Source organism: Mauremys mutica, chromosome 5 (assembly GCF_020497125.1).
Source record: "Mauremys mutica isolate MM-2020 ecotype Southern chromosome 5, ASM2049712v1, whole genome shotgun sequence".
Classification (NCBI taxonomy): domain Eukaryota; kingdom Metazoa; phylum Chordata; order Testudines; family Geoemydidae; genus Mauremys; species Mauremys mutica.
This window is the reverse complement of record NC_059076.1, coordinates 33,514,625-33,789,549: the sequence shown is the minus strand read 5'-3', so window position 1 is coordinate 33,789,549 and position 274,925 is coordinate 33,514,625. Positions and strand designations below refer to the sequence as shown.

Genomic DNA, 274,925 nt, shown 5'->3' with positions numbered 1-274,925 from the left:
GGTATTACCATATCGGATTAGGGTTAGTGTGGCCACAGATCGACGGTATTGGCCTCCGGGTGGTATCCCACAGTGCACCACTGACCGCTCTGGACAGCAATCTGAACTCGGATGCAGTGGCCAGGTAGACAGGAAAAGCCCCGCGAACTTTTGAATATTTCCTGTTTGCCCAGTGTGGAGCACCGATCAGCATGTGTGGCGAGGCAGTTAAAAATCAAAATAAAGAAAGAGCTCCAGCATGGACCATGCGGATGTGATTGCTGTAAGGGCAGGCAAATCTGTTCTATCAGCGCTCCGTTACAGAAGACGAAATTCAAAATCATTTTTTAAAAATCTCCAGACAGACGCCATAGCAGGGACTCAGCGCACTGCTGCGTGACAAGCGTAACGGAAAGCCAAAGAATCAAATGGACGCTCATGGACTGCAGGCCTCAAGCTATCCCACAGTTCTTACAGTCTCCGAAAAGCATTTGCATTCTTGGCTGAGCTCCAAATGCTTCTAGGGTCAAACACAATGTCCGCGGTGGGTCAGGGCATAGCTCGGCAATTTACGCACCACCCCCTCCACCCCCAGAAGTGAAAGGGAAAACAATCCTCTCTTGACTCTTTTACATGTCACCCTATCTTTACTGAATGCTGCAGATAGACACGATGCTGCAGCACTCAACACCAACATCCTTGCTCCCCCCCGCCCCCCGCCATGGGTGACTGATGGTGCAATAAGACTGATATCCATTGTCATCATCAGCCTATTAGCACATGGGGCAGTGCAAAAGACTGGTATCCATGCCGACTAGCATCTGTGAGGTCGATCAAGGGCGCCTGGCCCTAATTTTTCCTGGTAGATGGTGCAGTATGGCTGGTAACCGTCCTCATCATAGCAACAGGGGGCTGAGCTCCATCAGCCCCCACCCTTCATGTGTAAAGAAAAGATTCAATTGCCCCTGGACTAGCAGCGGGATGCTGGGCTCCTCTCCTCCACACTGCTTAATGTCCTGTCTGGACTATCATAGCAGCTGGAGGCTGCCTTCCACTCATTTCTCACTAACAAGTCACTGTGTCTTATTCCTGCATTCTTTATTACTTCATCACACAAGTGGGGGGACAATGCTATGGTAGCCCAGGAAGACTGAGGGAAGAACGGAATCAACAGGTGGGGTTGTTGCAGGAGCACCCCCTGTGAATAGCATACAGCTCATAATTTCTGCGGGATCTGACACAGAGCAGCTGTGCTCTCTGGTTCTATGATACAGTGGTTTTTTAGTACACTTGCCCATATTCTAGGCAGGACTGATTCTATTTTTAGATACCAAAAAGGAGGGATTGACTCAGGGAGTCATTCCCAATTTTGGCTTTTGCACCCCTGGCTGATCTCAGCCAGGGGCACTTATGACAGCAGTAAATGGTGCAGTGCAAAAGGACTGGTAACCATGATCATCTTATTACCAATTTATGGTATGGTAGATGGTACAGTATGGCTGGTAACCATCTCTGCTGTCATGCAAAAGCAAAAGCATGCTGCTGTGTAGCGCTGCTGAATCGCCTCTATGAGCGGCATCTAGTACACATACGGTGACAGTCACAAAAGGCAAAACAGGCTCCATGATTGCCATGCTATGGCATCTGCCAGGGCAATCCAGGGAAAAAAGGTGCGAAATGCTTGTCTGCCGTTGCTTTCCCAGAGGAAGGAGTGACTGACGACATTTACCCAGAACCACCCGCGACAATGATTTTTGCCCCATCAGGCACTGGGATCTCAACCCGGAAATTCCAAGGGGCGGGGGAGGCTGCGGGAACTATGGGATAGCTACGGAATAGCTACCCACAGTGCAACGCTCCAGAAATCAACGCTAGCCTCGGACCGTGGACGCACACCACCGATTTAATGTGTTTAGTGTGGCCGCGCGCACTCGATTTTATACAATCTGTTTTGCTAAACCGGTTTATGTAAATTCGGAATAATCCCGTAGTGTAGACGTACCCTGACAGTTAGGAAGTTACGTACCAGGGTCCTGGGAATGGAGCAAAGGACGGGGGGGCATGGGTTCTATTCACCTCACTGGCTTGCTGAGAGTCACAGCTCCTCTGGGCCTCCCGTTGCCCCACCTTGACAACGCAGCTGGTTTTTTGCCTTCACCGTGGTGAAGCCTTTTGAGATCTCAGGATGAGCAAGGCTAAGAATTGATGAGGATGAGAGACCAGGAGAAAGTCACAGTAGCAGCAGGGGAAACAGGCAGGGTAATGAGTGATTCCCTTTGCTACTGCAGCTACTACTCCTAGTCTCTGAGGGCACATCCACACTGCAGCCAGACACCCGCAGCTGGCCTGTGCCAGCCAGCTCACAGGTCCCTGACTAGGAAGCCAACTGCAGTGGAGATGTTTGGGCTCAGGCTGGAGCAAAGGGGGAAGGTCTCAGAGCTCAGGCCAGAACGTCTACACCTCAATGAAACAACCCCTTAGCCTAATCCCTTAGCCCGAGTCAGCTGGCAGGGGCCCACTGCAGTGTAGATGCACCCACATGAGGCATCGTTACTAGGAAGGCTCTGAGCTGCTTTCGCATGCTGAACCTCACCAACATGATCCCGGCTGACAAAGTGGGTTTCCGAAAGGGTGTGAACTACAGCTCCTGGGTCGTCCTCATCCTCCTCTTTGTGCTTGTAATCCTGATGGCACTGGTGATAGCGTGTCTGCTCTGGTTGTGTCCGGCAAGCAGCACCGCACCATGTAGGATGGGGGCAGAAGAGGCTGAGAGACATGGCTCCCAGGAGCTGATGTGAGCTCCACTGATCCTGGCAGGCGGCCCAGCATCCTACATACTTCAGATGTGAGTGTTTCCTGGAGGCCCTGTCCCTCCCCCGTGCCTGTCTGTAGCCCTGAGGGAAACCAGTCCTATTGCCTTTCTTTCCTCCCTGATTGGAAGCTGGGGAAGCAGACAGAGGAGGAGAACTGACACCCAGGGAGCTGCATGAGGAGCAAATGTAAATGGTTTCCTAGTGCATCCCTGCTGAGGGGAAAGTTTTAAGTGTCCTAGCCAGTTTTGGTACAGAATGTGGACTAAATCCTTGGTTCTTAGTATATCTTGTGGGTACGTTTAAATAAATGTTGCTGTAGACTACACTGCTTAGGAGTGCCCATTAACAAGTTAAATTCTGTTAGGGGACAAAAGGGATTTTACAACTATGTTGAATGATTAGATGTTGATCTAACCGATGCAGGCACAAATAGATAACCTTTGTTTGGGGATGGGGGCATTGTATAATGCATTTGTACATATTTTCCTTTTGTGGTGGTGATGGATACTTGTCAGAGCAAGAATTCTGACATCCAGAAGCTTTCTGCCATATGGAAATCTCACGAGAAATGCAAACACTCTATAATGTGGAAGAAATTAAACACTTCCTTTGTACTGCAAGTGAGACCATTTATGCCATTGCAACACTCACCTTCAACACTGCTGAATAATATAACACGTATCTCTTCTTTTAATAGGTATTTGGCTGTTTCCTCGTACACACTGCAGGAAGTTTTTTTTACACTGCAAGTTCTCGACAAGCTTGAGGAGAAGACGACATCTTGTTGCAGCAGTAGAAAATTCCCTCATTCAAGTGTGTAGTGTAAAAACTCTTACCTACCCCCCTGAGAGTTACAACTCAAGGGAGTGTTTGTTTTTAAATGTGTTCAGTCAAAATTTTAGATGTGGCAGCTTACATCTGATCACTGCTTTGGCAATAATTTTAGAATAGCAGACAGGAAATCAGGACTAGCCCCTAGTATGACAGTCACAAAACACAATTAACTTTTCCCAAAACACTTCTGTCGATTTTGCAGTTTGAAAGGAATAAATACTTTGTGCACATATACATGGCTACACTTGAAAAATTAAGGCAGGGAATCCTACCAACCTAAAGATTTCCACAAGCCAGTTTTATAAAGCATATACAAAACAGAGGATTAATGTCATGATCTTTTAGCTTTTGCTGCGACACTCCAGAACTTGTGCTATATACACACACAGGGACTTAGGCTATGGCTACACTTGCACTTCAAAGCGCTGCCGTGGCAGCGCTTTGAAGCGCTAAGTGTAGTCAAAGCGCCAGCGCTGGGAGAAAGCTCTCCCAGCGCTGTCCGTACTCCACCTCCCTGTGGGGAATAACGTACAGCGCTGGGAGCGCGGCTCCCATCGCTGTATGTTATTCCCCACTGGGGCTTTGACCACACTGGCACTTTGCAGCGCCGCAATTTGCAGCGCTGGAGAGGGTGTGTTTTCATACCCTGCTGCAGTGCTGCAAATTTGCAAGTGTAGCCATAGCCTTAGGTTAGCTTAACTACACTGCTCATGGGTGTGGACTTTTCACATCCCTGACCAATGTATTTAAATTGACCTAAGTTTGTGATGTAGACCAGGCCCTAATGTAGGAACACAACTTTCCTGAATGACCATTAGCTATGTTGACAGAAGCACTCTATCTGCATAGCTGCATCTACAGTGAGGTTTTTTGGGGTTTTTTTTTGTTTTGCTGGCATAGCTACCTTAGCTCGGGTGTGTGTGGTGGTGGTTCCCACCCCCTCCTGATTGCCATAGCTATCAGACCTAGCTTTGTAGTGTAGATCTGGCCTTAGAGATAAACAATCAAAATCCACAGTCTCTTGCTGAAATTTGCACTTTTTTTGAGGAGGCGGCGGAAGTTAGTACAGAAAATGAAGGTAAAATAACACTGGACATAAAACTGAATAACTTTAGCTGACCCAAGTTAAGTCATACAGGGAAAAATGCAGAGATGAGGGAAAATTAGGAATTGTATATTTGTTAGCTGCACATAACAATATATTCATACAAAAGATGTCTTGGATACTCTGACTCCTGCACAAGTAGTAGAAATACCAAGACACTTTAAAAAATCATTTTTCTTATTTATAATTTTTACAAAACCCCAAAGAACAGAGTAAAAGGAAGATAAGCCAAAAGGTAAGTGAATACAGTAACAGTCTACATTACAAGAGTTAAATATAAATCAATCATTCTCTTTGGACAATTAAGATCCATCCTTGCTATACATATAAAGACACCTTTGTTAAATAGAATGCCTCTCTTGGGTGGTACATTTAATAAAAATAAATTTGATTTGAAAAATATAAACATCTATTAAAAATATTTCTTTAAGAAATAATTTGTAAGAACAACAGAAATGCTTCCCTAAGTTGTCACATCAGAAGTATCACCTTCATATTTTGCTAGGTTCTAAACTGTTCAATTTTGCAATTCAAGCCTTAAAAGTACCAGTGTTTCTGATCTGACTAGTGCTTCAAAAGGGAGTTTGATATATAAAACAGATCGGAAGATGCAGTTTTTAGTTCTAGGTTTGGTCTAGCCTTCAACATACTGTATATGAGAACATAGCAACATAGAAGCAGAGAAACAGAAGTCATTTTACCAAAAGCACAGAAGTGCAAGACATTTAAGATTACATACTGAATGCACAAAATATTTCAAATGCAGAAAGTCTTCCTTTCCTGTTGAGATATACTAGAAACACTAAAGGTTGGTAAACTCCAAACTTGACCTACTTAAAAAAAAAAAAGTTTGAAAAGTCTATCTGGTTCCCATGTGCCTTTCATTCCCCACCACCAATTTTTAATTTTTTTAAAGCAAAAAAGACACCAATAGTTTTTGCAGTAGCATTCTATGAGCAACTCTACCTCTGGGCACATGTTGAAGGAAACTACTTTCAGGTTCCAAGCTCCAAGTGTATGTCGAGGGTAGGAGGGTTAAGCTGTTTTTTAAAATAGGAAACTATTTTAGTGTATGTTTGAGCCATTTTTTGTATTATGCTTTGTGAAAATGAAATAAACCAGCTTTGTAACAGAACACTGGCTCTCCGTACATATTGTCTTTTTCTTAGTTCTAGCTCATGAGCTTTCATCAGTGTCTTCTTTTATAGGTCTGTCTTGTCCTCATATTGGCACATACATGCAGCTCTCTGGCTATCCAGGTATGGTTTACATCCTAAATGTATAACTGCATCAAATAACAACTGAACAGTTGATTCACAGGCTGCAAGACACAAGAGGAGATCAAATCAGTATAGGATCACTTTAGAAGTACTTTTTAAATAGAATATTGTAATAATTAAACATTAGTTACTCGGACACTTTTTTCTAAAAAAATTGTTTTCAACTTGCCAGAGCACAAGGATGAACGTAGCCCGATGAATGATCATTTTCAACTCTAATTTCAACAATGTGTCTAATCTGTTTCATATTTCAACTTCCAACACTACTTTTACTTGAGTAGATGCATTTTTGTGGAAAATTTAATACAAATGTAATTGTAATACAGCTTAGTGCTGCCCTTATTTATCATAGACTCTCAGGGTTGGAAGGGACCTCAGGAGGTGATCTAGTCCAACCCCCTGCTCAGAGCAGGACCAATCCCCAGACAGATTTTTGCCCCAGATCCCTAAATGCCCCCCCTCAAGGATTGCACTCACAACCCTGGGTTTAGCAGGCCAATGCTCAAACCACTGAGCTATCCCTGTGATATGTGAAAAAGAAATGAGTTTTATGCCTCCGACTTCAGTGGCAGATCTCTAACTAGTTCTGACAAATACTTCACTGCAGTCAAACTACTTTAAGGGCCTCATCCTGCAAACATATTGCTCCTAATCAGACTAGTCATGGTAACAAGTAATATGGCCCTGATTTAGCACAGCACTTAATCTGGACCTGTCAGATATTGCACATTTGCAGTACTGGATCTACGATCCCAAAGTAGTATAGCATGCACTCCCACAGATGTCAGATCAAAATGTGGTATTGTTCTTTAAAGATAATTCCACTCTCTACTGCTGTTGCACAAAGCATTACTTTCCTCCCCTACTTACATTAAGGCCCGATCCTTCTCCTACTGAAGTCCCTGCCAGAACTTCTGCTGACTTCAGTGGGAGTAAGATTGGTCACTAAGAGAATACTAAAAATAGCACCACCAATTCTAACATATAACATAATGCAAAATTTAAGAGGTCTAGACTCCACCGACAAGAGTAACAGCTATGCCACTGGATTTTGGAATGTGCATTACTGGCAAATAAATTCATCCGAAGTCTATAACTGACACCTCAATCATTTGGAAAGAGAACATGAGTCTCTTTGGATTTTTCAGTAACTGGAGCTCACCCTGTTAAGAGTAAAATTCAAACGTGAAAGGAACATTTATGCAGCAAGATTAATGTTCACTACTTAAGAGGTAACTGTATTTTATTTGTAAAAGGAAACAATTCAGCATTTGCCGGCAATTTATTCTGTCACATGCAATAGCAAGTTAAATCCCATCCAATGCCACAAAAAATATTTATATTGCTGCAGCACTGCAAATAACCCAATTATAGTAATTTTTATGAAGTTGTATTGCTGGATTTCATGCACATTAAAGGGAATCATGAATTAAAAAGACACAAAGTTCAATAGTTAGTCTAGTTCTTTTCATAGTCTCTCACTTTTGACTTCAGTCTAAAAAAAGATACAAGTCAGGGTAGTATTTTAGGGGATCTCGGTGTAGGAGGTGAAGAGTTTTAGTTTTTTGAAGATAATTTTTTCCTTCCTTCTACCTTTTTTATTAGCTCTACATATGTAAAAGCCAGAAGATACATCTCAGATCTCTTCTCGTAAAAAAAATATGGAGGGAAAGTGAAATAAAATTAGTTTATTACTACTCCCAGTTTCAATTTCAATTAGTTTCAATTAGTTTCAATCCATGCAAATGTGTTGGCTGCAGTGAAAACAGAGGACTTTGAGTGGAGATCTGTTAGGAGGAGGAGAAGGGAGGCAAACCAAACCCCTGTTCCTGTGAGTGAGTTCTTGAAAGTGTTTGTTTGTTTTCTGGCTGGTTTGTTTTCAGTTTGCAGAGTGTTGTGAGAGAAGCAGAGCTTTTGATCACACCTGAACCTTGATTAGGGGGCAGAGCTTCCCTGATAAGCATGCCTATAAAGGCAACCGCCAGCCCAACAGCAAATGGATGAAAACAGGGGAGGGTGTTGCCCCCATGACAGGTGCTTAGGAGAGAAAGCTACAACAGCTACAGAGGCAGCAGCAGTAGTGATCTGAAGAAAAGAAAATGAGTAGATGTGGAAGCTGTGGTATGCATGTTATTCTGGAGAAGATACCTGAAAGGTGCTTCATTTGTATGAAATGCCACCTGACAGCTCTGATGGAAGAGCTGGTCTGAGGTTTGGAGATGCAACTAGAATCTATGGTTGAGTTTTGAAAGGGATTTGAGCAGTTGATGAAGGGAAGGAGAGAAGAGGCTGATGGGAAACATCAAGATTTTCAGATGCATACTGGATCAGAGAACTGAGGACAGACTGCTGGATGAGGAAAGTGCCCAGCAGAAGCCTGTTATTATAAAGGCAGAGGAAAAGACTGGCTAGTGCAGGAGAAACAGAACTTGGAACAGATTTGTGGAGTTAGAAAATGAAGGGGAGAAGCAGGCAGTAACAGGTACCTTAGATCTACTGCACTTTAAGTCAAAGTTGCAGAAACTATCTGGAACCTGCAACCCAAGGAAGTGGGAAAAATTCATAGGGAACGGTTGCAGGCCAAACTGGATGTACAAGTATCGCAAACAAGTTGTTAAAAGAAAGCAGAAAGCTCCCCTTGCTGATCCATCCCTTCTTCCGTTTCTTGTAGGCTCTCTTGAAGGTCAAAAAGCACAGGGGAAAGTGAGAACTGCCAAAATCCAAGCAGAATTGGACCTTGCAAAGGAAGTTAAAACCAATCGTAAAAGGTTCTTTAGCCATAAAAACAAAACAAAAACAAAAAAATGACATGGGACTGCTAAGCACTGAGAATGGAGTAGAGGGCAAAGACATTCCAGGCATGGCCCAACACTTAAATGAATGTTTTGCCTTAGTTTTTAATAAGAGTAATGAGAAGTCTGGTAGGGTGGCTAATGGGAAGGAGGATGTGGAACTAAAAATCCCCACATCTGAGGTGGAAGCTGAACTCAAACATCTTAATGGGACCAAATTGGGGAAAAATTCATGAATATTAAAGGAACAGACACGAAATTGCAAACCCAATAGCAAGGAATTTTAATGAATATAAAAAATTAAGAGGGTCATACCCTATGACTGGAGAACTACAAATATAATTCCTATATTTAAGGAAACGTGTGGTTGGGGGGAGAAATAATCCAGGAAACTACAGACCTGTTAGTTTGATCTCAATTGTATGCAAGGTCATAAAACAAATTCTGAAAGAAAGTAGTTAAGCACATAGAGGTAAAATTTGATTTTTTTTTTGAGAATAAACGTGAATTTTCTAGACAAAGGAAATGCAGTAGATCTAATCTACCTAGATTTCAGTAAAGCATCTGATATAGTTTCAAGTGGGAAATTATTAGTTTAATTGAAAAAGATGGGAATTAATATAAGAATAATTAAGAAGAATCGATGGGGGGGGAAGGAACTGGTTAAAGGGGAGGCTACAATTGGTCATACTGAAAGGTGAACGGTGGGGCTGCAAGAGGGTTACTACTGGAGTGCCTCATGGATTGGTCTTGAGACCAATCCTATTTAACATTTTTATTAATGACCTTGGCCCAAAGTGTGGGTGGGCTGATACAATTTGCAGATACTGCCAATATGGAGGAGAACCAGAACATCATACAAGACTATTTGGATATCTTTAAAAACTAGAGTAATAGAAATGGGATGAAATTTAATAGTGCAAAGTGCAAGCCCATGAACGCAGGGACAAAAAAGAATTTTTGCGATAAACTGAGAACTTATCAGTTGGAAGTAACAGAGGCAGAGAAAGCCCTAGGTGTACTAGTTGATCACAGGATGATAATGTGATGTGGCCAGAGGCTAATAGAGTCCTAGGATGCATCAGATGAGGTATTTCCAGTAGACACAGGGAAGTGTTATTACCCTTGTCTACAAGACTGAGATGTGAGATTGATAAATTTGTGGGGGGGGGGGGGGGGGAAGGGGGAAATGTCCAGATTGTCTAGAATAACTTATGGCCCTCCCACAACTGCTATTAGCAAATATCTCCAAACGCCAGAGACTGGATAGTAGATGGGGAGGGCCCTGAGTTACTAGAGAGATTTCCCCCCCCACCCCCAAGGGGTGTGTGTGTGTGTCTGTTTCTCGCCACGCCGTCATGGTCTAACTCAGTTATACTGAGACCTCAGTGGTTCAGGAGCCAAATTAGCGATCAACATTATCCAAAAGAGCCACAGTAGTGTGCATATATCGTTTCATTTACTAATACATATATAAATTTTCTTTTCTTTTTAATTTAAGGCCAGAAGCGACTACTTGGTCAGTCATTTTACTGTGAGAATTTTATGAGACCGGGAAGATATTTTCCCACCAGTTCAGATTGGCAGAGATCTAGGGGTTTTTTGCTTTCCTCTGCAGCATGGGGCAGCAAGGTGTCTTGCTGGTTGGAATTAGAGAAAATGGTAGATTCTTTGAAACTTGAAGTTTTTTTAAATCAAGACTCGAGTAATTCAGCCCGAGGTTATGGGCCTACTGCAGGAGTGGGTGGGTGAGGGTCTGTGACCTGCAGCTGTAGGAGGTGAGACTAGATGATCATGATAGACTTTAAGGCCAGAAGGGACTGAGTCTTTATACAACTTCAGTAAAAGATCAACTCAGTATAACCTGCAAGCTATTTTTCTGCCTTACCCTGTACACTCTCTGATATTCCTAGTGTTTTCTGTACTTCTCTGCAGATCTTGGAGAGACAATACTGAAACTGTTCGTCACAATCATTTTTTCTATTGCCACAGGTATCATAGCATCTGTCATGTTGATTACAGCACTTTGTCATCGAAGGGATACCAATGTCAAACTGTAAAGGAAAAAAGGTTAGTACTCAAGCCAACAAGATAATTTTATTGCATGGGGATTAGTAAAAATTGCCCGCCTTCTATGCACACTGTTGAATCAATATGGTTGAATTTTTTTTTTTTAAAATGCATTACTCGCTACTCCAAATAGCAAGCAAAATGTTACTGGCATGGACAGTGAGAGAGGAACTGAACCCAAGATCACAGCGGAGAGTGGTACCATTAGACCAACCCAATGTTCTTGGTTTTAAACCAGAAAATATTCTATTTCATCCACTGCAGGTCTTAGATCTTCAGGGGAGGGGGATTGCTTGTTGAATGCTCAGACATTTAATATCATTCCTCTAATATTCTAGGGTACCGAAGGAAAAAAAAATTTACATTCATAAACAGTTACTAGTCTATTACTAGGACCCTATCAAATTCACAGCCACGACAAATGGGTCACGGAGCATGAAACCTGGTCTCCTCCTGTGAGATCTGGTCTTGTGTACTTTTACCCTCTACTGTACAGATTTCGCTGGAGTGTCTCAAACTGGGGTTCCCAACCCAAAAGGGGATTACAGGAGGTTGTAAAGTTACTGTAGGGGTTCACGGTTTTGCCACCCTTACTTCTGTGCTGCGTTCAAAGCTGGGTGGTTAGAGAGCAGCAGCTGCTGGCCAGACGCCCAGCGCTGAAGACACCACCCTGCCAGCAGCAGCACAGAAGTAAGGGAGGCAATATCATACCATGCCATCCTTACCCCTGTGCAGCTGCTGGCGGTGGTGCTGCCTTCAGAGCTGGGCACCCAGCCAGCAGATGCCACTCTCCAGCTGCCCATCTCTGAAGGCAGCACCACCGTCAGCAGCAGTGCAGAAGTAAGGATGGCAACAACATGAACCCCCACTACAATAACCTTGCGATTTCCCTCTTCTCCCCCCCCCCCCATCCTCTTTTGGGTCAGGACCCCCACAGTTACAACACTGAAATTTCAGATTTAAATATCTGAAATCATGAAACTTGTGTGGTGGGTTTTTTAATTCTAGGACTATGAAATTCCACAAAATGGACTGTGAATTTGGTAGGGCCCTATCTATTACTGGTGACTAATTTTTTCTCCCATGTAATATTGCTGAAGTTTAGCCCCAACCAACAAAAACATGAATATTTGGTTTAGGAAATCTAACCACACAATATACAACCATAGGTAAAAGCAGCAAAGAATCCTGTGGCATCTTATAGACTAACAGACGTTTTGCAGCATGAGCTTTCGTGGGTGAATACCCACTTCGTCGGATGCAAGAGGTATTCACCCACGAAAGCTCATGCTGCAAAACGTCTGTTAGTCTATAAGGTGCCACAGGATTCTTTGCTGCTTTTACAGATCCAGACTAACACGGCTATCCCTCTGATACTTGAAACTATAGGTATCTTCCCCATGTAGGTACTTGGAGATCATGATCAAGTCACCTCTTAGCTTTCTCTTGGATAAACTAAATAGACTGAGCTTCTTAACTATAGGTTTCAGAGTAGCAGCCGTGTTAAGTCTGTATCCGCAAAAAGAACAGGAGTATTTGTGGCACCTTAAAGAGCTCACGAAAGCTCATGCTAAAATAAATTTGTTAGTCTTTAAGGTGCCACAAATACTCCTGTTCTTCTTAACTATCTCACTACAGGGCAAACTGTCCACACTTTGTATCATTCTTGTAGCTCTCTTCTGAACCTTTTGCAGTTTTTCAGCATCCTTTTTTGAAGTGTGGACACCAGGGAAGGAAGCTGAAGATAGACAAGTTCAGACTAGAAATTAAGTGCACATTTTTAAGTAAAAAGCAGAGAGTCCTGTGGCACCTTTTAAGACTAACAGATGTATTGGAGCATAAGCTTTCGTGGGTGAATACCCACTTCGTCAGACGCATGAATCATGAGTCTGATGAAGTGGGTATTCACCCACGAAAGCTTATGCTCCAATACATCTGTTAGTCTTAAAAGGTGCCACAGGACTCTCTGCTTTTTACAGATCCAGACCAACACAGCTACCCCTCTGATTTTTAAGTGAGTGTAACTTAGCAAATAGCAAAACTTATATACAGATGTGATAGCTTCTCCATCACTCAACGTCTTCAAATCGAGACTGGATATTTTTCTAAAAGATCTACTGCAACTCAAAGTTATGGGCTTCATGCAGAATGGGTGGGGTTCTTTGGCCTCTTTTAGTCTGACCTCTTGCATAATGGTCTTATAAATATGATGTACATTTCTATGTTTAGAATGGAAGTGTAAAACTAGCATGCTTTTTTGAAGTAGAGTGCTCACAACCCATTTTTAAATATGAAAGTCCAAGTAAATATGAAAAAATAAAATGCATGAAGGAAAGATTTACATGAACTCCAAATAGCGGCGATCCGCATCCATTCGGTGGTGAAAGCTTATACCCATAACGTGGAAGAGGCTTCGACCCTGTAAAAAAGGAATTTTATGTTAAATGCAGTACAAAAGTACAGATCTTTTGCTTCAAGCTACTGCACAGACCCCTATTTTACTGCTTAAAACTATATAGGCCAAAGTTCTCAAAACTATATGCTTAACGTTGGGCATTTAAATCCATATTTAGGCACCTGAATATTCAGAGCTCCCACCAAGCTGCAAGTCAGGGGGAGCTACAGGTACTAAGTACCTCTTAAATAAAAAAATTATTTGGTTTGATTTTAGGCATCCAAATTCAAAACATCTGGCCTACAAAGAATATACTAGCTAAGATAAAAATGTACTATATACAGGGAAGAACTAAAGCAGAAAAACAAGTTCTAGTAAATTTACCTAGACTTCTGCATTCTTTTCTTATCTATAATCCAAGACACTGCTCTGAATTGTCATTTTAGACATCAGAACTACTAACTGGCGTGAACATGATACTGAAGTATTATTGCTTATTCCTGTACAATCACAGCATTGATTAAATTGATTCTGTTTGAGCAGGGCTTCCTTGATATTTTAGAAAGCATGCAAAGGGGAAACGCCATGAAATTACTGTGATATGTACACTAGAATAAGGAGAAATATGGATTTTTTTTTTTTTAAAGACTACAGCTAAACTGCTTTTGGAATCTGACACCAAACTGAAGGAAGCATTCTCCCATGTACTCCCTTCGGTAGAGGGTTGTGTTGAGGTGGGAGGCTAGAAAGCAATGCATGGTGTCACTGCTACTCCTAAAGCAGAAAGAGGCATCACAAAAAACTGCATGTACATACAAATAGCTAGAATGCATTTAGTGTAAGGAAGAAATTTCAGATGGGACTTTATAGTATCTCAGTTGAAAAGGGCTTATTCCAGTGAATTCTCCATTTTAACATTTTCATGCGTCTTGAGGTTATAAATAGTCTTGATTATTTTACCCAAAAAAGTCCCTGACTGAAGTACCTTACATATGCTAGATTCTAGCAACAAAAAATACCAGGGGCAGAGGAAAGTAAGTCCCCACACACTATACCTAATGAAATGTGCAATGTCATAGCTGGAGAAAAAGATTCTGTCTTGACCCTTCCAGGCAAAAAATGTATGCCCAATGATACACAATTCAGTTAGTTTGTTTTAGTACTGCAAATAGCACATGTTAACTTAAGTAACAGGTATTAAGCCAAAGCTCAAGTTTCACTAAAATCCTGTTCTAAGTTTTTCATTAAACTTCTGGCAATTGTGTTTGTTAAATCAAGTAACTTCTCCACAGTAACCTAAATAGGTCCTCATTTTTGTATTGAATTTGGAATAGCAAATATGGTGGAAGTTTCAGGGAACATTATTACAGAAGTATTGGCACCTAAGGGAATAAATTCTTTACCATTCTACGCTTATTGGCTGTACTAGGATCTGATGTTTTTCAGACTTTTTGTATATGAAAAATAAAGACCCTGGGAATTATGAAAGTACTAAATGACACCTGTGGCAACTAACTACAGTGAGAAGAGTGGTCACTTTGAAGAGTGCTGCAAAACAGTTCTATTACTGCTAAACTAGGGCAAGTTAGGGTTGCTAAAGACAAAAACATTAGACACTGTCATGAAAGTTAACAAAAATCACTGACAACCAATCCTGTGTCAGACTTATAAGTACAATGTAGACACTATACATTATCTTCAAGCTAGGGAAACTAAACCCTGTAATACCGAAGATTGGTGTGAAGACAGGGCTGTACATAACCCTATTTTTAACGTACATTTTTTTTAAAGTTCCAGACAAGATATTAATGATGTCAGCCTGCCACAAATATCAGTTATCCAAATAACTGTAGAAACGGACAGTTTTTGTTCTTTTCTGGGTTCGATGGTGGCAGAGAGAGAGATATCTTTATATGATGGTACATTAGGGCAAGAGATTCCTAAACCAAAAGCCTCAGATGATGTCATGGTCCAGACTGCATTAATCCTACCCAGATGCTCAACATTTTACCTGGACACTGATCTGTTGCCCCTAGAAAGGGACCCAGCCCATGCTGCCATCTGGAACTGAACTCTCCCAGAGTTCAGAGTTTTTAGAGCCAGATTTACTTTTCGTTGCCATCATGTAGTATATGTTTGGAAAGGAATCCGCTCCAACCCTCTCCAGAAATCCAGGCCCACCTCTGCTGGGAGCTCAGCGCCTCCCTCCCCCCGCGCTGGGCGTTTGGTAGGAGGTTTATTACTTGTTATTACCGTCGCTGCATTTATACAGACACAGGCCGTCCTCTCCTCCCAGGAGATCCAGAGCCGCGTTCAGGTACATGTCTATCTTGTGCACCCCGTTCCGGATGGTCTTGAGGGTCATCCTCCAGTCCGGGGTCTGGGGCTCCTGCTGGCACGGACCCAGCAAGCCGCAGGCCAGCAGCAGCAGCAGCAGGGCGCAGGCCATCACCTGCGCAGAAGGTCCCGCGGCTCGGGCTGCGGGGAGCGCGCGCGGGCCGGGCCGGGGCGCTCGCTACGCCCCCGGGGCCGGCTGCATGCCGCACGCGCCTCACCTGCGCCGAGGGCAGCCGCCCGCAGCCCTGGCCTGCCCCGGCCGCGGAACTTCCACCATCCCGTGCGACTGCAGCACCGCTCCGCCGGGCCGGGCCGGGCCCGCCTCCCTGCCGGGGCGGGGCTCGCCGGTCTCCTGCCGGGGCGGGGGCCGGGCGCTCGGCGGAGGAGCCTGAGTTCGGAGCGCGGCTTTTCTTACCAGGCGCCTTCCCTCAGCAGCGCGCCCGCCCCTGCCGGGGATGTGCTCTTCTTCCCTGGGCTGCGGCCGCGCGTCCCCCGCCTGCGCCTGGCTGGCTCGGCTCCCCGACTGCTACTACGTGTCGCCACCGCTTTCCCTGGGCGCTGGCGCAACGAGCCCTGTACTACGGAAGGACTTTGCACTGCTGTCGTATCTTCCATTTAAAGCTTTCCAACGTGCCATGTAGCTATATAAAGCCCAGTTTCACAGATGCTAATGAATTAAGCACAAAGTATTTTAAATCAGAAATGAAACACTTAGCCCCTTATCTCTGCATCTCAGAGCACTTCACATATTGTGAGTTAGGTCAGATGAGTTGTGATGGGTTAGGCCTGGATCCTGCAAATACAGCTGCTTAACTACAATTAATCGTTCCATTAACATCAATGGGACTACTAGGAGTGAAGTGTTAAGCACGTGAGAGCCGCATTGAGTGCAGGAGTTGGGATCTATTACAAAGAAGGTACATCACGCTTTTCAGCTCCTAGCTACTTTATTTTATTTATTTGTACCTTGATCTGCAGTTTTGAGATCTTTGAGGGTTTCTCCCCATTACATAAATAAAACTTTGGGTAAAACTAAAGGATATTTCTGAAATATTTGCCTCCTTCAAATACATTATGCTATGGAAAACAACTTGTGGTTCAAAATAAGTTAACAAGCAGCTTAGGTCAAATGTTTTTGAAGCATTTATATAGTATTCCTAATTTGATTTGCTGCACAAGAATTGTGGAACCATGAATAGTACAAGATGGGCCCTTGAGGTATATTCCCGCTCCAGTGAAATGTAGAGTCATTTTTAAACAAAAAATCCTCATCTTGCATTAATATGATATGGGAAAGATGAACTTCATATCTTCCTTATAGTAAATTCCATTTTGTATGGAAAAGGGTTTAAATCTTACTTGTTGGAGAGATCTAGTTTTTATCTATTCCATATTCTGTTTTTAAGAAGTCATGGGTGGGGACGGGGGGAGCCTTTCCACCTGAATTCATAATGCCTGTTTCAAGAACAGGTTCTTTGGAAATGATATGGATTCAAAATAAGGTAATTAAGGAACTGGGATTGTTCCTTTTGTGGGCTGACCACATGAGTGACAGTGGCTTTGGGTGACATTTAGTAGAAAATGGCCATATCAAGTATATGGCGTTTTAGTGGGTTAGCATATACCATTTGTTAGAGCTGGCTGAATTTACAATCTTTTTTTAAATGTTTTGATTGGATGGGGGAGGAAATTACAGTCACGTGTTTTGCAGGAAATTGGTCTGGTTTTCCAACCAGCTATATCACTTATGCATTGAGTGCCGTGGGAGAAAGAACAAGCCCTGATTTCTGACAAATCAGCAAACCTTAGTATTTCATCATTCGTGTTCCTCTGAGCAAACACTACTTCCCAAAGCAGAGGTACTATGTTTTGGGCAAATCATGTTTGCCTTATTCACTTGAAGTCAGTGAGATTGCTTGTGCGCATATGCTTAGCAGGATTTAAACAGGGATCCCCCACCTCTCAGGTTAGTGCCCTAAACATTGGACTATGGTATATTCTGAGGCACTCTTTCTTGTTTAAACCATTCTTTAATTGAATAATTGGAGCAGAGACAGAATGAGTCTGTAGCTCAGGGGTGAGGGCAGTCACTGGAGAGGTGGGACTCCCCTGTTCAAATCCTTTCTCTTCATGAGGTAGAGGTGGGGAATTGAACAGGGGTACTCCCACATCCCAGGTGAGTGCTCTAACCACTAAGACTAAAGGTTATATGGGGTCCTGTTAGCCATTTTGCATGGAGCTAGGCAGGTGTCTAAGCCATTCTTTCAAGAAACTGAGGTACTTAAGCTACCTGACTCCAAGAGAGGTGTTCCTGGTTGTGGATCATAAGCAGAGATTGGTGGGCTGCCCCCCCTCAATCCCAGATTTAGGCACCAAATTACTTGCAAAGAGCAGGAATTAGGATGCAAACCTCTGATTGGCAGCTTCCTGCATGGTGTGTTGACTTTTTTGTGGAGCCCATTCTCAGGTGTTTACTTTTCCCCATGTATTGTATAGGGAGTCTAAGTGCTTAACTTAGGCTTTGTGATTTTTCAAGGCTCCTAAAAGTTAGATGTTACAACCCTCATCACTGAAATGCCTGTGTCTCTTTTTGGATCTGGGTCTAAGCCCCTTTATGGATCTGGGCCTTCCCATATAGGATTTAACCACATCCACCTGCTTAAATACTTTGCTGAATAGGTATGCTTTCCTGAATTGGGAGCGAAATTAGGAAGAAGATAGGGAGCTGTACATCCCTTACTTTGACAATGTCCTTATGCGATGGAATGCACCCCTGTATTCACACCCTAAACACTGTTGTAGTAATCTTTGTATGAAGTATGCCTTTTGAGGCATCATTTGAAAACTCGTAACTTGCTGATCAGTAATATAATACAATGCATGTAGCAACATTATGTGTAAAGTTATGAACATAAGCTGAAATCATGACTGATGAGTGGGGGAGAGACTAAACCAGTTTCTTAAAGACAAAGGGAAAACTAATGGCCCCATCGAGGTGTCAACAAAGCTGATAGGCCATTATCTATCAAGTGGCCATCCTTTGGCAAGAAAGGGGGCAGGGACAAAGATCTGCATCTGAGCAAAGGTCTCCTTCATTCATAGCATGAGGTCTCCTTCATCCACCAGACCCCCTGTCTCTTGGTTCTCAGTGGAAATTGTTTTTCAAAGAGGGATTGAAACTATAAAAAGGAGAGGCAAACATCTCAAGAGGTGCCCTTTCCTCCCTGTCCATCTCACTGTCCACACCTGAGAAGACAAAGTAAACAGCCATTGGACTCTAGGGGAGGGATCCTGACCTGAAAGTCTGGACAGTAATACTGTTGGAAGCATGAGGTCAGAAACTTTCCTTTGGAGCTAAGCACTAAACATGTTACCTTTATTTTCTTGTAAGCATTTCGGACTTGGATTCCTCATTGCTTGTACACACTTAAAATCTCTCTCTTTGGAGTTAATAAACCTGTTTCATTGTTTTATCTAATCCAGTGTGTTTAAGTTGTTGTCTGGATAACTCCATTTAAGGTAGTAAACTGGTATATGTTGTTCCCTTAAAGGAATAATGGACTTAATATTTTTGGATTATCCAGGAGAAGGCTGGGCAGTACGAGACATACATTTATGGGAAGAAATCTGTTGGTGTCACCGTGCAGTATAACCAGGGCTGGTGAGAGCCACAGTGTAACCCAAGTGTGGTTGTCAGGCTACAATTACACACAGACACGTAGAGTGTGACTTACACAGGCACCGAGTTTCTAATCTACCTGGGGGTGCTCCAACCCAGCTCTGCCCAGGTCCTGCCCACACTCACCCCTGCTCTGCTTCTTTTCACCCCCATCCCACCACTTCCCTGCCCAGTTCCGCCCTTCCCCCAAGCACGCTGTACCCTCATTCCTCCCCCCAGCACCTCCTGATGCCTAAAACAGCTGATTTGCAGTAGGTGCTGGGAGACAGGGGAAGGTGCTGATTGGCAGGGCCCGCCAGTGGGAAGGAGGCGCTGGGGGGAGGGGGAGGTTCTGGTAGGGCTGCCGGTGGGTGCTCAGCACCCACCATTCTTTTCCCATGGATGCTCCAGCCCCGGCGCACCCATTGAGTCGGCGCCTATGGTGACTTGCATGCTGGAAAGCTGTTTGTGAGAGCAGCCCCGGTGGGAGCTACTACCAGGAAGGTATTGTAAAGGTAGGGGTTGCAGGGCAGGGTAAGACAGCTCCTCACTGGTCTGGATTGCACCCTGGTATGTCAGACCTTGCAAAACAAATTCACTCATTTGTGATTCTATAAGATAGTGGAAGAGGGATGAAAATAAAAAGTACAGTTTAAATGAGATGGTTATGAATTCGCTCCAAAATGTCTATACCATTTTACCCTATCATGAGAATTAAGTGAAAGGAGTAATGTCTTATTAGAAGTAGGTAATGCAAACATTTTCACTAATCTCCAATTAAATTCTAAAATGTTTTAGGGACTCTGTAGTTCTCTTTGAAATAGTTCCAATAGTGATTAGTAATTTTAATGTTTAGAGCATACCCTCAGCCCTAGAGCCAAATTCTGGCTCTCTTGGTTTGGCCAGAACACAAATGCCCACTGTTGTTGGCCTGATTTCAGGTTTGCCCTGGATCTAGGCTTCTCTCTTTGTACAAATTATTCTTTGCCAGAGATAAGAATATTCAGCATGGAATGGAGTTGCCTCAGGCCAGGCCACAGTCACGGGTGCTGCCCCAATTTTTATAGTGGGGGTGCTGAGAGCCCTTGAACCAAACTGTAAACCCTGTGTATAATGGAAACCACTTCAAGCCACGGGGTGTGGCAGCATGCCCAGCACCTCTAGTTCCAGCACCTATGACCACAGTGCATATGTATTAAAAACATGCAGAGCATGGTCTATCCTCTAGGTCAGGGGTGGGCAAACTACGGCCTTTGGGACCGTCCTGCCCGGCCCCTGAGCTCCTGGCTGGGGAGGCTAGTCCCTGGCCTCTCCCCTGCGGCCACGCGGGCAGCGCTCTGGGCGGTGGGGCTTTGCGCTCCTGCAGGGCAGCACGGCAGCATTTCTGGCTCCAGCCAGGTGGCGCAGCTGCCAGAGCGGCATGGTAAGGGGGCTGGAGAGTTGGATACGGGGCAGGGGGTCCTGGGGAGCAGTCAGGGGACAGGGAGCAGGGGGCGGTTGGATGGGGTGGAGGTTGGGGGGGGCAGTCAGGGGATGGGGAACAGGGGGGTTGGATTGGCATGGGAGTCCCAGGGGGCCTGTCAGGGGGCAGGGGTGTAGATAGGGGTTGAGGCAATCAGGGGACAGGGAGCAGGGGGGTTGGATAGGGGGTGGGGTCCTGGGGGGTGGTTAGGGTTGGGGGGGTCAGGGGACAAAGGGGGGGGTTGGATTGGTCGGGAGTTCTGAGGGGGGCAGTCAGGGGGTGAGAAGTGGGAGCGGGTTGGATAGGGGGGTGGGGGCAAGGCTGTTTGGGCACAGCCTTCCCTACCCGGCCCTCCATACAGTTTTGCAACCCTGATGTGGCCCTTGGCCCAAAAAGTTTGCCCACCCCTGCTCTAGGTTCTGCTTGAGAATGCCCATCTGTATCATCACATGCATGTAGAGCACAAGAAGTCCTGTAGAGTGGACTTCCTGTAGGAGGAACCAGAATTGAGTTAGAACACTCCTGCTCTATGCTCCCTTTTTGTTAATGGCCCCTAGTGTAGTGTCTGATCCTGTACCCATTGAGATCCATGACAAAGTTCTCACGGACTTTATTTGTATGGGATCAGACCCTTACTCTCCCTCTTGGCTGATGGCATCCTTTGTTTACATTAGTGTTTCATTCCTCAGTACCTGGCGCTGGTGGAACATATTATTTTGAGTGTCTGTTTTAAGGCTTTGGGCATTTCCTTGAGGTTTGTGATGATACTCATGCTGGTGTGACTGACTGGATTTCTTGCTATACTCTCTGCTATGTATTAATTTTATTATTCCTTGCTTTCAGCATAATTTTCCATTTTAACAGCCCATCCCAATGCACAAACCTGAAATGTAATATCCTCCTCCCCCCAAAAAATCAGATGTTTTAATTTCCTTATAGTATGCATGCATTTATTAGGGAATCTTACAATGAACTAATTTCAATACAAAACACTTTCCACAAGAATCATTACATCTATAGAACATTAATAGCATTTTCAAATATTTGTTTAAACATTTTTGCCAAAAATTGCAAGTATGTAATAAAACTGCTGATTCTAAGGTAGAACTAATCTTCCTTTTTGTGTGTAGGTGCTGCGAATGTAGTATTTAGGTCCCAAAGCTTCACACATTGTATAGAGAAATAACGGACCTTCCCACATGACGGCTAATCCAATCAAAGTAGCTGGCTACTTTTGTGTAAACTCCAGGGTATCCTTGAACTCCACAGTTTTCACCCCAACTCACAATACCCCACACGTATGCCCTATTATTTGAATCCATACAGACCAAGGGTCCTCCTGAGTCACCTTTACAGGAATCTATGGAACCATCAAAGGTACCTGAGGCAAAAGAGGGAAAACACCAAGGCAAATTTGTTATATGCATGTTTTTCCTATTGTGAAAACTGCAGAACTTATTTTCAAAAATCATAGATGGCCAAATTCTCCTCATTATACTAGCATAACCTTCACTCAGTTACTAGTTTTATACCAGAGTATCAGAGCAGAATTCAGTCCATTGTATTTTATATTGTTTCAAAAGTAATCTATAGAAAATGAACCAAAATAAGCACCAAACATCCTTTTTAAGTGAGTATAGTGGTTCTGAAAAATAGATCAAGTGTGAAGATACAATAATGCAGCACCATTACCACAGTACTAGAGCATTACCAATAACTTTCGCTGCTCTCTTAATAAGAGGACGTCTCCATGCCTATCAAAATGTGGCCTCTCATCTGAATTTTCTCAAGAAGTGCCAGCTGTTGCCAGGGCCAGCTCTGGCTTTTTTGCCGCCCCAAGCAAAAAAAAAAAAGGGGGGGGGGTTGGCCGGAGCGGCAAAGCAGGGGGAAAAAAAAACACGGCATAGCCAGAGCGGCGAGGCGGGGGAAGAGGAACAAAACAAAAAACGGTGCAGCTGGAGTGGCAAAGCGCGGGTGTGGGGTGGAACACGGCACGGCTGGAGTGGCAAATTCGGGGTGGGGGGACAAAACAAAAACAGCGCAGCTGGAGTGGCGGGGGGGAGGGGGAAGGAACACGGCACGGCCGGCAAAGCAGGGGAAACAAACAAAACAAAAGGCGGGAGCCATGGTGCAAGGGGATTCCCTATGCTGCAGGGTGCGCGCCCAGTCTAGTGGAGGGGAGGGAGAGGGAGGGAGAAAGAGAAGGGAGGCGGCCAGCGCTTCAGCCAGGGTGCTCACCACTCGGCCCCTCCCGCCGCGCCGCCTGCCGGGAGGGCTCCCCGGAGGGAAGGACGCGGGCTGCCCTGCCGAGTTTGCTGGAGGGTGCTCCCCTCCTCGTGCTGCTGCCCCCTACAGGGCAGCCAGAGCAGCAAACAAACAAACAAAAAAAGCGGCCGTGCAGCCCTAGGTTTGGGAAGAAAGCCGCCCCGTAGAATCTGCCACCCCAAGCATGAGCTTGCTCGGCTGGTGCCTGGAGCCGGCCCTGGCTGTTGCTGATTGCGGTGGTGTGTTTTGTGATATGGACAGTGAAGTGTGATGGCCAGCCACACACTGATTGATTATGCTACCCTTACTCATGCTGGTGGGTACATACTCTCACACATAGCAGTGCTTTGTTCCAAAACCATATTGAAAGTGTGTGTTTGCTTTGGGGAGAGAAAGCTTCCCCTTTTCTTCTTGATGTCTAGGAAGTCGATTAAGTTCTCTAAAAATTCATCTTTGATTAATATCTTAGGCTTTTATACTGCTGCCCATTGCTGCAATAGGTGACTGCCTTCCACATAAAAGTACTATCAGTTGAAAAGTATGGCAGACCTAGGAGATAACATGCATTCCACCGGACCCAATACCTTGCAGGCATCAGACTGAATTCTCTCACAGCTTAAATGGACCACTTTTCACCATTTTTTTTTTAAGCATTGCCTTTGCTTACTTGAATTAAAGGAGGGACAGAACCATCTATCATATTAATTGGCTACATATTAAGTTTAAGAAAGCTTGTGGCAATTCTTCTAGTAGCTTGAAGTTAAGATTTTGAATTCAAGGCTCTAACTTCAGCTTTTGGAACGGTAGCCTAGAGTGCTAATGCTTTCTGACCAGGTTTGACGATTTCTTCTTTTAAAAAGTTGGTAACGTCTTCCAGGGGCAGCTCCAGACCCCAGCACGCCAAGCGCGTGCTTGGGGCGGCATGCCGCGGGGGGCGCTCTGCCGGTTGCCGGGAGGGCGGCAGGCGGCTCCGGTGGACCTCCCGCAGGGGTGCCTGCGGCTTCTGTGGAGCATCCGCAGGCACGCCTACGGGGGGGGGTCCACCGGAGCCGCTGGACCAGCGGACCCTCCGCAGGCACGTCCGCGGGACCGGCGACCAACAGAGAGCCCCCCGTGGCGTGTCGCCGTGCTTGGGGTGGCGAAATGGCTAGAGCCGCCCCTGCAGGGGACAAAGAATGATGGGTGGAAATGATCTGATCCAACAAAGTGCTTAAGCATGCAAATAGTTAAATTAAATTCAATGGGAATACTCATGTGCTTTAAATTATACAAGCACTTAAGGACCTTGCTGAATCCGGGCCAAAGACAGTGAAGTCCAGATTTTCAATGGACAGTAGCCCACTTGTGCACATAAAATCTCTCACAATTGGATGCTGAAATTTGCATGCATAATCACAGTAATTGCATGTAGTCATGATAACTGCATTTGCAAACATAGCTGTGTAGTTGTACATGCAGGTTGGTACTAAAAGTCTGCATCACTTTACAGCAAATCTAGCAAGAGCATTTTGGCTCCTTACCACTTTGCTAAGAGCTTCACTATGGTGTCTAGTTTACTGTATTTCAGGGTTATAAGAGAGCACTGGGTGGTAGGACTTCAGATATTCAGGGAGGTGGGTTTGATGATGATACCAGAAAGAAATAATAGTGATGAAATTACTTGCCTGCACATTCCATTTGATTAAAAAAGCGCTCTTTATAGATATCTGAACAGTTTGGAAATAAATTAATGTTGCCCCATCGAAGAACAAATTGTTTGGTATAACCTAAAAAAGAAAAGAATAGAACCTTTTGAATTTGAAATGCATTTTAGATACATTGTCATAAATTAAAAGTTTCATACTTGTTTTCCTGACTTAATATAACCTATTCTGTTATACAATACATAATTTAAACGCATGCATACTTTCTCCAGGTATGTAGTGCAAGCACATCAGCCAGATAAAAGCAGTACTATTTAACTACAGAATCACACACAGCAGTTACATTTTTCTAACACATTTTTAGCTAATCCCAGTTCTCGCCCCATAGTTTGTTTCCTCGTTATCTGACAGTGCTTGCAATTTATAGACTACACAATATGACAAACAGTGGTGGAATACCTTTTGTATTTTCTGTGAGAAGGGGAATCTTAATCTAGGCAATCTCATTTAAGGGAGATATATCTTGGAATATCAGAATCCTTAAAGAACTAAATACAGGCCACACTCAAGACTTAATTTTGTTCAATTTCAGACTGACACTCAAGGGGCCTCTAGATAAAAATGTCATGCTTCCCATTCTAACTCTTCATCTTGGCTTCCTAAATGGACCAGCATCATAAATCCTCATGATCTTGTTCAGCGTAAACAACTCTTGTGATAGCTTGCAGTATTTGCAATGTTTAATTATTTTTTCAAGGCAGCAGAAATTTCTTTCCTCCTCCCATCTTTCCTATCTTTACTTCCCCTCCCTCTTGATCACTCTTACATTGTCCTTTTTCTTTTCTTTCTTTTCACAAGAGAAGGGCTGCTAGATGACCGAGTCACATCCTATCTTGTGGACAAACTATGCTTTTTTGTCTCTCAACAACATTTTATAGAGCATCGTCTCTTTTGTACCGTTTTAATCACAGGCCACTTGCGATCAAAATGGAAATTGGTTTTCTAAATGGAGTGTTACTAGAGGGTAATATAATTGTAGCAGTTTTAAATGTAGCTTCCATGCCATTCACCATATGCTATTAATCAACTGCTGTAATTCATGAGGGAAATGATCACATCTTTGGCAAAAAGAGAGCTCATTTAAAATGTCCAGTGTTTTTACACTCCTTGGACGACTGGAGCACAGGGCAGCATCTCTGTATGGCTGAGGTCCGAGAAGACTGATAAAGAAAAATAGGCGGATTCAAACTTTTCAGGATCCCTGAGACACACATCCAGGTCTTTACCCCATGCAGATTGGCAAATAAGTGATCAAAATACACCATTCATCTGTGCAAATCAGTCAGGATACAGATTTTTCTTAAACCTGCCCCTCTCCCATCACTGCAGTACCTTCGCTGCCCAGCCTGGCTCTCCTTACCACCATGATTTTTGCCCTCTTTCTCTTTCCTCTCTGTTCCATTCAGCTTTGCTTTCCCTTTATGCATTTGCTCCCCCTTCACTCCAACAATATTATCCTCCTCTTCACTTCAGCCTTGAGTGCCTTCCTCACTCCAGACCAAGTGTAGAGTTATGGTTTTGTGTTTATAAATAAAACATGCTACAAATAGACATTTAACTAACATGACTTAGTTGATCACTTTACATGTATGTTGTATTCCTTCCCCACCTCTCTCCATATGTTTTTGTTTTGTTTCTTTTTAAAATTTATTTAGATTGTAAACTCTCTGGGACAAGGACCGTGTCTTCCTACCAGTCTGTACAGTACTTAGCACAGTGAGGTTCCGATCCAGATGTGAACCTTTGGGCACTACCATAATACAAAGAATTCATTATAAACTAAAAATCAAATACCTTCTGCTAGTCCCCAGCCGGAAACTTTGCATTGATGTCCAGATCTGAACAGATATTCTGACCAAGGAACACAGGCAGGTATGCTGTATGCTAGTGAGCATGGTTTTCCTTTGTCATTACTTTTCATCTCCAACAAAGCAATGTCATTTTGGTAATTTGAGGCATTATAGTTTTCATGGATTATCACTTGGTTTAATCTAAAAGTATCTATCTCTTGATTATAGACGATTGTATCTAATATTCCGGTCCATATCCGATACTGATTAACTCGACTTTTTCTGTAAAAGAAATGTCAATTTTATTTTGTTAATAAATAGAAGCACAAATGTAACTCCAGGCTTGCTGTAAGTGTTATGCCATTTAGCAATTCATCAGCATTTCTGTAGAACAATAATAATAATACTACACATATTAAGTATTACTACTCCTCTGCCCAGGACTTTCTGAACTGTATCAAATGTGGGGACAGATGCCACTTATTGTATAGTGATGTATCTATACAATGGAAAAATAATTTAATAGGCCAAAATATATTGTTACCACTGCCTCAAGGGGAACATTATGGGGATCGTGCATCTCTGGTTGTGCCACAGTACATAGAGGTACTGTGGTACAGACTCCTCTCTCCTCACCCCACTCTGGTGGAGGTATACCCAGACCACTCCCTGGGCCAGAGTGGAGAGGATGTTGGGACCATCACCTCCTTCTCTCCATTCATCTGTGGAACAGATAGGAAATTCAGCTCCCAAAACAGCAGGTGCCCTGAAGAGGAGATGTCCCACAGTAGATCATAATCCCCTTCATACTGCCCCTACTGATTTCCCTCCCCTCCACTGGCTGTGTACTAATGCTGCTTCAAGCAGTTTCACTCCAGGAATCCAATCTAATGATTACTGCAGCTGGAGTCTGTGCTGCACTTCAGAGGTGCAGCATTGAACTTGCAGCCAAGGGAGCATGGGGCATTATGGGGCTTTAAGACTAGAGGAAGCTGCAGGCCCTAGACTATGCAATTCCCTTCCTCAGGAATAGCAGACCTAACCTGACCACCTTTGGGACAAATTGCAAGATCCATCCTTTTGCCATAGCTTTTCCATAATCTATACCGAAGAGAAAAAGCACTCAAACCCTCTCAACTGTCTGCCTTTGGAAGAAGGGAAAGAAGAGTAATTTAGGAGAATCTGGAAGCTGCTCTACTTGCATGAGAACCCTGCAGGAGAAGGCAGAATAGCCTTAAGATTTTCTTTAACTCACACTTGGCTTATCTTGCTCCTGAAAAGAAGAGAATTCAGCTTTATAAGAAGACCATTTATTATAGAATTATGTAATTTTGATACCATAGTGATCTTTGTTGTATAAATGCCTAGACAAACAGTATTAAAATTCAGGAAAGGCTTTTCAGACATTAAGAAGGACCCCATCTGGAAATCCTTTATGGTAGAATCAGTCAGGGCCGGCTCCAGACCCCAGCGCGCAAAGCGCGCTTGGGGCGACATGCCGCCGGGAGGGCAGCAGACAGCTCTGGTGGACCTCCCGCAGGCATGACTGCGGAGGGTCCGCTGGTCCCGCAGCTCTGGTGGACCTCCCGCAGGCATGACTGCGGAGGGGCCGCTGGTCCCGCGGCTCCGGTGGACCTCCCGCAGGCATGCCTGCGGATGCTCCACCGGAGCCGTGGGACCAGCGGACCCTCCGCAGGCATGTCTGCAAGAGGTCCCCCGGAGTCGCAGGACCGGCGACCGCCAGTGCGCCCCCCGCGGCGTGCCGCCGTGCTTGGGGCGGCGGAATTCCTAGAGCCGCCCCTGGAATCAGTGAACATGCTGAGGGGCTGAGAGAGCTAGAGGGAGTCTGATGTGATAATACTGACTGGGCTGAATCTACCCAACAATGACACTAAGAATTTAGGCGCTGAGCATGAATATTGGTGTGCAGACTCTCTCTCCTGGGTTTTTGGTTTGTTTCATTATAGTAATTTTTGGTTTGCTGACTTGTGCAACTCTGTATTTTCTCCTCTATGCAATTGAGAGTCAGCAAAAAAGCAGATGAGAAGTACAAGAACCTATAAAATGTTTTCAGTACTTTGCAAGAAGAAAATTGTTTCTAGAATGGTTTTTACCTGACACAATGTGCAGCAGTCAGAATCCAACAGCCACCGATATAAATTCCTCCACAGTTCACTGTACCACTACCCTCTCTAATTGCCACTTGCCAAGGGAATTCACCCTATTAAAAAAAAATCTGCATGGTTCATGTGATAGGATCTGACCCTATATGATCAAATATAATATGTGACTGTATCATTAGGCACATTATGCAGGTTTTAATTCTGCTTTGACAGGATACTCTTTCTAGCTACAGTATTTTGCTAAATTATTTGCTCCAGTTTTTGTTGGTGTATCTTCACTACGCCACCCACTCCGCAGTGCTCCATTACGTAACTCCAAAGTACAGTTTGCATCTCTTTAAAATGGTGCAGTATGAAACTTGTGCAGTTGTTCAAAATACTACTAGTAGTTTTACAGCTAGCATCTTTATTCTCTTATCTTAAAGGGGGGATTTAAATGCAAAATCTCAGTTAAGAGTGCATATTGGAGCCAATCCTGTGACACACACTCAACTTCCTTTGAAGAAATAAACTTTCTGTTCAAGCCTTAACTATTGCTTTTCCTGACATCTTTGGGTAAGTCTATACTTCAAGCTGGGGTGTGATTCCCAGCTCAGGTAGACATACTCACACTAGCTCTGATCGTGCTAGTGTGCTAAAAATAGTATGCAGTTGCGGTGCCACGATGGGCTAGCCACCCTGAGTACATGCTTGTGTGAGACCACAGGCATGTACTTGGGTGGCTTGCGCTGGCACAGCTACATTCTATTTTTAGTAGGGCTGTCAGGCGATTAAAAAAATTAATCACGATTAATTGCGCTGGTAAACAACAATAGAATACCATTTATTTTAAATATTTTTGGATGTTTACTACATTTTCAAATATATTAATTTCAATTACAACACAGAATACAAAGTGTACACTGCTCACTTTATTTTTTTATTACAAATATTTGCACTGTGAAAAACAAAAATTTCATTTAACCTAATACAAGTACAGGAGTGCAATCTCTTGATCATGAAAGTTGAACTTACAAATGTAGAATTATGTACCAAAAAAACTGCATTCAAAAATAAAACAATGTAAAATTTTAGAGCTTACAAGTCCACTCAGTCCTACTTCCTGGTCAGCCAATCACTCAGACAAACGAGGTTGGTTACAATTTGTAGGAGATAATGCTGCCTGCTTCTTGTTTACAATGCCACCTGAAAGTCAGAACAGGCATTCGCATGGCACTTCTGTAGCCGGCATTGCAAGGTATTTACAAGTGCCATGTGAATGTCTGTTCTCACTTTCAGGTAACATTGTAAATAAACAGCCGTCAACGTAACTTGTTTGTCTTAGCAATTGGCAGAATAAGATGTAGAACTGAGTGGACTTGGCTCTAAAGTTTTATGCAGTTTTGTTTTTGAGTGCAGTTATGTAACAAAAAAATCTGCATTTGTAAGTTACACTTCAGTACTTGTATGAGGGGAATTGAAAAATACTATTTCTTTTGTTTATCACTTTTGCAGTGCATATATTTGTAATAAAAAATAATATAAAGTGAGCACTGTGCACTTTGAATTCTATGTTGTAATTGAAATCAATATTGAAACTGTAGAAAAACATCCAAAAATATTTAATACACTTCAATTGGTATTCAATTGTTATAAGTGCGATTAATAGCAATAATTTTTTTGAGTTAATCACATGAGTTAACTGTAATTAATTAGCTGCCCTAATTTTTAGCATACTAACTCAATTCGAGTAGCAGGGCTATGTCTCCTTGAGCTGGGAATCACACCCCGAGCTTGAAGTGTAGACTTACCCTTTCTGTTCAAAACTGCAATCTTACAAACTGATTAGGTTTCTGCATTGATTATACTTTAAGCCAATACTTCCACTGATGCATCAAGGTGCTGAAAAGCTAAAGACAACAATGCCCATATACAACTTATCAGACTAGGTCACTTTTGTTGTCACCTTTGCAGCAGTGTTTCCTCCTATGATTCGCTTCCGTCGAGTTACTGGGTGCTTTGTAACACCACACGTCAACTGAGGCAACAAGGTCTTTAATGTTTTCCTTTCTTTAACAAAAAGGAAAGAGCATGTCATTTAAGGAACACATTAATTTTCATCAAAATGAGGGGGTTTTTTTGTTTTGTTTTTTTTTAATAATTTGATTTCTATGTCCATTCAGGGCAAGATTCATATAGGGACTTAGGCACCTGCCACCAAGTGGAATTCACAGCCTGCTGTTAGGTGCCTAGTATACAATGCATGAGTAGAATTAAGCACCCAAGAATGGAATCGACAAAAGCCGTCAAGCTGAGTCTGGGAGGTGGGGTTCAGGCTCCCTAAACCAGCCATTAGGACAGTGGTGCTCAAACTTTTCCTGTCATGTCTCCGATTACCAGTAATGGAATCTGTCTGCGCCCCCCCCCTCCCCATTACTGCACAGTTGGCTCAGCAGAGGAGCTTGGGCTAAAGGTGGAGCTGGGGGCTGAAATGGGGCTAGAGAGGGAATGAAGACAGAGCTGGCCTGGGGGTGGAGTGGAGCTGTGGCCTGGCCCAGAGATAGGAGGGAGTGCCACCCAGCCTCACCCTCTCTGGGGACTGACCCAGGCCCTGCTGAGTCGGGGAGGTGGGGTTCCCCACAGTTTGGGGACCACTGCATTAGGAAGTTCAAGGAGAGGTGTTGCCTGAGCTCCACCCCTCAAAAGGAGCTAGGGATCCCAATCCAGATCACAAGAGGCACCAATCTGTGCTTGGGAATCACAGCTGTGAACACTCTCCTGAAGTTAGACACCAACGCCATTTCTTGCAGGAGGAGGTATTGGTGGCTGTGATCTGGTGCACAAGTTGCAATGCTGCTCACATTTGGACCAGTTTCCCTTCCGTCATGATGGAGGGCAGGCCAGGCCAAATTTGAGTGGTGGTGTGATGCAACCCCGTGCGCCAGGTCACAACACCACTCACTCGAGACTGATTTTTTTTTTTCAATTTGTGGGCAAATCTGCACTGGCAAAAAAACCAATCAAACAAAAAAATAAAACACAAAACAACAACTCCCCCCACACCTCTATTAATTTGGGCTCTAGGAATGTTAGGTGGCAACTGAGTGAGGGTTTTGTGAATCCCAATGAACGTTGGACTTAGGTGCCTAACTGCTAGTGAATCTGGTCCACAATTACCTCAGTAATTGTAGGAATTCAACACTGTAGAAACTGGAGACTGATTTAAATTTTTGTTGAAAATATGATATCTGTGAGAAACTGCATGCTGGGTTCAGGACAAGAGTAACAAAGAATCTAGGGCCACAATTTCCTATGGCTCTTTTTGTTTTTAAAATCTTGTATAGCTTAGATCAGTGGTTTTCAAACTTTTTTCTTCTGGCAACACAGTTGAAGAAAATTGTTGATCCTGTGACCCAATGGAGCTGGGGCAGAGTGTTGGGGTGCAGGGGTGAGGGCTGTGGGGTGGGGCTGGGAATGAGAGGTTTGGGGTGTAGGAGGGGGCTCCAGGTTGGGGGAGCTCTGGGCAGGGGATTGGGGTGTGGGCTTACCTTGGGTGGCTCCTGGTCAGCGGCACTGCAGGGGTGCTAAGGCAGGCTTCCTGCCTGTCCTGACACTGCGGACCACGCTGCACCCCAGAAAAAGCCAGCAGCAAGTCCGGCTGCTAGGCAGAGGTGCACAAGTGGCTCTGCGTGGCTCTTGCCTGCAGGCACTGTCTTCGCCCGCCCCCCCAGCTCCCATTGGCCGGGAATCAGGGCACAGCGCGGTGTCAGAACAGGTACAGGCTAGCAGCACCACCATCGGGACTTTTAATGGCCTGGTCGGCAGTGCTGACCAGAGCCGCTGTGACCCAGTGTCTTACATTGCGCGATCTAGTACTGGGTCGCGACCCACAGTTTGAAAACCACTGGGCTTAGATAAACAATGTAAATGCTCAGTTGAAAAATGCTTTGGAAAGTTCACCCTATGACATGGTATCCACCTAGGCTGGAGTTTTAGTGAAACTTACCTTCATCCATATTAGAAATTGGGACGAAGACATGTTGTTCTGTAGTAAAATAATGAAATATTAGTACCCAAATATTTACAAACATTTCCAGTTACCCTAGCACTTAAACATATGTTTTGTGTCAAAATAATGGTAGCATTGTATTTTCCTTAAAAAAACAACACACATTTCATCCCATGTGGATGTTGCTGTATATCACAATATCACCACGTAATATGACGCTCTTTGGCCTTCTCTCCGTAACTGTTCTGCAAATAACAAGCGGTCTAATTAATAAATGTACACCCCATTATTCAAGGTTAGAGGAGTATTTTGCATCTAACTACATGCTGTCACTTTCCTCCCTTTCTTTCTTGTTTCACTTGAGTAATATCATCTGGTCCTCCTCCACTATGAGGCCCCCAAAAGACATCATTCTCTGACACCCATCTCAGGAAGTTTTGCGGAGCTCAAAGGAAGGCATGCTGCAGGGTTATTTTGTATTTAGGTGGTGCAGTCGTGTGTGAAATGCTTCCTTTAGCTTGCTTAATAGGGGGATTTGGCACATATGAAGTTCCTTTACTGGACTTGATCCTCCAAGTTTTATTCAAACAAAACATCTACTGAAATCATTATTTGATTTTGGCTAAATAAGGGCTGAAATGAAAGTGCTTTCATTGTTGGTCCTATACCATAATAGCAGAAATGCTGCAGGTCAAGATTAAATGGCTAGTTGATATGGAGATCTTTGCACAGTCTATAATTAAGTATATAAAAATAAAAAGACTTCAAAATATTTTGAGCTTGCATTTTAACCTTTGCATATGAACACTCTGGGAATAAAATACAAATACATCAATATACACCAAATTCTCTCTCTCACAGACCCACATATGCAAATACTCCCCACACTTGTACAGCATTGAGTAGGGAAATATTTTTTATACTGCAGTGACTGAAATGACACGTAAAATAATAGAACATAAAAATATTTGCCTGGGATGTCTAGCTTTGTCTTTTGCTCATGTAAGGCTAAAACACAAAAACATCAGTAGTTTGAACGCGCTGGTTTGCTGTACGTTGTTCCAGCGAGAGTTTCCAACTCCACCCTTTGCTGATTTTGCAGAAAGCAGTTATTTAACTAGATGTTTGGATAGCATTGGAAAAGTCTACTTGCCTTGGCTAAATCATTTATTTATTGATGGATGAATAAAATACTGTTAATTTCTTTATCATCCTCATAGATGGGTGAGTATGTTTTATGCCTCTGCTACTAAATTTTGTTGGTGATTTTTCAAGGTTGTATTAGATATGGCTGCTGGGAAAAATGCCCTGATTATATGAATCAAGAATATTTTTGTTTTTATTCAGAAGAAATATAGCCTTTTCATGCATACACTATGCATAACCTGAATGTGAAGCTTCGGCCTGATTAGACTATTTCACTACAACAAAACCCACAGCCAAACAAAAGATGAGTCAGTGGACAAGACACTGTAGAACAGTTTATCAATCCAAAATGCAATTAAAGATAGGAATGTTTGGACAAATTATACACAAATAAAATACATAAATGTAGGATTAATAGCTAGAAGGATGTGCTCCCAATTTTCCACTCCTTCAAGTTCAAGCTTCTTAACATCCAAGCACTTATGTTCTGTCCTCTCCACTTATTCTCTCTTATCTCTTATTTGTTGTTTCCCAGTTGCACCATCTGCTCTAACTGCTAATCTGTCCTGTTCTCCTAAATTCATATTTGTGCTTTTCTCCGTGCTGCCCCTTACATTTGCAACACCCTCCCTCCACAAATTGGTAAAGACACAATGGTCTCCTTTAAATCATTCCTAAAGGCCTACTTCTATTGCAGTTTACTAGAAATCAGCTAGCTAACAATGGCCAGATCACAGGCAAAACACCCTTCACAAAACCCCAATGCTTTAAACAATTTGGCACTATCAAATTGTGCACATAGCTACTCTGTGTAACCACATAAACTTCTCCCCCTTACCAGGGGCGGCTCTAGGAATTTGGCCGCCCCAAGCACGGCGGCATGCCGCAGGGGGGCGCTGCTGGTCGCCAGTCCCGCGGCTCTGGGGGACCTCTTGCAGACGTGCCTGCGGAGGGTGCGCTGGTCCCGCGGCTCCGGTGGAGCATCCGCAGGCATGACTGCGGAAGGTCTGCCAGAGCTGCCTGCCGGCAAAATGCCGCCCCAAGCGCGCGCTTGGCGCACTGGGGTCTGGAGCCGGCCCTGCCATTACCCTCATCCTATATCCCTCTTCCTTGTTGTGTGTCACACTCACTTGTCTTAACAATGTGTCTGTAAACCAGTGGTGTCCCACCTTTTTACGCCCAAGATCACTTTTTTAATTTAAGGGCAACCCAGAATGTGCCCTGCCCCGCTCACTCCATCCCTGTCCCCCTCTGTCACTCGCTTTTCCCCCACGCTCGCTCACTCACTTTCTCCGGGCTGGGGTAGGGGGTTGGGTTTCGGGAGCAGGTGCGGGCTCTGGGCTGGGGCCGAGGGGTTTGCAGTGTGGAAGGGGGGCTCTGGGCTGAGGTTGGGGTGCTGGGGGGTCAGGGCTGGGGCAGGGGGTTGGGATGCAGGAGGGGGTACAGGGTGCTGGCTCTGGGACGGGGTTTGGGGTGCAGGAGGGAGTTCAGGATGCAGGAGGGGGTATAGGGTGCTGGCTCCGGGAGGGGGCTCAGGGCTGGGGGTTGGGGTGCAGCCTCCTGCCAGGCTGCACTTACCTCTGGCGGCTCCTGGTCGGCAGTGAACTGTGGCTGCTGCTAAGGCAGGCTCCCTGCCTACCCCGGTTCCACGCCGCTCTCGGAAGGGGCCAACGTGCCTCTGCGGCCCCTGGAGGAAGCAGGGGACACGTGGCTCTGCTCACTGCCCCTCTCTGCAAGCACCATCCCCGCAGCTCCCACTGGCCACAGTTCTCCATTCCCGGCCAATGGGAGCTGCGCGGGCCAGGTGCTTGCAGGCAGGAGCAGCGAGAGGAGGGGTCTCTCCCCCACCTCCGCGGCCGCGCTGGCCGCTTCTGGGAGCGGTGTGGAGCCGGAGCAGGCAGGGAGCCTGTCTTAGCAGCAGCCCCGCTGCACTGCCGGAGATTGCGATTGACTGGGAGATCCTCTAGGATCGACCGGGAGATCGTGACTGACCAGTTGGTGACCTCTGCTGTAAACTCTTCAGATGTGTTTTCTTATGTGTTTGTACAATACCTAGAACAATGGGATACCTATTCCTCTGTGGAAACCACAACAGTACCAGTAATAACTATGGCTCAGATTCTCAGAGGCATTCAGGCACCAAATTCCCATTGATTTCCATGAAGACAGGTGCCCAAATACCTTTGTGGATCTAGCTTTCTGAGATAAACTGAATTTGACTCCCTTTCACCACCTGTTAAACAAATCTAGCATAACTGGTCTAAAATTTCTCATGGATGATCCTCCATCAGAAGAGAATTTGGGGAAAGTTCGTCCCATGACATGGCAACCAGGTAGGAAGTGGAGCTTTAATCAAACTGACCTCCATCCATACTGGAAGTTGAGATGTCTTCTTTTTGTTCTGTAATAAAATAATGGAATATTAGTAGTTTAATGTTTATAAGCATTTTAAACTGCACTATCACTTAAACATATGTTTGTGTTAAAAAGATAGGTTTTTAAAAAAATGAAAATATATTGTTCCACACATTATTAGAAATACTTTTTCATCCCAGTTCTTAATAGATATTTTTCTAAATTATAAAAGCTCCACATAATATGACACTCTTTGGCTTTCTCTGCTTAAAAGTAGCATGCAAATAACAAGTGGTCTAATTCATATGTATGTGCTAAATACACCACTAATCAAGATTAGAGGGGCATGCTGCATCTAAACAATTACATACTGATATTTTCCTCCCTTTCTTTTTGGTTTCCTTCAAGTAATCTCCTCCTCCACTATGAATCCCCCAAAAATCATCATTCTGTGATACCCATTTCAGGAAGCTTTGTGGCACTCAAAGGAGTAGTACGTGGCAAGGTTATTTTAAATTGTGATGGTGTATTTGTGTACATTGACAAGTTCATCTACCTAGGCTGCAAGCCGAGTTCAAATAGTCAGAGCAAACTGGATATTCTTTGATGAATAAGTCTCACTGCTTCCTGTGTGACGTCCATGTCTTGCTAATGGGTACAAAAATGTCTTTGTGCTAAGACAAAGTTCGGGATCTATCAGACTTGTGTACGATCTATATTGCTATACAGGTCAGAAGCCCAGACTCTCATGCAGGCAGACTTGGAGTGGCTAGAGGCAATCTATATGTGCTGTCAGTGCTAAATCCTGAGCATAAAGTGGTTTGTCTTTGTGTGAAATGCCATAATCTCACAGAGACCTGACCATCCTTCAATCACTCATTATATTTGAAAAGCCACATTGCATACGCTTTGGCAATGTCTCCAGGATGGACAAAAAAACCCCAGCACACTATGCTCTCAAACTCTCCATTGACACACAAAGGGGTGCATTCTCTGACCTTACCTCATGCTGTCTGTGGGACCATCCCACAGATTATTGGATTTGCGGGATTGAGCCAGATCTGGGAACTTCATTACATGATGCCTGGTGTGATGCCATCAATTGTGGTCACTCTGGCTGGCATAACAGTCCTCAGTAGACTATGTGTGTTTAATTATTTGAGTTCTGTGCTACATGCCTCCTTTAGCCTGGTTTTGAGGGTATTTGAAATAAATAAAATGTTCCTGATTGGACCTTAACCTTCAGGCTTTATCCAAACAAAACACACATTGAAATAAATGGGAATTTTGACAATTGGGACTTCCATTTGCAGGTCTTGTACCATAGTAGCAGTAGTGTTGCAGGTCACGATTAAATGCTAATTGATGTGGAGAACTTTGCACAGTGGCAGTCTGTAATTAGCATATAAAAATAAAGACTTCAAAATATTTACCTTGAATGTTAGTCTTTGAATGTGAACGCCCTGGGACTAAAACACAAAATCATCAATATATATTAAATTCTTGCTCTCCTTCTGACACACACATGCAAATGCTCTCATACTTGTACTGCACTGAGAAATTTTTATTATACTAGAGTGACTGAAATGCCTGTAAATACCACACATACACAAATCTATAAATAACAGAACACCAAAATATTTACCTGTAACTTTTGGCTTTGGCTTTTGCTCACCTAAGAATAAAGCACAAAAACAACAGCATAGTTTGAACACACTTCTTTGCTGTACATTGTTCCTGCAACAAAATATGTCTTAAATTTACTTTGTAAACTTTTCAGGCATGTCTTCCTATGTGTTTGTACAGTGCATAGAACAATGGGATGCCCAATATTCTGTGGAAACCACTACAGTACAAATAATAACTATGGCCCAGATCCTGAAAGTATTCAGGCACGTAACTCCTATTGATTTCTACAGAGATAGGTGCCCAAATACTTTTGAAGACTGATCATCTGTCCTCTTCTCCACAACATCTTTGTTCTTTCTTCCATGCTGCTCCTCTAGCATCCTCCCTCAACTAATCTGTAAGGATACAACATCTGCCTTAAATCCTTCCTAAAGCCCCACTTCTACTTCATAGTTTACTAGAAATCAGCCAGTTTATGATTGCTGGATGACAGGCAAAACACTCTTCTCAGTACCCCAATGTTTTAAAATAATTCAGAACCATCAAGTTGTGCATATAGCTACCCCGTGAAAAACACACAAACTTCTCCCTGTTACCTTCATCTTATCTCCCTCTTCCTTGTTGTCCATCAAACTCACTTGTCTTAAATTTACATTGTACACGCTTCAGGACAGCTCTTCCTTTATGTTTGCACAGTGCATAGAGCAACACACTGTCCCATTCCCTTTGGACACCACCATAACACAAATAATAACACAGTGATTAGCTTTCTGATATAAACTATATTTTGACTCTCTTCCTTCACCTCTTAGATAAATAAAACAAAATTTGTCTGAAGTTTCTCATGGATAGCTCTCCACCAGAAGAAAATATTTGGAGGTAATCAGAGAAGGGAGACGACAGTGTAAGAGCTAGAGCAAGAGAGAGTAGAACAAGCTTAAAACAAAATAAAACATTTTTTGAAGAGTGGACTGGTAGTACAGACAGGTAACATTAATATTTAGTTGGATTTCTCATGGGGCTATTGGGGGGGAAATACTTCCACCAGTCCTACCCACTCCCCAGCGATGGATCTTTGGCACAACCAGTGGCCCTTGGCAGAATCTGGAGAAAATGGGGGGAATGGTACAATATTCCAGACGCAAATGACATTCCCTTCCAGTGAAGGTCCCCAGGGCATGATCTGTTTCCCCAGCCCCTTACTTGTCTTGCTTTTCCTCTTCCTCTAGAAGGAAGAGGAGCAACAGGGTATAATGCAACAGAAACCATTAACATAACATTATTACAAATGTTTGCATAACTTTTGGGAGAGTAGTGCATTTTCTTGGCTTTGCAAATCAGCTGCATATTTTAAAATGTAGGAATTCTTTATTCTCTAGTTTAAACTGACTGGAACAAAGAAGATAAATCTATGAAAGCTTAACCTCCACAGCGAGCTCGAGATTCATCCTCTCCTGCAAGGCAGTCCACTTCCCTGTTACAGAGGTACTTATTTGGAATACACACATCGGAGTTACAATGGAAACTGTTGTTGCATTCTGTAACGAAAAGAGAACTCAATTTGTATGGGATGGGGTCAAATGATTCACCAACCTCACCACTGTAGGAGACCTAATTTAACTTAACTACAATGCAGCCACAATTATGACAAAAGTAAAATGTTCATTAATATGTAATGGAACCAGACACTGGATACATAAAGCAAAATGGATGCTATCAATGCTGTAGACTCCCCATTTTCCAACTTTAAAACAGAGTTTCAACTTTTCAGGCTTTCATCAGTTTAGTGCTGTAGTTCTCAAATTTTTTGAGCATGACCCATTACCAGTTTTTTCCAGAACTTTTGCCAACACACAAACCGAGCCAAACACCAACCCACCTTTCAGTCTTGTTAGTGTTCTTGATGATTTCAATGGGAATTTAGAGTGTTCTGCATCTCACAAGACTAGGCCCAACATTTTCAAAAGTAGGAGCCTAAAAGCTAGTCATCTAAGCCCATATTTAGGCACCTACATGATTTAGGCGCACAAGTTCTATTGACTGAAATGCTTTTGAACATCCTACTGGGAAGTGCCTAAATATAGGATTAAGAACTGAACTTTAGGCTTGTATTGTGAAAACATTGACCATGGCCCTTAATTACAGTCAGGCACTCGTCTATTGGGTGAAACATTCCTATAAATTCAGGTATCTGGCTTTTTTCTCTATTCTCACAAAAATGTGATATATTTTGAACAGCAAAGCCAATGCTTTGCCAGGTTTTCTTGACTTACTTTATATTCTCCCATGCAAATCTATATTTAGGGATTTTCTTTATTTAATGGAAAAGCTGATGGTTCCTTAATACCAGTATAAGGCCTGGGGAAGACTGCATTTGACATCAGTAGGCTTTGGATCAGGGCCAGACTGATGAAAAACAGCACTAGACACATGAACAAGCACTCCTTGGAGTAAATCCTTTCATGCACAAACTCTGGAGTCAAGAGATCTGTTCCTCAGGTGTTCCGTAGCTTAGCATCATCTTTGAACTTTAGAAACTTGATTTCAGTATTGTAAATATAATTTAAATACCATGTGAAAGGGTGAGATTTTGTTAATGACACTTAGACAAATCTGATTTTTATCTACACTTTCCTTGCAAATGTTATGTACATTGTAAGAATGTCAGAACAGGGACCTTGCCCTTCACACACGCTTTGGGTGCTATGATAAAAAATAAAAAGTAATAACTGAGACTGGCAAATACTTTAAAAAATCCATGTATATATGTTAATTTGTATTAAAAAATTACCTTTGACTGTGTTTGAACCTCTTTTTTTTGTTTACTTTCCGGAAATATTCATGCAAATTAATTTACCGGCAGGAACAATCACCAAAACAGCAAAATCAATGTTATTTGGGGAAAGAGAATTTTGAATTTGTAATCATGAGTTCTGGCATCTGAAATCCAATTTCTAAATGTATGCTCATCCAGTCAGATCACTGTTTCCAGTCAAAACTAGATGGAATTTTAAATATTGAACACAGTGACTGCTCAGGAACAAGCTACAGGCAAAGATATTATTTTGTGAATAATTTATTATAAGTAATAACTTTGAGAAAATCTTAATTGGATTTATGGACAATTTGCTAACAAAAAAATGTAATCTTGTTGAATTATTTATTATTTGCCAATCTCTAATAATCCATTTTCAGTCCAACTAGCCATACTTTTTCCTTGGTCTATGATTCTTTATATTAAATAGTAAACTGTTATATTAAAAGTTTCCTAAAAATCTTTATTCTCTTAATACTAATAGATCATCCACGTGATTCAAGAAGTTAACTGGTGCCTAACTTTTCTTGTGTAACTATAATGAAGCTGTAGTATTGTCACCTTAGAAAGTTGAAAGACCTTTTCCTCAACTGGATTGAAATGGACTGATATTACCTTATAACTTTAAGGATTGTTTGAAAGTTTTCTATTGTATTACTGTACATAACTATGAGACACTTTTGAAGAGAGAATTACTATTACCTTTACAACACAATTCATCACTTAGGTCTCCACAGTCATTGATTCCATTACAGGTTTCATGTAAAGGAATGCATTTCTCATTGACACATTGGAATTCGTTTTTTGAACATTCTGCAAAGCAGGAAGAAAAAGAAAGTTCTTATTTAACTTTCTATATCAGAAACATTCAAGGAAAAAATTGTTTATTTTACTTTTCCAACAGTTAGGCCACTGCCTTCTTAGGGCCAGATCCAAAGCCCAGGAATCTTTTCCTTTATTTCAATAGGTTTTGCATCAGACCCTCACCATAGCCTTTTCTCTTTCCCCATCCAACTTCCAGCAACTTGGCAAAGGGAATCTTCATTTCTCTTTGTTAAGGACTAAGGTGGAGATGCCATTTCAGACCCACTGCTCGGTGGTGCACGTGAGTAATGTGGTGTACACTCTTCTTCTGGAAGGATATTCATCATATTTTAGGTGTCTCTACACTCTTGCTTTTGCCATTGGATCAAAGACAGAGCAGCTCTATCTGTACCCCTCCTTTGACCAGCTGCATCTCCCACTGATGCTACCAGAGCAGCCAAAGAAAGCCCAGTTATTGTCAATTTCATCACATAGAATATAAAACTATGAAATGTTTTAAACAAAAACATGGTTTAGTTTACACCAATACAGGAATTAAATTGGGACCAATGCTACAAGGTGCTAAGCACTTTGCAGAAGCACTTTGCAGAAGCACTAGCAATTCACATAATCAGGCTCTTGGCTGGTACCAAGCAACTGGGTTCTTAAATGTTCTGAAATGCATTAGACCGTCATCCTGGACAGAGTGATGGCTAGAAGGATCCCACTGGCCACCCCTCCAGCTGATCAGGGAAAGACAGGACTTACTAGAGATGGCGCAAGTTGCCCAAGAGAAGGATTTTAAGACACGTTTCTTCAGCTTCAAAGCCTTTGTTAGGCTTGGAGGAGGAAGAAAGTTGCAGGCACAACATTTTGCTGTTTTTGTGAAATTTTACTCCAAATATTTTATGAAAGAAGATGAATTATTTTCCCTGTTGAACTAACTAAAGGCTGAACATTATTTTAAAGACTATAAAATGTGACCACAGTTAGAAGCCCCGGTGCCTGTGGGTACCATACTTGATAGGCTAGAATGCAACTTCCTAATTGGATGCCGTGTTTAAACTGAAAAACCCTAAGTAGAATGACACATATTTTACCAACCTCTATCTCCATTATGGCACACGACACTAGCAAAATCCTTGTTAATAATATTTTCTCTCTCGATTAAAGTACATTCCGCCAGGCTAGTCTCTAGCCCTCTGCAAGTAGTATGAAGACATTTAGATGAAGTTAAGGCAGATTCTGGGACTTCGAATGTCTTTTTGTGATCAGCTCCTCTATGAAGATGCAAATAAAAGAAAATCAAAATATATTATCCTTACACAGAGTATTATCCATATTCAATTACTGTGTAGCAGTGACTTGATTTCCCTCCTGTAGCATGGAGGTAAAGGTGTTTAGAACATAGCTGAGAAAAATGAACACACATCAACTCCTGAGAACATAAAAAGGTGCTAGGTAGGCACACTGCATGAGTTTTTTGGAAACAAAATGAGGCCCTCATCCTGCAAATCGTTCCTCAGAGTGTGCCTGTGTGCAGCTCCATCAAAGTCAGTGGGGGTCAGATCCTGAAAAGTATTTAGGTGTCTAATTCCCATTGATTTCAGTAGAAGTTAGGCACCTAAATATCTGGGTCTCTGTGTAGCCACAGGGGTCTACTCATGTGGAACAACGTGTAGGTCAGACCTTTATTTGTGGGTGGATTCTAATGATGCAGAAGTTTGGGACCGTCCTGCATGATGCTAAGCACCCTCAATTCCCATTAAAGTCATTACAGGTTCATGGTGCTAGGGCATTGCTGGGACATGCCCTTAGTAAGAATGAGTTGTAAACCTTAGTAACTGCCAGAGTTCCCCCAAATTGTCCAATCTTCCTGATTAACAGAACGGCAACAACAAAGATGTCTTTAAAAACATCCTTCAACTTTGCTCTTGTTCCAAATTAGATTACCCTGTTCATCTCATTTGTATCTGTATTTTTACTTTATTAGTGCTCTATCATTCATGCAAGAAATCTACATCAAGTAAATAGGGAACCAGAGAGTCTATGGCTATGTCAGGCATGTAAGCCCCATCTAGAACTGAGTGCTCTGTCTCTGCAGAAGGCTCAGCCCCTGCTGTCTGAGGAGTTAAAGACCAGGACAGGGAATTAGGGATGGTGTGGGGCACTCCAGCAAGATGTCCAGCCCTCACACATGTTTAGATTGTCACTTGGCCCTAAGTGGGTATGTAAGAGAGTGCAGAAGAGTAAGGCTGGCTCCTTACATGTCTCTGCCTGGATAACCAAGATCATGAGTCTGGGCACAGAGTGGAAAACCAAGCTCTGTAGAGCTGCTCCTTTGCCCTGTGACAAAGTGGACTGGGTGGTGGTGGTGGAGAGGGCAGGGAGTGGGTGGAGGCTTGGCTCCAGCCCCCAATATTTTGACCAGTGGAGCATAGCTGGGAGAAGTAAGCTGTGCCCTGTAAAGGGATGCAGTAAATTATTTCCTCTCTGAGTTACAATTATTTCCCAGAGCTCTTTCTGGGGTGGCACATCTGCACATTGTCCCTAACATAGGATGAGAGAACATTCCCAATCTAGCCCACAGTTAACGATATTTTAAATAAAAATGCTTATGATTTGAATATAAAGTGTGTAACAATTATTCATAATATATTAGATTATCAGGATAGAAATCTCTTGGCTTTTACTGTCAAATGACCAATTACATAGTCTTTATGAGAAGATTACAGTAGATACACTCTCCATGACTGTCCAATCACATAACTGTCCACAGGGTGGGCCACAAGAAAGCCGGAGTGCATTTTCATAAACATTGTGATTATCTATATGAACCCCCTACACACAAAAAAACTTACTTTTCATAACCTAGATGTCTGCAGACAACATTTGCTTCATTCATACTCCACTGACTGTTACATATAAATAACTTCTCAGTATGATTCACAAGCTTTACTTGAATAAGACCCTCTGATTGTCCTGCAGAGTCCAAAGAAACTTCAAATTTTTCTAAAAAAAATTGCAGATTTGTAGTGTATCAGATGAAAGACAATCACAGCAATAAATATGTCATTATTTTAAACCTGTAGATAACTAACATTCATATGGACTGGAAATGCAACAGTTGATAGGGCACTAGATTGGGAACCAAGTCCCTGGGTACTATTTCTGACTCTTCGGCTGACTGACTTTGTGATCTTGGGCCAGTCACTTCATCTCAATATATCACAGTTTCTCCAGGACTGGCTGCCAGGAACAGAAGTGCATGTACGGTAGGTGGGTCTGTCAATTACTTGATTTTTTATGAGTATCAACAAATACTGCCTACTTTTAATTACTTTTCTTTTGCCCACTTTCCATTACTTTTATTTTGCTGCTTCACATTTTTACAATTAAACATTTACAAATAAATGATCAGGCTCTCTGAGAGTAAAGAGTTAAGCATTCACCATCCACCTAACAGTGACTGATATAGTTTTGGAAAAGGATATTTTCAATACCTGAAAGTGTGCACTTTTCCTTACTCAGAAACTTCTCATGGGGGTGCTGGCATTCATAGGCTTTTAGCTGACAATAATTATAGAATGTCCTTCCATTGGTAGAACAAACCGAGGTGACATTCTTTGGGCATTGGTAGGGAAGCTTGCAAATACAACTTCCTCCAACACATCTCTGCCAGGGGTGACAGAAAACTTTCTTACAAGCGTTATGCGTGTACTTATTATTTAAGCATTCTTCTATCAGGAACGTCTCTTGCTGATCTGACTGAAATAGCTCTTCATCTTCAGAGGCTCTGTGCTGCAAGACATGAAATAAAAAATCAAATAAGATTAAGTAGCAAATAAGCTGATATATAGGGCCCAGGCCAATGCCAACTGAAAACATTGGGAAGTCCCTCCATTGATTCCAGTTGGGTGTTAGATCAGGCCCATCACTAGCTTATTCCTTGTATATTTACTGTCTTTTGTGTGCAACAGTGAGGTGTTTCACTTCAGGTGTTTGCAGTAGTATCCTTGGTCACTCCACCTTTCTTATTTCTTATTTTTCTAGGGTTCGATTATCCCTCTTCTCTTTCTTTCTGGACATTTCATGCAGGATGAGCTCTGCTCTCTCTGATTTCCTTCAAACAGTCCTTAACTTTTCAGCACAGCAGATTATAGAATTCTTAAACTCAAATACTGGTGTTGTAGACAGTGGGATTTACAGTAAATTGTAATTAAAAAGTCTGCAGCTGGATGCTTAGAAACAGATGTTCTTACTGCCTAATCTTGATCAATTTTAAAAATTGCAAATATTTTTAAAGAGCCACAGGTCTTTAAAGAAAGAAACATGAATTTACACTTAACTTTTTTATTTGGTTTAGGTCGAATGAAGTGACAATTATTTATAACCCCTTGGAAACTTGAAAATGCAAAGCCCCTGATTTCATCGCAAAGAAAGTGCTTTTATTGGCTTGTTATTATTTAAGAAAAAAAGAATGTTGAAGCATAAAAATTGCATGTAGGGAATTTGCATACAGAAAAAAAGATAAACCAATGGGACTATCAACCTTGAATGTGTCCCTTAAATCAATACAACTCAAGTCTAAAGTACTAAGAGTGAAATCCTGACCCAATTGAAGCTGAATGTTTTGTTGTTGACTTCAGAGGGATCAGGATTTCATCCAAAAACTTTATCCTGTTTTGTAACCGTATTACATACTTCCTGCTATTCTCAGCCCGGTAATTAATTCAGTTAAATTAATTATTCCTCTAAATGTACAGACAAAACTAAGAGCCAGATCCTGCAGTCCTCATTCTGGCATAACTCCCATTACTCCACTGTAAGTTTTGCCTGAGTATAAACTGAATGAGGACTGCAGGATTTGATTCACTAGGATCCCAATCCTGCAACTGAATCAGGGTAGGCAGACCCCTGAGCCCCTTCAGAACCCCTTGCAGGACTAGGCCTGGGCCTATAATTGCAGTAATTTTTCTCTAAAGCCTCCTTTTCAGAAGCCTACTGACATACATTCCCAATTACAGTAATTACATGAAATAAAAATGCATGTCACATTTCAAGTATTCAAGTTTGGATTAAAATAACAGCACCAGTACCATTACAGGAAAACATTTAAAAATAAAATATTTTCACCAGTTATTATTTAAGAAAAACTTACAGAGGAATCATCTTATTTAAAATAAATTCTTACCTGTAATCCACAAAAGAAGCAGCATGAAAAAACTAAGAGAACTAGTAATACTTTCATGATGAAGTTTTTCTCTATCTAGCTAGAGGAAGTTCTCTGCGTCTGATTCTTTTTAGCCTTAGTTATTTGTCTGTGATTAATTTTTAACCATTAGTAAAATATTTAAAAAGGTTGTTTAGAAATAAAGTGCAAGAACCTCCAGATTTATAGATAATTTTGAACTCTTCATAAGTATCCTGCCTCAATCTAACGTTTTTTACCGTAACTGCAATACAAGATAACAAAAGTAAAGTCTTCGAAGTAAATCATTAAAAGGAGGATCCCATTAGGAGTTTATTTTTCTATGCCCTAACTCACAATCATTGGTCCCACTGCTGACTTTTGCCAAAGAATACCACTGAAATGCTCAGGCTGCTTCCATTGCTTCCACACTAGTTAGTTGTTTATATATGTGCCTCCTTTGAGTTATCCTGGAGCATAACAGACAAAAAGCAGGAACACCAGGATGGTAGTGAGTACTGTATTTTCATATTTCAAGATTATGCTCAGTACACATTGCTTAACTACTTGGCAAGTAGTGAAAGGTATGTATTTATTGTGTGGTTTATTAAGGGAGTGTCAGTTCCTAGCAACACTAGAATGAAAACAAAACTAAAGAAAGGCTATCTAGCACAAGGTACCTCATATTCCAAAAAGCTGCAAATAACAGAATCACACACACATATACATATACTCTCTTTATTTAAATAACTCCTAGGTAGTCAGACAAAAAGACAGGCTTGATCATCTAATAACAGGTTAAAGAATATTTAAATAAGTCAGATGTATTCAAGTCAGCAGGGCCTGACAAATTCACCCTAGGGTACTTTAGGAGCTAGCTGAAACAATCTCAGAACCATTAGCGATCTTTGAGAACTCATGGAGGAGGGGGAGGTCCCAGAGGTCTGGTGTAGGGCAAACATAGTACCTATTTTTAAAAAAAGGAACAAAGAGAACCTGAGAAATTATAGGCCAGAGTATGCCTACTTGAGCTCGTCATACCTTCTGATTGCAGCATAAAAATAGCCTGAATGATCACTGAATCCCAGAAAGCTATTTCATAGATTCATAGACTTAAGGTCAGAAGGGACCATTATGGTCATCTAGTCTGACCTCCTGCACAACGCAGGCCACAGAATCTCACCCATCCACTCCTGTAACAAACCCCTAACCTATGTCTGAGTTACTGAAGTCCTCAAATAATGGTTTAAAGACCTCAAGGTGCAGAGAATCCTCCAGCAAGTGACCCGTGCCCCACGCTGCAGAGGAAGGTGAAAAACCTCCAGGGCCTCTGCCAATCTTCCCTGGAGGAAAATTCCTTCCCGACCCCAAATATGGCGATCAGTTAAACCCTGAGCATGTGGGCAAGACTCACCAGCCAGCACCCAGGAAAGAATTCTCTGTAGTAACTCAGATCCTGCTCCATCTAACATCCCATCACAGACCATTGGGCCTATTTACCTGCTAATAATCAAAGATCAATTAATTGCCAAAATTAGGCTATCCCATCCTACCATCCCCTCCATAAACTTATCAAGCTTAGTCTTGAAGCCAGATATGTCTTTTGCCCCCACTACTCCCCTTGGAAGGCTGTTCCAGAACTTCACTCCTCTGATGGTTAGAAACCTTCATCTAATTTCAAGTCTAAACTTCCTAGTGTCCAGTTTATATCCATTTGCTCTTCTGTCCACATTGGTACTAAGCTTAAATAATTCCTCTCCCTCCGATATTTATCCTTCTGATATATTTATAAAGAGCAATCGTATCTCCTCTCAGCCTTCTTTTGGTTAGGCTAAACAAGCCAAGCTCTTTCAGTCTCCTTTCATAAGACAGGTTTTCCATTCCTCGGATCTTCCTAGTAGCCCTTTTCTGTACCTGTTCCAGTTTGAATTCATCCTTCTTAAACATGGGAGACCAGAACTGCACACAGTATTCCAGATGAGGTCTCAGCAGTGCCTTGTATAACAGTACTAACACCTCCTTATCTTTGCTGGAAATACCTCGCCTATTTGCTCTAGCAGCACTCTGGAGAGCTGTGTGTTGACTAATTCCTCCCTGCATTTCAAGGAAGTGCTGCATTTTTGGACTACTTTTGGAACCCTCTGGTCACTTGGTGCTGTCAACTGCCTCCTGTACACAAGGGTTACTTTGTATTACTAAAAGTCTAAAAGTTTTGTTTTTCTGAGCAATTTGTGATGTAAATTCCAGCACTTGCATGTTTTATTGTGCATTAGGGAATGCTCAAGCCCCTGGAATTCTAATATATAAATCTAATGATGACAGATGAAATGTGTTAGACTAGATAACTAGCAAGGGGATATGGATCATTTCACCTCTAGAGCACCTACTTGAACCCAGCCTAGGTCATTACCACTAATAACTGGTTGGTAGTGTATGTGAAATGAATTGTTTTAAGAACAGTTCTTGAACAAGTGTCCATGTCCCAAAACTTTCCATCCTAGCTGGCACTCTTGTTGGCAGTCTCAGCAGGAAGGGGATGGAGTCTTACCTTCACCTAGGAGAGATCCAAGTCAAGGTCTAAGGCTTGCAACGCTGCTGCCCATTCTGAACACAGAGAACTTCACTTTCCTGGGGTGTAATTAGGTACCCCTCATGGACGTTAAATGCATTTAAAATTATTTTCCCCTCCACTCCTCAAAAAAGCTAAAAGGCTATGAGAGGTCTTATGGAGTTTTCGTCTCATGTTTCTTTTAAAGGTGAGGGTTAGGGAGCTCCAGAGAAGGCAGGAGCCTTCAGAGCCTGAGGAACCCTGAGAAACATTACTTCCACCCTCATGCATCCCAGAGGCACTATTGCACTATTCCTCAGATGCTTCTTCAGGAGTCAAGTTGCCAAGAGTTACCTTCACTATCCAGTTTGCAGTAGAAACCTTGAACGTGGACTCAGCATTTACTCCATCACAGATTTCTGCAAGAGTTTGGAGGGAAACATACTGAGGAAAGTGTCTGCTCCCCAGCTCCACTTCCTTTCTTCCCATCCCCAAACCCCACACAGAAGGAATTTTGTGGGTTCGTAGGGAATTAGGGAGCATACTGTAGAGTTGGCATTCCTCCTCTTTCATGTCCTCATTCTCTCAGGTTTTAATTCTCTCTGCTAGTGGAAATGGAGAAAGCACAAAGACATGGGTCCTTATTTCTGTTATAGCCTGCATTGCAGATTAAGGACAGAATATTAGGGTTAACTTTGATTTTGTGGGGTTTTTTTTTTTACAGTTTGCCTCCAAAAATATCGTAATTTAAATGAAGTAATATTAGATTAATATTAAATGACTTGTGTGTTGTAAAAATCTCTGGTGTAAAGATTAATCTAAAGGCATTTCAAAATGCAGATTATTTACTTGACTGACCAGAATTTAGTGAAGGAATTGTTGTAATCCATTGCATAGATGCTATAGAAAATAATATGAAGAAATTAAACTCCCAAATCCTCCCATTATTTTATCCAGTAGTATCATGAAATCAGTTTGCAATAAAAGTACATTTACTTATAAAATGAGTTAGACAGAGGGTGCTTGTTTACTAACCAGTGAGTTAATACATAGAATTACTGCTACCACATCAGTCTTCTTGTTAGTGTCAGCCATTACCCAATTTATAAACATTTAAAATATGAGGAACTAAAATAACATAAATAACGAGGAGTCCTTGTAGCACCTTAGAAGCTAACAAATTTATTTATTATTATTATTTATTTAATATTATTATTAAATATAAATATTAAATATTATTATTTAATAATAAATTTGTTAGCCTCTAAGGTGCCACAAAGACTCCTCGTTATATTTCCTGATACAGACTAACACAGCTACCACTCTAAAATAACATAGTTAACTGTGCTAATTTATCACTCACTTCTGTATTTCTCAATCATTCCAAATACCAGGGAAAGATTGCAAAATCAGCTGAAGCATTTAAAAAGAGCAGAGGGAGGGAAAGGGCCAAAAATATGCGTACATACACCAAAAATACTTATAAATAGCTCTTTAATGTTTATAATGATCTGTGCATATTGGAAACAAACCTCTCCACACATGCTTTGGATCTGTTTTTCCAAAAAATTACATTACCACAAATTACACCTGACCAGTGTGGAAAACTTAATGGTCCCCTAATGGAGGTCAAGTTAATTGAGGAAATTAAGAAAATGAAAGTATGGAAAGCCCCAGCTGGATGGCTTCTCTGCCAAGTTCAATAGACACTTCCTTGAACTCCCACCATCAAGATGCTTGAACTGTTTAATGAGTCCCTTCTGGAAACCACCTTTCCCTACACACAAGGGAAGCTCTGTTATTGGTTATTACTAAAGCAAGAAGATATGCCACGCTGTGTTCCAATGACAGGCCAATATCACTTATTAACAGTGATATCAAAATATTGGCAAAAGTTCTGGCAGAGATTGGAGAAGGTTGTGGGCTCTATCATACACGTTTGTCAGAGGCTGTTATGGCTCTGATATGACTTTTTTCTTTAATCATACAAATGCAGCCCAAACTTTATTCAAATTTAAACCAGGAAGAGACAAAATATTGTACAACAGCTGTTGTCATTAGCTGTAGCTGACAAAACCCAAAAATCTTAGCTGTTTCTAGAATTTCACAGTTCAAAGGGACTTCAGTGTGATACTGCTGGCATATATTGCAGGATCAGGGCCTTTATACAGATTCCCTTGCTACTCGTAAGGGTCTTTCAAACAGCAACAGGGGAACATGTTTTTAAAATCAGGAAAATGTGATTATACAACAACAAATATCGGGAGGCAGGGTCAGGGCAGAAATGTGGGACCTCAAACTATTGGGTTGATATGATTATTTGAGATTAATTAGATTTCTTTTTGAGGGTGCTAGAATTATAGAAATGCAGGGCTGGATGGGACCTCAAGAGGTCATTTAGTCCATCCCCCAGGCTGAGGCAGGATTAAGTCTAGCTACACCAACTCTGTCAGGTGTCTGTCTGACCTGTTCTTAAAACCTCCCCAGGTAACTTGTTCCACTGCTTATACTTATTGTTAGAAAGTTTTTCCTAGTATCTACCTGAACCTCCCTTGCTGCAAACTAAGCCAATTACTTTTTGTCCAACCTTTGGCAAACATGGAGAACAATTGATCACTGTTTTCTTTAAAACAGCCTTTTATAGATGCATGTTATGACATTCCCCCTTCAGTCTTCTCTTATCTAGACTAAGAATACTCAGTTCTTTCAACCTTTTCTCATAGGTCATGTTTTCTAAACCTCTTATCATTTCTGTTGCTCTGGACTCTTTCCAGTGTCACCTTTCTAAAAGTAGCAAAGAATCCTGTGGCACCTTATAGACTAACAGAAGTTTTGCAGCATGAGCTTTCGTGGGTGAATACCCACTTCTTCGGATGCAAGCAGTGGAAATTTCCAGGGACAGGTGTGTATATATAAGCAAGCAAGAAGCAAGCTAGACGTCCACCAATGTAATATATGCCATCATATGCCAGCAATGCCCCTCTGCTATGTACATCGGCCAAACTGGACAGTCTCTAAGGAAAAGGATAAATGGACACAAATCAGACATTAGGAATGGCAATATACAAAAACCTGTAGGAGAACACTTCAACCTCCCTGGCCACACAATAGCAGATTTTAAGGTGGCCATCCTACAACAAAAAAACTTTAGGACCAGACTTCAAAGAGAAACTGCTGAGCTCCAGTTCATCTGCAAATTTAACACCATCAGCTTAGGACTAAACAAAGACTGTGAATGGCTTGCCAATTACAGAACCAGTTTCTCCTCCCTTGGTTTTCACACCTCAGCTGCTGGAACAGGGCCCCATCCTCCCTGATTGATCTAACCTCGTTATCTCTAGCTTGCTTCTTGCTTGCTTATATATACACACCTGTCCCTGGAAATTTCCACTGCTTGCATCCGAAGAAGTGGGTATTCACCCACGAAAGCTCATGCTGCAAAACTTCTGTTAGTCTATAAGGTGCCACAGGATTCTTTGCTGCTTCTACAGAACCAGACTAACACGGCTACCCCTCTGATACTTTCTAAAAGTGTGGTGCTCAAAACTGGTCACAGGAGTCCATTTGAGGCCTCGCCACTGCCTAGTAATGACGGGACAATTATCTCCTGTGTCTTACAAACGATACTCCTATTAATACACCCCAGAATGAAAATTAGCCTCATTTGCAACAGCATCACACTGTTGTCTCATATTCAGGACTTGTCTACCCTTACAGCACTGCAGCTGCACAGCTGTAGCGCTTAGTGAAGATGCTATCTATACTGACAGGAGACCTTCTCCCATCGGTGTAGGCCGGGGCGGGAAAACTTTTCACCCTGACAGCCCCACTGGGACTCCTGCCCCATCCAATCCCCCCGTTACCTGTCCCCTGACAGCCCCGCTGGAACTTCTGCCCCATCCATCCCCCCCTGTCCCCTGACTGCCCCCGGAACCCTGCCCCTGACTGCCCCCTGCCACCCCATCCAACCCCTCCTCTCATTCCTGAGTGCCCCCCTGGAACCGCTGCCCCCATTCAACCCCCCTGTTCCCTGCCCCCTGACCGCCCCAACCCTTAGCCACCTCCCCACCCCCTGACCACCACACCGAACTCCCCTGCCTTCTATGCAAGACCCCCTGCTCCCTGACCCCTTACCGCGCTGCCTGGAGCACTGGTGGCTGGCGGCTTCGCACGGAGCACATGAGTCAGCCACGCTACCGCGCAGCACAGAGCACCGGGGCAAAAGCTCGCAGCCCCACCACCCAGAGCATTGTGCCGGCGGTGCAATGAGCTGAGGCTGCAGGGAGGGGGAACAGCAGGGGAGGGGCTTGGGGGCAGTCAGGGGCCAGGGCCAGGAGCTCAGGGGCCAGGCAGGAGGGTCCCGAGGGCTGTACGTGGCCCGCGCAAGGCTGATGTAACCACTAGGTAAACTAGGCACCGCCTAGGGCACCAAAATTGGGGGGAATCAAAAAGCGGTATCCAGCATCACAGGAGTCTGCTGAGTGGGGCAGGGCGGGGAGTGAGGCCTCCATAACAAACCCACCTCCGCAGCGAGGGGCACTGCGCAGGACTGTCAGTGGGAGCCTGTAGCGGAGCAAGGAGGAGACAGCTGGCTGGGCGCAGCAACCAGCTCCACAGAGGGACAGAGCAGTTGGGGGAGGCAGGACACAGTCCTGAACTCAGGTGAGCGTCACCCTCCAACGCACTGCACCTGGTGCCGGGCGCAGCTGCCTCCTGGGGCAAGGGAAAGTGAAACTAAACCCTGCAACACGAGGGAGGGGAAAGGGCTGGCAGAGGGATAACTCAGTGGTTTAAGCATTAGCCTGCTAAATCCAGGGTTGTGAGCTCAATCCTGGAGGGGTCCATGTAGGGAACTGGGGTAAAAATCTGTCTGGGGATTGGTCCTGCTTTGAGCAGGGGTTGGACTAGATGATCTCCTGAGGTCCCTGATAAGTCTGTGATTGTAAGTGCTGCTTTCAAACACTGACTCTGCCGGTGGCATTGTGCCAATGCAGAAGGCCAGCCCTGATCCCCAGGGACAGCCTCACCTGCTCCCTGGGAGAGCCTGGCTCTGCCCTCCTTGCCCCTGGGTCCCCCCCTGGAGAGCAAAGTACTCCGAGTCTGGGAATGTTTAAAGACTGTGAGCTGGGGACATTCTCAGCCTCTTCCTTACTCATTGGTTCCCCTGGACCAGAAGGGACCATTGTGATCCTCTCCTCTGACCCCCTTGTATTAATTCTAATGAACAATGCCACATTATGCAATATTCATTTTTGAAAGTTTATAATAAGTGAGGGGGCACAGTGGTGGAAGTTTTGCCTAGGGCACAAAATATCCTTGCACCGGCCCTGGGCCCACGGGCCGTAGTTTGCCCACCTCTGGTGTAGGCTCTCCACCTGCCCGAGAGTCAGTAAGTATGTTGATCGGAGAAGCCCTTCCGTCGACACAGCGCTATCTACACAAGGAGTTAGGTGGGTGTTATGTGTAGGGTTGCCAACTGTCTAATTGCGCAAACCCAAACACCCTTGCCCCACTCCCCGCCCCGCCTCATCTCTGAGGCCCCACCTCCCATTCACTACAGCCCCCCTCCCTCCATCACTCACTCTCCCCCACCCTCACTCACTTTCACTGGGGTGGGGTGGGGTGGGGGCACAGGAGGGGGTACAGGCTCTGGGCTGGGGCCAAGGGGTTCAGTGTGTGTGTGTGGGGGCTCCAGGCTGAGCCTGGGGCAGGGAGTTGGGTGCAGAAAGGGGTGCAGGAGGGGGCTCAGGGCTGGGGCAGGTGGTTTGGGTGCAGGAGAGGGTTTGGGGTGCAGGCTCTGGGAGGGAGTTTTGGTGTGGGAGGGAGCTGGGGCAGGGGCTTGGGGTACGGGAGAGGGTTTGGGGTTTAGGCTCCGGCCAAGCGGCGCTTACTTTGGGTGGCTCCTGGAAGCTGTGGCATGTCTGGCAGTGGCTCCTAGGCCCAGGGGCAGCCAGCCACTGGTTGCAGGCACCGCCTCTGCAGCTCCCATTGGCTGTTCCCGTTCCCGGCCAATGGGAGCTGTGGAGTCAACACTCGAAACAGAGACCCCCCCTGGGCGCGCCATTGCTGGATATGTTGGCCACTTCTGAGAGAGACATGGAGCTAGGGCAGGTAGGGAGCCTGCCTTAGTCCCACAGTTTTCCAGACTTTTAGCAGCCTAAAATCTTCTGGATTGGCTTCAGTAGCCTCCAGGAGATGGAGCCCGATTCCAGGAGGGTTGGCAACCCTAGTTATGTCTTGCTCAGGGGTATAGATTTTCCACATGCCTAAGCCATGTAGTTTTACTGACATAAGTTTGTAGCGTAGACTAGTGCTTAGTTTGTGATTCATTATAATCCTAGATCCTTTTCTACAGTACTGGTGGCTGGCAGTTATTCCCCATTTTGTAGCTGTGAATTTGTTTTTTTTAGCACTTTTAACTTGACTTTACTGAATTTCATCATTTTGATTTCAGACCAATTCTCCAATTTATCAAGATCATTCCGAATTCTAACAGCGTCGTCCCTACTCCCCCTCCCAGCTTGGTGTCACCCACAACTTCTCAACGCCTGCTCTTCATTCTATCATCCAAGTCACCATGGAAACCACCCAATAGATCAGCCCCAGCCAGGACAGCCCCCCCGCAGTAGATGCAGCCCCCCAGTCTGCCAGTGAGCCCCTCAGTACAGTTGTGCCCCCACCTAACAGTGACTCCCCCTAGTCTGCTCATGACAGTGTCAAGTGGGGCTGTGTCAGAAGCCTTGACGCGTGGCGTGAAACCCCCATTTGATTCGTGGCAAATCTGGCAGGCCCCCGGCCGGCTCCCCTGCACGTGCTGGAGCAGGGCACAGCAGTTGCACGTGAACCTCTCGCCCCAGGGCCGCCCAGACGGGGGAGGGGGGGCAAGTGGGGCAATTTGCCCCAGGCCCCGCAGGGCCCCCCCCACGAGAGTTTTTGGGGCCCCTGGAGCGAGGTCCTTCGCTCGCTCCGGGGTCCCCTGAAAACTCTCGCGGGGCCCAGGCCCCCGCCGCCGAATTACCGCGGAAGACCGGGCTGCACTTCCGCGGCGGCTCCCGCTTGGGCGGTAATTCGGCGGCGGGGGTGGGGGGGGGGCCCCGCCGCGGGTCTTCGGGGCACTCGGCAGGCGGGTCCCGGGGCGGGCGGGCGGACGGACCCCCCCCCGCCGCGCGCAGCCGCAGCCCCAGCCCGCTCGGGGAGCCTGGCGCTCTGCCGGCAGCGCGCGCTGAGCACGCGGGGGGGGTGTGTGTGCGGGGGGGTGTTGGGATTAGCTAGAGAAGAAGAAAACATCAACGCCACACTGCTGCGCATGCGCCTCCTGACTCTTCCTCTGGGCGCCACTCACAGCCGAGGGGGTGGGGACGGCTTTCTTTCATGGGTCGCCGCAGTAAGCTCTCCGCCGGCCCCCGTTTCAGGAGTACTGCGCTGGCGCTGCGAGCGGCGGCTGGCGCGGCTCCCAAACTGTCGTAAACGCGTTAACTGACGCAAAAGCAAAGCCGCGTGGGTGAGAAACGGCCTTTGCTTTACGGCAGATTCCTCTGTGCGCATCTGCGATTGGCTGGTGAGTCAAGGCGCGCGCTCCTGCCCGGTCGCGCTTTGTTGACGACAGCGGTAGCGGCCGGCTGGCCGGGCCTGGGTAAGGAGCCACGTGGGGTGCTCGTGGTGGGTGAGTGACGGTGCTCGCGCTGGGGGCTGCCGCTACTTTCTCCCAGTTGGCTGCGTTGCTCGGGGGATCGAAGTTCTGGCCATTTGAATAACGCTGTTAACGGTCTTTTTAGAACTAAATACTGATTCCCCCGCCTCTGGGCTGGGTCCCATCGCACCTCGGAGCCTCCCCCCCTCCCCGGGCTGGGTCCCATCGCACCTCGGCCCCCCCTTCCCCCCGTCTCTGGGCTGGGTCCCATCGCACCTCAGCCCCCCCCCCTTTCCCCGTCTCTGGGCTGGGTCCCGTCGCACCTCGGAGCCTCCCCCCCTCCCCGGGCTGGGTCCCATCGCACCTCGCCCCCCCCTTCCCCCCCGTCTCTGGGCTGGGTCCCATTCTATGTCAGAGCACACCCCCTCCCCCCGCTTGGCCCATGCCCCGCGCCTGAGGGTGCTGCCTGCCATTAACTCCCTGAGATCATTCACCTTCCCCTGGTGCTGCTGTGGTGGTAATCGCCAGACTTATGCCTGAGCATCGAGATGGGCAGCCACGTACAGACTGCTTGCCTTCTCTCTCTACCTGCTGCGGGGTGTGGCTGCAGATCCCTGCCCCTCCCCCCCCCCCCCATCGCTGGCCCGGTGTTGGGGAGAGCCAGGGAGAGAACCCAGCAGTCCTGGGGCCAGGCCCCGTGTGTGGCCAGGCGCTGCTGTGCCTGGAGTCTAAGCTGGCGGTTTAGGCTGTGTCCCATATGCGTCTGACAAAGAGATGTGTTGATCAGTAAACCTAGAACCCGTGCTAGGCATAAGCAGAGTAAGCAATTGCTTAGGCCCCGAGCACCTCAAGGGGTGCCCCCTATTCAATTTTTATTATAATAACTTGCCTGTTTTAATATTGGAGGGGGCAAAAATATTCCTGCTGAGGGCCTATAATCGGTTCTGAGTAAAACCCATTGTCTATGTTATTAATAATGCCTCAACCCAGTGGGTCTCAGGTTGACGTGAGTAGCCTGCAGTGCGGAATATTCTGAAGTCACGTCGGGCTCTGTCTGTGCCAGGGAAAGATGCCTCAGCTCCACTCAGCTAACTTGTGCTATAATCCTAGTACAGACAAGGCAGTTCATAGTTTTCCCCTGAGTTAGCATGTCAAGGTAAACCCTAGGCTCCCGCTATCTCTGAGCCTTCGAAGGGTATGTCTATACTGCAGTTAAAAATCTGTCAGTGGCCCTTGTGGGGCTGTTTAAGTATGGTGTGGACACTCAGGCTTGTGCTGGAGCCTGGGCTCTAGGACCCTGAGAGGTGGGAGGTCTCAGAGCTCCAGACACCTCCACTGCAATTAAATAGTCCCTTAGCTCAAGCCCCATGAGCCGAAGTCAGCTGGCAGTGGCCAGCTGTGGGTGTCTAATAGCAGTGTAGAATTACCCTGAGGCAGGGGTAGGCAACCTATGGCACGGGTGCCGAAGGTGGCACACGAGCAGGTTTTCAGTGGCACTCACACTGCCTAGATCCTGGCCACCAGTCGGGGGGCTCTGCATTTTAATTTAATTTTAAATGAAGCTTCTTAAACATTTTAAAAACCTTATTTACTTTACATACAACAATAGTTTAGTTATATACTATAGACTTATAGAAAGAGACCTTCTAAAAACGTTAAAATGTATTACCAGCATGCAAAACCTTAAATCAGGGTGAATAAATGAATACTCGGCACAGCACTTCTGAAAGGTTGCCGACCCCTGCCCTAAGGGTACAGCTACACTGAAGTAAAACCCCTGCAGCAACGGGCTTCAGAGCCTGGGTTCCAGCCTGAGCTCAAATGTCTACACTACAGTTTTATAGTCCCACAAGCCCAAATCAGCTGACATGGGCCAGCCGCAGGTGTTTTATTGTAGATGTACCCTAAAGGTAAGTCTTCACTGCAATAAAAGACCTGTGGCAGCAAGTTTCAGAGCCTGGGTCAACTGATGCATAGATGCTTAGGCTGAAGCCCAGTTCTGAGACTTCACTGCCCAAGCCCAAATGTCCACACTGTTAGTTTTAGTCCTGCAGCCCAAGCCTGAGTCAGTGGACCCGGGCTCTGAAGCTTGCTGCTGCATGTCTTTTATTGCAGTGTAGACATATCTTAATTCGTCCTGCCTACTCAAATGAAAACTACAAACTGCCTCATCTCTACTAGGATTTTACCTAGTTTTGGTAGATTGACACGGTGGATGAAATATTTGTTCTCTGTGTACCCTTACTTAGCTTGCAACAATACTAGGAGTAAATAAGATTCATTTTGGGGATGTTCAGGATAAAAAATGCAAATGTATGCTAAATTGTGCTTGTTTTGTGGCAATCATTAATTTGTGTTATAGCTGAAATCTGTTGCAGTGTCCAGTCATAGAAAAAGAAGGGGGAGAAGTTTTTCGTACAGCACTGTGTGTTTAAATAGTACCAGTCAAAAATCCTTCCCTTCCCTTCTGCTTCTATGAATGGACTTAGTGGTAGCTTTAATTTTAGATGGAATCTTGAGTTGATCAATGAACGTATATTTGAGTTAAGAGCCAAATCAATACGTGTTAAATTGGCAAACAGAGTTGTATGGTACTCTGAGGTCTCAACTAACTTAGAAATTTAGTAAGTCATGAAGTGCCCTTGACCGTTTCTTTTTAATTGACTGACTTTTTTCCCATTTAACAGGCAGAAAATGTCTTTTAGAGGTAGAGGAGGTGGCGGAGGAGGCAGAGGTGGCTTCAATCGTGGTGGAGGAGGTGGCTTCAATCGTGGTGGAGGAGGTGGCTTCAATCGTGGTGGAGGAGGTGGCTTCAATCGAGGTGGACGAGGTGGCTTTGGGCGTGGAGGGGGTGGACGAGGAGGCTTCAACAGAGGATATGACCAAGGACCTCCTGAAAGTGTAGTTAGTAAGTTATCTCGAGAGATTGTACTCATTTTGTTTGGAATGAATGTTCCCGTTTTTAGTACATCTTTTTTTCCTTACTACAGTATTGGGAGAATTCATGCATCCTTGTGAAGATGACATTGTTTGCAAATGCACAACGGAAGAAAACAGAGTGCCTTATTTCAATGCACCAGTTTACTTGGATAATAAAGAGCAGATTGGCAAAGTGGATGAAATATTTGGACAGCTAAGAGACTTTGTATCCTTCAAAAGTAGATTATTCTGGATATTTGTGGTACAGCCAGTAACTGAAGAGAGTTGCTCTGCCATTTCAAAATAGCATAGGGCATGTGTACACGATAATGTTTACTAGTCAAGTTGATATGTCAATATCGTATGGACACTTATTTTGGTACAGCGGTGGCTTTTTTTTTTTTTTTTTTTGGTTTACCTGAAACTCCTTCCAAAGTAACGTAAGCTAAACTTAAAAAAAAAAGAAAAAAAAAAGAACTCTTATATTGGGGTAAGTGTTTCTACAAGAGGAGTTTTACCACCATAATTATTTTGTTTTAAATTCACGCCTTAACTTGTGCTGATATAACTTTCCTGTTAAAGAAGCCCTTAGCCTCTTTGTTTTAGACACTGGAATACTGAATTCTTTTTTCTTGACTTGTACCTAATATAAACACTATCAATAGATATTTAGTCCTGGGGGAATTGTGTGCCGCTGCATGTGTGCAGAAATCATGTCCCCCGCAGATTGCTTTGCTTCCCTACAGAAAAATGACTTTCTGAGCAGTCATGCACCACTCCCTAGCAGCGCAGGTACAATGTTTCGGGCACCCAGGGCAGCTGGCAGAGAGGTAAATCACTGCGGGGTGGGGGACAGTGGCTCCTACCCTGAGCTGGGATCAGCTGCTAGTCCCGGCTGGGCTGGAGGCAGGAGAAGACAGGACTTCCTCTTCCCCTGCAAGGAGTGGCTGGCGTGTGTCAGACCCACCCCCAGAAACCTGCACCAGCAGCAAGAAGCTCAGCATCCTCCCCCGCTTCCTGCCCACATCACTCCTTAGCTATGGGGAAGGGGTCACTATATGGGGAGTTGCTCCCCCATCCACCCAGCCCCTGTGCAGCTGGACTTCCCATACCCAGACACCCTGCAAAGCCTTACCCGGTACAGCTGGAATCCCCCTAGCTCTCCATACCTGAACCCCACCCCACTGAACCTCAACCCCTGCCTCTGGAGCCCCTCTCCACCCAGACCTCCGGACCCCACTCCTGCACCCAGATCACCCCCCATTGGCCTCCCTGTACTCAAACCCCCATCCTGATGTCCCACCCCCTGCACCAACCTGAGCTCCCACATCTAGACCCCCACACCACTGACTGCCAACTAGCTGCATCCAGACCCCCACTCCACCAAGCCCCACTCCCCAAAATCTAGACCCTGCTAAGACCCCCACGCCTGGAGCCCTCCGCTGAGTCCCAGCAACCTTTACCTGGAAGCCCCTGCAGAGTCCCATTGCCCCTGTACCTGGAATGTTCTCAGTGAGCCTCTGTGCATCCAAATCCCCCCCACACCTAGACCCTTCACTGAGCTGCCTGCACCCAGATTGTCTCACACAGAATCCTTTCACCCCACACCTGGATTCCCCCCCCCCCCAACACATACACACTGAGCCCCTCCACACTTGGATCCTGCCTGGTTGAGCCTACCTGTCCCGCACCTGGCGCAGAGGGGCAGGGCCTAGGCCTTGTGTTGTGTCAGGGTCGGGTGCAGCCTCTCCGCTGAGTTTGTGTGTGTGTTTGGCGGGGGGGCCTGCAGGGTGATCTTCCACCTTCGTGCAGCCAGTGGCCTGTGCTCTCCACTGCCTTGTTGGAGCTTCTGCATTTATTTATTGACAGTTCAAACATGCAGAATTTTAAAATATGGTGTGCAGAATTTTTAAATTTTGTTGACGCAGAATGCCCTCAGGAGTAGATACTGTTTTTGGAGGGTCCTTACATTACTATTAGTGTTTTTCCTTTTGCTGTGAACCATGAGGATGGCATTTTCCATTTATAAAACTTTGCTACTGTTTATAAGTCTGGGTCATCTCAACTTTCTGTGAAAATTTGTGGATGGATCTACTGAAGGGCATGCTGCAGGAGGAGCAGAGATGGTGGATCCACATGGGCAGCAGAGAATCTTAAAACAGACTAACTTTATGACTGTAGTGATAGAACAAGACTGGCAGGCAGTGGGGTTTTTGCAGATATAGTTTGTTTGGATAGTTCACATCTGTAAGTGGAGTCCCCTGTGCTGGGTATTGGTAATAGGATTGAATCATCCTAATTATCAGCGCTTAAAAAAACTCAACCAATTCCATTTCCATCTTGCCCCACAAAAAACTGCCACCAGCACTCAGTACTGGAATATCTGAACTTGAAACACTGGTGGTATTGAAGATTAAGTTTGGATTTTGGAAGTCAGGATTTTTTTCAACCATGTGTGACCTTGGACAAGTTAGTTGACTTTCATTTCTCATTTTCCCCATATCCTTTTTTTTTATTTTTTTTTTAACAAAAGTGGTATTTACTTACTTTATAGGCTGGGTGTAAAGGCTAACTGGATGTTTAATCTGCTTTAAAGATTATTAACAATACATTAATTTGTTCATTAATGCAAAGTGTATTAAATACTAACCTACGTATACGTGAAAATACTGTGTTCAGTAAGCTACGACAGCATACATTTTAGACATTAATGTGGTATTCCAAATGGTGGTGACTCTGGATTGTGTGTGGGTTATGACTTTGCTTTGCTGCTTTTTTCACTTTACTGTTGATATTTGTAATGACTTTAAAGGGGGGGTTGGAAGACAGAAGCAGAAACCTACAAAGCAAGTTTAATAGATTTGTGTCCTTTTTAGTTTTACTGCTAAATCTTCTCCCTGCTCTTTTCTCACTTAACATAGATGGTTAAAGTTAGGCTACTGAGTCCATATTTAGGTACCTAACTGAGTGTCCTGGTTTTTCAAACATGCAGACCTCCTAGCAGTTCTCAGTGACATTATTGGGAACTGGCGTGTTCAGTATTCACCTCTACCTCGATATAACACTGTCCTTGGGAGCCAAAAAATCTTACTGTGTTATAGGTGAAACCACGTTATATTGAACTTGATTTGATCTGCCGGAGCGTGCAGCCCCTCCCCCCCGGAGCGCTGCTTTACCGCGTTATATCCGAATTCGTGTTATATCGGATGGCGTTATATGGGGGTAGAGGTGTATTTGAAAATCAGGATACTTAAATTTTTAAGTCCCTTTTTAGTGCCTAATTTTTGGCACTCTGTTTTGAGAATATTGGCCTTAATTCTATTCTTTTAACTCACTGACTTACTATTCGCATCAGGATTGTACTTGAATTTCAGGAACAGTTTTCTCCTAGTAGAATATACATTCCCAAGTAAAAAATGAACCACCTAGAATCTGCAGCTCATTACTTTTTCATTGTCTCAGTCTTTGATTGTTAAGATGCCAGAGATATTGAAGTCTAGTCTCTTCCCCTGCCAAATGTGTGGTTATGCAACATTTTACTATTACCATTTACCATTTTGCCTTCCCCCTATTGGTGTGTTTCTGAGTTTCTTCCTTCCGTATTAAGATTTAACCATGTCCACAAAATGCTGTCAGATGCACAAAGCAAACTGAAAATAATAGAAATATGTCTCTAATCTTTCACTTATAGTAATCATGAGTGTAACAGTAAAGAAAAAAAAATCACCGGCGGTGATTTAAATTGATAACCTCATTTTTAGAATACCAACATCTGTCCATTTATACAGAGAATTATAAATGCAGTTAAGTTACCTTTTATGTTCCTTAAACAAACTAACAGTATTTTTCAGTTAAACTGTCAGAAAACATGAAGGCCTCTTCCTTTAAAAAATTACAAAAGGTGAGTATCTTAATTGCATAAAATTCTGATATATTCAATGAGAGAAGAAAATATAACCTTATGAAGAATTTCCAAATAAACCTTTATATAATCTAAATTTCCTGTCACCACATCATCTAAAATACATTCATAATTGAAGTGAAAAACACTAGAGTGCCACTAGAGATGTTTAATTGGGACCTTATGCAGTAAACAACTATTTTTGTGTTGTGCATTGGTTTAATATACATTTAGTCTCATAAGGAACTTACTTTCTTTTTTTACATGACACTGTAACCAAAAATCTTTGATTTGTTTATTTCTCTAGTTAGTAGTTCTCTGTTAAGACTGATAGTTAAATGGCTTATGAGAATTTTGTGTTCATTTACATTTCCTGTCTGCTCTCACATACACTTTTTTAGCTACCCCTTTTTTATTAAAAAATTGGCGCCTTTGCAAAATCTATTCTTTTAACCACAAATCTTAACCTTGTTACAGAAATAATTTTGTGATCTTGACACAAACTACCTTTTTAATAGTTTTGGGTGTTTGATGTCACTCTTTGCAAAGAAGACTTTTTAAAAATGCTGATGACATAAAGAAAAAATAAGCCAAAATTCTGCATGTATAGAAGAGGAGGAGGAAGATGGTGAATATTGCACTCATGTTATTCTGTTCCTGAAGCCTAACAGTGCTTTTCTCCTGCAGTTTTATATTGACCCAGCAAAGTTATTGCCATTGCAAAGGTTTTTGCCTAGGCCTCCAGGTGAGAAAGGTGCTCCAAGAGGAGGTGGGAGAGGAGGACGTGGGAGAGGAGGAGGTAGAGGTGGAGGTAAGTGTCTATTTAAAAAAAAAAAAAAGAACAATTTTTTTTTTAATTAAAACATACAGCCAAGCAAGCACTCACATGAATTGTATTTCATAGTATATTTTTAAAGAAATGCATGTCTTTGAGATCACGGTGAAAGCTCGTGAAGTATGACTTAATGGAGAAACAAAGGCATGAGATTACGAAAAAGAAAACTTGGTGAATACCAGCGATTTTTCAGTGGTAAAATCTATTAGATGATGGAATATAAATGGCAAAGTTAATGGCAAAAGCCCAGTTTCACAACACGTTTAAAATCTAGGTTGGACAAAATACTTAAAAATAGTGCATGGTAAACTGGTTTGGGGTGTGCGCTTGGATGACCTAGTAGATCAACCAACCAACCAACCAACCAAAAAAAAACCCTAGCATGTTTTGGCTCTCTATATGTCCAAAATGGCTTGGTATAGAAACTCCAAACACGTGGGGGTTTTATATGCCTTCTGGTATTTTGGGACAGGAGTTGCGGTGGCTCATGGAGAAGGGGTCAACACTAAACCTTGCTTGTCTTAACAGTTATTTTTGTTTCATTTTCTCATACAGAGGATGTTTGTGCAGTAACTTGTTACATTCTTAGTACAGAACAGACTTGCGAATTAACTTCTGAAAACTTATTTCCTTGCCTTTTTGCAGGTGGCTTCAGAGGAGGAAGAGGTGGTGGAGGCTTCAGAGGAGGAAGAGGTGGAGGTGGTGGCCGTGGTTTCAGGGGTAAGAGTACTGTTTAAATTCAGGGTGTTTTTAAAAGAGAATTTCAGGACACGTAAAACAGTTATTGAATACTTGATTCACTTTAATTTTTCTGCCATCAGTCTTGTAAAGAAGCACAAATTTCTACTAGTTTTATGCAAAAAGTTACCTGTATGGTAGTTTCTGCACTTCACGACAGATTCTCTAGTCCAAGTTCAGTTTTCTGTATTTCTGTGTAAGACCAAAAATGGGGCATATAGCTGGCTTCTCAGTGTAATAATTTGTGCAGTATTTGTGCACTTCAGACATGTGCTTCAAGGTATGAATTGTTTAATGTACACTCTTCTCTTTCAAAACAGGTAGAGGACGTTAAAAAGTGGAGATATTGGCATCTAACTGCTGAATTTTCTAGTGGACCTGAAAAGTAATAAATTGTTTTTAAAGCAAGCAAAGTAACAAAATGTATCGCCAGCATTAATTGTTACAACTAATGGATGCTTATCAACACATGAAGAGGATGTGTTCACCCATGAAGAATTGAAGGCAGCTCTTTATTCTTCACTTGAAATATACTTGAACATTTTTTAATGATCAAAGCAGACTTTAAATTTTATGTTTTTAGAGTCTTCATTTCTGACAGTCTATTTTAGTTAATGCTTGACTTCATGTTGAAGTTGAAAGTTAATGATCCACTGAAGAAGTAAAAAAAAAAAAAAAAAAAAAAAAAAGCTACAGATTCTCTAAGGGCACAGATGTGAATCTGTGTTACACATGACTGGTGTCTTGTTCTCCCTGTCTTTTTATTGTTGCATTTGTTGTGCTGTGTATGTTGCCCATATCCTGCTTAATTCTTTCTCTTGTTTACTATTTTGGAATATTTTCAATGACTAACAAAGTCTAAAAACCAAATATTTTAAAAAATAGAAAATTTGTATAAAACGCACCATGCTAGAAAAGGAGGATAGTAAAGAATACTTAATACACTTTCCTGAATAAATCTTTATTAAAACTAAAAATGGGCCTCTAACTTTTGGGAAAGTCCAGGTTGTTAATACCATGTACTTCTACAGGCCACCTCAGTCTTCGTTCCAGATTACGTGGAATAGTGAAATGGTGTGGAGTGTTAGTCCCTTACAGGTGTGCTGTAAGACAAGCGTTGCAGAAAGGATTCCACAAACTGCTGGCATGTGTTCGTCCTATGGATCTGGGTTTTTGGCAGGCTTGTCCACTGAGGTGCATTGTGGGATGGGTGGAATGCTAATAACTACTGTGGCTCTTCAGAATTTGGGTGGGGGGACAATCTCTACTCTGCAGGCAAACATGAAAGAAGATTTTTTCTTATCAGTCAGCAAGGGAAGCTGTTGGTAATATCATTTATACCATATATTTAGAAAGCTCATGCTGCAAAACGTCTGTTAGTCTATAAGGTGCCACAGGATTCTTTGCTGCTTCTACAGAACCAGACTAACACGGCTACCCCTCTGATACTTGACATATATTTAGACGTTGCTCTGTTAAGAGTAAATTGAGTCTCCATGTCTAGTTCAATTCTTTGCTTATCAGTTGTCATTAACAGTCGTGATGTAGATATCTATATGCTGGATACAGGTGGAAATATTCTTACTGATGCCACTAATGACTCTTGAATAGCAACAAAAGCTTTCCATTGGTCTTTACCAAACTGGAGCCAATGAAGTGAAAGGTTCCATCCCTAGTAGTCACAAAGCATGCCCTTATCTTGTATTGAATTATTTATACAGTCCAGCAGACAGGATTTGTATTTTATGGACAAGAAGGATGTGCTGTGGCAAAGGATGTTACAATTTGAAATTATATTTAACATACCAAAGACTGACAAAGTGAGAGGATGGAAACGAACATGGGACGATTACTGTTACATATGCATCATCTTTGGTCTCCTGTCATTTTTTAACAAAGGGGATATTTGCAAAGGTACAAAGGGTGGTCAGGCACTCACCTTCTATTGACGCTCAAGAGAGGTCAGGTGCTTAACTGCCCTTTTTTGCCTTTGAAAAATCTACCCTTATAATTTGGAAGTAGTGTATCCCGAGTGAGGGCTGGAGTGGAGGACAGTGATGGAAGTGTAACTATTTTGAGAAGGATTTCAAGACTGTAGTGCTCAGACTTGGGCGGATGTTCTAGGTATGGAATGCAGGAGAGTGCATAGTTGGTTGTAGAAAAGTCAAATTTGCATAGCATAGAGTGCACACAGAAAGGAAGGGAGGCAACTAGATATGAGATGTGAGGCAGAGCTGTGTATAGCCTTGAAAGGCAGGAAGGAGCGTTGAACAGGATAGTGTGGGAAAATAAAATCCTTTATAAACTTGAGGGTGGGGTGGTGCTGGTGATAGAGCAGTGGTGAGGAAGATGATCTTGGAGTTGAAGGATACAAGTGTTAAGGTGCCAGAGAGGAGAGTTTTTGATGTTTGTGTTACAGTTGTGTTAAATCTTTTTGTCCAGCTCAGATCTTCAGCTATCTAAAAGCTACAAATCGTCTAGGATGGAAACAAGCACTCATTTTAAGCTGAATGAACAGTCTGAGAATAACTCAGAGCAAAACTCACCAGCATCAAATAACTCATTTTCTAGTAGTTCCATATACTAGTGAAACTATACAGAGTAATTCACAGGCAAACTATAAAACTTTTTATAGGTAAAAGTTGTTATAAGCTAATTGTGAGTAGCAAAAAGCAGCCATTAAAAGGGCAGGAAATTTTAGAGTAAGCTTACAAGAAACCCAAACATTTGAAAATATGCAAATTCACAGTTAAGGTACCCACACTACCTTAATATTGATTCTGGACAATTTCAGTATCCCATCTCTTCTGTGACTCTTGTAGCTGCTTTGTAAGATGCTGGTTTTGGGTTGTCGACTTTTTCTAAGAACTTTTGAGAGGGCTCCAGCCTATGGTTTAAACAGCCAGTGAACTTGTAGAGTTCACAAGTGGGATAAAAAATGTGCACCCGAGCACTGGCTTTTCTTGATTCATGTCTCCATTGTTGGTTACATTACATCTAATGACACTGGATCAGCATCAGAAGGCTCAGTCTGCTGCCTACCAGGGTACTGAGCAACCTCAGCAACCTTGCATGACTGGGCCCTCACAGAGTGGGGAGTAATTGCCTTCAGTGAGCTATTTGTGTTTAGGAATTTTTGAAAAAACATTTTCTGTGGAGTGGCTTTGACATTTAGTAAGGCAGGTTGTGGCATAATCACTATAAGACTAAATCATTCTAGTTCTTGTCACAGATAACACTTTCTTATTGATGGATAACAGTAGTCTGAATTTATGATTTTTTTCATGCGAGTGCTCTAAGGGGAAAAGTGCTAAGTATATATTTTAATGTAGTTTGGTAAGTTAATTGTGCATTTCCATATGCACATTCAAATATCTGGGTTTATTGTATGCTTTAATTCTGAATTTCTTGCTTTGATTTATTTTATTTTGTTTTGCTAAATGCAATGTTCTTAAGAATTTTTATCCCCAAGTTAGTGATAGGTATTAGTCTTAATTTAATTTTGACATTTTTTGGCTGAGAATTTCCTTACTTTAAACAAATCCTAAGTTGGGAATATAAGGTATCTAAAACAATATGATACCTCTGTGATATTTAGCTTGCTGCACAAATCAGAAAACTGCAATTTTTCTGATGACTAGGTATAAAAGATTGCATATTTTCATTCGCCATTACCTGAGTTTGATATTCAGTTTAGAATGGAATAGTTGTGGCCTGATTTTCATAGGTGCTAACCTCAGTTCACTTGCATGGAATTTACAGGAGCTAAAGAACTTCTGAAAATTGTGCCAAAAAATGTAAGGAAAGAACAGATTTCAACCAGATATCAGTATTCATGGAGGAGAAACATTTTATGGTTTGGCCTTGTAAAATATAGACAACAAGGTGCTGAGAAAGTGGTTTCATTGCCAAGACATCATCTCTTCTCTCCTTACAGACACTTCCACCCTGCCCCCATTCCAAAGACTGACTCAAGTCCTCTTGTGACAAAAAAGTACCCCATTGATACAAGTACTATCTGCAATGCGAGAACCTATACAAATGAATGCAGATCTCTGGGCATAACAGAAGAGATGGGGCTAGCTCACAGACTTATCCATGATCTTCTATAGTATGTGCTCAGCAGCAGGGGCGGCTCCAGACCCCAGCACGCCAAGCGCGTGCTTGGGGCGGCATGCCACGGGGGGTGCTCTGCCGGTCGCCGGGAGGGCGGCAGGTGGCTCCGGGGAGGTCCACCGGAGCCGCAGGACCAGCGACAGGCAGAGCGCCTTCCGCGGCATGCCGCCCTGCTTGGGGCGGCGAAATGTCTAGAGCTGCCCCTGCTTAGCAGTATAAAAGCAAGGCCAAAATGACTTTTATGTGGGGAAAGTGGCGGCAAACCCCTTACTTTATAACTTGTAATTATTTTTTGTACTGAGAAAAATTGCAGTATGTAAGCTCTCTGGGGAGGGAGTGTCAGTCACTGTACAGCATCTAGCACAATGGGTGCCCAAATTGGTTGGTCTCTCAGTGCTACTGTAATGTAAATATCAAATAATAATGTTAAAACATTTATAATGGTCAAGAGTTTCAAATGTAATTAGTGATTTTGGGTGCTGTCATGTACTCTGTACACATTAGGTTGTAGGACTGCTACTAGCAGGTTAGGCTTCTGTACCAGGTTTGGACTGGCTACAGAGCTTCCATCCTGGAGAGAGATACAAGAGATGTGTTCTCCTTAAGATACTTCAATGCACTGCCAAGTATGGCTGTTACCAACTGAGGTAAGGTATGTTACACACGAAGCCACCTACTTAGCATTCCACCACAGGTGCCTGAAGTTTTGGCTGGTCCAACTTGAGCCACATCAAAAGGGCCTGCCTTTCAGAAAGTGTGGAGCACCCACCCTCAGAAAATCAGGCCCCTTCAAAGGTTCAAATTGACCACTCATAATCGCAACTTTTGAAAATGTCGGCTGTTGTGTTTTTTTCCCCTCATTTTCAGCCATTCACTTGATTGTAGCGTGTTTGAATTTAATAACAAAGGGAGATGTCAAAATAACAGGCTCAAATGGAATTATTTAATTAAAAAGGTCAAAGATTAATACAGTATTAGGCTACATAAAGAAAACCTTCATTTCCTCCTCCTATTAATGGTGAAAGGACGGCACCCTGTTCTCTTTCTTGGTAACTTATGGAATTCTGGCTGTGGTCATTCCCAAACTAACTCCCAAACTCTTTTATAGGGTGTGAGGCAAAAATTACCTTCCCGCTCTTAATTTCGCTATGTGTTCTGTTTTTGATATCTCATTTTATGTAATTACTTACAGAATTTATTTTATGGAAACTTAGTTTACATAATTGATAAGCTAAAGGAATTTCTAATTCAGTTATTAAGAACACCTGTTGTAATAAGCAGTTCCTTTGACTTAAAAACATCTTTCAATGGGTCATAATTTCAAAAATCGCAGAAAACATCTGTGATGACAAATATCCCATATACATGACAGAACATAACTGAGATTATAAGCACCCCCTTATCAATTACCCAGTCTTACTTATTTTAACATACTTCTGTAGGGTTCCTTCCCTAGATGTCTTGGCTATCTTCGTAAGATCAGGGTAAAAGATTACATACATTCCATTACTGGGTTCACTTTCCCTTCATGTACTAGGTTCAATTGAAGGACAAAGAACTTTTCAGTTTTAGTAGGTATAGGGCAATAAACATAAATATACAACATAAAAAGGATTGTGGTTAACATGTAAAAGAATTATGAGAGTTTAGCATATGGAAATTATGAAAGGTTCATATTTACTAGCAGGATTACTTAGGTCAAATCTACAAAAACTTCTGAGAAGTTATAGTAAGGAATAAAGGTGGAGTTTAGGTTAGGTGTATCCTACATTTTAGAGAAACTCTCATTTTTATTTTTAGTGTTCCTGTCGTGTGCTATGTGATTATTAGATTAATTCCAAATGAGGCCGAAGTTCTATTGAATCTAGCCAACTCTTGTCTAGATCTTCTGAAATGTTTCACAATAAGTTGAAGGAAAAAGTGTGGGAGCATGTGACAGCTAATCTCTTTAGCAATAAGACTCTGAAATGTAAGCATTGTTGGAAATGCACCTAGTTCTGTGCTGCTCTTTGTTTTGCTTAGAAGCTTTTCCTTGCACAAATTGGGAGTGTAAACTCCTTTGCATAGTCCAATTAAATCCTGTTGGTAGCTTGTCAGTGGAGGGTGGGGGGGATGGGACTTTTTTTTTAATGGTTCAATGAGTCTGTTTCATAATGAAAGAATTTGCCTGAAAGGATCTTGGAGTGTTTTGTGTATGTCCTCTTGAAGAACTGACATGGAGGAAATACCCCAATTTCTTCAGTCTAAAATGTTTTGGAATGGTTCAACTAACTCCTCAGAGAGCGAAAATGAAGCTCAGTCAGCCTTTTCACAGACTGAGCACAATATAGTCGCAGCTTACTTAATAACAGCAGGTATGGAGGTTGATGGGTCATTTTTTTTTTAAATGAGAATTTAGGCTTCAATATTCATTTTGGGTCAAAATGCCAATGAAATGCCTTTTATATACAAAAAGCAAAAGGTCTAGTGTCTCAGCTTGAAGGTAGATGAGCAGATAAGTAACAGGGTGAATAAATGTGTAGAAACGTCTAAAATTAGGGGTACAGTGTAAGACTTTGTTGCATTATTTAAAAAAAGTATTTTGCTTATATGTGATTTTAGCAAAAAAATGTGGAATTCTGCCAAAGGAATAAGAATAGAAGTTTGCAAGATTTTGCATTTTTCATTGATGTGCTTGAAGTTATCCTGATCTGTCATATGTTCACAGCAATGTATGTGTAGTCTTAGAGTGTTCATGGGTGTCTGCGGGGTGGGATGTAAGCGGAAGTGTTGGAATGTCACTAAGAGGGAGGGGACTGCTCTTTGATGGGAGACAAGCAGACACTTGTTTCAGTTGTATGTTTCACTGACGACGCATTTTAGGAAAAGTAGCGCACACGTTGGGGGCCTGATCCAAAGTCAGTGTACTCCCACTGATTGCAGTGGGCTTTGGGATAAGAGTTGGAGAAACTGAAATCCTTCTCAAATATGAAATAACTTTTCTTGAAAACTTGTTTATTTCAGTACAATAATTGAATGTTTCAAAAGTAAATGCTTTAATTCTACAGTCTAGCACATAAAAAAAATGACTGTTCATTTTATGCCTGTTCAATTGAAAATTTAAGCCATTTTAAGTATAAATATTTTTGTTAGGAAATAATGTATGTTTTGGGCACACTTTTTCCAGCTATTTTCAGTTATAATTAGTTTATGAAGAATTTTCAACTAATTATTCAGATTTTATGGTTTATGTGCATTAATTGGACTCAATGACCTTTCAGGGTCCGTTCCAGTTCTATGAGATAGGTATATCTCCATATATTTATTTAGTGCGGGAGGAATAGCTCAATGGTTTGAGCATTGGCCTGCTAAACCCAGGGTTTTGTGAGTTCAGTACTTGAGGGGGCCATTTAGGGAGCTGGGGCAAAAATAAGTCGGGATTGGTCCTGCTTTGAGCAGGGGGTTGGACTAGATGACCTCCTGAGGTCCCTTCTAACCCTGATATTCTATGAATTATGAAGATCAAATTTTACTCAGTGAATCTTTTTTGTATAGTATTTGACAAATCATTCCTCTGTTTAAGATGAACTCGTTTAGTTTTTTTGATACCAAGGCTGATATTTCAAACAGCTCTAATGTTTTTTTAGTTCTTCTTATAGTTTTGCTAAGAATCTATTGTATTAAATAATAATCTATTGAATAATATATTGAAACTTTACTTGTTGGTGCCACCAGATCATTTGCAGATAAATGGATAATATTGGCACTCTCAGAAATGAAGTTCATTTGTTCAGACTTTGATTTAACTCAAATTGACTGGATTAGGGTTGTATCAATGTCTAGTTTGACCATTTTATGAAGAGCAATATTAACAGGGGAGATACAGAGATTAGCAAGGGAAAAAACCTCTCTTCTTTCTCTCTCACCTGGCAACTGACATGTGGGCTCTACAAGTGGGTCTGTGGTATATATTTGCCAGTTGTATAAAACTACAGTACTGGGTTTTGAGTTAAAGGGACATAGTCTATCCAACATTCACACTTCTGTCTGAAAATGTTTTACTAACTGTTATGAATACAGTCTGAAATAACTATAGCTGAAAAATCTTTTCCTTTTTCTCTTTCTTGTTACTTTGTCTTAGTTGATTAGGGAAGCTGTGCTAGCAATGATTGCAGCTGTAGTATGAACCTAGGTTTAGTGCAGGAACTTGTGACAATTAGTTTGGTCCATTTCTGAACACCTCATTCTAACACATTCACATCCTGAACATGTTGGTCAGTAGTTCAGTTCCATTGCCATAAGAGAGAGAGCTCATCAGTGTAAGACTTTAACCTCATTGTATTAGTTAGCAGATGAAGAAGATGACAAAGAAAAAGAAATACAGATACAGCGGTCATCATTAAGTCAGCATTTATCAACAGCTACTGTGCTACCCGTTTCAGAGTGGTAGCCATGTTAGTCTATATCAGCAAAAACAACAAGGAGTCCTTGTGGCACCTTAGAGTCTAATGAGGCCAATTACCAATTACTTTTGTAATTTTCCCTCTTGATCTTCATCCCTTTTTGTCAACTCTTAAGAAAAGGCCACTTCCACCTTAATTGAATTGGCCTCATTAGATGACCCCCACTTGGTAAGGCAACTCCCATCTTTTCATATGATGTAATATATACTGCTCACTGTATTTTTCACTCCATGCATCTGATGAAGTGAGTTTTAGCCCACAAAAGCTTATGCCCAAATAAATTTGTTAGTCTCTAAGGTGCCACAAGGACTCCTCATTGTTTTTACTGTGCTACAGTATCAGCAGATATTTTGCCATGCTCTGAAAAGGAAATAACTGCTAGAGCTTGGTTTACAGTTTGGTTATTTTTTGTTTTAATGTTGACTACTAATATGTTCAAACCATTGAAAGCATTTACGTCTCTGTGGCTTGCTCACAATGGTGGAATGGAAGCATCTTAAGTTTCATGGTCACAGAATAGCTTTATTACAAGTTAAGGATCACTAAGTGAAGCTGCAAACTCTCTTTGTAGTTAAAACATTGTAACTATTCAGGAGTAACATTCTACTTAATTATTGTGAAGTTCACAGTAACAGGGTCCTGCTCTATTGCCTATTGCATAGAGACTGCCTTAATTTTCTTTCCTTCCTTTAGCAAGAAGAATAAGAGACGGGGGCCCCTTTTGCTGTTCTTGATCAAGGAATGTACAAGGCTCTGTTACCTTGATTATGGCAAATATCACAAGGTTTAATTGAGAAAATCAGAGAATTTGTAATCCATTCATGCCAAGACTTCTCACAGAACAAAGTGGAGGCATCCCTATGGCTATTTCTTAATCTGGATAAGTTTTTCCTTCGTTTTAATAGTCTGTGCTGTGCCATTCCTGCTATTGGTAATCGTCAAAATATGTGGCCTCAGTACTGTTAGGTACACCCAGCAACTTCTATTCATTTAAATGCATGCTGTACAGGAAACTTTTCCTGTCTGAACACATGCCCACTCTGGTCACTGCTAATGTTCTGAACAGCTTACGATAATAAAAAGAATGACATATAGCTGAAAAATCAATGAGACTTTGCTACATTTGTGTTTGAAATGTTTGATTTAAATATGATAGTTTATGTAGTATAGGTGATTAATACTAACTAATAATACATTGCTGTGGAACTCCTACAATGAGGTACATGTATAATAAAATGTCACTGATTTACACAAATGGAATTTAGCCATTTCATGGCTAATGCTAACAGCGTTTAAAAGAGAACTGGATAAATTAATGGAGGTTAAGTCCATTTATGTCTATTAGCCAGGATGGGTAAGGAATGGTGTCCCTAGACTCTGTTTGTCAGAGGGTGGAAATGGATGGCAGGAGAGAGATCACTTGATCATTGCCTGTTAGGTGACCCAGAGGGCATTGGCCACTGTCGGTAGACAGGATACTGGGCTAGATGGACCTTTGGTCTGACCCAGTATAGCCAATCTTATGTTCTTATTTAAGAACTGAAATGTTGGCGTTGTACTTGTGTTTTTAGAGGCTCTTTTCCAGGATTTCACCACTGCTATCTCTATATGTAAGTTGTTACTGTTTTTCTCCTGTTTCCATGTTAATTGTATATGTATCATGGCTATATAGGTGGACATAATGGTTTAGTCATTATACAGGTAACTTGTATATATAAAGCTATATTGTCCATGTTGTGCATTGTGGGTGTGTCTTATTGAGCCCCGGTGGGAGTTGTACATATGAACTGAGGTGCTTGAAGCCATTAACCCTCACAGTTATACTACCACAGTTGGTGAGAGAATTAGTCTGTTCTCTGCCACATACAATACTTCCTGTCAAATGGTAGCAGAGAACTGATTGACCACTGTTGCATTGTCATGAGCAGAGACAGTGGGGCAGTATTCAGTATTTAAAAATCTAGAGTTTTTCTCCTTTCCGTATGCCAGAGTCAGCAGAAGTTGAGTAATGTCTGTCAGGACTGAGGGGAGCCAACAGGGGGTCATAAATCCCACTGGCTTTGGGGTCCAGAAGGGAGCGGCTGGAGGAACTGAGGATTTCAGTGAGTGGATTCGCTCTTGGGGTTCAGGAATGTTGAAGGGTACATAAGAGACTCAAAAGTACAGCATTGGAGGATCAGGACTGTATCTGCTCTAAGATCCAGGAGGGTAGTAAGTGACAGCCAAGAACTGGATCTTATCTCACTCCTCAAGAGAAACTGGGCCTTTCACAGTCTGAACAGCGTAGCATTGAGCTTTCACTCTGCCTGATTTCATGTGCACGCTTGTGTGCGCCAAGCACCTTATTACTAGTAATTAAGATTCGAAATTAACCCTCCATTAAGATTCAGAACTCGATTGGTGCTATTGTTTCAGTTTCTCTGGCTGTCTATTCAATGAGACAACCATACACTGATGCTCATTGTGAAGCTGTCCCTACTGGTTGTGAATGCAGGAAGAATTAGGGTGCTTTGTTTTAAATGAAATCATTAACTGAGAGAGGAGAAAATGGAGACTTCATTCACATTGATCCTGTAGTTAGCATGCTGAGCACACTCAAAGTAGTGTCTCCAGCATAAGGGTAGTGCTCAGCATGAAGCAGCTGTGCAGAATGACCCTCACTTTGGGTCCAACCATGCTACTAGGGATGTCAATTGGAAAACTCCAAGGAAGCAGCACTGGACTTAACCGAGTGGAATGTATACAATGTTCAACAACGTGAGCAAACTCCTATGCCTGCAATGAACTGAGCACTGATGAGCAGGGAGTAAGTGCTTGTGCCTAGAATGGAGAGAGATGATCAACACTCTCTAACTTGCTCATAATTTAGCACATGCAAATTCTGTGCCATTTTCATTATTTTAGAGTTCTGCTGCAGAACTGTGCTTAGCAGAAAGCAAGTTGCTGTGAGGGTCTTCCACATAAAGGCTTGTGATGCATCTTGTGAAGTTGTATCACAGCCAGCTGCTCAATGCCAGAGTGTTTTTGCCAGCCCGACCAGCCTGCTGCACCCACTCCTTTCAGTGTACTTAATTCTGCTGGATCATGACAATGCACTGTGTTCAGCAGTGAGGGCTCAGCACTGCAGGACTGAGCTCTTAAGATTCTAGTCTGAGACACTCTGGATACCTGCCATACCCATTGAGCTCAGATAGTGAGGCCCTGATTCAGCAAGATACTAAAGCATATCCTTTAGTACTTAAAATTAATCATGTCCTTAGAGACCTTGGTGAATCAGAGTTTGAGTCTATAAATTAGGAAAGCTCTCTTAAATATGATCTTTGCAGATTAAAATAAACCCATTCTATATTTAGATTTCATTATGATTATGTATTTTGGTTTGTTACGACCTATACTGTGTTGTTATTTCTGGATTCCTTTTTCTGTGTTTTCACAGGGGTGATAAGCCTTCTCAGTAACATAATTGTGTTAGGCATCTTTGTTAAGTACAAGGAACTTCGGACAGCAACAAATGCAATTATTATTAACCTGGCTTTTACCGACATCGGTGTTAGTGGCATTGGTTACCCTATGTCTGCTGCTTCAGATCTACATGGAAGCTGGAAATTTGGGTACACCGGATGCCAGGTATTTGAGATTTTTTATATTAAATCAGGGACCAAACAAGTACTAAGCAATTAAACACAAACCTGAATATATGAAAAACACCTTCCTTTGATTTTTAATGTTCTTTAGAGAGGAGTCTGAGCTGCAGAGTTTGGGTCCAGGTCTGGATCTGAACTTCCTTAAAATTCAGTGGTATTTGGATCCCGGGGAGTTGCTTAGGACTCATTGCTAATTTTCATTGTTTAAACTTTGGAAGGTTATTGAAGCATAAACTTGTATTGATGTTAAATATACAATATTAAAATAGCTATAACAAAGTAAATCCCATTACTTATTGTAGAATTCATGGATGCTTCTCACCATTTACTAACCAATATTTTCAAAGTAACAGGTGATTTTGGGTGTCTCAATCTTTGGGTGGTCAAACTGAAACTTTAAAGTATCTGATTTGCAGAGGGTGGGAGCTTAGCACTTTCAGAAATCAGGCATCTTTAAGGCATGTCTATTAAGGTACCCATAAAATAGACTTTTTGCATAACCAGTAGTCATCTTGAAAATCTTGGTAAGTATTCAAAGAAACAGCCATCTTATTTTAGAATTTGCACAATTTTTCTCTCTTCATGTAAAATGGTCACTAAAAACATTGTCATTAGCAGAAATGTAATAATCTTTGCTGACTGTGCATGCAGTTACTTAAATATGATTTTTAACCCAGGAAATGAGTATTTAGCAGTAATATTAATTATACACTCTGAAAATATTTGTTTGGCAAAAATTAAACAGGACAGCAGAATGCTCCCAACAAGATCTGAAATCACACACAACTTGCCTGATTGCAGATTTAATTTCAAATTCAGAATTCAGCCAACATTCACCAGTGATCCAGGGCCCTCATTTGATTGCATCTAGGATGACTTATATTTTTGGGATCAAATCTGAGAATTTCCACTGTGCCTTGATTTGAGTTCTTAGGATCTTTAGGACTCTAAACTCAACTTGATCTAAACAGAAGAAATCCTGTAAACTGATATTGTAGAATTGTGTGAATGTCTGGTTATAACTTCTGCAGTAAGAAAAATGTTGTTGATGTTTCCCCAATATGCAACAAAATCATTAGATAAAAAATAAACAACTTTGCATCCCAGGATCATTAAATTATTTATTTAACATGAGTTAAAATAAATGGTGGCTTTTGGCAAATGTCTTCAGTGGGATTTATGGGGGCTTATGCAAGCACACTTATCTTAAAATGTTCAGTTTTACTTTAACAAACTATTAACAATTTGAGTTTAACAAATTGGTCATTGAAGAATGCATTGAATACAACCCATGATAACACTTAGCTTCAGGACACAGGAGAAGACTCAAACCTTTGAAAGCATTTGCATTAGGAAGTGAAATGGACATGTTATCTTTTTACATTTCAGATCTATGCTGCCTTAAATATCTTCTTTGGAATGGCAAGTATCGGGTTGCTTACAGTTGTTGCAATTGATCGTTACCTGACAATCTGCAGGCCTGATATAGGTACTGTAGTCTTGGATATAACTCTTGCACCAAAATGATCATTTTAATCATTTATTAGTTGACATCTATGAACCTTCATGCAAATTCTTTTATTTCCTCTTGTGGAAACCTACTTCCAAAATTTGGGCACAGTTCTACAGTAATTGGTTATGTGAGCTATCCTATACATAGCTAACAAAGTCAAGTATATAGAAGGAAGCCATAGTCCCTTGTTTGTGGAATGGTTTCTGACAATAATTGAAGCTGAGGGGACAAGATGGGTTAGCTAATATACTTTATTGGACTCACTTCTGTTGGTGAGAGTGACAAGCTTTTGAGCCCCACAGAGCTCTTCTTCAGGTCTGTGAATAATTGAATACTAATTATTCAGCTGATATGTATTCTTAATATTGTTTGTTTTTTTCTATATTGTATTTTTCTCTTGATCTTTATTACGGGTTTAAAAATTATAATGGTTAATTCTTTCACTTTCCCTACATCCCCCCCACTCTTTTTCTTTCTCTCAATTCTTTGATATGGCACCAGCAACATCTATTATTGCTAAGCTTTGTGTGGGGGAAGGTGTGATAATACTGATAATACTCTGCTTCTGGGTGTATTTAAATGTCATTTATCTCTGATATATAGGACAGCTTAAATAAAATGGGTGTGCTGCAGTGTGCCAGGTGCTTGTAAGGATCATTTATAATTACTATGCTAATTGTCTTGCTTGGAAACATTTTTGGTTCAAACAAAACCTTGGAGAGAAGTAAAAGAATAGAGTGGTTTGATGTAAAAATATTTGCTTGGTAACAGGAAGAAGAATGAGTACCCGCAGCTATACTTCCCTGATCCTAGCTGCTTGGATAAATGCTGTCTTTTGGGCCTTGATGCCTATTGTAGGGTGGGCTAGCTATGCCCCAGATCCAACAGGAGCCACCTGCACAATAAACTGGCGGAAAAACGATGCGTAAGATTTTGAAAACTTCGTTTTACTTTTCAAATGTGGACTGTCACTTATTTTCTGTTCATCACCATGGTCAGTGTTTTCTCCTAAGAACATGCCATGCAACTTCTAAAAGACAATGGCAGTTCAGAAGTAGAGACTGAAGTAGTCTATAATAAATCAAAAAAGGATGTAAGAATTCTTGACATTGGAAAGCATTAGAAATCCTAGGTGTAAAGGTCACTGAGCCTAATAAATCTTACCAATTTGAAGAAATTGTACTTACCTTTTGTAAATGTTTTTTCTGACTGTTTTATTAACAATAAAACATAAGGGAACAATGCATTTTTTTAGTCATTTTTCATGGCTGCACAGTTGTAATATCTTGTATTTATTTTTTGGCTTACAGGTCTTTTGTTTCTTATACAATGACCGTAATTGCTGTTAATTTTGTCGTGCCCTTAACAGTCATGTTTTACTGTTACTACAATGTTTCCCGCACAATGAAGCAGTACACTACCAGTAACTGCCTGGAGAGCATCAACATAGACTGGTCTGATCAAGTAGATGTAACAAAGGTGATGGAGGGGGTCTTAATTCTTAAATAAATATGGTGTTTGATTTTGATATTGGTAAGCAGAATATAAATGGTTTGGTCTATCAAACATTTTTTTCTTGTTTTACAGATGTCTGTTGTGATGATTGTGATGTTTTTGGTGGCTTGGTCTCCATATTCCATTGTATGCTTATGGTCTTCCTTTGGAGACCCAAAGAAGATTTCCCCTGCAATGGCCATCATAGCACCTCTATTTGCAAAATCTTCCACATTTTATAACCCCTGTATTTATGTCATTGCAAACAAAAAGTAAGTGTCTCATTTTTAAATTAACAGCCTCCATCTGCTTTATGATTACTGGGCATCCTAGTTGTGCAGAAATACCTTCTATAAGATATGACAAAATATTTAACAAAGATGCAAAGGTTAAACCAGTGCTGTTTAACCATCTGTGATGGGTCTGATGATCTTTTGGACAGGTTTTAATAAAGGTAGGTGGTAGTATCTGCACCATATATGTCTGAAGGTGTCTGACAACATTTCCATGATATCTCCAGTTGTATCCTCATAAAAATATTTTGCAAAACAATTTCAGGTAACGTCCTTTGCCAAGATGGGATCGGAGTGAAATTTGAGTCCTATCTGAATCTGGGACTGTCCGCTTTTAATTAAACTGGCTTAAACGTATGGCTGCTTAGGCCCAAGAGAGTCTCCAAGTATTTAGCCTCATAGCTTCAATTAAAGTTAGGAGGCTAAATACCTTGGAGGATCTGGGTCTTAGTGACTTGTAGCTCCCATGGATATCATTGCTTGGCTTGGGAAGAGTCATAGTGGGGTGGTTTGAGACGATTAAGAGCAAATCTACAAGTCACAGCTGGCACCTCTTCTGTCAAAATAAAAACTATACCATGTTTTGAGCATAGGTATCATATTGAATTGAGATAATAATTTTGGGACATGTCCCTGGTCTCACAAAAACAGGCAAAAACAAAAAGGTTTTGCCTGTGGTTTGGAAGTATACAGAGGTTGGAGACACTGGAATCCTTCCCTTCCCATTTCTCAACCTGCAAGCAGGATCTGGGACATCCATACAGATGAGCTGAACTGTTCTTACTGAGTAGTTGATATGGTCTGACTCTTCTCTCCAACCCTGTTGGTTTAGGTCTGCCCTTTGCCTAGACCTTCATGTACTACACAACCAGCATGCTTCCATTCACCCACTCATCTCCCTACATTTTATCACACAGCTGTGCTGGTGGGGCCCAACTTGTGCTGGCCTGACTCATGGTGTCCACCAAGCACCACAGGCGGTGGTGCTGCTGGGGATGCTCTCCCTAGGGGCTAGGGCTGAGTTAAATGAAGTCCTAGAGCTTGCACCTGTGCCTCCTGCTAGGGAGATGACCAGTGTTCACTCTAATTTTTCCCACCCACGTGTAGAATGAATTTTGTTTTGTGAACCAATATGGAGGTGATGGGCTTTGGGGTGCAGGATGGGTCTCCAGGGCTATGGTGGGAAGAGATGACTCTTCCCCAGGGCTGTCTCCCTGCAGTAGCACCTAGGCTGGGAGGGAGAGGCGCCTCTCCCCACCACAGGAACTCTGGGACTGGGGCTGCAGGATAGGCACCCCTCCCCTGGCCCCAGCAAGTCTGGGCTGGGGGATGGCAGCCATCGCTGCGGCTGGGCCTGCGCCACCCTGGCCACCCCAGCAGGTCTGGGCTGCAGGCTGAGTTGGGGCTGGGGAAGGGGCGCCCCTCTTGCAGCAGGTTGGGGGCAGGTCCCTTGGTGGGTTCCTTGAGCGCATGTGTGGTGCTAAATAGGCTGCTGCACTTGTGCAGCTTACAGGGAACTTAGGAGATAATGATAAAATGAGATATTTTGGTATCCTATTTTAAGGAGCCAAAATTCTGAGACAGACCACTTGAAAAATGGGACTGTCCTGAAAAAAATGGATTGTAAGGTCACTCGAACAAAATTCCACTCATGCTAGTTTCACATTGATGCAATTCCACGGACCTCAGCAGAGTTCCTCTTGATTTACACTGGCAGAGGAAGAGACTAGAGACTAACTGAATTCTAAAAGTTTTATTAAAATAATTAGCCTTATTGCTATAGCACATTTGAGTAATTTGATCTTAATTTATCTCTGTTTTTGCTTCTTTATCTATGCCTCTAATCATCTGAATTTTTACTTCCCTCCTCATATTGCAGGTTCCGGAGAGCAATCCTGGCAATGGTTCGATGTCAAACTCGGCAGGAGATCACTATTAATAACGCCTTACCAATGAGTGTTTCTCAAAGCATGCTAACATAATGAGGCTGCTCGAAAGCACTGCCACTTTATTTACCCTACAGTATATGTTTTGTACACTACATGGAAATAAGTGGTCAAACCTGGGCCACAATTAAATTTGTATCACACTGTAATAATCCAGTCCAACAAGCCAGTTGTTTTTCTCATTGTCTCAATAATATTTAATACAGTTTTTTTTAAAATGCCAAGATTTTAGTACTGAAGACTAGGCCAATTGGCATAATATGCTTTTATCCCTCTCAAAAGGCGATCGTGAATGCTCAGTGTGTTTTGTAACTCTTGGATAGTGGGATAAAATGGTGTGGGAGGGAGAATAAAGCAGGACATGCTTAATTGTGCTACAGTAACAGAAATAAATTTTGGGTATGCATAATTCTTTTGGTATGTGTAATTTCCCCCTTTGAACTCTAAACCAGTTCTCAAAACTTCAGGCACAGTACTACTGTATCCTGCATATTCCCCTCCATGTCTTAAATGCACAGATTGATCTGACTTGAAAAGGTTGCTTCTGTGAGTACTGTAGTATGCAGGTGTATTTAAACTCCAGTGTTGCCAACTCTCTTTATTATCAGTTTTGTGATATTTTGGTGTTTTTCTGGCTCCTGAAGCCAAGTGATTATGTGAGAATCTCAACTTTCATTTTTAAAATAGTAAGATTCTAACCTTTGTGACTGAAGAAAAAAATCTTGAAACTGTGACCCAAGCACATGTTAAAAGTTTAAATAAAAAGGCAAGTAAAAACCCCCCAAATTTATTATTTTAAGGTAATCTCATTTTTGAGGCCTGACTCATGGTTTTTGAATGCCTAGGGCTGGCCATCTTGGGAATCAGTTTATTCAGGGCTGAAGGGATGAATATCTTTTCAAAAATTCAATTGTAGGTGGTAGTTAACTTGATATTGGTATTTCTGATGTTTGGAGAATAAATATCTTGTCTAATGGTAATATAAAATATGAACACTCAGGCAGGTCTCAGCTAAAACGGCTTCATCTAACTACAACTACTTACCATATTGAGTTCACTTCCTGTTACCCAGTTCCTGTGTCTTTTTTAAAGTGATACAGACCCTTTTGGAATGCTGGATATTGAACTCTTTACTTTGCATTAACAATAAAATAAAGAGAGAGAATATAGTTTGTTCTGAAATCCGCTAATCTGTTCTAAAAAGCAAACATTCTAATGCTTCAAGGAAGAATGAAGAACACACATTTTAAAGCACAATCTAAGGGGATTTCACTTCACATGATATTTTTGGTGCTATCAATTGATAATCAGTAGATGACACCAACAATTAGTTTATTTTTTGACTGTTTTATTAGTTTAGCTAACAACTGCACAACACCCCTGTGAAGTAAAGGGATATGTCAAAATATATCTAGTAAATCTGTATTCAGTATAGTTAACTATAAAGATGATGTCCTGATATGTGATAGATATAATTTTAACAGAATATGTTCCTTTGACATAATAAAAAAACAAGCTGGTTCAACTGATCCCTTTCAGGATACATTTGAAGGTTAAGTAGCTACAGATCTCAGCTAATCCAGTGTAATCTGCTATTACTAAATGGATGTCTACATTCACATTCATAGCACACAGCACACGAGTGCCTGAGAATAAACGTTTTTAGATTTTGTTCATATCAATTTTGCTGGGAGTTAGTCATGTATCTGTTTGTTTGTTTATGCATCATGATTAGCTTTTTTGAAGAAGTAAACAGTTTTTGTCCTTCACAATGCACTTGCATTTACCACGGCAGAAGTGATGGCACTGGAACAAGGTATGCCTTTCTTTATTGCCGTTACACAACGTAATTATAGGAAAATAGGTTGATGGAAATTTAGAATACCATTCTCTGACACCACTGATGAGTGCAGATTGTGTAGTTTTAGTTCATGTACTTTTTAGAAGTATAAAGGGGGAAGTTTACTCCATTTTTATGTCACTTTACATGGTAAACAGTGTGCATGGATATTAAGAGGGAGCAATAATATCTTGTCTTAATGGTTTTTACTTAGCAACTGGATGCCTTTTAAATCTTCAGTTTTTACAGAGACTTCTCTCTGCACTCTAACTTACTAAATGTCGATATTTCCTTGAAAATTTCATTTTTCAAACCAGTTATCCATTGTATGGTAATCCTGGTTTTAGATAAATGCAAAAGTTTCCTTTACTCTATCTCATTGTTAGACAATAGAAAAAGTATGATGATAAAGAAATAGCTTAATCACTTTGAAATATTTTACAGCAGATGCACTAGACATTGTATTGTTGCTCATTTGGGAATTACAAGTTCAGCTAATTTTATTCTTGTACTATACCTGATACAAAGTTCTGATGGGAAGAAAGGAAAATAGATGTTCTTCATAAATCAGCATCTATATGGAGAGAAAGAAGAGACATTAACTTCAGTCAGAATTCTCAAACCTGGATGCCTAGACTCCTAAATCCATATGTATGAACTTAAAATAAATTGAAATGGCCTAATTTTCAGAGGTTCTGAGAAAACCCAGCACCTCTGAAGTCAATGGAAGTAGAAAGTCCACAGAACCTCTGAAAATTAGGCCATTTCTCTTTGGGTGGATTTAGAATCTTAAATTTAAGCACCCAGTTTGAAAAAAAATTCTTTTTTTTTTGTAATCTTCAACCTACTTTCAAAAGTAAAGTTCCACAAATATATTTACCCTCATGCCTTCAATATCTGATATCTCCACTCTTGAAGAGAAATTAGAAAAAGTGACAGAGAGTTATAGACTTTTTATTAAAACGGAGGTCATGAATCTTCTGTTTCAGTGATAAAAATACAAATAAAATTCTTCTGTTCTTGAATTACATTGCTGGCCCTAAAATGACTGGGTAAAAGATAGCATTTGAATTTATCTGGAATTAATGCAGCAGTATCATTAATATTTTATATTCATTTTCTCTTTAGAAAGAAAGTCCACCTCCTAATTGTCTCTATCTTTTAAACATAGAAGATTGCACTTGGTCTGATATTTTGGCAGTAGTGGTGGTAGAAAAGGTATTAACACTTATTATTTGAGATGCAAGTCTCTGGTAATGAAATACAGATCTCTCTTTGTTGTTTGGTGCTAGGTCTGTGCTGTGTAATGACCCTGATATGTTTGAGATCCCTGTGAATGTTCCTGTGGACACAGTAAAACTTCGCATAGAAAAAACTGTCATACGAAGAATCCCCACTGAAGCCTTTTACTACTTGGTGGACCTTAAATACCTGTGGGTGACCTACAATTGTGTGGCTAACATTGATGCCAGCAGCTTTTATAATTTGAAGCAGCTGCATGAATTGCGTCTGGATGGGAATTTGCTGTCAAGTTTCCCTTGGGAGTCTCTTGTGGAGATGCCCAACCTAAGAACCTTTGATTTACATAACAACAAATTGACCAGCATTCCGTCTGAGGCTGGTAGATACCTGAGAAACCTCACCTACCTGGACGTATCCAGCAACAAACTAACCACCTTGCCATCAGACCTAATGGATGTTTGGCCCCCCTTCTCAGAAGCTACACCGTCCAGGAACACAGATCCAGCAGCACAGAGAGTCATATTAGGTAAACTGATGAGGCCATTGGATTCCTTATTAAAACATGTCTAAATATTCTCTTTAAAAGGGAAGCAGCTTAGTGTGGTGTTTGCAGGATTGAGGCCATAGTTTGTAAAGGGCTTTGGGATCATTCAGGATAAAAGGTGCTATAAACATGCAAAATATTGTTATATCAATGCTAATATGTTAGTTTAAAATATAGTGTGAAACTGCTTATCCTATGCTGATTGCTGCCTGCTATTTATTTTAAATATTTTTACTGCTAATATTTGGGACAAACACTGTATAGAAAATACTAATGCATTCTTAAAATGTTTGTTTAGCTTTTTGTAACTCGTGTGGCCCACAGGAATCACTCATCAGTTCTGTAAATATTTTGGCTAATACTTTATTTTTATAATATGTTGATCGTTGGGTGCTCAGAAAAAAATTGTATGTAGGACTAGGTATAATTGGAGAGATTCTCCACTGCACTCAGTTTCTGTGGATGCAGCGTGTACCGAGGGGTGGGAGCAGAGGGTGACTCCCTGATCCTGGGACAGCCAGCCTTCACGTAGGTGGGGGCTGCTCTAATCTACACACCTGGTGATGGCTGGAGCACAGTGTGTTCTGTCTCTACCCCTGCACACTCCCTCTACACTGATGGTTACAGGAGGGAGGAGAGTAGGAGCTGGCTATGGGTATGTTTATACAGCAGCTCTGAGGTGCAGTTCCAGGTCGACATACGTGTGCTCGCTCTGCCTGAGCTAGTTTGGCTGTAGTAGCTCAGGCTAGCTGCCCTGGCACACTCTCGCTTGACCCCCTGACTATGCACTTGGGCGGCTAGTCTGAACTGCTGCTCGTACCACTGTGGCAACCTTGCTCTTTTTAAGTGCTAGCTTGAGCAGCGCTAGCATGTGTCTATCTACCCGTGATGGGAATTTAACCTCCCAGCTACTGTATATGTCAGCGCTAAACCTGCTGAGGATTTTCTCCATATCAGAATCCTCATCTCAGGAGGTCTAGCTAACTGCCAGTCTATTTGCGCTGCCCTTGCTTTGCAAAGATAGTGGAATCTGGTTGAGTGCTCGCAAAGTTTCCTCACCAGTCTTTGTCAACAGCCTTTAATCCTGACAAGCCTTGCAGCCCTAGCACCTGTATTCTCTTGAGCACATGTGACTGATTGTGCCATGTTATGTGATGATTTTATAATGTGCAAAAATGTCCCCAGGGGAATTAGCATAAGACCTTTAGCTCATTTTCATTTGTGAACTAAGTCTGGATTTGAACCCGTGTCTCCAGAGATGAAAGGGCAGTAGATTCACTGGATTCAGGTGCCAATTTGCCTCTGGTTTTTGGATCCTATGTTCTGTGGAGATGGTATGCAGTTACCTACCTTCAGACTTACATACTGAAGTCAAATACCCTGAAAATAAAATGATGATTTCTTTGTAGAATTTGGAGCAACTATAAATTAGGTTAGCTGTGAACGATTCACTTCATTTCCAGTCATTACAAAAGCCATTTATTGTAAGTCTACTAGAGTGCAAGCAGACAATGATTGTTATACAATTAATCTGAACGTGAACCTCTGGAGATCTGAAGTGTCACACTGCTTGTGTTTTGGATCGTTCCCTGACAAGCCCACAATCCCCTTCCCAGTAAACCTGCTTCTCCTTCCTCTTTATTGAGTTTATTACTGTAGTGTCCAGGAGCCCAGGTTGTGTTTCTCACTCATGCGCGAGGGTGTGCATGCACACACACACTTGCACATGAGCTCACACACTCATTGCAGGAGTCTCACCCTCAGGTCTGTGCCAGAGGGACATGGCTGTTACGACCTGATAGATTTTAGGATCTGGTGACAAAATCATAGAGAGAGGCCCTCCCTGCTGTACTTTTGTTGCTTAAAAAATGTACCATGTTGAATAGGATTTATATGAGCCTGACTATCTTCTTCACTTCTCCAAGCAGAAGGGATTCTGGGAAGGAACCATGAAAAAGGGAGACTGGTGGCTCTGTGACATTGCCCTCTCTGATACCCCGTGGAAGATCTGCTGGGGCTCACTGAGGTTTTCAGGGCTGGGAGAGGAACCAGAGAGCCGTTGTTCTGTGTAGCACTCACTCACCACCTCTGGGAAGGGGGAATCTGCTTGGATTCCATGCCTTAATTAATTCTGCTTGAATCAGTGCTAACTAAGGCTACATTTCTGCACCTCTGAGAGAGGCTGGCCTGCTAATGGTAGCATTTCTCCTGCAGGAACCACATTGCCAGGTATAAGAAGGGGCCAAAGGAGCTGACTTAAACCATTTAGACCATTGGACTAAAGCTTCACTTCTTCACAGATCTGCAGTTCTCTGCACCTTCTGCCTTCTCTAGATGAAAATTCTGCAAAGTGAACCTGCCGAGAGTCCTGGGTACTTTGTCCCCCTCCTATGGGAGCATCCAGCTAGGTGCTCCATCTCTAGCTGGCTTGTTAGCTGAAAGCATGGTGTCACTGGAAGCTGAAATTCAGAGCTTCCTAGCAGTACTTACAGCAAAGTCAAGTTGTTTGAAATGCTGCCGGTAAAATGGCAGTCAGGGTTCTGCTCAGTGTGAGCAATGGTTGGCAGAATCAGGAAAACAAGATTATTCGCTGGTGTGTTTAAACAAAACAAAAACTCAAACCCAAACCAAGTGATTTTTGACATTTAGAAGGCTCTGCTAGCTGCAATGTCAGAAGTGAACCTGAGGAGGAGAGAGTGCAGGAGAAGGCTCCCTTTCCAAATCTTCAGGCGACGTGACTGACTGTGCCCCTGGAAAACCAGGAGCTGCTTTTGTCTAGCTGACAAGAACCTGGACTTTCCCTAGTCTTGTTGGTAATCCCAAACTTTACCCTGGCTTGACCCATTTTAATTCCTTATGTTTCTTCAGTCAATTTGGGCACCAAAGGCTCAATCCTGTTCCTACCGAAGTCGATGGTGGCAGGACTGGGCTGCAGGAGCATATTGTGGTTTGAAATGTGAGGCATGCACAATGGTAATATCATTCCCCTTGTGGTCTCCCTCCTAGAGAGCCATTGAGAGGATGAGGGAATACAGCATATGATAGAGCTGCAGTTAGCGCTGCCTTCCCATGTGCCAAGGACCCTGAATGCAGCAGATCCACCAGGCTTCTGCAGAGTGTGCTGGCCAGGCAGTTGGGAAGACTCAGCTCTTCCTGGGGCCTGCTCTGTAGTGATTGTTTCCATGGCACTGTGTGTGGCAGTGTTGGGAGAGGGAAGCACAGGGAGCCAGTGGGAAAAGGGGCCAGTCAGTCTTTTACTATGTGAAGCCACTGACTAAACCCCAGCTGAGCAGCAGGGGCTGCAGATGGTATTGCAGTTACCTTGAGTGGCGGAAACATCACAGCTGGGGTGGAGGAAACATCACCTGTTAATAACATCTGGGTTTCATTTTGAACCTTGAATATTTTATTTATTGCCACTTTACAACCCACTAAAAAGGGAATAATGTGCACTTAATTACACCCTGAGGTTGGTTACTGATTTACAGAGAAAATTTCCTACATAGCTCGCCTCTAAGCTAAAGTCCATATTGACACAGCGGCACATACTGGTGTGGGGGAAACTCTGTTTACCAAGAAGGAAGGACTGCATAACTGTATTATTCTGTGATACACATTGGAGTATATAATTCACAACTGTAACTATGGGCTGTTATTAGGCATTGATGGGGATGAGTAACCAATGAGTTACTGAGGAAGCAAATTATTTGAGTTTGTTGTGATCACTGCAGCATTCAGGCTTGTCTCCAAATGAATCAGATAAGAAATGTGGCCATTTTCTGTCCATTTGCACAGGAACTCCATTGTGGTTCATTAGGAAGGAAGCTTTGTCAATTGCTCATTGTACTGTGTTGCCTACTTGTACCATATCATATCTATGTATGGCAAATCAATGCTTATTGTGCAACCATTTTAAGTGTTGGTTTCATATTAGAAGAAAACCCTGGCTCATAACTGGCTGGAAATAGCCATCATGTGAGTGAGGAGATTACCTCCTCGGAGTCAATGTTGGACCTGAGGAACTGAAACAATGTTAATGAATCAACTCTAAATAACTGCACTTTGTCTGGCTGCAGTGAAAATAATTATTTATCTCAGAACCAATTAGATAACATGAAAATCTTTGTCTCCCTCATGGAAGACGTTAAGAAAAGAGCCTCCTGTCTCTACCTGCAGATGCAGGAGTATATTTATATGTTGGGAAAGAGGCAAGGTGAGTAGGTCTGGGGTTCTACAGCTTTTCCCATTCAGAAAATCCAGTGCTTCCAAATGATCTGGAACCCTCAAGGCTAGCCTAAATAACCACGTTAACCGTATTACCTTGTTCTTTGCTTCCCTGTCTCGTCTGTTATTTGTCACTCTTTGCTCAGTCTATTTCTGTTTTTACTCTGTAGGTCAGGGACTGTCTCATGTTTGTATGTACAGTGCCTCAGGCAGTGGAGTTTGGATCTGGATTGAATCCTTTGAGCACTACTGCAATATGAGCAATAAATAGCAAGTCATAACTTCCTATTGGGAAAAAGTCAGCCAAAGAGGTTTTGTCATAAGCTGTCCATGGGGAGAAGGACTCAGCCATCTTGTGAAGGGAGACAAGCTGCTAGTCCTACCAATCTTGAGGGTTCATGCGGAAAGCAAACTTATAACTCTGGGAATCCTGGGGTCTCCTGATGCCTGACCTTCACTTCCCCACTGCACCGTATCCCCTCAGCTGTATGTTTCTACCTTCTTTGAACCGGAAAGAACAGAGGCCTTATAGGGGAATTAACATGGCTTTTAGCATAATTTACTACTGTGGAAAGCTGCCAGCATTTAAGGGGTTGTTTCAGGAGCAGCCACTCTCCCTTCCAATATCTTAGGAGTACTTCCTTCTCCTTATACTCTTTTTCTCCAGTCCAGAGGGAAGAGAACTGGTCATTTTGTAAAATATCAAGCAGGAATGGACATTTCTCTGAATAAGAATAGCATCTGCCTCTGGACCAGTTAAAAATAAAACTAGACAGATTTTAAAGGTAGGCACACGCAATTGTGTATTTGAGTGAGTTCGACTTGTGAGCAAATATCACGAGTTAAGAAGCTCATTTGCATATGAGGTGCTTGACTATTAAGTGCTTAATCCTACAACCTTCACTTTCTTTTATCATAATTGTTTTCAGTGGAATTATTTGTTGATATTTTTGTGCGCCTTTGTATGTTTTAAAAGTTTCACAATAGGCTTATATTTCAATCACTCAATCATATTGGTGAATAATTTACCTGTCTAAGGGACTAATCCTACAAATCCCTATTATCATTATTACTCACACGAGTAAGACTTTGCAGGATCAGACCATTAAAAATGTGATTTAGGTTATTTAATTTTTTTTTAAAGAGACATAATTGTCCCACCTCAGCAACATACAAATTTTCCAAAATGTGAGAAATATATATTCAGGAACTGTGGATAAGTAACATTAAGTTACCCTGGCAGAGATGGTGTCCCTACCCTCTGTTTGCCGGGAGCTGGGAATTGGCGACAGAGGATGGATCACTTGATAGTTACCTGTTCTGTTCATTCCCTCTGGGGCACCTGGCATTGGCCACTGTCAGTAGACAGGATACTGGGCTAGATGGACCTTTGGTCTGACCCACCATGGCTGTTCTTGTGTTCTTGGACCCCTTTACTTTGCACAATGGTCTCAACATCCTTACATGGAATGTACATTTGCACATCCTGGGAATTAGGGGCATTATGTTGGATTTGTTTACAATTAATGGCTTCTGGGACACCTGTACTGCGTCTATGAACTGGAAGGAAGTTTATCTTATGTACTAAGGGAGTAGGCTGGAAATTGAGAACGTCGACCTTCTCCTTCCCCTGCTAGTTTTACCCATGTTCCCAGCTTAAGTATACAGTGCAAAGGGGAGCTATAGATAGGATGGACTGATGTTAGAGGAAACCTGTTGAAATTCACCTCTGGTGAACTGGTCTTTTATGTATATATTTTTATATATATGCCCAGTTCACCAGAGGTTGTCAAGTTGTGTGTGTGTGTGTGTGTGTGTGTATATATATATATATATATAGCTTTGGAGACCGTTTATATATAAACGTCTCCAAAGCTATATATAATCTCCAAAGAGGAGTGTGCGCTCACGCGCGTGCTCTCTCTCTCTCTTGCTCTCTCTCTCTCTTTTTTGGAGATTAGCTTTTTAAAATACAATACTCGAAACAGTTTTCTTGGATTTGCCTATTCCTTTTCTTGTGGGTAATAATTAGTCAGATTTAAAATCACTCTTGTCTGGAAGGAGTACAATTGGATTGTGATGTCATAAACGTATAGTCAAGGAATCTCTTCAGGTCAAGTCTTGTTTTAAAGGGTGGGATTAGTCAGGGTTTACCACTGTCTTAATCAATCACTGACTTTGTGCTTAAAATAACCTAATCTTGGTCAGGTGGTTAAAGAAAGCATGTATTTCTACATCTACAGATTTTTTCTAAAAATGCAAAGACATTAGAAGCAAATGAAATATTAAGAAAGGGAAAAAGAAAGGTGTTGGTAACATGGAATAATTCCAAATTTTTATTTAATTATTCGTAAAGTTAATGCATCTTTTCAGATCATGAGTTGTGTACTATGTCCCTGTATCTGGGTTTCATTCATGACTGGTTTGCTAAACTGTTCAGAGTATCCAGTAATTATAGGTTTTCACTGCAAAGTAGTAGCTTTTATATCTGCCTGCTCACTTTTAATGCACCCATCATCATAGCATTGGAGGCTATCCCATGTTACCTACAAAAATAGCTTGAATTTGGAATTAGTTCTATTTATTGTTAATATTCAAAGGAAATGGAGTGTTCCAGGGAGATGTGTACAGAGATCTAAAGTCAAATCAGAAACTGTTTAAAGGCATGAATGAAATGCTGTGGACCAGATCCTCAGCTGGTATAAATAGATATTTCTCTATTGAAGTCAACAGAGCTATGCTGTCTTACACCAATATAAGAGCTGGACCTATATTACTATAAAATGGCCAATGTAATTCACCTGAAATCAAATTCAACAATAGAAGAAATGTCCCCTCACTCCTGCTCTTCATAATTAAAGGGCAAATAGTCTGAAGTCAAATGGGGAGGGGCACGGTCCTTGTGTGCCATCAAAAATGCTAAGATCCTTTAATTATTTTGACAGTTCCTCTGCCCTCCTCCCTCTCTCTCTCCACATCCCTCCACAACTTTTAAATATTTTGTATTTAAAAGATTGGCCTGAACGAGATCTCTGAATCCAAACACCCCTGAACATTGGGAAAGTTCAGATCCAGGTCTAAACTTCGTTGGCTTAAAGCCATCTCTGTTCAATGGCAGAAGAGTTGGTATAAGTCATAAACACTTTAATCATTGCTGTCTCCTCAGCCAAAATCCAAGCACTGAAAAAGGTGCCCGAAAAAAAAAAAAAGAGAAGCTTAGAAAACTCCATACTTAATGAAGGGGAAAAAGGAGAGCAGTGGAGGTCAAAGGACAACCAGAGCTATTAGAAGATCTACTTGTACTTGAAGGGTCTGCCAAGAAGCCAAATGCAGGTGAAACACCTTACTTGGCAGCTAACCAAGGCTGCTCCTTCTGAGGTTGTTTCAAAGGAATGAAAAAATGGTACACTTTAGTGTAGAATATGTCAACTCATGTACCATTTTCTGTGCAGGTGGTTGTGGGGAAAAGATCTAGTTTATCAATTGTTAACAAAATAGCTTTAACCCTCCTTCTGAACCTCAAAAAAAAGTATAAAAGGAACAAATTAAATATTTCATGAACTTAAGAGACACAGTCTCCCTATTAGCATTTAGACACAATGGTATGTCCCACTCTAATCATGAAATCCAAGTAATGCTTGAAACTAAGTGTATGCTTTTTTTTTTCTGCTTAAGGTTTGCAGGACAATCCATGGTTTTGTGACTGTCGGATTTCAAAGCTAATTGAATTTTCCAAAATAGTGGACACCTCTGTTGTACTTCTGGATCCTCTTGTGGCTTGTAGTGGACCTGAGAGTCTGGCAGGTATCTTGTTCCAGAGAGCAGAGCTGGAACAGTGTCTTAAACCATCAGTGATGACTTCAGCAACAAAAATCACATCGCCTCTGGGAAGCAATGTACTGCTACGCTGTGATGCCACTGGATATCCAACCCCACAACTTACCTGGATCAGGTCAGACAATTTACCGGTGAACTATACAGGTATTTCATAATTTATTACTAAGAAATATGAGAACCTAGATATATTGATAGTTTGCGCTTGGAAATGATCTTTGAGATCATTATTATGAATGGTGAAAAATGAACAAGACCAGATATTTCTCACAATAGTTTTACCGTTTGGGTCCAGAATCTCCTTGTCCCTATTTGTGTTAAATTCATCCATATCTGAACATGAACAGGGCAAACAAGTCACTTCCAATTCAGAACATGACATGGAACCAAGACTGGATAGGAGGCTTAGATTCAGGATCCCAAAATTGGATGGGGTGGTTTGGACTTGAAATTTCAGTTTTGGCTTGTCTCCGGTACAAAATGCAAGTTAAAAAAGCCAGTGTAGCCATAACTGAGCTATTTAAACACAGCAATTTTTATTATAAGTATTGGCTTTGTGATAAATATTACTTTGTGTGAATTTTGGTCATTTACCACCAATGTCCATACTGAACGGTAAAGAGACAGTGAATATTTTATATTGTTTTTTGTATATCAGCCAATTTTAGTAATTGCATCTAGCAATTCAGAAGTTTTCCTATTTTTAAGTAATGGGTTCGTGAGAATGAACTGTATGACAACTTAATGTAAGCACATAATAATAAATTGTTATATTTATTATGAAAAATTCTTTTAACTCAAAGCTGTAAGCTAATATCACTCATTTAAAACGAAATCAGTGGAAATGAATTGTTATAGTGCAATATTGGAGGCTGCCAGTAGATGGCACCATGGTTAGCATCTAAGGATTATCTTTAGTATTTAAGGAAGAACTGTAGAAGAGGAAAGACAGAAAAAGTAAGGGTCAGAGAGTAGGGGAAGCTAGCGAATGTATAAACTCTGCAGCTTCTAGAAAAGTCTGGAAATTAAACTGTTTACCTCAGAACTCAATTATTTTAATAACTCAAAGTATTTTGATGGTTACATATTCTGTAGAGGTGGGTTTGAACTCTGCAGTGTGAATTCAAATCCAAACTTTTCCAAAATTTGGGTGGAGAGCTTTTGTAACTGGAAAGCTATATATATAAAATTGTCTTTGCTTTTGCTGTTCATGTCACAACAGTCATTGTAGAGCACACAAATAGTGGAGACACAGAAGTCTGTAAAATCGAGATGTCATACATTACAATTGTTTAATTATTTATAGTGCCTGTCTTTCACCTTTGGAGCTTACAATAATTAAAATATATGGGGTGAAGAGTAAAATCCACATAATAAAAATAGATATAACTCTATTAATTATTACAGGTCTAACTTAATCTCTTAATCTTTATTTAAAGTGTGTGTGTGTGTGTGTGTGTGTGTGTGTGTGTGGACTCTTAAGGGGTCTAGATAGACAGTTCTGGGAAAGAACTTGTCCTGTGGACTGAAAAGCCTGGGTAGTGCAGGCTGCTGCTTCTTACTCCAGCCACGTGATCCAATCCTGACCTGAGGGCTTACCCTTAGGTGAAACAGGATAATTCCCTTTCCAATGCATGTTTAGACTTCAACCTCCCTTGTGAGGTGGTGTATAAAGTTCCTGGATTATGTGATAGACTTAATAATTGTCCTATGGGATTGTACCAGTGCTCTATGTAGTCCAAAATAGTGCCCCAGAAGGTTGTGTAAAGCCCCATAATGGGTAATTATGCAATGACCTACCCATGGGGGATGTTTTTTGCTAACCCCAGGCAGTTAGCAGTAAGATTTTACCCTTAAGCATAAGAGCTGATGGGTGAAACCTTCAAGACCATTTAAGTGACTTAGGAGCCAAAGTACCATTTCCTGAAGTGACTTAGATACTTAGGGTTCTAAGTCTTGCTGAAGGTCAGTGTAGCTTTTAAAGTCCATGGAATTTAGGCAGCCAAGTCACGTATGCACTTTTGAAACTTTACCCTATATCCCTCCCTATATCCCTTTAACCATTTTTGTTTTTTATAGTGAAATGGCAAATATTTTTATTACTCTAATTTTATTTTTGAACCTTACTCAGGGCAAGTCTACACTTAAAACACTGCATCGGCACAGCTGTACTGATGCAACTATAGCACTTGAATGACGATGTTCTCTGCTGACTGGAGAGAGCTCTCCTGTCGGCGTAGTTAATCCACCTCCCCGAGAGGTGGTAGCTATGCCAATGGGAGAAGCTCTCCTGCTGACAGAGCTCTATCTGCACAGGGTGTTAAGCTGGTATAACTATGTCGCTCAGGAGTGTGGATTTTTCATACCCCTGAGTAGTGTAATTATACTGATGTAAGTCTGTAGTGTACACCAGCCCCCAACTCTTTTTTTCAATACTATTATATGGCAGGGAGTTCTGCAAGTTGTGTTTAAAAAAACAATATGTTCAATTCAAATTGTTTTTTCTAACATAGCAAAAGCATGGAAGGGTAAAGCCATAACCTTGCCTTTTTGTTATGTTACTGTTACACTGTTTTACTATATGCATTTCATTTTCCTTTAGTAATTCAAGAAACTCCAGGAGAGGGTGTCAGATGGTCCATAATAAGTTTGACAGGGATTTCATACAAGGATGCAGGGGACTACAGATGTAAGGCCAAAAATTTGGCGGGAATGTCAGAAGCTGCTGTTACTGTCACTGTGGTTGGTGTTGTCACTACGACTGTGTCACCACAGAAGTATGGGAAGAAGTTTGAAGCAGACCAACAAAATAACACACAGGAGGAAGCCAAGAAAGAATCTGAAAAAAGCACCACACCTCCTCCATCCTTAACATCGCTACCCACAACAATGGCTACCACTGAAAGGGCAACAAGTGCCAAGATCACAGACAAAAAACAGTCCAAGTCTATGGCTGATGGGAAAAAAAGTTCAAAGGGAGTAACAAATGGAAACAACAAAAAGTCTGAAGAAACAAGCAAGAAAGATGAGGCGACTTTATTGAATGCAGCAGCACTGGCTGAACAGAACGTCACCATAAAAAACCTAAAAGTTATTAGTGAAACGGATGAAAGAGTTACCTTAACTTGGAAAACCATCAATGCCACAAGCAACTCTCCAGTGACTGTATTGTACTCAAAGTATGGGGAGAAAGATATGCTGCCTCTGAGTACAGATCCCAGCAAAAACAAAGTCACAATAGATGGTTTGCAGCCTAGTACACAATACATGGCATGTGTCTGTCCCAAAGGAGTCCCACCTACAAAAGAGCAATGCATTATTTTCTCCACTGATGGAATAAATGGTGAGAGTGGTTCTCAAGTTTCCATTTTGATCATGACTAGCAGTGTGGCATGTGTGATTGTTCTACCTTTGATATTTTTCTTACTCTATAAAGTTTTAAAACTTCACAGGAAACCAAAATCTGCTAGGGAAGCTGACCTTGCAAAAGAGACCTATGTCAAATTTGAAACACTTTCTCTTAAGCCCCGTTCAGTGGGCACAGGAGGAGAGCTCTGGACTCGAAGAAACACTGATGAGTCAGAAAGACTTCTGCTTTGCTCTAGGTCAAGCATGGATTCTCAGATGACCTTCAAAAGTGAGGGCTCCAGGTCTGAGTACTTCTGTTGAATGTTGTATATAGTGGACAATGTGAAATACACTAAGGGTAAAACTAATTCCAAACTGAAGTCTTGTATCTCAAAGCAGGTCAGTGCCAGTTAGGAAATACCACTATCAGATATAGTATCTGATACAACTCAGACTATTGCGGTAGGAGGGGGAAAGGGAAATTGATGCCAGCATTTGTTTTTTGTCTTTTTTACATCCTGTCATGCATCCTGTGACTTCTGATATGAGATAGTGATGTTCCTTGGAGAGTAAATAGAGCATAAAGTAACTCTGCCTGATTTATGTTCTGATATTTTCTGTTTTTATTAAACATACTGGTATTTATCTTGTCATTTGATTTCATGTGTACGACATGCAAGTTGTATCTATCAAATATTCCCCACATTTCTTTTAAAAAAATACTATATACTGGAGAAAAGCTATAGGAGCAGAGCTTAAACTCTGGCTTTGCTTGAGTCAAAGATAGTCACTTATACTTAATATTTGAAAATACAGATTTTCCGATGACAGCTTGTGCTTCAAAATGTGATAGAGCACTACACTGTATAATGTCTTGGAGAAGGAGTGATTTTGGGTTAATCAAGGCTCAAGTCAGTTACCCAGAGATCATGTGCTTTGTTTCTTGAGATGCAACATAGACCATCTTCATCAAGTTACAGATGCTTTTGGAAGGAGCTTCTCTTGGCTGGTGAACTTAAGGTAAGGTTTTGCTGTGGGTAGCTTTGTAAGGGACAAATGTTAACAATAGGTTGAAACTACTGGTACTTAATATGGTCCTGTTGCAAAATCCCAGCCTTAGAACACTATACATACTGCATTTTAATTAACTTCTTTGACAATTGTTTACCTTTGACACTATATAACATACATACGTTTATGTATAAGACGCATGGTAAGATGAGGTCTTGTCCTCCAATAGCTACAGACAAGATGCAACAGGAGATGTAACAAATAGCAGGAGGGAATGAGGCGACAGGGTGAGGGTTACATTTGGAATGTGTAATTGCGTAGGCGAATTATGAGCACAACTCAACATTTCCAAAATCATATTATATATTTTAAAAATAAACATCTAGGATTGCCTACCATGAGTCCGATCCTGCATCCATTGAAGTCCCTGACAAGACTCCATTTGACTTCATTGCTGCAGGTTCCAACTCCATGAGTATCACTGTGTGTAAACAGGGGGAACACAATACATGCCAAAATGGATTTAAAAAAAAAAAAAAAAAGAGCTAGCATCTTTGATATCTTGGGCCTTTCCATGTGAGTTCTGTGGGAAGCTGGGAATCTTCCCTTTCCAATGAGATGATGATAATACCTGGATCTTATCTAGTGCTTTTCATCCATAGATCTCAAAGTGCTTTACAAAGCAGGCCAGTGTCTTTCTCCCCATTTTACAGATGGATAACTTGAGGCACGGAGCGGGTAAAGTGACTCGCCTAAGGTCACCCACTAGACCAGTGGCAGAGCTGGGAATAGAACCCACATCTTTTGGATAAACAAGATAAAGCTTCTGTTTCTGCTTCTGCAATAACATGACATAATGGATTTTCAAAGCATAACACCTTTAGGTGTCATTAGGCTGGGTTTAAATCTTTCTCGTCTTGGGCAGGTGTCATTTGTGGGGAAAACTTGGGTAAGGAGGAAGAAATATTTTTGTCATAAATTGACTTAGTGTAAACTCTTCATCCCAAGGAATCTGTTTGAAACTGCTCAGTGGGTTAGGATGATAAAAGGAGTGCTAGAGAAACATGGAGTAGTGGGCAGAGAGCAGCTAAGCTAGTCAAAGGTGCATGTTACATTTATTTGCATAATAGCTCTTCAGTTTATTAAATGGATAAGAACTGCATTAGTGGTCAGATCAATGGTGCATTTAGCCCTGTATCCTGTCTCTGACAGTGGCCAGAGCTGACAGAGCTTCAGAGGGAGTGTATGGAACAGGGCAGTTCTGGAGAGATCCATCCTTGTCTTTCCCTCCTAGCTTCTGTCAGTCAGAAGTTTAGGGTCGCCCCTAGCATGAGGTTGGGTCCCAGACGATCTTGGCTAATAGCCATTGATAGACCTATCCTCCCTGATCTTCTGTGAACCTAGTCATTCTTTTGGCCATCACAACATCCCGTGGAAGAGTTCCACATGTTAATTGTGTGTTGTGTGAAAAAGTATTTCCTCTTGTTCATATTAAACCTGCTGCCCATTAATTTAATCTGGTGACCCTTGGTTTTCATACTGTGGGAAAGGGTAAATAACATTTCTCTCTTCACTTTTTCCGCACCATTCATGATTTCATAGCCCTCTATCACAGTGGTTCTCAACCAGGGGTACACGTATCCCTGGTGGTAGGCAGCGGTCTTCTAGGAAGTACTTCAACTCATCTGGATATTTGCCTAGTTTTACAACAGGCTACATAAAAAGCACTAGTGAAGGTCAGTACAAACTAAAATTTCATATAGACAATCACTTGTTTATGCTTCTCTATACACTGAAATTTAAGTACAATATTTATATTCCAAATGATTTATTTTATAATTATATGGTAAAAATGAGAAAGTCAGCAATTTCTCAGTAATAGTGGGCTGTGACACTTTTGTATTTTTATATCTGATTTTGTAAGCAAATAGTTTTTAAGTGACGTGAAACTTGGGGGTATGCAAGACAAATCAGACTCCTGAAAGGGGTACAGTAGTCTGGAAAGGTTCAGAGCCACTGTTCTATCATATTCTCCTTGTCCCTTTTCTAAGCTGAACAGCCCTAATATTTTAGTCTTCTCTTATGGAAGCCATTCCATACCCTTGATCATCTTTGTTGCCATCCTCTGAACCTTTTCCAGTTTCACTAAATCCTTTTTGAGATGGGGCGACCAGAACTGGACACAGTATCAAGGATTTATATACTGGCATTATATTTTCTGTCTTATTTTCTATCTCTTTCCTAGTAGTCCCTAACAGCCTTTTAGCCTTTTTGTCCACTGCTGTGCATTGAGCTGAAGTTTTCAGAGAACTATCCACAATGACTCCAAGATCTTTCTTGAGTGGTAACAGCTAATTTAGAACCCATCATGTATGTATGTTTAGCTGGGAATATTTTTTCCACTGTGCATTGCTTTGCACTTATCAACAGTGAATTTCATTGGGAACTTTCACAAGTCCACACAACTTTCCCAGCACAATGCGCAATCCACACACTAATCAATACAAGCACCCAGGCAATAACACAACCAGCACACACAATAACCCCAAACACACACGCACACACACATTTCCCAGTGCAACACAACCCACACATAAAACAACACAACTCTGCCAGCACAACACGCACATTTGCGCACCTTCACTCATAATTACCATAAAACCAAATGCTGCAAGTCCATTGCTAGGAGAGATATAATATGGGTAACACAATTCTCTAAATCAGCCCCAGGTAACTTTTTTTCATAGCCTCAGTCTCCTACTGCCAGCAGCTGAGAATAATGAGAGAATCATTATGGGACAGATTCAGTTGCCCTTACTCAAGCTGAATAATATCCTAATCTGGGAGATGTCCCACTGATTTCAGTGGAACTATTTGTAGATAACGGTACTAATCAACATGAATAAGGGTGGCAAAATCTGCCCTGCTATATTACAGTAAATGATCATGATGATTCAGAAGAGGTGCAGTATGACACGACAATTCTGGTGCACCATACATCTGGTTTTGGAGATTTCTTCCATTGCCTGCCGATCTGTCTGTCCTGAGCCTTATACTTGGCTCTTTATGGCTTAGTGAACAGTGAATCCTAGTTAGATTTTTGAATTCGTTATACTAGGAACACCATCAGTGTCATCAAAGGGCGCGGCTGGGAGATTGGCATTCTTGAAATTGGAAAATCATCTGGGTATAATGCTAGAAAGACCATGAGTTCTATAGATACTTCTTCCAACCACCTCAAAATGCCTCTTTCAATCATTTTTAACTCCACAACTAAACAGAAATTCACACAAAAATCACAAAACATGTTGGTCCTTTATTTACAGAGAAAGGGGATTGAAAAATATTGAATAAATCATTAACATAAACAATGGAAATCCATAATGTAAACCAGTTTTGGGGGAAGAAGGGATTTGGCCAATGGATAGATGCAGTGGTAAAAATGATGTCAAGATGCACGTTGACTTGTGTTTCCTAGGGCTACAAGGGCAGCCCTTCACTGGCCATATTGTTTTCTCCTGGCCCTTATATACCTAAATGTTCCTTTTAATGTATTTTCTATTTTTTTTAGCTTTGTTTGTTCTCTTTCTCCCATTGGGGGCTAGACTTGTTTTTTTTATTCCATTAGTTGAAAAGAGATTTTCAAAGACATAGGTGGTTATGGTTACGTTCCCAAGTAAGGGCTGGTCTACAATGGGTGGTGGTGGGGGGGTTCAAACTAAGATACGCAATTTCAGCTACGCTATTTGCATAGCTGAAGTTGAAGTATCTTAGTTCGACTTACCTGGCCGTCCTCACAGCGGCGAGTCGACTGCGGCGCTCCCGTCGACTGCACTTACTCCTCCTGCCGAGGTGGAGTATGGGCATCTATTAGTGGATCGATTTATCGCATCCAGACGAGACATGATAAATTGATCCCCGATGCATTGAACAGTACCCGTCGATCCTAAGAGGCCTGATTTGCAAAAGTAATGAGCACCCAGCAGCTCCCAATGGCTTTCACGGTGCCTCAGCACTTTCGACAGACAGGCCACTTAATTAAGTATCTAAATATAGATCTAGGAGCCTAACTGTAGGGATCCAATTTTAAAAATCTTGGCCATTTTTCTCAGAGAAACTTTGTATTCCTTAAACTATCATAGCTAACTACTATATTATTCTTCCTCTTTTAAATTAAAAATATATCAGAGTCATTTTTTCAGTAAAAAGGAAACTTCTTACATATATATGGTGAAAATGTATATGGCTAGCAAAAGTTGAAGAAACTGGGCTATGTTTAAGAGGATAATGAACACAGATCATAAAAAGGCATTTAAATTCATTACCTTTTCCAAAAAGTCATTCAAATAGTATATTCATTTTAAAAAAATGTTTTGAGGTGAAAATAAAATGCTGTTTGTATACATAAATGCTTGCCTGATCTCTGATATATTCTTTTAGATTTAGCTTATTTCTTGAGATTACATATTGAAGAGAAGTGTGTTGATCCAGAGGTGGAAGGCCTGGATGAGGATAGGAGACCAAAAAGAATGTAAGGAGGTAGAAGACTGAGACTTATAGGGAAGGGGGTATGATGAGATGGCAGGGGACCACATGGGACATGGATTTTTCCTAGGGGTCTAGGGTGCATGTGGAAGGGGGTCTAGTAGGACAACAGACTGGCAAGGTGTGGAAGGAGGGATGAAGTGGGTACTGGGATATTTCCTATATACTGCAGTGATTGGAGCTCTGTACGCAAGCTAGACACGAGGGTGGTCTTGAAATGGGAGCATGGGATAAAGGGCACGGAGAGAGTGCAGAGGATGGGGGAGGCTGGGTGGAGAGAGAGAGAAATGTATGGAAGTTGGAGAATGGAAGGCAGTACAAGGTCTTGGGAGGAATAGAGGGGAGAGTGTGAAAAAGGGATGGAGGACAAGGAGGTGGAAGCAGGAGACAGGAGGGCCTGGAATGGGCTTGCAGGAGACTTAGGGGGCATGGGCAGGGATGTGTAAGGCCTGGAGGGAGTGCAGGGCACGATGGGGAGTAGTAGAGAGGACTGAGAAAGGTTTATCTAAACTTTATATCTTTAAATGTTCTAGATACGGGGTAAAATTTTCTAAAGCACATAACTAACTTAAAAGCAGCAACCTAAGTTCTATTTTTTTCAAAAGTGACTTGGGCACATAGGAGAATCAGTCCCATTGAAAGTCATAAATGCTTTTGAAAATGTTACTCATCTTTAAGAGTAGGGTTAGCCTTGCTTTGGTGGGCTGGATAAGATTTGATGGAGCATTGCTTATCTCCTTTTGGTACTCTGAATTTTCCTGGAATTTACTAGCTCCTTCCCTCAGCCCCAATTTAAGGTACAGGTGTGATTCTATTAGGTCAGCTAACACCATAAATTCCTTTCTTAAAACAATCTACAGTTTCAAAAACAAAAAACCCTGTTAATGCTAAAAAGTCTTGAAATGAGCAGTTAAGAATTCCAGCCATTCCCCACTGCCATATAATCCTCTGTCACTCACGGTCACTCCACTCATCTTGAATGCTGCATCGTAAAATTTACAAAATATATGCAAAAATCAAAACAGAAAATTAATGGACTATAAAATCCCATTTCCTCTTCAAGGTGTCCATTTCAGATATACCATAAAACTAACACATACAACAATTTACTGATGACAAAATATTATACATATTTGTTAACAATTGAAAATACAAACTTTCAAGTTGTACACGCATGTACATAAACCTGCAACAGCATACAAGCAACACAATTCACAACACCAAATCAGGACTATCATTCCATTTCTGTAGACACAAATATTCTCCTCCTCAACTAGTTTCATCACAGTACAGGAAAACTGAACTTAATGTAACCTAGGACTGCATTTTCTGTCAACATCTACACTCTACATAAAATATAAAATCAGTTTTATACATTTTAAAACATTGTTCCACTACAGAACAAAACAAAGGGGAAAGTTCAACTTGGGTGAGTGATATAAGCAAAGTGGGATGATATAAAAAGATGGTGGATGAAGAACTTTCCCAACAATGGCAGAAGTCCATCTTGAATTGCATTCCTAAGCAATGAATGACAATCATGCGAATTCTGTTTATAATGTCTGTAAAGCATAGATCAATGATCAGGACAGGAACCTTTATCATCACACTAAAGAGACTTGAGCAAAAGGATGTCTGTCCCAAGAACCACATAGTATTCAGAAAAGGGATGGAGTTTTTCTGAATGAGTTTGACTATGAAGTGACCTCCCATCTTTGTTTCTAGAAAAGAATCAGGAATTACTCCAACTACTGCAGCCAATGTGATTGCCATTTTCAGGTACATATTTATCTTTGGTATAATTCTAGGTCAGGCAGTATTACAAGCCCTGAAGTTGTTCAGTGTTGGAAGTTTATGAACAGAGACTATTGTACGAATGACTAGAATCTGAACCTTGGATGGTGATTGAAGTCGAGCACCAACTTCCCTACAAAACACAGGGTCACATCATGTTGCAGACCTGGGAGGGGCTCAGAGAAAGGGAGCAGGAATGATAAAGGCCCTAGAAAATCTCTCGCATGAAGAGAGATGGAAAAGATTGGGAATGTAGAAGGGTGACAAATATAAAAGGGTTATGATAAAACTATATAAAATAACACACGGTCTAGAGAAAATCGATTGGGAACTTGTATTCTCCCTGTCTTGTAACAAAAACAGGGGACATGGGTGGCAGATTATCCCACATCTGCCTAATGCAGTGTTCTTGCAGCTTCCTCTGAAGCTGTTGGAGACAGGATACTGGATTAGACGCACTTTGGTTCTGATCCAGTATGGCGATACATTCATTTAGCACAAGTCCATTTTTAATGCCATTAGGCAGGTAAGTGCATTAAACAATAATTTTGTAATTAAGTTGTTAATATTTTCATTCAATAAGTAGTACACTTGTGGGATATCATTATAGTTCTCAAAAAGTTGCTTCTTTCTCCAAAACTCTGAAAAGTGAAAGTAAAAACTAATCCTCAAGTCATGTTCTTGCTCCCCTCTCTTATATATTTCTCATAGTTTAGTTTAATTTTTTTTGAAACAAGAAACAAAACCACCCGTGGGGTTAGCCTTGTAACAAGTTTTTCCAGTCTTGGAAACAATTACATCTTTGTTGATGAGAAAGTTAAATCCAATACCCATAAGTATTTATTTTCATGTGAAGCCGATTAACTAATGATGCTGAAGTCTAAATTTCTTAACACAGCTGATGCCATAGACTGATCAGATTGACCTCTGAGTCATGTGTCTTGAATTTTCAGGCTGCTAGCATTGGGCCAAATTTTCATGCCTCCAAAAATAGCTCTTAGCAATTGTATTTTTTAAGTCTTCCACAGCCCAGTCCTTTGCATTTAAGATTAAGTGGGAGTTTGAGCCACAGGGGAGGAAAATATGAGTGTACTTTAATAATGCACTTGTCCTTTTAAGTTCAGAATACATATAATTTATGCTAGCTTCTTCATTTGCTGCAGAATTCAGTAATTGATCTGACTTTTTGGTAGGAGTCTGTCTTTGTTAAAGTAATCTTGCACTATGCTCCTGGTCTCTGATTATAACTAGAGGCAGCAGCATCTAAGGATATTCTTCCAAAGCTTACTTTTATTGGTCGTGAGAGAACTTTCTCATCTTTCTCTTTGACGATTACTTAACGATGTATTCTTCCTACTCCCTAGTGCAAGATGGCCTGGCTGTGTGATATTTTGTACCTGCCACTGCCAGGAGCCTAAGGGGGCTGTTATGCCCAGTTTGCTGTGGGTTCTGTAAATCTAAGCACTGAGACACCTTTATATTATTGGCTTCATTGGTTGTATCTGCATTGCATAATTATCTGCACAGTACTGAATACACTTAATAAATGGAGATATACCTCTCTCATAGAGCTGGAAGGGACCCTGAAGGGTCATAGAGTCCAGCCCTCTGCCTTCACTAGGCAGGACCAAGTACTGATTTTGCCTCAGATCTCTAAGTGGCCCTTTCAAGGATTGAACTCACAACCCTGGGTTTAGCAGGCCAATACTTAAACCACTGAGCTAAACCACTTCTGAAGTTCTGTACTGGCAAACCTTATCCTGATTGTAAAACCTGGGAATGATTTAATGGGAGCAGGTTGCTCAAAAGTCCTGTTGCACCTACTTTGCATCTATTTTTGCATTATATGCGTTTTTTAAAATAAGTGCACAGAACCACAGCATTTGCTTGTTCTTAACTCTTTTGATAGCTGAAATGACTTGTGATAGAAGAAAGTGACTTGTTCTGTGATTCTTTACCACTGTTACATGACACAGTGTCAGAAGTTGGCTGAATTTGAACCAGGGTTAATAAAAGATGATCCAAAACTTCGACCCTCCACAGGCCTTTCAGTTTGATGGGGTGGAATTTTGAACCCAACAGATCTTAACACAGCAATGAAGTACAGATCAAGTCATTAGTTCATGCAATAAAGAATTAAGCTGGAACCTGGAGATATTTAAAAATAATTTGCTTTCATTGAGAAAGGAGAATAACCATGAAATCTTTCTTAGAAAGTTTGATCAGCATTTTGATCCTTAAAATAATGTAATACTCAAACGGATGTTCTTTTATGAGTGTGCAGAGTCCCAGGGACTTCATGGAAGCCTTAATAAAGGCACAATATGAACAAGCATAAGAACATATCAAGGATTGTCTAATAGTTGGAATTTTAAACAAGGGAATTTCAGGAAAATTAATTGTCTGAGTTCACTCTGAAATAGGCCATCCAGTTGATAGTCCGATCTAGGAAAAGTGCAAGTTAATAACAAGGGAGTTGTGGAAGTGTGGTACAAGAAGCAGCAAAGAAAAAATTCCCATAGGGAAGAGAGAAGTACAATAAAAAATACTGATTAAGAGCACTGAGTCCCTGTAAAGTGGGAGGTATAATGAAGAACACAGCCAAATGAGGTGTACCCAACCAGCAGAAGTAAGAAAGGTAAGAGAGAAGGACATTGGGACCATGTCAGAGGGATGAGGATGATCGCTCAAGCAAAGATGAATGATGCTTGTTTTCTGGCATCAGCATCCAAACACACCATTCTTGAACAGGATTTGAATGCTAAATTTAAAATTGATTCAGGTGTTGAGGTGTAACACTGGTTTGTAAAGAGACTTTTTAGGAGGTGTTCTCCAGTCATAAATTGGAGCAGCTCTGGGTAGTGCTCAATAGGCCCCAAGCACAGATAAGATATTTGGTTTAATTCAAAGTCCATACTACCCACAAAGGCAAGGAAGTATGTGTTTGACACTTTGGTTATTAATGTGGCCACTGCAAGTTACTACAATCGTTGAGGTGGGCCTCATAAAACACAAAGGAAAAGCTGGAACCATGTTTGGTGAAAACTACCTGCTTAAAGGACAACTAGTGTGGACTGGACTAAAAAAAGGGCCTTTCCTTTTGTGTTGAATGCAGTCTGGAGGGTTACAATCTGCCTTCTTTCCCTCAGTACAGGAGGGACTGGATAGGAGAGGAAGAAATAGTGTACTTAAGGCACTGACAGAGTGATGTGCTCCTATGGGGTCTGTCAGTGTCATAGAAAAAAGACTATACCATATCTTGAAGGTGATCGAAGCTGTTTGACACAAATAAATATAGAAAAGTGTATGCTGCAAGAAACCCCATCATAGTTCAAAGAGCATGTAATTTATAAAGAAGGCTGGGGGCAGATCCAGAGGAAGTTACAACTATAGTTGAAATACCGTGATCTAAAAATAGATCTGAAATGATGAAATGCATTCTTCCTCTGGTAAATTTTTGGAGCACATTCTACAAAAGCCCAGTCTCCTTATTAACTATTTCAAGCAGACTATGTGTGGATTTGGGAGAAAGCACACAAAAATTTGGTGGATCTAAATTATCTATTGACCACATCCCTGGAACAGGCATTTGATGATCTTTCCAATTCTACAGCCGTTTCAACAGATGCCAGCAGTTAGAGTTGTTGGCGTTCTACTCCAGTTTCAGTGAGATGTTTAAAATCCTGTAGCATGTTGTTCTAGACAGCTTCCCGACGCCGAGATCAAATACACACAGCTAGAGAGAATGATTGACAAGTCTATGAGCATGAGAGAGATTCACAAAATGTTTGCAAGGTTTTGATAGCTTCAGGATCGTGACAGATCACAACTTACATGTTCTATTAATAAACAATACAGATTTCGATATGATTCTCCTTAGATGTCTAAGACTGCTCATGCATTTTATGAATTTCAAGCCTCTTTCTGAATATGCACCATGGAGGTCCTTAGGGGTGGCTGACACCTTATTGAGAAGTCCTGTTAATCACCCATATTCTCCGGAGGCTTGGGACAATTCAGTAGCATCTACCTGTGCTCCTGTATCTCTGCTAGCCTCAGCATGTGAGTTAGGACTGATTAAAATATCCACTAATGCTGATACACAACTGCAAACTATCCGTGATTTTAAGAGATAGTTAGCCCAGTTACTTAACGGGTCCATATCCAGCCTGTGATTTTTATGCAGAAATTCTAATCACTTATGGAAATCTCATTGTAGTCCTACATTCCTTGCAGAATAACATTATTAGATGCACCAGGACCTTACAAAAAGCTGCGAGTGTGCCTGAATTTCCGTGTAATAACTCAGCATAGAGCAGGACCTAAAATACAAAGTGGAATTCTGTAAGTCTTGCCAAATGACCAGAGACGCAGCTCAAAGAACCTCTCATAACCACCGCTTTTCCAGATAGACCTTGGAAAAGGATAGCACTGGGCCTGTGGGAAGGAGGAGGCATGCTTTTCTGGCATTGACTTTTTCTAGATTTGTGGAAATTCTGCTTCTTAGTAGACTCACAACTCAACTGGGCATGAAAAAGTTCTCATTTTGACATTCTGGAAGAAATAGTCCCTGACTCTGAGCTGCAATTTGCAGGGTCTGAATTCCACACTTTTGGGATGCAATATGATTTCAGGCATATTATTTGCAGTCCTCACCACCTATATGGGAACAGGCTGAGCAGTTCAGTTTGCCAAGAGACTTCTAAAACGAAAGGACTCCACATGATCTTGATTGAACCATAGGGCAACTCCCCCATCAAGAGTAGTCCAGCTCATTTGTTTATGGGTTGAAAGTTCAGAACAATTCTGCCACCTTCAGAGATAAATCTTCATTGTGTGTAGCTCTGCATTAAGAATGTGAGGCTGATGTGCCAAGTCTAGGAACTCTTTAACCATCTGAACGTACCCCAAAGCCTAAACCAGGGGATCCAGTCCTGATCCCAGTCTGATGAAGAAAAATATGGACAACAGCAGCTGTTATTACTGGATGTAACTGCACGCTCAAAGCCTACTAACCACTCAGCATTTCTACGCAAACAGCTCGCCCCACAACACTTCGGATTGCTTTCTGGTTTTGAATTCTTCCTTGTTTAATGGAATTTTCCCTCTCCTTCATTTTATGGTTGAGGTGCTGGTAACCGTGAGACTGTACTTGATCCAAAATAGCACTTGTCAATTTAAAATATTTTCACTAGCTCATGTTTCTGAAGAGTAATCTGCATGTTAAATAACACGTGATTTTATTGGTAGCAGGGACTTGATATTTTGACCTCAATCGCTTGCTGCTGTGGTCACTGAACCCTCCCATACAAATGAAAGAGACATGCAGATATTGTGTCCCAATCTCTGACAGCCTAGAATGGACTCAGGTATAAAATAATATACAATAAAGGCCAAATCCTAAAGTCTTAATCTGGTTTTATTCAATCCTTCCTCAAGCAAAGCATGTTTTGACATCAGTAGGAGATTTGACTCTAAGATGGAATAAGGCTTTTAGATTTAGGGCAAATGCATTTTAAATTATGAAATTAATAATAAATAATAAAAAACAACAATGTGCAGAACATAAGGCTAAAATATCCTGTTCTCAAAAGACCCATTGTCATCCTGACAGATTCACAATACCATTGAAAAAACATTTACTTCAGTGGAGCCACACTGATTTACACTAGCTGAGAACCTGTCCCTTTGCTGTAGATAGACTTAGTTTTCTGTTTATTGAAATCCATGGGAGTTTTGCCGTTGACTTGAGCATGATCAGTTCCTATATGCTGTATAGCTAGAGGGGAAGAGCTGTGACTCCAGATCCTCAATCCTAGAGCATGAAGAAGAGCATGAGAGCCCACGCCCAAGGTCCACATGTTTGTAGCATCAAGAGATTGTGAACACTGAGAATTCACACAGGAATTGGTTTGTGACTTTCATGCCAACATGCTTAAGGTAGGTCCTGAGATGTCTGTCTATGGATATTGAGATATTATTAGAATTTTCCTATTTGATCCAGGTATTTTAGGTATTTAATCTTTTTTTTTTTAACAACATGTTCTGCATTGCCTGGGAGCCAAGCTCCAAATAAGGCAGGCAAACTCCATACACACAAATGGAGAGGTTTCAGTAGCATTTGGAAACACATGCAAACTCTCAGAATAGAATTTCCCCGCCCCTCTCCCCTTACTAGAGTCTTGTTTCATTTTGGAAAAGTGGACACAGAGGGTTAATTTTCAAAGCATTGCCCAAGAGGTACACCTAACCCTTTCCCACTTTCCTGCCGGAGAAGGATTTGAGTCTGTAACTCCATTTTGAAACTGTACCCCATTGAGCATGACTGTAAATACTATAATATACTACAGAACAGCCCCAAACACTCTTGTTTGTAACAGTGATACTACAGTATTTGGAACACTCTTGAAAACGGTAGCTACTGTACTTTGGGGCTATTACCGTAAATAAAACACTAATTTTTAATAGAGGTATCTAATGAAATGACACGAGAGAATGAAGTAGCTTTCTATATAGCGTACAAGCCATAACTGAGAAATGTTACCAGATTATTTTTGGCTACCTTGGTACTTTTGTAGAGATGTGGGCTGCTAGATTTGGTAAAATCACAGAGGGCTCCTTTGCGGGTTGCCTTATCTCGGTGTATATAGGGACTTTACATAGTTAACCCGTTTTGCTCTTAGCTTCCCATATACAGTGTAATGATTTCAGTATGCAGTAAAAATATTTACATATCTCAAATACAACATTAATATATTTTACCATAATGTAGATATTTATATTCAAGATACTTACTGTTAAGGGACATTACATAATATTTAGTAGTTCTCAGTGCCTTACAGAAATGTTATGATAATACCATATCATACTCATTGTACAATTCATCAGTACTTTTCCCAAATGCAAATACGGTATAATCCTAACTGGATGTTTTCCTTTTGTTTCCCCTCATATTTGTTTTCTCTATGTAGTATACCATTCATAGTAATACATTATAACAAGTGCTTTGCACTTTGGAATTGCAGCTTCCATCAGTGCACTTGACAAATGTTAATGAGCTAAGCCTCAAGCAGTCTTTTGAGGGAGGGGAAGTATCATTATCCCCCCTTGTATAGCTAAGGAAACTGAGGTGGGGAGAGACTGTGACCTACCCAGAATCACACAGGAAGTCTGTGCCAGAGAGGAAAACAGAACGCTTGATGCTCAGCGTACATACAGATGCAGCAGGCTGAGAACTACGTGTTGTAGACTTTATTTTTTCCCTTTAATTTCTGTATATAATGGCTGAGCAGTGCCTGATGCCACCTTTGCTCTCCCAGGGCTGCCAGATGCTGAGTTAGACTCTTGTGTAAGTTAGCAGCTGCTCTAACTCTCACTGGCTGGCTACAGCCCAATAATAAGATGCCTGTCTGCAGATTTAAAATAAGCAGCGAGTTTATTTGATAAACCATCAGTGCCCTTTAAGAATCAGGTATAAGTTGTGCCAGCACCAACTACTGCAGCCTTTCTTCCCACCCTGCTCTCTTTTTCTTGTCTTTCCCCAAGAGGAGAATTGACAGCTGTGGCCTCAAACAGGGTGTGTCTTGGATGCCAAGTTCCGGGATATCGTTCTCACAGTGGCATTTGAGGTCCATGATAGGCTCTTTGGCATTGTCTCTTGGCAGCTGTGAGGCTGCTTCTGAAGTTGTGTCAGGTCAAACTGCTTTGTGTATGGCTGATGATATGCCCCTTCCCTGACCAACTGTAATTACTTCCTAATATGGTATAGCAAATCCACACAGAAGACTCTGATGATGAATAGGGAAGGATCCAAATAACCATATATTTTTCACCTTAGATCTATGCAGTGCCCTTAATGTTACTTGAGATGAATAAATTGCATTGCAGCTAGCTTTCCTCACTTTTCAGTGCAAGACTCTGCCTTAGGTGGATTCTTCAGGAGGGTCTGCACCTCAATTATTTATTCATTAGAAATTTTCTGCATCCCAACGTCACCTCACTGTTTACTCAATACACAATTAAAAATAGATAAATATTGCCAGCAATTGGCAACACATTTTATCAATCCTGGTCTCTGCCACCCCCCAAACCAATCCCTTCTGCCCCAGATGAATGCCCAAATAAGGGAAATGCTAAATGAAATGAATAGAACTTTCACTGTGCTCAGAAAGTCATCAACAAAGGCTCTACTTAACTGTAGGAGGAAGAGAGTGGCAGAGTTGGCACCCTTCACTAAGAATGTCTTGCCATCTCCCCCCCAAGGAGTTCTCAGCCAGTCGCAGCCACGACAGTGGAAAGAGGCGCTGTTTATTTTTTACTCTGAAAAACTGGCCTACAATGATGTTTGCGTCTACATCTGTTCATTTGTAATCTGCCATAGTATTATGGACAGTATCTGATTTAACTAGACATAAATTAGGAACCCTACAGGATCCTTTTGTAAATGTGTGTATCTATCTGTGTATCTATGTGTGTCCTCATATGTGTTTTGATTCTCCTCTCAGACCACTTGCACACAAACACATACATTTACCTGTGTCAAGCTGGTGTAAGTTAGCCAAGAATCAAGCTAGCTGGAGATATGAGGGCACACAAACTTGTCAGAGTAAAAGGAGCTAATTCATGAAACTAATCAAGCGATACCATGCCAGATTTCTCAGGAAGAGTTTGTAAAGAAAACCTTAGAATAGGCTCAGACATTTATTTACTAGAGAGGAACAAGCCTACAGGTGAGGAGAGAGAGAAAATGAGTCGTCTGCAGAGGTTTGCAATCCACAGACTGAAATTGGCTTTAAATAATTATGTAGTTATGTTAATTATCCATCGCCCCAGCCAGAACTCATGGGGAAAAAAGATGCAAGAGTAGCAATGCATCTGATATTTGCCTACAGAATACAAATGTGTTCTGATAGTCCAAAATTCTAATCACTGCAGCTCCCATTGACTTCAATGGAAGTGTTGAGTGCTCAGCTGCTCTGAAGATCAGTGCCAGATTTCATCCCGAAGGATCTCGCAGCATGTCTGTGTTCAGATACATAGAGTAGGAATCATTTTACTACTATGGGGGAGGATACATTTTTGACCAAGGACAGTGAGACGAGGAAGAGTGCTGTCAGCCACACAAGCAGTCCTATACTCAGGTTTTAGGTCTCATCCTAAATATCCTCACATGGTAGATGGTACTGAACTTTAATGTATCTATAGCAACTCGGAATAATGAAGGTCTGCTTCAATTTGAGCCATTTGGCTCCAGGGAGTGGTGGTATTCCAAAACCTGATGCTTAGCTGTTATAGTGTAGTCATCTAACAGAGAGATCTAAAGCGTCACCAGACAAAATAACACCGTGGGCTCTACCTATATCATAAATAAGCAGATCACTAAATTGTTTCTCTAGCATGTTAATATGGTGTTCTAGTAAACTGTCTAGCTATTATGTTACATTTTACAAAAATTATAACTTTCAGAAAATGACACCTCTTTGAATTATTTGTGAATTCCTTTGAATATTTTCTATCTGGAGAAGTAACTATGCATGATGGTAGTTGTCAGGCACCATGTGAAAGCTTACAAGTCAAAATTAAAGAAGTGAAAGTGCCTAAAGTTGATGATGCAAGTTACAGCTAATGCTGTAATTGCTGTTAGTGTAAGAACTTTTTCATGGCTTTTTTGCCTTAAAAAAAAATCTTAACAGAAGATCCTATTAGTAATAGGAAATTTTAAAAATGATAACAGAAAAAATATAGAATTCAAGCCGTGAAAACCAAATCAAGTGAGGTATTTGGCACATGAATTATTGCGAAATAAATAGTGAGGACAGGAAGCATAATAATACTTAGTCTTCCTAATGCTTTTCATTATTAAAGTCCTTTACAAATATCAATTAATTAATCTTCATGACATCTCAGTATTATGACAGTATTATCCCCCATTTACCAATGAGGAAATTTAGGCAGGGTTCTGCCTAAGGCCACAGAAAGATCCATGTCATTAGATTTCAAAAAGCTCTGGCTTTCAGTTGTATGCTCAGAGAACATGAAAATATGTGTCTCACTCTGTGCCCCTCCTGCTTTGCCTGTGGTGTATGGAATAGCATGCAGATTTATATTCCTTGCATCTGCCCCATGTTACAGCTGTCTGACATACACTTTCAGCTTGTTGATCATATGACCAATAAGTGTGAGATTGAAGTGAGCACTACTCAGGTAATGTCTTCAGCACAGTCATGGTCACTGGAAGTGTTTTCCACTGTGGTAGTAATTCCAGAGCTCCAGGTAAGCGCTCGGTGGGTAGGAAACGGCACGTTAACAAATACATCACCCATTTTTCCTGGAGGTTAGCAGAGAACCTCATTATAGTGAATTTATTGTAGCATTAGAGTAGCAGCCGTGTTAGTCTGTATCCGCAAAAAAAACAGGAGTACTTGTGGCACCTTAAAGACTAAATTTGTTAGTCTTTAAGGTGCCACAAGTACTCCTGTTTTTTTTGCGGATACAGACTAACACGGCTGCTACTCTGAAACCTGTCATTATAGTGAGGTGCACTTGAATCCCTCTGCTACTGTTGTGGAGTTGATTCCCTGGCACGACCCTGGCTGAGAGAATTCAGCTTCAATAGGCATTCTGTACCTGGCGCTTCTACAACTCAGGGCCACTGGGGAGGAGCCAAAAGCTGGCTTTTGGGCTTTTCTGTGCAGGACTGTTCCTCAGTTCCCCAGTGACAGTCACTCTATAAACAGCCACTACATGTTTCGCATCCTTGACCATCAGGAAGTAATGGTCCTGATTACAACATCTCTGCTCCCTTGTTGCAGCATTTCTCTCCTAAGCACTAAATAATATTACCATCTCTCTCTTACATAGTGCTTTTCATCTGTATATCACAAAGGTGATCAGTAGTCCCACCTCTATTTTACCGATAGGGAAACTGAGGCATGGTGAGGCTAAGGCCCGGGTTTCTAAAGGTATTTAGACATTGCTGCACTCAGCCTTGCAATGCCTAACTGATTTAGGAGCCTAAATATATTTTAAAAAGGGATTTAAGCACCGAAGGAGCCAAAATCCCATTGCTAGCTGATGGGATTTAGGCTCCTATGTGTCTAAATCCCTTTTGAAAATGAGATTTAGGCACCTAAATCTGGCACTGCAATGCTGAGTACAGTGATGTCTAAATAGCTTTCAAAATCAGGGCCAGACTGAATTGCCTAAAGTTACTCTGCTGGCCAGTGGCAGAGACAAAAATATAATCCAGGTCTCCTGAGATCCAGTCCAGTGCACTCCCTGTATTACGACAGACATTTTAAAAATGGGATGCTGTAGCAAACAGCCCATGGTGCATTTGGAAAGTTCATTTGAATCTTGTGAGACAAGACGACATGTTCAATTTCCTCTCTTTCTTGGAAATTCCTACTTTGGACTAAGGAAACAAGGCATGATCTCTTTTATTCAGATTTCAGTAACTAATATTAGGTATTCACTTCTGGTTTTGTCAAGTCTGAGGCAGATCTAGCTTTTGGAGATGGAAAATGCCACCACTGCGAGAGCTTCTCTCCAGTTTTTTGGGATACTCTAGGTTTATAAAACAGTCCTGAAATTAATGGGTGACTGGGGGGCTGCTGTTGTCTGACTGCACTGAAAGGGGCTCTGCCTAAGGTAAAGGTTGTTCTGGGGTTGGCTGTTCAAACTTTCTCCTTTCTCCCACCCACTATCTGGGATCTGAGATGGAAGGGAAAACAAAAATCCACGGGCCTCCCATCTGAGCATGTGTTTGGGTAGAGGGAAGACAGAGTAAATAATCAGGGTAAAAGATGGAGGAGAGGTTGAATAGAGCCATGTGTGGTACAGGGGAGACTGAGAGAATGAGTGTCTCAGGAATAAAATTGGCCCTGGTTCTAAGGAAGAGGGAGAGATTATTCATTTTTCCCCTCCTTCTTTGTGGGATTGTGTGAGCCTGACCTGGAGGAGGTCAGCACTCTTTGGGGGGGCCGCCTCACAGCTTGGCAAACACTCCCTGGTGATTACTCACAGAGAAGTGATGCATTCCTTTAGTGCTGCTCAGGCATATCACCCCCCCCCCCGCGCCCCACCTTGAACTTAGAAGAGAATATGGGGGAAGAGGGGAGGTAAAGCCATGACCCAAAGTCATTTTGTTAGTGGAAAAGTACTAATGGGTGAACATCACAATTTACAGCAGATTCTGCAAACCCCATCCTTTAGTGACTACCTCTCGTTCACACCAGTAGTCCCATTGAATTCAATAGGGCTTTTTGCATGGGTGAGTGCTATTCAGCAGGAGTCAGGGCTGCAGTTTCTGGCCCTTTATAATTGACATTACTTTTGGTTTATAGTGCACACAGTTGTGAATCCAGTTATGAATATCTTACAGGAAAACAAGGTTTGCATTTGTCAGTACAGATTTAATTAGTGGCTTTCCTCTGTTCTTGCAAGGAAGGCAGTGGATTAAGCAAGCAGAACATTACTATGCATGGATATCAACATCAAGAAACAGTTTCACACAGTTGCTCTTGGCAGAGAGTTACACAGCTTCAAATCAATGTTTCATGGTTCTTATTTTCAATCAGTACAAGTCCACAAGTTTCGTCAATTCAAGCAAATATTAAAAAAAAAAAATTCCCAGGGATGGACTAGCGTACAGCTGTGCTGGGTTCTGGTGCTGCCAGTGTTCCCAGCTGCTGCATCATCAGAGTATTTATTCCAAAATAATGCAGTAAGAATAATATAAAAACCTAACACCGCACAATAGTTAGTGTAACAGGCCCCAGTTCAGCAAAGCACTTAAGCAGCTATTTAAATTTTAGCGCATTTAAATCCATCCATATTCAGCAAATCACTTAGGGAATGTGTTTAAGTTTTTTGCTGAATTGGTTCCGTAACACTTATATGTCAGGGATTTTTGGAGCAGCAGGAAGAAAGTGAGCCTGATTCATCATTACCTAGCATCTTGTAGTCATTTACTCCTGTGAAAAGTGGGTGTAAAAGGCCACTGTGTCAATAGTAGCCTCTGTGCACAGATATCAATGACTACAGCAGGTGCAAAACAGGGCAGAATCAGACCACATATTGTCTCAATATCTGACAGTAGCTATCTGCCTGTGACTGTGAAAGAACAATTGGCCAAATTCAGACTGATGTAAGTGGTTGCCAGTTCTGAATTTGACCCTAATATAATCCGCCTTTCCAGGCAAAAACAGACATCAGGGAAACTGGAAGACTATATATTTTTCTGTTTATGCACAAATATGTATTTTAGGATAAAGTTTGTTTGTGGTAATGAAACACATGATGTTATTAATATGAGTTATTCATAATCATGACTGTACATAGCATAGTGAGAGTCTGGATACAGCTGCTGAGAAGCTAAAGTACAGCCACTGTTAAGCAGGTACCTGCTAGGCACCAGACACTGCTTTTTTAAAATACTGAGTATTTATTATGCACGGTGAGATATCTGCACTTTGGCTGGCTTCCCTGTAGTATAGAACTGACAACATTACTATTTGCAAACACAGGCTTCACTCAAGTGGCACTAAAAAGAGAAGAGGTGGGGCAAGCACAGCTTTAAAAAGGAACGGGGAGTCATTCCAAGTTTGTATATAAAGAGAAACTATGTTTTAGGAGGGATAATACCTATAGATAGCTACCCCCAAACTCATTTAAGGTCTGTGGTGGGCAGTTTCACAGCATTTCTGTTTTTAAGATTTATTCCACAGCTTTGCTTGTTGCAAGGAAATTTGCAGTGATCCTCGTGAGCTTTGCTTTTAAGCTGTGTTAAATTTGTGGCAAGGGTGTCAGGCATTTCATACTTGACTTAAAAGAAAAAAAAAGAAAAGAGAGAGAGAGAAAACGTGTGTGTGTGTGGAAGAAATCTTGCTGGAATTTCCTCAAAGGTTGTAGTAGGGACTGAAGTGACAAGAAAAGCAAGACAGGGATAAAAATCTGTGGGGGATTGTGAAAAGATGTCCCATTGCATAAAGCTGGCTGTTGTAGAAACGCTCTGGGAATACACATGTTCATCTTGTCGTGGATATGACTGAGTACAAGCAAGTTGCTCTCTATTGACAGTTCAGAAAGCATAAGATTATGTTTCTCGTACTTACTGCTTTTTTGCCAGTATTTTTCAAAATTGATTTTGTTAGCCTCTCCGCTTTACAGCACTGGAACTGTCCCAGGGGATACCGATTGGGGAATGAAAACTCCACTTGTATAGGTAAGTAAGTGACTTCTACTTTAGACCATTCAAATGTTAAGGGAATCTGCATTTTTTTATCCTCTTACCTTAGTTTCATGTGCTTTTGTTTTTTACGTAATGTATATGCGTTACTATGATTGGCTCGATAAATCAGCTTTTATATATTTTTGTTTCCCACAACTAACAGGACTGCTATTCCTTTATTTTTATACCAAAACTAGCCAATGCCAATTTAGCTATCTGAAAGTAATCTGTAAGAGAGAGATTAATATTATTAGTAAAGAGATTTGAACTGTCCCTGGTTACCCCGTTCTGTTTTTATGTGTGTCTCTGTAGAGTGTGTGTGTGTGTGTGTGTGTGTGTGTGTGTATACATACACTCACATCTCTCTCTCTCTCATGTCTATATATGTATTATTGTGTGTGTGTGTGTATATATATATATATACACTACACACACACATATATAGAGAACTTTTTAAAAAAGATATCTAGCTTACATCTCACGCTACATGAGTCAAGGACCTATTTGGTATCATGTTATGCTAAAAGGCACTGATGAAAATGGATGCCATAGTAATATTAGTTTCACTCATAGTGAAATTAAGATATATGAACTGGGAGCCCTTTCTCCTGACAGCCTGAAGTTGAGAACACAACTTTAAGATTGTGGAAAGGCAGAGCCAGTGCTGTATTGGGCTATATGGCAAGGGAGGGAGGAAAAGGGAGGATGTTTTCAAGGAGGTAACCCAAATATTAGAATCTAACCCCTTTCCTTGGTTTTCTAGTGCATCAGAAGCTCTGACTCAGTTCTTGACAAGATTCCAGTGATTTAATAACAGGTGCCTCTTGGTATGTTCTGCCAAGAAATGGCAACTTGTAAACAGAACACAAAAGCATGCATGCTAAATGTCTTACTGTTAAGAGAAAAGGAGCAAGGCATACAACTACAAGGTATACAAATAATAAACTTACCTGAAGGCTTTTCACAGACTGAGGTGCATTTCATCACTCCTTTGGGAGTTCAGAAGGACGCCTAAACACATTGTTTGGGCCCTATAATGTCCTCACTTACACGAGAATAACCCTATTGAACTGAAGGATGTTTCTTGGGTTTAATTTAGAGCAGATGTTGGCCATTGAAGTTTAAAAGTCTATAAAGATGCATTCTTTCTTCTTTTTCTTGCAGTTGACTCAGTTGCACGTTTACTTTATATTTATTAATCTCCAGAAAAGTGAGAAATGCTTTGCTGTCTCCTCTTTTTTTCCATAGAGAATGAGAGAGACTCCATTCTATTTTTCATACTGTACTTGGAGAGATTTCTTTTTTTAAACACCTCAACCACCAGAGCAACTGGCGAGTAGCTCAGCAAGACACTGAGGAAATAGTCATACAATCTGTAGCTATAAAGTCTTTCTGGGTAACCTGGTAGAAGTATGTATTTTGTGCAGTAGCTAAGCCTATGAGTAGATTATGTGATCATGGATGTTGTATGATGTCAAGTAACATGTTGCTGTTCAGAGTATATAGAAATTGAAATGAAATGGGCTGGAATCTGTCCTCAGTTATAGTCTATTGGGGTTGCGTGGGTGTTATTGAGGGCAGAATTTGGCACAGCGCATAGCAGCGAAGAACATCACTTATGTGGAATGGCTTTTGATCTTTTTAAATCCCTCTCTTTATTTTCTTGTGACACAAGATTTCAGTTGTGTGACTGTAGAACTGTTAATGTTTGAGTCTCTGCAATAATTACACGAATCTGATTAGCAAAGAAAAGGTGCTGTGCAAACATGTGCCGGGAAGCTGAGGGCGGATGCTTGAAGGCAACTGAGGGGACAAATGTGGAGAGTGGGTCTCATGATTCATACTGGCAAACGGTGAACAATGACAATGCTGGATAGGGCTCGACAAACATCTTTGTCATCTGTAGGTCATAACAAATATATCGGTTATTAATCAGTGCTTCTGACAGTGTCTGTTTTCCTGTTAATGTATCAGCATCATGTCAGCCATAAAGGCCTTCACCAAAATGAGAAGGCAACAACTCTATAATCAGTGCTTTTTGCAACAGCTCTCTCTTTATCAGAAAGAACACAGGCTTTTCTAGATTTGTTGTTAAATATTATTACTACAGATTCAGGGCTAGCCTGTGATATCCTTATTCACACTGTAGTACTTTACTCCTTGAATTATTCCGTTGCTTTCAAGGGATGTTCAAAGATCAGGGTGCTACTTAGTGTAAAGTTATCATAATCTGGCCCTAAATATTTTAAAATAGCTTTGTAAGGCAGTTTATTTGAATCCACCAAATCAATGAATGGCCCTGCCCCCTCAAGTGAAGGCGGGGCCACAGAGCCCAGAACTCCATAGCTTATTGGGAACAAGCAATAAAAAAACAGGGAGACCAAAACAAGGGCTTATTCGGTCCCTGGACCAAATCTTCTGAACTGTAGGGGAGGAGGAGTATGTTCTATACTTTATTCTGTACGTTATAAAGTTATATCCCCATTTACAAAAAATTAATGGTTTTAGGCCCTGAACCCTTGTGGGTAGGGAAGCACCTAGTCAGACTGCAGGACTGGGGCCTTAGTTACTAGTTGGTAACTCCTCTCTCTCTCTCTCACAGATCTTAGTGAAAACATGTAAACTTTCACCTGTACAGGAAAAGCAGTTTCAGCCATACAAGCGTGGTGCTCCTTTGTACCACAATCAGAATGCATACCCTGTGTCCGATTTCTAGAGGAGCTTTAATTCCCAGCACAGTAGAGGATCATTTATCTGCATCACTCATATTTTTGAAAGAGCTGCAGTACATGTGCTACTGCAGTTGTTTACTTATGTTTAGTAACTTTCTGCCAGCCATGCTAGTTAAACATTTCACCTTCATAATGCATGATAGGAATCTTGAAAATACTCAACAGAAGATATTTTCCACAGGGTTCTTATCATTGAAGTCAACTGAAAAACTCCCACTGCTTCAGTGGGCATTGGATCAGGCTTTGTATGAATAAATACCATCTTTATGGATTAAAATGTGGAGCATCGTTGAAAATGAGGTATGAACAAGAAGTAACCAGGAAATATTGGAAACTAATATCACATCTCTCATGGGGCCTTCTCCTGGAAGGTGCCAAGTGCTCTCAACTCACATTGACTTCAAGGGTAACATTTCTTGTCTAAAGGGACTTTGGATGGTGTTTTACTAGGGACAGGTCAGTCAGGCTGATAGAATGAAGCTATCTTAGCTTTCCTCATCAGTATTTTGTTTGGTGAGGAGTAGCAGGCATTAGTGTTGTGTCCATCTTATGTCAAGATTTTCAGAAGTGGCCAGAGATTTTGGGTGCCTCAGAATTTAGGTGTCTAGCTTGAGACACTTTTAAAAAGGCCTGATTTTCAGAAAGTGCTGAGCTCTTTCAAAAAAAAAGGGCAAAAATAACAATGAGATTTACCTTGGAAAAAGGCAAGCTAATAATAAGAATAAAATTAACAATGTGTTCAGTAATAGAGAAATAAGGGAAGTAATGATTAGAGCTGGGTGACATTTTTCAGACAATTTTTTTTTTAAAGAAAAATGCAGATTCAGGTTGACTGAAATTAGTGAATTCTTGCTGAATTTGCCAAATTGTTTTGTTGAAAAAACAAAAAAAAATGTTTTTTTTTAAAAATTGACACAATTAGTTTCAGTGTTTTTTAAATGAAGTATTTCGATTCAGAATAACTTTTTGTTTTAGAATGGTAGTTCAATTTTATTTTAAAAAATAAACCCTCAAAAATAAACCTGCATTTTGGGCTCAATGAAATGTTTTTTGTTTGACCCAAAACAATTTTTTTAAAAACTTTTTTGGCTGGTCAAAACATTTGAAAAAAATTCATTTCATGTTGCCCTGAAATGATTTTTTTTAAATTTTCAGTTCATCCAGTGATCCAAAAAATTGATTACTTGCATAGCTCTAATAGAGATGCATCAAAATTGGATGTTTGATTCAGAACACCTGTAAGGGCTGTGTATCTGAATCCCTGGATACTAACTTGCCCATACAGTTTATTTTCCTGATCCATCCCCAAATTGAAAATAGCCTGTTTGCCAGTTGTGGCCCAGACATAGCCATGCTCTTGAGATTTGGGTCCAAGATTGAAAAAGTCTAATGAGTACAGTTTCTGTCTGTGAGATTTATGCCATTTTCAGTTGATAGCCCTTAAAAGCAGCTTGAGAGATTTTGCACTATTGATACTCAGCCCAAAACCTGATTCAGTTTCATACCCAAACCAAAGCTTAAATTCACTCTGCTTTCAGATCCAAAGACCACCTCCTTGGCCCTACTCCACTGAAAAAGTCCAAGGATCGATAATCTCTGTATCATACTTACATGGCTCCTGTTATCATAGTATATCAGAACCTCCTGATCTTTAACATATTTATCCTCACAACACTCCTGTAAGGTAGGGCAGTGCTATTATATCCCAATTTTATAGATGGAGGCCTGAGGCACACAGAGACTTAGGCCTGGTCTACACTAGGACTTTAATTCGAATTTAGCAGCGTTAATTCGAACTAACCGCTCAACCGTCCACACCAGGAAGCCATTTAATTCGAACTAGAGGGCTCTTTAGTTCGAATTTGGTACTCCACCCCGGCAGGTGGAGTAACGCTAAATTCGACATGGCTAGCTCGAATTAGGCTAGGTGTGGATGCAAATCGAACTTAGTAGCTCCGGGAGCTATCCCACAGTGCACCACTCTGTTGACGCTCTGGACAGCAGTCCGAGCTTGGATTCTCTGACCAGCCACACAGGAAATGACCCGGGAAAATTTGAATTCATTTTCCTGTCTGGGCACTTTGAATCTGACGTCCTGGCTGGACATCGGGGCGAGCTCCGCAGCACCTGCAACGATGCAGAGCTCTCCAGCAGAGGAGTCCGGCCAATCCAAGAATAGAAAGAGGTCCCCAGCATGGACAGACCGGGAAGTCCTGGATCTGATCGGTGTGTGGGGCGAGGAGTCTGTGCTGTCGGAGCTGCGCTCCAGCAAGCGGAATGCAAAGACCTTCGAGAAGGTCTCCAAAGCAATGATAGAGAAAGGATACAGCCGGGATGCAATGCAGTGCCGTGTGAAAATCAAGGACCTGAGACAAGGCTACCAAAAAGTCAGAGCGGCAAACGGACGCTCCGGAGCCCAGCCCCAGACATGCCGCTTCTACGAGGCACTGCATGCCATTCTAGGTGGGTCTGCCACCACTGCCCCACCAGTGACCGTGGACTCAGTGGATGGCATAGTGAACCTGGACAGTTCCTCCTCGATGTTCGCCGATGTGGAAGATGAGGAAGGGTCTGTGGAGGACGGCGCAGGCGACAGCGAACACAAAACCACTTTCCCTGACAGCCAGGATCTCTTCATCACCCTCACAGAGATCCCCTACCAACCCTCCCCGGCCGTTAACCCGGACTCTGAATCAGGGGAAGGATCAGGCGGTAAGTGCTAGAAACATGTAAACATTTATTTTTTATAAAACAGGTATAAAAAATAGAAATACTATATATAAAATTTTCAATGAAAAACTATATGAAAAGTAGGTCCACACATATAGGGATTGAACAATAATCCTCCAGGGACAATTCAAGAAAGGTCTCATTTAGGTCCTCGAAAAGCCTCCGCAGGAGGTTCCTGGGGAGAGGTGCCTTGTTGGGTGCTCCGTGGAAGCACACTCTTCCGCACCAGGACATCCTTATGTAGATGGGAATCATCGCCTCTACAAGCATGGCCGCATATGGTCCTGGTCTCTGCAGGGCTTCCCTTAGCATCCGCTCTTTGTGACTCCGAGGGACCCGCATCAGGGTGATCTCGTTCATGAAATGCTGCATCTAATTAGGGCAATTAGTGTATTGTTACTGTTGTGAATGGTTGACTTTTACTTTGCATAACAATGACCCTCGCTTAACAGCCACGTGTTGTAGGCCACATAGGAAAAGCATACATTGATCTTTCCCGTGCACTGGCGGGAGTGGCTGGAAAAGGGTCAGAGTATATGATTTCCAGATTGCCTTTAGCGGGAGGGCACAGCTATCCATTAACTGATAAGCAGAATGTACTGTAAGGCTTACCAGGACTGTGTGCTAGACGGATTCAGCTGTCTCTCCCCACTTGTCCGCTCTCCTGTGCAATGCCGCAGCCAATGAGAGCGTATTCCGAAATCTCGAACTTGTCCCGAGATCTCGTGAGACTTGTTGCCCTGTATGAGAAACTGACTAGAGAAACTGACTAGACTGTGTTCACTGTTCGCAAACATGTATCTGTTCAAGGAAATCAGTTACTTTTCCCATCACACAGCTTCGGCTCTTTCCCGGACTGCCCCGGCATCCCCCTCGCAGAGGCTGGCACAGATTAGGCGGCGAAAGAAAAAGACTAGGGACGAGATGTTCGCGGAACTGATGGCTTCCTCCAGAGCCGAGGCGGCAGAGCAGACACAGTGGAGGGAGACCCTATGTCAACAGCATCGCACACAAATCGAACGGGAGGATAGGTGGCGGCAGGAAGACCAGCAGGCGACTCAAATGCTGCTTGGGCTAATGAGGGAGCAAACGGACACGCTCCGGCGCCTTGTTGATGTTCTGCAGGACCGCAGGCAGGAGGACAGAGCCCCCCTGCAGTGTATCTGCAACCACCCTCCCCCACCAAGAAGTCCTGCCCCCCCCCACCCAAAAGTACAAGACGGAGGGGCGGTAGGGGCCATGAGAACTGTCACTGCACCACTGCATAGCGCTAATGTACCACACACCTCTCACGCTATACATTTGTAGAAGTGCTTCCCTTACAGGCTCACCCAGTCCCAAATCCAAGTTTCATCCCCCCACTGTGTATTAGATTATTAAAAGCTGTTTGCTGTTATTCACTGTTTCGGTCACGTCTTTCGTGTCAGAGGATTTCTTTGTGTAGGGGGGGAGGGGATTTATAATTGCACGATATAGCCTACATTACCAGGGTACAGACTTGGGGGCATGATCAACTGCAGGGCACACACACACTGCAGTCAGTAGGCACCAGGGTCACTCTGTGTGGTGTATTCTGCCCCGGGTCATTCTGTGATGTGTATGCTTGTCCAGGGTCCTAGCACCTGCCACCCCCTTAATGTTAAGGCACGCTGCCCTTACCATGCACTTCCACCGTAGCAACGAGCATCTCCGCTGCCCTGAGCCCCAGCAAGAGCCCTCATCCACGGACAGATACTCACCCTTCCCCCACACCCCTCACCCCTTCCTACGCCCAAACCCGCAGCCCACTGCCGTCATCCAAACCCCTATCCAAAGAAAGCACCACTCGCCCCTTCCTGCAAACCCACCCCTTCCTGCAATCCCTCCCCTTGATGCACAACCACTTGCAACCGTCCCCCACCCCAGAGACCTATGTAGGAGCAGGAGGATGTCATTCCTCTATGGAACAAGCGGTCTGTACATCAGTGCACACCGTGCCCAGCACAGTATGCGTCCATGTTTCAACAACTGAACAGAAATGCAAAGTAAAACAAAGATTTATTAATAATGAGTGTAACAATTAATTGTATTTAAAACGTGCTTTGGAAGTGGGGGAAACTTGGAGAACGGGGTATGTAACCGCAGATCGAAATCGACACATACAGACACAGGCCCAGGGTCAGTTTCTATTGAAAGCAAGTGGAGAGTCAAAGGTTACCCTGCTCTCCGAGGAAACTAGCTTTCAAAGCCTCCCGGATACACAGCGCTTCCCGCTGGGATATTCTCTCGGCACGGGTGTCTGGCTGAGCGTAAACTGCAGCCAGGCGATTTGCCTCAACCTCCCATCCGGACAAAAAGGTCTCGCCATTGCTCTCACAGAGATTGTGAGAGCAAGCAGCAATAACTACGGGGATATTCTTTTCGCTGATGTCCGAGCGAGTCAGTAAGCTCCGCCATCTCCCCTTGAGACGTCCGAAAGCACACTCCACCACCATTCTGCACTTGCTCAGCCGGTAGTTGAAGAGTTCCTTCTCTCTGTCCAAGGCGCCTGTATAGGGCTTCATGAGCCAGGGCATTAGCGGGTAGGCTGGGTCCCCGAGGATCACTGTAGGCATCTGCACATCCCCAACCGTTACTTTGTGGTCCGGGAAGAAAGTTCCAGCCTGGAGGCGTCTAAACAGACCAGAGTTCCTGAACACACGCGCGTCATGAACCTTGCCCGCCCACCCAACGAAGATGTTGGTAAAACGTCCCCTATGGTCCACCAGTGCTTGCAGCACCATAGAAAAGTAGCCCTTTCGGTTAATGTACTCGCTGGCCTGGTGGACCGGTGCCAGGATAGGGATGTGAGTCCCATCTATAGCCCCACCGCAGTTTGGGAATCCCATCGCGGCGAAGCCATCTATGATGTCCTGGACGTTTCCGAGAGTCACTACCTTTGAGAGCAGTTGCTCAACGATTGTGTGGGCTACTTCAATCACAGCAACCCCCACGGTAGATTTGCCCACGCCAAAGTGGTTCGCTACTGACCGGTAGCTGTCTGGCGTTGCAAGTTTCCAGAGGGCTATGGCCACTCGCTTCTGCACACTCAGGGCTGCTCGCATCCGGGTGTCCTGGCGCTTCAGGGCAGGGGACAGCAAGTCACAGAGTTCAAGGAAAGTGCCCTTACGCATCCTGAAGTTTCGCAGCCACTGTGATTCATCCCAGACCTGCAGCACTATGCGGTCCCACCAGTCCGTGCTTGTTTCCCGGGCCCAGAATCGCCGTTCCACACCATGAACTTGACCCATTGCCACCATGATCTCCACGGCGCGGCGTACCCTGCTTTGTGAGAGGTCTGCGCCACTCTGTTAATTCCTGTCCTCACCGCGCTGCCGGAGCCTCCTCGCCCGATTTCTCAGCAGCTGACTGTGGAAGAGGTGGACGATAAGGTGCGAGGAGTTGACAACGGCCATAAGTGCAGCGATGATCGCAGCGGGCTCCATGCTCGCAGTGCTGTGGCGTCCGAGCTGTAACCGACCAGAGAAGGGCGCGAACAGATTTCCCGCCGGAGCTTTCAGGGAGGGAGGGCGTGATTGACGGTTCTATGATGACAGTTACCCAAAACCACCCTCGACACATTTTTCCCCCCAGCAGGCATTGGGGGCTCTACCCAGCATTCCAATGGGCAGCGGGGACTGCGGGAACTGTGGGATAGCTTCCCACAGTGCACCGCTTCCAAAGTCGACGCCAGCCCCGTTACTGTGGACTCAGAAATTCGAATTAGTGTATTTACTGTGGATCCACAAATTCGACTTCATAAGGTCGAATCCACAAATTCGACTTAAGTAGATTCGAAATAGTCTTGTAGTGTAGACAAGGCCTTAGTGACTTGCCCACGGTCACACAAATAGTCTATGGCAGAGCAATATAATATATGCACGTAGTATAAATGCAGTAAACCTGGGTCCGTCCTTCCTTCCTTCTGGGAACAATGGACAGGTGATATACATGTTTGCAATTATTATTATAGCAAAATCAGGATTCCTGTAAGTGTGCTAGGTGCTTTACTGAGTGAATGAAAAAGATATAAGCTCCTTGGGGCAAGAATCACCAGAGTATTGCTCGTGTCTCATAGATTGGCCACAAGTACTTTATTGCTGTGGGTGCTGTAGTAGATGCAGTCCGGATGTAAAGTTAGCAGAACTAGCAAGCTTATCACAGCTCACTGTGTTATTGCATATATTTGGAATAGCCTTGGACATATGGTGTATCTGTCAAGAGAAGCTGGTCAAGGGTCCACATGTCAGAGGAAGGTTAAGAAGCTGACACTTGGGGTCTTTTTACCAATGCCCAGTAGAAATATTAGTCTTGATCCTCCACTGCATCTGAGCTCATCTGTAGCGGGGCGGGGGGGGGGTGAACATTAGGAGCTCATTATGGCTCCCTGATTCTGGGTTGGCAGACTCCAGCATGAGTTAGAGAATCTAGGGCTGCCGTGACTTATACCAATAAGGTTCCCAATGGAGCTGGGGAGGATCAGCAAATTGCCTGTGTCTTTCCCCTAACCAAATGACCTCCTCTGCTTTGCCACTGTCTTCTCCCCCGATGCTGAGTGGAGGGCAACTTGTGCAGCTTTATGCCAGTGGGGAGTCTCCCTTCCACTGGAGATTTCTCTGCAGGTCGGAATAGCACACAGTAACCCAAGTAGAACTGAGAACCTGGCCCATAGTCTTTTACAGATGGACAAGCAGCACGCTTGTTTATTTTGCTTAATTAATGCATCAAAATTGATTTTGACACCTGCTCCTTAGATTCCACCAGCCTAAGACTCAAGAGGTCTGTGTTACAGTCTCAGATTGACATGCCAGTTTCTGCTGCTACTTCATAGTAGTGCAATTTCTTTTTCCATTTCTTGCTCTCCTTATGCCTTTAAACAGTACAATTTTAGTATAAGAGGTCACCCCTTGGATTTTCTTCATCCTTCAAATGAATTTTATATTTTTGCTTGTTGATAAAATTGTAGTGGTGACTAGATATAATGGGCTGAATTGATGTCCGGTGGAACTCCACAGGAGCCAAACTTCAGTGAGGTCGCATTTGTAAGTAAATGAAGGCAGATTGACTCACAGCCTTCACACACACACACTGCTTCTCTGCGTCCCTGCCAAGCATGCTAATGCTTCACCTTCTCTGTGCAGAGCATTTCTCAGGACTCTCAATAAACTGGAATATTTGTGTGTAAGGGCATTGAGCACTGCCAGCATCATGATGACATGATTCATTGTTTTCACCAATTCTCAAGGCATCCTCTGCATAAAGAAGTCTTTGAGTACAGAGCAGCACCTCATTCTTCTATTTAGAGCTGCCTGTCAGAGCACTGCAGACAGCCTTTGTGTTCACTAAGCCGATTTCTTTCACAGGGAAAAGTTCTCATTAGTTGTTGCTGGGATACATAAAGCAGCTCCGGCAGGATGTCAGCTGCACTTCCCTTTGGCACAAATAGTGCAGGTGAAGGAGAATATGTATGTTGCACCTGGTGGGCAGTTTTAGGATCAGTTTCTCCTGGAGTTTAAGAAATAACCTTTTTACTTAAACTTTGCACAGAGAGGAGCAGCCATATTCAGTACTGTGCTATCGTTTATTGGTACTGCAATACCGCTGAGAACATACACGGAGACCCAATACATTCAGTAGTCCCCCTGTGTAATACTGGCACCTCATCTTTGCCATTGTATTAAACGTTCTCTGATAGCAGAATTGGGTTATTAATATGCCTCTGACTTTATATTCAACAATTATTCTTTAACTATAGCATGCCTTCAGTTAAGGTGCTTGTTGACTCATCAAGTGTGTGTGTGGGATTTTCTTTTTCATATGAACGTTGGTGATGATGAAAGGTGCCAGATTGACAGCTGTAAATTCTGAAATTCCCTGTCTGTCCGCAAAACATATACAACAGAGGGAAGTGTAAGTTCCCTCACCCTGACCAGCCAGTGTGCCCTTACCTGGAGGAACTATTTCTTAGTTTCATCGAGTTTAAGGCGAGGAGGTACCAGTAGATCATCTAGTCTGGCCTCCTATATAACACAGGCCATTGCATTCCACCCAGTTACCCCTGTTTTGAGCCTAACAACTTGTGTTTGGCTAAAGTACATCTTCCAGAAAGGCATTCAATCTGGATATGAAGGCATCAGCAGATGAAGAATCCACCACTTCCCATGATAGTTTTTTCCAGTGGCTAATCACGCTCTCTGTTAAAAAAAATTGTGCCTAATTTCTAATTTTAATTTGTCTGGTTTCACCTTCCAGCCGTTGGTTCTTATTATCCTTTCTTTGCTAGAGCTAAATGGGTCCTGTAGCCCATTAGCAGTCCCTCAAATGATCCAGTCCCTGCAGATGGGAGTTACAAGTCGCTCTCATTAATATTACACTCTCATACACTCCCCACCCCTCTCCCGTGCTCCTGTGAGGGAATACACCACCAAAAGTCGATAAGAACAAGAGGATAAGTTCCATTTATAGTGCTGGGATGAGTCATCAATTATATTGTATATATGTCAGCTGGTCATGTCTGACAGAAACACTGGTTTCTGGAAGGGGACATTAGTTACCAATTTTTTTGGTGGTTGTCTTACCTGTTGCTCACAGGTGCTTTTCACTGGTACTTAATTTGCTATGTCTGGTATATGATGTAATTTGGCTCTTGACCCTCTAGACTGAAAGTGTCCAGTTAAGTGGTTACTCTGATAAGACAAATTACTGCATGATTCAGAGGGTTTTGGAATAGATATTTGATTACTCACCAAGAATTTAAAATCAGCTTTTTGCTGTGTATTCTCAGACTCATTCAAAGCTTGTTTTTACATTGTGGTAGTGTGTCATTTTATTTAATGTCAAACAAGATTATGTTTAATGACTAAAGGCTTGTCTTTGCTCTGTATATTGGATGAAAAATATTAAAATTCACTGTAGTTTAGCTTGTAAATATTCCTCTTTGAAACGCTTTCTCTCCTTTTATTCTCTCTGCATCAACTCCTTAGCCAATCTCAGGGCTGCAGGCAATGTGAGATTGCAGGGTGAGCCTCCCCCAACCCTCATTCTCCTTTGGTATACACGGATTACTCCCTCTTGCCAACAAACAGGCAAACATTTTTCATGGCAATTGGTGGCACAGCCTCAGAAAAGCTATGACTGGCTGCTGGCTACTTGTAGGGTGATTTACTTCACCGAGGAAAGGAAAGGTTGCAGCAGAACAAATAGGAGCTGCTGCTTGGATCATCAACCTTGGACAATTGAAAATGCATTGCATGCAGCCTTTATCCACCCCTCTTGCTGCTCTGTGGGGCCCAGCTGGGTAGAGCTTGGTAATGCAGGACAGTTGCCATATTCTTGATCCCTGTGTGGCACAGAGTGGCACAATAAACCCCTCCGAGCTAATGTATCCCTCGTTGCTTCTGTTTTAAATAGAGACGGGTAATTAAATCACAACAAATGAAAAGTACTTCACTTAGGAAGGAAAAATCAAATGCACAACTACAAGACTGGGGATAACTGGCTCTGTGGTAGCACTGCTGAAAGGGATCTGGTGATTATGGTGGAGCTCAAATTGAATATGATGCAACGTGATGCAGTTGTGAAAAAAGAAAATATCATTCTGGGATGTGTTATATGTAAGACAAGGGATGTAATTGTCCCACTTTTCTCAGTATTGATGAGGCTTCAGCTGGAATACTGTGTCTGATTTGGGGTGCACACTTTAGGAAAGATGTGGATAAATTGGAAAGAGTCCAGAGGAGCGCAACAGAAAACACCATCCTGGCCACTATGGATGTAGAAGCCCTCTACACCAACATTCCACACACAGATGGACTACAAGCCATCAGGAGCAGTATCCCCGATACTGTCATGGCAAACCTGGTGGCTGAATTTTGTGACTTTGTCCTCACCCATAACTATTTCACATTTGGGGACAATGTATACCTCCAAGTCAGCGGCACTGCTATGAATACCTGCATGGCCCCACAGCATGCCAACATTTTTATGGCTGACTTAGAACAACACTTCCTCAGCTCTAGTCCCCTAATGCCCCTACTCCACTTGCACTACACTGATGACATCTTCATCGTCTGGACCCATGGAAAAGAAGCCCTCGAGGAATTCCACCATGATTTCAACAATTTCCATCCCACCATCAACCTCAGCCCTGACCAGTCCACACAAGCGGTCCATTTCCTTGACACTACTGTGCTAATAAGTGATGGTCACATAAACACCACCCTATACTGGAAATCTACTGACCGCTATACTTACCTGCATGCCTCCAGCTTTCATCCAGGACACACCATACGATCCATTGTCTACAGCAGGGGTCGGCAACCTTTCAGAAGTGCTGTGCCGAGTCTTCATTTGTTCACTCTAATGTAAGGTTTCGCGTGCCAGTCATACATTTTAACATTTTTAGAAGGTCTCTTTCTATAAGTCTATAATATATAACTAAACAACTGTTGTCTGTAAAGTAACTAAGGTTTTTAAATGTTTAAGAAGCTTCATTTAAAATTAAATTAAAATGCAGAGCCCCCCGGACCGGTGGCCAGGACTCGGGCAGTGTGAGTGCCACTAAAAATCAGCTTGTGTGCCGCCTTCAGCACGCATGCCATAGGTTGCCTACCCCGGTCTACAGCCAAGCTCTAAGATACAACCGCATTTGCTCCAATCCCTCAGACAGAGACAAACACCTACAAGATCTCTATCAAGCATTCTTACAAATACAGTACCCATCTGCTGAAGTGAAGAAACAGATTGACAGAGCCAGAAGAGTACCCAGAAATCACTTACTACAAGACAGACCCAACAAAGAAAATAACAGAACGCCACTAGCCATCATCTTCAGCCCCCAACTAGAACCTCTCCAGCACATCATCAAGGATCTGCAACCTATCCTGAAGGAATGATCCCCCACTCTCACAGACCTTGAGAGACAGGCCAGTCCTCGCTTACAGACAGCCCCTAACCTGAAGCAAATACTCACCAGCAACCACATACCACAGAACAAAAACACTAACCCAGGAACCTATCCTTGCAACAAAGCCCGTTGCAAACTCTGTCCACTTATATATTCAGGGGACACCATCATAGGACCTAATCACATCAGCCACACCATCAGAGGCTCATTCACCGGCACGTGTACCAATGTGATACGTGCCAGCAATGCCCCTCTGCCATGTACATTGGCCAAACCAGACAGTCTCTATTCAAAAGAATAAATGGACACAAATCAGACATCAAGAATTGTAACATTCAAAAAATAAAGTTGGAGAACACTTCAACCTCCGTGATCACTCAGTTACAGACCTCAAAGTCGCAATACTCCAACAAAAAATCTTCAAAAACAGACTCCAATGAGAAACTGCAGAATTGGAATTAATTTGCAAACTGGACTCCATTAAATTAGGCTTGAATAAAGACTGGGATTGGATGAGTCATTACATAAAGTAAAACCTATTTCCCCATGCTAATTTCCCCCCCCTGCTGTTACTCACACCTTCTTGTCAACTGTTGGAAATGGGCCATCCTGATTATCACTACAGAAGTTTTTTTCTCCTTCTGATAATAACCCACCTTAATTGATTACTCTCGCCATAGTTAGTATGGCAACACCAATTTTTTCATGTTCTCTCTGTGTGTGTATATATATATCTTCCTACTGTATTTTCCATTGCATGCATCTGATGAGGTGGGTTTTAGCCCACGAAAGCTTATGCTCAGATAAATTTGTTAGTCTCTAAGGTGCCACAAGTACGTCTTGTTCTTTTTGCTGATACGAACTAACATGGCTACCACTCTGAGAAATGATAATAGATTTAGGAAATCTAGTCTATGAGGAAAAGTTAAAAAGGCCTGTTTAATCCTGAGAATAGACTGAGGTGGACCTGTTAACAGTCTTCAAATATGTAAAAAGGAAGTAACTGTTCCCCATGTCCACTGAAGGTAGGACAAGTAGCAATGGACTTAATCTGCAGCAAGGGAAGTTTAGGTCAGATATTAGGAAAAACTTTCTAACTACAAGGGTAGTTAAGCTCTGGAATAGGTTTCTAAGGGAAGTTATGGAATCCCCATCACTGGAGGTTTTTAAGAACAGGACAAACACTGTCAAGGATGGTCTATTTGGTCCTGACTCAGCATAGCAGGGCTGGACTTGATGACCTCTCGAGATCCCTTCCAGCCCTACCTTTCTATGATTCTATAATTTGATCCTCCCAAATGGCAGTACCACTGGCATGCAAATTAAAGGCCCAAATCCTGCAGCCTTTATTCATTTGAAACTCTCACTGACAGTGATGAGTATTTTGACTGACAAAAGGCTGCAGGGTTTAGTCCCAAGCATCCTAGATGCAGCTTCCTAATAGCTATAACTATCCTAAGAATCTGCTTAGCAACATGTTGGAAGGAAACTTTTGTTGAGGTTGCTCTTTTGTCTAACTTATTTCAATGTATGTACGCAATGAAGGGACAATGAATCTGCTTGACCTGGCCTAACACTGTGAAGTTTAGGGGACGTTCAGTGTAGTATTTTGCAGAGTTCAATGTGATAGGCTAATAACCTTCATGTAGAGGTTTAGGAAGAAGGAAAGGAAGGCTTTCTTTGCAAAGGATGCATATTGAAATAAATGATATACAAAAGGACAGCATGGTAGGAATCTGTCTCAAAAGACTACTGTCAAAATCAATCATACAACCGGATGTTTCAAAAGAAAACTTTTAGAAAAAATTGAGGAGAGGGGCTTGATATATAATAATTATTACTAAGCTTTCTGAGGAAGTAGCTGTCTAGCTAGAGACTTATGAAGTCCCCACTACTGTAGCATGCGAGCACCTCGCAAACAGTAATGAACTTATCTTCACAGCAAACCCAGGGTCTAGGAAAGTTGTTATTCCCATTTTGCGGTTGGGAACTTAAGGAACAAAACAACAGTACTTCCATTGTATAAAGACGGCATAGAGCCAAAATAGCAGTTCTGTGCCCCTTCCACTCAGTCCCTAGTGGAGGGGTCCTGTCTGGGGGATGAGTGGCATAACCAGGGTGAATCTTTGCTCCAGCTATCTCCAGTTGCCAGAACAACATATTTGGGCATCTGGGTGTAAATTAGAGCAGTCTTTAAGCTACCATAACTATGCTAGGGAGTTAACAGGCCTCAGAATCCAGGGGGATCATAAAAGTGGTGTAAAAAACCACCTGTGCCCCATGCCTCCTAGAGCTGTGCTAAGCACATTTCAAACACTGCTCAGAAGCCGAATCAAAATTTGCTGTTTATTTTCCTTCAGTGTGCAACATATTGAGAATGAAATAAAATGGGGCACTTTGGCTCATAGTTCCTAGATCTGAATGCCAGTGTCCCTGGCTCTGGAATTCAGTTCTCCCATTGGTCTGACAAAGTGAGAGTCCATTCACCTATAGGGCAGAGTATGTTGCTCATTTGTTTTTCAGACTTTTGCCTAAGTGCTCATGGTGATGGCTGGATTATCTTTAGGGCTAATGTCATCCAGCATAATATTATGCATAAAATATATGTAAATTTGTCCAGTGACTGATGGGCAGATTTAATGAATTCAAAATAAAAAAAAAATGTCACTGATTCTGTCACTAGACTTTGTATTGGTAGAGAGCAGCAGGAAGTACGATTTTATGGTTCTCTTTTGTTTTATGTTACAGAGTTCCTGTGTGAAGCCATGTTGGCAATCCGTATGTCAGCTCTGAACAATCTGTACATAACAACATACTGGTGTGTGATTCACTGTATATTTGAGTAAAAGGCTTATACATGGGTAGTAGGCATTTCTTGTTTTTCTCTATACTGGGCAACTACAGAACTTTGGGGGTTGGCTTTATGTTCAGTATTATTATTTGTCATGTACATACTGCTGTAAGGCTCATGCTGTCTAACTCAGGAAAATATAATACGCCGAACAACAGTTTAATAAACAATAGGTGCAGATATTGGAGCAGATACTCCTGCTCTATGCCAGGAATTTGTTTTAAGGAGAAAGGGAAGTTGCTTGTCACAAGAGAAGTGGGATGCAGTTCAAAGCATGGGGGCAGGATGGCATGATAGAAGGTGTGAAGCAGAGATCGAGGGAAGAGAGTTTGAAGGGAGCAAGGGGAAATGAGTTTAGATCTGGGCTATGTTTTCAAAAGTCTCAATTCAGCCTTCACTTCTGCGCACAATCACTTGTAATCACCCTTTTTGGTGTTTTATCTTTTATTCGCATAAGTTCTAGAACTTACAAATGCAAAATCCAGTTTCATGAAGTTGGTGCTTAGTTTGCACACACACAGAGGATTTGTATTTGTAAAGTCTGGTGTTTTTGCACAAAAGTGATAGTGTGAGAAACCTATGCACAAAAATGATTTGTGCACACACAGTAGTGCATGTCCCAGGGGAAGCCACATTTCAAAATGTAAACCTGATTTATTTTACCCACGGAGGAGCAGCTTTTCCTTCACAGCCCAGCAGATAAGAAAAGGATTGCAGCACTTCCTAACATAGTTACCTTATACTGACGGTTCTGATTCATACATATCTGAAGCACTGAAAGTTGCTGCCTCTATGGCATCTGCTGTTGGTGCCTTTGTGCTTGAAGACATTGGGGCAGAGGTTACACTCTCTAGTGGCTGAAATGGAATTACTGAGGAAGGGGAATGTAGAAGCCAATAAAAGTGGAAATGAGATTGCCTGTATTGGTTCACTTCCATGTAAGCGAGGTAGTTTATTTGCAATTAAAAAAAAGATAGAAAAAGGAAATGTAACACCTAATATTGATCATTTAATGCTGGGTTTGCTCCACCCGATTAATTGGAGAAATTGTTCAAGAACAGCTGAGTTTTGTGAAAAACTTGAACCTTTGTTATGGTGCAAGGATCAAGGTCAGTTTCTTGAGTTATCTGGAGAGTAAGTGCAATAGCTGTGTCCCTGATTATCGAAAGCATCTTCAATCAAGTCTCTCTACAGGTATACTGAGATGCATGACTAGGAGTTTTCTTGATCATATTTGAACTAGAGGAGTATTCACACAGCCTTCAGTGAATTCCCAAAGCCCTCTTTCAAATTGCACTGGGCTAAAATTAAAATTTGGGATGGGTTCTCCAGGTTTTCTCTTGTTTGGTTGTTGCAAAGTCTAGGCAAGAATATAGAAGGAAAATCCTCAGCAACCTATGCAGTGACTATAATTCTCTGAACTGTATTCCTGACTTTTTAGGAAAAGATGTGTTCAGGAATCAATGTCCTTTTTGTACTTGCAATCAATCACAACCCTTTTTCAAATGTTCTCTTGCTGCGTTTTCTGTTTGTTTGTGTACATTCATGTACTTACCGTGTTGATAAATCCGCAGAAAGAAGCCTTTGATATACTTTTTTCTCCCTTCATAATGTACAGAAAAATGGATTTTATGCAGGGTAAAAGTCATTAATTAAGAGCACCTTATGTCTGTACCAGTTAGCTTCCTGTGATGTACGCTAACAAATACATAAGACTCTGATGGTACTAAGTGCTGAACACCTACTGAGTGTTGCCATCAGCTGCATATGATTTCAATCGGAACTGAGGGCTCTCTGTATTTCTGCGGATGTCTCCTCACAGGAGTGGTCCCTAAGTGTTAATTCCTTTCACCATATATACCCCAAGTAAAACTTGTTCTTCAGGAATGACCTTATTTTCCAAAAGTCCTTCACTCTTGTAGCTGTTGCCTCAAGCCCCGATAATACAGCATAAATACATCAAGCATTTTGTTGATTCCTGAAGGCTCTAGACCAGTGGTTCCCAAACTGGGGTTCACAAAATGTTACAGGGGGTTCTTGGGAAAAAAATCCCTAATGGTGAACAGAGCTGTCCCTAGGGATCCCAGGCAGCACGGGGCCAGCAGCCTGGAGCTCCTGGACTTCCAAGAGCTAAGCAGATCAACGCAAGCATATCTATCAACTGAGGAGATTTAAACTTCAAGACTCCTTATAAGAAATGGAAAGGGAGGTGGATTTTTTTTGCTGTTTTTAAAATTAAATAGGCAGCTAGTATTGTTTTTAAAATTATTATGAAGAACAAGTTTAAGCTTTGCTGTAACGTGCGTTGTTTGCCTGGACAACTCAAGACCTGAATGCTTGTGTAGGAGGAACTCTTTGAGGCGGCTTCTTAAATACCTTCATGCTGTTTCACATCTGATACTCCTTCATGAAACATAGGAGCCTTGTCTTATAACAGGCTTATTCAAAGTGATACCAGCTATGAAAGTGAGATCTTGGAAGAGTGTTGCCATTTTCATAATGTAATAAAAGACTGTAATAATAAATAATAATAATAAATAGTGTGTAATAAGCATGTCATAAAAGCAAATTTTATATTCCAAGATCACTGCTTTTATAATTTATACTCTGGTAAAGGAGAAAATCCCGGAAATATTCATTTTTAGGAGGGGGTTTGCGAGACTTGACATTTTACTGAAAGGGGTTCACAGGTTGTTAAAGTCTGGAACTAGACTAGAGTAATCTAGACTGCTCGAGACTAATCTGTCAGAAGTCAGCGTTTCTAACTGATTCACTAGTTGCACTGGACTGGTGTTTGGTTTGGGCTTGTTGCTTTCAAAAGTCAAAGGGTCTGATTTTCTATGCAAGACTCAGCTGAATCCCAAATGTACTAGATCCAGTTTGAAATGGGAATGCCTTGGCATTCAGGCATGTTTTACGAAGCCTACTGCAGAAGGGAAGGTTGTGGTGGGAGAACCACACAAGTCGGGCAGCTGGTAAAATTCATTTAGCAAATTATAATGTCAGCCCCAGAAACAAACAAGAGCAGGGGACAAATACATTTCTTTCGTCTGTGAAGCTACTGAACATTAGTTTAGAATGGAGAGTTGTTAGTTATAATAGATAGTGATTAGATAGAAGGGGGATTTCCCTGGCTTGTACCCTACAAAGAAATCACTGAACAAACCCCTTGTAGCAACAAAGAAGCTATATAATGTGATTAATGGAATGTCATTCCTTGTGGTCACTCTGAAGCCTAAAATGTCAACTGAGTCAGCGTGCAGCAATGAAAATAGCTGCATGTATGGTTTAGAATTCTTTGTTCAAAATATCACCAGGTTTCATGGCCTGTTACTGTCCAATTTTGAAGTTCTCAGCCATTTTGACTTTATGAATTACACCTGTGCAGCGTACAGCTAGAGAGAGGCATGTATTTATGCCTCTAGACCATTGTGATATGAGACCAATCACCCACCTTTACTCTATGGCTAGTTGCATTTCAACAACTTCAGCACAACACAACCCACTCACAACAACACAACCGGCGCACACAATAACCCCAAATACACACATGCCCTCTCTGCACAAAGCCACAGATGCATTGCTAATGATACCATATCGTCATCCTACTCTTTTAATAATGGGAGATTAAAAATCTGTAGTTAATACGTTATAGTATTGACTAGCTGAGTCATATACATGCTTTCTTAAGGTATTTTGTTCTGTTTTGTTTGCTGAATTCTCCTGTATGTACTTGTATTTCAGATATTGATGAATGCCTTGAAGGTGGTCTAGGTACCTGTGGCCAAACTTGTGTCAATGTTCCAGGGTCCTATTTGTGCTCCTGTTTGCCTGGCTACACTCTGGATAATGACAAGTGGTCCTGTTATGCTGATGGTAAGATAACATTTTTAAATGGCTGAAAGGAGCTTTATAATTTTATCTATCCGTTTAGCATCAGTTCACAATGCGAAAACATTCCAGGCTAGTCTGCTCCCAGCACTGACTTGACATAACTCATGTCATAGGTCTCACCCCCACTTAGAGCTGTTGGGTTCCAAAATGGGGACCTGCATTGGTTTCCCTCTAAACTAAAATCCTAGTTTAGATCTGGTAAAAGCTGCCACCACCCAATAATGTACGTGTATTGGGACACAGTCCTTCCCCAAAATCCTTGGGGATCCCAAGAGCCCCAAATCCATGGAGTTCTTACACCTAGGAGAAATAAATCATTCCCCCCTGCTTCCTTCCCCCTCCCTTTTCCTAGGAGAGATGCTGGGATCCAACTACAGAGGGATGCCTTCCTTTTCCCTCCTCCCCTTTCCCTGAGAATCCACCCAAGGAAAGATCAACCAAGTTCTTAACAGAAAAGATTTATTAAAGACTAAAAAGAAAGTAACTGTCTCTGTAACCAAGATGGAACAATACACAGGGTCTAAACTTATCAATCTCTGGAGAGAATCCCCCCTCCTTTCTTTCTCAGTAAAAGCAAAGTAACAGCAAACAGAAATAAAGAATTTCCTTCAGCAAACACACAATTGCAAATGTAGAAATCAAATTATAAGACTAATCCGCCTTTCTAATTAATACTCACTATTGAATAGTAGGAACTACTCCAGGAGAACTTGGAGACATGTCTGGCCTCTCTTAGATCCAAAAAGAGAATGAACACTTACACAAAGAACACAGACAAAGGCTTCCCTCCACAGAGATTTGAAATTATCTTGTCTCTGATTGGTCCTCTGGTCAGGTGGTCATCAGGTACTGCATGTTAACCCTTTACAGGTAAAAGAGACCTTAATCCTTAACTATCTGTTTATGACAACTCAGCTACTGGACAACGAGTGGGGAAAAAGTCATGTGCTGATTAAACAACTGCCACAGCTAACATAAAATTAAAGTGGAAAGGTGAGCTTACTGGAATGGGCCTGTGCTCTGGTGTTAGCGTGACAGTTCACATGCAAAACATAAAATGTGGTTGTGGTAAGAAAAATGAGCATGTAAAAAGAAGTCCTTCTTACTTAACAGACCTGCTCCCTGTCTCTGTGTAGAGTCATAGCATCCATCCATTCACCCATCCCTCTCCTAACTAACCCTCGTAATACTATCCCTCCCTCCCCAAAATCATGGCACTAACATGACATTTGCTGCCATCACATTGTTCATTCTCAGAGGGGTAGCTGTGTTAGTCTGGATCTGTAAAAGCAGCATAGAGTCCTGTGGCACCTTATAGACTAACAGACGTTTTGGAGCATGAGCTTTCGTGTCGGATGCATGTCGGATGCATCCGACGAAGTGGGATTCGCCCACGAAAGCTCATGCTCCAAAACGTCTCTTAGTCTATAAGGTGCCACAGGATTCTTAGCTGCTTTTATTGTTCACTCTGTCTGTATGTTCTACCCCTTTCCCTTATACTCTGTCTGTCTTGTCTATTTAGAATGTGAGCTCTTTGGGGGCAGGAACTGTCTACTCCTTTGCTTGTACAGCCCTAGTTCAATGCGGTCCCAGTCTTGGTTGAGCCCTAGGCATTGCCTTAGTATTCTCTCATGTCCAATACTGTATTATCTGAGCACTTATGACCAAATCAAGTTTGAATACATTTTACTCCTGGTAACTTCCCAGTGCCGGTATAGCTAAGGACGACTGAACTGGATTGGGTCTGGCTCACAAATCAACAACAGAATTATTAGCTCTTTTCTAGCTTTAGCATCTTCCTCACACTGCTGATGAAGTATGAGCCAGAAAGAAACAAGCTTGACTTTTGGATCCCAGGCTGAGGTCACAAGGCTACAAGCAGTACAGACAGTTTAAAAGAAGCATTTTTATCTTATATTTACTTGTCCAGATCAAATGTACATAGTTTACACCAAAGAGAGGAAAATAATGTAGCCTCACAATGCCATTTGTGCACAGATGCTTTTCGGAGAACAGTCCCACATTAAATTGAAAATGATACCAGAGAACATCATTATTTTTATAAGGGATAGTTTCAGTGTTTAAAACACTATTCCAAGAGGGCTTCTGGGGCTGTTGTCTGGGTAATTCCCTGTGCTGCTTTGTAAAAATAATACGAGTATCAAGCCCTAGTCCTGTATATTTTATATCAGATATAAACAATCTGTATCTGATATGATGTGTAGACAAAGGAGAGGTGGCTTTTCACTTCAGGAGTTGTCAACATGGGGCAGAAGCCTTGCAGCTCATATCTCCATCTCTGGATATAAATTATTCAGTAGGAAACTCATCAAACAAAATTCCTTCATGTTTTATAGACTGTAAACACTTTGGGGCAGAGACTGTCTCTTTCTGTCTGTTTGTACAGCACCTGATACAATGACGCTCCAAACTTGATTGGTGTCTCTGGATGATAGCACAGTATAAATATTAAATAATAATAATAACAGGGGACCCTATTCCTCAATGAGTTCAATTCCCTTTCAGTTAGAGCCCCCAATTAAACTACTGTTGTGAGAAATTCATTGACTGGAGAGGACAAAAATAAAATATAAGTAAACTCTTGGTCAGTGGAGCAATTGGCAGAAAGGCATGCAGTACAGCTGTCAGGTTCCTGAGACAAATCAACCTTGCTGCAGTTCAACATTCATTTACCATTTACGTAAACCAAGTCTACATAGTTGAAATAGTCTCACATGGATTTGCTCAGTGCAAACAGCAGAAAAAGAGAGTCGCTAACATCCTAGACACAGCTGTTATAATTGGGTAATACCTTGAAAACTCCAAGTACAAAAGAGCCTATGATACAAATCAGTGGGCTGGTCAACTTCCTCATGTACAACAATAAACCAAATCTTGGGTTCCAGTCAAAACCTTCTGCATAACCTGCTATTTGAAAGCAGACTCAAACTCAGAATCTGGAGGGGTAAGGAGTCCCGTGATCTTGATGGGAGGTGGATCAGGCACAGAGTTTTATTTGTCTACCTTCACCTTGCAAGTGTTATGCATCTTGAGGACATCCAGTTCAAGTTTATAGGAATGATGACATCTGAGTTTAGAATCAAAGCTTATGCCTAGTATTAATAAGAATTTTGTAAAAAGTTTATGAAACTTATTATTGAAACTGATGAAACTTATTATTCATCCTTGTGAATGTTAAAAGTATGTCAGTGAAAACCGGTGGCAGGGTGTGGGTTTGAGGGATTTAAAATTTCCCCTGCAGTATTGGAAACTAAACTCAAGAGGTGAATGGATGGCTATTATAGCTGTAATATATATAGGGGTGATACCCATGGTACACATTTCAGGATAACTTTATTAATAGATTTCACATGCATCTTTCCCCTCTTCATGTGCTCTGACCAGTTTCGGACACCTTTTAAACATACACACAAACTACCTTTAAAATGTTTATTGCTTTCCCCTCCAAATGTGGTTTTGGTGGCAAATTAATTATTAGGCAGCAGCCTGATATGCAAGACATTTTTAAAAAAATGAAAGGCTGAATTATGACTGGCATAGTGAAGCCCCTTCTCTCACCAGCATACCAGTCAATAAGCAGTTGCTTGTACTACCTGAGTGAAAGGAAATGTGTATTGCTTGCAACGCTGCACATGCCAAACTGACCCTGTCTGGGCACGGTCAGGAGGTTGTCATACCTCTCTCATCCCTTCTGATTCTGGCTGTGCTGTTGGGAATGCATGATGATACTTTTCTATCAGAGTAAACAGCCTCTCTGCTAAAAGCCCTCATCTCTGAAAAAGAAATGCACGAATATGTTGAGGTATGGAAATGCACAGTTAGGGCACCCAAACAACCTTAACTCTGCCCTGTAGGGGGAATCATGAGGGTAAACTAAATCTAACAAGACCCATACATTGGTTTAATGTAATCTGGGGCCACAGACACACTAATGTACAAATCAAAGTCATATGGCTATTGCATGATGTCACTACAGGGCAGAGTTAAGGTTGTTTGGATGCCCTAACTGTGCATTTCCATTCCTTACCTTTAACCTCAGTTCTGGATTCCCCGAGTTTAGGATACTTGCAGCAATAAGTTAGTGATGTGCTCTCAACCCTAACTCCATCCTAATGTGGATTGTGTCTGGGAATTAATGGTAATAACTAGTGGCTGCACGAGTCTGTATGTGCAGCTTTTTCTTGGTGCCCATGAGCTACCTATGCTCAGATCTGGCCAGTCTCTGCTACTCCACACCACCAGGACCTTCATCCCCCAGTATGGAGATCTGAAAAGACTCTCTGGTTGTCTCTCTGTGGTTAGGGCTGGGACTGCTCTAACCAAAGAGAGAGAGAGAGATCTGGGAGGATACTAACCATACAGATGCAGCCACTCAGGGCTAGTCAGTGCGGTAGCCATCTTTCTCTAGGCTCAGGAGATGGGGAGCCCCTATCACCAGCATACCACTGGGCCAGGAACCCAGCTAGAGCATCCCCCAGCTGCTGGTAGGAGGCAGCCAGATCCCACTCCCAGCCCAAGGCAACTGGTGGCAGAGCCTCAAGGGGAAACTAGAAATCCCTGAACAACAGCTCAGGGAGAGCCCACAGCCAGCAGGAACATAGGAATTCCTGTGTTCCTAAAGCTTGTTCTATGCTGCCCTGTCAGGTTTATCAAGAGAGTTGCTGTTGTGTGTGTTATTAAAGAGCTCCATTTTTATCAAATAACCAGATTAGAGCATTGAAACATTTGTATGAAGTCTTCAGATTTCCGGGCCCTGAGAGGTATGCTATAGTAGACACGTAGGCATTTCAATTCTTGAAAATCTTGGCTTTACTCAGTAATTGCTTTATTTTGATTTTCCATTCAGTAACATCATACCTCTCACCTGCTAAGGCTCAAAGATGGCTCCACACACTTTCACTGAGACCCAAAATGAGGGTCACCAAAAATAGTATTCATCCAGAAAACTTAAAATGCTGTGTGACTCCGTCTTTCAGTGTAAATAACTCTTTCTGTGTTCTCTGTTTCATGAGTCTGTAATTTTTTATTCAGTTGATTTTCAACAATTAAAAGCGAGGGGGCATCAAATTTGCATGAAACATAGATAACCCTAAGACTAAAATGGGCGGTGACCCTTAGAATGCAGAACATTGTGAGGTATGAGTATTATAAGTTCCCCCCAGCTCTGTGACTGGCATAGTGCTGAAAAGAATTTAGTGTCATGAATGAAAAATACCTATGTATGACCACATTTCTTTCCCCTCCCCCAGATCCTGCACCATTCCTAATTTTTAGCCATGGAAATGCCATCTTCAGAATTGACAGAGAGGGGACCAATCACGAACGGCTAGTTGCCAATGCTGGCGTATCAGTGCTCATAGATTTTCATTACAAAGAGGAGAAAATGTATTGGTTGGACTCTGAAAAAGGGCTTCTGCAACGAGTGTACCTGAATGGCACAAAACAAGAGGTAAGGTGGTAATTGCCATGGGATTCTCCAAGAAACCATGTATAATGACAAATCTGATGTGAGGGGCTACTCTTCAGATACAGTGGTGCAGTTGTAGCTTTGAAGTGTGCGTCCCTGGCACACTAGCCTTGGCAGCAACAGGGAGGTTTGTGTTCAGAGGGCTACCCCACTGGCATTCACAATACACATGATCTCTTTAATAAGGTGAGGGGATGGTGATAGAATAAAGGCTAAGGGGAGGAAATTCAGACAAATCTAGGTTTGTTGTTCTCTCAGACAGTACTAATTTCCACCAGCTTTACATATATCACTGGAAACCCAAGCTGGCATGGCTAGTATGAAGAGAATGTACATAACTCCCCTGACATTTTTCTTGAAACTACTAATTGAGACCTAAGGTTACATGAACACTCCTTTCAGCATTACTTCTCTTGCTCAGAAACAGCTGTGCTCTATAGCTGACTAAGGTTGTGTGGCAAAGACAAAGGAACTTCAGCACTTCCAGAACCCGAAATGCTGCCAGTTCTGCAGTGGACTGCAATGAACACCTCACAGGTGAACTCCTGTGTCTACATGTAGCCTCATTGACTTATCCTGCATGTATGAACTTGAAGCATTAGGGCTTTTTCCAGTGTGTGAATGGATATTTTATAGCTTAGGAAATACAAGATAAATTTAGGTAAAAAGAAAATCTGGGCAACTTTGGGATACCCCTGCCTGATTTTCATTTGAGAACAGCTCATCCTTGCTTAGCATGACTTAACTCAATGGTTTGTGCTTAAAGATGTAGGTGACAGGAGGAGAGAAATGCAGCACAAATCAAGGTGATTAAAGAGCAAGCAAGGAAATCCAGTCTCTGTGGTGCCATTAAAAAGAGGCCAGCCAGTGGATTTAAATGGAAGCCTCAATGTGTTTGCAGGTCACTATTTGGTTTGGTAACGACTTCCGGATGGTAATTTGGGTTGGGTTTTTTTTATGTTTTTAATTTCTATTTACAGAGACTACGCTATGTTGAAAAAGGTGTTGCAGGGTTTGCCATCAACTGGATAAATCAAGATATTCTTTGGGCCAACCACCAGAAAGCAACTATTGAAGCAACTGACTTGAATGGAAACAATTCCCGAGTCCTTTTAAAGGACGTAGGTCATCCCACAAGTATTGCTGTTGACCCTGGGAAAAGGTAACTCTGCCTGAGTTTATAAGTTCTTCGAATCAGTCTCAAAATAAACCAAATGCTCTGATGGCTTCTTGTAGGCTAACAGAGCAGCTTGCGTACAGTATATTGATAAAATGTCAAGTGATTGTTACAACTTCCCCAAGAACACAATAAAGATAAATAGGGTGGCAGGTGGCAGCAGCATACTGGAGTCCAACATAGAGCCTGACCCCGCCCCCAGTTCATCATTAAAGTGAGGAGGGAGAGCTCTGATTGCAAGGGAGGAGATGGGCTTAGGTCAGGGGAAGAGGAATGAGGAGGTTATTGATTGTCAGGCAAGAAGCCAATGAGGCCTCAGTTGATGGAGGTGGAGGAGTTAAGGGGAATGAGCTTGATCTTCATTTGGTAAAGCAGGAATGATGCGGGAAAATGCTGAGAAGTCCCAATCTATAACACAATTCGTATTAAGCATATAGTACTTACTGTATATGCTTGTTCATTAGCTCATTCATTTATAAGCCAACCCCCCAAGATGGATAGGTAACAATAGCAAAAACTGTATGACCCTTTCATAAGCTGTCCCTATATTTCAGGGGCTGGCAAACTTTGGCTCCTGGCCTGTTAGGGTAAGCTGCTAGCGGGCCTGGACGTTTTGTTTACCTGGAGCATTCACAGGCATGGAGCCCCTCAGCTAGTGCCATAGTGGTTTTCTTTGTTCCCCTCTTTCTATTATTTTTGCCTCCAATTTTGTTCAGCTTGAATACCGATTGTAAAGCTACTGACTGCTGTTACTGTTCTATAGATGTTAGTGTTTTAGACTTGATAAGGGAGCTTCTCTAGGCTCAAAACAATTTACATAGAGAGCCATTCATAGATGCATCCATGCAGGGAGATTTGGCTGGTCTGAAGAGATATTTGTATTTGTATCATCACCCTGAATACTCTGTGTTGACTTCTCTTGACTGTGTGTGAAGCTCTTTCATTGGTAATTTTTAAAATAACAGCAGAAGAGACATTGAGGTACTCCATATTGATATGGCAATAAAATATTTTTGTTGGCACTTTTTGTTTACAATGAAGCCACTCATCACCGCTGTCGAGACATTTTAATGTTAAGGCTCACGTGTCCGCCTCTTTTGCACTTACACACTAACCTTCTTTTCATGCTAGCCAACAATATCTATATTCCTCACAGGGTTGCCATTTAAGTATGATTTAAAAGGTTGAATGCCAGAGTACTTGTTTTCTGTACTGACTCTCACATTTTCTGATTTGGAATTTCTCACAAGTTCTTGTACCCTTTCAGCCTAAAACCACACAGAAACATTTTATGAATGGAATAATGAAAATATATTTGCTAAACTGTTATGAACTCTACGGACAGACTAAGGTGTATATATACACCTATATGTGATCAGCTGGGGATTTATTTTAAAGCATTACTCACATGCTGCCGTGTCAGGCTAGTTAGCTATTAATAAACTGTTTAGGTCCTCTTAGAAGTCTGCTTTCTTATGTATCATTTTTATATTTTAGCACAGTCTGTTTGTCTGGAAGTCCTGATGGTGCTATTTTAATATTAATATAGTGAAGTCAAGCAGTCAGTGAATTAATTTCCACAGGGACAAACATATGCAATGTCAGAAACTAAGAAGAAATATTTCTTCCTGGAAATGTGTACAACTCTCAAGTAATGAAGATCAGCATGATAGCTAAATTAATAATCACATTTTTCTCAAAATATGCTTGGCTGGTTTTGCTACAGAATAATAATAAAGTAACCTTTTTCTGTATTCCTCTATTTCCTGGGTAGAATTTAGACATGATCAAGAATCTGTAGAGGAGGCGCTGTTGTCTAGGGGTACTGCAAGGAATTGTGAGTCAGGCAATCTGGTTTCAATTCCTCCCACTAATTTGCTATGTGACTTCGCACGTGTCACTTGGGCCTGATCCAACTCATGCTGAAGTTAATGAAAGTTCATATGATTGGACTGGGCCTTTAATAGCTCTGTTTCTCCATTTCTCCACCTGTAAAATGGAGATTATACAATTTAACCAACCTTTTAAAACATGTTGGCATCCTGAGATAACAAGCACTATAAAAGAGCGAATGATTATTATTGCCATGTTTGAAAATTGCTATAGTAGCCACCTCATACTGGCCTTACTAAAACATCAGATTGACATAGCACATACCACAACAATTAGATTGTAAACTTCCAGGGGCAGGTACTGAGTCTTCCTCCTGCATTTACATAGCACCTACCCAGTTAGGCTCTTTCTTGACTATGGCCTCCGGGTACTCCCATGATATAAATAAGAATAATGATAATACACAGGCTTTGTGGTATATTATTTTGTACATTGAAGAAGCATTGTAGTTCTTTCAAATTCAGTATGATCTTACACTTTTGGTCTGAATGGGATATTTATGTCTAACAATTTTAGTGCTATCAAACCAATGCAATGTGATAATACTTTTTGGAGTTTCTGTGTGCAATCGTAAAACAAAGAAAGAAGCAAACAGAATTTTAAAAAGCCCCCTAATCCTGTAAAATAAAACAACTATCCATATATTGTTGGAGGAACTGTGGCCAAGCCAGGTCATGTGCAAATATAGGCCCTGATCCTCCAAACCTCAAGGAGAACAAGCAACAAAGAATCCTGTGGCACCTTATAGACTAACAGACGTTTTGCAGCATGAGCTTTCGTGGGTGAATACCCACTTCTTCAGATGCAAGGAGAACAAGTAATTTTGTACAAGTGAATAGTCTAGTCTCATTGGGCATGCGCACGTGTTTGCAGGATAATGGCCACATTGTGGCTGTGCCCTAATATTTAGATTAAAATAAATCAATAAAATAGTAGAATGGGTATTTTTCAGTTAAGTTCCTGTAAAACAGATTCTGGATTAAAATTGCTTGGAACAGAAGAGCTGTATTTATCCACAGAAGAGATACAACATAGCCAGAAGCAGTGCAGGCTTTCCCCAGTCATGTGCCTTTTCCCTGACTTGCAGGCATCCCTGTAGGGGTGACTGGTTCCTGGTGACAATACTGTCTCTGTTGGGGAGAGTCAACAAGGGTGTTACTAGATCACGACTGCACTTTTGGAGACAATGTTTGGTCACCACTAAAGTGGATCTTCCTTAGGGAGTTTCTAGTGTCGTTACCTAATTCCCTCAGTCCCCTTGAAAACATTTTTAAATGTGAAAAAAAATTATAAAATGAATCTTAGCACTACAGATAATTTTCAACAGCTACTGCACTATCTTGCAAATAGTTCTTTCAAAATATGACCTTTTTTTGTCTTTAGGTTTATATTTTGGTCTTCAGATGGTGCTCTTTCCAGCGTTCACAGAGCAATCCTTGATGGAACTGACATGAGAATTGTTTTGAGGACCACAGAAAAAATAAAGACCATCTCATTGGATTTTATTGACACAAGACTCTTTTGGATCCAGTATGACAGTGAGGAAGATGTTTCACGCATTGGCTCATGTGACTATAATGGTGGCTCTATTCATTTGCCCAAACATTCTGCCCGGTGAGTTTTCTGTGTTGGATAGAAGGAAACTAAATATTTTGGGGGCTATTTTTGGCTCTTTCCCTTCTTCTTTGAGTCTGGAAATAATAAAGATTGTAAAGTACAGACAAAATGCACAACATTTTCAGAATAGCCAATATATAACCAGAAGATGATAGCTCTGGAAGGGGCAGAGTCTCCTCCTCCTTCCTCTCATGTGTATGTTCTGAGAAATGGATGCCAGCATACTGCTCTTACTAGCCATCCATGCAGAATTTCCAGCCTCTCTCTTGCTCCTGAGAGGCTCAGGAACCCAGCCGAGGGGGCTAGAAATCAGTAGTCTCTCAAAGAAATGGGGATGCTTAACAGGCATTGTTCCTTCCACAAAGGCACATGGCATAGTAGCACATGGTTCAATAGAGTTAGCCAGAATACCAGGACTTTCTCTGCGAAACAGGGCAGTCCTGGTCAACTAGTCGCTCAAGCTGCAGGAGTTGTTAGTAATTGTTTGGCTGGCCCCACTGTATCTGCAGTATGTTGTGTGCTGTGTTGTGAGCAACAGTATATTGTGTTCATAGTGACATTTCAACTGTTATACCATACCTCACAAACCATTCAATCACATGTTCACAGGTTTTAATTTCTGATAAAAAATATATCAGGGTATCTGAAGCAAACGTGGTTGATATAAATGTTCCATGTTTTCAGGAGACATTAAGCAAATGATTAAATAGGTATGAAATAAATGTTGTTTATTTATTTATTTCCTCTCCACTCCAGACACCGTTTATTTGGCATATCTCTGTTTGCTGAGCACTTCTACTATCCAGACCCAAAAACTGACATGATCCGGAGAGCCAATAAATTTTCAGGAAAGGTTATAGTCACAATCAGCCTGAAACCATCATTTTTGCCACCTGCTGAAATAAAAGTGGTGCATCCATTTAAACAGCCCGGTGCAAGAACAGATGCTCGAGATTTTGGTAAGTCATCATGTAATGACACACTTATGTGTATAAGAATATTGTCACACACGCCGTTTAATTTTTCAGGATAGAATTTTTTTCAACAAGAGTTCTGGCCCCTTTGAAGTTGATGACAAAATGCCCATGGACTGCACTGGGGCCAGGGTTTCACTCAATATGCATGACTTTAACAGGAGCTTCAGTTAGGAAGTACACAGAGAACAATCTAATTCTATTAATTTACTAATGAGGAACATCCACATGCATTGATTTCTTTGTGTGTGTGTGTGTGTGTGTGTGCGCGCGCGCGCATATCCCTAAGTATATCAAACATACATCTTGGCAACTCGCCTTCTAGGCTTACTTCCTCAATTCCTGTTCCCTTATGGACCTTTCATTCTAAGACATAATTGAAAACCTTGCTATCAGTGCTAAGTTGTTGTGAGAAATGTATGAAATGTCCAACCAACAGTATGTATGTATGTCTCAGTCCCACAGTGAAGTAACTTGATTAAGGGTCACACTGTTTATCCTAGGACTGATATGGAATTTCAATAGAAACTTTTAAATAAGAAGTGTGAGTCTGTGTGATTTACAGGAAGTCACCTCAAAGTGTGATCACACCATGGGTATTTTACTGTGGGATCAGAAGATGAATATATGTGAAGGGATCCCCACCTTTGCAACATGGCACCTAAATACCACAGTGGTGGGTGCATTATAAATGCCCAGAGAGAAGGAAAAAAATGGAGTCTGACTCTTCACTGTCTTGCACCTTGTGTAGTCATTTATACCTACCCAACTGGGTGTGGATGGTTATTATTTAGATGCAGTGGCATTTTTTACAAGTGTATAAGCAACTATATAAAGTGCAGGACCGTGGAGAATCAGGCACCTGAGAGTGTACTATGGTAATTCCAGAACTCCTATGGAAGGTGAACAACTATGAGATTCTGAGCAACTCAGGTGGTGTGGAACATAGACTATTTAACAAAAATTATAATGTAAAAAACCCTCTTGAAACATAATTTGGAAACTACTCCATGACACTTACTTATTAACTTCATATCTCTTATCCATCTATTGGCCTTCCTCTCCCTTCACTCCATCCGATGCCATATTTGTACTCACTCTCCCCTCTTCTTGTATCATGGAGTGGTAGAAACCATGATCTTCAAGAGGTATCTCCTGTGGAAATATCTAATGTTCACTTCAAGCATTTATTCTGCTGCAGCAGGGATGCTAGCAATTAAAATCGAATGGCAAGTGCTTGCATGAAAACAAAACACACAGCCATGACCGTAAGGAGCCTGTCCTTTTATTCAGAGATTTTTCCACTGCTCTGTACAACATGTTACTTTGAACCTGGCAGACTGAATCATTCCTTTTGGGAAAAAAACACACACTCACCCACCCACCCACTGGACCAGGGTAGATGTGGTTCAGAGGGTGAAGTGTCTGCATATTGCTCAACGTGATACAACTAGTTGACCCAGGTTTGGAAGGTACTTCATAATTTCTCCTAAATCCCGAGCTGGTATTGACCAATAGGGTGTGTCTGCATGTGGAAGGGGTGGGGGGAGAAGAAACTGGCTAGTTCATAATTGCTGACACAGTGAATGCCAGGGCTGTGAGCTGGGTTATAAGCGTTCCCGTGAGGCAAGGTAGATAATGTAAAGCTTATTGATGCTGGGCACTTAGCTTTTACTCTTCTCATCGGAGCTTAAATGTATTCGCCTTTCCCTTCCCCCCGAAGAGTATATACCGCTTTTCACTGTCCACGTTTCAATTGAAAAAGGGTTTTCCCCCTGCTTTTCTTAGTGGATAAACTGTCAGTGTTTTTTATATGCGTTATGCTGTCTGTAGCTTTACTGCAAGGATAATTTGGTAGAAGCATGAAAGTAAGTGGTGCTTGTAATGCGTTTTTTTCCTCTCCCAAATGGCTTCTTATAATACATGACGAGAAAAAGAAGCTTACTTTGCCCAATCCAGATGAACCTTTTGGACTTTGCATGTGCATTGCTTAGCTTATCCAGCCCAAGAACCAAGATTGAGAAGGTTAATTAGTCCGAAGCACAAATGAGATTTATAGGGGATCTTACAACACGGCAGCCTGGAGATGAGAGCATGTAGGCTCTAACTGGATGCCTTGTAGGGGCTAAGTCAATGTTTGCTGCAACACAGCATTAAATGTGAATGATCAAACCTTATTTAAAACAGTAACACAGATGGCAAGTAAGTTCTCCTCAGGTACAAAAGAACCTGACAGGAAATGTTTAACTGCTACAATTCCTGCCAAAGATCAAATTTGGGTTATATGCTGCAGGCTTTTTTCATTAGATGAATGCCTTGCTTGGGAGAGGTCCTCCACTGTCCCCTTTTTCTTTCACAGGACAGTCTTGAGCTTGTCATGACTGTTTGTTTCACAACTAACAGGACATTAATTTGGCTTTGGGTTTGAGGCAATGTACTCTCACAATGTCATGTGGTCCCTTCTGACCTTAAAGTCTATGAGTCTATAATGTAAATACCACAATCTTCTGATGCAACAGCTTTGTTCTGTGGGGCACGTGTGGAAGGTGTTCTTCCCACATGATAAAGAATCTGAAGTAAATAGCTTCAGATTCAGCTGCTGATAAATGTATAACTCCTCTGGAATACTTGCCACTTCTACTTATGGTTTATAACTGTCAGCATCTCATCCCAAAGACTGATTTCTCCTTTAATTATCCTTTTTCTCCCTGTAAATACTGTTCTGTTTAAAGAGATACTTGTGTCAGGCAAAACTTAGCCCCAATTTTAGGTTTTATTGCCAAAATTTTCAAATATCGGTATCTAAATTTAGGTTCCTAAATCCATATATAAATCTTTTGATCTTCAGTGGTTCTGAGTATCTGTAACTCCCTTTGATCCTTAAAGCAGACAGGGTTAAGAAAATGGCCTATATGATTCATTCATGAGACCAATAGAAATATTTCCATGATATTTTTTTAATAAAAGTCCAGTGGAAGCAGTTTATAGTGTTGCTAATCTCTTTGAGACAAGCAGCTCAAATTTTGACACTTCCAACCAAACCTGAACCAAGAACCTCTTTCATATTTGATTAAATAGTAATTCTTGATGTGCTTTTCTACTGGTTGGCCAGCACTTTCTATATTACGGTTGAGTAGAATAATGCATGTGAAATACAATTGTTAGGCTATTTTCCATGTGGTTGAATTTAGAGGGTGAATTGGAAATAGAGCACATGAACAAGGTCTCTTGTACTTTCTCACCTGTGTGGTCACATGGGGGGTTTGCTGCATGTGTGTGGGTGGGGGTGGTGGCATACTCATGTTCAGCAGCAGCTACAGCACAGCTATTCTTTGCCCGATAAAGGGTCAGGCAATAGGGAGATTAAACCAAAAATAATAGTTTGGGAGACAAAAATAAGCTTGTCAGCACTCTGTCCTAGTTACAGAAACACCAGCGGCTGAAGGGAGCTGGGCACAGACAGCTCAAGAAGCCTGAAAACCCCTCTCCATAAAAAGGATATTTGGATAATTGAGTTTTGTTTGAGGGAAATTCAGGGTGGGGTTTTTTTTGGGTGCTGTTTTCTATTTGTTTTGAAAGCATCTTTCTGCATAGTTGTAGGGTCCAATACATTCTACAAGTTCTATGGATGTAGTATAATAAGGATGTATAGCACTTTAATTCTAATGATCAAGGAACTAGGGTCCATATTAGTGACAGATTTTTTTTACCCGCTTCAGGCAATGTTTTTGTCTAAATAAAATATTGCTGGGCTCAGTTAATCTATCCAGCCAGTTTTCCAGAGCATATGAGGCATAAGCACCTCTTACTGAAGTTTAAAACCAGGATCACCAACTGGTCATAGGTAATGTGAAGAAAATGACCTCTCTTTACGATGCAGTGGCATTTACCATCTTGTTATTTTCCCTTCTCATTCTTTCTCTCTATTATTCTATTAGAATGTAGCCACTGAGAGAGGTCATGATTATGGAGAGGAGAGGTGACCTTACAAGTTGGCAGTGGGGCCAATCCCTTGGAAATATGAGTATCAGGACAGAGACTTTGAACTGTGCTCTATATTCCGTGTGGAGCAAGGAAGCAAAGCCTTGGGTGATGTGTTCACAACAACCTGTGTTGCTACACAAAGAGGCTGCTGCATTTTGTCCCAACTGGAGGCTTAGCTAGGCATGTGGCTCCATTCCTAGATATGAGTTGCAGTAATCAAGCTTCAAGTTCATAAATACATGGGGGTCATGGTGGTTGTGACTGGGGTGCTACTTTCTGGCCAGTTGCATATGGAAGTAGGTAGGGTTTTGCCAGGGCTGTTTGGGCATCCAGTAGCATTACAGTCCAAAGGACCCAAGACTCTGGACTGAATTAACTGTCTGGGGGCAGATTCTATAAGCCAGATCTCTAACATTTGGGTCTTTTGTTGTAAATAACCACATTTTCTTGGCATAGTGCTTCCATGTCTTCTGGGACAGAACTTGTGAGCAATCATTTTGTAATTGCACCTTATCTCCATTTGCTACCCATACTCCAAGATCTATCCTGTTCTGTAGTGCCTACCACTGACTCTTTCCTTTGAAAAGGTTCCACTCAGTTATCCACAGGATTAATTCTTGGCTTTGTTTTCTTATCTATAGACAGTCTCTGAAAATAATGCTGTCCAGGACACAAAAAGGATTAACATTTGGCAATCTCCTTAATTTCTGCCTCTCTGAGTGTTCTGTGTTTATTAAACTAATTAATTCCTTTAAATTCGTGATGGGGAGCTGATTTTCCTGCTCTTCTCTTTTGGTTTGAACCATAATGATACTCAGATATTTAGGAAATAAGAGCAGATTCTCTCTAAGCAGATTCACTGTGTGTCCTGGGAAGAAGTCGACAGCGTACACTATAGTTCTTATCCTATTACAGATGGTGTTTTCTCTGCTAATACAGGAGCATCTAAGGGCATGATCCTCCCCCTGCAGAATGTAACTCCCATGGATTTGACTGGAAGTTACCTATATCCTGCAGAAGGAGAATTGGGCCCCACATATTCCTATTCACCATGCACAGCTTCCTCTTATTCCTTACCTGGCTTTTGCTTTGATTTTCCTTGTAAGTTCTGGGGATTAGTTAGTTACATGACACCTGAGGTAGTTCTTAGATATGGTAGCCAGATACATAAATACTAAATATCTAACTGCTGTAAGTGTAAAAAATGGAATTTTCAGAACAGTTTTTAGAAATTCCTGCCACTTTTTATTTCCATTCAGCGAGTGTACTTGTTGTCTTCTTCTTTGAGGACTGCTGTTTTGAAGATAAAGCAGTATACTTCCAATAAAGAAGCAGCGTCTCCTCTAGTAGCATACCATATAGGATTGTATAGTGCATGTCAGTTTAAAGTAGATCCCATCTTTTATGCAAACTGTGTCCCAAAATGCTTTACTAAGTTAACTATGGTAATAGAGTTAAAATAAAATAAATGCAGAAAGAGAGACCTTTGTCTATTTAATAGGATTCACAGGGAACCAATAACAACAGTATTTGGCAGCAAACAGAAGATTATTTGAAATCGAATCACAATCGACTCCACTTTTGTCATCTTGAAGTTCAACTGCTAGCTTAACTCGGATACTTTTTTCCTCTGTGTTCTTTAGTAGTTGTTATTGTGGATAAGCTGCTCTAATAAGGTCTTTATCTGTCCCTCTGTCTTTGGCTCTAACATGCCAGAGGCAGGCATTCCTTGTTGTTGATGCTGTGCTATGTCATTTAGGAAAGCTGCTTCGGCACTATCATAGGATACCATTCTGCCCTCTGGAGGATCAGAGCCCCTCTATAGGCCCCATCCACATTATAGACCCAGGACAACAGAGTGCAATGAAAATGATCAGGGGGCTGGGGCACATGACTTACGAGGAGATGCTGGGGAACTGGGCTTGTTTAGTCTGCAGAAGAGAAGAGTGAGGGGGGATTTGATAGCAGCCTTCAGCTACCTGAAGGGGGGGTTCCAAAGAGGATGGAGCTCGGTTGTTCTTAGTGGTGGCAAATGACAGAACAAGAAGCAATGGTCTCAAGTTGCAGTGGGGGTTGTCTAGATGGATATTAGGAAACATTATTTCACTAGGAGGATAGTGAAGCACTGGAACGGGTTACCTACGGAGGTAGTGGAATCTCCATCCTTAGAGGTTTTTAAGGCCCAGCTTGACAAAGACCTGGCTGGGGTGATTTAGTTGGTGTTGGTCCTGCTTTGAGCAGGGGGTTGGACTAGATGACCTCTTGAGGTCTCTTCCAACCCTGATATTCTATGATTCTATGACCTTTACTGGCAGCTGATTGTCCATTGTCATTCCTGTTGACATGGGGCTGTCTGGCCTGGCTACTTGCACTGGCCAAATCTTTTGTGAAATTAGGTTCTTGCACAGGTGTGTACCTCCCATCTGTGGAAAATGGCAAAACCTCATTGTACAGATTCTAGTTCCTTTAAGCACACTCCCCCACCTTGTCCCCCCATGCATGCGCCCATTGTGTATACTGTTATAGTGGCGGATCACCTGCTCTGGTGTCTACTCTTAACTCCTATTTATTGGTAAGAACAATCCCCCTGCCCTTGCTAGGAAAAAAGTTGTGAGAGTCTCATCATAAGTAGCGCACAGTAGATAAGGTAAACGAATCCCCATTGTCCAAAGTGACAACGAACATGACAAGGAAGACAATTCACTGCAAACGTTCCATAAAGTCCAGGCAGCAGAACAAAGTAGATGATTAATTATTAGTCATATATAAACAACAGAGAACAATAAAATGATTAGCGTCTGAAACAGGATGCAATATCATACGCACTGTTGGCAAGGTGATAAGCTCTTTGTAAAGGGACCATTCTCTTGTACATGAACAGATAGGTGGAGACAGCAAAGTGGATCAGAGGCAGACAATCCTTTTCTGGTTGAGGGATCATCTTGCATTTGGCCCAGATGAGTCTCACCACTCTGACTTTGCAAACCAACAAAAATCATCTTGTGAGCCTCTGACTATTGACCAGGGGTCTCCAGCCACACCAGTTCTGCCCTTTCTCCTGATGCCTCCAGGAACTACCTGTGTTGGCAGATGGCCATAAATGATCCTACACAGTCATGGCTTTTAGCCTGCCCCCACTCTCATGTTGGAGCACAAGGAGCTTCATTTTTAGATAGTAGCTTGCTGACTTGATTTTACCAATGGAAAATGACATGAGGTTATTTCCCTAATTTGTGGAGACGGCTGAAGAGAAGCAAGAGTTAGAGCCCACAGCATCTGTGCTCTTAACTGGCAGGATTAAAATAGCCTTCCACCAGAAGAAGCAAAACTATAAAGAGAAGGAGTTTCCTTAGAATTGGCAGATGAATACAGTACAAACTAACTAGACTTGGAACCTACATACTGGAGATCCTGCTTCCCTCCTCCCACAACTGTGTTGGGTGGAGGCACTCTAGCTGGACTCTCAGAATAAAGGTCCCAAATAACCTCTGTTTGTTGACTGTCAGTGCATGCTTTAGTGGAGGCTTTGGGGGTTGTTTGGAGGAGAGGAGTTTAGCATGAGGATAAATATAGTTGGGAGTTGTTTTGTGCTGGGTGGGTAGTTGATGGGTTTATTTCGATTAAGTGTATTTTTAACTTGTGGCAGAGGCAGCCTAGACTATTGGATATTAACATCAATCTCAGTACGCAAACAATCAGTTTATACAGCAAGAGTTCTGCTGTTTTAAAAGACAGACCGAGGCAAGGCAAGCTTTAGTTTGTAAACTCTTTGGGGCAGGGACCATCTTTTTGTTCTGTTTTTGTACAGTGCCTAGCACATTGGGGTCCTCATCCAGAACTGGGGCTCCTAGGTACTACCACAATACAATTAATTAATTAATTAATTATTAATGAGTAGACAACACCAGGGTGGAAATCATGAATGGGTTTTGAGGCAGGATTTGGAGGAGGAGATCAAAGATGCTTGTGTCCTTCTTTCTCACTGAATATCATGGGTCTGATTGTGCATGTATGAAAGTGTCTTTCAAATCAGTCTGACTTCCACATGAAAAGTGACTGTGAAATCAGGTTTTGTATGTCAAGGTGAATTTTGTATTTTATAAATCAATCTCCATCCTAGAAAACATTTACTCTTCCAGAACACAGATCCTGCCATTTGAACAAAGAAAACTGCAAGAGAAGAATCTGCAAGGATGACTCCAAGACCCATCGGTGCAAGTGTTCGAATGGATTTGTTTTGAGTAGAAATAGGCAATACTGTGAAGGTAATATATGGTTCAAAACATGGGATGGATAGGGAAGCTGGATATGCTTTCTCCCACACTTTAACCTTTTCTCAAATCTTGAATTACGTTTTTTTTGGAGGTTCTAAAAATTTCAGTTTGCTTTCTTTTTTTCCTTATCATATTTCGTTTTCACATGTCCGGGTTCTGACTGAATCTAGAAGCAGAAGTACCAAAATACCTCAAGAAAGTCTGTTCTTTGTGAAATGTTGCAGTGTCAGTTTGGATTAGTCAGATGATGTTCAGATAAGCGTGCATAATTTTGTGTGCTTATAAGAATTGAAATGAATCAAACTCCAAGGGTAAAATGGTCAAAACATGCCTAAGTGATGTAGGCACCTCAGTCACATTTTCCAAAGTTACTCAATTGCCTAAACCTCTTACTTTTTCAAAATTTTACCTCGCTTGTTTTAATCCAAATTAAACAGTCCAGTATTTTCCTTTGAACTTTTTTCTTTAATTTGTAAAACTTGTTTTAAGGTAAAATGTATAAAAGGTATTAATCACTCAGGAGCCAGATTTATAAAGGTATTTAGGCCCTTAAAGATGCAGATAGGTGCCCAATAGGATTTTCAAAAGTGTCTAAGCAGGTTAGGTGCCTAACTTCTATTGAAATAAAATTGAATCACTTTAGAAAGTGGAACTTAGGATCCTAAATCATTTAGGTGCTTTTGAAAATTTTGCCCTAAGTCACCGAGGCACCTAAATACCTTTAAAAATTGGCCCTTAGGCACTTAAAATTTGTACTCTTCATAATTATAAATCAGTACATTATCTAGCTTGTTTGACTGAACTCTACAAGCTTTTCATAGTTTATTAAAAGCAGCATATTTGACAAAAGAAATATCCTATCTTCAGTAGAACAACTAAATAAGAATTTCTTCTAGAACCTTGTGTTACTTAGCTTTATTAATCCATGACCTTGCATGTATTAAATGTATAATGACCCTACTGTGTCATACATTTGTTTCTCTTGTCAGATGTCAATGAATGTGCTTTTTGGAACCATGGCTGTACTCTGGGATGTGTAAATATCCCTGGCTCCTATTACTGTACATGCCCACGAGGTTTTGTTCTGCTGCCTGATAGAAAAACATGTCACGGTAAGTAGCTGCAATACATAGACATTTAAGGACTGATCCTGGAATCGTCACTTATACAAACCTAGTGTTTCCAGTGTTGCTACATTTCTCTCTTCCAGCCCTTTAATGTGTAAGTTACATCAGCTTAGACTGAGTGAACCAAATTTAGAGGTCATGTTGGAGGAAGTATAAGCAGTGTTTAATTTGTGCCAGGACTTGCCAGGGCCGAAGCCTCCCGCCACCCTGCCGGCACCTCTCTGCTTGGCAGTTCATAGCCCTGGCACCTCTGGGCTTGCTCTTCCAGCTGTGAATATAATAAAAAATTGCTTGAGCCCCGGCACCTAATTGCTTGAGCCCTTGCACCTCTTTCATTACAAATTAAGCACCAACTATAAATTACATATGGATAATCAAGTGTGAGCCTCATGGAGCCTACAGGAGTTAACTAAGCATTCAAATCCTATGTTTACCTCAACCAGTTCCAAGCTATGAACCTCAGCTTTTGGGGTTCTCCCATCCCTGGCTGTGTATAAACTTTTGCAATGTTGACAATGGGTTTTTGCAACATTGGTGATAAATATCACAAAGCAATATATAAGGTAGAGAATGTAGGAGGTAGTGAATTTTTTTCTCTTGCTTGATCTTAAAGAGATCTTTAGGAACAACCTGAGAGAGTATCCATTTGGAGATAATGATAATTAAGGTAATTGTATAAAATAATATAAAACTCACCAAAATACACACAGGTAGGTAGGAGTCATGTGGACTTTGGACTCCCGATTTATTTGGAGAACCTTTCCTGAAGAGTTTTTCAAATGATAGCAACTTTGAGATGATTTTGGGGAAAATCACAAAAATTTCTAGCAGTTAGGTTAAATTACAACATCCTCTCACTTCTCATGACCATATAAGGAAGTGATTATACCTGAGAAACCTCTTTTTGAGTGATTTTTGTTTTATTTTGTGAGGTATTATTTTCCATCTACTGAAGTATTCTGTAAGTGGTAGAACCCTAATGTAAGACGACAAGTAACACGTATTTAGAACATAGCATATGTGAGTAGGAAAGATGCCACATATGCTAAATAAACATATGCTGTGTGCTTATCCGGCTTCAAACAGCTTGCAGATAGTACAATGAACCATAATGTTTAACATAATATAGATTCTCGTGGTTGATTAATAATGGAAATAATATATCTCCAAAGCATGAAAATTGAAATCACACCTCCGTTTCATTCCCCAGAGATAGAAAGATTGTCATTTTCTGACGTATATCATTTTGAAGCTTAGCCAGTCATTTCTATAGATTCACATCTTACAGTTCCTAGTATTTTTGTTATATGAAATGCATATAATACGTACTCTTGGAATAAGTATCCAATATGCTCTGATATATCAAAATGGAAAGTAGGATAATTTCTTTTTCTTGGAATATCTTGTATAAATTGATGTTCTGATCATCACCTTTATAGTTTGAAAGATTAGGAATGCTGCTTTTTTTGGTTTTGTTTTTCTGTGTAATATTATCCTTGTGTTAGACCCTTCACATCTTCTGGCTGCGATGTGAAATAATCTCTTTATGACATACTTTTCTAGATTTGTTTCTCAGCAGGGTTATGAATTTGACAAGCTCATATATTCCCAGTCAGTTGGTCTAATGGGATATCGTTTCCTGAACGTTTTAAAATTTCCCTTTTTGCTACTGCAGATCTTTAGAAGCACTTTAGTAACTGATCTGGATGAATTAAGTAATTTCAACAGTGTTTTATTCATGTTTGATTGGTCTAATTGTTTAGTCATAGTTTCATTCATTTAGAATTGCCCAGGCAAGATGGAATTTGGCCACACAAATCTTTCTTTTAATTTTTATTCCTAGCCATGATTCTATTGTTCTGTTCTGTGTAGGTTTTTATACCACACTCAGAATCACCCATTAGGTTCCTAATTTCCATTGGAATCATTGAGGATCCGAGTCCAAGTGCCTCTACACCTATTTCTGTGAGGCAGATCTAGCTGCTGACTGTAAGACTTGGGAATATGAACACCTAAATCCCCACTGTATGTGGGAACCAGAAAGAGATTTTGTGTACCTTGCCAATTTGGTCAGGAAACAAAAGTGAACCCCCCCACCTCCAGTGCACAGAGATGGATAAAGCATCAAGCGTCAGCTTTATTAGCATAATTGTGGGGTAAACAGTGTTTTAATCCCTACCAGGTGTTGAGAGGGGTCATTATGAGAGGACAAAGTTTTACATAATAACCAGCAAGAGGGAACCTACATCAGAGGAGGAGACTGAGGCAGTGTGCCTGCATCACTGTGTTTGACCAGGAGGGGAGACTGGGCAGTCATGCCTATGGTGCAGTCTAATGTGTTCCTTTGTTGAGGCCCTAAAATTATGTAACCCTCCACTCAGATTTACACAGATTCCTTAGGTTTGTCATGGAAAACCGTTGGAAACATGGGCTTGGAAAGTCTGTGTGGTTACCAATACAACTGGGCTCTTTAACTGACTTTCCCTTTGTGCGTGATTAGGATAAGCATGTATGTGTATTACGTTCCTTCAGTGCTACCTGTGCTGTGTTTGTTTTCAGACAGTGGTTGAAAAATGCCTTTTCTTTTACATGCTACACTTACCCATGGGGGAAAGAAGAAAATTTGTTTAAAATAATGTGTCTGTAGGGCAGCATTGTCCTGTGAAAATTCAGTCGTACCTCTGTTGCCCAGGTGTATTTTAAAGGGGTTTAATTTCACCACTGTACATGCCACTGTTATTTTTCACAGGTTAACAGTTTGGGTGTGTTCTGTATCTCATGAAATCTCACCCTCACAGCATATTACTATTGGCTGCTAGTCTGGCATTCGTCCCCAAACTGTCCTGGGCTTTGTTGTGACATTTAGGCATAGGCAATGAGGCACTGCTCTATCCCAGGAGTAGCATGCTCCAAAAGGCATAAGCCTGTTTTGGTGCCCGGTGGGATGGGGGAGGCTCCACTATGGTACTGTAGGATGGTACATTCTGCTTCCCTGGGTGCATCTGGCCTGCTTGGGAGCTTTTGCTCTGCTTCTCTGCATCTCCATTTGGATGAAGTGTGCACCTAGGGGCACACAAAGGGAGAAGCAGTTCCTGTGTTCTCCTGAGCTCAGGGACTGCGGTTGTGACAGGCCCTTGCATGGAATGCAAAGGCTTAGGGAGGAGGCCCTATTGCAATCTGTCCCTCTCTTTGGGTGATTTATTTGTGGTGCTATCTTACATGCATCTACTTGGGACTGGAAACATTTTCAACAGTGCTCATCACTCTGTCAATCCAACGAACCTATCAGCTTAGTATTTAAGTGCTGAACAGTGATATAAGGTGAGAAGAAGATAATCTGCTTCTGAGACAGGCAACGGACCAAGCATGGATTAATTTAACTCCTAGATTACCGCTATCACTTCTATAATACAAAATGACTCCCACCCCATACAATGCGCACATAGTCACACGACCAGCACATTCTCTCAACTAGGCAGAGAGATGGAATAGTGGAAGCCCACACAGTAGCCTGAAACTTTGATGATTCCCTGCTTATTATATAAGTCTCTCCATTCTAAAGCCATAAATTCCTATTAGGGTATTAATGTAAGGTCAGTTTCTAGACCTTCAGTTTTCTAGAGGTCAGAAAAATGCATTGCAGAGCCCAGTGGCCTTGGATAAGGAATATTTACAGCAGCTATGTATCATTCAAGCCAGCAGACACAGAAGCATCGGTGGGAAACGTGCATTTGTTCCAGTATCCGTCCTCCCAACAGATGTTACCATATGGCACTAAGGCAGTGTAAAGAAACAAATATGTTGGCTGGAAGGAGGACATCTTAGGCTGTTCTCTTCTCTAATTACTTGAAAGGAAAAGAGAATTAATGAAGGAAACCTAAAGATGCAGTTGGCGCTGTCAACAGTTGTGATGGAAAGTCCTGTCAGTTCTGTGCTTTCTGGAAAGCCTATTTTCTCCCACAGGAAGTAATGGCAGAATTTACCGTAATGGTATTCAAGAAAAAAAGGAATAGTTTTGTATTTATTTATAAATATATGCCTATTATGAGCCTCTCCCTGAATTTACCAGAAGAATTGAAAGAATCATAACAAGTCTTCTGCCCACAATAGGCAGTATAACAGTTACTGAGACTGATGATGATGCCAAGACAAATAGTTACTTGGTATCTCTCCTTTCTTGTGTGCCTGGAAGAGCAACAGTTAAGACTCTGGTGGACTGAGAGAATATGTTCCAGAGTCAGAACTCTGCATTTCCAATCCCTAATGGTTAAATACAGGCTCTGCCTGGAGGAATTACCATAGCAGTATTTAAAGAGACAAACAGCACCTTAGGGAACTAGAACCCCACCATATTAATTGGATACTAGTGGGATTAGCTGCTAATCTGGTGATTTTTGTTCATATGCACATGATTGAATTAATCAACAAAATACTGCAAGGAAGAAATTTTCCTTTGTGGAATATTGGCAAGGAACTTATTATTATTTTTTTAAATTTCCCTCCACTGTTCTTTGGATCAGTGATCAAATGTTGGGAATAGGTGATTGCATCCCATGTGATCGGTTTCTTGTGATGGCTGAATGGGGGAAGGGCATGTATTGGTAGCTCTAGGTTTCCCCACCATGTTCTTTTGCCTTTAGTTACTGTGATTATTTATTGTTTGCATTACTGTAGCATTTAGCTGAGAGAACGCTTCCCAGCCGGGGTAGACAGACTTGCACTAGCTTTTAGCTGAGCTAAAAATAGCAGAGAGGGCATTGTGGCAATGACAAAGACTCAGGGCAGCGGGTGACTAGCCTTGCATCTGTGTCCACCATCCATGGCTCAGCTGCCTTTGTCCCTTTATCCCAAGAATCTCCAGTTGACTCCAAGGAAACGGAAGTGCAGCCCCCCCTTGGTGCAGTGACGCAGCTCGGTGAGTCAGCATTTAACCCGTCTATTGTCTTCTGAACACTCAGCTGCAAGCACACCATCAGACAGCCTTCTGTATTTGCAGTCGAGACTGAGCAGAAGAGGTCTGCTGCATGACTGCTTCATGATCACAGGCGTATAGCCAGATTTTGGCAAATCTTTGGTGTGAGGCCAGCAAAACTGTGAATTCGAGTAAAAGTACCAGGAATGACCACACATACCAGCAAATAGCAAAGAAGCTGGCAGTGTTGCAAATTTAGTGGAGTGGTGACCAGCGCAGGGAGCAGATTACGTAGTTTAGGACGGAGCTGACAGGAGCAAGAACCACACCTTAGGCAACTCGCTGCCATCATGTCTGTTTTATGAAGAGTTTGATCAGGTGCTGGGCACTGTGCCAAGCACAGAACCAACTGTGGTGCATGATGACCTGGTTGGTGCTCTCCTGGCCCCAGAATCCAGCCTGGGGACTGTTGGGATGGGAGTCATCAGCAGGTGCTGAGTGAGGACAGTGAAGTGACTCTCACTGAAACTGGTCCCAGAGGAGGCTTTGGAGGAGGAGCAGCAGCAACACATCCAGGGGCCATACTCTGAGGAGCTGTTTGATGCCTCAGCCTGCTGTGGAGCTTGCAGCAGACACAGAAGGAACAGAAACTTCCCTGATGTGGTAAGTTTCTGGCTCCGTTTTAATGTTGATACTGTAAGGGGAGGGATTTCCATTCTATGAACCAATGCAAAAGTTATTAGAAGCCCCAGCTGGCACAAGTATCTCCAGCCCCAGAGTTGGCGCCTATGCTGGACAGGGCCAACGAGCAGGTCCAGTATCAAAGATGGAGGAACTTGTGGCTAGAGGAAAGGCATGGCAAGAGGAAAGGCTCAGGCTGGCTGTACAGCTTGAGGACAGGGTTTCGGTGCAGTTCTTGGACCAGGAATGGTGGCTAAGGGAGGAGGAGAGAGCTCAGCAGAAAGAACTGTTTGAGCGGTTGATACCACTAAAAGCAACAAGAGTACTGGTTTCTGCTGCATGACCCACACCACGGCGTGAGTCCCCTATGTGGTACCAAGAGATGCAGACCAGAAACAGCTTGCGAAACGCCATGGCTGGGTGGCCCTTGCAGTCAGGCTTCATGAGTGGCTGGGCAGGGCATGGAGTGTCTCCACCTCTGCCCCGGTGCCAGGTATATGGCGAATGGGGGCCCAAGGGACATGTAGTGGTAGGGGGTGTCTGTCTTGAATATGGTTTCAGTGTTTGCACTTGTTCATACGCTTTTTGTTTTTGCTAAGGTTCTGTTGGTAGTGGTGAAGTAACGGCAGCTGGCCTTCCTGGCAGTGGGTGAATGCACTTTTCAAATTCATATTTATAAATAAATCTCTTTATTTTATCAAGAAAGTTTATTGCTGTCACTGCATCACTTCAAACACTTTGTATTTAAAATAATAAAGGTTCACCTCTGGCTTCACAAAGATTGTGAAGAGCACCGCAAGCCACAGTAATGCTCACAGCATTGATGACACTGGAATCCAAGAGTATGTAGAGGTCTCTAACAGGATTTCACTCTACCAAATGCATTCAACAACCATTCTGCACCTGCTCAGAGTGTAATCAATGCATCTTTTGTCAGGGCCTCAGAAGTCAGATACAGTTTCATAAGCCAAGACAAAAGGGGATACATAGGGTCCCCCAGAATAACAGTGGGGACAGTAATTCTGTTTGTCCTTTGGTGGGAATAGTGTCCCAGTCTATCCATGAATGCAGATCCCCAATGGGCAGAAACCCATGCCATTATGAACTTTCCCAGTGCAGCCCCCTGTTGACATTCATAAATCGACCTCTCTGTCCACAAGGGCCTGCATAACAATGGAGTAGTACCCTTTGTGGTTTGTGTAGTTGTGTGCTCCTTGAGGAGTGCAAAGTATGGGTACATGAGTTGCATTAATGGCCCCTGGTGCTGTTTGGGAACCTCATTCTCTCAAAACCAGCAATTACTTCAGGAATATCTTTTATGCCTGCCACCTAGGGGTAAACCAGATGCCTGATTGTCTCAGAACCTCAGCCATAACTTTACCCACCATTGACTTTCCAGGACCAAACTGGTTGGTAACAGATGTATAGCATTTTGGGGTTGCTATAACTGGAAGCTGGCTACCTGCTTTTGGATGGGCATTGGCCACCCTCATGTGTGTCTTTACACTGGAGGATCAAGGCAAGCTGCTTGCAGAGCTCCAGAAATGTAGCTTTCTTCATGCAAAAGTTCTGGATAAACTGCTGGTCATCCCACATCTGCATGATGATGTGGTCCTGCTCCATAAAAGTCAGTCTACGTAGTGGGCTTCAGCAGCTATGGCAAGTGTCATGAGCAGCATCAGCCAGTTCAAGTCTGCCATATCTGTGTCCTCTTCCTCCTGCTCCATCATTAGCTCTGTCAGGTGCCTTTGGTGGGTCAGAAAGTGATGCCAAAATGTCCACCTGAAACTCATAGAAGCTCTGCCTAAAGTGCAAGCAAGAGAAGTTCTTCAAATGGCACCTCCTCCATAATGCTGGCTCTACTAGCTGGAGCGTACAGACCAAAATGATGGCTCAGCAGGATGTGTGGGTTGGCTGTTCAAACTTCCTGTGATGTACAGGGTGGACGGTCAAGTTTTCTCACAGTTCACCATGGTCAAAGGGCTAAAGCAGCCACATTTCAGGAGGGCTCTAGGGAGTCTGGGACATGGTTGGTTTGACTCAGTTCTGCATGCTGCACTGTGGATGCCAGAGCCCCAGATTTGAACCCAAGTTAGAAAATTCTTAATGTAGGATTGACAATCAGTGTAGATGCTCAAGCCCTGGTTTCTGTAACCCACTGAGTCCTGCTAACCCTGAGCTTATATTCCAGTGTAGATCTACCCTACACTGGAAAAAAAGACCTGTGGCACTGCCATGGCCGGCCTGGGTCAGCTGACTTGGGTTTGGAGGGCTCAGGCTGCAGAACTATAAATTGCTGTGTAGATGTTTGGGCTCGGGCTGGAGCCTGGGTTCTGGGACTGTCCCTCCTTGCCCAAATGTCTACACAGCAATTTTACAGCCCAAGGAAACCATGGGTTTTAACTGCTGTGTAGACATACCCTTAGAGGCTCTAGCTGAGCTCAGGGCTCCATTGAGATAGGCACTGTGTGTACAGAAGTAAGAGATGGTCCCCGTCTGGAAGACCTTATGATCTAAGGTCCTGATTCAGAAAGGTACTTAAGCACATGGCTTGAAGAACATGTGTAGTTCCCATTGACTTCCGTGCTTAAGTGCCTTTCTGAATTATGGCCTAATGACAAAACAAAGAGTGGGAGAAAGGAATGTTGTTGTCCCCATAGTATAAAGCACTTTACAGATGGAGAACTGAGGCAATGAGTAGATTAACTACTCATGGTCACACAGGGAATACAGGGCAGATCTGGGAATTGCACCCACATCTCCTAATTTCCAGTTCAGTACCTTACCCACAAAACCATCCTTCTCTTCAGATTCGCCTTCCTCACAGTTTCAGAGCCCCTGTCCTTGTTCAGTTATTTGGTCAGTTTCACATGCAACCAGTGAGTGTGTCTTTAATTGCTGCTACTTTGCTGACACCTCAGTAAAATTTTGGAAAGTTTAAAATGACAAGGTACATATTAACAGCTTCAGAGCACAGCAACTATTTCAACTTTCTCCTTCATTATACTTAATAGAGATTTTGAAAAACAAATAGAAATATTATCCTGGCTGCGTCCACACGTGAATCTTTGTTGTGCCTTTTTAAAAATGCTGATTAACCCTTGTCAAGTTAGTATGTGTTTTTCTTAATCATTTTCCTTTTCAAATTACTATAGAGCTCATTTCCTGTGCAAATAATCACACTGAATGCAGCCATGGTTGTCTTGAAACATCTAGAGGGCCTGTTTGCTTTTGTCCAGAGGGATCGGTGCTCATAGTAGATGAGAAAACATGCTCAGGTAGGTATATGAACTTTTTTTTTTTTTTTTTTTTTTTTTTTGCTTTATGGGTGCTAAAGTCTGTGTTTATTGCTGGTGCTGAGCACCAAAGCTGGGTGATGGTGTTTCACACTAGCTTCGTGCAGCTTCAATGACTGTGCAAGACAGCTGAGAATCATGCTCTTTGATTGGATGATCAGAACTCATCTGCACCAATAAACATTTGTTGCCAGTGGCATTTGAACCTCTGCAGGCCGTATTCTGCTGGCCCCTTTTGTAAATGCTAATCTGGACACTCCACAGACATTTGTTTCAGAACACACACTCCCCTTGGCAGAGTCTCTCGGGAGGCACAGCACAAAGAGTACAGCTCAAAAGTTGGACAAGGTGGTGGTGGGGAGTAGCAGAGGTGACTTTACAGCTCCCTAGATTCTGGGCTGCTCTATCTTATGATAGCCTTAGCTCACCTGCCTATGGGCTGCTTTGTGGCCTGAATAGCCATAGTATAAAGCATTTTTGTTACTTGCCTTCCCCTGCTGACACCTGCTCCCATTCCAAATGTGTCTCCTAAACCAAGGGTTGCAATGTGGGGGGGGGAAAGGGGGACAGTGCAGGGCTATTTTGCTGGCCCTGTGAAGTTTCTGTGTCACAGGAATTCCCTCAGGATCATCGTGGCCCATTTACAGCTTCTCCATATTCTGGAGTGTTATAGGAGCCATGATCTAAGAAGGATTGAGGGGGTGGGGATAGTTTAAGTCAGTGTGGCTCAGTTGAGTCAATTTATGTAGCCAGTGGGTATGTCTACACTGCAGCTGGGTATGTGCCTTTGGACACTGTGGCACAGGCAGTGACTTGGTCTAGCTGCTCAAGTACAGGATCGACCAACCCCCTGGGTCTGTCCTCAGGTGGCTGGTACGTGCTGCAACATCCACCTGGGTATTTTTATCGCTAGCTCGTGTGGAGCTAGCGCATGTCTGTCTACTCGGGCTGGTAGGAATGGACCCAGCTGCAGTGTAGACGTATCCAATGAGACCACATTCTCTATATGGCCATGTATGGGAGGAATGGTCTCTTTTGGTGTGGGTAGGGCTGTGCAGTGATTTTTTTTTTTAAATCTAGTAAATCATTTGCACTCTTCATTCTCCCAACAAGGTGGCATTGGCTTAGCAAATGAAACAACAAAACATGATGTTCTGGCCTGTCAAGTTAGAAGATCAGTGAGTTTCACTGCTTAATTACCCTCACCCATTTCACCTTCTGGTGAGAGAATGGCTTTACTTTGCTGTACCATGGGACAAAGCACAGATATTCAGTGTCTGATGGAAGTCATTACTTTCTGTAGATTTGACTAGAGTTCTGTTGAGTAAAATGAGCTGACTTAAACAACACATGGAAGCTCTGTTCATATGTCCTACTGCCCCTGTTGTAAATCTTCAAGAAGAGATGTAACAGAAGGAGATGATCATGTTCACCCATGTTGGTAACCTTTGGCCTGTTAACAATAATGCTGACTTCCTGAAATCTTTGGCAACAATAAAATCTATCTCATAGTTGAAATCACAGTTGTACGGGTTGTTCTGTTGCTGATACTTGTGATTTTTATAGTGTTTTATATTATAACTACAGTAAAATTTTAAAAAATGCTCTGTTTAAGGTTGTACATCTCTGGATAATGGTGAATGTAGCCAGATTTGTACCTCTTTAAGTCCATCTTCCTGGGAGTGTGGTTGTTTTCCTGGATATAAGCTGCAGGCGGATAAAAGACACTGCACTGCTATAGGTCAGTATTGAAGTGTTCCTGGATATTCCTGGCTATATAACAAGAAAGGTAAAACAACTTTTAAAGGGGATACCCAGGATCATTCTTTAACATTTTTTAATTAATTGGAATGAATTTGAGGAATATTGATAGTTTGAGAAAATAAAACATGATGAAATGTATCACGATGTACATAACTACATAGTTCAGTTTCCCTTGCAACATATTGTTTCTTTTAGTCAACTTTAGTAGTTCATGAGGGGCCCCATCCTGCATTGTGTAGCTCTTGGGGGGGATTGTTGTGCCCCACAAGTAAAAGGGGAGCCGTGTGTGCAGCAGTCTGCTGATGTGCTACCCAATGCAGGATTGGGGGTCTAGGTTTTTATAGGTGAGGTCTGGGTAGGGCTTGGGCAGCTGCGGGCCCTCTATTGCAGAAGTTATTTTCACGACTGATCCAAAAAAGCCCAAGTTTGTTGACATGTATGTCACAGTGGAAGGCCCATCTATTTGGGGTGGTGGGCAGATAGTAGGTTGGTTTTTGGAGTGAATCTTTACTTTTAGATTTTTGTCAGTATTAGATGTTATGTATTATACATATGCCCAGAAAGGTTGTACTGGATGCATTTTATAAATTTAAAAATGAATAAGTTGCATTGTCAAACACCAGGCATATGACATCTGCACTGTGCCGTTTTACTCCGTGCATGTCAATACCAATCTGCAGCCTTTGCTATTACAGTGCAAAGCTCCTTATGGTCCCGCACTGTCAAGTGAACTGGATTCTATGGTGGTGCTGTGCAATACAGTTTATAAGAGGAAGGATTTGTTTTGTGGCTGAGTCACTGGACTAGCACTGAAGATGAGTGGGTTCAATTTCTGCCTCTGCCACAGACTCTGTGTGCCCTTGGGCAGATGACAAGGCTCTGACCCTGCAAACACTTACACACATTTACTTTCCCTCTCCTGTGTAGTGGTAAGCATGTACATGCTTTCAGGATCAGGACCTAAAGGGCAGTGCCTCAGTTTCCCCACCCTTCCTTTCACCCTTTGTCATTCACTATTTCTATTTAGATTATAAACTCTTTGGGGCAGGAAGTGTTTGTTACAACCTGGTTTTACAGTGCCTCACACAATGGTGCCCTAATCTTTCTTGTAACCTCTGGGCAATACTGTAATGCAAACAACGACAGCAGCACTAATGTATGTTGGGGGGATTAATTTAGACTGTCAGACTAACTTCATTGGTGAAATAAGTGAGATTTAAGTCCTGGACCCAAGGGTAAAGGCTAATTCAGTAAACTAAAGCACTACCAAGCTCCCCTCCTTTGCACTGTAAAATGCTGATTTAGGGTATGTTGATGCTGAAATCGGAGGTATGAGTGCAGCTCAGGTAGGCGTACCCGGGCTAGCTTTAATTTAGTTAGCGTGGCTAAAAAAAGCAATGAAGATGCAGTGGCACAGACTCCTGTGTGGGCTAGCAAAGCAAATACGTATCCAGGGTTCTGGGAAGACTTGTACAGTCTGCTCTGAAATCCATGTGCTGGCTAGGTGAAAGCTAGCACGGGTATGCCTACCTTTGATTGCAGTGTTGACGTGTCCTTAGTGGTTCCCACAATATGGGTGGGGAGGTGGGGGTGGGGAAGGAGTGAGTGTGGCTTAGTCTATGTTCTGTATTTTAACACTTCCCTTTTTGTTTCTTTGTTAAATAAAAGACAGCCTGATTCAGCTTGTGTATACCTGGGCCCCGACTTCCAGTCTTTCCTGAAACAAAACTTCTATTGACTTTTATGGGAGTTTGCCTGAGGAAAGGACTGCCTAAGTAATAACTAAATAAGGAATTCATGATTTGCCCTGTGTGTGTCCAGCATATCTGTGCAGTCAGCTGTGCAGAAGAGATAAGCACCAGTTTAGAATTTAGCAATAAAAGGAAAAGAGGCAATTGCTTTCAGTGATAGACAATTAACTTTTTCCTTCTTCACTGATGAGATCTTGTTGATGATGCTCGCTGATTAAGATGACGGAAACAAAAGAGCAAGGAGAGATGGAGAGGAGAAATGTGTACTCTAACTGCTTTTTTGCACATAAATCATTTTATCTACAGATTACTTTGGGCCTAGAAGAATTAACATGCATGCAAAATTTCATTAACAGGCCCCAGGCCATTTTTGTTGTTTGCAAACGGCCAGGACATCCGCCGCATCAGTTTTGATGGAACAGATTACACAAGTTTACTCGACTGGCAGATGGGAATGGTTTTAGCACTGGACTATGACCCAGTTGAAAGTAAGGTAAGGCATTAAAAATGAGAGGATTTTGAAGGGTTGTGAGGACAAATGGATTGTGCTTCCTTGTACCTTAACCTTTTTGCTGCCAGTGATCTAGATTACATGCTGTGCTGCTATCATTCCATTGAATGTCCAGCAACACAGTTGGTGTGGTGTTCTGTCATGAGTAGGATGATAAACACAAGCCCACCAGTTAAATTTGACCCTTCAGTTCTGTCTCCATTAGTTTAATGTGATCCATATGCCAAAATGGCTGGATTTCCCACATAGTTTTAAGCATGACTACAGTCAAGAACAAAGAGATAAGGAGAATTTCTTATATTGGACCAACTTCTGTTGATGAAGGAGATGCTGTCTAGAACAAAAATATTTGTGTAATCAATTGATTTCTCACTTTAAACTTCAGAATAATTTCCTGGAAATATATCAGGCGCTTTTATTGAAGGATCATAGAAAATCAAGGCATCTTTACCACTGATACGCATCAAAACCCATACCATATGTAGAGGCTCTTTTAACAAGCATTGCACCCAAATCTCCTAGTAATATTAAACCAATTTGCTGCAAATATGTCGGGCTTGTTAGCCTTACAGAATGTGGTCCTGATTCTGCCTGGTGCTCCTTCTGGACCCAGGAGTCAGCCCACATGGAGCAGCTTGCCAGATTAGGGCCAGTGAGTACTGCCTCATCTCAGTGCTCTAAGTTTAGTGAATTTGGAAGAGAGGTGGTTGAATGCTGCTTTGTTAAGCCTTGTTATAACAGTTTTCTCCTTATAATGAGACTTATCTACACTGTTCTCTAAGGTAATGCAGTATGCTCAAGTTTGTCTGAATACCATGGGGATGCAGATTTTATTTGGATAATTGGGAGTTCAGAGAAATGAGAGGGCAGCTTCTCGCCCCAGTCCCCCAGTGGTCTTCCTTGCTGTCAGAAATAGCTAGACAGCGTATAGACTTGTTGTTGTCACAGCACATGGGCAGTAACAATAAGGCAGCAGACTCCCTAGCATCTGGCTCCAGTGGCTGCTTGGCTTGGTGCGCACATGCCCCAGCATTACCTCCTGGGGGCTTAGGGAACAGCATGGAGGCTGCGCAGAAGAGGGACCTGGGCACTTCGGTGCTGCATCAGCCAGGGCCAGAGCTATAAGACTGACCCAGTGAAGAGTAACTCCATGGCAGAGATGAGAGGAGGCAGTGAGGGGGCAGCGAATGTGCATGAAGGCAGCTGGGCACAGGTGGCAGGGGGCTTCTCTGGGAGGGTTGCAAGGTGGCAACTGGGCAGGGGTTTCACTGGAGGGTTGCATACTGGCAGCTGCGTGGAGTGGCTAACTGGGAGGTTGCATGCAGTCAGCTGGTTCTGGGTAGGGTTGCCAACCGTTTAATCACACAAACCCAAACACCTCTGCCCTGCCCCCTTCCCCGCCTCTTCTCTGAGGCCCCACCCTGCTCACTCCATCTCCCCTCTCTCTGTTGCTTGCTCTCCCCCACCCTCACTCACTTTAACTGGACTGGGGCAGAGGGTTGGGGTGCGGGAGGGGGGACAGGCTCTGGGCTGGGTCTGAGGGGTTTGGAGTGTGGGAAGTGGCTCCGGGCTGAGCCTGGACCAGGGGGTTGGGGTGCAGGAGGGGTGCGAGGTGCAAGCTCTGGGAGGGAATTTGGGTGCTGGAGGGGGCTCATGGCTGGAGCAGTGGGTTGGGGTGCAGGAGGGGGTGCGGGGTGCAAGCTCTGGGAGGGAGTTTGGTGCTGGAGGGGGCTCAGGGCTTGAGCAGGGGGTTGGGGTGCAGGAGAGGGTGAGGGGTGCCAGCTCCGGACAGGTGGTGCTTACCTTGGTCAGCTCCTGGTCAGTGGTGCAGCAGGGCTAAGGCAGGCTCCCTGCCTGCCCTGGCCCCATGCCGCTCCCAGAAGTGGCCAGCACGTCCCTGCTGCCCCAGGTGGGGGGGTTAGGGGGGTCTCAGCGCGCTGCCCCTGCCTGAAGGTACCACCCCCACAGCTCCCATTGGCCGCAGTTCCCAGCCAATGGGAGCTGTGGAGTCGGTGCTCTGGGCAGGGGCAGCGCGCGGATTCCCCTGTCCCCCCCAGGGGTTGCAGGGACGTGCTGGCCACTTCTGGGAGTTGCACAGGGCCAGGTGCTACCGGACTTTTAGCAGCCTAAAATCTCCTGGTTTGGCTGCATTAGCCTCTGGGAGCTAGAACCTGATCCTTCACTCCTTTCAAGCAAAATACCCATTGACGTTTGTGAGAGTTTGCCTGAGTTGAGTTAAAGGATCAAGAAAAATCTACCGTCAATACAAAGGCATTTATGTTGTTGTTAGCATTTGCAGTGAAGTTCTAGTGTTATTTTGTATGCAGTTTTGCAGTTCGGGATGCAATTCTCTGCTGATACCAAATATCAAATGGCCTTCCCCACCTCCTATGATTGGTGGTAACATAACTCTAGACATTGGAAAATTTCAATTTTTGGCTGAGATCTTGCAAGGTTCTCTGTGTAGGCCAGACCCTTGTGCCTGCCTGCAACCCCATTAGAGTCGGGTCCTGGAACATCTTGCAGGACTGGGGCCTGTTATTTAAGAAAATAACAAAGACAAATGTGAAAAGAGGTGAAACAGGAGCAAATTATATCCATCCCCCTCCATACACTTGCTTTCATTTACTTAAATGATTTGGCAACTAAATATTAACACATTCCTTTCTGCCTCTTCCTTCTCTTGTTTCGTGGGCTGCGTTCCACTTTAGGAGGTTGCTGTCTAAAAGGGAACCGTAGGTTATTCAGGAGGTGGTATGTAGGACAGCTAGGATTTACTGCTAAGCATGCTCAGCCTTCAGAAGTCATTCTGGTTGAAGGATAAGTGCCTGTTTGAGCAATAATCACAGGTTACCGTTTTATAAATAAGTGAATAGAGATGTTTCCAAAAAGAAAATGCATAGTCGCAAGTGAAACAGTAAGATCAGGGAAACTGGACAGATATTATCTGTGAAATAGTTGGAAATAACCCTTATGTTTCCTCTTAACAGATTTATTTTGCACACACAGCCTTGAAGTGGATAGAACGAGCTGATCTGGATGGCTCAAATCGTGAAAAAATTATTTGTGAAGCTATAGATATACCTGAAGGTCTTGCTGTGGACTGGATTAACCGTAAATTATATTGGACAGACAGAGGGTATGCTCTTCCCTCTGCACTGATGCCAGAGCACATATCACATTGTCATAAGATATATGGAATAACTGAACTGTAATATTGGAATAATTGAGATGTTACTCTAAATACAGTAGTGTTTTATCTAGTGACTGAAAGTCATTACCGACTGAAAACTTAGCATCTGAAAATCAATGTCAAGAGTGTGAAAGTGTGTTTAAAAAAAAACAAAAACAAAAAAACCCAACCAATTCTCTGTGATTCTGATATTGTACTTCTCGTACAAGCAAAATTCCCACTGATTTCAGCAGGAGATTGGTCTTTGTGAGAACCAGGTGATCAGGCTCAGTTGCAATGAATGTAGAATATATGCTGCATATAAGCATCAGGAACATTAGTATATACTATACACATGACACATCTTGGACATACCACAGAACCTTTGTCTCCTTAATAACAGACCTCCTTGAGTTAAAGGAGACTCTTCGTTAACTCACTGTCAGAGAAAGGATTATGTCCTCTTTATGGCTTAGTCACTAGTGGATAATATGACCACACATTTGAGCCAGCACATTACACTATTCACGGAGGGGGAAAAAAGGCCCATCTTTGGCAAAAAGGCAATGTTGGATTAGAGCAACACCCTAATGGTTATATGAAAGATGAAGGATGGCTACATAGAATGACCAACATTTTACTAGACAATAAAAAGTGGTCCTGAATATGCAGATATCTTACTACTGTATGTGCTGTACCCTGAATAGCACCTTCCTCACTCTGTGATGTGTATACCCAGGCTATTTTTGTTTGTGAACTGTCTGGAAAATATGTGGATCAACTTCCTGTATAAAAATGAGTAAAGTTCCTATGTCCTTCCTTCAGAAGGGATAGTTCATGGATGGATTTGTACCTTTCACACATTCTGAGCCACTGTATTTTTCTCCCATGCCTACATTCCTCCTTCCAGCCTGACACTGCTGGCCCTTTCCTTGTTGAGTCAGCTAGGAATGGAAGGATGTAGGTTTCCTTTCAGTCAGATGTTAATACTATTCTGAAATTTGTTCCCCTGGGTAAAATTTATGAGAGTAAGGTTTGTGCAATCTTTTCTGGATAAAATACAGGACTGGGAGTCAGGCCATCTGTTTCTGTCTCAGGTCTCTGTGTTTGCTTGGGCACCTCTCTGACTCAATTTCCCTGTCTGTAGAGTGAGGATAATGATATGTGCCTGTCTTTTTGTAAAATTACAGGTTTCAGAGTAGCAGCCGTGTTAGTCTGTATCTGCAAGAAGAACAGGAGTACTTGTGGCACCTTAGAGACTAATAAATATATTTGAGCATAAGCTTTTGTGGGCTACAGCCCACTTCATCGGATGCATAGAATGGAACATATAGTGAGGAGATGTATATACATACCAACTCTAAGATGCTAATTAATTAAGATGAGCTATTGTCAGCAGGAGAAAAAAAACTTTTGAAGTGATAATCAAGATAGCCCATTTACGACAGTTTGACAAGAAGGTGTGAGGATACTTAACATAGGGAAATAGATAAGATTAAGAATGAGCTCTCAAAACTGGATACTCTCATAAAAAAACAACCTTCCACACAAACTTCCTCATGGATAGACCTTACAAAAACTAGACAAGCCATTTACAACACAAACTTTGCTTCTCTACAAAGGAAAAAGGACACTAAACTATCTAAACTGCTACATGCCACAAGGAGCCACAACAGTAGTTCCCTTAACCCACCCAACAATATTGTGAATCTTTTCAGCTATACTCTTAGCCCGGCAGAAGAGTCTGTCCTATCTCGGGGCCTCTCCTTTTGCCCCTCCAGATTCACGAACATGATACAGTTCTGCGGTGACCTAGAATCCTACTGTCGACGTCTCTGACTCAAAGAATATTTCCAACACACTTCTGAACAACATACTAACCCACAGAGTCCTTCCTACCAGCACTACAAAAAGAAGGCTTCTGTGTGGACTCCTCTTGAAGGTCGAAACAACAGACTGGGCTTCTACATAGATTGCTTCTGTCGATGTGCACGGGCTGAAATTGTGGAAAAGCAGCTTCACTTGCCCCATAACCTCAGCCGTGCTGAACACAATGCCATCCACAGCCTCAAGAACAACTCTGACATCAGAATAAAAAAGGCTGACAAAGGAGGTGCTGTCGTCATCATGAATAAGTTGGAATATGAAGAAGAGGCTGCTAGGCAGCTCTCTAACACCACATTCTACAGGTGATTATCCTCTGATCCCACTGAGGATTACCAAAAGAAACTACACCATCTGCTCAAGAAACTCCCTGAAAAAGCACAGGAACAAATCTGTACAGACACATGCCTAGAACCCTGACCAGGGGTATTCTATTTGCTACCCAAGATCCATAAACCTGGAAATCCTGGACGCCCCATCATCTCAGGCATTAGCACCCTAACGGCAGGATTGTCTGGCTGTGTGGACTCTCTCCTCAGGCCCTACATGACTAGCACTCCCAGTTATCTTTGAGACACCACTGACTTCCTGAGAAAACTACAATCCATCAGTGATCTTCCAGAAAACACCATCCTGGCCACTATGGATGTAGAAGCCCTCTAAACCAACATTCCACACAAAGATGGACTACAAGCCATCAGGAACAGTATCTCCGATACTGTCATGGCAAACCTGGTGTCTGAATTTTGTGACTTTGTCCTCACCCATAACTATTTCACATTTGGGGACAATGTATCTTCTAGTCAGTGGCACTGCTATGGGTACACGCATGGCCCCACAGTATGCCAACATTTTTATGGCTGATTTAGAACAATGCTTCCTTAGCTCTTGTCCCCTAATGCCCCTACTCTACTTGTGCTACATTGATGACATCTTCATCATCTGGACCCATGGAAAAGAAGCCCTTGAGGATGGGCTTGATTTCACCATGATTTCAACAATTTCCATCCCACCATCAACCTCAGCCTAGACCAATCCACACAAGCGGTCCATTTCCTTGACGCTACTGTGCTAATAAGCGATGGTCACATAAATACCACCGTATACCAGAAACCTACTTACCTACATGCCTCCAGTTTTCATCCAGGACACACCACATGATCCATTGTCTACAGCCAAGCTCTAAGATACAACCTCATTTGCTCCAATCCCTCGGGCAGAGACAAATACCTACAAGATCTCTATCAAGCGTTCTTACAACTACAATACCCACCTGCTGAAGTGAAGAAACAGATTGACAGAGCCAGAAGAGTACCCAGAAGTCACCTACTACAAGACAGGCCCAACAAAGAAAATAATAGAACTCCACTAGCCGTTACCTTCAGCCCCCAACTAAAACCTCTCCAGTGCATCATCAAAGATCTACACCTTATCCTGAAAGACAGTCCCTCACTCTCAAAGATCTTGGGAGCCAGACCTGTCCTCGCTTACAAACAGCACCCCCAACTTGAAGCAAATACTCACCAGCAACCACACACCACAGAACAAAAACACTAACCCAGGAACCTATCCTTGCAACAAAGCCCATTGCCAACTCTGTCCACATATATATTCAGGGGACACCATCATAGGACCTAATCACATCAGGCATACCATCAGAGGCTCGTTCACCTGCACGTCTACCAATGTGATATATGCCAGCAATGCCCCTCTGCCATGTACATTGGCCAAACCGGACAGTCTCTACTCAAAAGAATAAATGGACACAAATCAGACATCAAGAATTGTAACATTCAAAAACCAGTTGGAGAACACTTCAACCTCTGTGGTCACTCAATTACAGACCTCAAAGTCGTAATACTCCAACAACAAAATCTTCAAAAGCAGACTCCAACGAGAAACTGCTGAACTTGAATTAATATGCAAACTAGATACTATCAATTTAGGCTTAAATAGAGACTGGGAATGGCTGAACCATTACACACATTGAATCTATTTCCCCATGTTAAGTATCCTCACATCTTCTTGTCAAACTGCCTGAAATGAGCTATCTTGATTATCACTACAAAAGTTTTTTTCTCCTGATGACAGTAGCTCATCTTAATTAATTAGCCTCTTAGAGTTGGTAGGGCAACTCTCATCTTTTCATGTTCTCTGTATGTATATATATCTCCTCATGATATGTTCCATTCTATGCATCCGATGAAGTGGCATGTAGCTCACCAAAGCTTATGCTCAAATACATTTGTTAGTTTCTAAGGTGCCACAAATACTCCTGTTCTTTTTGTCTCTGTAAAGTGCTTTGAGACCTATGGATGATTTATTACCTTTGTCCTTTAACACTTTTTCTCATTCAGGAGCTTATTCTCCCCTTGATTCCCATTAATGTTCTTAATAAACAGACGTCCAATTCTCCACCTACCAGAAAAAAGTGAGTTTAAGATTTCCTGCAGAGTAGTCTGCCATCATTCCATTGGACCAGATAATGGAGCTATGACATGAATGATTAAAACAATGAGCCAGTCAGTTCTGGCAGGATTAGCTTCTGTATTTGAAATGCCATTCATTACACTTTATGGTCAGCTAAAGCAAATGACAGTTTAAAAACTCAGTGAGTATATTTTGCTAAAGAAAGGAATGAAGATGATAACAGTAATGGCTCAAATTGTGTCCCGTATGTTGCAGGAAGTCGTACATTGGGAGGAGTGAGTTGAACGGAATGCACAGAGAAATGATCATCAAGGAGGACATCTTCCAGCCCCGAGGGATTGCTGTTCACCCACTAGCTAAGTAAGAAGTAATAGATACTATTGAGCTAAGAGTAGGTGGTGAGGAAGGTAAATATTAAAGCTTTTTTTTCCCCTTCTGTAATTAGGAGGCCAGTGTTCAGGTCCTGCCTTTGTCCCACATAAACTGAGTTTGTTGATCTCATCCTAGCATACTTGTCCACTTCCCACTGTTGGAAGTGGACTGCCCAGTGAAACAATAATTGGGGGAGTTAAGAGTCAAGATTGATGGAGCTGAGTGGGAGAAGTTTGCAGAGCACCTGCCATCACTTGGCTCTACCCAGTTCTATCAGTTCTTCATTGTCAATCAGCACCCAATTCACCTTGGAACAGGAAGAAAACAGTAGATGACTTTTTTCTTCAATGAACTATGACTTTTACTGTAAAGACACACATTTGCCTTTGGGACACACTGTGACAACACATGCCATCTCTCTGGTTTTGTGTGGATGGGCAGCTGTAGCAATGGGAATTTAGAAGCAGGTTTTAAAAATACTTATGGCTTCTTTTTCACTGCTGGGCTATTGTTAGTTGAGGAGTAATTACGGGAATTATTCTATTACTGTGCCTTTTGTACAATTAGCATCTGGCACCGGGGATAAATTGTATATAAATAAAACTAAGCAAATACATATATATAGTTAAAGTCACCCCTCACTGGTAAATGTTATTAGTTAAAAAGGATTGTATCTTTTGCAGGAAAATATATGCTGAGCTTTGAAAGTAATTTTTCCTTTTCACCAGGGAAGGAATTTTATTGCAGTTATACTCACTTTTAAGTAGCGCTGCAGTCTTTGAAGTCAGATTCACCATAATCTACTGGATGTGAAGGTGTACAAGTATAAACATGTATCTGCACTTATATCTTAACTACATATCTGCTGGTGCACACATAGTATGTTGATAGGGACATTAGAACCACCTAGCGATAGATAAGGGTTATTGATGAAATCCTGGCCTGATTGAAATTAATGGCAAAACTCCCATGGACTCCCATGGGCCAGGATTTCACCCTGTCTGTAACAGTGTGGTTTCTAAAACCTGAATTAGTGATGCAGGTTTTTTCTGAGTCATTTTGATGTCAGGTCTGTTTATCCTGCAGGAAAGTGCACTATAATTACTGCTAAGTGAGAAGAGTAGGTGGACCTTGTTAACTCCATCCAGGAAATAAAAGATTTTGGAGTATCTGAAAGTTGCGATGGAACAAGGGTATGGAACGCAGAAGGTCTCTAGGGAAAACACTTAGGAACACCTGAGTTTGGGGAGCTAGTTATAAGTTATCAATGGCAATAAAGCAAAATCTCAAGTTGAAAGTAAGATTGACCTATGTATAGTGTGTGACAGAACGTTGGAGTTTTGTGGTCTTGTTCCAGAAAAAGCAGGCAGAAGTCCAGGCAAGTTTTGATTATGTTGACAAGATGATTATTTTTAAAACAGTAACTGATGAATCACTGTTCAAAGCTGAAGCAAAAGATGTATTGGGGAGGGGCAGGTATGGTGAGGTGAGGAATTACAGCCTAGTGAAAATTTCCCTGTTGAGAAGTTAAAGGCTAAAGAAACAACAAAGAACGGTGGTAGTTTCCATGATGGTAAAGGTCTGTATTAAAGATGAAATTCAAAGTCAAACAAGAGTATCAAGAACATTGTGGGACAGATGATATTGTCCATTGGCAGTCCTTTGATGTCACAGGAACTGCTTGTGTAAGGCTAGTAGGATTTGGGGCCTCTATGAGTACATTTAACAAAGGCAGATAACTTGCCCAAATTCATTGTTGATGTAACTCCACTGAAGTCAGCGGGATTACACCAGGGAAAATCTGAGGCCCAGAAATGATTAGTGATTCTGCATGCCTTCATTTTTAAGTGCCCAACTTAAGTCACTTTAAAGGGGCCTGATTTTCAGAAAATGTTGAGCCCTCAACCTCTGAAAATCAGGCTTCTTTATGATATCTCGGTTGGGCACCCTTAAATTGAGCATCAAGAATCTTTAGTTAGTTTGAAAAATTTGGGCCAGGGCGCATTATTAGTTTCTTTTAATATATAAAACAAAATAGAAGAAAATAATTTCCTTGCTGACTTGCTTACTGAGATGTGCATTCAGGATTCCATGTGTGCCCTGTAACAGCTGTTGCTATCACAGTGCCTAAAGCAGCAATCCCTCCATTGCTATAGGGCAGTGTTTCCCAAACCTGAGACACCGCTTGTGTAGGGAAAGCCCCTGGCGGGCCAGGCCGGTTTGTTTACCTGTTGTGTCCGCAGGTTCGGCCGATTGTGGCTCCCACTGGCCGCGGTTTGCTGCTCCAGGCCAATGGGAGCTGCTGGAAGCGGCAGCCAGTACGTCCCTCAGCCCGTGTCGCTTCCAACAGCTCAGATTGGCCTGGAGCAGCGAACCGTGGCCAGTGGGAGCTGCAATCGACTGAACCTGCGGACACGGCAGGTAAACAAACCAGCCCGGCCCACCAGGAGCTTTCCCTACACAAGCGGTGTCCCAAGTTTGGGAAACACTGCTATAGGGTGTTCTAGTACTATCATCTTTTGCAAGGGAAACGCAGAACCCTAAACTCGGTAAGAAGCAGATGAAGGAAATGGTTTTTCAAAAATTTTATTTTAAACTGCAAAAACAGAATTGTGTTCACAACCACACATATATTTAATGTATTGATCTGGGATCTTAAAACAATTTAAAAAAAATCAATATTCTAAGTATTTGTTTGCAGGATAGGTGCCTTATGTATTGTCTGCCACGTGCCTGACTTGCTACAGTCAGTCTGGCATGAAAGAATTCCCCAAAACAAGATAAATGTGAAGGGAAAAAACATATTTGCTTACTGACTCCTTTGTGTTTTGTTCATTATAGGAGATTATTCTGGACCGACTTGGGGGTCAACCCACGGATCGAAAGTGCTTCCCTACAAGGCATTGATCGTCTGGTTATAGCTAGCACTGACCTGGTTTGGCCCAGTGGAATTACTGTCGACTGCTTAGCTGACAAGTTATACTGGTGTGATGCTAAACAGTCTGTTATTGAAACTGCAAATCTGGATGGTTCTAAACGCCGAATACTTACACAGAATGATGTAGGTGAGGTTTTGGGGTTGATGATTACTTGTTATGTATATATGTCTCTGTGTATGTTAATCTGAATTATGGGCCAGATTCTTTGCTGATTTACATTCTGTGTAGCTCCGTTGAGGGTAAGGGGATTGTAGTAGGTAAGTCGATGCAGAATTTAGTATATTCAGCAACACCTGTACCAGAGACAACCCTTGTTAATCACCCTCTAGTTGTAAGAGGCCACCCCAAATCTATTGCAGAGTTCTGTGCTGCCTTGCCTAGAAGATCTATCCCATTAAGAAAATGATATGTTGTTTCCTTGAGTCATTGCTTCACTGCATACATACATCAATGGAGTTACACCTACATAAGTGAGAGGAGAAAACAGACCTTTAGATTTTAAGCTCTTTGTACCAAGGGCTATGTCTATCCAGTCTTCAACATGCAGATGTCTCTAAATACATAAAACACGCACTGCAGGCAATGGAAAGATGATCTTTGCAAGATGCTGGTGGCTATTACTGCTCAGCCTTGTTGTGATTTGAGACAAGAGAGGATCACCTTGTGAGCTAGAACAGAAGCCTCGGCAGAGGATAACTGATAATCTAACACGTTTAGAATAGACCACATTTTAGTGTTTGTGTGTGTATATAGAGCAGTGATTGCCCTTGGACGCTGTCACATTGTTGACAACACATATTTTGTAATTGTGTAGTCAGTCTACAGCAGTGTTGCCCAAAAGGCAGGTTGTGGATCAATTGAGGGCTGCCGTCTGGGTTCAAATAGACCTCCATGTATAATGACCAACTATCACCGTATTGTGATGGTGTTGTTCTGCCAGAGACCACGTTAGGCAGCCATCTCATAGTACTAGGCTGCTCTTTTCCCCTGGTGTGGCTTGTGTTGCTGCTTCTATGCCAGATTCCCCATTACTGGTTTGCAGGGCTGCCTGCAAATAGGGGAGGACTCTCCAGTCCCTTGGGTACCAATGGGGCTGAAGGGAGTGCCCTTCTAGCATTCCTTTCCCCTGCCCGCCCAGTGCCACTCTTGCCTGTCATTCCTCTCTGTCCCCCCTGTGATAGGTTTGACAATGAAAAGTACAAACTGTGGTAAACTCCACTTTGCAGCTGAGTCAGGCAGGCTGAGCTGCAAAGAAAAACCTGACAATCTGTTGTAAGTTTCATTTTGTTCTCCAGTGGCTGTCAAAGGGGTAACATCTCTCGGGCAGTGAAGCAAAAGAGAGGACAAGAGAAAGGAAAAGAGTTGGATCTGAGACTATGGTGTGTGTATTGGGAGACAGAGAGGTGACATCAGACATAAGAGTGTGTTTAGGTTGGTGAGCATCAGCCCTATGCATGGGAAGGGGAAAAGAGATACAGAGTGACATCATGGTCCTGTTGAAGTCAATGGGAATTTTGCCCTGGACTTCAGTAGGGCCAGCATTTCACTCTTGGTGTTTTATGGATTAAAAATGGAACATGGGGAGGGTTGTCTAAAAATTTATTTTTTCTCTGTCTCCCTCTCTCTCTGTCTGGTTTATATAGGTGGTTTTTGGTTTTTTTGTTAATTTTCTCTGTCTTAAAATGTGTGGTCTGAGATAGTCTTGTGGTCTGTGAAGTATTGTATGTATATAATTGTATATTATTTTTAAATGACGTACTTTGATAAGCACTCAGCTGGATCCAGGAGCATTTTAAGATTAATACATTGTACCCAGGACAAATATAACTTCAAACCTTCCCAACAGTATCTAAATACTTTGGGTAAGTATGCATTCTTATTGCACGGGTGCCATCTAGTGTCGCTGTAGTTACAGCTCATATGTGAATAATGAGTAGAATATACGGGCATCCGGTGACAGCTGCATGCAAGGCAGATTAGGTTTTCCTAGATTTGTTCCATCATTATGACTGTTTTGTAGTGTGAGTAAAAACAAAGATGCAAGCACCTGTTCTAGGGGACCAACAGTAAAAGCCTCTCTTTGTTTACACAGTCCCTATTGTCTTTGGGGATGCATAGTAATGGTACATAGCCCTGCTTCTACGTGATTATTGTAGGATGGACCCTTTTTTCTTATTTTTAATTTTATTGGATCTTTTCCCACTTTATTTTTTATTTTTAAGTTGTGGTTAAGTATAAGTGAAACTGTGAAGGCTAAATTACTGATGTCCACAGTGGGATGAGAGGATTGTGGTCTTCCAGGGGTGCAGGTTATGTGTAATAAAATAATGATTCAATATTTGGATGAAGACATTATCCAGGATGTTGGCTAGTTACTCAAACTTCATGGAATGAAGTAAGATGAGAATCAAGCCAAGGGAGTAAGCTTGACTTGAGGATATATGCTCATGGGATAGAAAAGGATTCCTAAATCCCATACAACATTTAAGAAAAAGTAAACAGTCTTGTCCACATAGGAACATTTCTTCAATATAAATTGAAGTGTGAATTGAAACCAATATGGTTATACCGGTAAAACCCCCTGTATGGACACTAATTCTGGTATAAAAGTGGCTTTTTTTTTTTAGTTTTGCTAATGTCACTTGGGAAGGGGGTTAAGCTAAACTGAAAGAAAGACACGTTTATCCTGGAATAAGTATCCAAATGTGGGTGGTATAACTGGTAATATTTTTCTCATATAAACAGTATTTTTCCAGTTGGACAAAGGCTTAAGTGTAAATTGCGTTCCTACAGGAAATACCTGTCACTCAACACGAATACCTGACGCTACAGGCGATAAAATGGGGGCAAATATCCAAACTCTGGCAAGAGATTAGAGTTCTCTCCAAAAGCAGCTTAAAATATATGCAGGTCCAGTATATGTGATCTGTCTGTGGGTGCACTGTGGAGAGGATGACTTGCCTAAATGTATAGGGCCATAGAAACCTAACAGTAATCTCTAACTCTGACACTGATACTCAACTAGCTGGAATTAGGCAGCTTAGATTTCTTTTAAAATCTATTCAACAATACTTGGCATCCTTAACTCTGAATTGCCATGCTTGTGTTTTGAAGTCATCCCCTTATTCCAATTTGAAAATTTAAGCACATGTTCAGTTACCAATAGAGCCCAGCATGGATACAAAATGTGTATCTGCAGCTATAAATTGATATCTGCAAAGCTGGAGGGCTCTGCCGGGAACTGCAACAACGAAAGCAGGAGCCTGTTGTGCTGCTACTCACGGGAGCCAGTGCCTTGTGCCGGCAGCTCCTCTGGTGTGGCTGTACTGCCCCCAGCTCCGCCCCCTTGGGCAGGCACAAGGCTCACCTGCAGCTGTCTCTGGTCATGCTAGTGCACCCTAGTCCAACCACCTGCTCAAAGCAGGACCAATCCCCAGATTTTTGCCCCAGATCCCTAAATGCCCCCCTCAAGGATTAAACTCACAACCCTGGGTTTAGCAGGCTCAAACCTCTGAGCTATCCCTCCCCATGCAGGGCTCTAGTTATCAAGGGAAAAACCGCTACTCTGTGCACTATTTTGAAAATGTAACAGTTAATTCTAAGCCGTGTAGGTGAATGGTGTAGTATACTGGCTTGTGCATGTACACACACGCGCACAGCACTGTCCCTTATAGGATGGAATCAAAATGGAATCAGCTGTATCACAACTTTGCATTGGTAACAGCTAAAAGAGAATCTTGAGAGGCAAGGGCCTATGTTTCTGGAGCTGGAAGAGCAGGGTACCACTGCTCAGGAACACAGTGACGACCATTCATGGGCACTGATTTGTTCCATCGTATACTGATAGATGCATAAAAGTGCAAGTATGGGTATCTCTACAGCATTGCTGTGTTCCTAGAAAGACGTCTGTGGATACTTATTTTGGTTATGTGCTGACTTGTGTAACTTGAACATGAACTGGAATTGAAGAGTATAATTGCTTTCTAGGCCATCCATTTGATGTAGCAGTATTTGAGGATCATGTTTGGTTCTCTGACTGGGCTAAGCCTTCATTAACAAGGGTGGACAAGAAGACCGGCCAAAACAGGGTACGTCTCCGAGGCAGCATGCTGAGACCCTCATCAGTGATTGTAGTTCATCCTTTGGCAAAACCAGGTATACTGCAAAAGTTAAGCAGTCATTCCCTTACGGGCTCCTTTTTATGTTCTCTGCTATTGGTACAATAGACATTTAGAGGAGGGAATGGTCATCTCTGAAATAGAATTTTCAAAAGGCTCCACATGCACAGTCAGACTGGTTTTCATTAGAATCATGAGAAAACTGTTGCTATTGTATCCTACCTTTGAAACTCATGGGCATTAGTAGGTTTGTTCTCAGCTGGGTGTGTAGACTTTGGACATGCAGCTCCCCCATTAATGCTAATAGATCTTGCGTCTCTAAAGCCATGTGCTTCAAGCTAAGAATATAATACATCCTGTAGCACTAACCTGACCAATTGCCTTGAGACCACACTCTTGATATCCATCTATCGCCTTTGTGTAGCATCCTTCTCCTTATACAAATAATAGTGATGAGTAACACCAAAAAGGCATCTGTGGAACCTCAAAGATTCTTTGGTTTGAGGGCCAAACCACTTGATTTTTCTGCAAGGGACAAATTCCAACCCATGGGAAGAGCTTGCAGGCAACTTCATATTGCATCTACCTTACTAAAATGAGTTGTCCTATTGATTTCAATAAGACTACTTGTGTAAATAAGGCAGTCACAGTTTGACCCAGTGTTTACTATCCCCTGCACAGAAGTAAGCCTTATAGAGGACGATAGGGCTCCAGCTGTTCAATAATAAAAAGCATGCATAATATCTGTAAGTGTATCTGTGTATGATGGAAAGCATGCAGTTCTGCTTTACTGTCACACAGTAACACATATACTTTATTGTACATGTCCCATCTTAACAAAAAAAAGTGCATTCTCTTCTCTGTCAGTTTTTAATTTCTTAACTGCTTCATATCTGCACTGCCAACAACATAAGATCATTAATAGTTGAGGATTCTCTGAACGTAAGGCTGAATCCTGCTAAGGTGCATATATGTCTCTCCACTAGGAGCAGATCCCTGCCTTCATGAGAATGGAGGCTGTGATCAGATCTGTGAAGACAGATTTGGAGTTGCCCATTGCTCATGTCACAAAGGCTTTTTGAAAACCCAACATGGAAAAACCTGTCAGGCTCTGAATATTCCTGAGACAGCAGCAGGTATCGTATTCTTTTAGTCATGAAAAAACACTTGTCTTCAAAGGATACTGTCAAATAATAGTGTAATGTATTTTTCTTACTCTTCACAATTTGTGATAGCCTTGTAGACATTTGAAAACAACATTTCCCTTTTATAGGCATTTTCTTACTGTATCACTCCCCTGCCTTTCTTCTCTCTTGCTCCTTCCCTTCTGGGTTTTGAATGGAAGTCAAATCAGCATCTCTCTGCCACTCACCTGCTGTATGAATCTGGATGTAATTTAACCTCTGTGCCTCCATTTCCTCATCTGCAATATATGGATAATAATAGTTGCCCACCTTTGTATAGTACACTGAGATCCACCAACAGAGAGCTCTAGAAAAGTGTTACTTAAATGCTGTCTGCACTACAGATTCTCACTGAGTTTGTAACCCGTTTGACTCTGCATATAGTTCATGTCTGCATGCAAAATAATTGACACACAATTCCTGACCAGGTAGATGTGCTGTGTTTTGACTTCATTTGTGAGCAGGACTATTACATGATTGTCAGGTTCTAACTGGGTTCTGCAGGGCAGAATTTCCCAAAGTACCTTGACAACTTACCCAAGTGCAGTGCACCAGGAGGAAAAACACCAACTGTGCTCTGCCCCTGGCATCAACAGCTGAGGCATTTGGGAAAACTGCTTATATTTTCCAGGAGTGCATTCATACACACTGGTCATGCACTGTGCTAAGTGTGGACAAGCCAATATGGTTGGCACACAGTTGAGCTGGAAAAAATGCTGCTGTGTGGTTGCACTGAATCATGTTAGCTGTGCCTATGTCAGAGCCTGGATGTGTGTGATATGTTTCTATTAAGAGTAGGAAGGACCTGTATTTAACAGCATATTTCAACTTAAGAGGCTAGAATTCACAATTGTCTCTGAAAATTAAGGCCTTTCCTCAGTGAACTTAAAGAAGCAGCTCCACTAACTCAGCTGCTAAAAACTTAAGCAAATCTGACATGTTCTATCCTGTAGAGGGGCAATGATTCACATTCATCCGAGTGATTATATTACAGGGGAGAGCGATGTAGCTAAGCAGCTGACAAAGTGCTAGTCAATATACTGTAGGTTACAATTCTTTACTGTCCCCCTCAGAATGGATCAAAGGTTCTTTGCACCTCTGATTTTTATGATTCTGTGTTCTGATATGGTACCCCCAGACTGAAAAAAAGCATCAACTCTCTTCTTTCATTCCCTATAACATACTGGCTTATACAGTCAGGCTCACCTGAACATGCCAGTATCTTGTGAAGGTGAATTGCCGTGCCTTTAAGGTGAATTGCTGTACTGTCTTTAGCAATTTTAAAAAGTTAAAAAAATCACATTCTTTTACACCTCAGTGGATGACCACTGGGGCAGTAACATATGAATCTGACCTGTATGGTATTAGACCTTTACACACAGACCTTGAGGTATGTACCTCCAATGTTGACAAGTGCAATCTGGGAATTAATTTAATTCCTTCCCATTGTATTTGAGAAAACCAGCCACTGATTGGATTTTAGGCCTGGGGGAGCAGGCCAGAATGAGAACAATCTGACTTTTGTTTTAAACAGAAAGCCACAGATTCTGTGACTTGTGAATTACTGATTTATGTATGACTAAAAATCAGAACTTTGAGTCGGTAGACTTCAGCCATCTGTTCTACTTTCTTCAACATTTTCAGGGGGTATCTCTGTACACAAGAAAGCAGCACCACAGGATAAAACAGCAACACTGGAAACCTTATACCAAAGTCCACTGAATAGTGGGACATACGGGGATACTAACAATGGGGAGGAGCTACAGACTCAACACTTGTTGATGGCTGAAATCATGGTGTCTGGTAAGAGCTACAATTTCGTGGTTCACATGGGTCATGCCTGTTGTACTGAAAGTGAAATTCTGAGCTGGATACAAATTGGTTTATTCAACTGGATCAGAGATGAGTGGTGGAGCTTAGAGGAAGGAAGGATCAATCTGTAATAGTAATGCTGCTTATCAACACCACCAGGGAGAAGAAACAAACATCAAGGTTTAGGTATGGATGATGTGAAATTGGAAAGTCCAGTCAGAACCACCCAAAGGTGGGATCCAGGGGGGCCTGGATTAAATATGGACAGAAGGGTTTTGCTTAACAAGAAAACTGTAAATCACAAAGAACTGGATCAGAAAAAACCAAAAGGGATTAACAGCTTTTCTTGCCTAGACACTTTTATCTCAAGTTAATTGCTATGAACGTTTGTACTTTAAAAATCTGTTAGTTTATGAACTGCCACAGTGAAGGTAAAAGGCTTTCTTCTCATCAGGCACAGGGGGGAATTGAACTCGCGTCTCCCATGTCCCAGGAGAGTGTTCTAACCACTGGGCTAATGGTTATAAAAGAGGCCTGGTCTCCTGCCTCGAAAAATTCCTTTTGGGTAAAAAACCCAAACCATGTTAGCTCAACTCGAAATGGATTTTTTTGATTCACCAAAATTTTGGGATTCAGCCAAATCGGTTATTCCCCCAGCTCTGATGCATTGTAGGGTTTTGCTTACACTGGGAAAATGAGTGGCTAGTTAGTGGTGTTTAAAATGGTGTTAGCTGGTCATTGTTAACCATAGAGGGCCACATTTTAAAACGTTGGCTGTCCAGGCTTTTGTGTTAAAAATCCGTTTGCTCCTTTGATTAACTGAACTAGTCCGTGTGGTGGACTTGGATTTTGTTTGTGCTACAGATCGAGATGACTGTGCTGTGTTAGAATGCAACGTCAACGCCCAGTGTGTTCCCCTGGAAGATGGTGCTATGTGTCAGTGTTTGAAAGGATTTACCAGGGAGGGTAAATCATGCTATGGTAAGAGCAAGAATTAAATAAAATGTTCCAGAAAACTATAGAATTGAAAAAGCCGTCTGTCTTTTGTTGCATTGACATATCCACAGCATGAGACATCCCAGGAAGGTCGACAAGACCGCTGTGTTTAGACACATCCTTTCCATTGAAAAGGATAATGAACAGAGACCATGAAATGGAATGGTTAATTATTACAACCATTATTTTCCCTTGAATCATGAGTGTGAATCCTATTATTATCAACGAGCATGACAAATTTGCCGCAAGTGTAACTAACTCTTCTGACTTTAGTTCTCTTAATTCATAAGCATTATACCAGGGATGAATTTAGTCTGTTGTAGGAGGATGTGCTACAATATGTGCTACAATGCCCTTAGCAATGGAGGATGCAGCAGAATACCGAAGCAGCTCTTCTCATGAATATGTGGGAGCCTGGCCCTGTGACTCTCCTAGAACATTGTGAAAAAGATAGCTCAAGTGTGTAAGTGGCAGCTTTATCAGACGAGAAGAGAGTTCCCCTTGAACTCAGTGTGGAATGTGAAAGCAAATAGAACCCACTGATCATTCATGCTCATGCAGTAGCATTAGTGTTTATAGTTTCTGCAGGCTGCAACCACTAAATATGCACACTTCAACAGGTGTAAAAGATTAGCAGGAGTGCCAGATTAAGACTATGTAATTAGAGATGAGGCTAATAAGAGTGAATATGGTAGAGGTTTATAAATAATTAACACTACAGAGAAGGTAAATGGGGCAGTCTTACCTGCCTTTTCATCTAATGCTAGAACTAGGACACAGCCAATGAAATTGGAAAGACAACAAAATTGATAAGAGGAAATACTTTGTTACCCAACACATAACTATCCTAGGGAACTCATTGCCACAGTATGTTGTTGAGGCCAAGGGCTTGGCGGTAATCAAAAACACTTTATGTATTTAAATAAAGAACATCCACACAACATCAGCAGGATTAAAAAAAATTACCATCAGACATAAATCCTCATGCTTCCCAGCATAAACCAACCACTGGGGTTGGGAAGACACTTCTTCTCAAGGCATGTCAGTTGTTTGTTTGTACCTCCCTCTGAAGCACCTGGAACTGGCCATTGTTCCTGACAAAACAACTGTAGATTGTTCTCACTAATATTGCAATTCTGAGTTCCTATGACACGTCAGACATTCTATTCAGTAGAGAGCGGAGATAACAAATACAAATGATGGGGGCAATAGAAACACAAATATAATATATTTATTTATAAAATGCATCTGATTACAAAAAGCTCAAGGCACATAGATATTATAGTTGATGTATAATTTAGAATTGGGGATTCTCTTAAGGTTTAATGAGTCTAATGCAATGTTTGTATTGTATAATTATGTGAGCTCCTCTGCCTGTCTCTTTCTGATATTAGAATGTGCTCTTGGGTACTCTTGTGATGAGACCAGCTATAGCACAGTGCAGTTAGCCCATTTGTGCACTTGCATAAACAATAAATAAAGGCACTTTATCTTACCACAAAGGTAAAGACAAGGTAGACCTTAGAAATAAAGCACAGGCAATCATTTGACGGTAAAACACCAAGGACACTTGCAGCATTATTTAAATAATAATAAATGGGAGGGAGAATAGATATTACTTGTTTCATTGAGCTATTGTTTTCACTTTCTCTTAACCCTTGTTCCTCTTTTCAAAGTCTACATTCCACTTCATATCGTGCTTCTGGAGAGCAAAAAGGAGGCAGTTTTGAGATTAGGTTATACACTCACGATTCAGGGAATTTATTTGTCACTTAAATTAAATGGAAAGCCAGGCATTGCAGATCAGAGGGGAGGCCAAGTGTGGGGGGAAGAGAGAGAGAGAGAGTGTGTGTGTGTGTGTGCGCGCGCACGCGCACCTCATGGGACAGCCTTGAAGCTGAACATTGCAATTCCAGAGATAAATACATGATCGTGCCTGGTTCTACTTACAGTCCTTTTATGGCACAAATAGAAATTTACTCAGTCAAGTATGTTTTTAAAGAAATTTTGCACCACAACTGAGATCAGCAGGGGGTGCGCAAGCTTGATGCCCCATGGTATAAAAGAGAGGGGCTGCTGGCAGAGCATTCTCCACCTTTACTTTAGAATGCTCACCCACTGCCAGGCCAAAATAGCCTTGCACATACTCTGCAAAGCCCATCTGTTTGAGTGGGACTTCGGGGACAGCTAATGTGTTTGAGGGTCCCCTGTGGGAATGTGTGGTGGTGGCATTTAAATCATACTGATCACATGACATGGCCATCCAGAGCTTTCGATAATGATGCCCTTTTGGCTGAAGTTCTTTTTCTTTTAAATAAAGATCAATCAATACATAAGCTGGGTATTTTCAAGGAAGCCTAAGGGAATTAGGCATCCAGTTGAATGGGAGTTAAGTGGCTAACTTACTTAGGCTCTTACTTAGCCTCAATTTATGGCTGGAAATAAGGACACCTCACACCTCTGCTCACTCGTCCCAGTATTTTAGAAGCAAAAGGATTGGTTTATACTACATAAGGCAGCTTACATCGACCTAAATATGTCAGTTTACACACTACAGCCTTGGTCCTGGGGCTGGCTCCAGTTTTTTTGCCTCCCCAAGCAAACCCCCACCCCAAAACTGGAGTGCTCCCCCTTGAAAGGTGCCACCCCAAGCATATGCTTGGAACGCTGGTGCCTAGAGCCAGCCCTGCTTGGTCCTGCCCTATTAAACCGACATCATAATTCCACCTCCACTGGAGGCATAGGCTTATGTTGGGGTAGATCAGGGTGATGCAATGTCTGTGTAGACACTGTGTTACTTACATCAGCTGTTGGCAGTCATTCTTGTCTACTTTCATCAGTGCTGAAGCTGTGAAATTGACAAGAAAGCCATGGGGTGGGTGGGGGGCTCCACCTAGAGCCCAGCTGCCCCGGGGTCCCCGTTCCTGGCCAGGCTGTGTGCTCCCTGCTTAGAGCCCGTCTGCTCTCAGGCTCCCTGCTTTCAGCCCAGCTGCGCCCTCCAGGCTGTGCCCAGTCTGCTTCCTGCAGGGAGCCCTGGTGCTGCAGGGAGGCTCCCAGCTACTTGGAGCCTGGCTGAACCTCGGGCTCTTGGACCCCTGGTGGGGAGCTGGGAGCCTTGGTGTAGCCACCAGGCTCCCCGCGGGGAGCAGGAAGCCAAGAGTCTCGGTGCAATTACTGCAGTGGTTGTAAGTAGACCCAACATAGGTCGACTTATCTTTCTAAGCGTAGATGTGCCCAAAGTAAAGGTAACAGGATAATTTGAGGGTGGATCTCATACAGTCATTTCTTTTCTATCATTTCAGCATGTTACATGCAGCATGTTGCTCCACGAATACTGCATCCCTTGGCTCCTAACGTTGTTTTTCTCATAGATGTTGATGAGTGTGCTCTTAACATGGACCGCTGTAATCGACACCTATCGGACTGTATCAATACTGAAGGTGGCTATGTCTGCAAGTGTCTGGAGGGCTACCGTGGAGATGGGCTTCATTGTTCTGGTGAGGGGGGGAGTGTGAGGGTGATGGGGGGAGTGAGAGACAGTGACAGAATGAATGAGGAAGTAAGAGATGTGTCTAATGATTTGGATCGGCTATGTGTCAAGATGCAAGAGTTGTGTTAAGCGGCCATAATGATCTATTCCACTACTTTGTTGAAAAATGGCACAGGAGCCTGCATACTAATATTAGACTAGTAAGCTCCCCAAGGCGGATGACATTTATCATCTCTACTTTTTTGGCTCTTTTCTTACTGTTTGATGTGTGGCAACATCAGCAGCTGATCAATATGCAAAGCCTCTAGTTGTCAATGGATACTTCCCTTGGGTGTTTACGCTTTGGTGGCTATGCTGGGGGAAAAATGGGTGAACCAGTAGAGATTTATTGGAAATCATTACCATGCATATAAACTAAAGCAGGTATTCAGTGTGTCATAATACTCCTCAAATAATTCTAGGTTAGTTTAACAGGCATGAGCTTCAGGGTGTTGACATTTACAACCTGAGTACATTTAAAGATGTGTTAATAATCAGATCCACTGATCCTACTGGCCAGAACTTGGGTTGTGACATCATGTCTTCAGTTCATTTCCTATAACTTTTATTTTTTCAAATCCATTTTTAGCGTTAAAGTAGGAATGAAGACCGGGCTTGTTATCAATATTAGGGTAATAAAAAGCACGCATAGGGCTTTCCATGAGTCTTCATTTCCCTTTTGCGCTTTTACATTATTTTTTTCTGGTCTTTTTTTGCTCTACAGCCAGATCAACGCCCCATTAAAATCAGTGGGACTTTTTCCATTGACTCCATTGGGCTTTAGCTCAGGCCATTGGGTTAGAACAAGATTGCTTAAAAAAAAAAATCAAGGCCAGAGGCAGGCACAGAGCCTGTGGGATTGTGGAAGGAATGCATACATGAGTGGTAACCTTTACCTTATCGTTCAGGTCCCTTTGATATGTACGTAATTAGGCAGTTCAGAACTGTTGCACATCTAGGATTGCAGTTATACCTAATAAAATTATTTAGAAAAAGTTAATTCTTTCTGCATCCAGGTTTTAAAACCACAGTACCTCAGCTATTTTTTTCAAAACTTCATAAGTAATGAGATCCTGACGTGGATAAATAAAACTGAAGCTGATCTTGAATTCTGTAACCTTATGAAGAGACGGAAAGGAGTGTCTTCAAATGGATACCATATTCTGGGTTTAATGCATGCATAACTTGTCATGTAACAATAATCAGAAATCTGCCAGTATGTCAAGGGAGAATACAGAACACACCTGTATTTTTTTTTTGCACTCACATAATTCAGAATATTTTGTTTTAATTTTGTTTAAAACACCACTCTGAGTTCTCCAGGATATTTTGGGCCACATCCTGTAGTCCTTACTCAGGCAAAACTCCTGAGAATTTGATATGAATTGGGACTGCAGTATTCAATCCTTTATCTCAGTTTTAGTCTGGCAAAACAGGGTTGAGTGAACCGCAAAAGGCTCACTTTACCTGATCTTTCCAGAGTTTATCTGAAATTTATATGACGTAACCAAACCTTTAGACCACAAGAATTTTTTATTTTTTTTTAAATGTGTCCTTGTTTTTAGCACTGCTGGAAGCAGTAGCTGCTGGCTTCTTAACCATCTTCTGAGCTAACCTGTGTTGCCTGATCTATTGATTGTGTGCTAATTATATTGATTACTTAAGAATTTCCAGTTAACACTGAGGTTTGGAAGGTTCTCATCCCAAGACCTGGTCAAGTATTATTAAAATTACTGTTCAGCTGGGACCCCTGACATGCACAGTTGCAACACTCACACTTAGGAAAAATCTTCTGTATTTGTAATAGTTGTATTAACACAGTTAGTAAAGTTACAAACACACCAATCCAGCAAAATAGATAGCGATATCCCAGAATGAGCATCTGTGCATCCATATACTCTCACTATCCCTTGCATAACAACCTGAAACGTTAGTCATTGTCTTCCTCCTCCTCCTCCTCTTCCTTCTTATCATCATCACCAGTGGTCGTCATTCTGACTTCTCCCAAGAGTTACATCTTCCAAGGCACGCAGACCGGGATTCAACTTTTATAATGTGTTATGCTGATGCCACTATGTCTAATGCATATTCAGTAGGAGTTTCATCCCCTTTTCCTTATTTGTATCTCCTCTCCCTACTAATGTTGCGGTGTCCTCCCATAGGTTATTAGTTCGTTAACCTCAACCCTATTAACATATACGTTAATTAGTTATCATGGTATTCTTGTGGTTGGACATCTGCTGATGTTCCTCATTTTAAAATATCCCAAGCTGGTATAAACAAGCATCTTGTAGTTGCCTGTCAGCAGTTTAGTCATTACAGTATTTTATCTTGATAGCTTATGTTCTAGGCCTACTCTTGGTTAGCTGTTTATGCTCAGGCTTTTGAGCCTTATAACTTGTTTAACTTAGGAATTGTCCTACAGGCCTGAGGCTTGCAGACTCATTGCATTACTGCCTTAACTTAACTAACCTATAGGCTACACCTGTTCACAGAAGGTGAACTCCAACTTCTACTACCCCCCTGGTGGACCTGTGCCGGTGCCAGCAGTGATGGGAAATATTAAGAGAAAATGTCTTGTGTAGGCCAGGCCTTCCCATGCATATCTTGTGCTCTCCCTGCCCTTTAATTTTATGGATGAAGCTTATGCCTTCTCTTTCCAGTGGAGGATCTACTGTCCTCCTCTCAACACTGCTGTCCTCTGAGATGCAGGGATGGATAAGCCTACCTGTCCTCCTTCCACAGAGAGCACACTTTCTTGCTCTTTCATCCCACTTGCTGCCAAGAATTTTCTGTGGAAGGAAGCTCTCCAGCATTCGTCCCAGTGCCAGTAGTGCTGAGCCCATTGTGGCCTGTATAGACTGACACTCAGAGGCATTCATTCATTCTTCTAACTGCAGACTGTTTGGGTGACAGATATCGATGAATGCAAGCTGGGGACACACACATGTGGAGAAAACACTGTCTGCACCAATACTGAAGGAAACTACACTTGCACTTGCATTAATGGTCTATCCAGAACTGGGGACAACTGTACTGGTGAGTAAAGTTAGTGAATAAGCCAAATAACCTGGTCCCTAAGTAAGGAGGGTTGAGTTCTCAGATAGATAAATCATCCTGGGAAATTCAGAAAGTGCTGAATAATGATATGTCAGGCAGCCTGTGAATCCAATTAAATTGGTTCTGGATGCTGCTGTTTTCTAAATCGCACCTCCCCAAGAAGTGGGCCGAGGAGACCAGATTTTGGTTTTACAAAGCTGGGAATGGTGAGTATTTGATTCCATTTGTTGGAAGCTTCAACATTCAAGGCCAGCTCTAAGTTCTAAATGTAATAGCTTACAGTTAATAACCACTGTCTTCCATAAGAGCAGATATAGTTCTCTGTTGGGGTAATACCATGTCCCTCTTATGAGATAACCAAAGACTCGCTATACCAAGTCATTTTTCAGGTTCTCCAGGGGTTCAGCCTCTCTGCAAAGGGCATCGCAAAGTGTTGTGGCTCAGGGGATACAGCACTAGCTGGGTCTCGAGGGGATTGGGTTCTAGTCCAGGCTTTGGTCACTTCACCTCCCTGTGCCTTTGTTTCCTCATCGTAAAATGGGGATAATAATACTGACCTTCTTTGTAAAGTGCTTTGAGATCTATTGGGGGAAAGTGTTGTATAAGAGCTAGGTATTATTATTGTTTAAGTCCTACTTAAGTCCTCAACTAGAGTATAAAGAACAGATTTTCAAGAGTGCTCAGCTCAGTCACCAAAATAAGTGGCCAGATTTTCAGCAAAGATGGGTGTGTTGGCTGCTAAACACTTTTGAAAATCTGGCCATCAGTGTCATAACAGGAGCTGAGCTTCATTGATGTGCCTAAATGGGAGCTGATCTCCTTTGAAAATGTGGCTTTAAGTGAAGCATAGTCACTGTGCTGGTCCTCTACCTAGGGGTGAATTTTCCTCTTGCTGGTATACAGTCCAGTGACAGAAAACATTCTGCAAAATTCTCCGAGACCCATCTGTGCAGAAAAATGAAGGAAATTATGAGAATGAAAGTGACCATCAGATTCTCATCCCCTCTTTTCAAGGATTTGATTTTTCAGCCGTTTTAGCTGTAATTGAGAAATGGTGACATTAAATAATATGACTTTATGCCTAATTCAGCTATGGAAATAGATAATGTTTTAAAAATCCAAAGCTTAAGTTTGCTCTGGTTGTTTGTATGGTGGTAATAGCAGAAGAGCATCATAAACTGTAGAAACAAAGAAAGCACTGGTGTGTATTGTAGTTCCACCTTAACCATGTGCAGATGGGCAAATCACAATCTGTTTATTGGGGTTAAAGAATCTTACTTATTATCTTGCCTGGAAATGCTGAAGCTCTGTACCAAGCGATTTTGCCAGGTTAGCCAACAACTAAGATGTGCATGCGTGTGAAATACTGTATTTCAGAATCTGCCATGCCTTCTACCACGAGCACCAGTGGTGACAACGTTTCCTCTGAACAAGATGGTTTTATGGGCTGCCCTCCTTCATACGAGTCCTACTGTCTTCATGGTGGAGTTTGTATTTATGTTTCAATTCTACAAGACTATGCGTGCACGTAAGTATAGACCTTTGTCTCGTCTGTGCCGATGTATGCCACCCTAGAGATACTGTGATGGGCATTTCCCCTCAAGACAAACAATGAAGTATTTTGCCATATATGTTTTGTGTACTTCCTACAACTGTCAGCAGAGCCTGCCCTTTATATTCAGTTGATATAAGTGATGTTTCCCAAACATTGCAGTTAACAGTAGCATTTGATTTCTTCCTTGAGTGCTTGATTCTTTTGCATATATTTGCTTCAGAGTCTAGAGGTGCATCTACATTGCACACTCCTGCTGGTGGCATGTGGAGTACATACACTCCCTGCCCCCTATAGCATAGATATACATCGCAGTGAAGACAATGAGTTGAGTAGAATAAGGAAAAACCTGACCCCTGTGGGTATGAACCCTACTCACCCAAGCGGTGCCTCCCCCAGCTACGCTGCTGTTGCCTCTTCACTGCTGGAATCTTTCCCAGCCGCAAGGAGAGACAACAGCAACAGAGAGAGGCTCCATCGCTTCCCCCCGGCTGATCCTTTCCCTGCTGCCCTCTCCCGGCCACAGCCTGTCACTGACACATGTAGCTACATGCCACAATGTGAATGCAGCCTGCTTTTTTCTGCAGCGCATAGCTACACCTACCCCATACGCCGCCGCTAGAGGTGCAGTGTAGACATAGCCGTTGTAGGGTAACTGGCCAAACCAGGGTGCCCACAGCATCACAGTTGCTTTTCATTTCTCCGCCTACATATGTATTTATATTTTTTGTATGCATTTTTCAATAATAATACTTAGTTATCCACGCCCCTGCCAACTCACGTGTCCTCCTTGGCCGTTCGGCTTCTCCCCTGGGTTGGTTTGCTGCAGCCATCTGTGGTGCCCTGGGATGGGAGGGGACACCTCTATCCATGCCCTTTCAGACCAATACCAGCCTTCAGTGCCTCCACTTAGAGTTTGGGGGATTTTTTGTCTCTTTTGGGGCTGTCTGTGTGAAATTATCAAATACAACAGGCCTCTTAAAAACAAGGTTCATTAAAAAAAGAAAAAGAAAATGGTAATAAAACAACAGAAATGGTTTGCATATCAGACCACATCTGAATTCTTTCCCAAGCCCAAGAAGGCAGGGATCTCTTGGGGGGGCGTCTATGCAAACACTTAGTTTGTGGCAAGCTGGGGTGTAGATCTACCTTGCACTAGCCTGATGTACACTAAATTTTCATGTGGGCCCTGCTGCCGTACACAGATTATTTGCATTTAAAACTATATACTATATGGCAGAGGGCTCCCTTTTTAATGATTATTTTTATATTTGCACACTAGATGGCAGTATTCCCTCATCTAGACTGTATAATTCACATTAAATGCAAGCATGTAGTTGGGGGGGAGGGGGGAACTATGTGTTTAGTGATGAATTGCACATACCAAACATAATTTATTTTAATTTGATTCAAATGCTCATATTAGAGAGTGATCCAGTTGGCTTGTATGGAATTTATTGCGGTTTTATATCATAAACCTATTAGCAACATTCTAGATCTAGTGCGTATTTGTCATACCTTGTGACAGAAACAAGGTTCATGGTCTTAATTTAGTAATTAATGTTTGCATAGCATTTGAGATCATCAGCGAAGGGTGCTATAGGCCACATCCTACTTGCTTTACTCGTGGGTGGTTCTGTTGACTTCAGTAAGAGCAGTTTGTTGAGTAGTATTTGGGTCCACATTATTAACCCTGAAAGAATTTTAAGAATCCAGTTTACTTTTTGCTGTTTATGTTGCATTGTTCCCATTTTGTATTTCACTCAGCTTGGATAATGAAATGAGATTGGCAAGATTCGCTTTTATTTTTCAGTTTCTAGTCAATTTCATGAACTTTTTTGTGTGTCTCTGGGTCCGCAACACTGAAGTGTGATTTTTTTTTTAAAAAAGCAGCAACTGTTCATTTAAAATTTAAAAAGATCCTGAAGATATTTCTATCCGTAGAAGCTTTTGTAATACCCCTTCTTCCTCTTCCCCCATTGCTTTTAACAACAACAACAACAACAACAAAAGTTTGAAAATAAAACCAAATTATTCAGCAAGATCTCATTTTCAAACTGTCTTTTATAGGGAAAGAATTGAAATGTACCTGTTGGAAGATGCTACTCCGAAAATCTTAGAGGAACATTCCCTTATGGAAAATGACTATAGAATTTAATAGAAAATAATTGTTTATAATTTTTGTAACCATCTCATAGAATTGAATAAGGAATTAGATCCCTATTATAAAATTCTATAGGATGTTTCTATAAATAACATTTCGCTATTAAATGGTGTCTAGAGAAATTTCTACAAAAACCTATTGGTTTATTTAATCCCTGTTAAACTTTACAAGACTCTTCCACAAGGGTTGCACTTGATGAAGCAACACCAAAGGTGATTAAAAGAGTGACATTTTTCTTTTCCATCGTTGGTTACCGTGTGTGCTCATTTGCTTTTTGATAGCTGTGTGACTGGTTACGTGGGGGAGCGCTGTCAGTTCAGCGACTTGGAATGGTGGGAACAGCAGCATGTGGAGCAAATAAAGAAGAGGAACATCACAATTGCAGTTTGTATAGTTGTGCTGCTCCTGCTGCTCCTCCTGGGATCTCTTGCTGCTTACTGTTACAGGTAAAACTTTCAATCACAAACTTACAACACAAGTCCTAGATACCAAGAAGTTTTTGCATATAACTAATGGTTATAAAAGTATAGGGGCTATGCCAGTTTACAGCAGCGGAGGATCTGGCCCCACATGTATTTTGCTATTTTTTTCTTTTCGGTAATTTATCCTATGAATTATTCACAATCCTTAGGCATCTGAGCTCCTCTTCCTTGCTTGCAATACACACATTGACATTAATGAGAGTTACATGTGTCGAGGGAGAAGGAGAATAGACCCTATTAGGTTTGAAAAGGATCCATAATTTGTATTGATGTGGGAGTTCAGACGCATGCCCTTTAACACATATTTTTTTCCTAGGGTTTATCTTTGGTAGCCCAGAGCTGCAAAGCAATTGGTAGGGCTTTGCCTCTTCTGTGATAGCAATCCCATTAGGTTTCTGGGGGGTTGTGCCTGAGAATTTTCTTGGCATAGGAAGATTGGGTGTGTTCTCCATCTATCACCAAGGCTGTGCATGATACATGTAGCAGAGCATGTGGAAGCAGCAGCTTGCCAGGTATTAGAAGCAGCAGCAGGGTGTGAGTCTATGGTGTCTTTGTTGGGAAAGTTCTCCCATCAATCTCTAATGACTCTTGGGGATTGCGCAGGGATGGGCTACCTTTTGGTGGAAAAATGCCCTATAATCAATATGTTATTTATAAATACCCTGTTCCTATAGATGACAGAAGGTCTCAGTCTTGCATTATATTGCAACCCTCAACTTGCCCATGTCTTATTGAGAGCTGAGAAAGCAGGATCAAACTCTAGGAAAGGGAATTCTCATGGAAATACCTGTATCTGTATTTAAGGACCTCATCACCCAACTGTTCTCAGAGGCTATAGTACCATCTTGTAGTTTGTACTTTGAGAAAAATACCCAGCAGTCAAATCAAGACACCCTCCTCCTGCATAGATCAAAAAGAAGGAAATAAACCTGCCTACTAGTGTGTGTGTGTGTGTGTTTTTAAGATCAGAGTCCATTAGACACAAATAGCCACTGAAGTTAATGTAATTTTTTTCTTATTTAATTATTCATAGTATAGTAGACCGAAGAACTGGAAGTGCTGCCATATTTCTTATGTTCTATTGACTGATTTTATAGCCCTGGATTTAAACCTAATTGCAGGTTGGCCTGTTTTCATGATTTGGGATTCAAAGCCAAGTCAGCTGAATTTATGTATATAGAATAAATACACAGAGTTAGGGTTTCTTAGACTCTTTGTCTCTTTAATTGAAACTGTCATTTTAACAAAGTGAAAGATACAGCTGGCTTTAAGGTGCAGGGATAGTCACTGATACACTATATTTTTCCCCCTTTTTTTTCCTTTTCTTTCTTAGCTGCATTCTGTTAAAAACAAAATCTTTGTCATTTTGCCCTGATTTACTTTTCTTCTTTACCAAATGGTTATGCTCAATGTAACTGTTTACTTCAACAGCAAGTTTTCAGTTACATGCTTGACTGGCTTTGTACTACAGCTATTACTAGCCCAACTAGATCAAAATGAAACTACTGATCTAAAATCCCTTTTTTAAGTGGAGCCTGGAAACCAATATTTGGATTGAAATTGGTGTTTCGTCTTTTCTCGTAGCTGAGTATATTTTGAAACATATTGATTACATTCCATAAACAGATTGGTAACACTCCTACTCTCCTCCCCTAAAACACAAACTCATATCTCTTTGTAATTGCAAGAATCTAAGGCAAACTACATTTATTCACTTCCAAAATGTATAATCTAGAAAGCAAAGAGACTGATGCACTGTGTCAATGTGTTTAGTGGATATGGTCAAATAAAACAGAATTATTGTTAATAATATTTAGCACCTTACATTTTTATAGTGCTGTAGCTGGATAAGCCTCATGTCACTTCTGTGAGGCAGGGAGGTATTAATATCCCTATTTTACAGGTGAGGAAAGGTGACTTGCCAAAGGTCACAGGGCATGTCAGTGGCACAGCTGGGATTAGCATTGAGAAGTTCCTGGTTCCTAGACCACGCTCCGTCAACTGGTGTCACTGTCTCTTCAAATTGTTCTCAAAGTTACATATGGAGATCCTCAAACCTGCAGGGGCAGCTCTAGGTATTTTGCCGCCCCAAGCACGGCAGGCGGGCTGCCTTCGGCAGCTTGCCTGCAGGAGGTCCCCGGTCCCGCGGATTCGGCGGCTCGCCTGCGGGAGGTCCCCAGTCCCGCGGATTCGGCGGCTCGCCTGCGGGAGTTCCCCGGTCCCGCGGATTCGGCGGCTCGCCTGCGGGAGTTCCCCGGTCCCGCGGATTCGGCGGCTCGCCTGCGGGAGGTCCCCGGCCCCGCGGATTTGGCGGCTCGCCTGCGGGAGGTCCCCGGCCCTGCGGATTCGGTGGCATGCCTGCGGGAGGTCCCCCGAAGCCACGGGACCAGCAGACCCTCCGCAGGCAAGCTGCCAAAGGCAACCTGCCTGCCGCCCTCGCGTCGACCGGCAGAGTGCCCCCCGTGGCTTGCCGCCCCAGGCACACGCTTGGCGTGCTGGTGCCTGGAGCGCCCCTGCAAAGCTGCTGCGTTGTTCTAGCATGTGGTGTTCTCTAGGCTTAAGAAACTAACAGTAGAATTCAAACAATCCTTTAAAGTGGGATAGGCTGTTGTGAGCACAGAGTTCCTGTGCGTGAGTTTTTTGCAGTGGGCCTGAGTCAGGTCTGGAACTGTCAGGCACTGGCTCCCTCGGACAGTTGTCTGTAGAGTGCCAAGTGGTTCACATGTGGCTGCATGAAATACTCTCTCTCCTCCATCCTGTCCCCTGCCGGGGATTTTTCTACATTTGAACCTCCCGGGGTATGTCACTCGGGGTGAAGGGTCCTTGGCTTTGGAATTAACTTTTTCCAGTGATGTATCAAAGCCTAGGTTTAGGGTGCAGGATGCAGTGCAGGACACATCATCTTAGTCTCATGTGTAGTTTCTAGGGTCAGTAGCTAGGGCCAGGGAGTTACTTACTATATATGGTGAGGTTGGGTCTGTCTTATCTCCACCAGAAGACAATTTTTGGTTTGTATTTAATTTTTATAAATGTGACAAAATATGACAGTTATGGGCATGATACAAATAGCTAATTAACATGGAAATACAGGGTGAAATAAAGAGGGAAATTTTCATTTAATCTAATAAAGATCAGTTGGTAATTGGCATTCAAAGTAGAGCTTATCAAATGCAGCAACTCAGTATCCTCTAGAGTTAATCTGGAGACATCTCCCAAGTTAAGTTTAGGAGAGAGCATGGGTGATAGCTAAAGTATTCACTACTCTAGTTAATGTTTATCAGGAGAAAGGCTGTGTGTGTTTTCTAGTAAATGTATTCTGCCTGTGATCCCAATTCAGAAAACCACTTAAGCACCTGCTTAAAATGAAGCAGGTATTTAAACTCTGTTCCTCAACAGGGATGCTCTTCCAAAATGGGAGTCACAGTAATTTTCAGTCTTTACTATAGTGATCATTGTTCAACTGCTAAAATAGTACGTTTGAATTGTGAAATTGACTACTTAGATCTGATTACTTGTATCTTTTTTTCTCCTCTTAATAATATTGTTGGCTTTTTTTCAGAACTAAACAGTTTTCCTCTTATATAACTATCCGTGGTAGACTTACTCCAGGAAATGTTTTAGTTCTTAGAATTTTGAGTACTCTAGATTATTAGTAATATTTACTATATGATTTTCTGAACTTTTGTTGATGTCATTCATGAAAAAAATGAATAAAAAGTAGGGCTGGATTTTCAGAATTGTATATGCTCAAATAAGCATGTAAGAATGTGTGCATATTTACTTCTCTGACTTGCACAAACAATTACAGTGACTGGACAAACTGTCATAGCATTTGTGCATGAGTAATCCTGAGTATCTGGCCTTTAATAAAGGCGAAAAAAGCCAAATTTGTAAATAAACAAATATTACAGTAATAAACAATATTATACTTGTTTACTATTCCCTCCCAAATCCTCATCACAACTGTTATTTTTATAAACTACATGATACTGAAGGCACATTGTCGCAAATATTTTACTACTGTACCTACACTGTTGGAACCACTCCACTTTTGTCAAGTCAGGACTTTTTAACCACACATCTGTAATTAGTAGTATTGTACTAATTGGTCTGTATGAAAGAAAACAAAATACATCCACTCATTTGTCAATATTAGCAAAATATTACCCTTCGCCAATAAAATAAAACATAAAAGTAAAATGGCATCTGTTCCTCCCAATGACAATTAATTTGTCTGGGCTTTTGTTCTGTTGCAGAAGTCAGAACTTTTATAAGGATCCATATGCAGAAGCGATAAGAAATGCCAGCAGCAGCAGCAGTGCCGACAGTGAGAACGTGACACCTACTAGCAATAAGTCTCGGGTAACTATATTAATATGGAAGTAGGAAGGATCAAAGGGTATTAGGGATCCACTTGAGATTATCCATCAAATAATTCTCATCTTAACTATATTAAATAACTGCTAGAGTCATCAAATACTTTGCTGTGAACCGTAGTTCATCTTACCTCATTGTTATCCCTCAAAGTTCACAGCTGCCTGAATGTATTGCAACCATTAGCCGGTGTTATTGTTAGCTTTGAACACAACAGTTGGAACTGTGTTCTAAATTAAGGAAATCGCAATGTGATGACATGGCATATCACTGAGTTATTTTCACAGGAAAGTATGCCCTCCCTGTAAAAGTTTTCTTGGAAGTCAAGTATTCTGCATGCTAGGCGAGATGTCGAACTTTATATTTGGGTTTGATGCAGTTAAATACCTTTGTATCAGAAGCAGCCTTGTAAAGACAAACATCCAATCTATTATAGCAGCTTGGGGGTGAGAGAATATAAACTATTCTTCTAACCATTTTTTCTTGATGCAGAGGGTCAGGTTCTCCTCATGCTCAGACTTGTCCAAGTGTGTCCAAGTCACTGGGGTTGCCACCAGTGTAACAGAGATGATTTGGCCCCATAAAATCTATATTATAAGCTTGATTTTCATTTACACTAAGGCTATTTTATTCTGCTCTGACACAGTAACAGAGCCTTAAAGTGGTGCTAAGTTACACACTTTGCAAATATGGATACACTGACATTTGCTTTAAAACCCCTTTTCACTGCCAGGGTTGTGTAAAGTGGCCTAAAGCCTTCTCTACACACACAAGTTATCCAGCTTTCCAGTATAATTAAAGCAGTACATTGCCTCCCTACCCCCCGCCTCCCACCTCTGTGCAATGTGGATTCAGCACTTATATAGTGGAATCGTTTATTCTTGTAGGGGAAAGGCAATAAGCTAGACCAATATAAGGTAGCTGTATTGCAGTATAACTGTGTCCACACTATAAGTTGTATCAGTATCACTATTTCAGTTAAAAAAAAAGAAAAATCCCATCCCTTACCTACATAGTTATACCAGTACAAAACCTGTGTATAGACCAGGCCTTAGTGTAAAAGAGACTCATGCCCTAAATTTTTTTTTAAATAATTGAGATATTAGATTTAATTCTAGATTTGATCTTGAATAAAAATTCCCTATCTTGAAACTATTGCACCAAGTCTCCAAGTCCAGAGAGATTCTGTTTATAGGCCTTGCCAGATTTGTTTGTAAATTAATACGTGTGAGGGGCTGGAAGATTTTAAATAGCATGTAATATGTATCTGCTCTGAAGATTTTTTCTTTTTTTTTTTAAGTAACAGTAAAATGACATTTTGCAAATGGACTGGATTGAAGATCTGGTTGTGTTTGCAAGTGGGTGGCCACTGAAACGTGTGGTTAAACATGCGCAAGGCATGTTGAATGGACTTGACCATGGTTGCAGCATGAAATAATTCTTTAGCTGGTGAGGCCTCGTGCTCCTGTGAACCTTTTATTACCCGCGTTTCAGTTGCTGAGCCAGTCGGCACTTTGTTCCTGCAGGTATCAGATAGCAAATGCGATGAATCTGAGCCGTGCTGGCATTTGTTCATGTGCAGAGAAGAAAAACACCGTTTGCAAAGTAGCTGATGTTTGGGAAATCAGAAACATTTGTTGGAATCGAGAAAAGCCTGTTGGCTTGGATCTGTGTATTAGGAGACCTCTGGCTGATCAGCACGGCCCTCACCAGCATTTGTCCCTGCAGTTAATACCAACTGCTGATGACGTTTGCATTGAGTATGGGGGTAATGAAACAGCTAAACAATGAACTGAGTCAATAAAAACAAATCCGACCTACCTAATATAAATTCCAGTGATGAATTTCACCACCTACATTCTTCTACTGGGGGTTGTAAAATATATATTTAATAAAGTAACTCATTTCAAATGACTTGTTAACGGCTAAGCAAGTAATCACTGCCCCACTGCTATTACTTTCTCTTAGAAATAGATAACTTTTGCATCATGCATTTGATTTGCTCAGTGATGATGTAGCCATGAGGATTAAGTACCATGGCATCTTCACACATACTTGGGATGGGAACAGCATCATTGCCAAGAAAAGCACTGGACAGTAATCCACTCCTACTGTTCACTCAGAAGGATAAGCTTTGTGGGTTTTATTTAAGAAGAAAATTCAGTTACTTTCTGGGGCAGAGATTGTCTCTTCATCTGTGCCTGTATTGCTCCCAGCACAATAGGACCAATCCTGGCTAGGGTCTTTGGGTGCTACCAAAGTGCAAAGGGTTAATAATATTATTTAATAATGAATTCCTTAAATAGTGGGTGGATCATATGCTATGATAATGCTCGTAATAAATAATGCTAATAATGCAACCCAGAGCTGTAAACTGGTAATGAAATTCACCCCTTTCCTGGCAAATAGTCCAGTAATCAGTGTTTGTGTAGCTAAAAGAGGGTTTTGGGGAATGGAATCTCCTCTCTGATCTCTGGGCCAGGTGCAAGGCAGCTTCTATGCCTTGTCCCTATTTGGGCCCACCCGCACTCCCCCAGCTGTGAAATATGTACATGCAAGGGGTCTAACATTTCCCACCAGCTGCAATCAATTGCCATGGCGTCAGTTACTGGAACTGCCTGGGTAAAACGGTTCAGTTACTCCCACCCCCTAGGCCAATGTCCTCTCTCTCTGCCTCTGCCACCATCCTTCCAGCTGAGGGAGAATGGTTGCAACTAGCCTTGTGCAAAACATGGCAGTTTGCTGCATGTGGGGTTTATGCCAACGATTCCTTCACTTTCACGCTAAGGGGGTTCACAGCCTTGAGTTTCATATAGACTTTCAGATTCAAATAAACACAAAACCCAAAGAAAAACTCAATTGAAGCTGTCAGTTTTCACCAGGTTTTTGTTAAGTCCGCATTAAGCCGTGTATTTTGCAATCCTAAGCCAGGCCAGGCTCACTCAGGAGGTGTGGGATCCTTGGCAAACTGTTAGATGAGCCTATTCTGGGTTTAGTTTGTTCTGAGACCTGTAATCCAGCAAGTTTAGCTCTACTTTGCATTATGTTGCAGATATTTGAAAGGCTGCTTCAGAGTCCACCATATGCCTGATACAACTGTAGGTCTGGAGATTTTTTGCATGCGAATCAATGCCCAAATATGAATATTAGAGAAATATGCATTGTCTTATTTGCATAAATCCATCATTCCACCCCTCCCTGCCCCCCCCAGCCAACATCAAATATTGCTCTAATTTCTCCCTCCGTATCTTCCCTCTTGCTCCCATGTCTGAACATGCCTCTTCCATTTCCCTCCCCTCTTTTTAGGTATCCCTCACCATCAGGTTCCCCATTCCCCTTTCTCTCTGTGTCTCACCCCTTTTCCCTCTTTTCGTTCTGGTTCTTCCTCCACACTGCCCTGTTGTTTCCCCATCTCCCTGGGGGCAGAATTGATCTTGTCTCCTACCCTCCAGAAGGGGCAGGGTCGCCTTCTCCCTTATGGCCATGGAGTATTTGCTGGGAACTGGGAGTCACAATCATGGTTTCTTCCTAGCCTGCTCTGGAGGATTTCCCCTCTCTCCTGTTCTGGGCTGCTGCCTACTGGCCATTGCCTGCAGACCTGGCTGTCTGTGCTGCCGAGCAGCTGGTGACTCACTCCCCAAAGAGAAGGGAAAAGTAGGGGGCAGATTTTTACAGGTATGTAGGTGCCTAAAGATGCAGATCGACATCAGGAGGATTTATAAAAGTGCTGAGATGCCTAGCTCTGAAATCAATGTGAGTTAGGCCCAAGTCCCTGAGAGAGGGCTGAGCCTGTGGGCTGATTTCAGATGCCTTCTCCTGGGCTCCCAAAAGGATCACTGAGAAACTGCTCAGGAACCTAGAAGCAGGCACTTCCAGGGAAACTGGGAGACTTAACAGGGTTGCCTTCAGTTCAGCAACTTAATTCGCTGGATAGAAGGGAATCATGCTAGAGGACATTCAGCACTTTTCTCCACCATATGGGCTGAACATGCTGCCTGTGCAGCACAATGGCTATTGTTTATGAGTGTGGCTCACTGTGTGTTACTCTGAGAAAAACAATAGATTGTCTACTATATTTGTGTATATTTTCCAGTTCATTGTTGTGATGGCACGTAACAGTCATGGGGAAGGCAGAGCTGTCAATCTAATGGACCGTGAGACGACCGATCACAGTCACTCCTGCCCTTCGGAGTCCGGTGAGTAGGATTTTCTTTAATCTTTGGCAGCAGCTTTACTTGGAAGAATCTAACAGCTATCACCGCAGAGTGTGTCCTTGTATACAGCAGTCAGTCAGAGTTACAGTGCAGCAGTATGCACAAAAGAGGTCATTCCTGGCCCCTTAGTGAGGACACAGCATTACAATCCGACAGCTTGGGGTTCTGATGCAAATACCCTGGTTGGCAAATGCAGTCTTCATCTCGCCAGAGATCTCGTTTGTTGATGTTCAAGAAGGATCTTCTTGCTTGAAAGGTAAATTGCTATTCACAGTTTAAATAGTTCCAGCCTATAGTGGCAATTCAAAGACAAGGCATAAGTGAGCCACATCCTGCAATGTGGCAGTCAATTCTGCCAGGAGAATAATGAGGAAGTAAGGAGCCTAGAAGTGCTCCTTGAGCCAAAAATACTCAAAATGTAGTGGATAGTGATCCTTTCAAATCCCCTAGTTTTTGCCTGAGCAGATGTGATGGCTTTACTCAGAAACACACTGTGAACTTTGTTCTTTTTTCCACAAAAGCTGTATTTCTTTACTTGTTATGTCATCGAGTCTCTCCCAATCACTTTGTGTTATTCAGTTGGGATTAATGACATTTACATTTAGATTAGGGAGTCGAAAGCTGCACCGAACATTGAACTCTTAATGTCCATTTGCATTCCCTGGCCCTGATCCTCCCCCAGAGTGGAGGGAAGCAGGTGCCAGGGAGTTGGTAGTGGTTTCATGATTTCAGGGCATGAAACCCTTAACACCAATAGAGTATCAGTCATAGATGGAGCTCAGCTCTGCCATGGCCCTATGACATTAGCCCAGCCTTGATATGCTCCCTCCTGCCCCTTACACCAGGAGCAGGAGGTAGCTGGAGTAGGAGCCAATTTACACAGGGAATCCAGTGCCAGTTTAAGGCCACTTGGCACTGAGTAAGCATCACTTACATCACTGCATAATGCCCACTCAGTCCTTGACCCCAGCCGACACACTCCGCGTGGTCTGTTTAGTGTCAGTGCTGGTGATTTTGTGATGTGCGCACACATTATCCATTAGGAGCTGGGCAGAGACCAGTACTTTCGTGCAGACATCCGAATAACCAGCCATCAGATTCTGAAAATAATAGTACTGTGTTTGTATTTATTTAGCACTTCCATGTTCCAAGCACTGTACAAACATTAATGTTTGAAGCCTCCTCGCAACACCCCTGTGATGCAAGCAAGCAAGCAGGCGTTTTCGGCATTGTACAGATGAGGGAAGTCTGACCTTGGAAAAGACACACTAAATCAGCCGCAGTCCTGGCATGGAACCCAGAAGTTCCTGACGCTTGTGCTTTTTCATTTAGAGCATGCTGCCTTTCAGCTGTCAGCTGGATTCGTTGATGGCTGACCAGGGCTGGATTTGAACTGACAACCGATGGAGGAAAGGCTCCATGTACTGCACCAGTCCTCTCAGTGCTCATATTTAACTCATGTCTACAGCAATTATCAGGGAACCAAATTCTCTCTGCAACAATTTATAAACACACAGGGCCAAATTTGCAAAGGTATTTAGACACCTAAAAATGCAGATAGATGCCTAGAGGTATTTTCCAAAGAGCCTAACCAGACTAGCATTTTTAAATCCTCCAATTTTCCAAAGCATGAATGTTGTGGGAGGTTGGGATTCTAGTGGCTAGAACAGAAGACTGGGAGCTGTGGCACCAGGGTTCTGTTCCCAACACAGCACACCTATTTGGTGAGAGCCCTTGATCAATTCATGTGGGGTAAAGTTCACCCCTATGCTAACAGGGATAGCAGATGAAGGAACATAAATCCACACCGTGTAGAGTTCAAGCATAGGAGTTTATTACGCACAGCGCTGGTGGAGTGTCACCTTGCTTATTAGGCTCAGAGACACTGTCAATCAATTGATTACAATAGAATATATGGATTTCCCATGGGTGAGGGAAAGTGATGGGGTAGGCAATTCCACACCCCGGGATAGGTTTTGCCACAAGACAAGATAGCACATTAGCCAATGGTTAACAGGTTACATAATGTCTCTGCCCATGGTTTCAAGTTAACATTTAATTAATACTTTGATAAAATGTATTAGCATAAAATATAGATGTTGAATTCTGATTTGGGGTCCATAGGAATGAAGCAACTCCTTTCATTGTCCAACAGGTTCATTCCTAGGGGATAAAGCAAAGAAACAGTGAAAGTATATGACAATAAATATTGTCTCCTTTGTGTTTTAAGGCAGGCATTGGTCCCTGGGAAAGGAAGGTGGGAGGAGGCCATATCGTATACTGACATGTTCCAACCAGGGGCGGCTCTAGGTTTTTGGCCGCCCCAAGCAGTCATGCCCGGGAGGCGCCCCGGAGCCGCGGGAGCAGCGGACCTCCCGCGGGCATGACTGGAGAGGGTCCACTGGTCGCGCGGCTCGGCTGGACCTCCCGCAGCTGCGGGCGGTTCGCAGGTCCGGCGGCTCCGGTTGAGCTGCCGCAGTCATGCCTGCGGGAGGTCCAGCCGAGCCGCGGGACCAGCGAACCGTCCGCAGTCATGCCTGCGGGAGGTCCACTGGAGCCACCGGCCGAGCGTCCCCTCCGCAGTCACGCCTGCGGCAGGTCCGCTGCTCCCGGGGCTCCGGTGGACCTCCCGCAGACATGACTGCGGCAGGTCCGCCGGCCCAGCCTGCCGCCCCCCCGGGAAAGGGCCGCCCCAGGCAGGTGCTTGCCCCGCTGGGCTCTGGAGCCGGCCCTGGTTCCAACACTTCATGAACTCAGGGTTGGAGTGTGGGAAGAACATCTCCTATGGAAGAAACTAACACAACAGAAACAGGGCTGCTTTTGTTCTATTTGCAGCTTTGCATAAGACACAATATTCAGTTATTGCTCCAACATCTGGCAATTTTGCTGACCAGGCTATCTTAGCAAGCAAGGTTATCTTCGTTTATTCTGCTTCTTTTAGCTAATCACTATTTGCTAGGCCTTTGATCTCTTGACCAAACTCTGGACTTTGGGCCTGTAAAAGAGCTAACACAATCCATATACCAGGTTGTTATATAAAATGCACATGGATTTTAACCCTTCAGCAAACACCCCCAGTCCAGTTAAATTGCCATGCTTCTGTTCTGTGGAAGGTTAGTAGTTGAGAAGTCATATTGAGGGTGAAGTATAGATGGGCTTCCCCATGGACTCCTGATACGCTATTGTGGAGGTGGGATGGAGGAGGAGCAGTGTCATGGTGAAGGGGGAGATATACCTATCTCATAGAACTGGAAGGGACCCTGAAAGGTCATTGAGTCCAGCCCCCTGCCTTCACTAGCAGGACCAAGTACTGATTTTGCCCCAGATCCCTAAATGGCCCCCTCAAAGATTGAACTCATAACCCCCGCTTTAGCAGGTCAATGCTCAAACCACTGAGCTATCCCTCCCCCCATGGCTAGATGCATACTGTGGCCACAAACACCTAAGGAAGACGTGTGCAGAGCTGACAGCCCCAAGCTCAGATCCTTTGTTGGAGAACTGGCTGCAGAAAGACTGCAGAGCTGCCCTATATAAAGCACCAATGTTGGGTGGTGAATTCCACCCCAATCCCTCTTCAATTCATTGTACAAAGCCTATTTATTCAGGCTGTGCGTGGGCAATGTGAATTTACCCTTTGATTTCTCTAACTCAGTTTCACCATCTGTAAATAAGAATAATACTTAAATGCTTATCCAACTTTTTAAGTTGCTTTGATAAGCTTAGATGAAGGAATCTCTATGGTAGGGTGACCTGATGTCCTGATTTTTCATATCTGCTAAGGTGTGGGGGGTAATAGCTGCCTATATAAGATAAAGCCCCAAATATCGGGACTGTCCCTATAAAATCGGGACATCTGGTTACCCTACTCTATTGGAACAGAGTAGTACCATTCGTTATTATAGGCACAGCTAGTAGTATTACCCATAGTCATGAATGCCTGACACTTTCCATTATAAGACCCTGTTCTCAGATGCTTGTAACTTTGTCCAACTTTAACCCTTTGGGCTGAAATTCTCCATGGCAGCTGTCTGTCTTAAGGTTGTGTGTTGTTTTGCTCATGTGAAAATGAATTCTTACACCATTTCCTTGAAGTGCTCATATTTCCATGCTTTGTAGAAGGAGTCTGGCCAAGTGATAAGTCTTTGAAAAATTGTTTCTTAAAATCTCAAGCTTTTTCCTGACTTCTGAATGCTTCACTCTGGAACCTTTAATGTTCTTTTACCATAGGGTTTTATTCGTAATGATACATTTCCAGTTTTGTTTGTTTCACATCCACTCCCTCTCAAGGTTCCCATGAGTTATTCAAGATAGTTAAGTCCCAAGCAGACTGTGAAGAGTTACAAAGCGATCTCACAAAACTGGGTGACTGGGCAACAAAATGGCAGATTAAATTCAACATGGATAAGTGCAAATGGGTAATGCACATTGGAAAATATAATCCCAACTAATGATAGGTTCTAAATAAGCTTTAGCACTCAAGAAAGAGCTCTTGGAATCATTGTGGATAATTCTCTGAAAAATTTTAGCTCAGTGCGCAGCAGCAGTCAAAAACACGAACAGAATGTTAGGAACTATTGGAATAGGGACAAATAATAAAACAGAATGCCACTATATATAAAATTCCATGGTGTGCCCACATCTTGAATACTGTGTCCAGTTCTGGTAGCCCTATCTCAAAAAGGATATATTGGAACTGGAAAAGGGTCAGGGAAGGGCAACAAAGATGATGGTATGGCTACCATAAGAGGAGAGACTAAAAAGATTAGGGCTGTTCATTTTAGAAAGGAAACGATTAAAGGGGATATGATAGAGGTCTATAAAATCATGAATGGTATGGAAAAAAAGTGAACAGAAAATTGTTATTTATCATTTCCCATGATACAAAAAAACAGGAGACATCCAATGAAATTAATAAGCAGCAGGTTTAATACAAACTAGGTAATACTTTTTCACAAAATGCACAATTAATCTATGGAACTCATTGTCATGGGACGTGAAGGCCAAAAGTATAACTGGGTTCAAAAAAGCTAGGAAGACAGGGATGGATCTCTCAGAAATTGCCATTTCTTTACACTCCCTCTGAAGCTCTGGCACAGGATACTGGGCTAGATGGACGTAGTATGGCTGCTGTCTGGTCTTATGAATTTTCTTGCTAGTTGCTATCTGTGTTCTCAGATGGCTCTGAGTAATATTTATCCATTTTGTCCAGCATATGCACCGCCTCAGCCTGCAACAAACAACAAAGCAGCACAGATGCTAGCAGAAGAGGAGAGAGAGCAGGGCTGCCGGCAACATCTTCTCGATGGTAGGAAGCCTCAGCTTGGTGAAGCAGAGAGGAGCCCTCACCAGCTTCAGTGGAGCATCAGCCCCATTACGATGTTGGAAAATGACCTTCACTCCCCAGCACCATCCAGCCTGTTAATGCAGCCCAATTAAAGGGTCCAGGGTAGTATGGAACTGAAACTTACAAACTGAAGCAATATTTTTTCTTTAAACTGTACATTAAAAAAAAAAAAACCCTTACCAGTCTTTCCTTATCATCTCTGCTTAGAAGCATTGCAGAGACGAATATACCAGTGCGAAATATCCTATTACATTTTTAATATCACTGTAAAGGTCCTACTAATTGCAGCTAAGAGGACACTGGGTGAGAACTCACCCCAGGTGGTGACCATTAGAAACAAACATCTTCTGAGTGATTTTATTGTTATTTTCGGGTGTTTGTTTTCTTCATATACATTCAGAAGTCATGAAAACAAACTAGGTAACGGGTAACCAGGATGACCATGTGGAGAAACTGCAAATTCTGTAAACTAAGATGATGCAGTAGAATCAGATAAAATAATTTCTTCATTAAAATACTACTCAGGGACACTGTAGGCTGGATGATCCTCTCCCCTACACTAGTTTTATACTAGGGTACCTCCTTTGATTTTGGTGGAGTTACTCCTGATGGATACTTGTGTAAGTGAGAGCAAATTGAGATCCTATACTTTTAAGATTTAGCTGGACCATAAGAATTTTTGTGTAAATGAGCATCAATTATATCCAGCAAGGGAGATGTAGCTGTGGGGAAAGCTACGTCATTTATAAATCTTCCTGTCTAAAATCTTCAAAGTCCCTTCAGGTGATGAAATGTTTTGTTCCTGGGATGAGACTATGGGCCAGATTCTTCTCTGGTCTACCAGTATAAATGCACTGGAGTTATTCTCACTTTATAGTGATGAGATTGAGAGTGAAATCTGGCTCATTATGGATGGGTCTGGCATATGGAAAGAGTTCCAACCATCTGCCATACCAAATACACACATTTAATAAAAAAAAATAGGAAAAAATCCAATTTGGATTGATTTACACAAAACCGGCTTGTTTGTGCTGCCACATTAAATCCATGGGATTGAATGTAAACATATAAGAGGATTTATTTTTATCGTTGACATCCAAGCAGCTACAATTTACTTCTAATTAATTCTAAACTAAGGTTGTAAAACTTAGCAGTTGTAAAGCTCTGTTTTATAGAGAATTGTCACTTAGTTGTTTATGATCTCAGATTATTTGAATTCAGCTCGTTTGAATAGCTGCGATTGTTTTTAAAGTATTTGCAAATCAGCTATATTACTTAGGGCAGGTCTACACTAAGGGCGGGGGTCGAACTAGGGTACGCAAGTTCAGCTACGTGAATAGCGTAGCTGAACTCGAAGTACCCTAGTTCGAACTACTTACCCGTCCAGACGCCGCGGGATCGAAGTCCGCGGCTCCAAGGTCGACTCCACCACCGCCTTTTGCAGTGGTGGAGTACCGGAGTCGACCGCGGCGCTTCCGGAGTTCGAACTATCGCGTCTAGATCAGACACGATAGTTCGAACTCCGAGAAGTCGAACTCACCGCGTCGACCCGGACGGTAAGTGTAGACTAGCCCTTATAGTATGAATATTCCCATGTGCCGCTCCACCACTATCATGCAGACATCTGTTTGCTCATCAGAATCAAACCTCCAATGTTTTTGAGGATTGTCCTGCACTAATTATGGATCCTCATCTCTAATACCCACTGAGTTGCCCATCACTATTAATAGTGTTATAATTTCTGACTCTAGATAGCTGAAAATGTTGTTCTTATTCACATATATGTGCAATCCTTTTTTTAGAATTCTGCTAAAAAGGCAGGCTATATTTCCCATCCATTTATTAAGTCTCTAGGGTAGTGATTGGAGAAGCAAGTACTCTAAGCAGTTTCAGGGCCGAATCTCCTTCTGCTTACACCAGTTTTATACCTGGGTAACGCCACTGACTCCACTGGTCTAAGCAATAGGAGATCTGAGCTTGTGCTATCTGAATTCACAAGTATCCAATCACCACATCAGCGCTGATTTCAATGTGAAGTTATGAAATATATCTTTTATAAAAGGTTCATAAATGTTAGATTTGTTTCATTTCTACTCTGAAATATTCAAATGTGTTTGTAACTGCTATTAACATTAATTGCAATTACACACACCCACATGAACAGATGGACTCCTCTATTTAGACTGAAGTGATTTGAAGAGTGTTAGAACACTAAATAATATACAAGAGGGGACACCCCTTGTGTTGAACCATACGTACTTAATATGTAGATTGGACTGTAAGGTAAATAGCTAAACTTTGAACAGAGTAGAGATGGATCATAGTCTCCAAGTGTGGATTTGCATCTGAACCCAAACTTCCCAAGCCTTTGCAGGCGTATTTGTTTATGACAGTGATTTCGCTTGTCTCGGTATAAGAACAGAGTACAGACAGACAAAAAGGTCCTGATTCAGCAAAGCACTTCACATACTTAGGTTCCACTGACCTCAATGAGACTTAAGCATGTGCTTGAAGTCAAGCATGTACTTAAGTGCTTCTTTGAATCAGGATTGACAGTTGGATCTAAACTTCCTCTGTCTTAAACTGTTCAGATTTTAGGTTTGGACCATCTCTAAAACAAAAGTGTTTCAAAGGCCTTAAAAATTGTACAGTTTCAAATCCACGCTTCACAGTCTTTTTTGCCTTAGTTTTGTATGAAGTATCTCATTTCTAATTTGGTAGCTTTCACTGGAGAGTTTTGAAAGTCAAAAGTATACAGTTGTACAGTGGGGGTACTGGCGACTATTATAAACATTAACTTGTTTATTTCCTCAACTCACATAGATCTAAACAGAAAATGCTTTTTAGTGCTAAAACCACAAGGCAAAGAAGTATATAAATATAATATATTTGGTTTATTTGTATGTTTATAAAGTTTGTGATTTATAAAATAAATAATTCCTAGCATTTCCATTGTTTTGATAGAACAGAGTGCAAATGATGGCTTAGATTTAATACATGTCACATTTACTGCTAATCCAAACGGGTACAGCATAACTGCAAAAACTAATGTGTATGTACAGCATGCACAGATATGGTTCTTCTTTGACTGTTTAAAGGATAATCCCTATTAGTGTAAATCCTCCATACCTCAAGATTAGATCCCAGCCTTAGTAGAGTATCAAGTAAGTGTTCAATGGGCAATGTGGGATTTTAGCTCTACAACTCTCATAAGCAGTGAGAAGCTGCATGACTAATTCCCCGTGTACTCTGCTGAATATTTACTCCTTTCTGTGCACACGCGAATGTTTCTAAAATGATCTTTGCTATTTATATGTGTAGAAACATGACTGATGGTCTTAGGCTACATTTTCAATGCAGTCCAAGGTGTTAGCCTCGGATTTACATTGAAGTTAATGGGAGCTGGTGAATGGGACGTATAAAATCCCACATTGGCAGTAACATGATTAAGGAGAGCTGGAGAGCCCAATTAGCCCATTCTGTGACACCTGGAGGCGAGACAGGGAATTAAGGATTAGACCCAGCTGGGGAGAACCAGACTGGCTGGTTCCTACAAAGGAAGACTGGAAGTCCAGTAGGGGAGAACTGAGAGTGGAGAGCTGCAGTACGTAGCTTATACCCTGGGGCTGTCCCTGAAGGAGAGCGCAGCAGGAGAGAAGGAGTTCCAGGTGACTGCCAGAGAGGCTTAAGAGCTACTTAAACGTGGACCATTCCTCTGCAGACTGGTGAGAAGCCACCCAGGAAGCTCAATCTCCAAGAGGAGAGGACCAGAGGGTGTGATCTCCAGGAACAACCTGCAAGAGGGGCATGGTAGGAAGTAGTCCAGTGGAAAAGCAAGGGGTTGGGAAAGATTGATGCCAATGTCTTTATATGTGGTCCCTGGCCCGGAACCTAAAGGAATGGGTGGGTCGGGGTGCCCCTGCTTACACCCAGCAAGGAGGTTTATTGAGGCCTAGAACGAGCGAAGCTGATACTTGAAGATGCCAAGGATTGTATTACCTTCATCTAGGGTGATTGACATCCTGATATACTGAGCTCCTTTCACCTGGAGAGGGGAAAAGGCTACCAGTGACTTTGCTAGAGGGTTGCAGCAAATAGGCTAAATGGCAATTGGTCCACCAACGTAGGAGGGTAAACTGAGGCAGAGTTGTTGTTATCTGGTTTTCCCACAAGGGTGCACTGCAGATTGAAGGCTCCCTCCAACACAGTCACATGGCTATATCCCCACTTACCTCTTTACTTACCTGATCAGCCACTGAATGTGTCAAAATCCCATTGAAGATAATGAGAATTCTGTGAATGGAGCAGATGTAGAACTGATCCCTAAAAATATATGGGTAAACTTGGATTTTTATGAGATGAAATTAATATGTATCACGCTAAGTTTTAGAAAGAAGAATTTTAAAACAAAAACTGAAAAGTGAGACACAGATTAGATACAGAGAGATTTCTGCATGAAGAGAGAAATGTTTAGGAGTATAATCCTGCCTTTATTGAAGTCATTGGCAAAACTCCCATTGATACAAGAGGGTGAATTTTGATTCTAGGCAATGCAGGTAGTAACACTTAGAGGCAAGGTTGCCTGACACTTTCCATTATAAGATCCTGTTTCTAGTTACTTATAACTTTGCCAAACTTTACCGGTTCAGGCTCAAATTACCATACCGGGTGTCTGCCTCAGTTTGATTTTTTTTCTAAAAACTTCAGCAAAAGTGATTTAGTGGCTTTTCAGAATGAGATTAGGGGGGAAAACACACCGTTTTTCCCATGTTAAAAATATTCCACAATTGTTTCTTAGAGAGGCTGCATTGCTTTCATCCTTTGGAACAGAGACTTGAAATTTGATGGTGTGGGGTCAGCTTGGTCTTAGGGATGTACCTTTTGCTGCACTGAAAACTTGCCCACGTGTTGAGCCAAACTTGCATATTCTCAGTAGTGAAACTCAGTGGGGGTTGGCAGCTAAATTATCTGAAGATTCTATCTGCTCTGAACATGCTTCAGGCACTGAGCTGGGCTTTCTCTGCCATTACTGATCCTGGTAGTCAGGAGCCTGTCAAGTGAGAGGCACTGAGAGAAAAGAGACTGTGCATCCCCTGTGCTCTCAGGCAGTGAGGAGCAGGAGTAGTAATCAGCCTGACCCAAATACTCAGGAACTGGGCTTGGGGAGATGGCAAGGAGAGGAGGAAGGAGTGGAAGGACTGTTATGTGGAGCTGGAGTATAAGGAGACTGGGCTTGTGGTTTGCAGCTGTGGTGGGAGGAACTCAAATGTGGAGCCAAGGAGGGTAGGTGGGGGTGGGGACCAGAGTTCGCTCTATTTTTTCCCACATGTGCGGAATGAATTTTGTGTGTACCAATATGGAGGTGATGTGTGACACACAACAAAATTCACAGGATGGGGCTGGAGCTGAGGGGTTCGGAGTGTGGGAGGGGGCTCAGGTTGGGGCAGAGGGTTGGGGTTCAGGGGTGTGAGGGTTCTGGATGGGGGTGCAGGCTCTGGGGTGGGGCTGGGGATGGTGGGTTTGCAGGCTGCCCCGGCGCTATGGCAGGAAGAGAGGACTCCCCTCCCCACGCAGCTCTCTCTCCTTGTAGCACCACCTGGGCTGGGAGGGAGAGGTGCGTCTCCCTGCTGCGGCAGCTGCAGGACTGGGGCAGCGGGATAGGTGCCCTCCTCTGCCTGTGGCAGGTCTGGGCCGGGGCTGGATTCAGGCTGCCTGCCTCCCAGAATTTCCAATAAGGCCCCTTCCCCAGTCATGGCAGGTCCTGGACAGGCAGGTTCCCTGAGCACCTGCATGGCGCTTAATAGGCTGCTGTGCAGCCAGGCAGCCACACAGCTTACAGGGAACTTAAATTCATACATTCCAAAGCCAGAATGGACCAGGTCCTCAAGGAATCAATTCTGAAGTACTTAGAGGAGAGGAAAGTGATGAGGAACAGTCAGCATGGATTCACCAAGGGCAAGTAATGCCTGACTAACCTAATTGCCTTCTATGAGGAGATAACTGGGTCTGTGGATGAGGGGAAAGCAGTGGATGTGTTATTCCTTGACTTTAGCAAAGCTTCGGATGTGATCTCCCACGGTATTCTTGCCAGCAAGTTACAGACGTATGGGCTGGATGAATGGACTATAAGGTGGATAGAAAGCTGGCTAGATCATCAGGCTCAACGGGTAGTGATCAATGGCTCCATGTCTAGTTGGCAGCCGGTATCAAGCGGAGTGCCCCAAGGATCGGTCCTAGGACCGGTTTTGTTCAATATCTTCATTAATGATCTGGAGGATGGCGTGGACTGCACTCTCAGCAAATTTGCAGATGACACTAAACTGGGAGGAGTGGTAGATATGCTGGAGGATAGGGATAAGATACAGAGTGACTTAGTCAAATTAGAGGATTGGGCCAAAAGAAACCTGATGAGATTCAACAAGGACAAATGCAGAGTCCTGCATTTAGGACGGAAGACTCCCATGCACTGCTACAGACTAGGGACTGAATGGCTAGGCAGCAGTTCTGCAGAAAAGGACCTAGGGGTTACAGTGGACAAGAAGCTGGATATGAGTCAACAGTGTGCCCTTATTGCCAAGAAGGCTAATGGCATTTTGGGTTGTATAAGTAGGGGCATTGCCAGCAGATTGAGGGACGTGATCATTCCCCTCTATTTGACATTGGTGAGGCCTCATCTGGAGTGCTGTGTCCAGTTTTGGGCTCCACATGACAAGAAGGATGTGGAAAAATTGGAAAGAGTCCAGTGGAGGGCAACAAAAATGATTAGGGGGCTGGAGCACATGACTTATGAGGAGAGGCTGAGGGAACTGGGATTGTTTAGTCTGCAGAAAAGAAGAATGAGGGGGGATTTGATAGCAGCTTTCAACTACCTGAAAGGGGGTTCCAAAGAGGATGGATCTAGACTATTCTCAGTGGTACCAGATGACAGAACAAGGAGTAATGGTCTCAAGTTGCAGTAGGGGAGGTTTAGGTTGGATATTAGGAAAAACTTTTTCACTAGGAGGGTGGTAAAGCACTGGAATGGGTTACCTAGGGAGGTGGTGGAATCTCCGTCCTTAGAGGTTTTTAAGGTCAGGTTTGACAAAGCCCTGGCTGGGATGAATTAGTTGGGAATTGGTCCTGCTTTGAGAAGGGGGTTGGACTAGACGACCTCCTGAGGTCTCTTCCAACCCTGATATTCTATGATTCTATGGTTATGATCCTCTAGTCTGACCTCCTGTATAACACAGACCATAGAACAGGGGTAGGCAACCTATGGCAGGGGTGCCGAAGGCGGCACGCGAGCTGATTTTCAGTGGCACTCACACTGCCCAGTCCTGGCTACCAATCCAGGGGGCTCTGCATTTTAATTTAATTTTAAATGAAGTTTCTTAAACATTTTAAAAACCTTATTTACTTTACATACAACAATAGTTTAGTTATATATTATAGACTTATAGAAAGAGACCTTATAAAAACGTTAAAATGTATTACCGGCACGCGAAACCTTAAATCAGAGTGAATAAATAAAGACTCGGCACACCACTGCTGAAAGGTTGCTGAACCCTGCCATAGAACTTCCCCCAAATAATTCCTAGAGCAAATCTTTAAAAAAAGGATCCAATCTTGATTTTAAAATGACCAGTGATGGAGAATCCCCCATGACCATTGGTAAATTGTTCCAGTGGTTAGTTACTGTCATTGTTCAAAATTTACACCCTATTTCCAGTCTGGCTAGAAATTGAAACATTCAACATTCATTGGATTGTGTTATACCTTCTCTGCGAGATTGGAGAGCTCATTATTAAATATTTGTTCCCCATGTAGGTACTTTGTCAGGCACTTAGATGCTATAGTGATGAGTGCTATAGAAAAGCCCATGAGGAAATTAATAATTCTGTCTCCAGAGCAGGTTTTGAATAGTGTGCAGTAAATAAGGCCTAAAGCATTGAACAATGAGGAGAAAATAAAATATTGAATAGTTGCTCATTAATTGAGCACTGTCCAGTCTGTGTACTGAATCAGGCAGGGAACAAACTGTATATGATCGTGTAATTAAAGACTCTGTGCTAAAGCATACCCACCAGGAGGCTGAAATAGGGTTTCCCCAGCAACCTTAATTCTGGCTTTTCCTAACTTTTGAATGTTAGATTTTGCAAACTGAACATTCCTTTAATGGAGTTTTTTTAATGTAATCTGATATAGAGCAAGTAACTTGGAATGAAGGAACAATGGGAGAATCAATGAAATGTCACACATTTTGAACTGAGAAACTATTTTACAGAATGGATAACTTGTGGAACTCATTGCAACAAGACATTGTTGAGGCCAAGGGGTCATTAGGATTTAGCAAAGGCTATGTTTTTAATATGGATAATGAGAACATCCACTATACTTTTTTAAAAAGAAAAAAGTACATGGTATACGAGCCCTTATGCTTCAGGACAACCAGTAGCTGATGGAGATCAGTAAGAAACTTTCCCTATGTGCAAGGTATTCATTGATTGTACACTATAGGCTTTCCTGCAACTTCCTCTGAAGAATCAGGTACTGGTCACTGTCAGAGACGGAATACTGAATAAAAGGACGCTGGAGTGATCTGTGTGGCAGTTCCTATATGCCTTAAAAGCTTCAGTTGGCCAAAGTATTGTTTTTCCCTTTAAAGGGGTGTCCTTTTATCTCTCATGTTACTTCAAGCTGATGTTTAAACTGCTCAGTTAACCTACAGCACATCCTTGGTATTGTTGCCTCACTGACTGATAATTTGCCATCTTTATCCATGTGAAAAGGTAAAATAGTAACACGCAGTGGAAGCTCCTGCACACAGCCCCAACCTGGAAGGATGGCAGAACAATTGTGCTCACTGTCTCCTTGGTTTTCTACTGAGACTGTCACTTAATTCCAGTTATGATTTGGACACCTGTCCACTAGGAGCTGGACAGAGACCGTCTAATTTCAGGCAGGCCATTTTCATCATTCAGAGGATGGGAAGGACTCTCAGTCACCACTCACTGCCAAGCAGGGCTGGATTCAGGGCAGGTTTCAGACCCCACAGAAAAGCCTTAGTACTTTATTACCAAGGTTAGAAGAAAGTTCTGCAAATTCTAGGCACAGAATTTGCCTTTTGAGGCAGCTTCTGCAGAAATCCTTTATATTGGCTCCTTAGCCACCATCTTGTCTTCCTCCTTAGCATCCAGGTGCAACAGGTTCAATGGAAACAATTGTCTTCTGCCTGCCTACTCCTCATGCAAGGGGAGTTCTCACTCTTCATTCTGCCGACTCCCGCTATGTACTAAACCAAAGTCCAAGGAGCTTCCCTGGCAGGCCTCTTTGAGCAGGACATTGCAACCCAGCAGCCCCCTGCTCTCAAGGTAAGAAACTAAAATATGACCTCACCAGGCTTATTGATTATACCTGAGTACACAGTCCCTCACGCTCCAGGCTCATACTTAGGGGTGAGAGCAGCAGTGACTGCCAACCTTCTTTCTTCCCACTTGCATTCCTGCTGAGAGCCTGTTCTGCCTCATCCATTCCTGCCTCCCATTCGGTTCCTCTGCTGAGACGCCCACTGGATTATTGTTGCCATATGCATACTGTCCTTCAGCCAGTTTTCAGTCCAGGAGGCACAGTTCACCTTATCCAAGAGGCTCTGATCGAAACCCCTTAGAAATAATTTTTAAAGTAAGACTGTAGGACAAAGTGAAAGCAACCATATAAGGTAGTTCTCTCACTTTTGATAAGGTTCACAAACTGCTGCCAGAATATGTATCAGTAAAACAGCAACTGGGATCATGGCTTTCAAATAATTAATTGATCAAAGATTGACTTGTTTTGCCTATGTAGAAAGCTAATTTATTTTTAAAATTAATTTAGAATAATAGAAATGTACGGCTGGAAGGGACCTTGAGAGGTCATCACATCCAGTCCCCTCTGCTGAGGCAGGAACGAGTAAACCTAGACCATCCCTGACAGATGTTTGTTCAATTTGTTCTTAAAACCTGCAGTGATGGGGATTCCACAACCTCCCTTGGAAGCCTGTTCCAGAGTTTAACTATCTTTATTGAGGGGAGAAACATTTCTATGTAACCTAAATCTCCCTTGCTGCAGATTAAGCCCATCACTTCTTGTCCTGCCTTTGTGAATATGGAGAACAATTGATTAAATTGCCTTTAACATATCTGAAGATAGTTATCAAGTCCAATCACAGTCATCTTTTCTCAAGACTAAACATGCCCAGTTTTTAGCTTTACCTCGTAAGTCAGGTTTTCTAAATCTTTTATCATTTATGTTGCTCTGCTTTGGACTCTATCCAGCTTGTCCACATCTTTCCTAAAGAGCTGGACTCCAGCTGAGGACTCACCAGTGCTGAGTAGAGTGGAACAGTTGCCACCTGCAGCTTACTTACAACACTCTTGTTAATACACCCCAGAATATATATTTTTAGCAGCTACATCACTTTGTTGATGTGTATTCAATCTGAGATTCACTATACCCTCTTCTCCCCCCACCCCCCATCCTTTTCAGCAGTACTACCACCTAGCCAGTTATTCCCCTTTTGGTAGTTGTGTATTTGATTTTTCCTTCCTATGTGAAGTACTTTGCATGCATCTTTACTGAATTTCATCTTGTTGAATTCTGACCAATTCTCCGATTTGTCAAGATGGTTTTGAATTCTAAACCTGCTCTCCGAAGTTCTTGCAACCCCCTCCTGAAATCAGTGTTGTGGTTTACTCATAATCTCTAGCACACTTTTGGCAGCTCTGGGCGTTTATTTATTGGTTTAAAAATAAATTTGTAATGCACTATTTTCAGCAGCACAGAAGAGATGTACATTTTAACAGGCAGTATCTTTCTTAAATATTGATTGCACAAAACAATGCAGTTGGCTATGCTATGCTAAATGGAGAGATTGCATAGCTGGCATTTTATTAGCCTATTAACAGTTGTTAGTCATTATGTATTGTGGTGAAAAGTATCTGTATTAATATATTGATTCCCCTTCCCCCCACCCTCCCTGATAAATTATAGAGTGAATTATTTCCTCCAGAGCCTGTAGAGAGCTTTGAGAGAGATGGAGAAAGTTAGGGGTGTTACGTTAAGGAAAGCAACCCATGACACTGCCATGCTGCAGTATGATTCAAATAAAATACTTCAAGATTTCAATAGCCCTCTAACCATTTTCCACTTCTCTTTTTGTGATGAAAGCGAGGGTATCAAGTTGTTAAAGGGAGTGGGAGGACAAAAGTAGCATGTGGCCTGAGACTGACGTCTCTTATGTGAGTAATCTTTACCTTGGACTTTTGTCTGTAATTAATGGGAACGTAAAATGAGGAAGACGCATGTATTTTAAATGACTCTTGAAATGTAGCCTTTCTAAAGGCATCAATAAACAAAATACAGCCAGATGCGGACCATCTCACCAGAGACATAAAACACTCATCATTCTGAGATGGTTGAGGTTCCCTACAGTATTTGTATGAAATAATAGAGTTCAAACTTGTTTCCATTAACCCCAGTGCTGTTTATTAATGATTTTTGCAGGGACATGGATACAGTGAAATTCAGGTTAGGTGTTTGGAATCACAATACAGATAAAAGGAAAAAGGTTAATCCAGTCAATGGAACAGGCCAAAACCAGGACTGCCTAAATTTATAGCATCTTTTCCTCATTTGCCACTTGGTCAGTAGCAGTTTATTTTAATTAACAGCTTTCTCTTAAGTAACAAACCTCCCAGCTGAGGGCCTAAATATAGTATTAACTACCCAGTCTATGATGTTGGGATAATCACAATACTCTGATTTTTGGCTTTTGACCCATGAGAATATTTTTTTTTTTTGCCTAAGAAAAGAGAAATGTCATCATCTACATCTTGGGGGACTTCCACATATAGCAAATGTAATCCTTCCAGATGTTCACACTGAGACAGAACTTATTGCCTTATGTAAATTATGATTATGTACATTTATTTCTCCATTTTTCATACATTAAAATGTGATGCTAAACAACAGTAGGAAACGAACATATCGCTGCCAGAGAACCAAGACCCCAGATCTGAACAGTGCTAAGTTCTGAGACATTTTGGAACTGAATCCCTTCTGACCTCAAAATCTATGAGTTTATGAATCTGAAGTGAAATTTAGTGGTAGGCAGCTAAAATAAGCCAACCCAAAAGCCTGGAGCTAACCCTCCCAGCCACCCAAGAAGCTTGAAAGTTCAGATCTGGATCTAAGCTTTATGACTCAGCCACCTCAAGGAAAAGGATGGTGTGACGGGGTGCATGTGCCCCTAGTCCTTGGCCACCTCAGGAACTGCTCAGACTCCTTTTTTGTGTCAAATCTGTATAATTTATTCAAGTCCCACCACCAATACCTGCACAGTACAACACTACAGTCCTAATTTCTATGATCTTCAGTCCCTGTTCATCAGGGTACTGGGAGAAAAGGAGAAATCTCTTCCTTGGGATTGCCTTCAACCTGGGCACAGCTAGCCTTGTCCTCCCCATGCTAAACACTTCCTTTCTGTCTTTATTAAACTAGTTAGCTAATGGGCCAATTAATTCCTTAGCTCTCCCAGCCTCCCTATCTGATTAACTAATTCCTCCTTATCTCCTCAGTCAGATGTTGCTGGGGAAACTAATTGAGGCTACAGTGATCAGAGTTCAGACTCATCTGTCAGGCCTCAGCACTCTGTCACAAATGGTTTTAGGCTAAAGCACAGGACACGAGGTCAGGAAATCTGGGTTTTGTTCCTAGCTGTGCTACTGACTTGTGTGTGGCTTTGGGCAAGTCACTTAACCTTTCTCTGCTTCAATTTCCCCATCTGTAAAATACAAGTATAGATGCTTACCTAGATCATGGGTGTTCTGAGGACTAATTTGTGTATGCTTTTTGATAATCTGATGTAAGTTGTTATAGAAAGACAAAATGCTATCACTCTCATAAACAATGTACTCCCTCCACTCAGTGGAGCAAGAAGAATGAGTAATACTAAAGAGAACTGGATTTGTAATGAAGTTGAAATTACTCTAGATTTTCATGACTTTCTGCTTCACTGCCAGATTCAGACCTGTTGGGGGGAAAAATGGGGTTCAACCCTCTTATACTAGACCTGAATTTGGCCCTCATTGTCTGCATTGTTACATGCAGAATGGGTGACTAGTGTGTAAGATAAATACTCAGCCTAATTCATTCAAAAGTAGATTTCATTTCCAGCTGTTGTAGTCTAGTCTCTTTGCATGACATTTGCCCCCCTGTAGAGGGCCCATTCACCATTCAAGTTCTATTTAAACCTTAAAATATAAGTAAGTTGTGCTAGTCTTCTGGACAGAAGTGACAAGTAGACATAGATCAAGGAGTACTTGTGGCACCTTAGAGACTAACAAATTTAAATTTAAGGTGCCACAAGTATTCCTTAGTATCAGAGGGGTAGCCGTGTTAGTTTGGATCTGTAAAAAGCAACAGAGTCCTGTGGCACCTTATAGACTAACAGATGTATTGGAGCAAGTACTCCTTGTTCTTTTTGCTGATACAGACTAACATGGCTACCACTCTGAAACCTGTAGACATAGATGTAAGCTTTCAAAATGCTTTGCAAATCACACCTATTGTGAGTTCTCCAGCAGGAGAATTCAATGAGCCAGCTATAGGTGCATTTGCTGCAGAGTGCACTAGAATGAAGAGTGATTCCAAGCATTATTCAGATTCATGAGTGCAGGCTTTTCTGATGTATACTAACAGAAACGGTGTGAGGTCTGTTCAGAAATCTTTTCACATTATAAATTACAGCTCAAACCTGGAAAGTATAAATCTGGGTTATGCAAATGTGCAGTATGCTACTCAGCTTGCTATATGTGCTTGTAGGAAAGTGGAAGGAGCTAAAGGTGGCTAGGTTCTTTGAATGGTTAGGCCTTACAAATGATAAACTCACATTCTTTCCTAAGACTTAAGAATGTAACAGTGCATTAACTTTGGCAACCAACGGAATAGAAAAGGTTACAGCCAAAAGTTGGCAGATCAATTCTTGGAATGTAAAAAAAAGAAAAGAAAAGAAAAGGGAGCTCAGAATAAAAAGGTTAGGCTTTATTCTTTCCACATGTATTTGTAGCAAGGGGATAGATTTCAGGTTTCAGTCTGTTCCATTCTAATGGTGGTTTTCTCTTTGTGTGTTTTGGTACCTATTCCTGCATCGGTTCTATTGTAGACCACTTGGTTTTACATTAAGATGGCTTTATAAACTGATGCATTTGCAAAATCAGCTGATCAGAAAGGAATATGCATTAAAATATTTGCATGCCTTCTACTGCAAATTATGTTTAGATAACAACTGGCAATAGTATACCCATTCAAAAACCAAAAGGCAAACAAACTTTCAGGAAGTAAGGGAACAGCTGACTGTGACATGCGGGCAGACAGTCAAATCTTTTTATTGTAAAAACACGAATGAAACTGGAAATTTATTTGTATTGTAAAGGGATCAGAAGTGAAAAGGGATGGAAGAAATAAATACTTTTGTGTTCCCTTCAAAAGGGACAATAGTTCATAAGAAAGGGGCTTTCTGAAAATAAACAAATCATTTCTAATATATCCATCGATGCATTATAATGCAGTATCAATGTATACAAACACCATGACTCTTTCACTTACTTCCCTATTGTTTCAGTGGGATCAGTCATAATAATTTCTGCTTTGCTGCTAATACATGAATACGTGTTGGCGCCAAAACTCACTCTGTCTCCTTTTTAACGTTAATGTAGTTTACAGATTGATATAACTGAGTAGGGCCCAGTGGATGTATGAGAAAACAACACAAACCTGAACACAGAGTTGGACATTGTGCTCTTCTGCACACTCTTATGATGAACAGAGGGGCTTTTAGGGCCCCAGCTGATCTAGGAATGCAGACACTGCTACCTCTGTGTGGCATCATTCGACCTCTATACACCAATAGTTTATGGGTTTTCTGAAGGATTCAGGCGCTGGAGATTTGGGAGGAGTAGGCCAGGAGCTGAGCAGAGGGGAAGGCCACTTTCACAGCACTGTTCCAAGCATCCGAGTGGAAATTTAGGGCCAGATTGTGATACATGTGCCACACATGTTCCCATTGATTTCAGGCTCATAATCTGGTCATTAATGAATGTTAGTCAGATTCTGATACCCTTACTCATGCTGAATATTACCTTACTCCATCCCTGCTCCCACTGATACTAATATATATATAGACATGATCACGCAATCACTTAAACTTAGCAATGGGTTAAGCCACACAGTTGATCCAAACCTTAGCCTAAAATGCACATCAGACCAAAATGGAAACTTTAGAGTTTCATAGAGGCTTAACTGTTTTTAAAATTGTTTCATTATCCGTCCTCTCCAGGTTTTGTCTGCAGATGGGCAGGACGTGCGGCAAGCCTTGACTGAGCATGAGCTGAAGGCTGTGCATTGAGTTTTGTTAAACAAATAAGGAACCTGTCTGATGCTCCCAACTATGATTTTAAGAAATATTTTTCTTTTAAAAATATAATTGTAAATATATAATTTTACTCCCTGGTTCCATCTGGCACTACAAAAAGAAGCAAGGATAAGCTATTTTCAAGTGTAGCTGTTGCAGCATTACCAATCCCCAGGAAAGATCAAAAGAATTATGAGAGCCCAATAGGTCTGAGTGAGATTTCTGGTCCAGGTTCTGATCCTCTGAAAGCCAGAGTACTTTCAACCCAGTTATTTTTGAGGGTGCTCGGCACAATAGAGCTCCAGTTTTGCAGATCTAAGAAATTTGGCTAAGATTCAGATAGGCATCAGAAAATGTGATTTCTTATCTGAACTGAGCATTTGAAGGTTCATTTTACATGAATTTGTGAGACCACTGGAATTTGTTTTTTCAAAACTCTCAAACTACGCATAGGTCTTTAAGTGTGTTTGAGTTCACAAAGGGGGGCATGGATCAGTGTTCAAGTCGGGCTCTCCAACAGTCCCCGGCCTGGATTGGGGAAGCTAATGATCAAGCCAGGGGACCAAATTCAGTAATGAATCCTGGTCACGTGCCATCTGAGGCACGTTGCGCATACACTAAGAAGTTCACAAACCTTCCTTCCTGTACTTTAAACTAGGGCTGTCAAATGATTAAAAAAATTGACAGCACGATTAATTGCGCTGTTAACAATAACAGAATACCATTTATTTAAATATTTTTGGACGTTTTCAAAAATATTGATTTCAATTACAACACAGAATACAAAGTGTGCAGCACTCACTCTATTTTTTATTACAAATATCTGCACTGTAAAATACAAAAGAAATAGTATTTTTGAATTCACCTAATACAAGTACTGTAGTGCAATCTCTTTATCATGAAAGTTGAATTTACAAATGTAGAATTATGTACCAAAAAAACCTTCATTGAAAAATAGAACAATGTAAACTTTAGAGCCTACAAGTTCAATCAGTCCTACTTTTTGTTCAGCCAATTGCTCAAACAAGTTTGTTTACATTTGCAGAAGATACTGCTGCCTGCTTCTTGTTTACAATGTCACCCGAAAGTGAGAAGGGGTGTTTGCATGGCATGTTACAGCTAGGGTTGCAAGATATTTATGTGTCAGTTTCACTTAAGATTCATATGTCCCTTCATGCTTCAACCGCCACTCCAGGGGACATACATCCATGTTGATGACGGGTTCTTCTTGATAACCATCCAAAGCAGCATAGACCAATGCATGTTCATTTTCATCATCAGGAGTCAGATGCCACCAGCAGAAGTTTGATTTTCTTTTTTGGTGGTTTGCATCTGAGTGTTGCTCTTTTAAGACTTCTGAAAGCATGCTCTATACCTCATCCCTCCCAGATTTTGGAAGGCACTTCAGATTCTTAAACTTTGGGTTGAGTGCTGTAGCTATCTTTAGAAATCTCACATTGGAATCTTCTTTGCATTTTGTCAAATTTGCAGCGAAAGTGTTCTTAAAACAAACAACATGTGCAGGGGTCATCATCCGAGACTGCTATAATATGAAATATATGGCAGAATGCAGGTAAAACAGCAGAAGAGACACAATTCTTCCCCAGGTTGTTCAGTCACAAATTTAATTAACACATTATTTTTAACAAGCGTCATCAGCATGGAAGCATGTCCTCTGGAACGATGGCTGAAGCATAAGAGGCATATGAATCTTTAGCACATCTGGCAAATAAATATCTTGCAATGCCAGCTACAACAGTGCCATGTTTAACAGTGTGATTAATTTTTTTGAGTTAAGCATGTGAGTTAACTGTGATTAAGCGACAGCCCAACTTTAAACTCTCATTTTTTGTCTAGGGAGATTAATAAAGAAGCATCTTTGTGGGTAAAGAATGTTTTTAAATGTATCCTGTCGCCTCAAGGCCTGTGAAATGGTGAAAGTCATATGTGAGAGACAGAGGCAGATTTACAATGAAACACACAGTGCCCTGGCATGGGGCCCCCCAACTACAGGGGGCAACAGGGCCGGGCAGCCCAGCACTGTCCAGCACCCCCTGCTGGGGGGACCGCTGTGGGGGCAGAAGCTGTGGCGGAGAGCAGGGAGGGAGCCGTTTAAGAGCCGCGCTGGAGGCGCGGCATGCGGTGCATTCTCCCAGTCAGTGAGCCGGACTCCTGCTGCCTCCTGGGGCTCCTGGGCTGGCTGGCGGCCAGGTGAGGCAGGCAGGCGAGGGGTTGGCTGAGGACGTGCTGTAGGGGAGATGGACATGTTCCTCTGGTGGGGCGTCCGCTGGTGCCTGTCCTGCTCCTCTGGATGCTGGGCAGCACAGGTGCAGTCCCTGGCATGCACTGCTGCTGGTAGCCCCTGGAAAAAGGCCAGGGGAAGGGAGCGGCAGGCCAGGGGGTTCTCAGCTCTCACATGCTGCTGCTGCCACAGCTCCCTTTGGCAGCGAACAGGAGCAGCGGTAGGGCAGGGATGCGTCCACCAGCCAGGTAAGGTAACCCAGCAGCTGCAACTGGGATGTAGCCCCAAGCTCCCCCCACACACACTTCCCCCTACACGCCCCCAGCCCCTTGCCCTGAGCATCAAATGGGAGCTCCTGCACCTTCCCATCCCCACCTGCACCCCTCGCACCAAACGGGTGCTGCCCCAGGTAACTGCTGCACCCCCCAACCCTCTGTCCTAATCCTGAGTCTCCTTCCACACCCTAACTCCTGGCCAGACCCTGCACCCCAACCCCCAGCCTGCTCCTGCACCCTAACTCTCTCCCAGACCCCACACCCCAACCCTGAGCCTCCTCCCACATCCTAACTGCAGGCCAGACCCCACACCCCAATGTTTTTTTTATATATATAAAGCACTCTTATCCAAAGCACTTTACAATAGTTAGCTAACGGTACAAACAAGATTTGGCAAGATCATTAAGTGGTCCACTTAGCAATTTTCAAGTGGTCTGTGAAAAAAAAGTTACACTACACAATCAAGGCACCTCACTTTATTTTCATTTACTTCCTATTACTTATAATAGAGGAGGAGGAAGAAAAAAAGAATGAAAGGAAGACGGGGGAGATAAGAGAGAATGTTCTTTTTCTTGGTTGGGTCCCAAGGGGGAGGGGCCTAAAAATGAAACTGAGCACAGGGCCCCACTAACTCTAAATCTGCCACTGGTGTGAGAGGTGGAGCTGTATCTTGTCATGTGACCTTAAATAAGCTTGATCGCCTTACTCCACTGCCACCTCTTCAGACCTCCAACTATTTAAATCATTTATGTAGATGAACATTACATTAGCGATAATCTCAAAACTACAAAACACCTTGAATTTGGGGTAGAGAGAGATGAAAGCATTTCTTTTGCTCTGAGGTCTTCTATCCAGATGTCATAGTCTGTTTTGATACCACATGCTAAGGTGAAACCTGACACTATCCTGAAACTGAACTGTGGTGGGTGCAGTGGCGGTGCTAGCTACAAACCCATCACCAGCCTTCCACCCTGCCAGCCAACCATCTACTCTACCCAGCCACCTCTCATCTAGCCCACAGTACTCCAAAACTTACCACTGTGTCTTCCTGTGACCCAAATCCTACCAGCTTTTCCTTCAGCAAAGATTGCAGAATATAGTGTGTTTCAGTGTATTTTGCTGGTCACACAGCAGAAATGATGCAGAACCACTGATCTGGTTGGTAAAGCAAAGGCTTAGGGAGGCTGAAGAGGTTTTTACAAACCAACATGTTTAATTGTAAAGTTGGTCTGGTCTTCCTCCAATGTTTATATTAATAAAAAGATTTTTGCCTCAGGCTCCATTTTGGGAATAGCAGAAAATGCTTACAAGCGCTCCTGAGCTGTTTCATGGTGAAATTGTATTTGTGATCTGTCAATAAATCTGTGCTACTACGGGGAATAGATTCAGAGGGATCATTATGTATTATTACAAATCATATGAGTGCCAAAAAAACCAAGGTCCCATTTCCATTAGGGATGCAGAAACAAACTACTTTAGGGGTCTGTCAGATGCATTGGCTATTGATGCACAATACCAGGCAACACGAATCATGACTCTAGCTGGAAGTAGAGAGCATGGCAGTGAGAAGGGACAGTGAAACTACTGCCTGCAGAGTTGCTCTCATGGACATGTCTCTGACCCTGATTGCCTCCAGATTCATTCTCATTAATCTTGCCTGACCCCACAGCCTTCAGCGTTGCCCTCCTTGATCACGCTGTGACCCAGATTGCCTTTAAATTGTTCCAGAATGATCCATACATGACCCCATTACTGCCTCACTTTCCATGTACGATGTCATGTGACCCCAGTATCCTGATCTACTCTCTCAGTGACCCTTCCCTGGCCTAGATTGCCTTATAATTTTCCTCATTGACCCCCTCAGCCTCCCAGCTTGTTATTCATGATCCCATGTGAATCCACTGCTTGCGGAGTTGCGCTCATTGACCTCTTCACTGACCCTGATTGCCTCCAAATTCATTATTAACCTAGCATAGCCTGAAGGCTCCAGAATTGCCCTACTGGAGCATGCTGTGACCCACAGTGCCTTTAAATTGTTCCAGATTGACCTAGGCATGACCCCCCTACTTCCTCAATTGCAACGCATGCCCTAATCTGAACCCAGTGTGTTGATTTACCCTCTCATTGACCCTTCTATGACCCTGATTGCTTTTAAATTGTTCCAGATTGATCTAGGCATGACCCCCCTACTTCCTCAATTGCAACGCATGCCCTAATCTGAACCCAGTGTGTTGATTTACTCTCTCATTGACCCTTCTATGACCCTGATTGCCTTTAAATTGCTGTAGAGTGACCCCTGAATGACCCCACTACTTCCTCACTTGCAATGCACGACCTCATCTGACCCCAGTGTGTTGCTTTACCCTCTAATTGACATTCCTATGTGCATGATTGCCTTTAAATTGCTCCAGAGTGACCCATGCACGCCCCCACTACTCCCTCACTTGCAATGCATGACCTCATCTGACCCCAATGTGTTGATTTACCCTCTCATTGACCCTTCTATGACCCTGATTGCCTTTAAATTGCTGTAGAGTGACCCCTGAATGACCCTACTTCTTCCTCACTTGCAATGCATGACCTCATCTGACCTCAGTGTGTTGATTTGCCCTCTCGTTGACCCTTCTATGTGCCTGATTGCCTTTAAATTGCTCTAGATTGTCCCATGCATGACCCCACTCCATCTGCACTTTCAATGCATGACCCCCATCTGACCCCAGTGTGTTGATTTACCCTCTTATTGACCCTTCTATGACCCTGATTGCCTTTAAATTGCTCTAGATTGATCCATGCATGACCCCACTACTTCCTCACTTGCAATGCATGACCTCATCTGACCCCTGTGTGTTGATTTACCCTCTCATTGACCCGTCTATGGCCCTGAATGCCTTTAAATTGCTCCAGATTGACCCATGTGTGAGGGATAGCTCAGTGGTTTGAGCATTGGCTTGCTAAACCCAATATGCAGGCGGTAACCTAGATGGTCATGATGATCTCTTCTGACCTTAAAGTCTATGAGAGGCACATGAACTGAACCTTGGACCTGAAACTTCAGGAGAGTTCTAATCTGGATAGGAACTTCTTGGCTTGGGGCCTCTTCTCATAAACTTTTATACTTCACAACATCAGCATCATGCAGGAAACTAGAAAGTAATGACTGGTGTGTTTTTTGTTCTGTTGTCCTCACTTTTATATAGTTCTCTGTTAGGAAGATTCAGAATAATGGAAGATCTAGTCTATATAGCATAGCCCCCCCACCCCAATCCTACACTCTTTTGACCTACATACTGAGGCTAAACTTCCATTAAAGTCAATGGACTCTTCCCTGAATAAAAACCGCAGGATCAGCCTATGTATAAGTTACACCATTCACACGCTATGGCATTAGGATAGGATGGCGTTCCAGAGCTAACTGTGAATTTCCTGACTTCTGGCTGAAACCAGATGCTTAATACTGTTCTAACAGAGTTTTAGGGGTGAATACAGCAATATTTTATTTAATAAATCTGTCCTTTAAAATGAACCTAATGTAAACTGTAAAATAATACTTTGCAATACTGATGTTTTAGTGCCCCAACACAGTATATTAAAACAATAGGAGTACCTTGCACATGACACAGTTGAGGTGCAAATCCACATGCTATTGCCCATGTACGAGATGTGGTGGAAGAAATATAGGCCAATTTTTCAGGATGACATTTAAGGGCCAAGTGCAATCTCTAATGGGACCACCTTATGGATCAGTTTCTCATGGCCATAAAATAGATAAGTAACCATTCTTGTGAGAGTCTGTCATCATTTGTACCATTGCATTACGCATACCTCTTGCTCCCTCGTAGCCTGCATGAACTTCAGAGTTCCATTAAGGTTTTTCAGACTTACACTACCTCGAGCCAGGAGAGCTCTCTGTGGTGTCGCTTCAATGAAATGTCTAGGAAAATGCTGTCAGTTTCACAATCTTTCAAGGAATGCAAGTGAAATAATGTACTTGGAAACATCTAGTGGGAGAACATTATGAAAGGAGAATTCCTCCCTTTTCCCCTGCTCGGAGGATTTATCTGGCCCCACCTAGGAGGAGTAACAGAAAGGCTAAGTGTCTAACTCAAGGTCATATTCCACATCAATGACAGTCAAGAATATATTCTAGATGATGCCCCAATTGGCATTTCTCTGGTCTAACCGCTGGGCCATGCTACCCCCCGTGCTGACAGTCTTTGTATGAACTAGGGCTGGCCTCATTACTCATTATCCACAGCCAGCTTAGAGTTGGGCACCGCTGGTTTCCAAACTGACTTGCTTTCTTCAACAGAAATAAATGGCATGGATGCTGTATAAAAGGGCCAGGTCTATACTACAAATTTTTGCCAGCATAGCTGCGTTGGTCATGGGTGTGATTTGTGACTAACATAGCTGTGCCAATAAGAAACCCGAGTGTAGACGTAATTGTACTGACAAAAGTACCCTTTTGCTGATACAGTTCATTCTGCTCGGGGGGGACTGGACTAAACTATGCTGGCAGAAGTGCCATTTTCCTGGTATAAGATACTCCCACACTTGGATCGCTTTGCCAGTATAATATATCCTGTATACCTATACGGGCAAAGTACTCCTAGTGTAGACCTTGCCTAAGTCCCCCTTCTCTTGTGCCTCCCAACCCTACTGAAAGGGGACACTTGGCATGACCACCCCTGCTTAATGGAAGTTTCCTGAACACGATTTTGTGGCTGTCAGAATAGGGAGATTTTCTGCAACTTAAAAGAAAAAAAACACCCAAGTATCAATATAGCTTTCTCACTTGAGCTTTATAGTGTTAATAATCATAGTTCATATTTACATAGATTCTCATCTGTTGAACTGAAAGTAATTGCCAGATTGGACAAAATCTATTATTATCCCCATTGTACAGATGTGATAATGCAAGGGAGGACATGATATGGACCAACGACTGTATCTTACTAGGTAAGATTCATCACTGTAACTTTTTGATCTGGGAAAAATTGTCCATGTTAAATTAGATCCATGTGGTGATTGTGAACAGATTGAGAGAATTATGGAAGTCAAATGCCTGTATTTATCTAAAGACTGAGGATTACCTTCCTGAAGAGTGAGAAAGAAGTTCAGTCTCAAATTTCATTCAAATGTTTCCTTTGTTTCAGCAAATCTTGGAATAGAGACAAATTGTAGCAAATATGTAATTTTGACATGAAAACCAGACCAATAGCACCTGAAATGAAACCGCAAATTCAGTTCAGTTAGGCTCAGGGATTAAATGTGACTGGAACAATGTTCTCTTGCAATTTGAAATTCGGGGTGTGTGTGTGTGTGTGTGAGGAAGCAAGATTATTTTCCCTGAAAACTCATTAACTCTTTCAAGTCTGAATGGTATTGAAGCTTTCTTTTTTATTAAAATGGATTCTTTTAAATCAAATGTGCACTGATGTCACTTTATGAGGCTTCTGTTTCTAAGTGTCAAGTTTGCACTGGTAGTTATGGGGGTAGGGCCTGAAGGAATGAATAGTTAGTATTGTGTCACGTAGTTTTCGACTATCAGGCCTACAGAGGAAATATGCCTCACTGGGTTGCATGTTAACTGGTGACCCTGAAGATTTGGGTTCCATTCCCAGCTCTGTGACCCTGGACAAATCACTACTTCACCATTGTTTCTCCTCCCACAGTTTGTTTGTCATGCTTATTTAGATTGTAGGCTCTTTGGAGCTGTGACTCTCTTACAATGTGTGTGTACACTGCCCAGCACAAATGGGACTGCTAGTTGTTTATATTAGAGGAACAATAAATAATAATAATAAAATTCTGTAACCTTATCTGGGTTACTGTCCAATTAGATGACAATGACTTTAGAATATATTGGACCAGGCCAGATTTAAGAAAAGAAAAAGGCGAGTGAATAGTAATCAGCAAATTACGTGTTTGTTCTCTTGTTTATCTACACATTAGCAACCAAATGATCCCAATCTTTATTAGAGATGAGCCCAATCCAAAGCCCATTGAAGTCCTTCCATTCACATCAGTGAGCTTTGGATTAAACTCTTAGAGCAGCATTACATATTAGTAATATTTTTATAAAATATGTAGCAATATTTATTATTAAAATAATCTAAAGGCTAGGGATTACCTTCCAGAAAGATAGGAAAGAAGTTCTGTCTCATACCTCATTCTCAAGTCTCAGCTCTCATAATACAGTAATAAATATCACTATGTATTTTGGCAGAGGTTGAATGGGAAAATAGCATATATCTATTGTAAGCTTGTCAGGGCCTGGACCGTATCTTTGCAGGTGTTTGTCCTGCACCTAGCATAAGGAGGCCCCCAACTCTGATCCATGCTACTGTAAAATATAATCTTGATAATTATATATTACCGTAGCATGCAGATTTCCTACTCATCCTCTAGCCAATTATGTACACAACTTCTTAAGAGAAAAATACAGAATAAAATTGAAACTATTATGTGGGAAATTATAAATCCAAATGATCACTGACATTGACTTATTAGGTAAGTCTGAGGCCTTTTTCACTTTGTCATGGATAACAGTCATGCTACTATGTATCAGTGGATACAGTTTGACAGCATATTCTTGCAGAGGGATCATATAGTGTCATTTAATTGCTATCAACACTAGAAAGTGACAGCTCACTACAGAAACCAGAAGGCAGATGAAATTTCAGTTTTGTTCCTAAATGTCCCTTTATTTATATTGTTGTATTTGAACTGAGAGCAGAGATTTGCAATGGATTAACTGGAGGTCTGACTATGAGCTCATTGAAGTCAATGTCAAATCTCACTTTGATATCAGTGGTGTAGGACCAAGCCTTTAAACATTAGAAAGTCTTTCTCTACCAGCATTCTCCAGTACTGATTGAAAAAATTGTTATAAAAAATAAAGAAAATTGAATGTTAAGCAGTCTAATAAAACTGACTGCATTTTGAAAATTTTGCCTTAACCAGTAATGGGATCCCCATTTAAAATCGAATAGATTTTAAAGGGTACTAGAAGGGATATCCAAAAGGAGGCCATTTCCTGCTTTCTATGCAGACATTCAGGGTGGGGGTAGGGATGGGATTTTCCTTTTTTATTATCTGATGAACATCATTAGTCTCTTTGGTCAGACTGCTAGGCGCCTCCTGGAGCTTAACCTCAGATTAGTATCTGCTTCATTTTAGTGTCTGCCTCATAATGCTATCAATATCTTACGGTAAAAGTTGATAATTAAATCTGTGCTAGCTGACTCAACATCTCCTGCGTCCTGGAGAATCATTATGGATAATGAGGATTTACTGGATCAAAATATTTTATGTTTTACTGAATAATGAACATGGTGCCCTTGAAAGGTGATCGAGGGGTTAATCACTGATGGCTAAGGTTTATCAAGAGCTCATGCAGAGTGCAGACAGGAGCAGGAAAAGCTCTCTCATTGCTCCAAACTCCAGGCCAAATTCAGTATTGGTGTAAGTGGGTGAAACTCTTTTGACATCAATGGAGTTAGACCTGCTTACACCAGATCTGAATATCACCCCTCCTCTCTGCATTACAAAGATTAATGGCATCTGCAAAAGAGTGGTGCAAATAGGAAACACAGGTTAGTAAGGTGTGGCACTGCATCTACATTTGTAATTAATAGGGTTTGTATACTACACTAAGCAAGGTTGCTATCAAGCTTGGTTGCACAGACCAGCTTAGGAGCAGCATAAAATGCAACTTTCCTGATGTCCTTGTAGTTTGTCCTTTTCTCTCATCTAATGCTATCTGGTAATGAATCTCCTGAACTGGTGTGTTTTTTTCACACCCCTGAGGGAGAAAGTTGCAGTGCTGTAAAGTGCCAGTGTAGACAAGCAACGATGATGTATAAACAATGTTCTGAATAAACCTGTGAGACAAGGCAGACAGTGCTTGGCCTGAGGAGACAGGTTGTTGGACACTTTCATCTACACCTCTACCCCTGTATAACGCGACCCAACACGAATTCGGATATAACGCGGTAAAGCAGTGCTTGGGGGGTGGGGGCAGGGCTGTGCACTCCGGTGGATCAAAGCAAGTTCGATATAACGCGGTTTCACCTATAACACAGTAATATTTTTTGGCTCCCGAGGACAGTGTTATATCCGGATAGAGGTGTATTTACATGTGGGTCCTGGTTAAGAACTGTGCATGTTTCAATAAGATATTTTTGGTAGCTTTTCTTTATACTGCTTATGTTGCATTAGTTAAATACCAAAGTACGGGTGGTAGAAAATTCACAAATTTATTCTAATCTATTTTCAGAGGCGGCTCCAGGCCCCAGCAAGCCAAGCACGTGCTTGGGGCGGCAAGCCGAGGGGGATGCTTTGCTGGCGCAGCAAGGGCGGCAGGCAGGCTGCCTCTGGCAGCTTGCCTGCAGAGGGTCCGCTGGTCCGCGGCTTCGGTGGACCTCCTGCAGGCACGCCTCCGGAGGCAGCCTGCCTGCCGTGCTTGGGGCAGCAAAATCCCTAGAGCCGCCCCGGTCTGTTTTATATAGGTTCTTTATACTGCCCTTATCACTGTAGTATCTGAACACCTTACTGCAAATCTCCAGTGCTCTGAAGTACTGGCTATGCAGAGTTGTGGTGCCCTCAGGCCCTGTCAAATTGTACATACAGAGAAGTGCAATAGACAAACCAACTGGTAGAACAGAAAAAATGACTTAGGTCCTGGTCTTGCAAAGATTCATGCACATGCTTAATTTTATGCACTATGAATAATCCCACTGACTTCAAAGCAAGTATTCACAGTGCATAAAGTTAAGCATCTGACTAGGTCTAAACAGAATCAGGATCTCTGAGTTGATTTTTAGGAGAAGAAAGAATAGTGAGAGGAGAGAGAAAGGAAAGACAAAAAGTTTATTTATTGTTACTTTTAAGCAGTTAGCCTTCACTCTAGTCCCGCTTTTACAAATATACAAAACAAAGAGTTAAAATCCACTAAATGCATATTACAGATATGCAGCCGTGTGATATAATACAACGGTAATACCTGCCCACCAGAAACATAAAATGAGAGCTCCTCTCTTCCTTTCACACCAAACTCAATCCTGATGGATTCCAGTTTGCCAAAAAGTGACTGCTGGGGATGGCTGAACCAGGTGGTTTAAACAATTAACTTTAGATGAGAAAAGAGGTAAGAAAGGCCAATGTTCCACTTCCTATGTGAGCTCCTTTCTGACTTAGAGCATCTGATATATCTGTTGCAAATAGGGAAATGTCATTGTTTCCAAAGATGGACCAAGGGGTAGGAGTTTCCTTCTAGATCAGATTTCGGCTATGGTTAGGCAACTGGATTTGTAACTAAATGAAGGCTAGGGCTTGAGTTCAATTCCTGATTCAATGGCAGTGAAAGCCTGTGAGCTGTCCATGCAAGATATTGCCTTCAATAGTGCGAATCTCCCCAAATCAGATGCTCTTTTGATTTTTCCACTGGAGCTCAAATGACACAAGAAAACTTACCCTTTCTGTTTTAGATCTGGTCAGGAACAAAAACCACTGGGGGACTTTCATATCTGAACCCTTGCCCCGTCCCCCACCGCCTGGAATATGAGGTTTTGGATTTGGCTTATCCTGAATTTCTTATGAAAGATGGTATCTGAATGCACTTTGCTAATTACTCCTGTTTGGTTGGGTTACAGTCAAACTTTATCAAATTTTATTTAAAAAAAAAATTCCCTCCACCATCTTCCATCATCTCAGGCTCTAAAGCAGATATAGGTAAAATAGCAGAAATCCCGGAGTGGGATATTTTATGAACCTTCTAAGTTTAGAGGCTTTAGACAAATGATTCTATTTTTGGCTAATCTCTATCATAAAACACATTATTTTGTCTATCAGTAAAATACACATTGGTTGAAATCCTGACCCCACTGAAGTCATTGGGAGTTTTACCATTCACTTTAATTGGGTGAAATTCTGGCCCCAGTATTTAAGTAATTAGTTATTTTTTGAAATGTTTATTTTAAACTATTCTTAGAATTCATTATACTTGTCTGTCCAACATGAATTTGTGAATAAGGCATATTTATAAATGTGTATTATTGATCCAGTTGGTTCCACTTAGACTTATCGGGCAAAAAATAAATGTGTTCTGTGGAAAAAGAATCAACTTGAAATATCTTTGAAAAGTTCCTTTCTTTCATGTGAAATGGCCAAGTGTATTGTTTCTGTTGGTTTAAAGCACAAAACAAAGCAAAGCTGTCAGAGGTAATTTATTTAAAAATATTTATGTATTATCTTGTGTTGAGGGGAACTTCTTTGATTATTTCAAAGGGGAATGACTTTCTACATTTTGTCAAACAATTTTTTATAGAATATGTAGCAGTGAAATTGGCTAAGAGTTTTTAAAAAGGGGATAAACATTAATTTGACAGCGAAAACATCACTTTCACATTGTGACATTTTATAGCAAGTGCATTTATAGTGCATTTATAACGAGCTGGAAGCTAGAGCACAAAGTTGGTGCAACAGAAGTTTAAATAAAGGAACATAGTCTTAACTACAGCAATGTGCATGTGCCATTCTCAGAGTGAGGGCTGATTGGCAGTTATTCTGAATAGGGTGCATTGGGAAGGGTGATATGCTGTATTGCTAATCAGAGTTTTCATTAAAAGGGAAAAAGTATAAGAGAAGACAGGAGTCTTTTGACCACTTTCTACCACCAGAGGGCACACTAAAGTTTTATTTAGTTTTTTTTTTTTTTTAAATAATGGAGTTTTATTTTTCATAAGGAAACAGAACTTTGTTTAGGAGTCAGGAAAACTAGTATAGCTTTACAACGACTGTTTTGTCTGGAGGAACAAGTACAGGGTTGGGAATCTGGAGGGTCTGAGTTCTTAATCCTTGTTCTGCCATTGATTCACTTGGTGAAATCCTGGCCCTGTTGAAGTCACTGATGTGAGTGGGGCTAAAATGTCACCCACTGTGCTGCTCTGAGCATGTCAGTTCACCATTCTGTCTAAGGTGCTTCAGTGGCTTTATATGGGCTCTGGGGTGCACCCACATGGAGTTCCTTGTAGGATCAGGATCTCCATTTCCTGATCTGTAAACTGGGAGTAATAATACTTACCTATCTCACAGTGATGTTGTGGGGATTAATTGGTTAATGTCTGTGCTTTGAACATATAAAGTATTGTAAAAATGCTAATAGTTCTCACTTACCAATGCTGTTTCCTTTAGCACATTTGTAAAGATCCTCAGGTGGTCAGTGCTATTAATTTATTCATTATTATTAATGATAAAAATCAAAACTTGGGCCTGCTGGTCCAATGTTGCCTTGGAAAAATTCAGTCAGGTAACTTGACTGGTTAATATGAGAAATTGCTTTTACAAAAGTGCAGGTGCCAGCTCATATCCTCCACTAACTAACCCCTCTAGAAATTTCTGGAAACATCTAAACTCTTCCCAGAATCCTCCAGCTCACTACTTAAGTTATACTTTTTAAAGGAATAGTAATTCTCAAAGGGCTATAATTGGCCTGCAATTTCTAAGTATAGAGATAGCACCTTCCATCTGAGAATGTTAAGTGCTATGCAGGCATTAATGACTAACCCCACAGACCTCACCTGAGCTAAGTGTTTTCTCCGTTTTACAAATGGGTAACCTGAGGCACAGAGAGATTGTCATTTTCCTGTGGAAATACAGTTAGTCAATTGCAGAGCCAGAAAGAGAAACCACTGGGCAGAAAAAGACGGTTACTCACCGTAGTAACTGTTGTTCTTCGAGATGTGTTGCTCCTATCCATTCCATTTAGGTGTGCGCGGCGCGCGTGCACGGCTTCTCCGGAACATTTTTACCCTAGCAACTCCGGCGGGCCGGCTGGCGCCCCCTGGAGTGGCGCCGCCATGGCGCTGGTTATATACCCCAGCCGGCCCGTCCGCTCCTCAGTTCCTTCTTGCCGGCTACTCCGACAGTGGGGAAGGAGGGCGGGTCTGGAATGGATAGGAGCAACACATCTCGAAGAACAACAGTTACTCCGGTGAGTAACCGTCTTTTCTTCTTCGAGTGATTGCTCCTATGCATTCCATTTAGGTGATTCCCAAGCCTTACCTAGGCGGTGGGGTCGGAGTGAGACGTGGCGGAGTGTAAGACTGCGGAGCCGAAGGCTGCATCGTCTCTAGATTGTTGCACCAACGCGTAGTGGGAGGCGAAGGTGTGGACAGAAGACCAGGTGGCCGCTCTACAGATGTCCTGGATGGGGACATGGGCCAGGAAGGCGGCCGACGAGGCGTGTGCCCTCGTCGAGTGTGCGGTGAGTCGGCACGGGGGGACGCGAGCAAGCTCGTAGCATGTCCGTATGCATGACGTCACCCAGGATGAAATCCGCTGCGAGGAGACCGGCTCGCCTTTCATGCGGTCGGCGATCGCCACAAAGAGCTGGGTCGAACGCCGGAAGGGCTTCGTCCGGTCGATGTAAAAAGCGAGGGCCCTGCGGACGTCCAGGGTGTGGAGCTGCTGCTCGCGAGGTGAGGCGTGCGGCTTCGGAAAGAAGACCGGGAGGAAGATCTCTTGGTTGAGATGGAAGGCCGACACCACCTTGGGGAGGAAGGCCGGGTGCGGTCGAAGTTGCACCTTGTCCCCATGGAAGACAGTATACGGGGGACCTTTCGTCAGGGCGCGGAGTTCCGAGACTCGTCTGGCGGATGTAATTGCCACGAGGAAGGCCGTCTTCCAGGTGAGATGAAGCAGAGAGCACGTGGCCAGGGGCTCGAAGGGTGGTCTCATCATCTGAGCGAGAACCAGGTTCAGATCCCAAGTTGGAGTAGGATGACATACCAGCGGGTATAGACGGTCTAGCCCTTTAAGGAAGCGGGCAACCATTGGGTTAGAGAAGACGGACCGACCTCCTATGGCGGGCCGAAAGGCTGACAGAGCCGCCAGGTGCACCTTTAGGGAAGAGATCACGAGACCTTGACCTTTCAGGTACCAGAGGTAGTCGAGGATGGTCTGGATGGGGGCCAAGAATGGGTTAAGACCTCGTTGGTCGCACCAGAGTGCGAAGCGTTTCCACTTCGCGAGGTAGGTAGAGCGCGTCGAAGGCTTCCTGCTTTCGAGCAGTACTTGTTGTACTGGCAACAAACAACCCCTTTCTGCGTCGGTCAACCACTCAGGAACCAAGCTGTAAGATGCAGCGACTGCAGGTTCGGGTGACAAAGCCTGCCGAGGTCCTGAGTGATGAGGTCCGGCCACAGCGGCAGGGGAATGGGATCCTGAACCGACAGCTCGAGCAGCAGGGTGTACCAGTGCTGTCTCGGCCAGGCCGGAGCGACAAGTATTACGCGGGCCCTGTCCCTCCAAAGCTTGAGTAACACTCGGTGGATGAGCGGAAACGGGGGGAACGCGTAGAAGAGGGGATCCGTCCATGGCAGGAGGAACGCATCCAAGAGGGAGCCCGGAGCTTGACCCTGGTAGGAGCAGAACCTGTGGCATTTCCTGTTGGCCCGGGAGGCAAAGAGGTCTATCTGGGGAAACCCCCACCTCTGGAAGATTGTGTAAGCCACATCTGGGCGAAGGGACCACTCGTGGGAGGCGAAGGACCTGCTCAGATGGTCGGCTAACGTGTTCTGCACCCCTGGCAGAAAAAACGCTTCGAGGCAAAATCGAGTGGGTCACGCAAAGATCCCATAGGAGCATCGCCTCCTTGCAAAGCGGGGAGGATCGGGCTCCGCCCTGCTTGTTGACATAGAACATTGCTGTGGCGTTGTCCGTGTACACCGCTACACAGCGGTCCTGGAGGTGGGTCCGAAAGGCGAGACACGCCAAACGGATCGCTCTCAGCTCCCGGACGTTGATGTGGAGGGAGAGCTCCTGGGCTGACCAGAGACCCTGGGTGTGCAGGTCTCCTATGTGAGCCCCCCATCCAAGCGCCGAGGCGTCTGTGGTCAGGGTGATCGACGGGCGAGGAGGGCGGAACGGGACCCCTGCGCAGACAATCTCCGGATCCAGCCACCAGGTGAGCGTCTGGAGAGTGGGCTTTGCAACCGTCACCACCATGTCTATGGGGTCGCGATGGGGGCGGTACACCGATGCCAGCCACATTTGGAATGGGCGAAGTCGCAGCCGTGCGTGCGCGGTCACAAACGTGCACGCTGCCATGTGACCCAGGAGGCGCAGGCAGGATCGCACCGTTGTTGTAGGGAAGGCCTGCAGTGTCCGTATGAACGAGACCATCGTCTCGTGCCGAGGACGAGGTAGGCAGGCTCTGGCCAAATTGGAGTCGAGGACCGCTCCTATGAACTCCACCCTTTGTGCTGGAACTAAGCTGGACTTTTCGGCGTTGATAAGCAGGCCTAGAGACCGGAACAGATGCAGTATCTCGGTCACCTGAGCCGCTACCAGCTCTTGGGAGCGACCGCGAATCAGCCAGTCGTCGAGATATGGGTACACATGAAATCGACGACGGCGGAGGGCTGCGGCCACGACCGCCATACACTTGGTGAACACTCTCGGTGCGGTGGAGAGGCCGAAGGGTAGTACCGCAAACTGGTAGTGAGCTTCGTTGACCACGAAGCGCAGGTAGCGTCTGTGGGGGGGGGGGGGGGTAAATTGCCACATGAAAGTATGCATCCTTCATGTCGAGGGCGGCAAACCAGTCTCCCGGATCCAAGGAAGGAATAATGGTCCCCAAGGTCACCATACGAAACTTGAGCTTGCACAGGTGTCTGTTGAGCTCCCGGAGGTCTAAGATGGGACGAAGGCCTCCTTTCGCCTTGGGGATGAGAAAGTATCTGGAATAGAATCCCCTGCCCCGCCTGCTGCGAGGCACCTCCTCGATAGCACCCACGCTCAACAGAGTCTCGACCTCCTGTAAGAGGACTTGCTCGTGAGAGGGGTCCCTGAAGAGGGACGGGGAAGGTGGGTGGGAGGGAGGGGGCGAAACAAACTGCAGGCGGTAGCCGTGCTGGACGGTGTTGAGGACCCAGCTGTCGGATGTTATGGAGCACCACACCTCGAGGAAGTGGGAAAGGCGATTTGAAAATAAGAGGGATGGATCCTGGGGGGAGAGTGGTGGGCCGTCCTCGGGCGTCCCATCAAAAGGCCGGTTTCGGGCCTGGAGGGGCCTTGGTTCTGGTTACGCCTACCCCCCAACGGCTTGCGGCGGTAGGGGGCCGTCCGGCGATTGTTAAATGGCCTAGACCTGGCCTGGGCGAAAGGCCGGTAGGGCTGCTGTCGGAAAGGCCGTCTCTGGGTGGCCGGTGTGTGCATGCCCAAAGTACGAATAGCAACCCTCCCATCCTTCAGGGTCTGAATTCTCGTGTCTGTCTTTTCTGAGAAGAGACCCTGTGTCTCAAAGGGGAGGTCCTGGAGGGTGTATTGCACCTCCGGTGGCAAGGTGGAGGATTGCAGCCACGCAATACGCCGCATGGTTATCCCGGAAGCCATAGTTCTGGCTCCCGAGTCCGCGGAGTCCACGGCCGTTCGAATTAAGGTCCGGGAGGCTGTCTTGCCCTCGTCCAGGAGCGCCGAGAATTACCGGCGGGAGTCCTGCGGGGTCAGCTCTGCAAATTTACCCAGGCACCCCAAGATGTTGAAAGTGTACCGGGAAAGGAGGGCCATTTGGTTCGCAATGTGGAGCTGAAGGCCTCCCGCTGAATAGATTTTGCGCCCCAAGAGGTCCATGCGCCGCGACTCCTTGGATTTTGGCGCAGCGGCCGGCTGTCCGTGCCTTTCCCGGTCGTTCACGGACTGGACAACCAAAGAGTCCGGGGTTGGGTGCACATACAGGTATTCGTACCCCTTGGGTGGAACGGAATATTTCCTCTCCACCCCTCGCGCCGTGGGGGGGATGGAGGAAGGCGACTGCCAGATGGTAGCATTATTCCGCTGGATTGTACGGATAAATGGCAGTGCCACTCTCACGGGGACCTCTGCTCCCACGACATCGGTGACTGGGTCATCGACCTCTTGGACCTCCTCAATGGGCAGGTTAATGGCCTTCGCTACCCGTCGGAGAAGGTCCTGATGCGCTTTCAGGTCAATAGGCGGGGGTTCCGATGGTGATGCCCCCGCCACCGCCTCGTCAGGTGAGGAGGACGAGGATTGGCCTGGCAGTACCTCTTCAGGTATCTGCTCTGCCCCTGGGCGATCAGCCGCCAGTACCTCTTGCCCCAACGGCGGGCCTTGAGGGGAGGTGGTCTGTCCCGTTGGAGATGGGGGGGGCCTGCTGATAGTGGCCTCCGGCACCGAACGCGCCGTACCCGCCTGTCTCGGTGGAAGGGGGGGCCCTTGCTCGTGTTGGGCCCAGGGTACCCAAAATCCCCACTGCTGGGGTCCATGGTCCCGTGGCAGAGACTCTGCCCTGAAGTCCACCGCACTGCCCTCAGGGGAAGCAATGGAGGGTTCACGCGAAGGCCAGGGAGGAGCTGTGGCGGTCCCCGAGCGGACGACCGATGCCGGTGTCAAGTGTCTTGCCGGTGCCGAACGTCGGTGCCGGTCGTCGTGTGACCGAATCGGAGAGCGGGACCTGCGCATGGCGCGGTACCGGGAGCTCGACCGACGGCACCCGGAGGTCGACCGGCAGTGCCGGGAGCTCGACCGGCGGTGCCTGGAGCTTGATCGTGAGCGCGAGCGTCGTCGTCGTGAGCAGCTCCGGGAGTCTCGGTGCCGAAAGCGATGCCTGGAACCGGACCTGTTGCGGTGCCGGTGACTCGGTGACCGGGACCGGGAGCATCGCCGGGAGTGCGACCGGTACCGCGATTGAGAGCGGTGCCGGGACTCCGACCGGTGCCGAGACGGGGAGCGGCGTCGCGACGTTGACCGTCTTACGGAACGGGCCCGGTGCGGCGGCGACCGTCTCCGAGAGTGGGACCGGGATCGAGACCGAATCCTGGAGCCCCGACCGTCTCGCTCATCCGGGGAAGGAGGGCGCATCAGAAGCGGTTTTCCCATTGACTTGAGTGCCCGCACCGGCGGTGCCGGGGGCTGGTGGCTCGGCGCCGCCGCGAGCTCGATCAGCTCTCTCGCCGTCGCAAACGCCTCAGGCGTGGACGGGATCCGCAGCTCCTCCTCGGTGGGTACTGGGGAGCTGGGGGGTGCCGGACTCGACGGCCCTTGCGGCGCCGGAGTCGACGGCACGGTGCACTGCCTGTGCACTGCCTCAGCCTGAACCGTTTTTGTCGGAGGTGGCTGGGCTAACGGTTTCTGCTGCTGCTTTGCAGAGGCCGTCTTCGGCACTTTCTGCTTCCTCCCCGGGGAGAGGGAGCGGTGCCAGGACTTTGGTGCCGGGTGTCGAGGTGCCTCGGCACCGGAGCGGCTCGGTGCTGCCGGTGCGCTGCTCGCCGAGGCAGGCTTCGGCGCCGGTGGAGTTGGCGCTGGAGGCTGGAGCGAAGCCTCCATCAGCAGCTGTTTCAGGTGAGAGTCCCGCTCCTTCCTCGTTCGGGGTTTGAAGGCCACGCAGATCGGGCACTTGTCAGTCCTGTGCGACTCCCCGAGGCAGCGGAGGCAGGAGTCGTGCGGGTCACTCACCGGCATGGGCTGCTGGCAAGCCGCGCAGGGCTTGAATCCCGGGCATAAGCCCGCACCGGGAGCGGAAGAAGAGGGCTAACCCCTCTAATTCCCTACTAAACTACACTATACAACTATATATACACAACTACAACAATTAACTTAACTAACTACTAACAACTATGTACACTATAACTATGGAGAACGCTAGGGCTGTGGAGGTAAGGGAGCACTCCACTGTTCCTACTGGCCGTCACGGGCGGGAAGAAGGAACTGAGGAGCGGACAGGCCGGCTGGGGTATATAACCAGTGCCATGGCGGTGCCACTCCAGGGGGCGCCAGCTGACCCGCCGGAGTTGCTAGGGTAAAAATGTTCCGGAGAAGCCGTGCACGCACGGCGCGCACACCTAAATGGAATGCATAGGAGCAATCACTCGAAGAAGAACTGACCACAAACCTCCCAACATGGATGAGTCCCCATACAGCTGGCTCTTATATTTCCCTCTCTGCAGCCCTGGTCTTAGGGAGCAGCCCCGGTTTTAGGGAGCACGTTGGGGTTTGGGAGAGGGTGGGGCCAGAGCACTGTGCATTTTAGCAATCCCCAGCTGGCAGATGGTCCCTTAGGGATCATAACCAGCGAGCATAGGTTAGAATCTGGCTGCTCTAACCTGCTCTTGAGACAGGCAGAGAATTTGGGAAGCCACAGCTCCCACTTCATCCAGCTGAGACTCATTTCTTCCACAAGACTCATAGTGAGTCAGTAATAGTCCACATTTTATTATCCTTATCTTCCTTTAAACATCAACAAAAAACCAACAGAATCCCCAGGATGTGCATACACCCAATCAGAGCAATCAGGGGATCTCCATGTCATTAACCTTTATCCATCCTTCTTCATCCTCTCCACACTGCTTCTCATCCTTCACTTGCATTGCACCACAGGCTTAGATGCAAGTTCTTTCAGAGCAGGGCGTGTGTCTTTCCATGTCTTCTGTGAAGTTCCTAGCACATTTTGGGTGCTAAAAAAAGTGTATAGGTAGGGCCCTACCAAATTCACAGTCCATTTTGGTCAATTTCACGGTCATAGGATTTTTAAAATAGTAAATTTCATGATTTCAGCTGTTTAAATCTGAAATGTCACAGTGCTTATAATTGTAGGGATCCTGACCCACAAAGGTGTTGTGCAGGGGTGGGGGTGGGGCACAAGGTTATTGTAAGGGGAGTTGCAGTACTGCTACCCGTACTGCGCTGCTGCAGGTGACGGTGCTACCTTCAGAGCTGAGCATGGTATGGTATTGCCACCCTTACTTCTGCACTGCTGGCTGCAAAGCTGGGCCCTCACTCAGCAGCCGCCACTCTCTGGCCACCCAGCTCTGAAGGCAGCAGCGCAGAAGTAAGAGTGGCATGGTATGGCATTGCCACCCTTAGTTCTGCGCTGCTCCTGGCAGGGCACCACCTTCAAACCTGAATGCCCAGCCAACAGCCCTCGCTCTCTGGCCATCCAGCTCTTTAGGCAGAAAATAACCTTGTAACCCCCCTGCAACTCCCTTTTGTATCAGGACCCCCATTTTGAGAAAATCTGGTCTCCCCCATGAAATCGGTATAGTACAGGGTAAAAGCACGCGCACACACACACACACACACACACATGATTTCACAGGGAGAAACCAGATTTCATGGTCCATGACACATTCTTCATGGGCTCTATGCATAGGTTATTGCTGGCTGAGATCGAACTAGCAGAAACAGACGTCAAAAGAAAGGAAAATTGTGCTATGTGGGAGTCCCTAAATAGGAGACTGCTGAAGCTAGGTTTATTCTGAAAGCTAATGTGTCTGTCTTTTTTTTTTCCCTTCTTCCTTTCTTTCTTCCTTCCTCTGCAAGCAGTTTTGAGGAAACTCAGTCTTTTGTTAGCTGATGCACAGGGAGAGGCAAGTGACAATATCAGTGAGCAGTGCTCACAAAGAGAGTCAGGAACTTCCTGAGAACTGGTGCTATTGTTGGTCTCAAAGGAAATTTGTGGAGAATTTAAAGAATTCTCTTGAGATCAAACCAAAGAAAAATAATTTTCACACCACTGGCTCTTCTCAAGGCTTCCTCTTGTCTTTAAATCCCTGGTTCTGGGATTACTGCTTCATTATTTACCCTTGGGGTACCTCTTCAACCTGGGAGGGATTGCTTTGAAGCAGCAACCTGCTCCGTTTAAGATAGTGGAAGATCAGGTGAGTTTTCAATTAGCCAGAGTGGGGCTCTGATACTAGAAACCAATTTCCCCCCTGTACTCTTTCTTTCAATGTGACTCGGCAATAAACATTCATGGGAGCGACAACCAATTTCTCAGAGCTGAAGGATTTAGGTTCCAAAACTTAGGGGTTATTTTTCTTGTGAAGCTGTAAGATAATATACCATTAAAACCCCCCTGCATTTGCCAAGAGTTGCCACATGGTGCTATCTGATGCATCCCAGTTTCCCCCCTACTTAAGATAGGAAATAACTCTGCTATCTCAGAAGCACGGTTGCTAAATGCTGAATGTTTAAATTGCCAGGTCCTGCCGTTTAAAGACAGTTATGTGAATTGGCTCAGGTAAAATAAAATCAACAAAAAAATTCTCCCAAAGCTGAAACTGAACCTTTTCTCGTGTTTTAAAAGAACTTGATAACTTAAAAATAAACATGTATGTGAACAGCTCTGATATGCTAAGGGTGTTTGTGGTAGAATTTTGTTCATTAGCTGAAACATAGTCTGGGCTGCTTTCACCCAATGGTCCAGCCTTAGGAATGGAGCTTTTTAAAACTGGCCCTGATCCAACTCCCATTGACTTCACTGGATGATGGATGTGTTGGGGCCAAGATTTCTAGCCCAGCTTTACATACTCCACATGTTTATTCAAATCAGATAGAGAAGTTTTTTAGGCACTAGTCTGAACTGAACCTCCTCATATTTCACCCCTCACTTCATCTAAACCCCCATGAAAACAGTAACTACCAAAAAGGGCAAATCAAATGGAAGATTTCAGTTAAATGTGGTGACCATATCTAAGCTGTATCAAGAGGGAAAAGGTAAATAAATAAAGATATAAACTTTCGGGAAACCCAGTATTGTATTTGAGGCAAATACACTGAGGCCTCCCACTTTTGAAACAAACCTGGTAAGAAAATCATTTTCTCCTTCTCTTCTGTGTGTGAACATTTTTTTAAAAGGATGTTCTAAAACATTGTTTTGGGGGTTTTAATGTCAATTATGTTTTAAAAACGGTTAGTCGTGTTCTCACTGCGGTCAGTTACAAACTCCCATTGGCTGAAATGGTGCAAAATCAAGTCCATAGACATGGGTTTGGATATGTAAATTGTATCATTTGGATGCATAAATGATAGGGTGAAAAAAATGTAAGTACCCAAGTGGAAGCCAGTTTGAGACCCCTTAGTAAATTTGGCCCTTGACATCTATCCTCCTTTGTGGGGTCAGACCCATGTACAAGTATGAATCCTATCAGAAGGCAGGAATGTAAGAGGGCCATTGTTACCTACTGATCTATGGCTGTGTATTAAACAAGCCATAAATTGTCTATTTGTCAGATCTAAAAGGGTAGGGTGAAATTAAAGGAAAAATTGTAGTGTGGGTCTTGTAAGTCACAAATGAGAATTTTAATAGCTTATATTCCCCCTCCCCAATTTTCAAAAGGTGAGCCAATTCAATTGTTTCATTTAATCTGACTGAAACAGGCCCTGTAGCCAGTTTATGAACTGAATGAGATAGTGATCCTGGGGAACAACAGTATGGGATCACATAAGTGGCAGACTATACAATCACACTGTCCAGTAAGGAGAATGCTGACTTTGGGATCAAATGCCAACTCTGATTCCTACATAATTGGAGATATTGCACTTTGTTCTATTCAAAAAAGGTTCTTATATCATGCTCATCACTGTAGTGTCTGAGAACCTTCCAGTGGCGCTGTAAGCAATGTAAGTAACATTTGTCACGTTCGTTCTCTCTTCCTCTCTCTGGCGGAAGAGTGTATGCAGTGGAGTGTTTTTGTTTTGTTTTATATAGATAAATACATGTTGCTATATGTTAGAAAAGACAAGATCAAAGAAATGCACCTTGCAGTTGACGCAAAGGGTGCTAGGGTTTGTGAGGGTTTTAGTTCTCAGGGAAATTCATTCCAAGGTCTTGGACTGGCCCTGAATAAAGCTCTATCTCCTGCACAGATGAACTTTACCCTTACTTAGGAAGTTCTATAATGCTAGAGGAGCAAAGATGTTGACCATGGCCTTCATCACAAAGCTTTCATCAATCTTTTAGACATCCTGGGATCAGGCCATTGAGCACCTTGAAGATAAGGATGGAGACCTTGGACTTGATTCAGTATTCAGTGTAGAGAACAGAAGACTGGATTGGTGGTAACCTGTGTTACTGAGTAGATGTGCTTCAGTGTTCTGTACCAGCCGGCGTTTCCTAGACACTGCAGGTCATGCCTGGGTATATCACATTGCTGTAGTCCAGCTGAGAGGTGACAAAGGCATGAATAACTATAGGTTGAGTGAAGATAGCATATACTTTTCCCATATTACAGCTCCATATCTGGTGAAGCAGTATATTCATAAGACAGAGAATGGTCTCCCAAGGCAAGTTGAAACGCTTGCATGGGAATTAAAGGGTATGTACACAAAGGGGAAAGAAAACAGATCCAGAAATGTTTAGGTGGAGTGAAGTTTAGAGCTGGTCAAAATATGGAATTGGGGGGGGGGGGGGAATTAGATTCTTTTCAATCCAAAACTTGAAATTTTTCAACCAGCCCTAAAAAAGTTTTTTAAAAAAAGATAACTTAGTAGCAACTGTTCCAAGCATTCAGTGCTTCTAAGAGGAAGAAAATCTTGCACATACCTCTAAGAATTTGAATTGTAACTCTTTTTGATGTGACAAATGTGTAGAGTTTGTTGATAAGGGAGTTGCATGCACACTTTGTTTTGCAGAATTCATCTTTAGAGCCAATACTGCATTTCATTTCATTGACTAAATGAGCCAGAAAAAGGGATTTTATATTATGTTAGGGTTTGGTTTTTTTTCCATGTCTCCTGTTTTGCTGTTAAAGGTCAATAAATACAAAAATGAACTGAATGTGAGCAATCCTTATATATCCAGGGGGGTTGTCATTTTGGATAAATGTTATGGCAAATTTTGTAGGATACCAATTGTGATATTTGCCATAATCAAGAACACGGAAAACTGTTGTAAGCTGATTAACATGCACATTTGTCTTCAATAAAACAACATATATTGTGATTGGGATCCCAATGGGGGAAATGCTGAGGTCACTTAATTAGGGTGAACGGCAAAGAATGGGTCAGATAATCCCCAAAACTGGTGGATATTTTCAATACTTAGCTTTACCAAGCCAGCATAAAACAGATTATTTATTACCTTACTGGTTGCCCAGAAGCTGACAACACAGTTCCCTCGGAGTAACCCAGCCTCAGGACTCCATTCAGGTACCCAAGTCAAATATGATGAAGATTTCTGAAAATCTTAGATCATACAAAAGAAAAGGTTCTACCAATCCCAGAAGATCACACATATTACTTCCCAGGTTATTGAATATTCCATATCTTACCCAAATACACACATACAGCCAATTCTTATTAACTAAACTAAAATGTATTAAAAACAAAAGAAAGTATGGTTAAAAGATCAATATACATACAGGCATGAGTTCAATTCTTTAGGTTCAGATTCACAGCAGAGATAGTGAGCTTTGTAGTTGAAAAAAGTTTTTAGAATTTAGTCCAAAGGTTATAATACAATATCCAATATCATATTCAGGAAGTACCAGCATAACTGGGATCTCAATCTGGTGACTCAAACTTCCCCTGATGAAGCTTAAGTGGATCTGAGATCAAAAGGATCAGGATCCAAGGATCTTTTATACAATGTCAGGTCCTTTGACAAGTTGCAGTCTCGCATGGGAACAATTGGCCCTCATTTCCTAAGCACTGTCATTAATTATTAACACAGTTTAACATAAGGCAATTGCCTGTTTTTCCACCATTCATAGATGATTTGTTATACATTTCAAAGACAGATGAATACAGCGACATCCTATGCTTATAGTTCATTTAAATGTTAAGTTCTTTTGATTTCTGAATTAACAGAATACAGCATAGACAGAGACTGTTGATTACATTTTTGACCACTACCCATATATATGTAAATACTCAAAAATATAAACATTATCTCCCCATATGTCTTTAAGGGTTGAATTTGAGTCATTCATTTTGCAGGACACTTAACCCTTTCTGGCCATGCATCACATATATATTTGAAATTAAATTCCAGTAGCTATCATGGGTCCATTTCATAAACTGGGAGAATGGTGACTCCCACTTAATTTCCCCCCCCCCCCCCCAAATAAAATCAAATCCATTTACTCATGTACATGTAATGTATGGCCATGTAGATAGCCTATTATAGTGACCTGTTCACCAAGGAGTCAAGAGCCAGTGAACAAACCTTCCCATCTTTGCTGGAGAAGTCTCATAAATCCACTGTCATTTGTTCATAAGGGTATGATCCTTCCCAAGTCAATGAGTCTGTGGGCATTGATTTAGGCCCTATGTTCTGGATATTGCTAGGTGGTTATTACAAAAATATTTTCCATTAATTAATACTAGAGTATTTAAATGAAGTTTTAGCAGTCAGGTTCACACTCCTTTTGTGTTCACTTTCCACAAGCATTCGAGAGAACATTTATTGTCACAAAATTGCAAAATTGAACTTCAAAAATCACATGCATAAGTATTCAACAAAACCAAACTGTACATTTGTAACACACAGTTCTTCATGCTGGTAGTTGATCATCAGTCAAGGAACAGAAACGATCTCATGTGTGACCAATCATAGCTAAAACAAGTTTACATTTAGAATATCGAATTCTTATTCAGGACCTGATTCTACAAACACTTATGCACATGTTCTTTGAAATCACTGGGACTATGCCTGTGAGTAAATCTAAGCACTTATGCAATGTTAGCAGGATGAGGGCCTGACAGCAAAACCTGTTACTATCACTCCATAGAATAAAATATTTTTTTTTTAAAATGGTAGAATAATGAATACATTTGAGGAAACTGATCTGCTCATAAATGTTCCACAAGCAGAAAAAGAAGCTAACTGTTTTGGACATGCTATTTATTGGGAATTATTTGTTCAGCTTTAGATATGGATGAAAGATGAGACTTAAATTGGTTGCAAATTGTACAGAGCTACAACTATGACTTTCAGAATTCATGGTTGAAAGCTGGGGACTGAAAGGGAGCTATTTCCACACAGCAGAACTGAGATAATTTAGAATAGGCTCCCTTTGACATAATCTTGTTCAGAACAAGTGCCCAGAGGGAATAAAATTGTAGAAATTGCAGAGCACATAGAAAGAAGGAAAAGATAAAAGAATAAAGTTAACTGAACAGCTTCAAACTTCAAGAAATGGTTTTGGGGTTCAGATTGAGTTTGGGTGAAAGGTTGGTCAGATATTCTTTTACCTGAACTGTTTTGCTCATTTCTGATTTAAAGGAATTCTAACAAAACACTCAGGAAATGACTCATGGGATAGAATATTTTTTACTGTGAATTTTTTTTTCTGTCAAGGTTGGTCAGCTTTAAAAGCACACTTTGAAGCAGGTTTTAATGGTCTGCTTGTTTTTTCAGAAGGGTTCGGAGAGCAGGCAGACAAGGAGAGAAATTGACTGGAACACCGGAAAAAAGTACATTTCATCTTCCTAAATCCATGTAGGGCTGTAATTCATTTGTGGTGCTGAAGGCTAGCTAAGGACTATATATTTTAGATACTTACAAACTGCCATGGTATCTGAGTGTCTTCCAGTGTTTATTGTATTTATCCTCACAGCACTCCTGTGAGATAGGGAAGTGTTCTTATTCCCATTCTACAGATGGGGAATGGAGTCACCAAAAGATTAAGTGATTTGCCAAAGGTCACAGAAGAAGTCTGTAGTTGGGCAGAGAATTGAACCTAGGTCTAGCAAGTCCCACCCGACTCACTAAACCATTCTTCCTTTCTATCTCTGTGCTACATAAGCTCCTTGTTGGAGATATGTAGGAGGCCATGAGTGGATCTGCAGTGGGGCCACTGAACTTCCCTGTGCACTGCAGAAAGGTTCTTTGTGCAAGTGTTGCATAGACCAACAAGGAAGATGGTGACAAGGAGATAGGCTAAGGGATCTGCTTTAATTTGGATATAGCGTCACCGACACACCATCCACACAGATAATGTGGAGGTGCAGTAACTCTTACCTCAGCCTAAAGGCTGGAACAGAGCTTTTAGGGGGCTGTGTCCACTAGTAAAAAAAACTTTACCTCTATAGATCTCAGAACTCTGCAAAAAGTTGGGTATTGTGATCTGCATTTTACAGGTGGGAAACTGCTCTGGCTCCTGTAGGAGGGTATAAAATTCACCTCCTTAGCTCCACTGTAGTTCTGCATAAAGCCTCATTATTTGGGCTTTATGCCAATTAAATGAATTTATCCACAGGGAACAAATGATCAAGAGACTGTACCTACTTAAATCAATGGGAATTTTGCTTTTGACTGCAGGTAGAGCTGAATTGACGCCTGAATAATTAGTACATACAGAGCCATCATGAACAATTGCTTCAATGGAACTAATCCTGTAAGTAGGTGCTCACCAGTTTGTGTAAGGGGTTCACAATCTTTTCCATAGAAAAGGGGGTCACAATTCCCACCAAAATTTTATGGGGCCTGATTCTGCCACCCTGACCCACACTGAATCATACTGTCCCCCTCAGACAGTCCCATTCATTATACTGGGGCTATGTAATAAGGTATGACTCAACAGGAATAAGGTGCATGAACTAAGCCCTAGGTAATCATCATGGCAAATGCCAAAAAGATTTGGTCTCCTTGCAGATCAAGCACCACCTGGTAAAATGCTTAAGATAGTCTGCCTGTATCATTGGTTTAGGTCTGTCACTAAGCAATCTTACTGCACCACAGAAGCTTTTGGCCCCATGTGATCACCAGCCATGTAGCATCATTCCATGGGAAATGTACTTTGGAATGCATTGGTCTTCCATTATAATATGTCCATACTACTTCAGCGCTGTTGGAGGCAGTTGCTGGGTTTGCTAAATTTCCATCAATGTTGTTGCCTCAAATAATTCACATTCAAATAAGTTTTGATAAGCACCTGAACTTTAGTGGCTCATCCAAATTGCACCCCCAAATCTTTTCAAGTTCACTCATCACTAGTTCTCTCTGGGGATTTATTGAAATGAAATGTTATCACTGACCACCCCCAAGTTGCTGTGATGTAAGGCTGTTTATACTGTAGCGAGTGACTCATTATGGTTATACTATGATGTTCTTCCGCCTCTTGTGCATTTGTGTTGTTCTTTGGGTAATTGAGCCTTGTGCTTTGTCCATTAGCAGTCTGATCCTATATCCACTGAAGTCACTGGCAACACTCCCATTGACTTCCAGGGGTGCAGGATTGAACCCTATGGGAATGATGAAGGGAAGGCTAAGTATACTCTTGCTTCTTTGACATATAGTGTCTAACTGCAGTAGAGGAATACAGGACAAGATACAGATTAGGAAATTTACAGGGTTTTAAAACACGGTTAAGAAACTGGAAAGCCTCTTCTCTCTCTCTCTTTTTCTTTCTAGGCCTGTAAATAAAAGTTGTGAGCTGTGAAAAGCTATCAGGAGGTAAAATACACACACCCACTCCAACTACTACCCACCCAGCGTGGTCCTCCAGACATGATGAAATACAAGATGAAATTGTCAGCATTTTAGAAGAATTTTAGATATTTCAAAGCCAAAACTGTAAACCGTATAACTAGTAATTTGCCAGCCAAAAAACCACAGGATCCCTAATACATCTCTGGATTATTCCACATCAGGAAAACAGAGAAATGTTTAAAGAATAAACTAAAAAAAAAAAAAACTCTGATCAGGCAAAGTTTTAAATGTCCTGAAATTCTCTGGGTTGCTTCTCTGTCTCCAGCTTGTTGAATAAGTGTTTCATAATTAATGGTCTGAACAGCTCTTCTGTCCACTGCATTCTTACAGAGCCTTCTTCCCTTCCCTTTTGGATATGACTCATTTCTCCCTCCCTTTCATGAGTCTCTAATCCCTTAATTCACTCTCCTTGCCTATTCTACCTCCCCCATCCTCAGTGGTCCGTCTTTAGGCCCTCTGTCTTGATACCCTCCTTCCCCCCTTATGTCTCTTTCACTCTTCCCCTTGATCCTCACACACTACAGGAGGTCTTCCCCCATCCCCACTTTCTCAGGTGTTTTCCCCTCTCCCCCAAATCCTCCCAAGCGGGGGGGGACTTGCCTCTAATTCCTCCCCCAGGCCCTGCCTATCTTCTCCTGTTAATCTTGCCCCTCCTTGGAGGCTTTTATCGTCCTCACCAGCCTTCCACCACACGGGGGTTTCTCCCTTTCCTAAATTCTGTACTGCGTGGGCACACTTCCCTTTTTGTTTCTCTGCTTCTACTCTGCCTCACTCCTTCCTCAGTCCATCTTGGTTTTGCTTATGAATGTTCTATCATCTGCCTGTGCAGTGGTAGATTCTATCTCCTGTGGATGTGGGTGATAATCTACAAAATACCCTACACACAGATGTTTGTGAGTGCCAAGGGACATGGTGCACCAGTGCAGGCTGCTTTTAGAAAACCAGGCCCAAAAGATCTAGGCTGGCTTTACAGTTTGTGGGGTGTCAGGCCCAATCTGCTGGGAGAGGGATCTGATGGAGGCTTGCCTGCCTTACAGATCCCTTTGTTGGGTGAAGAGACCGAGTTGATCTATGTGTTGCAAGCCCAGCAGAGGCCCCAAGTAGTTGCATGCATTGCTTATGCTTCAGGTTGGCCCAACAGAAGGGCTTTTAGGCAGAGCAGAAGAGGAATTCAGGGTTCTCTCACTATGAAGAAAATTCATGACCACTAGATAAAAGTGCAGAGCTCTCACATGTGAAGATAGCCAGTCTGACTAGAATTCACTTACAACATTTAGTACAAAAGTACAGTGATAGGTTACTGTTTATACAACACGTAAGATGGATGAGGCAGGAATTTGGCATTGGTTATCCTGGTCTGGGCTAATTATGCTTCTAGATGACTGATGCAATATTCTTGTATTGTAGCTGATCAGACTACCTCTTCCCTCCTTGGCATTTTGCTCTCCAGGTCATAGAATGTTTCACTGAAATTTGTAAAACGTGCTCAACTTGAACAATAACATTCGGTGTTTATTTTCTCTGAGCTAAAAGTTCACAACGAGCCAGTTCCTCAGATGGTGTAAATTGGAGAAGCTCCATAGAAGTCAGGGTAGCTGTGCTGAATTACATCAGCTCAAGATCCAGCCCAAGGGATATCAAATAAACTTCTTTATTCCATTTATGAAATGACCTGTTTGATTTTAAGAATGGATACTGGCAGTCAAAAAATTATAACTGCATAAAACCTGGCATTATATAAATGTTAGAATATTAATTCTCCTCCCCTACACACCCACTTGGAAATTCAGCCAAAATGCAAATTAAATTCAAGCCAAAGTTTTGAGGTTCCAAAATGTCCTGTTGACTTTTCTTTGTCCGTCTTTCATTTTTGTGTATTTCTGGTTCTGAGGCAAGTTGAAACTAGTAGGAGAAATACTGAAATCTATGAGGATTATTCCAACTATTTCCATCCTATCAATCTAACCCAGTCTCTAGTTTCTGTATGATTCCTATATCATGGTTTCTTAAGTGCTTCCCAGAAATAAAGAGGCCAGAACAAGACAGCTTGACATTACTTTTACTGAAAGCCTGTTCTGTGGGAGTTCCACATCAGGCTTGCAGGCTGATGAGGTTTAGAGAGCTTAGAAAATATCTGGCCTGCACATCTGAAATGGTGGGTGCTTATCAAAACAAATCTGAATTACAAATGTAGACCCCCTGCTAGGGTACTTCTGTTCAGATAAAAATCCAAAACTCACTTTCATGGTGTTCACAACCTGGTTATTCATTTTCCCTGATGATTCATGTAAGTGTTTGTTGGTTTACCAAAACATTGACAAAGCATAAGTCTTACAAAAACTCAAGCAGATGGACTCAAGCCTGGTCCCAGCATACTGCAGGGAAGAGAAAGTAGTGTGTGTTTATACATAGAGGTTATAACTGTGTGAGGTGCTCAGACACTATGTTGATGGTGTATTGTCAATCAGGATGGAGTCTGGTCACTCAGCCCTTTTGAAATCTTTGAGTCCCTGTGCTCCCCTCCTCTGTGTAAAAGTTGCAGTTTTCCAGGGAACACAATCAATCCTCATATGATCTAGGCGACCAATCAGAAACAATGCCTAATGAGCAGTTATAGCAAAAAATAGTTCATTTATACAACCATCTGAAATAGCCACTCTACTCTTGTTGTGGGGATTCTGCATCTTTCCTGAACTTGAGAGCATTCAATCAATAATCAGCTTTGTCTAATAGCAAAGTTCCCCACACTTCCATCTAGAGGTGAAGTAAAGCTCAGTGTGCACTGATTTTATTTTAAACATTAAAGGTGTTTTATTCAGTGGGTTTCAGTAATGTGGTTTTTCCCTCCCTGAATAGTGTACTATAGTCTCAGTTGGGGAAAAAAATTCAGCTGTAACACAATCTAGATTTCCCAAATTAGTGAATTAAACCAATGTCTCCTGCTCACATTCAGCCATAAAAGACACAATATCTGATTACATATTAACAAAAATACCCAGTCCTATATGAGGCCAGAATGCATTACGACTTGCTATTGAAAATCCATACAAAAAACAGCCCAAGTGAACAGTTTAGAAATACTCATCATTTCCCAGAAAGTTGCTAGTACTCTTCCATAATGTGCTATTGATCTCTTACATGCATCCATTTATAACTTCTAGACTGACAAAGCCTAGGGTACTGAAATCTTACCATGCTAGTAATACTGTTCAATGTAACACCTGCTTTAACTAGTGTGTCTTGGTCAATTTCCAAAATTTAACTGTAATTCTCCCACCCTTGCTTCCTCCAGAAAAAAAAAAACATACTGGAATTTTAGAAAGTCTCAGTTCATATGTGAACACAATTTATCTCTTTTCAAAGTGGTCTTATTTCACCTTCCAAAAATGTCACACAAGTCACATGTGCTCTTAACGCAGGAAACTTTTAGATTCATTCATACTCTTGGTTACGTGAAATTTAGTGGTAACCGTATAGCATTCTGTATGGTCTAGAAGGTCTGATAGAAAAAGATAAGCATTGCAAACTGCAGCCTTCCTATGAATATTTCAAAATCAAGATCATGACCACAAATCATCATCACACTCCAGACAGTCATATGGGACCTGATCTGATAACCACTGACATCAATGGGAGTCTTTGGATGGATCAGGTCAATGGTAAAGGAAAGAGCAGGTGGATTGTTTAATTTATTAGTACTGTGCTGAAGGCTATAACAGCTTTTGGGAGACCCATGAGATCTATTTGTGCTATTTCTTTTTAAGCATCTGGCAAGATTAGAACATTGGAATAGTTATGGAGCTAGTATTTCTCGGAAGTCCTCTGGACATCAGCTACTGTGACAATAAAAATTGTACATTAGTAATATTTACAAAATAGTAGAGTATTAGTGAATCTTTCAAGTATGGTGTGAAGCCTAAATGTCTCATCTTTCCTCCGAATCCCATTCCCATTTACACTTATCGTAAGTGAAAACATCACGAACCACAAGACCCTTCAGTCTCGTGATTGACTATCCTGCCTTTTCTCCTCACATCCAGAACCCTCTCCAGGTCTGTAGCAGCTCCTTCCACACATTCTTCTCTCGTCCCTACTCCAACAACATTAATCTGTGTTCTCATCTCACCAGGTTACTGCAATCTCCATGGCTCTGACTTTTCTGTCTACCCCTGTCACATCTCCCATCCATTCAGTACTCAGCAGCCAAAATCATATTCCTTGCCACTTATCCCTATCACCCTCAAATTCTTCCACTGGCTTAATCTCATTCTACCTCAAATTCAGGCTGCTCATACTGGCCTTAGGTAATAAGGAGATATACCAATCTCCTAGAACTGGAAGGGACCTTGAAAGGTCATTGAGTCCAGCCCCCTGCCTTCACTAGCAGGACCAATTTTTGCCCCAGATTCTTAAGTGACCCCCTCAAGAATTGAACTCACAACCCTGGATTTAGCAGGCTAATGCTCAAACAGGTGAGCTCTCTCTCCCCTTCAAGGCTTTGTATAGTACTGGCCTTGCTGGCATCTGCCATGGTATCTTACTACCTTTCCATTTGTGCACTACTTTGAGACAACTCATCCCACCTCATTGAATTTTGCATCTTTGACCCTGGCAGCATTAGAGAGCATTATTAATTATTATTAATGCAACAGCGCATTGGAAACTCCAATTTGAAGGCTTGGTTCTGCAAGGTAGTTAGAGCCTTCAGAAAGCTCAGCATATGCTAGCATCTTCCAGATCATGAAATCAATGGGAATTAGGCGATTAACCTGCTTATGTATTTGATAAATCCCATTAGGTGCCTATCTACATCTTTAGACATCTTAATACCATCTTGCCCTAAGGCAATTTTGAAAATTTTGCCCTATATTCTTAATGACTCTTGGTGTTTAATTTATGAGAGCCAGGAGGCAGAGGGAGTTGATCTATAAAGCTCTCCTGCTTCCCAAGCAGAAATACCCTGAGAAACTATGAGTAACTGTAGTTAAATGCAGTAGGAAGGCTTGTTTAGTCAGCCCTGGCCTTGCTGGTACAATAGGTCCAGTCAGCTGCATCTGTAAAAGTTTTCAATGGGGCTATTAAAAAGTGTGCATATATGTCTTTTTCCACAAGGAAAAAATACCCCCCTTCATCCTGTGCAATTTTACAGTACAAGTTTTTTGCGTCACAGGAAGTGTTCATGAAATGGCTGATGTTGCATACAAATATCAATAGTAGAAAAGTCACATGCATAGCATAGCCTCTTCCTTATATGGAAAGGCACCTTCTCTACCCTGAAACATTTTTAAATGTTTTTACAAAACAAAAGTAAAATTGTCATATTTCATGTTAAAATAAATATTTCATATTAAAATTTTAATCTCAAAATTCAGATTCAGTTACTTAATTTTTTTCTTAATGAAATTGTGCAGGTTTTTCTGCAAAACAAGGAAGACTCCAGTGACAGGGTTCCCTCACTGCTTGCGTTGCCTCCTCCTGGCGATCAGCTCTGCAAGCTGCTTCCTCCTCCTTCCCTGTCTGCAGTCTCTCCGGAGCAGCAGCTTCTGGTTTGTAGTTTGGCCCTCCGGCCAGGTCAGAGAGTTTTCCCTTCTGGGTAAATCAGTCCCTCTACACCTTCTGATCACTCCTATGCCACTACCCAGGGACTGACAGAGGAACCCAGGCCCACCCCCTACCCTGGGTTCCAGCCCAGGGACCCTATAACATGCAGCAAAGGCCTGTATTGGCTTAACCCTTGCTGCTTCCCTGGGCTTTTTCCTACATCACTGGCTCCCACCCTGTCTAGGGACACCCATCTCTCAACTCCCTCCTCTCAGGAAACAACTTCAGCCTGCCTTTCCTGTGGCCCTCCTGTTCCTGCCCTGCTGCACCTTACCTCCTTGTAGCCTCTCTCCCTCCCATGGTTAATTTGTCAGTTAGGCTCACTTGGCCTAATTTATTCTCAGAGGCCAGTGTGGCAAATACACCCCCATCACAACCCTACCATTTTCAAGGCCCTTCCTGAATATTTCACACAGTTCTAGTTTTCAGGGATCATGACAATTTGGCAAGAAACACCCCTGCACATTTTTTTTTGTATTAACTCCACCCCCTATTAGTAGCCACAATCAAAGCTGAAGGGTTCTCATTTGTATCAACATCCTAAATCACCAGTGACTTGGTGTACTCATAGTGGACCCAATGATTGTCTCCTCTCCGCCTTCTCTGCGCAGCCGGGGTGGTGCAATGCCGCTGTAAATGCAGTGCCTCTGGCTTCCTGAGAAGAGACTCCTCAAGTGGCATAGAGCTGTGAACATCTCCAAGGCCCCGAGTCAGTAAGGTATTGAAGCACATGCCTCATTTTAAGCAAGAGTTTTCTCACTGAAGTCAATGGGATTTACTTGTGTGCTTGGATCAGGCCCTTTGAAATCAAAAGGAGCCTTCCCATTGAGCCTGATCCAAACCCTATTGAAATCAAACTAAGGCATGTGCTAAAGTACATTACTGTGCCAGGCCCTAAGACCATTTGGTCCTCCACGGCAACACTCAGCTGGAGTGCAGGAAGTGGCCCACTGAAACTAGACTGAGGTAAATACTCTCTAGGGCCAATAATCTTAGTACAGAAAAAGCATTCAGAGGGTAGCCCTGATATTAACCTTTATTTATAAAACAAGCTGCTCAGCTCTAGCAATAAAACCAAATTTCCTCCATTACCCAAGATAAACATTTTTTATTGACAATCTTGGTTTACAAGAGTGGTTGGCAGGGGCAACCAGCAAAGCATGGTGAGCTGAATTAGCTTCTGCGTTCTCAGCTTCTGCAACTTCCAGTAGGTCGGATCTGGCAGTCCTTACTGACACACGTAGCCCCACTGGATTCAGTCGGGTTAGTCAAGTGACTGATACCTGCTGTATTGGGGTTTGCATTTTTATGTTTTTGACTAAATTATATGCAGCTCAGTCTTATAATGAAGATATGATCCATTGTATTAGTAGAATGAACTTGTGGCCCATTTTTTTCTCCCAAAGACAGCGATTTATTCTACAAAGCCCTATTGAAATGAATGAGATGTTTGCACATTACAATCATTGGGCACAAGACTTCTCCAGGACATGGTACAAGCTTCTGTTCGAAGAGCTGCTGGGCAGCCACGAGTGGCTACAGGTACCATGTCTAGCCTCATCTCTCATTCGCTCAGGTATTTGACACATACATAGATGAAATAGATCATCCAGCAATGGTTCCTGATGGGTACCGGGCAGCACCATTTGGAGAAGCACTGTCTAACATAGAAAGAGATGGAGATAACGTGTAAACAGGAGTGGTCAGTGGCCTGCCAGAATATGCAAGAGAGCCCATGCACTGGGTGATAGAGATGGGGGAGGGGGAGAAATAGACCTGGGACTGGTAAGGAGCTACCAGTTGGAAGAGGGATTAATAGACAAAACAAGTGGGGGGGGGAGAGGAGAAGAGAATATGCAGAAAAATAAGCTGGAGAGTGGAGCTGGATCAAGGGTAAGTGGGGTCAGGGAGCCATTGCTCAAGGAAATGCTCCTTTCCCTTCCCCCATCCCATGGAAATCCCTGTGTAGGTGGGGAAAGGATAGAACCGAGGGGATGGGTGTCTCACCACAGCAACATCCTCCACAACCCAAAGTGATTCCTCTGCATGTCCTAATGTTACTTTACAATACATGGTGACCCCCTCTATACAAGGAGACTCCTGTGAAAGTGAATATGGACCAGCTTCCACTGGGGAATGCACTATAGCAGAGCCCCTGAGGGAGCAGTTTCCATGGGGTGGTCCACAGATGCTTTGAGATTGAGGGAGAAAGCCCATGGACACCTGTAGTTTGAAGGAGCTGAACTACCTGTCTGCTGGGCTGTAACCAGCATGGGCCAAATTTTTTCAAATGATGCTTTGTCAAAAACAGATTTTTCAAAAGTTAAATTTTTGGTTAGCATTTTCAAATATTTTTACTAAAACCAATTTTGGTAAATTAAAATCAATTTTAAAGCAGCAAAAGTTTCACCAAAAAAAGGTGATAAATGGGGCCATTTTGAACACCATCAAATGAAAACAACTTTGAAATCTGAAGTCAGCATATTTTGTGAAAATGTTATTCATTTTCCATCCAGCATAGGAGCAGGTGTTTGTGGATGGTCTGGTTCAGATGGAACTCCAGAAATTCTCTCTCAATTACAAAGAATTGCCTCCTTCCACATATTGCTACACAGAAAAGGACAAGATGGCCTTGTGGAAGAGAGGCACTATAATATATATTATATCACCTCTGTAAGCAACAATTCACTTACAGTGGTGAGCTGTAACACACTGGACATCTTATCAAAGAATGAATTAAATAAGATATTGCATTTAGACAACAGGTGAGGTGCATTAGAAAAAGGAAACATTCACATCTTAGCTGATATATAAATAACTACTGAGGGAGCTGCCCTGGAGTAATTCAGGAAATACAAGCCACTGATCCTCATTCATTATATACTAGAGGGGAGAGGGATAGCTCAGTGGTTTGAGCATTAGCCTTCTAAACCCAGCGTTATGAGTTCAATCCTTGAAGGGGCCATACGGGGCAAAAATCTGTCAGGAACAGTACTTGGTCCTCCTGTAAAGGCAGGACAGGGCCGGCTTTAGGAAGTGCGGGGCCCAATTCGAACAGTTTTGACGGGGCCCCGGCAGGGATGACTTAAAAAAAAAAAAAAACTTAAAAAAAACCACCTTTCATTTCTTACATGTATTATTTACTTTCCATGACTAGATACATAATAACAAAATTATATATTACTACATAATATTGTATATGGCTCTTTTCTTACTCCCACTTGGGTACTTTCTACCAATATCTCTTGATCTCTTGCCCATATTGATAGAAGTCACCACATTCTAAAAGAATATTAATTATAGATTTTCACTTTCATATTAGGAAAATAATTTGTTTTGATAGTTGTAGAACTGATTTTCTTCAATAATGTTTATTTTATGCCCCCTCCTTCCCCCAGCACTGCCCAGCCCCGTGGAAACACTGCCCCCACCAGCGCCGCTCGCCTCGCAGAAACAAACCCTCCTTCCTCAGCGCCACCCCATCAAAACAGCTGTGGGCCAAAGAGGAAGGTTTGAGGGGGAGGGGGGAGAAACGGCACCCATAGGCAAAAAGAAGTGTTCCATTCTATGCATCCGAAGAAAGCTCATGCTGAAATAAATTTGTTAGTCTCTAAGGTGCCACAAGTACTCCTGTTCTTTTTGTAGATACAGACTAACACAGCTGCTACTCTGAAACCTTGCACACATAGGGTGACCAGATCACAGCAGTAAAATAGGACCCACCCCCTCCCTGCTCGGCCCCACCATCACACTCCTCTTCACCCCCTAGTCCCCCACTGACTTGCTGCGTCCCTCCTAGTCAGTCCCCCACCCACCACTCGCCTCCTTTCACTTTCTCCCTCCCCTGCCAGAAACCCCCATGCCCGCCCCTAAACCCCCTGCTGGCTCACTGCTCACCTCTGTGCCCACCTGCCACTTGCCCACCCGCTCGCCCCCGACTCGCTGCTGCACTCCCCCCCCCCCCCCGCAGTATATAGCCTTATTCAAAGACCCAGGGGTCACTATATTACTGCACACAGCAGTCAATCAATGGAGTTGTAGATAAATCTCTGCATTATGCATTTTTGTATAACTTTTACATGACTTTGTATTGAACCTTAGTAATATGTTATAGCAGGCCCCTAAGGTAGTGTAATTAAGGTAAAAGAAAAATGTCTTTTTGCTAGAAGTAGAATAAGATTTTCTCTCCACTTTGTAATCAATTGCCCTATTGAATGAATGAATGAGGTGTGAATGAGGAAGGTGTGGAAGGCAGGCACCTCCAGACAGCTGCAACCCTTGGAGAGGGGCTGGGAGCCAGACCAAGGAGCTTTGCCCAGGGCTGAGTGGGACAGAGTTTGGGTGCTGGGTGCAGGCTCCAGGCTGGGGCACGGGGTGGTGTGCAGGAAGGGTGGAGGGGTGCAGGTTCTGGGAGGGCATGCGGAGGGGTGGGTGCAGGCTTTGGGACAGAGTTTGGGGGCTGGAGGGGGGTGCTGGGGGGAAGGGACTGCCATGTGGCTTCCTTCCTCCCCTGTTGTCCCTCACCATAGCCTCAGTGGGGGATGGAGCTGCCCCTTTCCCAGTGTTTGCAGGAGTGGTGGCTGGGGGGAAACCCAGTCAAACTCTGGTTTTACTCTTTCGCTGATGGGTCACTTAAACCCCTTACAAACTCCTTCCCGCCTCTCTCACTCCCCTTTTCTACTGGGCTTGTTTGATCTTTTTGGTGGAGCCAGATGAAAACCACAAACCCCAATGAGAGCAACAGGCTGGAAGACTAGACTGAACCCACCACCCAGCCTAGTCCATCCCAGAGCCCAGGACTGAGGGCAAATGTCCCCCCACCCCCAGGGCACCTGCTTCCACTCCTGGCCTCTCCCAGCGCTGCCAATGATTCTGTGTGGCTGCATCGGGCGGGATTTCAAGCAGACCCCACAAACCCCCGCTAAATTCACCCCTGTTTTGCGACCACTCTGCACCAAGAGCACCTACCTTCCCTGCCCTAAAGCTGCTGGATGGCTAGAAAGCTGAGCTGGGCATTTGATTGATCTAGAATATTATCATGCCCCCCCCCCAAAAAACCTTAATATCCACAAAGCTTTGGGGGGGGCTATTCCCCCCCACCAAGCCGGTCTATTTCATTGTTGCAGGGCAAACGAAGGAGCCATAGTTTAATGGAAATATTCATCCCCTACAGCGGTCTTGCAGCAGGGAAAGCAGAGTTGATGGGAAGGGAACTGGTTTGGACAGGAGCCCCCGTCCTCCTCCTTTGCAAATAATTTGGAGAGGGGAATCTGATCACTCAGTGCCTCAGTTTCCCCTCCTGCGGGGGAAGCGGGGGCGGAGATAAGTCTCAGCCTGCCCTGTTGCAGACCTTTCGCATTCTCCCCTCTTGATGTATTTGATTTCCTCCTCCAAACCTCCCTCTCTCTCTCACCTGGAGTTCACAGCACTAAGTACCGGCTCGGGGCTTTTTTCCTGGGTTACATGATCCCAACTTTAGTTTTGAAACAGACACAGGCAGGCACAGACTTACCCTCAAATAGCAACACCACGTAAACCACAAAACCAGCCCAATATTACAACCCTTGGGGAATCGCAGGGTCAGACACTCACCGCTGGAAGCCCCAGTGGCTGCTCGGATGAGTGAGGTGCACTGCAGAGATTCCTGTCTCCCGCAGACCAGAGCTCCCTCGGCGTCTCCTCCAGGTGAGTGCTGGGGGTGGGGGAGGGGAAGGGGAAGGAAGGCTGCAATGCACATGTGCCTTCTCCCCCCTCCTGACCTGCAAGTACAGCCAGGGGCCCCCTCTGCCTCAGCCGGCCAGCGTCTCTAGTTGCCTAGCAACAGCTGCTGCTTCCGGGAGACGCAGAGCTTTGCTTCCGGGAGAGACGCTGCAGAGCGGGGCCCTGTCAGGGGCGGGGCCCGATTCAGGGGAATCGGGCAAATCGGCTTAAGGCCGGCCCTGAGGCAGGAGACTGGATTTGGTGACCTTTAAAGGTCCTTTCCTGCTCTATGAGATAGATATCTCCATTTAAAAATATATATTTAATAGTTTCTATGTGTTTAGGACAATCTGAGCCAACTTTGCCAAGTCTTACTATAAAACATCTTTGGGGTTTGAGAGGGTATTCAGGGAAAAAATATAGATAAAAATAATAGCTGAACACAGATCTGTATTTCAGCTGGTATTGATGTATGTCATTCCTTTCAAAGAGGCAGAGAGATTTTCAAAAGATACTATCATAGAGTGCACTACTCACCACTGGTCTGGCACATCCTGCTGGTCACTCTAGGGATTAACTCCTGAGGTGGATATTCCCCATCTGCAGTTCACACACCAGGGCTGTGATTCTGGTCTGCAGCACCTCTTTCTCCAGGACCTGCAGCATCTCCATCATAACTTAGCCCTCTAGCTAGGTCACTCTGTGTTTCCACTTCCAGGGTAAAGTCCATCAGCTGTCCTAGGCAGTCTTCTCATTCACTGCCTCAATTCTATGCCACACCTCAGTGGCTGGTAGGGGAAACCAGGCTCCCCACTTCCAGGGACCCACAGCTCAGCAGCTCTGAGCGTCTTCTGTCTGCCCTCCCAGGACTACTTCCTACCACTCTGGTTCCCATTGTCTCACTGAGTACATCAGCTCCAAGAAAACGCTTCCTAGGGTGCAGCAGCTGCTGCCTATCTTCCTGTAGCCTTCCCCCACCAGCCATAGCTGGCCTCAGCTTCTGGGCTTTATAGGCTTCACCTCTTCCTGCCCAGCTGAGCCTCCTTTAATCAACTGCCTCCAGCCTAAAGCT

General features: G+C 42.6%; 6 protein-coding genes across 9 annotated transcripts; 4 read left to right on the top strand and 2 right to left on the bottom strand.

Annotated features, from left to right (window-relative positions):
• Positions 1 to 4,779: 4,779 nt before the first annotated feature.
• Positions 4,780 to 15,992, bottom strand: PLA2G12A (phospholipase A2 group XIIA). The gene is made up of 4 exons (XM_045019327.1): positions 15,522 to 15,992; positions 13,216 to 13,292; positions 10,692 to 10,857; positions 4,780 to 6,052 (listed from the first exon to the last, which is right to left on the bottom strand). Exons 1-4 carry the CDS (start codon positions 15,715 to 15,717, stop codon positions 5,934 to 5,936), a joined length of 558 nt encoding a protein of 185 aa, XP_044875262.1. The 5' UTR covers positions 15,718 to 15,992; the 3' UTR covers positions 4,780 to 5,933.
• A 5,661-nt stretch (positions 15,993 to 21,653) lies between these two features.
• Positions 21,654 to 49,670, bottom strand: CFI (complement factor I). Of its 2 annotated transcripts, none has more exons than XM_045019317.1 (15): positions 49,437 to 49,670; positions 44,847 to 45,144; positions 44,205 to 44,355; positions 42,448 to 42,623; positions 41,242 to 41,352; positions 39,149 to 39,262; positions 37,741 to 37,770; positions 37,529 to 37,564; positions 36,103 to 36,141; positions 32,592 to 32,630; positions 30,552 to 30,655; positions 28,598 to 28,704; positions 26,488 to 26,765; positions 24,655 to 24,756; positions 21,654 to 22,106 (listed from the first exon to the last, which is right to left on the bottom strand). In XM_045019317.1, exons 1-15 carry the CDS (start codon positions 49,653 to 49,655, stop codon positions 21,889 to 21,891), a joined length of 2,022 nt encoding a protein of 673 aa, XP_044875252.1. In that variant the 5' UTR covers positions 49,656 to 49,670; the 3' UTR covers positions 21,654 to 21,888. The 2 variants fall into 2 exon arrangements, with proteins under 2 accessions (XP_044875252.1, XP_044875253.1); XM_045019318.1 differs by lacking the exon at positions 49,437 to 49,670 and adding an exon at positions 46,538 to 46,690.
• A 6,700-nt stretch (positions 49,671 to 56,370) lies between these two features.
• Positions 56,371 to 66,082, top strand: GAR1 (GAR1 ribonucleoprotein). 3 transcript variants are annotated; one of them, XM_045019325.1, is made up of 7 exons: positions 56,371 to 56,745; positions 59,400 to 59,620; positions 59,703 to 59,857; positions 63,473 to 63,532; positions 64,220 to 64,343; positions 65,013 to 65,087; positions 65,426 to 66,082. In XM_045019325.1, the coding sequence occupies exons 2-7, from the start codon at positions 59,407 to 59,409 to the stop codon at positions 65,437 to 65,439; spliced, it is 642 nt and encodes a 213-aa protein (XP_044875260.1). In that variant the 5' UTR covers positions 56,371 to 56,745; positions 59,400 to 59,406; the 3' UTR covers positions 65,440 to 66,082. The 3 variants fall into 3 exon arrangements, with proteins under 3 accessions (XP_044875260.1, XP_044875259.1, XP_044875261.1); XM_045019324.1 differs by having other exon boundaries at positions 56,373 to 56,715; XM_045019326.1 differs by lacking the exon at positions 56,371 to 56,745 and adding an exon at positions 57,099 to 57,531.
• A 5,276-nt stretch (positions 66,083 to 71,358) lies between these two features.
• RRH (retinal pigment epithelium-derived rhodopsin homolog) lies at positions 71,359 to 82,754 on the top strand. Its single transcript, XM_045019859.1, is given in 7 exon segments — positions 71,359 to 71,575; positions 77,100 to 77,290; positions 78,697 to 78,796; positions 79,592 to 79,745; positions 80,131 to 80,299; positions 80,408 to 80,586; positions 82,487 to 82,754. Coding segments are annotated over 7 exon segments (1,113 nt in total). The 3' UTR covers positions 82,590 to 82,754.
• Positions 82,755 to 84,253: 1,499 nt separating this feature from the next.
• On the top strand, positions 84,254 to 98,114 carry LRIT3 (leucine rich repeat, Ig-like and transmembrane domains 3). Its single transcript, XM_045019646.1, has 4 exons — positions 84,254 to 84,369; positions 85,686 to 86,161; positions 94,079 to 94,384; positions 96,840 to 98,114. Exons 1-4 carry the CDS (start codon positions 84,254 to 84,256, stop codon positions 97,904 to 97,906), a joined length of 1,965 nt encoding a protein of 654 aa, XP_044875581.1. The 3' UTR covers positions 97,907 to 98,114.
• A 20,918-nt stretch (positions 98,115 to 119,032) lies between these two features.
• Positions 119,033 to 217,711, top strand: EGF (epidermal growth factor). Its single transcript, XM_045019330.1, has 25 exons — positions 119,033 to 119,159; positions 140,146 to 140,277; positions 145,566 to 145,765; positions 146,764 to 146,945; positions 150,237 to 150,467; positions 151,227 to 151,429; positions 159,568 to 159,693; positions 160,692 to 160,814; positions 169,578 to 169,700; positions 171,334 to 171,459; positions 173,590 to 173,726; positions 176,735 to 176,883; positions 181,486 to 181,590; positions 184,444 to 184,667; positions 188,529 to 188,696; positions 189,646 to 189,795; positions 191,488 to 191,646; positions 192,520 to 192,636; positions 196,023 to 196,148; positions 199,097 to 199,219; positions 200,618 to 200,768; positions 203,238 to 203,402; positions 207,695 to 207,800; positions 211,906 to 212,008; positions 217,236 to 217,711. The coding sequence occupies exons 1-25, from the start codon at positions 119,033 to 119,035 to the stop codon at positions 217,460 to 217,462; spliced, it is 3,783 nt and encodes a 1,260-aa protein (XP_044875265.1). The 3' UTR covers positions 217,463 to 217,711.
• Positions 217,712 to 274,925: the final 57,214 nt, after the last annotated feature.

What these genes read in the sequence shown, in the direction of transcription:
- PLA2G12A (XM_045019327.1), bottom strand. Translation starts at nt 15,717, where the DNA reads ATGGCCTGCGCCCTGCTGCTGCTGCTGCTGGCCTGCGGCTTGCTGGGT. An exon ending in TCTGTATAAATGCAGCGACG is followed by an intron (nt 13,293 to 15,521) that starts GTAATAACAAGT and finishes CCTTTTTTACAG; the next exon opens with GGTCGAAGCCTCTTCCACGT. An exon ending in CGCCGCTATTTGGAGTTCAT is followed by an intron (nt 10,858 to 13,215) that starts GTAAATCTTTCC and finishes TTTCCTTTACAG; the next exon opens with TTTGACATTGGTATCCCTTC.
- CFI (XM_045019317.1), bottom strand. Translation starts at nt 49,655, where the DNA reads ATGAAAGAGGAGGAATGCCAACTCTACAGTATGCTCCCTAATTCCCTA. An exon ending in CTGCAAACTGGATAGTGAAG is followed by an intron (nt 45,145 to 49,436) that starts GTAACTCTTGGC and finishes CATGTCTTGCAG; the next exon opens with CACAGAGCCTCTGAAGATGA. An exon ending in AGACATCTAGGTTATGAAAA is followed by an intron (nt 42,624 to 44,204) that starts GTAAGTTTTTTT and finishes GCATCTTCATAG; the next exon opens with AGGAGCTGATCACAAAAAGA.
- GAR1 (XM_045019325.1), top strand. Translation starts at nt 59,407, where the DNA reads ATGTCTTTTAGAGGTAGAGGAGGTGGCGGAGGAGGCAGAGGTGGCTTC. An exon ending in TTGGACAGCTAAGAGACTTT is followed by an intron (nt 59,858 to 63,472) that starts GTATCCTTCAAA and finishes ACAAACTAACAG; the next exon opens with TATTTTTCAGTTAAACTGTC. An exon ending in CCTTTAAAAAATTACAAAAG is followed by an intron (nt 63,533 to 64,219) that starts GTGAGTATCTTA and finishes TTTCTCCTGCAG; the next exon opens with TTTTATATTGACCCAGCAAA.
- LRIT3 (XM_045019646.1), top strand. Translation starts at nt 84,254, where the DNA reads ATGTATCTGTTTGTTTGTTTATGCATCATGATTAGCTTTTTTGAAGAA. An exon ending in AGTGATGGCACTGGAACAAG is followed by an intron (nt 84,370 to 85,685) that starts GTATGCCTTTCT and finishes GTTTGGTGCTAG; the next exon opens with GTCTGTGCTGTGTAATGACC. An exon ending in AGCACAGAGAGTCATATTAG is followed by an intron (nt 86,162 to 94,078) that starts GTAAACTGATGA and finishes TTTCTGCTTAAG; the next exon opens with GTTTGCAGGACAATCCATGG.
- EGF (XM_045019330.1), top strand. Translation starts at nt 119,033, where the DNA reads ATGTTTCTCGTACTTACTGCTTTTTTGCCAGTATTTTTCAAAATTGAT. An exon ending in ACTTACACAGAATGATGTAG is followed by an intron (nt 184,668 to 188,528) that starts GTGAGGTTTTGG and finishes ATTGCTTTCTAG; the next exon opens with GCCATCCATTTGATGTAGCA. An exon ending in CTACTAGCAATAAGTCTCGG is followed by an intron (nt 207,801 to 211,905) that starts GTAACTATATTA and finishes TATATTTTCCAG; the next exon opens with TTCATTGTTGTGATGGCACG.